The sequence below is a fragment of the Balaenoptera ricei genome, chromosome 14 (genome assembly GCF_028023285.1).
Source record: "Balaenoptera ricei isolate mBalRic1 chromosome 14, mBalRic1.hap2, whole genome shotgun sequence".
Classification (NCBI taxonomy): Eukaryota; Metazoa; Chordata; class Mammalia; order Artiodactyla; family Balaenopteridae; genus Balaenoptera; species Balaenoptera ricei.
The window spans coordinates 83,266,815-83,555,172 of NC_082652.1; the positions used below are offsets into that span (position 1 = coordinate 83,266,815).

General features: G+C 36.8%; 1 protein-coding gene across 2 annotated transcripts; it reads left to right on the plus strand.

The window, feature by feature from the left end:
* Positions 1 to 54,370: 54,370 nt before the first annotated feature.
* Positions 54,371 to 183,528, plus strand: CDH7 (cadherin 7). Of its 2 annotated transcripts, XM_059894077.1 has the most exons (12): positions 54,371 to 54,518; positions 66,389 to 66,794; positions 110,938 to 111,232; positions 114,916 to 115,035; positions 121,306 to 121,473; positions 124,001 to 124,188; positions 141,188 to 141,441; positions 158,985 to 159,121; positions 160,395 to 160,516; positions 161,195 to 161,312; positions 165,366 to 165,617; positions 181,310 to 183,528. In XM_059894077.1, exons 2-12 carry the CDS (start codon positions 66,585 to 66,587, stop codon positions 181,801 to 181,803), a joined length of 2,358 nt encoding a protein of 785 aa, XP_059750060.1. In that variant the 5' UTR covers positions 54,371 to 54,518; positions 66,389 to 66,584; the 3' UTR covers positions 181,804 to 183,528. The 2 variants fall into 2 exon arrangements, with proteins under 2 accessions (XP_059750060.1, XP_059750061.1); XM_059894078.1 differs by lacking the exons at positions 54,371 to 54,518; positions 181,310 to 183,528 and adding an exon at positions 170,971 to 171,075 and having other exon boundaries at positions 66,469 to 66,794.
* The last annotated feature ends 104,830 nt before the right edge of the window (positions 183,529 to 288,358 follow it).

Here is a 288,358-nt window from a genome sequence, read left to right on the forward strand (position 1 = left end):
CCCTCTTGACAAGTATTGAAAACACACTAGAAGTCGTTTGTGGTTTATACCTGGCAAGCTCAGCAGTACCCCTCCATTCACGTGCTGCCACAGGCTTGCATCGATCTGTGACTCTGTCCACCGTTTAGCCCAAAAGAAACTGAACTGTTCCCATCACTAAAATAACATGAAGCCAAATCGTTCTATTTATTGCTAGATCCTAGAGAACAGAAAATATCATACGATTTGAGGAGACAAATGAATCCCATGAAAATATTGGGCCTATATTTTCATCTCATGAAAATATAGTTTCTGTGCAAAGAAGAGGGCTACAATAGTCTGGAATAATCTGGTTATTATTTTTACATCATAGAGAAAGATGTTGTACTATATGCCACTACCACTTTAAAAGGCACACATCTCTTGTTAGACCTTTTTGGATTTTAGAAGAAACAAACCCTAAAATTAAGGATATTACACATGATATTTACTTGTGGAATAAAATGCCATGCTTTAACTTGAACACAGAACAAGAAAAAAGCAAAAGTTCCCATCTGATTCACACTAGAATGTCAGCAGCTTTAACATTTGGGCCTTATCATTGAGTCGATAGGATTGGTTGCTGTGTGGGTCCATGGACAGGGTATTGTATGCACATTTGGTCAGGCACTTATATCTGAACCCTATCTGAACTGCATGCAGGGTTTTGGCACAAAGCCATGTCTTCTTCTCCAAAGAACTACTGTACTTTTGAGAAACATTCTTTGCTTTTCTACTGAGTCCCCCAAGTGATTAAATGCCAAATCCTGAAACTCTAGGTGTCTTTGCAAGCAAACCTGCTCAGCATCACCTGCTTCTCATTTGCTCTACTTAGATACAAATTTGCCTGTGCTGAGAAGCACTCCATGGTCCTTTAGAAATGGTCTAAATGGCATCAATGATAAGTCAGTCTTAAAGCTAAACAAAGTTGTAGTAGAACTCTCAGCTTGCCTCCTTCTGCCACAATGCTGGATGACCACTGCTTCTACAGTCAATCTTGGAATGTCCAGGGGACTTCCCTGTGACCTGTTTACTGAAGTGGGGAATATGTGAACCTGGTTTAGAGATCTGTCTCATAGCAGGTACCAGCTTCAAGATGACAGTAACAGAATGATTCCCCCGCTCAGGATCAGCCTTGATTCGCACATTTAGTTACTCACTTTGCCTGGAAAGGGAGATGACCTGAGCGTGAAATGCTGGATGTTCAGGCACTTGGAGCAAGATTAGGTTCCAATAACAAGGGATTTGGGGAAAGAGGAATGTAGACGCACTCAGAAACGTGCTATTATGTGTGTCCAGTGTGGATGCCCTCCAAAGGTCCCTGGATACAGAGGAAGCACTTGATAATCAGGCAAACAATGTGACCCAACCTATGGATGTTGGGTTTCCTCCTCCACAAGCCCATGTAGGGAGTGAAAATTCAAACTTCAAACCTGACAGAGCCAGGACTGTGGTTATCAGTGTCTCGAGGGAAGGTTACTGTATTTTACTGCTTTTGAACATTGACACATGGCTTAGTCAAGCATTCTTACTTTGCCCCTGGTAGACAGATGTGTGAGTCTTTTCCATGTAGGGTTTATAGCCCTTTCAGGAACCCAGCTTTTTGCAGAGGTTTCCATTTTAACTCCCCATCTCGCAACCTAGAGCCCTCATCCTTTTCTTTTTCCCTGCTTGGGTTTTAAAACCCACTAATCACTTCTGCATTACCTGCCCTTCTCCACCAAAACAGGATTACCTGCCGCTTTCTTCAACTTGAGAACCCACCATTCTTGCTCTCACTGACCTCTGCATTGCTAATATCTGTCACTTCCCTTCCTTTCTGGCAAGCATAGCCATGCATTAAAATATCTTTTATCAAATTAATATTCAGTTAGCATTTGTAGGTGTTTTACAGAATTGTTTGAATGTTGCCCTGTTCAGCTGTGAGATGACTCATGTCTTTCCAATATGGCAGACCTTTTTTAACACTCATTTATATTTTATTTTTATTACTAAAGTTCACGTGTGGAATGTACATAGCTACATAGTGATGATGTGTCTAGATTTAAGGTATAGTACATATAATCATGGTGATTTTAATGCAGAATTTAATGTGACTTAATAATAAATTTTAAATTGCCAATTTAAATGTATTTGCAAATCAGGAGTCTATTGTCAAATCTTATGACTCTATTCAAAAACAAAATAAAACATGATTACTTAGTTATAGCATATCTTCCTAAAAATAAAATTGTAGGTACTGATATTTATCTAGAATTGGAAAAGTATTGGTCAGTGCATCTAATCTTGAATAACATAGTTATTCTGGCATATTGCTATTATAAGTTATTCCTTATAATTTCTTATAGCAAACATGCAGCTTTATAGATTACACTATAACTGCTGTGTAATATTTGTACTACTCAAGAATATAAAATAGATGTAAACACACACATATTAGAAAGACTAAATGAAGGTCCCTTAGAGATTTTTTTCTTAAAATGATGTATCCTGGAATTATCTTGAAAACAAGATCCTTAACACATTAACCATGATCGGGCAGTTTAAAGAAGAACTAATAGTAAAGGGCAAATAAAGTGCCTTTCTTTTCTAACTAAATATTAAGTTAGCTCAACTTCAACGTTGCTTGAGTTGCAACATGCATTATAGAATACAGAGCTAATTGCTTTAGTGTTTCAACCCTCCAAGCAGTGCAGATGTTATGCAAATGTTTTAGTGCTCATTTTCAGAAAGTAAACAATTGTGGTAAATTTTGCAAGGGTATTTTCTTCTTCTGCATTAGCACTAAACTTTCCAAAATTGTTGCCAGCTACAATGTTAGTGCTCAAATAAATTGAAATTTTTGTGGAGTAAAAACCTGTCAGATGTGGACGTATAATGGATTTTTTTCTAATTGTGAAACACCATTACATTAGAAAGCAACATGGAGTTAAATAGAACTATTAGTATTATGTAAGCTTCCTAATTTGATGAAACATGTTATTGGTATCCACAGACAACAAGAATTTGTCAGGTATATCTTTAATAAGTATAAAATACAAACAGGTTTATTTCTTCACGTGAAAATTATCCTTAGAGAGCATTCAAGATTTTTCATAATCCTGTATTTATTTTGTGTCGACGACAAAGATGAATTTAGAAAAAAATTCCATTACTAATAAATTCTTATAAAGATGATTTTGGAATTCAATAGCAAACTAATTTGTAATCATTTGTAAGTATATCATCCATGTGGCTTAGAAATCTGAATCTTAACAATTTATTAAAATTCCTACAGGAAAGTAGAGTGTAAATATTTCTTGATTATGTGAATTTGAGAGACAGGGTGTTGTTTCCTATTGCTGCTGTAACAAATTACCACAAACTTTAAGGCTTAAATTCATTATTTTAGGGTTCTGCAGTTCAAAAGTTCTCAATTCAAGATATCAGTAGGTCAGTGTTCCTTTTGGAGGCTGCAGGAGAAACTGTTTCCTTGTCTTTTCCAGTTTCTAGAGGCCATCTGCATTCCTTGGCTCCTAGCCCATTCCTCCATCTTCAAAGCCAACAGTATAAATCTTCAAATCTCTCTCTCCTTTCTGTCTTTTGCTTCCATTGCCACGTCTCCTTTTCTGCCTTACCTATTTCCTTAAAAGGGTCTTTGTGATTACATTGGGCCCATCCAGATAATCCAGGATAATCTACCCAGCTCAAGAGACGTAATCATGGCTGCAACGTCTCTTTTGCCATGTGCAGTGGGTTAAACAGTAGCCTCCAAAATATTTGTCTACCTGCAACTTCAGAATGTGACTTTATTTGGAATGAGGATATTTTTAGATGTAATTAAAAATCCCAAAATGAGATCATTGTGGATTAGGGTGGCCTCTAATTCCAATGAGGAGTATCCTTATAAATAACAGAAACATATCAGACACAGAGAGTAGGAGGGGATGGGGAAGGACTCTCTCAGACTCCAGAAGGATTCAACCCCACTAACACCTTGATTCCAGACTCTGACCCCCATATCTGTAAGAGAACAAATTTCTGTTGTTCAGAGTCCCCCAGTTTGTGACAGTTGTTTATGGAAGCCCTAGGAAACTAAAATACCATTTAAGGTAACATAATACAGGATCTGGAGATTATAGAATGTGGACTTCTTTCAAGGGGCATTATTCTGTCTACCACAAAGTGCAAATATCCTACCAAATTTGAGAAATTACTCTTACATTCTGGTGAGTTACATGGTTCTGTTTCTGTCTCATCAGCATAGCAGGATGCTTAAAAGCAATGTCTTCACATTTCTCTTTATGGGTGATAATGATGTGATTGATATTCAGACACAAATAGTTTTAAGTAAAGAATGTTATTCCCCATGAAACAGCTTGCTAAAAGGCTGATGAAAAAAGTTTGGTGCGGTCATATTAAAAGATACATATCCTAGAATCTTGATATACTGGCTCTATAATTTAGAAATATTTGCTATTCTCTTTGTACTGGTCCTTGACTGCAAGAACAATAAAATTCATAGAAAGTAGTTTATTAACTGGAGTTCTCTGAGCAAGACAAGCCCCAGTACCATCTCCATGTTTTCTTTATGAGTTTGGATTGATTTAGGCAAAGGTCACACTTAACTATTTCTCCTCCATTTGTTTTCCAGAAGCGAATAGTTGCATCTAAAAAGCCCCAACTTTAATTTGGCAGTGAGTTATTACTGAATCTTCCAAATGACTCCACGGTGTTAGATTTTTTGTTCACAATTACACTTTACTAAAGGTCTTATAGTAATTATAAATTTCTGTTAAATCTCAGCATGTATCTTTTCCATATTAGACAAAGATATTAATTGATTAGTAGATCAAATAGAGTTGATTTGAAATACTATCAATAGCAAAACTGCAGTTGTTATTTTATGTGTTGAATTTGAATAACCCCAAATCAACAATAAAGAAATACAGACAACCTTTGTGAAAAATGCTTCAACACTGATGTATCCAGTTAGCCAATAGTTCACTACAGGTGTTCCCAATTTAATCAGACATCTTTTCACAACTACCAGTTAAGTCTTTTTGTTGGGTTTTAGAGATAATAACAAAGCTGGCTACTCCTCATGTCCCCACTTAAGTCTTCAATTAATAATGACATATATACAAGAAAAATAAAGTAAGCTTTCTCACTGTTTAATGTCGGACAATGCAGGTAATTCAAACCGATAAATATTTTAGCACACTTAGGTATAAATATCACAGACAGACATAGCCTGAGAATTAAGCATTTAATACTTGAGACTATAATTTCTTGCTGCCTTGAATTTCTTTTCAGAAGAGACATGAATTATAGAATTTTCTGTAGATTCTATTTCTAGTTGCCTGTTACAAGAACATATGGGATGTTATGAGTAATTGAACTTAACTGAATTACAAGGGACTCACTGTTTCTCAGAAATGTTATTATCTGTTGGTCAGATAGTAATATATAACAAGCAAGAGAGTGACAAAAGTATTTTGACAACACCAAGTGCTGCCAGAACTTCAGATAATACTTACTTTTTGGAAGAGAGGTCATCTTGAATTGTAGAGAAAAATTGTAAAATATTAGAGTACTTTAAACATGAATGAAATAGACAACATCTACAATGTTACTTTATTTTTCTGTGATTTAGGACAGAAGTTTACCAGAAGTACAGAGCTATTTATACTACTTTAAACCCCTACTGAATATTGCAATGCTTTCCTTAAAAAAAAAATCACATGAATCAAATACCGTGCACATTAGTAGACCACTGGACTATCTGCTAATGTTCTTATATGTTCATAAAAGTACAAACTAGGTATCCACAAGGCACAGTAGTACATAGTAATCACTGTTAAATATGTTATTTAATCTGCATTGTTATTCTGATACATGATGGCATAATTTTCCTTGATTGAAATAAAGTGTTTCTAATTACACACCAATTTCTTAAAAACACATCTAGATGTATGCATCTTTTAAGCTAATAAAAGTAATCATCAAAAAAGAAGTTGATCCATGCTTACTAATACAATTATTAATAATTTCAAATTAGATACAAATAACACCTAGTACATTTCTTTTCCAAAACACAGGGTAAGAAAAGTGAGTTTACATAGAATTTCTTATTTTACAGACATTATTTTTTGAGACACTTCCTTTTGAATATTACAAATCTAGAAAAAAAAGGTAAAATGAAAGAAGCATGGAAGAGCTTCCATGAGGAAGAGGAAGAAGAAAATAAAGGGAGGATAGAAAGATGAAAGGATATAGAGTCACTAACAAGAAAAGCTGGAAGAAAATGACGATATTCCTGAACCAATAGTGAAGATTCCATTAAACCCCACAGTACACTCCATTATACAAACAAACGAACAAAACTGAAGCAATCTGATTACTTAGAAAGTGCTCCTTCCCACCCACTTTGCTTTCCATTCTTAGTTCTGTTTCTCCAACTCAGTATTCTCCAACTCAGTTGTCTGGAACTACCAGCATCTGCATTACCTGCAAGTTCTCAAGATCCCTATCCTAAACCAACTAAATCAGAAACTCTGGGAGCCCGGTCCAACAATCTGCTTCTTTTTTCTTTCTTTCTTCTATTATTTCTTCTTGGCAAACTTTCCGGGAGATTCGCATGTGCACTAAAAACCACTACTCTAATCCAGACCATCATCCTGTCTTACTCAATCTCTTTATGTTCACCAGTTTCCATCCAAAGAATCCAAACGCCATACAAGGCTAAATGAAATGGAACACAGCAGTAATGTAATGTAATGTACTCCCTTAGCTAGAGGTCCAAGACATTAATGAACACATGAAAAAATTAAGGCGTATTCGTTATGTTTGACATTCAACAAATTTTAAGAAAAAAAGGCAAGTGAAATAAGTGAAATGAAAAATTCTCCCACTGGCAAGTTTTCATAGTTCAGTATTCGCAAAGACAGGAATCCTGGGACTTATTTTCAATCTGTACTCCCTTCACACCAGCTCTGTCTAAAGTGCCAGTGGAATTATCTTCCTTAGAGTCAGGTCTAGAAAGGTCAACATTTGGTCCAAATTGTTAGGTTCTTCCCGTTGCTTTCAAAATTAATTATAAATGATTTGGCACTTTTCAAATCTCCCGACTTTTCTACCTTCTACCAACTTTTGCAACATTTCTCTTCCGTAAATTTTCCAGCTCATTACTCCCCACAGGCCTCTGCACTGCCGTGCCCACAACCTCATTCCTGCTATGTTTACAACCACGTACGATCATATTCCCATTTGAACTTGTAAAACTTCTATTTATTTTAAGTTCAATTTCATAATCTCCTCTTGCTTACTAAATGTAATCACTTACGTCCTATCTTTATTTTTGCTCCCCTGTTTTAGCCATGTCATTCTTTTTGTGTTCTATTTGATTGTTTGCTCACTTACAGTTTCTCTGTATGAATGGTGTTCAACTTTGACCACAGAGATCCTTCTTGCAACACTTTATATCCAGTTATGTTTTAGAGATAGGTTATCCCACCTGGATTTCTGTCATTCATCCATTATTGGATGTTTCTAAAAATCTTTTTAATCATACAAATATTGCTTTATTTTCTCTATTAATTTGCTAGGGCTGCTGTAACACAGTACGACAAACTGAGTGGCTCAAACAGCAGAAATTGATTTTCTCATAATGCTGGAGGCTAGAAGTCCAAGATCAAAGTTATCAGCAGAGCTGATTCCTTCTGAGGGCTGAAGGGAAGGACCTGTTCCAGGCCCTCTCCTTGGCTTGCAGATGGCTGTATTCTCCCTATGTCTTTACATCTTCTTCCATCTAGACCTGTATGTGTCCAAATTTCCTTTTCTTATAAGGATACCAATCATATTGGATTAGAAACCATCCTAATGACTTCATTTTAACTTAATTACCTCTTTAAAGACCCTATGTCTAAAAAAGTTCACATTCTGAGGTACTGAGGGTTAATACGTCAACATATGAATTTGGGAGGGGAGACAGAATTCAATTCATATATTCTTTCTTTCCCTTAAATCATGCAGAATGGCATAATGCATAATAACATGTATGAAAAGTGTAACATAGAGATTAAGACCAATTATTTGGATAGTTTGAGGATGAAAAAGCCTCACTGGTTAAAAGATCATAATAATTAACTCACAAGAACATCATGTAGTTTTATATTTCTTAATAACTTCCCTCTCTTCCAATTTTCTCTATTGGCATGGTTTAAAGCCACAGGAAATGCATAGAGTAACATCAAGTTTACACATTTGTTGTTAAATAAACTGCCTTCTTAAGAGCCACTGCAGACCTTTGGCAAATTACTGCTGAGCTGCTGCACTACAGACACTGAGAAAAATTCAATCAATTTCTGCTATATTCAATTGCAAGAAAAAAAAAAAAAAAAGTAAAATAGTATTCCTGAATAGGCTTGCTTGAAAAGAATCCCATAATATTTTATAGTGTTATTGTTTGGCATTATTTCCTACAGAGAATTGGTTTGCATAGAAATAATATGAGCTGAATTATGAAGATTTTTCAATGATATTCTTTGTCATCAGTTATTAAATGATCAGCATTATAGCATGTTGTTTATAAAGTACTAAAAACATTTAAAAATACCTTATACCTTTAAATAATTACCCTTTCTCTGGATAGAAGACAAAATGCTATGGCATATTTTAATTACTAAGAGTGAATCACTTTAACAGATTTATGTAGACCATCTCTAACAAATGTTAAAAGAATATAAAACAGTAGTTTACCTTTGTCATTGAGAAATAAGGCAAATGATCAGCCTTAGTATAAATTTATTTTATTATTTTCTGTAATACATGATTCAAAACTTCTATCTTACAAAACTTTTCAAAATCATACAAAGTAATAAAATCGATTAAAATAATTGACGGAATCATTGAATTTTATATTTATGGAGAATTAGAGATCATGCAGTCCAAAAAAACATGTTTTTTTTCAAACAGAGAAACCAAGGACTGTTAAGGTTGACTCCCTGTTCAGTAATGGAATAGGGGCCTTAAAAGATAGAAATGAGAATTTTATATAATTCATCATTTCTAAGAGTTTATAGTCTATGCAAAAAAGAAGACATAAGTATGTTACAAATTAAATAAGCAAATATAATTATGGCAAAATGAGCAGTTACCATAAATAAGGCCTCTTAAATAATATGTATTCTATTTGCAAGAACATGAATGGCAGATGTGGGCAAAATTTTTATTGAATAAACCTAAATTTTATTTCTATATTATTTTCCTAATTTGGGGAGGGTAAGACATTGGGGTTAATATATGACAGCATGCTTTTTTATGCTGTCTTGGCTACTAAAGAAGTAAATGGAGAAATGTCAGAGCTTTTTATAGTCTAATCCATCCTTATATTTCAAAGATATCAGATTATATGGATTATCAAAGGTCAGTGTATTGAAAATTCTTAGGATTGGAAGAAATCATCCAGGTCATCTAGTTACTCACCAGCCAGTTGCTGACAAGCTTCTCAGTGGCTGAACTGAAAATGGACCATTTAGGTTTTATTTTTCCTTCTGATATGGATATGGGCTGCAAATAGTTGTTTGAATTTGGGGAAGATCAAATTAACTTCATCCAAAATGCCTTTCACCTTTGTTTCAGAATTCACTTAGAAACCTCTGAAATAAATTACATAGGAATCCCTTACTATCTTAACTCTTCCAGTTGCCATAACAACGTGTGAAATTTTCCCAAAACTTGATGTCTGCTATAACAAATAACAGACGTCCTTGCAAGGGCAAACATTTAAGTTGTGTGAGTCTAAATGAGAGGCTGCATGGTGAGCTACCGTCATATCTCAGCTGTACTTCTGATGGGACTGCGTCTTCTATTTGTGGTTGTGCATTATCATTTTTATAGCTTCCTCTTTTTTTTAATATTTATTCATTCATTTATTTATTTGTTTGTTTATTTATTTATTATTTTCGCTCTGCCAGGTCTTAGTTGCAGCACGCAGAGTCTTCGTTGCAGCATGCCGGATCTTTAGTTGTGGCATGCAGACTCTTATTCGCAGCATGCATACGGGATCTAGTTCCCTGACCAGGGATTGAACCTGGGTTCCCTGCGTTGGGAGCGCAGAGTCTTACCTACTAGACCACCAGGGAAGTCTCAGGCTCCTCATTTTTAAGTTAAAAAAAAAAAAAGAAAATCTTATATAAAGTGTAAAATCCTGGGAAGAAAGTAGATGAGCCAGAGAAGCTTAGAAAAACTCATTCAATAGAGGAAAATTTGGTATGGAAGCTTATTGAGAGAAGAATATGCCTAAAAATCATAAGCTGGGCCATGCATACGGTTTATGAGAGTTTTGTTCCTTCTGGATGTTCTCACTAGGATACTTGAGCACTGTGTAATATTTTTGAAATACTAAATAAACATTGTTGCAGAAGATTAAAAAGCCATAGGCAGGGTGTTTGCCATTTAGAATCTTGATATAGCAGAAAGTGTTGTAGAGTCTTTGAAGAAGTGAAAAAAAAAAAAAGATAAAACAAAGAGATTATTGAAGGACTGAGTTTCAAAGCAACTTTCTGATAGTTTGGGAGATTTTAGAGTAGTTCATGACTGTAATTTGAAGGTCGCAGATGAAACAGCTTATGTAGAATATAAGGCTACACCATGCTTTCCTGGTAACATGTTAGCTACATTGCAAAGCAAATATTCTCATTTGATAAGACAGGGCTCTTTGGAAATAAATGACTTTTCTGATCATATCAGAAGATGACTAAAAGTACTGGCTCCTTCAAGGCCCAAAGATAGGCTCACCCTATTCTGGAGTAGAAATTGTAAAGATGGAAGTAAAATCTTTGTTGGTGTATCACTCCCAAAACTCCAGGGCCCTTAAAATAACGTTGAGAGTGTACTGCCTGTTATTCAGTATTCAAATCATAAAGCTTAAGTGAGAAAAGAGGTTATTTAACACTGGAGAAATTTATAATGCAAGAAGGAAAAATCTTACAGGCAGCACTCTTTGATAATAGGCAACTCCTCAAGAATTTATTGATATAGGGAGGAGTTACTGATTTATGGAGGTGATAAGGAAGTGAGATTTTTGCCTCCTAATACATGATTATTGAAATGTTTTGGACCAAATTGTCTTTACAACCTTCCCAGCATATTCTAAGCAGTATCTGATTCAGGGTGCTGATTGAGATAATATGGATTCAGTGAGGGATTCACAAAAGAACTTTGGCATCAAGGAGACATTCAGGCATGAAAGAAAAGTTTCACAACAAAGAACAGAGAACGGAAGAAAGTGTTTTTACCATTTTCTTGCTGGTTTTCAAGGTGCTCGGGTACTGTCTGACCACCTCACTCTCAAAGAATTAAATATATTTTATATCTTCTGGAAAGGCAAGGATTTAGTGAACAGTGAAAATGTTGCAAAAGTGTCAGCATCAAATAATAAAGAACTTACTCCTAGTATATTCATTTTTTTACTCATCACTGATGAGAGGAAGAGGAAGATGAGTAGCTATGAATACCAGATGCCAAAAATTTAGTTGAAATTTTAGGTTATGCAAAAAAAAAAAAGAAAACATCTTGTTAGTGAGCATAATCATAATATGAGCAGATGTATCACATTAAAAAAATACACTGTAATAACAAGTTGGTCTTATGCTATTAGGATTCCTGGAGTTATCATAGTCTTGAGTACATGGGTTTCTTGGATTCGGTAATTGATGAACCTCTAGCCTACACTGTTGCCCTGCCTTCTTCACTGGCATGTATCAATACTTTAACCTGCCACCCATACACATACTGCTTCCTTCATCTCTGTCCTCTCATTACCAAACCTCATTTAAACAAAACCTCCATTAATAAGCAGCAGTTTTGCTCAGTGTTATTTGAATTCCTTTTCTGTTATTATCATGATATTTTGATTCTTAATAACATTAGACTTGAATGACTATCCATCACAGTTTATGACTGTTGTCCTTATGTAATTTTAATATCATACCACTTACACTCAAAACTGATAGAGTTTGTGTCTTAATTGACATAGTCGTTGTAGATATGGTATTTATTTGTTGCAGTTTAGAAAAAACTGGATTTGTGTTTGATGCTGTGTACAGTATCATGCTATGCAAAAATTAATAACCACCAAAGTCCATTCATTGATAAGTAATTGGATAATTTGTGCTCTACAACTCCTCTGTGGGTTTTACATAGGTATTTCACAATGTTTTTAAGATATGTGAAGAAATTTGGGGTTTTGTATAGATTGGAAATGTATTACTGTTTTTCCTATTTAAATGAATTGTATATAGATGCCCACTATCTAAAAATTCATTATCTAGTCCATTTTCAAGAACTGATTAATTATGATAAATGAGGAATACTTGGACTACCATTTGATACGAAGGTGAATAATAGATTTAAAAAGAAAGAGCACTCATTGATTTTTATATATTGTGCAGAGCATTACTGAGTTTGTTTTGTTCATAGAAATAAAGTACAATAGGGAGAAAGTCTAATCCTTCTTACCCTCTATCTCCGTCTCAGAAGTAAAATTGCTGGTCAGCATCCTTAGATGAAATTGAGGGATGAATCGTGTTTACATATAATCGAATTAGAGCAGTGTGTGCTTTTATATGATTTGTGTTGCATGCTATTTTCTCTTTTAATTACAAAACCAGCAAGGGCAAATTTATTAATCTTCTTGAAAAGAAAATTGTTTGTTTTTTAATCTGGCATGGATTAACAAGTCTACTTGTATGTTTAACAGAAAGAAAGAGAGATAATTGTTATAAAAATATAATGGGTTATCAAGATTAGTATTATTAAACTACTATCATACGCTGACACAGCTTTCACTTAAGTGCACAGAATAAATGAATAGATCTCTTCTATAACTGAGATTCAGCTGGGCTTTTATTTGATCATTCTGTTGCCTGTAATAAACCAGGGCTTATTCAAATAGAGTGAGCTAGCTCTTCTCTTTTTAAAGCTGAATTAGGAAGCATTTTAACTGGGTGAAATCATGGAGATTGCATCTAGGATGCGCTGTCTCCATTGGTGGGAAAAAAACTGATGCCAATTGAGGACATAGATGAGGAAGAGCTGGATGACTTTGAAAAATTAGCAGTACTTCTTCTTTTTTCTTTAAAATAGAGACTTGAATTTGCATTATTAAAATATTCACATTTGAAATTGATCACATGAATGTTGATTTTTTTTTCAAGTTTCGTAGTTATTTTACTGGGGAAATAATAAAGAGGTGTACTCATCACACTAAACAAGAATATAGGTGATGATTTATAGGGGCCAAGTCTCAAGAAATTATGGCCCATTTGTAATCCAATTTATCATTCCCCTCTCTTCATAGTAAGTGGATATATACGTACATCCTAGTTATGTATAGCAGGGAATTATCTTTAAAATTAAAAAAGTAAAATATCCATTATATTCCTAAAATATAGCCTATACCTAGGCTGCATTTTTTTTTCTTTGACAGGAATCACTGATTCACCTATTGGGACAAATCAAATTCAGGCAGGAAGTGCTACTCATGCATGATTACCAATTTGCTAATATTCACCAAATAGTTTTAGTGATCATTTCAAGTTTCCAGTTGAAATTTGTTGGGCAAATAATTCATTATAGAGTACAAATGATGATAACAGATCACCTTTTCCTCTATGTTTCTTTATAACCATTTTTCTTTAACCAATAAACCTATTTGGAAGAAAAGGCAATTTACAAATAAATACCCAATTTTTAAAATTCATAAGGAAAGTATTAAACCTGTTAATGTAAATTTATAAAACGAAGAGGGAAAATATTAATTTTATGGTGTTCTATATATATGTATGAATTCACTTATTCAATTATTTGTTCAATTATTCATTCGTATTATTTGTCAGTGAATATTTGGTGAGCCCTACCATGTGGTAGCTATTGTGCTATGTACGGTGATATAAACATAAGTATGCTACATGCCTAATCTTTCAGATTTACCAGACTCGGGCAACATAAGTAAATAGGCACTTTAATATACTGTAATACGTGCTAACATAGAGGTGAACTCAGAGTAGGCGAGTACCATATCTCTAAGTCGTCAGTTTGACATGGGTTCCACTTGGGTTAAAATCAAGGTGTCAGCAGGGCTCTGTTTCTTTCTGGGGACTCTTGGTTAGAATCTATTTCCTTGTTCATTCCAGTTGTTAGCAATGAGGTCTCCATTTCCTCCTTGGCTGAAGTCATTTCTCTTCTAGGAAGAAGCCACCCACATTCCTTGGCTCATGGCTCTCTCCACTTCAAAGCAAATAATAGAGTCGAATCCTTCTCTCAGCCCATCACTCCTGCCCTTTCCATTACCACATCTCTCTGACCAATGCTCTTGCCTTCCTCTTCCACATTTCAGGACCAAGGAGATTATATTGGGCTCACTTGGGTAACCCAGTATAATCTGCCAATCTTAAAGTCAGCTGACTACCAACTTTAACCATCTGCAACCTTAATTCCCTTTCACCATGTAGCATAACACACTCATAGATTCCAGGGATTAGGTCATGATATTATATATTCGCAGGGCCATTATTCCACCCTATCACAATATTTCTGTTCATTTTCAGCATATATATTTCTAGACAGATATAAGTATTTACTAATGCTGTAATCTAAAAATTACACATTCTTCTGGGGGTTGACAAATCTTCTTATTTCAAAATAGTCCCTCATAACTTCATTGTAGATTGTTCTCCAATATATGAAGTGATTCTTTTTCATTAATTATTTTGTGTCAAGAATTACTTTTTGTATTTAAAATTACTTTTCAAAGCTTCTTCTGTTTGTATTTACCTCAAAATAGTACTTATTGGATTATATTTTATAAACATAATACTACTCTGCAACCTATCCATATAACTTTTAATTTTTATGCTTAATTTTTATGCTTATTATTGGAATAAATTTGTCCTTATAATCTTAATTAATACACGCGTACTTTTCTCATCTACTTTATAATGTCAGATTTTTAGGGTTTTTATTTCATTTTATCATTATTTTTCTTTAGTAATTAATTGTTCAACATCATATGAACCCCCTCAAACAGACTGAAAACAATACTTTCTATCCACAACAGTATTCTCTCAATCATATAACTATTTTCTATCTTTCTTAGGTAGATTGTAGAAAACCACCCTAAAGCTATTCCTACTTGAGGAGGAGACATTTTGACAGGGTTTAATCAATGCAGTAATATAACTAAACTATGTTCTCAGAATCTTGACCTTGTGGAGAAGGAATGGTGTGGTTCCTTCCATCTGGAGGCTTGGAGACCTGAGAGCTTGCTATTACAATAGTCCAGCTGGAAAGTAAGAAAGGATCAAATAAGGTTTTCGAGATCAAGGTAGGAGGAGTTAATGACTTCATTTATAATAAATGGGGAAGAAAGGAGTCAAAGAGGATTCTTAGGTTACTGCCTGATGGTGACTCCTCAGATATAGTCATACGAAGAGCAGACTTTTTGGGGTTAGGTAAATTCAGTTTGGGACATACCCAGGTTGTGAAACTAATGAGAAATGCAAGTCGAGATTTGGATTTGAGAATCTTTGTATTGATAAATTCAATCCATGAAAGCAATTAAGATTACTCAGGAAGAACAAACCGAGGAAGGAAAAAAACAACAGAGAATCTTGGGGAACAGTAATATTTAAAGTATGGGTGGAAAAAAAAGACTATAAGAAAGCATCTGCAGAACAAACGCTCAGGATGGTATGTTATAGTGGAGACAAAAACAAATTCCAATAGAAAGGATCTTCTATTCTATCAAATGTTTCAGATAGATCAAGTAATTTGAAAATTGAAATGTAGCTCTAGGAGTTAGTAAAGCTCAGGAACTATTAGATTTTATAATCCATAGTAGAAGGACTTAGAAAATTTAAGTAACATACCCAAGGTTACACAACCAATAAATCAGGGAATACAATTTTAGCCAACATTATTTGAATCCTTGATCTTAAATATTATAGTAAACAAATAAAAACACCCAGATGAACAAAAGTAAGGCAAAGGAGTGATAAACATTTATTGGTTCTTGTGGTGGAAAGACTTTTCTAAATTTGAAAGCCTTAAAAGGAAACTAAATTAGAGGAAAAAAGATATCTTTTCATAAAAATTGGTAACGTCCACACGTAAAACAATAATAGCAACCTAAGAAGAAACGTAGTATCTTTCAGTGATATATTTATACCTGTAAATTTTAATTTAAAATGTACTAAGCTTCCACCGGCTTTTCTTTAAAACATCTACGATGACTCAGAAACACCAAATCTCACAAGAACACTGAAAACTACAACACATTACAATAATCTGAGAGGAGGAAGTACAGACCTACGGGGCTGAATTGAGAAGCACAATTGGCAGCTGACATGAGCTTTGCCAATTGGAGCAGATGGTATGAATATGATTTGGTTCTGTGCCACAGCTTCCCACTGGGAAGAGACCAGAATTTGCGCCAACAGAAAATTTGGAAGCTGCCCACCTACTGCACAGATATAAGATTTTCAGGGGATCATAGTCTACCTGCTTTCCTGTTGCTATTCTGTCTCAAGTATCTCTTATTATGCATAATGTAAGATTTTAAAGGGGAGAATGAAAACAGAGACACTAAGATTGATCAAATTGTATCCTGTGAGGTGTTGCCCCAGTGTGTTAAATTTTGGGGGCAAGGTCATTAGGAGTGCTGCTAGTTGTTCCTACTGGGGATTAAATGATTTTTTCTGAATTCTTTTAGCATAGTGACAGAAAAAGATGTCATAGTTTTTTGAGACCATTGTACCTCAATCAAGTAGAATTATACCACATAAATATTTCCTAGCCCAGGTAATGGGTCTAGAAATTCTATCATCAATCTAATGTATACAAACTGGGAAGCCCAGGTTTGCTTGTTTTTTATCTTCTCTACTAAACAGGGTGATGTGTGAGTTTTCTGTTTAGAACACAAACAAATTCTATCAAGTGTCTTATGCTAAAACGGTCTTCATTACTCCATTGGCTTGAGCCAAGAGAAACTCCACCAAATTGCTACTTGAATATGAAAATTCAAGCAGCAGGCTTCAGGCCAGAAATTCTTTTCCGATGCTATCTGAGAAGTATACCCAAAGGACAGTGAGTAAACACAAGGTAAGCATAACATTTTTTTTTCTAGAAACACTGAATGTGCCAGACAACTCTTCATTCCAAGATAAGTAAACAAAATCAAAAATCCACATGAGGCTCAAAAAAAAAAAAAGTATAGAACAGTAAATAAGGAGTAAAGTAGCTTTAAGATTCGGAGAAAGATTTTGCCTACAAAGATTGTTTAATTTTCTGAAGTCATAAAATCAGTTATCCTGTATGACTACATGGTCTGGTTCTTCTAAGTGTTATGTGCCATTACTGCCTTAACTCCCGATTTTCATCACTGAGACCTCAGAACCCTGATTTCCTCTTCCTTCTTCCTCTAACCCCTTTTTCCACTGTTGCTTCTTTTCCAGCACAGACTCCAGGGTCTCTTCCTTGACCTTATTCTTGTGAATAACCTCAGCTTTTCTTTCTCACTAGTTGTAGCAACCTGGAATAAGTTCAGAGTTGAATAGACCCAATATCTGCATTTTCTACACTAGATCTGCTGAACCATTTTACAAAAAAGCCCCATATAATTGCAAAGGGCATAAAAATAAATCATATATATCATATATCTATATTACATATAGATATATCATATATGTGACATTATACATATATGACATGTATGTATGTATTTATTTTCATCCTTCTTTCATATTCTTGCTTCTTCCACACAGTGGAGTGGTTTTGTCATATCTTCTCAACTCTTCAAATTTATCCCAATTTCTCCCTCCCTCTCAGCACAGGACCTTGCTTTACAAGTTAAATAGTGCCTATCATTTGAAAACACATTCCACTTTCTATCACAAAACTTAAAAATCATCAGCAATGTTATTAGAAATTGTTCCTATTGCAGAGGGAAAAGTGTCTTTCCCGTCCAAGTAGTGACACACAATAGGAGCAGTACCACACCTAAGAGGGACTGGACAATTTAGGGGATGGCTGTTCGTTGTCATGGGGATGGATGAATGTTACTAGCATCTGCTGGGTGGAAATCAGTGAAACAAGAAGTTCTGAAATGTTCAGGGAAGTCCCCTCATTGAAAATGTCTCCTGCCATGACTTTCAAATGTTTCTCTGGAATTCAAATAGGTGAAAAATCTGTTTCTAATTATGTGAGTGTGGAGCATAGATTTAGGTGTAGCCCATCACTTTTTGCAGGTGTGTAATACACTGAGAGTTCCATGAGTGCAGCTACTGTAAATATCAAGGGAAATTTTAGTTTCTTATAATAAGTATGTTGTATGTGAGAAAGTGACAAAGGCTATAGGAAAAAATAATGCAAAGTAAAGGAAGTGAGGATTCTAAGAGAGACTTGTCATTTAAATGGGTTGTTAGGATAGGCCTAATTGAGAAAGTGACTTCTGAGCTAGTATTTGGGGAGGTGGTAGATTTAACCATTTATTAACTAAGGGATGTACAAGAAGGAATAGCTGCTAATAGAAACCTCACACACATGCCCTCTAATATCTAGGTGATGTTAGCCATTAATAGCTCTCATTTCTAGTATAGTTAATAGTATAGTCTTGGTGTGAAAACAGTGCTTGTCCTGAGAGAATCTTTACATTTAGACCATCTATCACAAGAAATGTGATTTCTCTGCAAACACAAAAATGTTCAGTCCAAGTATTATAATAAAATATATCATATAATAATGAAATATTGAGAATAACCAAAATGTCCATTCAAAAAATAAAATATTATAAAAGAACTACCATTTTAAAATTCAAAGTTGTTTAATAAACTTTAAATAAATAAAATATAAATTTTACTAACTTTTTCTGTAGTTAAGAGTTAGAAGTTGTGGGTTTAATATAAAGAGCAATAAGAAAATGTTTCTACATAGGCATTTAAAATTTAATTTATAAAGTACCTATAAAGTATTCCTCTTTTATTTTAAATCATGTTATATAGTTAGATATTTATATTCTATTTATAGTTTTGAATTTAATTTTATATTATAAGCATAATATATATATGACATTATTATATATCATTGTACTTTAGTTCTTAAGTTAAGTATGTGAGGACTGGGAATATCTGAGACCAAATGTTTATAGACACACAGTTGAAATTTTCATTAACCAATGGGACTATTTCTATTATAACATTTTTATTAAAAAATAAATAACTACTCATACATTTAAATAACAACATATTTGCAAATTGCAGAAAATTAAGGCTGCAGAATAAATCCCACATTTATAAAGATTGAATTTCAGATTAGATTTTGTTTTCAAGTTGACTGTGGGTGTATTGAGTGGTGACATAAAGAATGGGAAAAATGCACCCCACTAAGAAGACTTAGAAATAAGAAGTAGGAGTACCATCTGCTTTGGAGAAGATTGCATTTTACCCATCAGTTAAATGTTTGTAAGCACTGCAAAACTTTCTCAAAAGATGTCTGTGCTCCTCACAGTATATGTCATTTATGAAATCAAATATAAATATTCATAAGTGTAATGTGTGGGTATGTACAGTATTGAAAATTTTTTTCTTAACAAGATCTCAAAGTGGAGCATTGTTGAAAGAATAGCAAAATGCAAAAGGAAGAAATATTTGATTGTCTATTATATAATGGCACTAAAAGAGAGGTCACCAATTTGAATATTCTCTTTTATCATTGAAGCAAAATTTTTTTATTAAAAAAATTTTAAGATAAAATTTTCTGTGAATCTTATTAGGCATTTAGGGAGACTTTACAGTTTGCCTACTAATCTTAAGCAAAGCTGCTTCTTTAAATATAAAAAAGTAGAAAATGTATTTGTGATTGAAATGAAGCTGATTATTTACTCATTCAAATCAAAATTATTTTCTTTCACAACAAAAATACAAAAATAGGTAACTAATGAGAACCTACTGTAAAGCAAAGGGAACTCTACTCAGTGCTCTGCAGTGACCTAAATGGCAAGGAAATCCAAAAAAGAGGGGATATATGTATACGTATAGCTGATTCACTTTGCTGTACAGTAGAAGCTAACACAACATTGTAAAGCAACTATACTCCAATAACAATTTTTAAAAAAAGAATGAAAATACATCTTTCTTTTATAGTAAGTGATATTTCTATTAATATTGTCTGTACAGCACCAAACCTCTGAATGAAATGTCTCAAAATCCAGTAGTTTGGCTTCTTATAGAAAAAAATATGGACACGACTGATTAAATTGTTCAATTTTCATTTAAATATTTACCATTACCTAAAATCACTCTTAAGTTATTAAGAGTGCAGTATCCCACTGCATATATTATCTTTAAAGTGGAGTTTGAATTTTTTTGTTTCCAAAGTATTTATATTTTCCAGAGTATTCCAACATGAGGTTATTATATTTTACTGGCTAATGTACAATGTACCCACAATGTATATAAGAAATGCTCTTAAAAAATTATCTTTTTTTTTGCAATAGTGCACCATACTTAGTAATACTAAATGTAGATATGTTCTTCTTGATCATTTTCTTTTAATACTTTACCACTTTACATTTTAGTTACCCATTTTTTTTTAGTATTTTTGATTAGACCTATTTCATTATTTATTTAATTTTCTTAACCATTTCATTCACTTAGCAAGTACAGTTCTTTTGGTAAAATCTTTTCTAGATGTAAGAATAATTGATGGCATATGATCCTGTCATCTCAAAAAGTCAAGTGTCTTCCAAATGGAGAGAATCCTTGGAAGGACAATGGAGGCAGTGTCTGAGTAATTGTGTAGTTCAGCCTTGACAGACTCATGGTGAATCTAATGAGTCCCTTCTGTTCATGTCAACAATAAGAAAACTGAGTCATTGTATATTTCTACAGGGGTTCATCTGTTTGGACTGAAAAGCAGTTAAACAACGGTTAACGCCAACTCTTTGTCTGACTTACTTCTTAATCATTTTTTTCATGGACTTAACTAGCTATTTTAGCTGTGATAATAGAATTAGTTGTCTAAGCTGACTAAACCCATTAAAGAGTAGGCCTTTTTAACATGAAAATTTATTTTTTTGCTTTTGGTTCCTCTTTATTTTTTAGTTTTATTTTTAATAAAAATGGTACATATTTAGATATTGGTAATGACATGTTGAGAGTGTTTTAAAAGCAGTTTTGATGAATTCTAATTATTTTGGCTATAGTAAATGAATATCAGTTTGTAGAAATCACTCTGATGACATGATAAAAACATTTTGAAAAAAAGTTTTTGATAAATTCTAATTATTTTGTATATAATAAATGAATATTTATTGGAGGAAATGGTTTAAATGTATATATTCAGTTCTCTGTGACTACAACACACTTGGTTTACAAATAAGAAAATACTCATAAATTCATATTTACATATAGTTTATGAAAGAGTTGTGAAAGTTTATGTGAATTATTGAAATTTGATACTCGTTTAAATAAATGTAAGATGATTTCAAACTGGAACAAAGTATTTGGAAAGGGATTTAGTATAAAATAATGAAATATTTTTATAGACTATTCAAGAAATAAATATCAACATTTTACATTGTAAAAATTTAGTCTAAATGTTGTAAACTTGATCTAAACAATTCCTATTTACTTCACAGGAAATCTTATTTGTATTGGTTTCACATGTTAGTTATAAAAGTTTACACCCCTTCAAACGTAACCTTCTAAATGAAAAATATTCATTAATAGAAGTGAAGAGAGTTTTATGAATGGGTGCTAAAAGAAGGTAGCTTCAAAATTAGATAAAATGTAAAAAGGCCTTGGCTTTTATTCAAGTATATTGTTAAATTTGCTAAATTCCAAGTAATTGATCAAAGTTTTATTGGTTTTATAGATTCTTCATATAGTCTACAAGTGGCTAAGTAAAAAAGGGGGAAATCAATAATTTACTCAATTGGCACTATTTCCTTCTGAAACAAAGGAAACTTTTAATAATTCAGCAAGTGGCCCTGATAATCTGCCACATTGTACACAGTCATAATGTAGGTCTTAGTTAAAAATGGACAGAAGTCCCACCAAAAGTGGTGGGTTTAGAATGATTTAAACTAGTTAAATGTCTTCAAGATACAGTATTGGAAGATGAAGAAGTTCTAGACATATGCTGTACATCATCGTGCTCATAGTTAACAATGATGTATTGTGCGCTTAAAATTTTTTTCCAGAGGATAGATCTCATGTTAAGTATTCTTAACACAATTAAATAAATAAACATTTTAAAAAATGAAATATAATTATTTAATGAGAATATTCAAGATTGGAATAGAGGCAGTGACACAGGCATTCTTTTTCACATCTAGTAAATGTAAAAATGGGTGTGACTTTTGTCTGTATGTACCAATAAAAAATTATATGTCCTGAAGCTTAGCGATTTCAACTCAGTAGTTAAACTACTAGGACGTTATCATGGTAATAAGTGACGTGAAATGATACATGCCCAAGAGTAAATATTAGAGTTACTTGTGATAACAAAAAACAGAAAGAATCTAATTTCCACAAAGAAAATTGTTACAATGAGCTTGTAGAAGATTTAATGTGATGGGGAGACACAGTACAATATTATTTAAATAATCAAATTAAATATGTGCATTACATTTTTAAAATAAAAGAATAAAAGCAAACTACATTTTTAAAAAGCCAGGCAAGGGACTTCCCTGGCGGTCCAGTGGTTAAGACCCCGGGCTTCCAATGCAAGGGGCATGGGTTTGATCCCTGGTCGCGGGAATTAAGGTCCGGCATGCAGCATGGCATGGCCCCCAAAAAAAAACCAAAAAAAGCCAGGCAAATATTCATTTCTATTAAGTTTTTTAAAAATGATCTGTCCCGGGAATTCCCTGGCAGTCCAGAGGCTAGGATTCAGCGCTTTCACTGTTCAGGCCTGTGTTCGATCTCTGGGCAGGGAACTAAACAAACAAAAAAAAAGGATTTGTCCCAATAGTTCTGTGTTTCAGTTTTTGCTTTTGTAAAACCAGTATTGTATCTCTTCCTTAAACTAGCACTTGACATTGGAAAGAAGAAGCTGGGAGAATATGTTGCGATTCAGACAATAAAATGATAGGCATAGATGGGACAAAAGATAGTGAGAAATCAGTGTTAGACCCAGGGTGGGTAGAAGTGTAGAAACACCTGGTCTGTGAGAGCAGGGGTGCCAACATGGAGCTACAGTATCTGGATGGAACTTTTTCCCCCAAAGAGATAGGGAGACACCAAGGCTTTGTCACAGACAGGTGGACACTGTGGTGTGTGCAGAGGAAGTTCAATCAGTGGTTTAAGGGTGAAGGAGGTGGGGCTTGTCCTCCAGAACCAGGACGTAATATAAATATATCACTTAAACCAAGGTGCAGTGGGACTGGCTTCATACTGTCCCTTGGTGATTTTCCTGAGCTCTTTGTATCCGCCTTACACAGGGGCAGAGTGGGAGGTCAAGCAACTGGGGAGATAAAACTAGAATTGGAGATTATGTTTATCTGTCTTTTTTTCTTTCTCTTCTTCTTTTTACTGTCCTTCTTTCTCTGCATCCTTTTTTCTCTCCTTCCTTCCTTCTTTCCTCTCTTCCTTCTTTCCTCCTACTTTTATACATTATCTTCAAAACTGGTGTGTTTTACACTTAGAGCACATCTTAATTTGAACTGTCTACATGTCCCATGCCAAGAGACCTGTGACTAGTGACCTGTGGCTACCATGTCAGTCAGCACTGATGTGTCAGTCTGCTGTACCGTCTGTGTAACACTTCCTTTCCTCCACTTGACATATCTTGGTCATGTTCCTGAAGAGGATATAAAGCTATGCTTCACGTTTTAAAAGCTCCTCCATAATGTCCCATTATATGGATGTTACAAATTAGGCATAAATGGCTCTCAGTGCAAAGGGAAAGATTAAGGAAACTTGTCTACATTATAAATGAGATGAAATATTTCTACTTTATAGACGACGAAATTGAATTTCAGAGAAGTTAAGCAACCAAAATGGAGTCATAGGACACATCTTAACAGATCAATACACAAATCCTTCATGTTTAAATATGTTTTACTTGAGGATTAGGATCGGAACTCCAAACAAATTGAATAATTTCAATCATAACTAAAAAAGGTAAAGAACAGGAAGCTTAATACCATCACCGTCTACATCTCTACTGGTGATTGATGAGCCACTAAGTTATTCTGGTAATTATTATTTTCTTATAAATATTATCAATATTAATATATTTCATATGAAGTACAGTTATTTTCCTTGGAAATTATTCAGATTTGGTTCTGATACATTTGGGTTAATTCATACACTCAGAATTAAAAAGTGAGAGTTGAAATAAATTATCCATTAGAAGTGCAAATTAAGTTTGAAATGTATGCCGAGAGATACACCCACTGCAGCATGGTTAGATAAGCCACGCACTGCACTCTGCACCTTGTCAATGATCAAGCAAGCTGCCGTCTCTGAGGAGAGTGTTGGAATCAGGCCAGAGAGCTGAGCTGGTCTGAGCTGCTTCTACCAAGGTTCACCGACACGAGACTTATGCCTGCTCTTATGCTTCCGTAGTGGGCTGAGCACCAATATCCAGAGGTGTCCACATGTATCCTCTACTGGATCAAGCTCATTGCTTTATTTGAATAGACAAGTTTCCTTTCACAACTCATTAATATTATTAATAGTATTATTACTTTTTAAAGGTTGAATATCTGTCACTACTTTTGCATATAAAAATTAAAACTTCAGGATTTGGGGGAAGAATGTGCCAAGGTTTTGTAATACCATTTTTTTTTAAATTAACCAATTAATTTATTATTATCTTTGGCTGTGTTGGGTCTTCGTTTTTTCTGTGCGAGGACTTTCTCTAGTTGCGGCAAGCAGGGTCCACTCTTCATCACGGTGCACGGGCCTCTCACTATCGCGGCCTCTCTTGTTGCGGAGCACAGGCTCCAGACGCGCAGGCTCAGTAGTTGTGGCTCACGGGCCCAGTTGCTCCGCGGCATGTGGGATCTTCCCAGACCAGGGCGCGAACCCGTGTCCCCTGCATTGGCAGGCAGACTCTCAACCACTGCGCCACCAGGGAAGCCCTGTAATACCATTTTTATTCCTTTTTTGAGTATGTGAATGTGCATGTGCTTACTTTACAAACAATAAAAAAGGGGAAATCTAATATAATTAGGTGCCTATTATGCCAGACAGCAAGGTAGGATATTAACTGCTAACTGCACACCTTCATTGTTCAATCAGGATTCTTTTATGTACCTCTACAAATGGCAAATAGCTAATAAGACTAATCGATTCTAAAAGAATATCAGAAGAGACACCTCCCCACCCACAAAACTCCAAATTCATGGAGTTTTATTTTAGTAGAAGCCTTTTGGTGACTGAACCTACATTTATTGACAAACTTAAAGGAATAACTGAAAGTTTGAAAACTGTGGACTTGGGAAAGATGAAGCTAGCAGAGGAAGGAGAAACTCTTTATGGTCACAAAACTCATGAGAGAGAGTCTACCTGACTTAAACATTGCCTTAGCCTTTAAAATCCTTTACAATAGGCCTCCAGTGTTAAAAAACAAAAGGAAAAGGATTTATATAATAAAAGTTATATCGGACAAGCTCTTAAAGTTTTTTCAGTTTATAAATATGTTTTAATGTCAATCATAATACAACAATAATTGAGCCTCATTAAAATGCAATATATATATACATATCAGAAGATTTTAGAATGAAAAGATTATTTTAGTCTAGAGATGGTGCTATCTTCCCTTTTAAATAGGCATCTGTTATAAGTACTGATTTGAATCTGGAGAAACTAAGGCATAAAATACTCTCCATTTAGAAAGTCAGTGATATAGTTATCAGTGGTGTCATAATAGTGCAATTTTCATTTTAATCTTTTATCAATTTAACAACTTGAAAAAATAAGTTAAAGATACCTTTCTCTAAAATGGAAAATTATTATTTGATAATATTTAGATTTTCATGGTGCTTGATAATTCAGTTGACTTGTCTGTGTATAATAAGGTGATATTGAAAGTGGGTGTGCAATTATATTTAATAGACAATAAACTGAGAAGAGAACACTTCATGACCAATTCAGTTTTAAGACCTGATTGTATAAAAAATGACAAGGCAATTAGCATTATAGATTTAGTCCACAGCGAGAAATCCTGAGTGGCTGATTTCTCTCAAATTAAAGAGCAGCATTGTAAAAATTAGATTACAGAAGTTATGAAACACTCCATTCCCAGGAAAAGTATGAAATAAGTAAGATTTTTTAAAATTTTGTACAAGATTTAAAGATAGATGCATGAAGTAATCATAAATCTATGTTACTTTACACATAATTTATAAAGATATACTTTGTAACAATAACAACATAGAGGAGAGCAGGCGGACAGCTGTATAGGTGCATGGATTTTGTGTGCTATTGAAATTACACTGGTATCGATGTGAACTGGACTGTTATAACTTGGGGCTGATAAATGTAATTCCATGGAAAGCACAGATAAAATATTTTTTAAATATGCACAAAAGGAAAAGAGAAAGGAATCAAAAGATTTACTAAAAAAAAAAAAAAAAATCAACTAAACACAAAAGAAGGTATTAATACCGGAAATGAGAGCCAGAAAGAAACAAAGAAAGAAACTGTATGACATACAGAAAACAAATAGCAACATGGCAGAACTATTCCTTCCTTATCAGGAATTGCTTTAATAGAAATGGGTTAAACTCTCCAGCCAAAAGGCAAGGATTGGTAGAATGGAATTTTAAAAAAATGATTTAAATATATGCTATCTACAAGAGGGTTATTTTAAATCCAAAGACACAAATAGATTAAAACTGCAAGGTTGTAAAAACATATTATATGCAAATAGTAACCGAAAGAGAGCTGGGGTAGCTATACCAATATCAGACAAAATCGATTGTTAGGGAAAAGGTTACAAGAGACAAAGAAGTATATTATATACTGATAAAAATGTCAATTCATCAAGAAGATATAAGGATTAAAAACATGTACACCAGGAAGATTATGGGAAGATGCAGAGTTGGAAGCACCAGGAAGCTGTCTCCCCACCTAGACACCAATTGCACTGGTAGAATCTGTTTGATGTAACTATTTTGGGACTCTGGAGTCTATTGAAAGCTGGCAAATTTCCAGGGGAAGTCTTGGAGTGAAAATTGCAGTTGATTTCAGTCAATTTCAACTCTTTGAACAGTTGCAGGTAACCAATCCTCCACCCTTCGGCCCCCTGAGAGGCATCTGTACACATGATCCTGGAGAAGCTCGCCCACACTTTGCATGAGCCAGGGTTGGCAAAAAGAATCCAGTCTTCAAAATATGGTGGGTCTGTGCTCTGATCAATGAATGCTGCTTCTATTCACTGAGGCAACAACAAAGAGATGGGTGGCCATTTTTGTAGTACCCACCCCCATTGTTGTTAAGTCCCTCACCTTCCTGCTGAAGTGATTTCCACGGTATGTAAATGGCCACCACCCATTTTTTGCCCCTTCATGTTTCTCCTTTTTCCTCTTTGGAAGCCAGACTTAAAGACTAGGACATTCAAGAACATCTGAATGTACAGGGAAAATCAGAAAGTGATCACACAAGCCCAGAGAAAGGCATAGGCTCAAAAAGATCTGAGAAGACCTAGTGTTTACACCTCAGGCTGATCCTGGCACAGAGACAACCTGCAATAATCAAACAAGCAAACAAAAACAAATTTGAAAAATAACCAAAAAACAGCAAACCCTGGGGAAGGAGGAGAATGTGATTTCCAGAGAAATCACATTATTAGATTCAAAAGTCCAGTGTTCAACAAAAAATTCCAAACCATGCAAAGAAATGAAAAAATGTGGCCCATTTAAAGAAAAAAAAAAAAATTCAACAGAAACTGTCCCTGAAAGACTGGATGGCAGACCTACTAGACAAAGACTTTAAAATAACTGTCTTGGGAATTCCCAGCAGTCCAGTGGCACGCTTCCACTGCCAGGGGCCCGAGTTCGTTCCCTGGTCGGGAAACTAAGATCCCACAAGCCACATGGCGTGGCCAAAAAATAAATAAAATAAAATAACTGTCTTAAAGATGCTCAAAGAACTAAAGGAAGGTGCAGAAGAAAACAAGAAAATGTTATATAAAGGAAATGGAAATATCAATAAAGAGATATAAAATCTAAAATAAAAATTCTGGAGCTAAAATACGATAACTGAAATGAAAACTTTACTGGAGGGATTCAAAGGCAGAATTGAGCAGCCAGAAGCGAGAATCAGAGAACTTGAAAATAGGACAATGGAAATTATCAAGTCTGAGGGACAGAAAGAAAAACAATTGAAGAAATGTGAACAGAACTTAAAGGAAATGTGGGACACCAAACAGCCAACCCACATATACACTGTGGGAGTTCCAGAAGAAGAAGAGAGAAAAGGGCAGAGAGAGTATGTGAAAAAGCAATGGCTGAAAGCTACTCAAATTTGATGAAAGACAAAAGATATATATATTCAGGAAGTTAAACATTGAATATAAAATGAATATAACATCCACGAAGCTCAAAGAACTTCAAGTAAAATGAACTGAAAGAGACTCACACCAAGAAACCTTATAATCAAATTTTCAAAAGACAAAGACAAAGAATCGTGAATATTGCTAGTGGAAACAAAAACTGTTACAGATGTGGTGGAAAACAGTTTGGTAGTTCCTCAAAAAAGCTGAAGGTAAAATCACCATATGACATAGAAATTCCACTACTAAGTATATACCCAAAAGAATTAGAAACAGGGTCTAGAACAGCTACTTGTACAACAATGTTTATTGCACGATTATTCACAGTAGCCAAAAAGTGGAAACAACCTAAGTGACCATTAACAGACAATGGATAAACAAAATGTGGCATGTGCATACCATGGAATATTACTCAACCTTAGAAATGAATGAAAGTCTGATACATGCCACAACATGGACGGATCTTAAAGCAATATGCTAGGTGAAATAATCCAGACACAAAAGGACAAATATTACATGAATCCCCTTATATGAAATATGTAGGCAAATTCATAGAGACAGAAAGTAAATTAGAGGTTACCAGGTGTTGAGGGAGGGAAGGATAGGGAATTATTGTATAATGGTTACAAAACCTATGTTTGGGTTGTTGTTAAAGTTTTAGAAATAGTGGTGATGTTTGCCCAACATTGTGATTATACTTAATGTTGCAGAACTGTACACTTAAAATGGTTAAAATGGAAAATTTTGTGTTTTATATATATATATGTATATATATATATATATATACATATGTATATTGCCCCAATAAAAAATATATATGTAATAAAATTTTTTTTAAAAACCTGCTATCAGAAATTAGATGCAACAACATTAGAAATCTTTCATGTACAGAAATCAACAAATTATTTCATCTAATGTAATATTTCAAATAATACTGAAAATTATCTTCTATGAAATGCTGACTTCTCTGAATTGTGACTTTTAAAAGCATTAAAAATATAAAGTCACATACTTGATTAAATAATTTACATTAGATTATGAGCTCCTGAGGACAGGAACGATTTCATATTTTTAAAATTACTGAGGGCCTTAAGAGTTTTCATTAATGTGTCTTATACATACTGATATTTACCATAGTATAAATTGAAGCAGACATTTTTTAAATATGTATTTATTAACTAATTAAAAAACAATAGAGACTCCTTCATGTTAACAAATACTTTAGGTAAAATCATATTTTTGAAAAAAAATTGTCATTTTTGCACATCTACTTAATGTCTGGCTTTATAAAAGACACAGAGAGTCTCATTTTGCCTTTGCATCATACTTGTTAAGATATGTTGTTTTGTTTGAAGAATATGAAGAAAATCCAGCCTCACACAAATATACAGCCAGAAAGACAAGACTTTGCTAACCCCTGAGAAAGTCTCAGAGATCCCAGGGGACTTCTAGCCACAATTTGAAACAAAAAAATCTAGCCACAATTTGAAAACCATGTTCCCATAAAGACCTCATCATTTATGACAGATACAGATTCTAGCTAGAATTATTCTCAATATCTGGGACTTAACATGGATGACAAGTTTGTTAGAAAATAATCACAGATATACTTATTTGGGGATAGTACTTCCGTTTTCCCACAAACCCTTGGCTTACCTCTACCCTTACCCTATCATAATCAATGCTACTTACTTTTTTTTCCCCTTGTGATGGTGCCATCCCTTATGGGGCATGGGAAATGTCTTTCTACTACTTAGGACCGAGTCACAAGTTAAGAGTACAATGAGTAACTTTAAAGAATGCATGAATGCTTAATTGAATGAATGTATGAAGGAAAATATTTGAAATTCTACTTAAAAGGGAATACCATGTCTTCTTGTGAGATTTGTAGATAATAGAAGTGTCCATGTTCTGAGAGGATTTGGAAGAATGGCAAGTGAAAAAATTGTATTCATTTACACTGATGAATAATTTGATATCTTTACAGACTTCACACTGTTATCCAGGACAGTTAAAAAGAAAGTCTCTCCCTTTTTTCAGTTTGCTAATGTGGTTGCCGTGGTAGCATTATTTTTATAAGAATCCTAGTATTTAAAATCTAAAATATATATTTTTAAAACCATTAATTTATTTAAAAATAATTTCCTCAAATGGGATAATTATATCAATACATTTTTTAAATTTATTATTTTCTTACAATTTTGTACTGATTGTAAAATTAAGTCTGAGTTTGTGTATGCATGCATACATGTAAAAGACACAAAGAGAAAAATAACATGTGGCCTGCAAAATACAGATATAAAATCTTTTCCTGCAATTTGTAAAAATTTTACCTTTTCTCAGTTACTGTATCATTTACATTTGTCATTTCTCTCCATACATTAATGTATAAGCAAGGAAAATGTAACTATCCATGTTTTAAAGATATGGAAATGGGTGAAATGAATTGTCCAATTCATAGAGTTAACATGGAACAAAAACTCTTAGATCTGTACTCTTTTTCACTTCATAGCCTCATCTCTCTCCTCTTCCTCTCACAGTCCAATCTTGCTACATAGCTGTGTGTCTCCTCTTCCTTCTGGTTGTTTGGATGGGTGCACAGCTGACTTTGTAGACCTTCTTGTGTGAGGAAACATCTGGTGGTCTCCCTGAAGCTCCTGGCACGCTGTTGGGTTTGCCCCAACTGCTCAGGGCAGATGGCAGAATCACTGATGGAAATGATAGCCTCGTGGACAAATGTCAGCCACAAGGAGAACTTCTGCCCTTGTGTTTCTAGTACCAGTTCACCTGGGGAAGGAATTCTCTTACTCATGGGAACAGTGGCTATTTATGAGGTGGCCCCTGGACGGGGCAAAAGTGCATACTTTGTAAGAGGACACTGACTTAATTGACGAGTAAAATAAAGACAAACTAAAAGTGTTTCCCAAGTTCATTTTTTAAAGCAAATTGGAAGGCTCACATTCAGATTCCCAGTTAAGGTCTAATTTTCATTATCTAGCATACCTCCTCTATAATGTTTTTACTAATTACATAAAATATCTTTATACATATTAAAGACACACACATACACACACCCCACACAGTCTAAGGACTAAACACAATCATTACTTTGTATAATAAAAAGTAGAATACCAAGTTATCATTGCCGTTTGTAATAAATTGTTTTCTCTGGTAGATCTCATCTGCTAGTCTTTTTTTTTTTTTTTTGGTCTTTCTGAATGTGTATGTTGTAATTTTGCTTCAGTGTGGCAATTTAAAAAATGATAGTTTATTGCATTTTTCTCTTAACTTCTGTTGCTTTGTGATTGTTGGAGTTACATTCATCAAACACCACATTCATATGCAGCAACATAATTGTGGCCATTTAGTATCTACAATCATTTAAAGAGAATGAGGGGGAATTAGCCCTTAGCTGGAGTGTTTAAAGAGGGAAAGAGTGAGCTTTAGTGTTCAAAAACAGATGAGCCATTTGCTACCTTCAGATTTCTTGCAGGATTTGCACCTAGTCTAATTTTTCTTTAGATTGGAGAAAATGTTTGTAACTTTGAAGAATTTAAATGAGTACACTATACAAATGTTATATTCAGGTGGAATATGTCCATTTAAGGGATTCAATGCCTGAAAATCCAGTACAATGAAAAGTTTCATCTCCTCAGATTTTTGAGATCTATAGACAATGTGAAAAAAAATTTATTTTAAAAAATAGTTTTGCATATAAAAGAAGGCTCCCTTTTCCATGTATGTTGTGGAAATAACTGAAAATGATAATACCACAAACATGTTAGCATCAATTTGAAATTAGACTATTTAGTGATGTTCTAGATTTTATTTTGTATGTTTTTTGGGGTTTGTTTTTTTGTTTTTTGTTTTTGTCAGAGAGGCAAGACTCTACTCTCTTTTAAATGTGAAGAGGGGTACAGAGGTAATTGAAATATTCAGTTTGGAAAAAGAAATCAATGTTGAGTGATACTGTTTCTTTTCTTTTACAATTTTCCTTGTCACGTGTTTATTGTCAGAAATATCAGCTTTAATATGAAGTATTTCAGAAGAAACTCCCTTTACTTTCTTTGATGGTATAGGGATTTTTAGTAACAAGATACATAGTGAGTAAGCAAGATATTCAACTTTTCCATATACATCTCATTTTGCTTAAGTATGTTATTAAAAGTGTGGGAAAATAGGTGAAAATTGCATTCAGCAATCAGACATGCTGTACTCCACATTTCCACTCTTCTATTGCAACAGAATGGATAAAGCAGCATCATTTATGGCCACTAAATAATCTCACAGGATGGTTCCGTAACAACTTCATGAGTCAATATGATACAATTCTAAAACAGAAACAAAACGACCCGTCCAAATATATCATGGAAATGCTGTGGGTATCAAGACATGGGGAGGGAAAACCAGAAAATAAATGAGGCTTTAGGGAAATAATAATAATAATTATAATCATACAAGTCCCATTTATTGAACTGTGTGCCTGGGTCTGTACTAAGCAATTCATATTTATTAAGTCCAATACCCTTAATTCTGCAATACAGGTTTTTTGTTGGTTTTTTTTTTAAGCAGGTGAGAAAGCCGCAGAGTGAGGAAATGCTGTTTGCCCCAAGATTACCCAGAAATTGAATGACTGAGGGAAGGTTCCAGAGTTCATTTATTATGTCTGTGAAATTCCAAGTAGGGAAAACATAGATATTTTGTACTTGTTCAATGCCCTTCAGTTTACAAAGTGCCATCGTTCTACCATTTGATTCCTTCAGGAACTCTGGGAGATACGAATATCATTACCCTGTTCTACACGTGAATAAATGGAAACTCAAAGTAATAATAATCACATGCCCAATAAAGTACAGAGCATAAGGTAGAAAACGATTTCAGTGCTCTCTCTATCAAGTCAAACCAGCTGGCTTGGAGAACTGATTGAAAGTAGAGAATATAAATATATAGGGAAAAGAAAGATATACATTCTGGAGGCCAATTCAGATGAGGAGTCATGGCTTTTTATGTTTATCTTTGTTCTACGGGTTGCTAGAAGAAATGCACCTGGAGGGGAACCATGGGAAGAAAAAATATTTGAGGAAATAAAGGCAGCTGATAAGGGCTCTGTGTGCTGGCAGAGTCGGGAAGAGCTAAAGCTGCCCACGACTCAGGGAGGCACTAAGTCAGGAGGGAAGGAGTTCTGGGCTTGAAGGCTGCTGCTGTGTTCCAGGCCAGCCGCTGGCACTAACAAGCCAAAACCTCTGGAGGGTCACTGAACTTCTTGGGGACTTATTTCCCCACATGTGAAATGAGAGGGTTGAATTATATATATCTAATGGACTTACCAACTCTAAAAAGTTTTGACCCTAGAATTTAATTATATTTCAAGCTTTATTAGGAAGCTATCACTGATAAGGGAAGAGCCCAGTGGGGAAAGAAGGGAAAAGTCCCAGGCGCCATGCTGTCATAGAACCTATGCCAAACCTTTGTCAACCTACATAAAGAGGTAAACTGAGGCAAGCTCAAAGTACCGGAAATGAAGGGTATCTGGGAACAGCAGAGGAGTTCCAACTCGGGAAATGCAAAGTGTAGCAAGCGACAGGCGAGCGCGTTGAGGGTTTGGGGGGGGGGGCTGTATTGACGGCAAGGAGTGCGAAGACGGGTGAGTCCAGCCAGAGTCCAAGCAGTAAATTCATTGACTTGAAGATGGGGAGAGATGCTTGGTAGCTGTTCATTGGTCAGGTGATAAGCTTTGGTCTGTAAATCAGGCCTTTGTTGGAAATCAGTCTCTCAGGTCTTAAGTTCTGTTTACCTGAGGGCGAGTTCGTGAGGGTCCACATTTCAGGTTGTGCAGCCCCATTTTAAGTTGAAATTCTTTCACACACTCAACATCACAACTGGTAGTGATAGTATTAGGCTGTTACTTTGTTCCTACTTGTCTTCCTCGCAATTAATTTAGGTTAAAAAAAAAGATTCTGAGGAAATAGTTCAAAGAAAAAAAAATAGGATGCAAAAGACTCCCCTTGATTTTATAACCTCCAGGACTGCTTTAACGCTAGACTACAGATTCGAAGAAACAAACAGGTAACAGTATATTCTTTAAGGCAAAGGAACCGTGTTCCTGGACATGCTGTGCTCCTCACTGATTTTCTGGTCATCCTAACTTCAGGAGACTCCGTCCTCTCCATTCCAATGCTGACCAGCTCCCTCTCTGCTCTTAAATGTAACAAAAAAGAGAAGACCCTCTGCTTTTGAGACTGACTCAACTGTTCCTCATTTTGTTTCTTTTGAGTGCATCACACAAAGCCAGGGATACATTTTCTAGATTCCCCCCAAAGAAACAATTCCTCTGCCCTTCCAAAATGCGTCTAAATCCGTGATTCTCGTTGTAGGCATTTGGGACATTGGTAGGGGTAATTTGGGCCCACCGCAAGCATTTATGTATTGAAATTTACATTATCTTAACATAAATTGCTTTCTTTCATCTCGTTTATTTTTCTGTTGGGGCATTATATTGATATTTTTTAGTTATTGTAAGTGGATAGATGGGCTTATTATCTATTTTTTTTGAAGTATAGTTGGTTTACAATGTTGTGTTAATTTCTGCTATAGCGCAAAGTGACTCAGTTACACACATATATACCTTCTTTTTTATATTCTTTTTCATTATGGTTTATTCCAGGAGACTGGATATAGTTCCCTGTGCTCTACAGTAGGACCTTGTTGTTTATGCATTCTAAATGTACTAGTTTGCATCTACTACCCCAAACTCCTAGTCCGTCCCTCCCCCTCCTCCCCACCGACCCCCGACACACAACCACAAGTCTGATCTCTATGTCTGTGAGTCTGTTTCTGTTTTGTACATAGGTTCATTTGTGCCATATTTTAGATTCCACATATAAGTGATATCATATGGTATTAGTCTTTCTCTTTCTGACTTAGTTAGTATGATAATCTCTAGGTCCATCTATGTTGCCACAAATGGCATGATGGGTTTATTATCTATGAACTTCATTTCAGGATATCAAATGATCATTATAAACCATTTAGTATAAAAGGAATCTTTGAGTCATAGAAGTTTGGCGAATTGGTGTGAAATAACTCACATTATTGACTAAGGAGGCTCTTTCCACGTTGGATAAGCGATGCCTCCATTTGCTCCAGTGTTCCTTTAATCCTTGATTACCCAGCTCCCTAATTTCCCAGGATTAGAAGGTCATCTGATTTTTTAGTTATTCATGGACAGATTGAAAGCCCAGGGGCAAAAAAAGTCTGAAGTCAGTGTAACTCCCTCTCCAATCCCTACGATAATCTGCTAGCTAGCATTTACTGCAAACAGACGTTTTGAAAAGCTAAGTGTTCAAAGGCTACACGTGGTCAGTCTCAAGAAGGCTATACTGATGGTTGGCAGGGAAAGAAGAGACACGTGAACGTAAAGCATAAAGTCATAGGCATTGTGTTAGGAAACCAGTGCCGTGCTGTGGACTCGCAGGAGAAACAGTTCTTACCAGGGGGTTCAGAGCAGGTTTTATGAAAGAAATAACATTTGAATAGAGACTTAAAGGTCGAATGGGGTTTTGAGATAGAAGGAGAGCACAGAGTCTGAGCAAAGTTAATTGGCGTAAAAATGTGGCCATGTTCAGGGAATAATAAGTAGTCAATATAGGCACCCATCTGTGCTTGAGAACAGAGCTGCCAGGCAGGACGTGGCAGAGCGTGGAGAGTCTTGAAAGCCATGGCTAGGAAGTTTGACGTGTCCCCTTATCCCCTTAGACAATAAGGACACCCTGCATGTTTTGGGGAGAAGATGCTGGCAACATTCAAGCTAGTTTAGAAACATGACTGGCAGCAGGAGAAGGGATAAAAAGAGGAGCAAATACAAAGAACAGGGGCAGTGAGACTAATGGGGAGTTTCTTCCCTCATCCTGCAGTGAGATGATGCGGCAGGACTGAAGCTGGGCACTGATGTAAGATTGGGAAGGAGGAAGGCAAACAGGAGTGGCAACGCTATTTCCCAAGTGGGTGTGATGGGTGAGGGAAATCAAGGAGGAGAAGTGACTCCAAGGCTCCTCGTATGGGTGGTGACAATAACAGAGGGAGAGGCCGTCACTCTGGAAGACTAGATGTTTCGAGAGAGGACAGTGAATTTCGTTTGGAACATGCTGAGTGTCCCCCAAATAAGGGTTGTTTCAACATGAAAAGCAAATACGCACCCGCCCGGCCCATCAATTCTAGCTTGTCAATATCAGTTGTTTTCACAGCATAGTCCTGGCTGGTCTAAGGAGTCATTCAAAATATAAAGGAGGTTCTATAATGATTTAAAGAAAAAGGTAATTGAATCATAGAGGCATCAAGGTTGTAGGTAGACTTTATTAGCAAATACAAAAGAAGTTCTTGAACAAATGCTACAACTTAAAAAATGCACCATGTACACTGCCAATAAAACACCGATGTTTACTTACTCTGTGGTAGGATATGGCATGATATAATACTATGCAGAGAATGAAAGGAAGTTCCTGCCAATAGAGCAGATCGTTATTTGTGTGCACGTTCCCTGCATCAATCTTAAGAAGCCACTTGCTCTTATACACTCTGATGATGACAATCTTTTGTAACGTCTTTCGCTAACTGTTAATATTTTCCTTTTCTTGCTGTTGTTCCTCAAAAGTGTTTCAGGTGCCCCTCGCTCAGACGCCAGGCTTGTTTCTAAGTGACAGCCTAATTTTCATATGCTGTAAAAATAAGTGACTGTAATTATTGGGCTTTTATGCAAGGTATGACCCTCCATCTCTCCATCTCACAACCACTGGGAAATGTTTCTGCTCAGAGCTCTGGCACTGCTTTGGGTGAGGTTAGTGGAGAAAGAAGGACTTCAGAAGCAGACAGAACACCCCCTCTCCCACCCCATGGCACTTGATGGATTGAATTGAAACATCAGTGAAGCCATTTTAAAGAGATGACAATAGCTCTGGGACAGGGCTTGGGAAAACAAAACTAAACAAAACTGATTAACATATCTAGAGAAGTAGAATAATAAGAGAGGTTAGTCAGAAATGGAAGCACGGTAGCAAGTCATAAGCTATTTGGGTAGGCACGCCTGAGTCTGTTTTAGCAGGATGCCTTTACACTTTTAAATCACATAACTAACAGTCCTCTTTCTGACTTCATGCTCACCGAGTAACAGCCTGATTATAGTGTGGCTTCCCATGTGGCATGCTTGCAGGTGGAGTGTCTGATTGCCTCTCCAATTAGATTGCTCATTATAAATTGATAAGCTGGCGTGCATCATCCTTTTTGAGCTCAGATAACAGGAGACCGCTCCTGCTCCTGGTATGTTGATAAATCAGCTTTCTAAGCCACCTAGACTTACAGCCAACCCTTGAACTATGAAGAATATGAGGCTGTTTCCTTCTGAAGCTTTTGGGAGACAGATAGGAGTGTCTTGAAGACTCCCAACATCTCATTGATTGCAACTTTTCTTAATTAAATGTCAATAATTGCCACTATTGGCAAAGTGAAGGTCAGGATTAGATAAACTGCATGGTAGCATGTTGCACACAACATTGTCCTAGAGCCAGGGTGAGCATATAGTTCAGAGTTCAATACCAGATCCCATTTGAGAGTGAGATGGAGCAGAGAATAGCACAATGGGTGTAGAAGAGTATTGTTCCAGGAAAACCAGGGTATATGGCTGCTGGACCAATCTTGAGATTAAACTTGAGATTTACGTTATGATACTTTTGCGAATCTAACATGAACCTGTATCAGAAGATACAGTTTTCTCTTTGTCCTCTAAGATTGACCCTTCTCAAAACTTCCTGGGACACCTCCCTACAGCTCCTGCCCTTGGCATGCCAGAGCACAAGCAAACTCCACTCTTCAGGGTGACCTACGGGCCTGGCAATCTCAGCTGTGTTTAGGTTATTCTGTATTTGCTGTGTCTTATCTGAGGAAGTCTACTCCCTAAGGAGAGAAAGTGAAGTTCACGTCTATACAAAATTGTCAAAAGTGTTAAAAGGGGTTTTCTAGGGGGGAAGAGGGAATGGGAATCAAAAGGGTGGAGAAACGTTTACTTTTTATTTATAATTTTCTGTACGAATTGGATTTTCTTGTGTTCACTTGATTTTTAATGATAGTCTTTTCAAAAAGTCATTTTAACCTTTCCAAAAGTCTTGTAGACTTGTGCAATTGTACAGTGAAGACTCCTACTGGCAGGCCATAAGCTTCTGAGGAGAGCAGAAACATCAGATTTTTTTGAGTATCAGAGGGGCTTACACAAGGCTCTAGTAGAGAGAAAATTGTATATTTTATAAAATAATATATATGTATAAAATAATATATATAATAAAATATATATAATATCTATTGGGTTGGCCAAAAAGTTCGTTCAGGCTTTTCCATAAGGTGTTACGGAAAAAGCCGAACAAACTTTTGGGCCAACCCAATATGATGTCAGAGTTGCTACTTCCTACTGTGTTATTTCTACACCGGATTTCTCTTTCCCTCCTGATTATCTTTGGTTGGGGATTATCACTGAGAACAGTCAAACTGAAGTCCCCATGGTAAGCAAGGTGAGATACCTGGGTTCTGACTTCATTTGCTGAAAAAGATTTGTCTGAGCACACTTTATAGATGGAGACAGCTGCTGTAAATCATGTGGAATTAAATAGCACATTTTAAATTTCTTAAAATAGAATTAATTAAAGTTAAAACATATACATGTGACTGAATAAATATAGGAAAACAATTTTAAACTCAACAGCAAATTCCTGCTGCTTAAAAATCAGCTCCATGTTTGAGGTTGCTTTCGATCACAATAGCAATGATTCTATAATATATATTATTAAGATCAAATCCAAAGAGAGAAGCTCCAGGATAAGAGACTCCAACAACGTAAATCATAGAGATCACAGCCAAGAAATAAGTTGCGTACACTGCATCTTGGCTTCTAACATAGGTACTACAATTTCCCTGAAATAAAGGGTCTTCCAATCTTAGTGACTTTCAACATAGGCCTAGACCTGTACAGTTTAGTGATGGGATTAAAAGAGCACCTCAGTCTAGTAGAAGCAAATTTGAAGGGAAAGGACTTTTAAAAGGAGGTACTTAAACAAATTGGGTAGGATGTATTTAAATTGAATGTTATATGTATTTAATACATTAAATTTTAAAAGTGAATAAATACACTTATACTGTGCTTCCTTGTAGCTATTTAGAGATTCTGAATTCCTATGAAATCTCCCTTGTAGCTATTTAGAGATTCTGAATTTCACAGAACATGTGAAAATAAAAATTGCTGATGCATTAAGGTAGGCAAACTGCGATCATGGAGAGAACCCAAAAGGCAACGGACCAAAAAGATAGAAGTTTATTTGTCTTTCAGATAATGTTTCAGGGAAGATAGGTTCTGAGCAACAAAACCATCCAGTGACAAGGGCAGACAGGGGCTCTGCCATGTTTACCACTGATAAATGGAATATTTATAAATGGAATGGAATATTTATAAATGGAAGATTTCCTGCCATATCAGTAAACAAAGGGTGTCACACTCATCAACAATTGCAACCCTCCAGCTTGAGCCGGTGAGCCCTGAGGAAACTCAGGGCTGAAAAGAATACCTACCATCCAGCAGGGCTGAAAAGAATACCTACCATCCAGCAGCCGACAAGACTGCAGCCACTCCCTATGGTGAGCCCTGAGGAAACTCAGGAAGTGAAAACACAGGATACTGGCCCCAGAGAGCTGAGGTGCATATCAGAGGAATGATTTCAGTGAACCCAGACTCTTGCATCTTCCCATACATAGAAAAGCGCTAAATTCTTCATTTTGCCCCAAATAAAACTTAACTCGCAACTCTCACGTTGTGCATTTTTTTAAAGTCAACACCACATAGCTTCCAAGACGACCCTGGACATGGTCTTTTCAGACCTGGGACGGGGAAGAGTAGAGGAGAAGAGGCAGGGCTTTCCTCTTAGGTAAGTGAGGTGAAATTTACACACATCTGTCCCACACACATTCCATCCAGGAGTGCTTGGGATCTTGACCTTTTTCAGCTCGAGGCAGGCTGACAAATGCACACTATTCAAACGCCCACAAATAAGAGAAAGATGAATATTGATGGGCAGTTGCCAGTCTTGGCTACATAGACGTGGCAGATGTTTTTCAGCCTTTACCTGTATTCCTATTATTATTATGGATTCAACAAAGACAAACACAAATTCAGTAATAATTGAGAACTACTTTCAAAGAACCTCCCTTTGGATGTTCAGTGAAAACTCAGATTTCTTTAAGAATTGAAGTTAATGCCATAAAGGTAAAGATCATGTCTTCAACTGGCATAAGCAATAGTTTAGTGAGAAAAAATAGGAGTTACTACCCTGAACAGAGGGTACATCTCGTCCAGTGGCCAGTGCCAGATGTTGCACTAAGAGGAATAAACCTCCCATAACACACTTAATTTCACAATACTATACCAAGGGGGGGAATATCTTCCTGACGCATCTGGTGAGCAGCTCGTGCCCTGAAGCACGAGGAGGAATAGCTGGTGTGATTCTATCCAGCCGGTGTACTGTAACTGCACGTGCTACTCTCCCTCATACGAATGTCTAATTATCTCTAGGATCATTTTCTCTCATTCACATCCTGTTGCCTAGAGTTACACAGGTTAAATATGTTGTTAATCCTTGAATGTTATTCTAAAAAAAGAGAGAAGAAGAAGAACTTATGAGTGTTTAATACATCTTTTTCAGGTCACCTGCTTTTTTTGAAAAACTGTCCTATTTATAGTTGATATTGCCCCCAGTGGTTTGAGAGGTTCATTAATAAACTATTTTTTTCTTGAATATATCACTGGCTCCATTTTCCCTATGCCAAATGTCTTTATTGATTTTCTATGACAATTTATAGTCATAAAATAACTTCCTTGCTGCTAATTTCACTGTAAATTTTATTGTGTTACCAGACACCCTCTGGACTGGACTCCAGCAGATCAATACACTGAATTTATATTTGTTATGGAGCTATTAGCACTAGTATCAGCAGGGTAATTAACTTCCCAAACAGAGATATCATTCTATCATTCCCCATCTTCATTATTCACAGCACGTATATCTTGAAGAAATATTTCTATTTGCATCTAACCCATCAAAAGAACTGATGGCCAAATTCCAAAAGCCATGTGAATTCTAGACTTTAGGGACATTATTTCTTGGCATAAGATAGTTTTAAGATATATTAGGGAAGGAGTGAGTTAAAGAATATATAACTTGCCAATCAGGGAAAGGGCTATAGAAACAAAATATAGAGGCCACATGGAAGAAGAGCTCAGTATTAAATACCACTCAGAATTTAGATCATCCTTTCAGAAACATTAGAGCCAATCCTTATTTAAATGACCATGGAATTCACTTAAAGGCCAGTGTTCAGTTTAGCAAAGCAAAGGCCAGTGAGTTCTCACTGACAAAACAATTTGCCCCTTGTAATTTAGGAGGTGAGTACCTTGTTTGAAAAACATGCTTTATGTTTTATGACACTGGAAGAATGTGTAGTGTCTTTCATATATTTGTATTTGTTTATTTTTTGTGATGTTTTATATACCAAAGTAGTTTACATTAATATTTAAACATAATTCATTTACTGACTGAGAGCGTATACTACGCAAAATTCTCTACTAAATTCTTTGAATATGAACGAGGAATATTACCTGTTCTTGATAACTGCAGTTCTAGTGGGGATAAGAAGAAAAATATTCTGAAGCAAAAATTCCAACATATAAAAATCTCACCACTACCTATGAATGGGAGGTCTGGGATTGATTGTGACTTAGGGAATAATTATCCTGAACTTTAACCCGATAATACATGTTGGGAACTCAAAAATGTGGAATTGACGCTAGTAAATTAAGGAACATAATTACATCAAAGAAGAAAAAGAACCTCATCTATTCTTAGATAATGTTTGCCTAATGTTATCTTACTAAATGGACTAGGGGTATTTTATTTCTAAAGTAAATATGGGTTCTTTGAAACATGTCCTTTTAAAATTCCTTTGTTTGACCATTTCAAAAGCCCTGTTTAAAAATGATAGCGTCATTTATATCAATTTATGCTGCTTTTTATGTAATTCATTTCTGTTATTATTTGAACATATTTTCCTTTAACTGCTTTGTTTTTGGAATAAGTCTATCTTATTAGTTTTAAACTGCTCATATAATTCTGTGCTTAAATCGGAAGATGATCTATCCAGCTTTGCCTAACCATCACTTTGCTTCAAATCACTTCCTGCTTCAATGGATGTTTTTGCTTTATAAATGTTGTCAGCCTTCCCTGTGTGTCAAGTGCCCCTGAGGAGTTTGTTATCTATCTAGGTGACAGTGAGAATTCCTCAGGTGTCAGGAAAACCCAGAAATATAGGGCATTTGATAATTAGGTGTAACTTAATAAATGCCCAAGTACTGTTTCCTATTGTCACTCACATAACTATCTTGTAATTTCTTGTCATTATGGCCTACTTTTCAATATGACCATGTCTTAATATCCAATGTGTCAAATCTAATCCTACGGTTTATTGTGAGCAACCCCAGTTGGTCTGTTTTGAACGTTTCCCTCCCTTCCCAGTGAATGGAAGTTATAGTTATGCCCCGCTGGTGGCTTGAATCACCTCAATTTGCTCTGGCAGTCAGAGGCAGCTGCTCCGTGTGAAAGGCATGAGACCCATTGAACACCACGTTAGGAGTGACCTCCAGCCGAATGGAATCGGCTCAGCCCTTTCTGCCCAGCCAGCAGAGCGTGTGCAAACAGATCTGCCCTAGTGCAAAACGGTCCAAGGATGTCAAGCAAGGCTGGGTCTCTTTTCTCTCACTTGCTTTCTTTTTTTTCTTCCTTGAAAAATGAAACAGGATAGTGGACAGGCTGATATAATCTTAGCAACATCTGTTGCCTTTCACAGGGGTCTTAGCTGGGGACCATGAGTTTCAGAAGGGGACTGAGTTCCTGTTGACAGGGGTAATACAAAAGCTCTCAACTGAAAGGAGTGTGGGCATGTTTCCCCCATACACAGTTAAGGCCTTTTGTGCCTTCTGTCAGAACGGGTAGGAAGAAAGGGTTTTCTCCTCTTCTTTCCTGATGAAACTGCCAGAAAAAAAAATCTTTCCCAATTAGTGCTTAATGGACTTAAAGAACTGTGGAAAAGTTATTTCTCTCAATACCTCCATCTTAAGCTCAGTTAATCAGAAATGTGAGAGAATGTATGCTTTGCATTCTTTCACAACTGTTACTTTCCAGCTTCCTTACTAACTTTTATCCTAATTCCAGACAGTTTGGAGAACAATTGTTAGGTTCTTTTTTTTTTTTTTTTTTTGGTCAAAATGAATATTTCACACTGATTATGTCTTTTCCCATGAATTTGATCTGTTCATCTGACTCCAATTACCTAACTTTGGGCTGCAGGAAGCATTAAATTTAGGTAATTTATATAGGAACAGTTACCTGATTTTTGTGCAAGATACTTTTCAGAGCAATCTTGTTCACTCTTTACCATGACATCCTTTCATACACATGAGATATGATGTAGCTGATAATGTGTGTGCCTCCTGCCGTCTTCTGTTTCTTAAAACAAACAAGCCAACAGATGAAAATGAATTCCAATATCTAAACTTTTATTGACTTGATATATGTTTTTGGTATCCTTCACACAATTTTGAAAAAATATATAGAAAGAAGATCTAAAGATTTAGATCTGTGTCTATTAAAAGAATGATAGATTTGGGTAGATTTCAATGCTTATGATCTATGTTCTCTTTATAAAAAAGAGATATAAATACTTCTGAAAATATCTGAATTTATACGTTTCTTTAAAAAACATAATGGGTCCTTTGATATTCAAATTCTTGTACCAACACAGTACATTCATGCACGATATATTTAATAATTGTTTAAAATGCTCTTTAAACATATTAGTTTAAATGGGTATAATGTATTATATCCCCAAATTAAAAATTTTCTGCTTCAAAGCCTTTACAAATATTGCTTTTAGTTTAACTGCGTTATTATACTTCCGAATCTGCTCATATATGTGCAAGTAAAAATAAAATTACAGTATTGTATTCATGCCTCCTATGACTCTCATTAATGATTAGCAAGTTTTTCCATTTTTAAGCCAAAAGTAAAAATAACAAAACAAATTCAGTGTAAGAAGTAGAATTTAGGAATACTGTATAAAGATCATGTGTTATAAATATGGAAGCATACGCTGGGCATAATTGAAATAACTGTACTTTTCAAAGAAAGGAATCCTTACAAATTGGGTATTAATTAGCATCTAAACCGTCCTGTTAGGACAGGGGGAGCTAAAATTACTTGCGAGTGTTTCATAACTAGTCTTCATGAAATGGGATGATTCATATTTTGCTATTCTTGCTTCTAATAGATTGCTGTTCTAATAGATTTATCTAAATGCTAAGATCCCATTTAAATCAATATGAGTGCCAAGCATGGAAAACCTTGATAGCATATGTAAAATGAAAAAAAAAGATCAGAAGCCATTTGCCAACTCACATATAATAAAGTAGATGTGTTCCAGTGGGTGGTATTAAGGTTTCCCAGGTAATATAAGAATGCAGCTGTGCTCGTACTGAGGTTTCCATTCACTTTGAATACACTGTATAGATAACATCCACGCACAAGAATAACAAGATCTAATTATGTCTAACGGTTAAATGGGAAAAAAAATCTTTAGACTTTGAAATCTGCCTACTGAAATCTGCCTACTTGCATATCTTATGCTATGGACTGAATGTTGTGTCTCCCCCCAAATTCATATGTTAAGGCTCTAATCCCCTGTGTGATGATGTTTAGGGGCAGGGCCTTTGGGACATCATTGGATTTGGATGAGGTCTTGGGGTGAAGCCCTCATGATGGGACTGGTGTCCAAATAAGGGGATGAAGAGAATAGACCTCTCCCCCTTGGCCACGAGGCCACTGCAAGAGGAGTCTGTCTACAGCCAGGAAGAGGGCTCTTACCACAACCGTACCTGCCGGCACCCTGATTTCACACGTGGAGTCCCCAGACAACACGTGAGAAATAAGTGTTTGTTGTTTAAGCCACCAAGTCTAGGGTATTTTCTTACAGAAGTGCGAGGAGACTAAGATATCTTACCTTCCGTATTAGGGATTGTAAACTAACACACCTACAAAGGCTCAACAGTTACATTAAGGAGTAAGCTGACTGTGGCGAAATGGAGTGTATATGCCCATCTCAAGGGAACAGAGAGGCCTCACATTAGTCATACTTTATAATATGAAATTGTAAGTGTGTCAGATTTTCAGGGTGTAGAAGAGAAGTCAGAAGGAATTCCCAGGCGGTCCAGTGGTTAGGACTCCGTGCTTCCACTGCCGGAGGCCCGTGTTCAATCCCTGGTCAGGGAACTAGGATCCCGCAAGCCGTGCGGCGCGGCCAAAAAAAAAAAAAAGAAAAAAGAAAAAATATCTATATACATGTATATAGATAGAATACTTGTAAAATAAAGAAAAAACAGAAGAGAAGTCAGAAACAGAGACACGTATGTATAATCTTCCAATAACAAATACTGGAAGACATGAATAAAAATAATAAACAAACAAACAAAACCACTATATGGGCCCAACTTGTCTGCAGGTTGGATGTGTAATCAGAGGAGCACTGACTTGGCCCGTCTTGGTTAAACAAACTAAAACACCTAAAACTTTGTTTGTCTTGCTCTGTTATGTATTCACTCACACATGACACTCAAATTAGTCAAATTTGCAAGGTCAGTTAAGGAGCTGTCTTTCATAAATTTAGAAAGATATATTTTGTCTTAATCTATAGGGGAATATTGAAATGTTTAAAGAATACCTAATAATTTTCTAACAAGTAATAGAGCTATTTTTATTCATTAACTATGGGTTAAATAAACTTATTTAGCTTTTCACTTTTGGGTGGAACTACTTGATATTTCATACAATAAAGGAACTGAGTTATCCATCAATATGGATTGTAACATCAAATTACTTTCTTGCCATGAGCTATTCATTTGACTTTATAGTTCTCCAAAATATAGGGATTTTTTTCGCCTAAAGCAACAGACTCATTCAATTCTTATTCTTCTAAGAATGAGAATTATGATTTACATTAGTAGTTAAATAAAATTTTAAGGTGTGATGGAAAGCCACATCTACAGAATCATTTGTGAAAATATATTCAATTTTAATCATGATAAATCCACTACAGTCCAAGCTATAAAAAAAGTCAAATTAAAAATGAGAATGGCTACAACCAAATTCTTTTCTCATGCTTAGGAAAGCTATGAAATATAAACCAAAAAATCCTTCTTGATATTTGACATGCAAAATATCAAATAATTATGTCTACATGTCTAGGGGTTTTGGAATGTTGCCCTGCGGACCAGCCAGCATGCTTTCATTACTGGGTTTAGCATCTTATTCCCCTACCTGGAGTTTGTCATGAGATGATGAACCAATCCCTTTAACCTTCCTGAATTTCAGTTTCATCATTGAGAAAATGAGGGAATATGCTTAAGTGTCATCAAAGGTGTCTTATGTAGGTCATTTCATGCATAAGGTATGGAGCCCAATTATCCTCCATGACTGGTGGTAATTCAGTTGCTTACTGAGGCCCATTAACCCTTTCAGACCATGATTCGTAACCACAGATTTATTTGGAAGGAAATCTTTAAGTTCCTCACGATAAGTATAACATTTTCCTGTCAGCATTAAATGTAAAAAGCCCTAACTAAATAAATGTGGCGTAATGAAGATTCATTTCCCACACAATTTTTTCTCACACAAATACACAAATGCATTAGAAAATATCGTGCCTTATTTTGTCCATAAGGTCTGTTGATGTTGGTCCTCATATATGACATCTGTCTCAATCAAGTTAGTTTTCTTATTTACTCTTTTGTAGTGAGAGGCCCTCGTTAATTTGGGGTGCAGAGTGACCATTTTGCCAGATGGGAATGAAGTGAAGGAAAGATGCTGGTTGTATCCCTTTTTAATCATTCAGACCTAACAGTGAAAAGTGGAATCACTTGCAGTTCAAAAAGATAATGACTACTTGAGATATCACCTTTGGCATTGGAGTAGTTCAAGTTCATAAAAAGACTACTGCTCTTCTTAACCACAAGTATCTTCTAGGGTGGTGGTTCTTCAATATTTTATTAAGCATGCTGACCTTCCTTTGTAGAAACTGGCTCATTTCATCTAATTTTTCTTCCTAAGGTATATAGTTTCCTCATATTTTCCCTTCCTGGATTTGCTTTCTGAATATGAGTTTAGCCTCAAAGTCACATACTCCAGAGAGCTGTACTCTTGGTTCCATGCAGCTGCTGGAAGTAGGGTCATTCCTACACGCACATTTTATGTGTGTTAGGAGAGCGCTAAATGTAATTCAGTGGCACCAGCTATAAAACCTGGAAAACCCAGGGCAAGCCAGCTCTCTGAGTCTGCATGCAGGGAACAATCAGGTTAGTGCACAGGCAGGGAAACAGTGTCCCAGCACAAGCTGAACAAGTGAACGCATGCTTAGGGAGCCCTCTTTCTGTCTAGGTGAGCAGAGGATTCTGTATAAGAATCTCATTTTATGTAAACAAACAAAAAAATTCCCCTATTAAATCCCTTTGCTCCTTGGAGACTGTCTGAGGTTCTCTGAATATTCTCCTGATATTCTGCCGTCTCCTACTGTCTATATCCTAGTCCTGTCCAAGACCCAAGCGAAAGGTCATATTGGCTTATGCTTTTAAGACTCTCCAGTAACAAGTGTCTTCCTTCTTCAAATCCCATACCTCACTGCTTATGGTTCTCTTACTGAGTTTAGCCTCCTCTCTCCCCTTTTTATAGTTCTGTATGTGCCTGGAATATTCTTTGGGGCCTTGGCATCACTTTCCTTTTTAGCTCCTGCAATTTGTGGCATCAAACCCAGCAGACAGCACACACTCAACAAATATTTCTGAAATGACTTTATTGTGAAAATCCACTTCTTTTTCCAGAAGATTCTCTGGTTTATCACAGAGTGATAGAGCAATGTTTAGCAGGAATTTGCATTATCGCTTTTCTCTCTGACGGTTTTAAAAGGCTTTTATGGAACAACTATAATTCAAGAGACAGCACAGGCCTACCTATATTATTTCTGACAATTTTGATTTGAGCTGCTTTTTAAAAAGTAATTTGTGTTCCAACTATTGTAATTCCAGAGATACAATTGCACATCAGTGGTATCATACGCTATTTAAATAACTAAGTGTTCCCTTGCTTTGGCGTTTAATACCAAATCCAAGTCAGATGTTTATCTGCTTGAGTTTGTTCGTCAGAAAGAAAATGTTGAGAAATTTGACATGTAGCAGCAGGAAGCTCTACTTCTTTAAAATGGTAACCAATGACCCACAATATCTCAGATATTCTGAAGCCCCATGAAGAAGCTTTGAATATCTGGAAGATTCTGGAAAGATAGTCTGGGCAACTTCCTTTGCTTAGAACAGGGGAAAAATGAATCCTTCACCCTTGCTTCCTGACCCCTCCATGGGTCATTTTGTTCCCATTTTCTTTCTGTGGGTTTTTTTCTAAATAGTTGGGGTAAGGAGTGTACTACCTATAATCTAAAGCATAAGATATACAGGTAGGCAGATTTAAAAAGTCTAAAGTTGTTTTGTTTTTTTTTTTCTGTTTAACCAATAGATCTTATTCTTCGCTGTGGAAGTTCTCTGTACTGTGTATTTGAAGTGAATGGAAAACTCAGTACTGGTCCATGAGCATCATTGTATCACCTCAGAAATCTGAGTACCACCCACTGGGACGCATCTACCTTATGATATGTGAGTTTGCAAAGGACTTTTGATTTTTGTTTTTCTTTCTCATCTTACTTATGCTCTCAAGGTTTTCCGTGCTTGGCACTTTTATTGATTTAAAGGAGATCTTAGTCCTGTGTTCTCACTGTGGCTCCTGAAAGGTCTGTTGCCCTCCTCCTCACCCTGAAGAACATTTAAGGAGAGAATTCCTTAGACCCCAATAGACAACCTTGCATTTGCTAACTTACTCCGTGCTGACCTTGCTCTGTGAATATATTCAGGGCCCTTTAACTAAGCAGTGTACTCTCCAAGGAAGTATTCATTTTTGGACAGACTGCTTGGATAATGAACAAGGAGCCCTTGAGAGCACCTTAAGCAGCAAAATTGTATCATCCCAGACTTTGGATTTGTTCAGCCTAGTACCTGTGAGGGGCACAGTCACCAGTGAGATGCGGTCAAGGGGTGGGGGAGGGGTGATTTCATGATGCTAATCCTACGCACACGTCTTTCTTCTCTCAGTGATCATTTATGCTCTGTTATTGATAACTGCACTCAAGAAATCTTCAAATCTATTTATATTTTCTGATTACATGCAAGGGATTTTCATACACTAGTGCCACAACTAGAGTCCAGGCCAATATTTTTCTCACCTGGATTTCTCCAGTCACTTCCTAAACATTTCCTCACCTTCAGTGCGCAAGGCTGCCAGGGTGTTGCCTTCTCATACAATTATCATCATAATTTCCCTTCGTAAAACTCCTCACGCTCCCGCATTGCTCTCGTGGTACAATCCAAACATCTTCTCTTCCCATTCGAGACTTTTTGTCATGTTATGTGCTTCTACACTTGATATTCTGTGTCTGCCTGATCACAACGCCCATCGCGGTGTATGGAGATGTATGCACCTTCTTATTTCTGCAATAGGTTGGAAGGTTCCTGAAGATAAGAACTACATCTTCATCTTTGTGTTCTCAAACCCTAGACTAAGGATCACACAGTAGGGGTTCATATTTACCAAGTTAGTAAATGACTGTAGAGAGCTAGAAATCTCTCCTACGAAGTCCTTTCTTTTCTAGAAAATGGAAGTATACTTAATTAGATGAAATAGATTGAAGAATATAGACATACTCAGGAAAATTCTAAGCATTACATAATGAAAATACATTTTTATTATTATCCACACGTTTATATCGGGAGAGACTGTCACAGGAAACTATAAATTATCCGACTTTTTGAGAGCTTGCCTTATGTAACTGCTTTTTACCTTGTGCCACATCTATGTTTTCCTACCCAGGGCTCCCCAGAATTGCTAGAAGTACTCAGATCTCAGTGATTAGCTTTTTTCTGCCCTCAGTTGCCAGATACTCAAGCCACATCTCTGGTTTTAGAGTAAGATCAGGATGGAATGAATATGAATATAATTGAATCAGCAATCTCATCAGAAACTTTGTACTTGTACCAAATCTGCTTTGGGAGATAAAACATGCAGAGAAATACGTTTCCACACCAACAGAAATCATGGCAAAGTTCTCTTACCTTTTTTGATTCCTCCTTCTCCAAAATTCAGGTCTGGTACAGGTGATTTTATTGATTTAATCAAGAATGAAAATAAATTGAGAGGATTTTTTTTTAAGTAGGAAAGAAAGGGGGACATTTACCAAATTTGTGTACAGCATTATGTGACAGTGAAGAAATGAAACCTTCAACTGAGAGGATTTGTAAAAGATTGTTATATATAAGAATAGAAATATTAAAACATAAATTTGAAAATTATATGGAAACATGAAATTTCACAGGTAAGCATATGCAGTTATGATTTACATTTGTTTTTTAAAAATTTATTTTATTAATTAATTAGTTAATTAATTTATTTTTGGCTGCATTGGGTCTTCGTTGCTGCGCGTGGGCTTTCTCTAGTTGCGGTGAGCGGGGGCTACTCTTCGTTGAGGTGCGCGGGCTTCTCATTGCAGTGGCTTCTCTTGTTGTGGAGCACAGGCCCTAGATGCACGGGCTTCAGTAGTTGTGGCATGCGGGCTCAGTAGTTGTGGCTCGCGGGCTGTAGAGCACAGGCTCAGTAGTTGTGGCACACGGGCTTAGTTGCTCCACTACATGTGAGATCTTCCTGGACCAAGGCCCGAACCCGTGTCCCCTGCATTGGCAGGTAGATTCTTAACCACTGCGCCATCAGGGAAGTCCATGACTTACATTTGTATTTCATGGTATCTTAAACATTCAGTAGCATCTTGGGATTTATCTAGTACAGTGACTTTTTATTTGTGTTTCTCAGAAAACAAGGTTCTCTAATCAACCAAAAGTTGTAGGAAAAGGATGCAAGAGGAGAAAGGATCGAAAAAACATGTCTTGTCCTTGAACTTGACCATGGTGTAACCTTGTGGAGCAATTCCTTTGTCATTCCTAATGTTGAGCTTCCTCCTAAAAATAAAATACAAACACCTTCCAGGGACCTAGAAGGCCCTATGAGACTTGTCCCTTGCCCACCACTCCAACATAACCCCTCTTGATTCTCCCCCTTGTGCTTCGTTCTCTGTTTCTCAAATATGTCCAGCTCTTTCCTTCTGCAAACATTTGTCCTTGTTTATTCTGTCCAGGCCATTTTCCTTCAGAGCTTCTCAAGTCCAACTCATTCTCATCAACGTGTCTCAGCTTAAGTGCCATTTCCTCAGAGAGAGAACATCCCTGACCTCCCCAAACGAAAGGGTGTCCCTCAGTTACTGTCTGAAGCATCCGCTGTTCTTACCCTTGCCTTCTACACTGTACTCTCTAGGTGGAGAAGAACCTCGATCTTCCCCTGTGATGAACAGACCAGAACTAGTATTCTGGTTAACTCACCCCTTCTAGAATCTGTGTCAAGGTTATAGTTTAAGGATATTTTTTAAAAAGGAAGGCAAGTAGCATGGAAACATCTGGTTCAGGATGGAAGCCCAAACTGGTGATCAATATTTATGCAGAGGCACAAGAAAATAAAAAATTTTGGACAATTTTAGAAACAGTATGACCAAAATATCATTTTAAAAAAAGGTCTCCAATTTTTTCCCTTTCTTATGTGGTGGCCATTGATTAAAACAAGATAATAAATAAATATGGTACAGTACCTGATTCCTGATTACACACCATCTCTTATAGATGAAAGATCCAGGCAGTCAACGAACTGGTTACAGACAGGTCGGTGGGCTCAGATTTGTGTTAATGCTGGATGGGATACAAACATTCACTTCTGTATTCAACAAATATTTGCTACGGGTTGAACATGTGCTGTGTGTTAATCATACTGAATATCAATCTTTGCCTTCCTGAAGCATTTGGTCCAGAACAGTTATAAGGATAGGTCCCATCCCAGAAGCAAATTCATTAGGCGAAGGAAGACAAATGTATGTAAGGCCACCAGAAAAATGTAAAGTTCTAGACTGTGTAATATTAGCTGGAATAATTGAGTATATTCACAGAGAAAATCCTGTCAAAGTCCTCAAAGATGAAGCCAAGGTTTAATGTCTGGCTACCTGGAGAATGATGATGGTGATGAAGGAGAAATACATACTGGGAAATCCAAGGCGGTACCTATGCAGAGATAGAGGTCTGTTCTAAACGTACCGAGTTTGGGTGATGGCTGACAGTTGAATGGAAATGGACCGTGAAATGGCCATCCAAGCAGACCTGGAGCTGGAGAGGTTTGGGGTTGGAGATGTAACTTTTAACATGAAGCAACTGTAAGTAAATAGCATAGCATGCGTGGTGTCTGGAAATGAATAGAAGCTTTAAAAAGGTTTGCTGTTAGAATTATTAGCATAGAATTCAATTTTAAATACTAACTAGATTTGAGGGAAAATGCAAGCTAAATGGACAGGAGGAGCTGAATTGGGGGGAGGGCAGGTGTGCCCGAGTGAGCAAGAAAGCAGAGGTGCCTACACGGACGAGCCTATGCCCACATGACCGGTATCTGGAGAATCACTGTTAAGGATGGATGAGAGACGCAGGGCAAGTTCCACTGACAGAATGAGAAAAATGAAAACGAACGCGCTTGGAAATGATCTATTCAACCTTCCTAACCCCTAGGACAGAACATCCATCTCGTCATCAGGCTGAATCAAGCACCAGAGCAAAGGAAAACGAAGCGTGCTCAACTCTACTGGCTGTGGCGCGTCCTAAAAAAAAGACCAGAGCCCCTTCCCCACCTCGCAAGGGTCCTCTCTCCCACCCTGCGCGTAAATCACACGCCTCGGAACTTTTGCATTAGAGAGCCCAGCAGGGGAGGAAATTGTCTGCAAGTAGAGAAAGTAGAACTAGGGTAGTCCGAGGAGATTGAAAGGGCAAAACTATCAGGCAAGAAAACTGTAAGTTCTGATTAGTTTTATGACTTTGCCTTCATGCCTCAGGAGCTCAATTGATCACGGCTTCCGCGACAGGTTGGGGGGGGGGAGGGGAGGTCGCTGGAAAAAATTCCCCAAAACTCTCCTCCAGCTCCGCGCTGCCGATGCAAATACGTCGCCGAGAGATGGCTGGGCTGCTGCGCCTCCTACTTTCACCGCTCCTCTGGATTTTGCCGCGAAGGACTCGGTCTGCACCGAGCCGTCAGGAGGGCGGCGGAGGAGTGGAGCGCGGGGGTGCGCGCGCGAGAGTGCGCGCGCGGCGGCGGAGCGGCTTCCTTGCAGAGAGCCCTCGCTCGGGCTCCGGGAGGTGCCGGAGTCTCAGCAGCTCGCGGGTCCCGCCACGCACGGCGCTGTCTGCAGGCGCCCGCCGCCGACCAGCCGCTCCTCCTCCGCTCCCGCCCACCTGGCCCGGCCCCGGCGCGCCCTCTCCTCCTCTCCTGCGCCCGCCCACTCGCCCTCTCGCCCTCTCTCCGGACGCGCGCGCGCCCGCTCGCTCCGGACCTGGCGTCTGAGCCGCCCGGGGCCCGGACAGGGACCCCGCATCCTGCGCCCCGCGCCCCGCGCGGAGGGCTGTGACTGGAACAGGCGCCCGCGCCGGGCCGGCCGCAGCGGGTGCCGAGCGGGCGCCGCGGGTCCGCCCCGTGCGCCCAGCTTCGCGCACTGGGTCCCGAGGCACCCGCGGGCGCCCGGCTGCTGAGCGCGCGCCCTTTCGGATGCCAACGCCCGGGTGGCTGGCGCCGGACGCCGCGGAGAGGGCAGCGAGCCCCCAGGTGAGTGGGGGGGCCGGGGAAGGCGCCGCCGCGCGAAAGCGCGCCCTCGCCGTGCGCCTGGGGAAGCGGGACTCCACGGCGGGCGGGAGGCGGGCGTGGGGATCCGTGTGGAGTTTCCCTGGCGTCCCCAAGTTACTGCTCGGTGGCCCTGAGCTGCGGCTCCGCCGGGCAGGGCGCGGGGGCCCGGAAAGCCGGTGCTGACGGACCCCAGGTGCAACGCGAGTTGGCGAGTTGAGGGAGAGAGCAGCGTTCTCCAGGTGAAGCGGTGCACGCAATCTGGTCCGCTCTCCTCAAAGAGGAGCACGAGGGACCCTCCTTTGACCTGGGATGGATAGGGGCAAAACTCCGCGCTGGCGGGGCGTCCAGCTTCTGCCGCGGTCTGAGACTGCGAGGGGCTGTGTGCCTGAGCGTGCGGGAGTCCAGCTGGCCATCTGCGGAGACTCCGCGCCCCTTTCGGAAAGGTGGAGCTCATCTACGGGCGCTCTGCTTTCTCCTGTGGTTAGTGTTCTCCTGCTGCCGCCGGGCATCCGCAGGGCCGGCCTCTACTAGGCTTCCCGCCTCCCCTGCGCCCGGCTGTACCCGAGGCGTGCGTCGTTCAAAGGGCGCCCTGCTTCTCTGAATGCTTGGTGGACTTATTCGTGGGCACACCTGGTCCACGGCTGCTTGCGGCTATTCAGCCTCCCAGCGTGGATGCACGAGGAAGGACCTATTGTCTTTATTGGCTTCACGTTTTAGATCGTTAATCTTACGGATTTCTTAGATACAGTTCAGGTGAGTAGAGATTGGCACTGAATTCACCCAGTAGCGGGAAGATGGGAACCTGTGAAGAAACCATTAAGGACTGGGTGTCTCAAGGCTTTGGAGATCTGAAAATTGAACCACGAATATACTTAAAACGCCTTTTACCTTGCAAGAAATATCTTCTCTTTATTGGATCACTTTTTAAGTGAAACATCTTTAAGACTCGCCTTCATAATTCCTGTAACCAGGCAGGTATTCAGATTATTTTTCACACAAAAGTAGACAAAACTTTATGGGAAAAAATAGAAAAAAATGTAAGTAACATGTGAATTTATGGCTTGAGCTATGTGACAAGTATGCATTTAAAAAAATCAGGTTAACAGCACAAAAATATGTATTTTAAGAGTTTAGGGGCAGTAGTAGCCTTTTTTTTTTTTTAAAGGAAAGTTTGCATTGATACACTGCCAGCGACGTCTAAATAGTTTTAAGTGTGTCTTTATAAAGACAAGTTGGTAGTGAAGAACTGAGCAAGAAAGTAATTGCATTGGAAACCTTTCAGTAACTCACCAAATTTACTTCTTTCCGGAAGAACTGGTTAGATTTTGTTTACAGAAGCTGTTTTCTTATTACTATATGTAAAAGGCAATATATTAATAATCATTTTCTTCATTTTGGGGCTATTTAGGACAGTATGAATTAAAATGCAAAAGAATTGAGGCAGGTAGTCAAACTGGCAACTTTGTGGAAGTTTATATGGCTTATAAACTAGCATATAAGTGGCTTATATGCTAGTGGGTTTTTTTTGTTTTTTGTTTTTTTTTTTTTATGCTAGTGTTTAATGTGGAGTAGAGTGGCAGAAGCAAAGCAACCAACCTTAATAGTCTTATCTGGTAAAGCTAGCTGTGAAAGCCTGTCTGTGGAAAGAAAAAACAATCACCAGCGCAGACCATCACCCTGCTAAAAGTCATTAAGGTTTGCAGCCTTAATAAAAGGGCATTTGTGCACTTACAATGTGAGATATTGTGATTAAGGGCTGCAATAGGTCATTAGAATTGTGTTAACAATCAGCTGACAGGCTCACAACTCTCCTTAAGTCCACTTTTATTGATTTAATAGCACAGAGCTTTTCCCTTTCTTATAAAAGGGTAATTGTAAAGAATCTGTTTACCCTTGAACTGACTCTAGTTTTCAGTATCCAGTGAAGGCGAGAGGATGGGGAGCATCCTGAGTCGACCACTGGTCAGCCTTCCTAGATCTAAAAATCCACCCACTGTGTCTCCTAAGACGTGATTTCTTTATTGGTCTCCCTATCATTCAGCATTTTAGTTTTTTGTTTTTTGTTTTTTTTTTAGGGCAAAGCTGATAGAAACTTCTCAGAATGTATACTGATGTGAGGAAGTGAATACATCTTTGTGTCAAGCCCAATACTTTCTCTCTCAAATCTTTTAGAAGTCTTTTGTAAAGTACCATAAATTGTTCAGTGTATGAATTTTTATGCCTCAGTGATTCCCACTTCCTTCGATTTTATAAGGTTTTGCATTTATTGCCTTAGTAGTTCGCATCACATCATGGTTCTTTCTCACACGCAAAAAGGTTTGTTACTTGATTGGGAGGCTTCAAAGCTTTCTCTTAAATTGGGAGTATCAGAAACTTCTAAAATAACTAAGGCACCTTCGTTAATTGCAAAGGGATAGTGATGGGAGCTTCTCTCCTTAGCAGGAAGGACTCACTTGCTTCTAAATTGGGTGATAAAGGGGAGCTGAGGACAAGGAAGGCGTGTGATCAGCGTCCTGTGTGTGACCATCTCCTCAGCCTCTGACAAGCAGAGCAGATCTAGCTGTAACTGGCAGCACTTGAGTGCCTCCTCTGGGAATTTGCTGGTTCTGCAGAAAGATACCCCTGCAAACATTTACCCCTTGTTCTGCAAGACTCCTCACTGACAAAATTGTCAGTGCAAACGAATATGCAGACACGCATGTCCTTACATTCATTTCAGATTATACTCTAGATTTTCATTCTGGTAGAATTTCTTTTTGGCTGTTTTCGCTAAATGTTTACTGAAACGCGATGCCTTTTATTGAAGTCACGTAAATCTTACCTGGCTCAGCGTAAATGCAAGGGTAAATTAAGAGTGAAAATGGATCCCGCTGAGATATGTTGTAGAAGTACAAAGAAACAAGCCCTTTAAATATAATTTTACCATTTAGATATTCTATAAATAGCTCAGAAGGACTGTGTTTTGTCACTTTCTTTTTAATTTACATAGGCTTCTTCTAGTTAATTGTAAACTATTGTTCCTCATTCTTTTTCATTCCTTTCACCCACAGCAGAGGTTATTTGCGCCTAGTTGAAATTGATTCTGTAATCCACTTAGAGAAGTTTTCATTCCCTGTCTGATAAGCAGATGCAAACTGCGGGGCTATGTGATTCATTTCCAGGACCCCTGCCTGAATATTCAGGCCAGTTAACCGCAGGAGGTTGTGGTCTGTGGTTGTAATGTTATCTGGCCCAGGGAGCTAATGGGTTTGATCACAGTTTCTTTACGTGAAAAGTGACATATCACAGAGGGTCCCCAGCCTCACTAATTAAAATGTAAAGAATTATACCTTTTAAGTACAAAAGAAGAGGGCTGTTTCATCAGCATTAAAATTATTGAAGTTAATGCTAAACTTTAAATGGTATAGAGATGAAACAAATGATAGTATATTTCTATAGTAAAAGCTGGAGATGGCAATATTAAATCTAGAATGATTCTAATGGGTACATTAGGAACAGAGAAGCATCTCCAAATATAGGATTTATAGCAACAACTAAATAACAATTTAGTTAGTACAATATGCATTCTTATATCCTAAGATATTTTCCTGAGTTGGTACCCTGTTTCTAAAACAGTCAATGGCCTATTATTCAAATTTCACTGGAGATACTTAACTCCCATAGTGTTACAGCGTAGTAGGAAGTTGTTATTATTATTATTGATCGCCAGAGCTGTTTAGAAGGGAAAAGTCACGTTTAAAGTTGGATACTGCTCACTCTCCATTTTTTGTAACATAGAAACATACAATCCTGAGCAAGAGATTCCTTTCCCCCTCTTATTCTTACTCTGTCCTGACCCTTTTGGACGGAACCTGATGGTCTCCTACTTTGAAAATTCAAACTCATGGTTATTTCAGAAATTTGAGTAAGATCGAATCTACCTTTCTTGGCTTTTGGAGAAGTTGATAAATTCTAAAGGTAATAAATTAGAAAGATCTTCATTATCAGAATGAGAAATATTTAACAAACACCTTAAATGATTTTTGCAATCCCAGTCATGCCCAGTCCTATCAGTAACCAGCTGTGTGACCTTGGGCATTTCACTAGGATTCTGTAGACTTTGGTTTTGTTAGTCAAGAAAGAAAAGACTGCCTTCGGTTTTTCTAATGCCCATTCCAGTTTTGTGGTCCCACCACTTGAGGAATCTTCAAACATCAGGAGCAGTGGGTTTGGGGACATCCTTCCTTCCTTCCTTCCTTCCTTCCTCCCTTCCTCCCTGCCTCCCTCCCTCCCTCCCTTCCTTCCTTCCTTCCTTCCTTCCTTCCTTCCTTCCTTCCTTCCTTCCTTTCCCCCCCCCCCCACACACAACATGAACACTCAGAAGAACCAAGTGATTACTTTTCTTCAGCACTAAAGTGACGCGCTCTCTGTCCATCCCATAGACATCATCTCTAAAAGCTCTCTGTTTGTGTGTGACAGTTGCAACTAAAGTGTGGCCATAGCTCTTGAAATGCTCCTTGTCCTGGATTCCTTTCTCTCTGTTGTAACCTCATGGCATCTGCTCATTCATGAATGGGAGATTAGAACAGATCATTTTCCCCCTTTGCATTCCCCAAAATGTGTTAAGTGGGTCTGCTTTAAAAATAAGTAAAAATAACAATGAACAAGTATTTATCCTTTTTACAAAGCAGACTACTCTAACTTTGTGTATAGAGATAACTCACAGTGAGGACCTCGGTGGTGACAGGTGGCTGCTGTCCTGGGGACGGTAAGGGCAAATGAAGGTCTTTAATGAAGACATTAAATCAGGATGCAGTCTCTCTGTTGAATTTAAATAATGCCATTAAATAGCCAAGGAGTATCCCCAAAAGAACAGGCTGCCTTTGCCAGACTATACAAAAGAACTAGTTTATAGAAGGTTGTTCTTAAAGCCGTGGTGATGTCGTCATAGCGCCCTCTGACCACTGCTGTGAAGTGGTATCATTTCCACTTTTAAACATGCATGTTGTTCACTCTTCATAAGGATTCATTAAAAATATGTTGCTTGTCAAAATGTAGTTCAACTTTGAAGCAGACTTGGAAATGACGGTTTCCTCCCAACAGGCCCACAGCAAGATTTTGTTTTCCATTTTGTTATTGTTAACCACTGTGATTTCTTGTACTACTATGTTTTATAGACCAGCGAGCAAAACATCTAGGGGAATAACAGTTATGTTCTAGAGATGTTTGGCAGTTATCCATTGTGGATTTTTCTGATTCTCATGGATTGTTTCACTGGCAGTCCTCAAATGTCATTCTTACAATTGTTTTCATAGCAAGTGCAAATTACCGAATTTATTTTGAGACTGTCGTGTTCCACATAACTGTGAACTAGACCCGTTTTTAACCGAGAGGTAGGATGTCTTCCAATCGTCTTTAGATTACCAGTAGGTAGTAGACTATGTGTTTAGCATGGTATGCAGTTAAGTATATTTCAGAATGGTTTCAGAAGACTTGTGTCTGATGCAACTCCAGACACGCAGAGCTTGAGCCTCTGTTCCTTGCCTGAAATTTAGAGAAATTGATGGTATAAAGTCCTTAACTTAGGTAAGCCCCTCTTTATTTATATTGGACTGCAAAGAACATTTCCAGTTTGACTAAGTGCTGCAAAACCTAAAGTAGTAATATGTTTCCTTTTAATATAATTGATAGTCATATTTTATAGCTCAAATTAATTCTAGAAGGCAGCTCTGTGTGCCTTTTAAAAAAGCAGTTTAGCAAGTATAAATTAGTTGGTAATTAAGCATGTGCTTGTGCTACTCTTATGGTTATATATTAGTGTGAGTGGCTGAACAGGATACAGTTTAGGCTACTTGTCATGTTTTTAGCATGTTGCCTTTAATTTAGATGGAACAGGCTCTGGAAGATTTGCCCTTTTGCTGATTAACAGTTGGTACGCTGATGCATAAAAACACATTTTTTTGTTATTAAGGGATTTTTAGTCACTGTTTTTCACTCTGAACAAACATTTGATTAAGAGCATGATGGTCACTTGATCTGATTTTTGAAAGTAGTTTCACAGAGGTGTTAAGTGGAGCAGAAAATCCAAGAAAATTTTATAATAATGAATCCGTTTGGGTAAAATGGTATTAGCTATTAAGGTTAAATGAATAATAAACTATCTACTTGGAAATAATTCTTTGCCACTTAGTTGAACAAAAATAATTGGAACAAAAAGGTAGCATGATAAAGTGACTTCAGGTCGACAAATTACGTTGATTTAGTAAATACTGCTTGATTGATTCTCACCCCTCTCTTTTTTTTTTTCCCTTTTTGCTCCAATCTGTTGAAGATTTTCTTTGTGAGGTTTCCTTTTGCATTCTTCCGACTAAGGTGTTTTGTGCTGATCACAGTATTTTTTTTTAATGTATATTAACTCTTTTATCTGTCACAAACAATCCCATTACGTATCTGTAGTAGTATTATCGCCTGGGTTTTTTAACGTCTTTATTGGAGTATAACTGCTTTACAATGGTGTGTTTCTGCCGTATAACAAAGTGAATCAGCTACGCATATACATATATCCCCATATCCCCTCCATCTTGCGCCTTGATCACAGTATTACTTTTGGTGATTTTCATGTATTTTTGGTTTAGCAAAAAAACAAAAAACAAAAACCTAATTAATGTTATACATATTTAAAGTTATAAATTTTAGCTTTAAAATATCAGAGCAAAAAAAAATAGTTTTAAATCTAACCCAGATTTTTTTAGATTTTAGATTAATTACCAGTCCTGAAGCGGTCACCGGTGTTCTTTCAAACATCTGTGATTGGCCTCTGTTCAGTTCTTCTCTCCTCAGATATAACCTATTCTTGTTGTTTTTGTCCTCAAAGTTATAATGGTACCCACTTGTAACTGTCCAGAAGTTGACACAGATCTGTAGAAGTTACTTAACTGTATACCAACACATTATTTTTCTGCACCGTCTTTTTTTTTTGTGAGCTGGTAATAGTGACCAGGTCAGCAATTGCGACCTCCAGAGGGCCACTCTCCTAAGCTTTCCCACAGGAGACATGACACATGACACATGACACAGCTTGGGCCCAGAGGTCTCTGCTGGCTTCTGATGTGACTTTCCCCTGGTTAACGCCTATATATGAAACTCAGGTAGGAGAGGAGGCGGAAGAAAGGGAGAAGATGAACAATGTGGAAGTCTGAGAAGGAAGGGTGCAGGTTTCTGCTTTGGGGCACAGATTCGTGAGGCCATGTTTAACCTGTTGCGAAAAAAGTCAACAGTTGTGATTCGTTGGGTGCTTTTTTCATTTATGTGGAAAAAATGTTATTGTGGTGCCTTTAGACATGTTGACATTTGTGTGAAGATGGGAAGCCTATTTGGTGAGGTTACGCGACAGGAAATCTCAAGTTCAAGTCTTAATTATTTCTGTTGATGACCACAAATAACTGAAGGTTTTTCAAGATGCTTCAGGGCCCTTCATTTCTTTCATGATAACCTCGCCAGGATGAGCTGGGTTGAACTGCTGTACTGGCCTTTACCTTGAAAACTAGATCTGACCGGAAAGCAAGGCAAGGATTTGGGGACACCTGACCCTTGACCACACAGCTTCCCCCTGCTGTTATCAGGTGTATGTTCCTGGCAGAGTTCGTAGCTACCAGAAATGTTGATGTGCATCTTATGAAACTCCCTACTCAGGTCACACTCATTCACGCATGATTTTCTGATTTTATAAGCACACTGCACAAAGGGTATTCTAGAGGTATTTATCTGCCTCATGAAAGAGAATTCCATCCTCCAATGATGTACACAAAGCCAGTTAAAGTATCCTTGTACACTCGTGTAGACCTTCAAGAAAGGAAAAGGAAATTTGCCTCAGGAGCCTGGCAAATACTTCAAATCCTGCAGAGAAATATAATGGAATTTTTCTCAAAGTGATAGTGACTTATAAACATGGTAGAGTAACCAAGGAGTTTATATATTGACTTATTATATGGTTAAATTTTCATATTAAAAAATGAGGGTGATTATAATGAAAAGAAACATTCTGTAAATATTTTCTGAATGTCAATTACAATGCCGACTTCTGTTCGAGATACTTGGATCCAAAGATGGGGCGAACATCCCTGTTCATCAAGGTTTATATTAATTCTAACTGCTTTTAAAAGCCCTGATTTAAGTAAGAAGGTACAGAAGTCTCAGGCATCTTTCCTTTGCAGATATTATCATCTCAGTGACTCAAGTAACCCATGGCATTTTCTTTCTTTTTCTTTTTAAATTTATTTATTTCTATTTTTGGCTGTGTTGGCTTTTTGTTGCTGTGCGCGGGCTTTTCTCTAGTTGCGGCGAGCGGGGGCTACTCTTCGTTGCGGTGCGCAGGCTTCTCATTGGGTGGCTTCTCTTGTTGCGGAGCACGGGCTCTAGGCGCATGGGCTTCAGTAGTTGTGGCACGTGGGCTCAATAGTTGTGGCTCGTGGCCTCTAGAGCGCAGGCTCAGTAGCTGTGGCGCACGGGCTTAGTTGCTCCGCGGCATGTGGGATCTTCCCCGACCAGGGCTTGAACCTGTGTCCCCTGCATTTTCTATCACTCCGTTCTTTTATATGTTCTAGCTAGTTCCATAACTCCACAATCTTGTATGGAAGGGAAATAATCAGGAGGCAAGAAGAGTAATTTAAAGCATCTCACATTAAAATTCATGCTAAGTTTCATAAATACACAAAATGCTTCTTTTACATTCCTCTGGCTTTCTTTAATCTCTGTACCCTTTAATTATTAACAATGTGTACTTTTTCACAACTGAAAAAGAAAAGGCAACAAAAACAATTCTGTATAATTAAGACCTGTAACAAACAGACTTTATAAGATAATATAGTTGAGCTCCCACATGTTGCAAATGTGGAACACGAAATCCCGGAGGGATCCAAGATCATTACAGCAAATGATGGAGGGTCTGGTGACCCTATTCCCAGTCCAGATTATATTTCTTATCAGTGAACATCCTGAGTGAACTCAAATAGAGTTCTCCAATACTGATACCAATCTTTGATTTATAATAATAACAGAGGACATGGCTTTAGGAAAGAAAATATTGCATTCTTGTTTTAAGAAAGTTTTTTGTTGCCATTGTTTGTATCCATCTAGATGCTTTGTTTTACGATCTACCTAGTTTTCTGGAACAGACCAGAACTATCAAGAATGTTTTCATTCAGTGTTAAGAATTTTTTGAAACATTTTACTATAGATTACATTAAAATGAAAACTAACATCACTTCACAGACTAACTTTAATTTTAACATAACTAGTTTCAAACTTAAAAAATCAGAGACTTCCCTGGTGGTCCAGTGGTTAAGACTCTGCGCTTCTACTGAAGGTGGCACGGGTTTGATCCCTGGTCGGGGAACTAAGATCCAGCATGCTGCACGATGTGGCCCAAAAAAAAAAAAAAAAAAAATCACCATATATAGTGCTTTTAGTTGTGCCAGGCGCCATCCTTAGCTTTTTATGATCTGCTTATTTAATCCTATGAATTAGATCAAATTATTAACATTTTCATTTTATAAGTGGGAGGCTTGAGGATTCATCTCTGGAACTTCTTAGAATTTAAAAATCTTGTCCAAGATCACAGAGCTTGAATCTTCGTCTGAGGCATATGCCCACAGACTTTACCAGTGTTTAATTATAACAACTCCCCAAATCGAGAATTCCAAAAAGTTCATTTGCTATTTAGTTTTTTAGAGGTTGGGTACATTTTCCCACTGAAACAATGTTATCAAGTTCCCTTAATCCATAGGTAGGCTAAATAACATCATTTGGCCATATCACATTTTAAAACGTTTTGTCTTAGGGACCGAAGCATTTATGCCCTTGTTTTTATGAGAAACTTCATGGTCTCTTGAGGAAGGAGAGTGGTGAAACTGGAAATGTTCTTTGGCTGAAGGGTTCTCGTGCTGGTCTCAGTCCGGTCACCACAACCCTAACCCACCTCTCCCCCATCCCCAGGAGCCTGGTTTGCGAAGAGGGCCCCGTGCCCATCCCTGTGCTTCCTGCTCAAGGCCACTCACCACGAGTACCTTGGTCCTGATTCCCAGTCATCACAGACGAATCCCTACACCAGCGCACATTTCCTAGTTTAAGTATTTACTTGACTTCTTTAACTACAGGTAAACTGAGACAGGTAACTTGTCTCTTAGGTGGGTTAGCTCAGACCAACCTACAGTGAACTTCCAACCTAACTGAGGGGCCTCCAATGGAATATCAGTCGATGACCCCAAGTTACGTCTTGCTTATAATTCTAAGGGTAGAACAACTCGCCCTTCTAGAGTGATTTCTAAATGGACCAAATTAATTTTTGATCATCAGAGGGGAGATCTGGATTCTGGGAGATGGTGTTCAGTGCACAGACTGCAGTTAATATGCTCCAATAATAGTTTATCCTTTCTGGGGGTTCTCAGAGCACATCAATTAGCTTTACGTGGGTTATTCTGGAATGTCCTTTGGAATTTCACAGCTTTATAGAGGTATCTTTAACAGGAATATGTTCATTTGAATAGAGCTCAGAGTACACGCAACCTGTTTCTTCCAGTTGGGTGGACTATTTTAACATGTTTAGTACATTTCACCTTTCTTGTACTATATATGGCATTTTCCATAAGCAATTTGACTGTCAAATCATTTCACGAGTAGCAGACGTTGCTGTTACAGGAGAGAAGGTAGAAGAATGGAAAAGTTGGCATAAAGATAGTGTATTTTCTTCATGAGCGGGAGCTATCGTGTGGCTTCATATTCTTAAAACTATTTTTCTCCTCTTCCTCAAAAAAAATAGTGTTAAACCTTCGCCTTAATTATCCCATTGTTGATTTATTTATAGGTTGTCAAATGAATTCATAAACCAACGTGCAGTGCAGTGATTTAAGTGAACACTGTCATACATTTTCATTCCTCTGTGTTTTGGGGTGTATTGGGAAGTTGGTTTTGTAAACTGATTGTATATCTCTTGCATAATCAGAATTCTGTAACTGAAATAAATAGACTTTAGGGTAAAAGATTTTCTCTGTGCTGCTGCTAAGGCACCTTCTGGGTGCATAGAACTATGAATCAGGCTTACAAAAAGAGTCTTCTCAGCCCTCTGATGATCAATATAATTCAACCCCATCAGTGTTGATGGAGAAAGATCCTAGTATGCACAAGCCATGCTGCAAGAGGTTCAATAAATATTTGTAAAGTAGCAAATAACTGCAGTGCAATAGAATAACCGAACATGGTACACAGCACACATGACAATAAGTTTGTAGGGTAGAAATTGGAAACCACTGAGCTTTTCAGCTGATCACAATCAAATCAGAACACGTCAAAACAGCTGGTGTTCTGTGACTCAGAATCAATCAACTGGTTTTGAAGCACCTCATACCTCTTTATTTCTCTTTACAGTTTCACAGAAGAGATTTAAGCCAGCATATGTCCTTTCCATTTGGTTAAATCCCTGCTTTGAGCTGCTTGGCTTTCATATTCTAATACCAACGAATGAAACTGACTATAATAGAAAAGAAAAATAACTGCCAGCATTAAAATGATTTTTTTAACCGATGTGTTGCTCCATTTGTATTAAATCATATGCTCAAAATTAGGATGCACTAGAAGAGCCACAAAATTTTAAGGTTGTATTATGGAATCAGGATAATTCTGCATCAGCAGTATTTATGTCATTTATGAATATGGCAACAGTTTGTGCAATTTTCTATCTACGTTTAGGATTCATATTTTAATGATGATACAAATAATGATATATTGGGAAGATCAAGAGTAAGTTAGTAAATGAAAGGAAATTAAAAGTTACTGTGTGTTTCGGTTTCTGACACCAGCGCTTCTCTTTCTTCTGATAGGTACCTATTACACCATTCTTTGGCGAAGGTTATTCAGCAGTTGTGACCTCTCCCAACCGAACACTCTGCAAATTATTATCTCTGGACTCCCAGCTGACACCCTGCCGGAGGCAAGAGCTACTAAGCCAACTGGAACTGTGCCTTTTCTCTTGTCAAGGTTTTTTTCTTACACAGGAAAAAGAAAGAAAAAAAAAAGATGAAGTTGGGCAAAGTGGAGTTCTGCCATTTTCTGCAGCTAATAGCTCTTTTCCTGTGTTTTTCTGGGATGAGTCAAGCAGAACTCTCAAGGTCCAGATCAAAGCCCTATTTCCAATCAGGGAGGTCCCGGACCAAGCGCAGCTGGGTGTGGAATCAGTTCTTTGTGCTGGAGGAGTACATGGGTTCAGACCCCCTCTATGTAGGAAAGGTAGGGCGTTTGGCCTTTCGAAGTCACAAATGATTGTTGTGAATGTCTATGGTTGAATGGAGAACTGCTGATTTTTGCTTTGGGGATGGAAAACACGAACTATTGCGAGGTTTTTGGCATTTATTAGCCACACTGAAACTGTAATCCAGGTGTTGTTCATCCCGTGTAGCCACAACTTAGGGAGTGATGCTTTATTCCTAGAAACAGGTGAGGATCCTACAGATGCCTAGTTTACCATGATTGTGGCACGTTAGTAAAGCTGTCATTTCCAAAACTAGAGCAAGAATATTCACTAATAAATGAAGAGTAGTGGGTTCTTACAGCCAGTTGCTTTTTGAGCTTCTTTCTGGGGGTTACTAGTTGAATAATGCTCATAATAACTTTATGCTTACATATCCTTTTCTGATACTTGCAGTTAAAAATTGCAAAGTGTAATTATTGTGCCTATTGTTTCTAAATCACGAGCAGTTCAAACCTACATTTCTTAGTGGTAGTCTTGTTTTAATGGATTTTTAAAATTTGCTCTTTAAAATTACATTTTGGTTAAAAATGAACGTGAACAGAAGTCCATGAGAAGTGATATTAGACCGACAGTGGGCAGTTTGGGGTGTATTTATTTGGCGGCCAAGTGGTAGCCAGATGGAGATTTTTTTTCCCACAGCTTCTTTCTGGTTGTGTATCTGGGCAGGGGTTTCCTTTTGAACTGAAGGGCGCTTCAGGGGGCGTGGCCTTTCCCCGACCATCCTGGTACTGTGTTCCCACTTTCTAGTCTGTTGCAGATTTGATTATTTTCATGTCTGTGAAGATTTCCTGAGCTTTTTCAACTTGGTGCTGAGCACTGGTGGAGGGTTTCTAAGCGGAGTGTGTTGGCGAGACATCTATACATCTGCATTTATGCTTTTCACTGTCAGTTTTATGCATCTATTCCTGATAAGTGAAGCACAGCAAACTGGGGAATTTATCCCTGAGTATATTTTCAACTGTGAATGATTGAGGAAGAATCTTTGCAATTTATTCCATGGGTCATCATTTCATTTGAATAGACCTTAGGTAAGGGTGAAAAAATCTATTTTTCTTGATAGGTATCTACATAAGTCAAGGTAATCTTTATATATTCTTGTTTTCCTTTAAAAGCCTCTATACTGTACAAATACTGGTACTATATTGTAAACAAAAGGATTTGAATACATTAAAGTTTTCTGGGGATGTGGATTAGGAATTCTTTTAGCCTGGTCATAGCATTTTTCTGCCCTAAGAAAGGATGTACACAATTGTTTTTTAGGTGCATGTATATATTTCTTTTCATAGCCATTCTACTGTTATCAATAGCACCATCATTTATACTTTACATGTATTAATCTCTCCATCTCTCTTGTTTTCTTGTAAATCAAGTGAAAGCAATAACCTTATGCAATGTTAGTGACAAAGAATCTAGCTCAGAATTTCATTCATTTTTAATGAAAATTTGAGAAATTCATCAAACTTTTTTCAGTGGACAGGTCTATAATAATTCAACTACTTCATAAAGGATCTGTAGTTATTAGGTGAAATCACGCTTTTGCACAAGTGTCAAATTTTCTAAACACGACTAAAATATTTCCATTAATTTGGTTTTAAATGGAGTTGCTTGGGTGAGGTTGACATTTTGAAATCAATGTAATTTAAAATGAAAAAAAAAAAACACCTTATTTTAAATTTTGTACCCCTCACCATAACAATTTAAAATGCTTACATCGAAATAATCCCTGTAAGTCAGTTTAAAGTTATGAATGCATGTCTCTAGGTTACTTAAATTCCAAATGCATGTGAAGGTACTGGGCTGTGTGCTGTTGTTATTTTTCTAAGAGAAGTTGTGTGGTTCCTGGATTAGGTAGCACATATTCTGTGCCTCCTTTTCAGTTAATCAGAGACAATCGTTTAGCAGATTTTATGTGGCAGGAAACAAGTTTGTGCTTATCTCTTGAATGCTGTATATGAGGAGTTCAGTACTGCCCTTCACAGTAAAATGTTCAGGATGGAAATAGGTTTTAAAAAACTCTTAATTGATTAAAGTACAGAAAAGGGGCAATAAAATAATTTGAGATGGAAACAGAATTTGTAGAGAAGAGAGACAAATGAAAGGCTTTAAAAGGAGCGGTTTACATTCGTTTGAGAAAAGGTGGCCGAGAACGTGAATACTTCAGGTTGTTTGAGATGATGAGTCTTTTTTAGGTTGGTGGTCTGCATAGGCAGAGTTATAGGAATAATTTTGACTTCAGTACAGTTTTGATCACTTGGGTATGTACAATAGATATATCTTCCTTTTTTTTTTTTTTTACCTTGAGGGAGGTAATGGCTATGACCAGAAGTTTTTACAGGACTGAGAGAACAGAAAATTCTAGATGAAGAGTGGAAGAATGGATAAGCAGAGAAGCAAGGGAAGAAAAGAAGGAACCTAATCATTACTTTTCACAGGTGCATATTTAACCTATGCTGGTTAGATGGCTACACTCTGAGTCTTCCTGACAAAACATAGCTATTTGGGTAATTTGGAAAATATAAATGATGACCTTGGTAAACTTGATGGCTTTATTTAATCACATAATGGATACATACAGTGTGCGTCAAATTGACTTCAGTTTTATTGCTGACTCAGGCATTTCCTACTAGTTGTATGATTTTGGTTAAGTTGCCTGATATTACTAAACTGTAGCTTCCTCATCTTTAAAATGGGAATAATGATGTCCGTAATTCGTTTTTTTTTTTTTTTAAGATTGATTGATTGATTGATTGATTGATTGCTATGTTGGGTCTTCGTTTCTGTGCGAGGGCTTTCTCTAGTTGCGGCGAGCGGGGGCCACTCTTCATCGCAGTGCGCGGGCCTCTCACTATTGCGGCCTCTCTTGTTGCGGAGCACAGGCTCCAGACAACGCAGGCTCAGTAGTTGTGGCTCGCGGGCTCTAGAGCACAGGCTCAGTAGTTGTGGCTCACGGGCCCAGTTGCTCCGCGGCATGTGGGATCTTCCCAGACCAGGGCTCGAACCCGTGTGCCCTGCATTGGCAGGTGGATTCTTAACTGCTGCGCTGCCAGGGAAGCCCCGTAATTCTTTTTTTTTCTGAGAAATAATGAGATAAAAATATTTGGAACATACGTTAATCTAGACATCATGATATTTATTTCACTACCTTTTAATTATAAGTTAACTGGGTTGTGAATAATCTATTGAGTTGTGTCCAGTGTTATATTTGTGATCCTTCAGATGAAAGTAGACATTATTTTAAACTTGATGCAGTTTATTAGAGGAGTGGTCTGTGTTGGATGTGAATGGAAATACAGCTTGTCTTTACATTTGTATAGGATAAGACTATGGCAAAAATATGGTGAGTGGGTGAATGGTTCAGTCCTTAAACACGAGGACTTCAAATGGCAGAGAAATCATGTCTAAACGTTTTTTTTTTAGCCCTCAAATTTGGACACCATATTAATGGCTGATGCCCAACAAGATCAGTTAAATTATTCTACACTTAAATAAAATTTGGTGTTTTAGACGTTGAGGATAGAGAGATCACAAGATGGCTTATGACCTTATTATTTTAGCCAATTTACTGAGTTTGTTTAACGTGATAACTCAAGACCAAAGTAGAACAGTCTGTTGGAAAGGGCCAGGAGTGCTTCTGGAACCCTCACCAAGAGGCCTCCAGGGCACAGACTTCTGGTCTAGGTTAGGATCTGAGCTTTATCATTAGCATCCCATCGTTTTCTTGTGATACGAGTTGATAAACTGCTGAGTCTAAATGTGTTGCCATAAGGAAGGTGTCATTAGTCATTGCTCTGATGGAGCTCTTTTTTTTTTTATTGAGGCATAATTGACATTTTATATTATTTTCAGGTGTACAACATAATGATTTGATATTTGTATAAATTGAGAAATGATGACCACAATAAGTCTTAATTTACATCTGTCACTACATAGTTACAGATTTTTTTCTTGCGTTGAGAACTTTTAAGATCCACTCTCCTAGCAACTTTCTCAAATGTGCAGTATGATATATTTAACTAGAGTCACCATGCTGTATGGAGCTCTGTTTTAAAGAATAATAGTGCACCTTTCCTTAAAAGTATTTCTTAATTGCTGCCGTACCTGTTTTCTTGTCCCTTTACAGGGGCAATGAAGTGGAGAGGCCATCCTTTTCTCCCTGTGACTTTGTATCACCCTGACCTGGCTCTCGAAGTGCATAGGAAATAGCAGTTTCCAGCCATCTGATTGCATCACACTGTACTTTTGTAGTCCAGTCTTTTCCTCACCTTGGCATTTCTCACTTAACGTCCCCTAACCGTCTGACAAAAATTTTTGTCTACAAATCCACCCAGCCTCAGTTCCAGGTATTAAGTGTTTTTCATTTCCGCTCCCCGTAATGGGCTGCCAGCCGTTTGCTGTGCTCTAGGCCATCACTTTCACTGAAATGTGTGTTTCGTTCCTCTTCCACAGTCTGCTTCTCTAGCTGTTAACATCACTCTTGCCTTTTCTGCTACTCCCCTTTCTTCCCTCCTCATTCAGGGAGAATTTATGCCTATTGCCCTAGTCGAAATCAAAGACAGAGCAATGCAGTGTAGGATTCACCCTGCTCTCAATTTCAGCTTGAAAGTGTTGGTGAGCATCTTTGATGCATTCAATTACACCTCAGCCTTATCTCTCACCGAGAGATTCTCTGTCTCCTGATCACCAAAGCTCTGTTCAGTGTTCCAGAAAAGAAATTTTCATCTTGAAAAGAGGTTGCATTAAAAGAATTGGGTTACAAATGAGATTCCTTAACGGGGCTAATTTATATTAGATACACAAAAAGAAAATAATCCCAAATATTAAGTACTTAGGGAAGAGCATTTATATCATGGTAAAATTTACATTTTATAGATTTCGGAGGGAAAAAAACCCAGCAAAACCATCTTAAATATGTAGATTACCTAAAATTGGTTCCAGTCTTAGAAGAAAGCAAATAGTTTGTTTTCCTTGTGTATGCATAGGAAACCCATTTTCATAACATTTTTGTAACCAGAGTGAATTGTGAAGACCCTTGTTTTTATCTTCTTGTTACTTTGCTGGTAGAAATGTGGAACTCCTGGTGGCTTCAAAAGGAATTTGGACATGGATAAGCTCTGTGGGATGCAAATATGTTCAGACTCTTAGAAATATTTTTTTGGCAGCTAATTTTAGCTCTTATAAAACTCCGGTATAACTATAAAGTAGTAAATGCATTTTCTCCACATAAAATCAACAACCCCAAGTCTCTGTATGTTCTTTCAAAACCATAATGAAAATAAAATATATCAGATTTTGCCACTAAAATGCAGACACCTACCATTAATTCAGTTTAATATTGCTTATTTTCTCTTCAAAGTTATCTTAGGTTAGAAATGAAGGTTGTAGTTAGCTACCAAGTACTTTACATGTGCTACTACACAACTAAAAGTTGGAGGATAGGGACTTACGGTTATAAACCTAATTATAGTCAAACTAGATAGCTTAGATTGGCTGTATTTTCTGATTGTTTGTCTGTGTTGACCAAAATCATTTAAAAGTGCTGTCTTCTTTAATGTGTGTGTTTATACACACTTGTTACCCATTTGGCGATGGTAGAAGCAAAAATCATAAAAGAAAAATTTAATTCAGTCTATACCTGTTGTGTTTTTACATTGTATTTATGTTGAGTTTTTAGGTGCAAAGACAAGATACCAACTAAAAGGATGATATGGGGCCTTTCTATAGTAAGTGCACTGTAATTGGCCAGCTTTCTATTCTGTGCTCATTGATACGGAGTCACAGAATCTGCGGCGGTCTCTGTAAGTCCCCAAGATAAATGACAGAATTAGATAAGGAGCAGGACAGTCCCTGAGCCTTTGCTGATTTAAGCATACATGGTTGAGTACTGGCGTGGGAGAGATTTCATCCTAATCATTTTGTCTGATTCATGTTGATTATCTGTCATAGTGATTGTGATCACTGGAGAGAAACAGTAGTTTGTATAAATATGCTTAAAATCTTTTGCATACCGTGCCGCCTATCCTGTGTTTTCTTTCTTCCCCTTCCTTCTCTTCTTCTTCAAATCCTTATTAAATACCTACTCTGTGTTAGGGACTGTGCTAGATAAAAGAGTTTAAAAAAATAAACTCCCCTCTTTCATAACATTCAGTCTGGTTGATAAGCCAAGCAGGTAACCAGATGGCAATGTAGACCAGTCAGTCCTGCAGCCGATCTACAGCTGTGGAGGTGGGTAAACCAGAGGCACTAATTCATGGATCTGTGAACAAACGCTTGCCTGAGGATACCTGGAAAACCTCTGTGATTTCATGATCCTTTTATTCAGTCTCCATATCAGAGCCAAAAAAAAAAAAAACAGAGGGGGGGATTATCTTCTTAGAAAGTAGGACAGGGGACTTCTCTGGCGGTCCAGTGTTTTAAGACTCCGCCCTTCCACTGCAGGGGGAACTGGGATCCCGCATGCCTGGCAGTGTGGCTACAAAAACAAAACAAAACAAACAAACAAAAAAACCCAAAAAACCCAGTAGGACAGAGTCTTCTAAAACTATATTGGGTGCTTTATATAGTGGAAAGCTTTATATAGTGGAAAGATCAGTAAGCAGAAACCCTGGGTTATACTGGCAAGTTCCTCATTATTTTGAGCAATGCTCTAAAACGCAATAAATTACAATCTTCTCACCTGTAAAATAGAGATCACATAGGTAAAATTTTAAAACTATTTTGAAATCATTTCAGACTTAACATATAGGTTGCGACGTATCATGCCAGGACCCAGCTTCTCCGAATGCTAGTATCATACATGACTGTACCTATTGTTTAAACTAGGAAATTAACATTGGTATAGTACTCTTTACTCATCAACAGGTTGTACTCAGAATTTTCCAGTTGTTACAGTAAAGTGGCTTTTCTGGCAGAAGCCAATCCAGTATGACGTCTTGCTTTTGTCTTGTCTCCTCAAGTCATCTCTTGTCCTTCTTGACTAGTAATTTGGTAGAGTCTCTCACAATCTGGGTTAATTTCATGCTGCTTTCTATTGTAGACGTGTCAGGTGATGTGTCAATAGTTTGGGCAAGAATTCCACAGAAGTGGTGGTGTACCTTCCTCACTGCATCTTGTCAGGAGGCACAGGATGTTGATAGGACTCATTCATACTGATGTTGACTTTGATCACTTGGTCAAGGGAGTATCTGCCACCTTCTTCTGCTGAAAAAACATCTGAAAGTTTCAAAATCCTGAAGGAAGGTATAAAATTATCTAAGCTGTTGTTATAGATTCGAATAAATATTACCGCTGGTTTGAGGGATGTGTATTGAATGATTCATTAAGGTCCACTATCCATTTTTAGAATGAGGTTGTGGGTTTGTCTGAAACGTGGATGGAATTTAAATCTAAAATGCTGTCAGGTAATATCCATACTTTTATGTAGTAATTGATCTTGTTTCTCAAAAGCACATCAATTTAGGATGTCTCAGAGAAATTGATTTTTTTTTCTTCTGAACCATGCAAGACTCTGTAGTCTAGGATTCCAAGAAGATGTCTACTGATCTATACTTAAATAAGCGCTTTCTCCCCCATTGCTTACAAAATATAAAGAACTGTTTTATACTGTACAGTGTGCCACAAATATTTAACCCTCACGATTATAAATAAAACATTGCTTTGGAAAATAATAGGTACAGTCGGCTAAGGTGAAAGAAGTAGCTCAAGAGAATGCAATCGAATGTCTTACATTTTCATATATTCATAAGAGAGTTGAAGTCTAAATAATGAATAGTATTCTATTTAATGTTTGAAAGATTTAGTAATGAGAATTTCTCCTAATGATTCTTGGTAGAGCCTATAACATTTCTGATTCACAGTCAGTACTGATTAATCTTCAGAAAAGCCTTGTGAGTTAGGAAGGAGGAGTTCTTATATTGGAGATGAGGTAAAAGATACATTTGGAAGTACAATAAGTAGAGTAAGGGGACAGTCATTAGAGATATAATTCAGAAGAGTTAGAAGGCAAATCTGGAAACTAAATTTCTGGGAAAATGTTAATAAGATGTTTTATGTCTATAAAAATAATTTTTTCGTCAAAGTGTCAGATTTAGTTGCATTATTATCAAGGCCTCTTAACATATGTTTTTGAAACCTCCTTTAAAATGGCATATGTTCAAGAGAGGATAGATACATTTATAAGGGCTCTCAAATTATTACATACTACTTCCTAAAATTTAATAAATCTGGAAACTGAACATAGTTAGAATAATAGGGCATGATAATGGAGAGATTAAAATGGTATTTAAGCCAGGACACAGAAATATTCGAAATGAACCCTAGCACAGAAATTTCCAGAATAGGGTATGGAAAAATAACAAACTGTTGAGAGTCTAGAAAGAAAATATTTAGGACTTCAATTAAAAATAATCTCATCTTTAAAAAATTCTAGTTTTTGGTATATGAAATATATAATACGCTTAAGGAGTTTTCACTGATAAAAGTACGCCTTCAAACAAGTGGGAAGACCATTAGCCCATCCCTGAAGGGGTTATAAAGAGATTAGGAGCATTGGTAGCTGGTTGGCCCTACACTGCAGTGTAGTAGTACTCTAGCAAGCTGGTGTGGAAAGATGGAGCAAGATAGGCTCAAGCATCAGCTTAGCTTACTTTTGTACCTCATGGCTTAACATTTCAATATAAGAGAAGGTCTGAACACATTCCAGTATATAATAGCTAGAGAAAAGGAAATGGTCAGGAAAATACTCATGTTGGCCTCAGCCAGCCTTAGGTCTTCTCAGACCAAAAGCCTGAGAATTATTGTCTCTCCTGTCACCACACCAACAAATAACAGAGAGCCCAAATGATCTGGGTGGAACAAAACAAGACAGTATGGGGAGATCATCTACATTTCTAGTTAAGCTAGAATCCTTGTCTTCTGTAAGATAAATGCAGAAGAGTAATTTCTCAAGATGGGGCTGTGTTACAGGAATGATAATTACAAGAACCAAAATGATTAACATCATTCCAGCAAGTTTTGTGTGTAAACAGTGCACAATTATCTGATAAGAATGCTTCCCTTAGAGTATTTACGTGTCTTCTTAGTTAAAATGCTGACATGTTTTAAGGTATTTAACTGAAAACACACAATCAAGATTTGGACAACACATACATAATGTTCAACAGATGTGAGTTTGAAAGATTTGTGATGATCACTAGTGAAATTAGTCAAACCATACTTAAATTAGATTTTTCTGATTTGTGAGTCATTTAAGGGTCCACACTGGAGCAGAATCTGTGTGGAGAGTAAGAGATTACACATTCTGCACTTGGTTCTTTGAAATGAAGAAGTAAAAGTTGACATTTTCTTTTTCATAATGTATCTGAGAAGCTCAGTTCTGTATTTCATACACTCTCTCCTTAACACAGTTTGTATAATTTTCTCAGCTGAATCATAACAGCTGAATTTAGGTGGCTAACTCATTTTGCTTATTCAGGAGAAGCAGATACTGGTGAGCTCTAGTCATTGGGATTCAATGTAATTCTATCTAAGAAAAGTGAAGCCATCAGTAGTTAAAGATGATTACTGAAGAAACAGATGAGAAATAATCACATGACTATAGCACATGGAGAGAGCTTATTTGTCATGCTAAAATCATACATGGACTATATAAAGAAACACAGAGCCATGTCTAAAATAAAAGTAACTTGAATTGTCGAGTAGATACACAACCTTGGAAAAGTGCTTTTTACAAAGATTCGTGTGGAATGATGAGATAGTATTGCAAAGCTTGATGTTGAAAGTAAAAATACAAGCCTTATTACAAAGGATAATGTATCTTTTTGGTTAATCATTGTAACACCTGCAAATAGACTTCTGGCTATGGCACAATGCTGTGTTCAGTGAATTTGGGAGAGCAGTTGTGGAGTGTAATGATCTGAAACAAGACTGGTTTTTCCCATTGATTAGATCATTTGTCGGAAATGTGAGTACAATTGATGATGGAAAATATATACAAATGAGTGATGAGTCAGGGTTAGGGTCAGAAGAAGAAGTGCATTCTGTTTCAGATACAATTAAGATTTCACAATGGGATTTATGATTAGAAACAAAAGGGAACTAATATTCACATGATTAATATCATGCTTTATATATATATATATTTTTTTTTTTTTTTTTCAGTGTTACTCTCTTCACACTGTCTATGGCTTCTGACTTATGTCTAAGTTTGATTTTTCTGTAAACTCTGGGCACACTGATCAAGTCTAGTTTTCCACAGCCCTCTAGTTTTAACTTTCTATCCAGAGCTAGAGAATGTGTAGGAGAAATGGAAGCTTTGTTGGGGGAGGCTTCAACAGTCATGCAGTAGCTCTTTTGATTATTTTTTCAAGCAATGACCTCTCTTGGAATTTAGCAAAAAAAAAAAAAAAAAAGTATTTTGTGTAATTTTGGTCACGAGATACACAATATCACATATGATGCTGGAACTCGGCCTCTGTGCACCAGCGCCAGATAGAATCTTGGAGCCAGAGTTTTGGGTGATGTAGAAAAGAATAGCTTTATTGCTTTGCCAGGCAAAGGGGGACACAGTGGGCTAATGCCCTCAAAACTGTGTGTCCCAATCTGGGGATGGATTTGGTGAGGAGTTTTATGGCATTGGTTCAAGGGCAGGGTTGCTGATAAGGATCAGGGTGTGTGCAGGGCCTGTATTCCTTTAATCTGGCCTCAGGTGGTCTCCTGATGAGCTTATGTGGTTTTCAAGGTTATCAAACTGTGAAGTCTCTGGAATGAAGAATGCTTCATCAGGTAGTTAACATCTTGCATTTGTTGGGGCTTTTATTTCCACAGAAGAGCTCAAAGATATTGTTCTGTGTATCCCTTGAGGTGGAACCAGGACGCTGCCCCAAGGCTATACTATTGTTTCCTGACTGCTCCTCCCTGGTCTCTACATCCCCTCCCTTCCCTGATTAGCAACTGTTTGAACCTGCCCTTTGGAACTCTGGGAACGTCATGGAGGCTGAAGCCTATTCCCCACAAACAAGAAATGGGGGACACAGAAAGGCTTTTGTGCCCAGGAGCCCTACAGGGTCCTGCTTGGTTTCACATATAATGATTATTTTTTTCAAATCACGTGTCCTTAATATTGAAATTGAAATGTTATAATATTGGGTTGGCCAAAAAGTTCGTTTAGGTTTTTCCCTAAGATCTTAAGGGAAACCTGAATGAACTTTTTGGCCAACCCAAAATCAAATATTTTCATTGAAAAGAAAAATAATATATTCTTATTTTAATTTTAATTCTTTTTCAGAGTAGATCTGCTTGGAACTTTAAAGCTCATTCGCTCTAGTCTCTTTCTAAATTCAGGAATTCTTTGTACAGTACCCCGATGGTTGATCAGGCAGCCTCAGGTCTGTTTTTTAGTCGGGACAGGAAGTGTGGTGGAAACACACAATTCACAGTCACGTGAGTTGGGTTTGTGTACTGGCCGCCACTTAACAATGGTGTGACTTCAAGCAGATACCTTCTTTTCTCATGTCATTCACTTATAAAATAGGAGCAACAGTAACCTCACAAGGCTGTGGTGAGCATGAAGAGAAAGATAGGGTAAATATGAAAGCACAAAAGAAAGTGTAAAAGGGAGGGAGCGTCTTTCCAAAAGTGAGTCAGCTTGGTGAGCAACGGGGTCACGTCCACTCCAAGCATCGTGCCTGGACCAGGCGTCGTGCCTGGATGTTCAGGACGGATGGCTGTTGATTGCATGGGAAGCACGAAATCATGGGACGCCATGAGTGGTGGTGTGAGATGATATTAAGCTTTGGGACAACTCTTGCTTTTAGGAACTTGAATTATATTTAGCTGTTAAAATATTTGAAGGCAGCTGCTGGGTAATCCCCTCTCCCCATTTAAACTGAGTGCTTGAAAAGACTAAAGAACTCTTTAACTCAGGTATTTCATTTATGACATGGTTTCCAGAACTCTCCTCAGACTCAGCGATGTTTCTCAACGTCCTGAAATATGATGATCAGGAGTAAACCTCGATCGTTTATAACCAATCCAATCAGTTCAAAAGAGAAAAACCATGACTTTTGTTTCCCTTAACGTGAACTGTACCATTAACACAAGACATGATTGCATTACCTATTATTGTTGTTAGCATTATTATTATCTCTTGAAGAAAACAGTGTAGGAAAAAATTAGGGTTTGGACTAAATAGATATGATCATAAAATAACTAGTGAATACGCTAAGAGGAAACTATAGTAAAATTGAATGTTAACTAGGAAAGCCAAAACCAATTTCTCCAAATACTGTTTTCCTCAGGAAAAAAATGGTAAACGAGGAGCTTAGCCTCTCTTCTTCCTCAGCACATTCTGAAAGCTTCGTGCACACACTGCTGGTATTTGCTTTCTCTTACTCATTCCTTCAGGTGTCTCAGCATTCTGCTTTGGTTTTAAAAGTTAAAGTAGCCTTTTCCGTAGATTTTTTGTTTGTTTTTTAGTAGATTGCTTTATTTATTAATATGTCATTCTAAATATTGCATAAATACAGCTTATATGACTAGAGTATCAAACACTGTTCTGGTAAGAAGTTCGAGAGTACATTTAGGGCAATTTTAAGAACTCTGAATACTTTGGCATAGACAGGTCTCCAGGCCGAGAGACAGCCTGTTGCATCAGTAACACGTCATACAGACTGTGGGCCCTGGACACGGCGTTTTCCGCATGTTTCTGACTCTGATGCATCCAAGTGAGCATGATTTCCTCAGGGCTGTATTGGGAGTGTCTGAAGCTACTGCTGTTTCTCAGCCTGTTTTGAGGCTATAGTCTAGTCCACTGGAAAGACATGGGGCCCAGGAGACAAGTTTGGATTTTGAATGATAGTTATCCCACCCTGATGACCTGGGATCACAGACTTTACCATCCCCAGAATTCCTATGATGGCCCTGGCACTGTTTTAAAGCCCGCCGTAAACCCAGCTGAAGGAAATAAACGAAGAGAAAAGGGATGGGGGGAAGGAGATTGGTTATTTTGTAGCTTTCTGGAATGTTCAACACAAAAGATAGCAGCATGATTTCAGTTGGTTGTCTGATAAGAAACGTGTAGAGGATAAAAGAAAATGGGGATTAAACCCCACAAATAAGGGCTTTAGAAAAATAAGAGGGAAGATTTTGGTTTTGTTTTTTTCTCATAGGGAATTGGAAATTATGTGACAGTTTGCATTTTACATGATCACCCTTGGATATATTACCTAGTACAAATGGTAGTGAATTGGTAGATTATGGCAGTGCATTGAGAGGAAGTTTAGCCTAGTTAGTTGTGAAATCCTAACTCATATTCGTAAAGCAAGGAGATCCAAATGTGAACCTCACCATCACCACTTACTTGGAAATAACATCCCTCAGTATCTGCAGGGGATTGGTTCCAAGACCCCCTCTCCCCCATCCCAAGGATACTCAAATCTGAGGATGCTCAAGTCCCTTATATAAAATGGCCTAGTACAGTTGGCCCTCCTTATCTGTGGGTTTCGAAGTTGGCTGAATCCCCAGGAATGCGTAATCTGTGGATACGGAGGGTTAACTGTACTCAGCTTCTGGCAACTTAATCTCTGTAAAATGGGTTTAATAGTAGGTCTTATGTAATACAGTTGCTAGAACTAAATAACATAATATGTAAAGTACTTCATCTCTGATACACAGGAAACATTCATGAAGGGTTAGCTGTTATTGTTAATAGTGATACATATTTTTACTTTGCTTTCCATCACTAGTTTCTATAATTGACCTGAGCCGGGTGTTTTCTTTTTAAAGCATAGTTTCAAAACAACCTATAGTCTAAGGAGAAAACAAGGAGAAACCCAAGTAACGTCCCTCACGTTGGCACATTTCATGACCACAGACAAGTCCTTTAAATTTCCTTTCCTTGTGTGCTCATCTGTTATGAAGGGACGGTGGTGCCGAATCTCCCATCACCACAGAGTTGGACTCAGAACCTCCAACAGACAATATCTGTTAAAATACTTTGAAATGTATAAAATGCTAAACCTTAAATAACAGTTACTTTTGATGGGAAAAGCAGTTACTAGTTATGTTTATACAATATTAGGTTAGGAACAGAATTTACAACACATATACTCTTTTCTGGTAATTACTGATGAAGTACACTTGGACAGTCTCTTTCTCTTGGTCATATTGATGAGTAATATTTGATACATACTCTAAAAACACTTTAAGGATTTGGCTGCTGTTTTAAATTTTACATATTCAGAATCAAATCGGATATAAAATTCCATAGGACAGCTTTTCAAACCACAGATTTGAAGAAAGGGCAGGACACACACACACACACACACACACAGTGGATTGTTTTATTCTCAAATACTTTCCAAATCTAGAAAGCTAATGACATCTTTGAGTTTCCCAGGAGGCAAGAGATTCCAATGCCATTACGATTCTGCAGAAGAAAAGTGATGCTTAATGGAGCTAGAGAAATGGGATTGCTTGTTAATCTCTCAGTTAATTTTCTTTCTTTCTTTCCCCCCCCCCTTTTTTTTTTTTTTTAAAGATTATGCCTGAGGTCAGAACTTCCTTTAGTCTGAAGTTTGGCTCAAACCTCTTGCTAAGGTTTACCCATCCTATGTGCCATAAAGTTCTGAATTCAGAAACTGAGTTTGATTAATTCAGTTTTGTTCCAAATATTGTAGCATTTAAACATCTGTTGAGAATTAATACTGTTTGCCTAACATTTTTGGAGTAGTGAAATTCTGACATTTTGTGGGAAGAAAGGGGATGGAACATCTTGATATAATTTAATATTTGTAGAAACAGGTATTTTTGGTATATGTGTGTCATTGGAAAGATAAATAAGGAGAAACCAAATATTTTGCAATTTTGATAGCCTTACTTACACACAGAAGGAGGGACACAGTGGTTACATATATTGGGAAGTATTGCTAGTCTTCTAGGAATTGTCATCACAGAGGAATTCGTTCAGGTAGGCAGGTGTTCTACAGTATAATTAAAGAAAAGCCAGAGGGAAAAAGAAGGCCGGAGGTGATTTTCCCTTTTTTAAAAAATAAATAAAATGAAAGACAGGATGCTGAAATAAATCATCCAAAGGATGTGTGGTACAAAGGGAGAGGGGCTTCCTAAAATGCAGTTCTACAATATAAAGCTGAAGAAATGCTTCTGTAGCTAAGTATTTCTTCACGTATAAAAATAATCAAGTCAGTTGACTATATCCAAATGAAAGTTGCCTGAGTTTAAGGGCAAATTCTATACATTTGAACATGAAAATCCTCAAGGTTTCTAGATAAAATGAATGCTAAACCCACCCAAAAGCTCATAGGAGGCATATTATATGATCTCTATGGTAAGGCTTGCCTTTAGGTGAAAAGAAAAACTCTTCAGCTTGGAGCAAATCTATCCATCTAAATAGAAGTATCTAGTTGAGTGGAGAGAATACATATTCTGGCTTCACAAACTCTTCACTACAGTTTGATCCCATAACTTGGGGGTAATCTTTCTCCTTTATCCCCTACATTATGACATGAGAATTCTAGTAATTCATACCCTGCTCCCACAGACCACCAAAGTATAACTATTATTCAACTTAAAACACGTATATAAAAATATGGTACATAAGTGTACCTAAGAATATTATGAGTGCCCCTTTTGTTGGTTTTGTAACAATGTCTGCATAGAGAAACTAAATTCACTCATATTTGTTTCTGCTTTGATCATCAGCCATTTAGTGATGTTAATCTGTATTTTTCAGGAAGTCAATGACTTTTCCTTTGTACTTCATGCTGGCTGATCTACAACAAAATGCTAAGCTTACCTAAGTGTCTAGCATTATTATTTTTATCAAGAGCTGGTTCCATGCTGATTCAAAAGCTCATTACCCTGAACTCATCCAGTATCACATGAACGTGATGGGCTAAGTTACAAAACCCAAATGGGAAAAAACTGCATAGAGAAACTGGTGTATTCTTTTTCCCGGGGGTACATGCCATCCTTCATATTCCTCTACCGTCAGAACTTACACGAATGAGAAGGAGCACCGCTTTAAGTTTTGTGCCCTATGCCCCTCACCCTTACGAAGGCTCTTGCTCTCAGGGAAACACAAGGTCAAGGTTAGCACTTGCCTAAAACTGAGAATGCATTCGTCTTTAGATTTTGCATCCTCAGTTGTCTTGCTTCTAGTCTTGGCCTTTTGGCAGAGAAGCCAATAAGAGGATTTTCCTCCCCAAATCTCTGACACTGATTCAGTTGTACTACTTGTGGTCTCCACTTGAGTCACATATGGTCCTCACCAATACTTTTTGGAAGTCCGTGGAGCTATAAAATATAGATAAGTAACTGCCCAAGATGGAGATAGAATGGGAGGAATTGACAGTCTCTGTAGTGTTTTAGAGGAACATCTGCCAAACTCGAATTTAATTCTGTCTTATGGCTGTACCATTGCCATTTTATCAGAGAACTGACATTGAATACTCAGAAAGATTTGATGGTGGTGCTTAGTGCCCTTTACTTAGATTGGCCCTGTTCAACCTTTCATTTTATATACATGTACTAAGTTTTATGTCAACCACAGTTAGTAGATGATAAAATGTAATTGAGAAGAGAAACATTGATTTAAATAAGAAATCAGGTTAACAACATTTATATTTTTCTCTAAAATATCATGAATATAATCTGACCATGCATATAAATTTCATGCAAATATATGCAGATGTACATACGATAACTGTTTTTACCTTAAGCATTTTATATACTTGAATGTGGTTTTTGGTACAAATTTAGAGCTATTTCACTTAAGAAAAAATAATTTTGTGTTTACAAGTCAACCTTTTAGGTATTTTAAAAGATGATGTTATCAGAAGGGAATACATAACAGCATATGTGCAATTCAAATCCTTTTCATTTTCACCTTTCCCTTTTCCTTTCCTCTCTTCCCTCTCTCCCTCTTTTCCTTACCATTCCTCTGCCACATTTTAATATCTGTCTGCCACTTAAGAGGGAGAGGTACTATCTTAAATAGGGCAAACGTCCTTGGTCTCTAAGTATCCTATTGGTTGATTTCTACTTGTAGGTAGAAATGAAATATAAGGATAACAAAAGTGTTAAAATGGAGCAAAATTTTCCTTTGGATGGGTGGTTATGTTTGTACAGTTGATTCTCACTATTTATGGTAATTATGTTCTATAAAGTTGCCATGAACACTGAATGAGCAAATACTGAGCCATTGATCCTGGGGGACATCAGAGGTTAGGTTCTTGTGAGCCTCTGGTCACAACATTTCCATCAACTGATTAACACATAACCTTGTTTTATGTGTGTTTCTGTTTAAAGACACCTTATTTTATATATAACATATAACTTATATGTGACATATATATTGTTATATATGTGGTTGATCATTAACATTGAACTCACAGCCAACAGCACTATAACTCATGTCCTAACAGAGCTTAGCTAACACACATTTTTTCCCCTAGGGCACATCACAGCCTTCTTGTGCCTACGAACACTTCAGCACTACACTTGGGGACCACTTAAAATAGCAAAAGCACCAATAAAAAGCACACAAATACACAAAAAAGTGGCACTAAATAGACTGCAAAATAAGCAGTTATTTACAATATGAGAGCTGAAACAGGAAAGCCAGAGTGTTTAACCTTGGTTAGGAATGGGAAAACCAGGAGACTCAAATTTTTTGCTGCTTTGCACGTGTCCACAAATGACTACAAACAAATAAATGACAACGAGTAGGTGAATTCATGAATACAGAATCTAGGAATAACAAAGTTAAGCTGTATCTGCTTTAGCAAAGAGGATATGTATGAGTCATATTTTGGACCATAATGCATGGACACTCTAACATCCAATTATTAGGTAACTAATCCCCCTAAATAAATAAACCAGAGGAAAAGTAAATTGATGTCGAAGAAGATAAATTAACAGTAAGATAATGACAAAGCAAGAACATCAATAGTTGAAAATTCTGAAAAGCTCAAAATGTAGGAGATAATACAGCATCCTTTTTGAAAACAGAATTTTCAATTCATTGCATGTGCATATATGATATAGGAGGTTGGCAAAAACACTGCACTGTATCATGGCAACCAGATTTCTTGTAGAATGTTGAGTTAGAGTCTATAAATGATAATTGCATCCTAGCTTTAGCTTATGAATACCAAATTTGGTCAGGTACTAGCACTAACTCTAGCACTAACTAAGCCCTTTGTGGTGCAAAGGGTTTCTATGGAAAATGTAGTGGTACAGATGGAAATTCTAACCCATCTCTTCATGGGCCCTCAAGAGGACCTTGGTGGGTTGAAGCAAACATCTTGAGGATCGCTGACTTAGACTTTGCAAAGTATTCACAATTGTGCAACGCCACATTTTGTCAGGCTTTCTTGGTGGAAATTCTGAGCAGAGACAATTAGGGCGTAGTGATAACGGCTGAAACCGAAGATGGAGTAAGGCACCAAGAGTAGAGTGGAGCTTATATCCTAGCGGGGAACCCTGGCAAGATCAAATAAATAAAAATAGAGCGTGACAGATGCTGACAAATCATCTAGAGAAAAATGCATAAGGGAATGGATATAAAGAGTGTCCATAGCGAGGTTGTAATTTGTTTAAAGAGTGGTCAGCTTCACTGAACATGGTATTTTTACAGAGCCCAAAGGGAGGTGCAGGATGAACCAAGTGGACACCTGGGGAAAGTAAATCCAAGCAGTGGAGGGTGGCTTGATCTGTCTGAGGAAATAGAAAGGGCTGCTGTGGCTGGTTTGGAGTGCGTAGCATATGAGCGCAGGGAGGAAGGGGCGGGGGGGGGGCGGTCAGCTTTTAGTAAAGTGTTCTTTGATATAATGAAAATGCAGTTGAAATATATTAAAAGAAAAAAAGTCCTCAGAAACACGTCCTCACGACTGTTGGAGAGATACTGCCCATGACCTCTCCAGATGCTTAGAGTTTAATTGATCGTCCAAAAAGAACAACATGACAAGAAGTTCTGGTAGCATCTTTTGACTCCCTCTTATTACTGAACCTTTTTTGTATTGCCACATTTATTATTCTAGTGTTGCCTTGCTTCATTTATTTAGTATCTATTGTACTTAGCATCCTTATAAGCCATCATAAGTCCCTTCTGGAGCAACCTCTTCACTAGACAGACAGGCGGAGAAACAGATAATTAGGAGATTGAACTTGTGTTCTTTTATGATGTTTGCAGTAACTACAGTTCAATGAATGGCTTTTGGATTGATCCTCAGTTAACTAGAAGTTGGTTAATTTATTGCAGTGATCCACTTACAAAGCAATGCATTTAAACTGATTTGACCAAATCCAATATGTCGCGTCTAACATAATTTTTATGATACTATTTATTAGAGAACCGTGACGTACACAAAACAAGCATATGTGCCATATTAATATGTCATGTAAAAATATACATATTTGTATTGGATAATTCTCAGACGAAAGGGACAAATATAACATATAGTTATCTATAGAGACAGCATGAAAACTGGATCATTTCCTTAAAATATGCCGGCAATCTGGTAGAGATTATATACTGTGTTCAGTGTAATTTAGTAAAAATATGTCTGGCTAAAGTGATAACATGGAATTCTTTGCGTGTTTGTTGAGGCAAATTCTGGTCATTTAAGAACTTCATTCTTAAACTCAATGCTTGTAGAAAATACATTAACAATATATTCTTAGCCATTGTTCCAAGACAGCTCTTCCCAATGTAGTAGATGTTATATAATATGTAGGAGAACATCTAAAATCCTTGGAAAGAAACTCAGGTAACAAGACTTAATGGAAAAATGTCTAATAGTGTTTAGGGAACCAAATATATATTATTTTCCCAGGGTCATTGGTTTTAGAGTTCATTGTATATATTATGGAGTATTTTACTCTGATTTTGATAGTCTAAAAAAAAGCATGAACATTGTGACTGTAAAGTACTTTGATTTAGAAGGAGAGTTATTTTCCACGCAAGGAAATAAAACAAAGATTACAAAAAAATTAAACTTTTAAATAGAAGAAATAAAATGTTTGATCATAAAGAGCAAAAGAATTTTTTAAAGTAACATATTATAATAAGATACTGAACGTTCACTTTAAAATGTGTTATAAATAACTGTAGTGTTCATTGCAGCTACATGATTCTCGTGTATTGGCATGTAGAGTCTGGTTCCCTAGGCCCAGAGATATTACCTGACATGAAGTAAATGGTGGTAGTAAATCGGAGTTAATGCTTCTCATTAACATGGTTATAACGTGAATTGGTAATGATGAAATTTTCACCGTGGCATTTAACACAGATTCAGGCTTGTGTTTCTACAGTGAATGTACCTGACTGTATAATAGGGAGGGATGAGGAAGTATTTTTCCAGCTCAACATTTTGATATGATACATGATGTTTCAGGAGCATACCTAACATTGAAAAAGGTGATAACCAGAAAAAGGTACACGTTTTGTGGGTCCTAAAGCTTCACAAGAAAAAAATGTAACAATTGCTTCTGGATGTTTTACAAAATTGTAATTACATTGCTAAGCCAACCATTTCCCCCCAGTCCCTTGGGCCTTAGAAATGGCCTATGCAATTGTGGAGCCTAAAATCTTAAGGTGTATTAGCGTCAGAGTAAACCCACCTCTGCATAGCAAACCAGAAATCTTTACTGAAAAATGTTTAATTGAATATATTAACATAATGTCTCCGAAGGGATTGGGTTCTTGTTCAAAATCATGTTGTACAAGGATAGCTTTAAGCGTTGATAACTCTCTGGGTCAAATAATTTCCTTGGTTTCATGCCCATCGATGAAAACTCATTATTTCTGACAAAAGACTGTTACCTTTTAAGTGTTTTTATCAAAACAAATTAAGGATCATTATCATTAGCAACATTTATTGACATATGCAGGTTAAAAGTCATGCATGAAACACTTAGGAAATTTTTACCAAAAAGTATCTATTTTTAATTTTAGTAGAAATTTGATATGTATGTGTGTGTATGCATGTTTATATGAATAGAAAGGGCTTTTCTTGCAAAACGTTTCATTTAATTAATGTTTTAAATTCATTGAATTATGCAACATATATTTAGGTGCTCAGTGGTCTAAGGAAGATTACTGAAACTTTGATTCGGGGGAAGTGGTTATTGACTTCTGCATTGTTTCTGTTGCTGCTGGTGTTATCAAAAGTGGGGTCAGGCTGCTTACTGCTCAAAAGCCAATACTCGAGAGGCAGGGTTGGTGGAAAGGCAAGGTTGCTTTATTCTGGAGGCCAGCAACCGGAGGGGAGAGGGTGGACTCGTGTCCAAAGGCTGACGCCCCTCTGACAGTCAGTAGGCAAGAGCTTTTAAAGGGGAGTTTCAGGGGTGTATAGGCGGAGGGAGGGAGCTACATGCAGAAACGGCACAGTCAGCTCTGACAGTCATCTGGAAATTGGTCATGCAGTGGTCTGATGAGAGTCATCTTGATTGTTTTGAGTATAGTTAATCTTTAGTTCCAGAGTGGATTTGTTTCCATTTCTTTGAGGCCAGTTCTTTGGAATTGTGGCTTATGTCATGACTGCACTCTGGTCATCATGTAGTTAACGTCTTCCACCTGGTGGGAGTTTCACTAGGTACAAAATGACTCAAAGGATATGGCCTATGTATAGCCCTTGAGGAGGAAATAAGGTCCTTGACTTTACTTAATGACTAACCAATTATTATTTTGTCCTGTTTGACTGCTCTGCTTTGCTTCTGCATTTTTCTCACTTTTCTGATTAAATTTATTCTTTGGCTAAAGTTTTTCTACAGATAAAAGGCAGGCGGCGGGGGTAAGACCATAGGGTCCTGCTCTGTTTCACTGGTAGAGGTCGTTTTGGTTTAAGTTCAATGTAATTTAACAAAAATTTACTTAGTATTTGCCATTCATTCCACAAGATATGACAGAAACTTTCTTACAAGCATGAGGATGTAGAGGTTTTCAAATACAAGTCACACATTTTCAAAGAACTTGTAGTCTAAATTTCAGATTGGGACTAAGTGATAAGGGTATATAGATGGAAGAAAAACAAAAGTAGAGCTGCTTTAATTTTGACTTCTACACTATAAAAGAGTGGATGAGCTGTCCAGATACATAAAGGCAAGGACAGTAGTGTAAAAAGGCAGAGCTATAATTCCCTGCTTGTGGGATTGGCTCTTCTCTTGGGTGAACTCTTTAAGGGAGGATCTTTGTCTTTCATTTTTGCATTCTCAGCACTGAGCAGATGGTCTGATACAAGTATTTTTAAAATATATTCCACAGATGAATATAGCTAAGAAACTACAGTTTCTGAGTAGAGAGAGACTAATAGGACTCTTGCACTCAGTAGATGTATGGGTGATATATTTCCTGAATAAGTAGGTGAAACTCAAGGCAAAGGAAGTAACCAGTTAGTGTGAAGAATGGAGAGGCGTAATTCACCTTTACTCTTTAGTGGGATAGATCTTAGTGAAATGAAAGCACTAAAATCTTGCCTTAAAATCTTAAGCAAGAAGAAAGGTAGATATTAGCTGTAAAGATTTTTGTTTTTTCAGTATTTTTCCTTACTCTGTCCTTCATTTGAACACACACAAAACAAGTTTGTATAAATCAGGAATCGATCCAGATTAATCAAGTGAACAACGTATTAAAGTTAAACTGTCTGGACTGTGGCTGGTTTGGTGCAGAGTTGGGTATAAAATGGGCACCTGAAATAATAGGTGGTTATTTCAATGAACATTTATTAAGTACCACTAATGCACATGACTCTCCTCAAAAACCTTCAAGCGCAGTGGAATTTTCATTACTTAGAGCTCTTTCTGCTGGACTGTATACCAACTTCTACATTATTGGCTCACATCATCAAAGAGGTTTAAATACCAAACAGGCTTTTTAAAAAAATTTTATTTATTTTTGGCTGTGTTGGGTCTTTGTTGCTGCGCGTGGGCTTTCTCTAGTTGCGGCGAGCAGGGGCTATTCTTCGTTGCAGTGTGCAGGCTTCTCATTGCGGTGGCTTCTCTTGTTGCAGAGCACGGGCTCTAGGCACACAGGCTTCAGTAGTTGTGGCTCGCGGGCCCAGTAGTTGTGGCACACGGGCTTAGTTGCTCCACGGCATGTGGGATTTTCCCGGACCAGGGCTCGAACCCGTGTCCCCTGCATTGGCAGGCGGATTCTTTTTTTTTTTAATTTTATTTATTTATTTATTTATTTATTTATTTATTTATATTTATTTATTTATTTATTTATTTTTGGCTGTGTCGGGTCTTCGTTTCTGTGCGAGGGCTTTCTCTAGTTGCGGTGAGCGGGGGCCACTCTTCATCGCGGTGCGCGGGCCTCTCACTGTCGCGGCCTCTCTTGTTGTGGAGCACAGGCTCCAGGCGCGCAGGCTCAGTAGTTGTGGCTCACGGGCCCAGTTGCTCCGTGGCATGTGGAATCCTCCCAGACCAGGGCTCGAACCCGCGTCCCCTGCACTGGCAGGCAGACTCTCAACCACTGCGCCACCAGGGAAGCCCGGCAGGCGGATTCTTAACCACTGCGCCACCAGGGAAACCCTACCAAACAGTTTTAAAACAGGAAAGCACTTGGGGTCATCATCACTAAATTTAAGCTGGCTTTATCAAGCTGCTCATCCTGAATAACGCACACACAAAATCTGAAATTAAAAAAAGAGAAAGTGGTGGTGGGGTGGGGGAGAGGAGAGGGAAGCAAAGAGAGGGAGGGAGGGAAGGAAGAAGGGAAGCAAGAAGGAAGGAAGAAGCCCTGTTTGCCACGTTATGTGTAGTGTTCACTTTGGCAGCTGTAAGCCATGCTGAGTGGTATGAGCAGGTATATTTAGAGATAATCCGGTTCAGAACTCATCGGGGCCATCTGCTGCTCTGCTCAACTAGTACAAATGCTTGAGTTTCTAGTGGTTCACAGCTTCCTGGAAGTCACCACTTCACTGACCACACAGACCTTTCTCACGCTGCCATTTGCTAGACATCTGTGTAATCTAGAGAATAACATAGTGCTATTTCTGTGTGTCCTTAGGGAAGAAGGAGAAGCAGAGTTATACCGGCTTTTCTTAAGATGGAAACCATCCCTGGATGGTTAGTCAGTTCATGAGCGTCAAAGTTTTTAGTAAGACTCTAGACAGATCCACCCTATCCAAGTTCAGATTTTCCATGTAGCTAAGAAAATGGGCCTGGTTGAAAACCAAATTTGTGGGTTAGGGAGCTATAAAAAAGGAGAAATTCGTGGTTCTGTAATGGTCCTATAAGAAGTCATGTCATCATGAATATTTTTCGGGACATGCATTCGTTTACTCTTTGATTAAGTATTTATGAAGTACATGGGCTGTACACCCTTGGGGCTATGTACTGAGGATATAAATGCAAAAAACGATTCTTGTCCTTTCTGTAGGTCACAACACAGTGAGGAAACTTAAAGATAATCTAAGTGTTGTCTGATAGTGGGTTTTATAAATGTGCAGTAGACAAATAAGTGCACTAAAAGAAGCCTGGGGAGATCAGACAAGTCTTTAAAGAGGAGGTAATATTTCAACTGAGCCTTGAAGGATGAAAAAGCAGTCCCTAAATAAATGGGACAAGAGAAAAAGATTTCTTGTCCCAAAGGAGTAGCCAATACAAAGGCATGGAGATGTGAGAAAATACAGTTTGTTAAGGGGCCTGTAAGTGATTCAGATGGCCAAAGAATAGGGCAAAAAGGAGAAGAGAGGCAGCCATGAATCAAGAGCCATATCATGAAATTTTAATATACTTGCTAAGGAAGTTTTTGTTTGTTTTTGTTTGTCTGTCTTTTGGTACTTTGGGGGATGGTTTCCAGCCTGTTTGAGCTTCAGAAAGGCTAACTGCTTGTGTCACAGGGTTTTAAATTGAAGGAGTCAAGACTCGTGGCAGAAGGTCAGTTCAGTGATGGTTAAGTATTTCAGGTAAGAGGTGGTGGGGACTGAAATAAGGTCATGGGAAGGAGGATAAAAAAGATAAAATGAATAACATTTATTTGGAAGGTGAAGTCATTATAAGATGTTTCCAATTAAATGTGGGGTTGAGAAGGTTGGGAGGGATGCAGAAAAGGGAAGAGAGGTTTCCTTTTTCACTGCTGTCTCCACGGCCTCAACAAAGGTGCCTTCCACATAGTAAGCGCTGTACCCTGGATGGGAAATCCAGCGTTTCTGGCTCAGGATGGGAAATATCAGATTAAGATGCAATTTGGCAGTGTTGAATTTGAAGTTGCCTGAGGGATATCCACCTGGAGATGTTCGTTAATGAATCATTCAAATCCCTAAACATGGAAGGTGGGTGAGAAAAACAACTTATTGAGCCTGGTTGATGGTGAAGCACGTAGGATTGATGACTCAATGAAGAAGCAGCTGACTTTTAAGCTTAGTCATTAACAGGGCCCTTTGGGAGTGAAGGGCAAAAAAAGGTACAGTACACTCATTTTTAGCTTCTCTCCCACTTCTAACTGCTTTTTTCCTCTTCACCCAGGTAGTCAGAAATAGTTTTTAAAATATTGCACTAAATGATCTTAGTGCTTTTTGTAGAAAAGCCGTTGTTGTGGGCTATGTATGAAAGGTAATTAACTCAAAATGCACCCACTAAATTACAAAGCATCATATACTTCAGTGAGTCGCTGTAGGTATATGTAATAGTACATTATTTAGAGACATGGAACAGAAAAAAAAACTCTTTTACAAAAGGGCTTTCAGAAATATGAAAAAATGTTTGAAGATTTCATTAATTTCTTGCTTTTGAAGCAACAATCCTTATAAGTTTGTACAGTGCTTTAAGGAGGATCTAATCTGTAGACTAGAAAGGACACTTCTGTCTTTTGGTACCTATGCTTATCTTCTCCGTTTGAAACATAAAACAGGTATGAGTGTATGTATTTGTATGTATGTGTATGTGTATATATATACACACATGTGTATACATGCTTATGTGTATGTTTCAGTGTTACACATCTAATCGGTTTGCTCTTGGCATACATATATACATACAAATAAGTAAAATAGTTTCATCTGAGACTCTATATGTGGTGTTCTTAATCAGATAGCACTAACATAATAAACACTGCTCTTTATTTAGTGTTTCGTAGTTTGTAAGCCACTTTTTTTTTTTTTTTAAATACATTATCTCACTTGAGTCTCACAGAACCTCTTTGAGGTTGGGGGAAACATTATCATTAGTTAACGTCTATATATGAAGAAATTAAAGCTGAAAGAAAGTTATGTACATCGCTAATAAGCAGAGGGACCAAACCTTGGCCCCAAACGTTCTGGTCACAGACACTGTCTATTTAGACAGATGCCAGACATTCCACTGGAATTCTTAGGGGCCATGTTAAGTGATCAAATATATAGTAATAATAATTGAATGCTTACTCTAGGATTCTGTCCCAAAACTCTTGTCACTAGTTTTATAATTTGTTTAGAATAGGACAGAACTATTGGGAAAACAGATACAACTTGACGAGTTTGGATTCCTTCTGCCCTCATAGCTGTATATATTCTCCAGTTCTCTGAATCCTTGTCTGTTTCTCTTTGACCTTTATTTAAATTGATATCTCTGGCTTTTAATTAAATAGCATTTGACTAAATAACCTTTTTCTGTTTAGTATGCTAATTTGTTTATATGGTACTTGGATACTGAGTTTTGAAAACTACATTAACTGTTTGTTTTGAAGTCGTGTATTAGCTATATTTCTTAAGTGCTCCTGAGGCTGACATCCTGTGTGTTAAAAAATGGCCCTTAGAAGTTCTAGCTGCATTCCACAGAGTACCAGAATGTCTGCTGCAGCCAGTCTTTTCTCAAGAGTGGTGGCAAAACATAGGGAAGACATCTTAGAGAACTGGAAAAAAAGAAGCAGAAGAGGAAAAGGCAGGGTGTGCTGGTTTCTGTACCCTGGAGGACTGAACTGATGTGCCCTCTGGGGCTCAAGAGGAAGTCAGTGTCTGTAGAGTTCAAGTGTAAGGAATCAAATACCTCAACCTGGAAAAAGCTCTGGTGTTATCCCCTCAGAGAAGGTCACAGGTAAAAACAGTAGGCGGTATTTCACCCTAGGGCTGTGTGTCATTTATGTTTTAGTTTTCTGGCCTTATATTAAAAAGCAAACAAACAAACAAATACAATGCAGATGGGAGAATACGTGTTTCTTCTTCCTAAGGTGGTAAGTATAGGAATAATACTGTATTCTAGAATAATACATTTTTCAGCTTTTTATCCCCTTACATGGCAACAGAGTTGCGTTGTAATCTTGTAGCTGTGAGCCCTCTAGAGCTGCAGATAAGAACATTTTTCACTATTTTCATTGTTAACCAGTTTCCAGAGGCCCTCTCATCCATGCAGGCTGATTCTGTTTGGCCTGTACCAAAACTCAGCTCTTTACTGATTTCCATAAAAAAATTACACCTAGCATTTTGCAACATTAAAAAAAAAATCGTTATTACATTTATGTGAAGCCATGGGGAGTGCCATTCAGCACTGCACTTAACCAGTCCTCCTCTGAAGCTCTGTCCTTGGCTATCCCACCTCTGAGACCCTGCTTGAAGGGTTTAATAGTTTTTCCTTTCCTCTTCTTCCGTGAATCATCCAGCTCCTGATTTCTCTTTCTCTTTTATTTGTGCTGAGGGATTTAACAATTATCCTTCATAACTTGAGTGTTTGTAAGGAAGGGGTGGGGGTCTCATTTTCCATCCCACAAAGTTTGAGACTTTTTTTTCCTTTATCAATATGCATACGTAGGAGAAATTACAGCGAATACACTTATTTCCATTTCATTCCAAAACAGAAACAGTTTTCACTGCATTAAAAACTTGTATAACAGTCTTGGTACAGTCCGGTCTATAGATTGGTGCTCCAAGAATTAGACGAGGTTTCTCGTTAGTGGTGGTAACTGTAAATTGCTCACATCTCATCACACTGTACTTGTCACCAGAGGAAACTGTCACTCAGTGTGATTGCAATGCAGACTTGATTTTGAAAAAAAAAAATAAAACTAAGATGATCTTAAAAGATGTTCTGGAGAAAATGCATGCCGTGGCAGTACTAAACAAAATCCTGTCATTTATTGAAGCTGGTATCATCATGTTTTCTTGAGTAACATATGATGTTCAATGCTTCATGTGCTCTTTTCACTTTTACTTGACTTTCCTTGATTTTCATGTTACATAAATGCAAAATGGGAATAATTTTGGTATGAAATCTGATGGATTTGATGTAGAAAGCCTTAGGCAATGTGTCTCGCTTTGCAAAGCCTGTCGCATTCCAGGGCAGAAGGGGGTGTGTAGGAAGACTATGGGAGAATGACAAGTAGGAAATAGGAGATAAGAACCAAAGAACAGCACATTCTAGCAATTGTAAGATGCATTCCCCCCCCCCCGCCACATTTTACCTTCAGAAATTGGGATGCCTCATACAAATAATGACATCTTAAAATGATAACATCCAGGTTTCTTTTTCGTTTGTGGTAGAATATATGATTATGGTGCACTTTACAGTCATTGAGCTCCTGCCATTGAAGACCTTGAATGCTAAGCTGATCTTTCCTATGGAAAGTTGTAGGGAGCCGTCTGTGATCTTGAGCTGGAGAGTGATGCAACTGTTGTGCTTCAGTGAGATGCTTGTGACAGTCACCTAACACTCTGTGTTAGAGGAGGGGAGACCAGTTGAGAGTCTGTGAGTGTTTTTGGACAGTATGATTTGTTTTGCTGTTAAATCATGTGAGAAATAATGAAATCCCGATTCAGGGCAGAGATGGGTGGAGGTGGAGATGAAATGACAGGTGGTGGGCTATTGAGGCGGAACATTGGGAATTGACAGCTGTGTAGGGGCGAGGCTCAAAGGACCAGGAGGCATGGGAGGGGGAGGGACTCAGCAGTTCAGTAGCTGTAAGCTGACATTCTGCCGTACTAGTGGTTGGGTTTTTTCATATCAGGGAATGCAAGAATCTAAGACCTTTCAGGTCATTCATCTCTTATGGTGGGAGACCGGCTCGGGGCAGCATGGTACAGATGAGATTGGGTAGCATACACTCTGTTGTTGGCAAGATGTAGATTCAAGTCTGCCCTTTTTATGTAAGTTTAGACAGAGCACTTAATCCTGTTAAATAACACTTTCCTCGTGTGTAAAATTAGGCCAATAATGCCCGCTACAGAAGTTTGTTAGGAGAGTTAAAGGCCCTTTTACCACAGCGTCTGGCACCTAATCACACTCAATAAATATTAGCTCTCACTATTAGCTATTTGAATAAGAGAGCTATAAAACAATATGTGAAGCGGGGTGGATAAAAGTCAGGATTGCAAATATAAGGCGAAGAAGTGCAAGGGTACAGAAAGGAATAGAGGAGCTACATTCTTTAACAAGAGTGATAGGATTTTGAGTTAGACTGGATCTGATCGCCAGCAGGAAAATTTTCTGTCATCACTTCATCATGGTTAAAGTGGTCCCGGTTCACATAGTACTGCAATCCAGAATCGGCTAGTGGCAGTGATTACTAATTGTTTTATATTTGACACGTAACCATACATGTTTATTCCGGTATGGACTTTTTGTTTGTTTGTTTTTTTAAACCACAGATAATGTAAAAGAAGGGAGATTCAACTGGCACTTTTAAATTTACTTTTATTTTTTTGGGGGGGTCTGCAGCAAAGGAAGTTTTAGTTAACAGAAGCAACATAGAAAATACCCACCCAAAATGATTCCCTCCAGGAATGTTTCCTTGTATTAATATCCCTCAGTAGCAGGCTTCTACCAGGAAATCATTATCATCTCAGCACTGCTGCAAGGAGTTTTGGGTGGTTCAGGTTGAAATAGAATAGTACATCTAAACCGTGTATCTGTAATGTGATGGGATGAAGAGCAGAGAAAATGTATAACGTCGTAAATCTCAAAGAGAGAGCAATGGGCTTTCTTAGTGTGTATATTTGTAAGTGACGCTAATTGAATTTGTGCCGAAGATATCAGAGGTTATAAGTATCATTAATAACATTTTCTTTAAAATAAGTACCCTTGTCCTGCCAGATGTGTTGAGGTAGCAGACTATTTTGCGGTACCCTTTAAAGTTACTTTATGTATGCTCTTGACATAGATTTTTAAATCAAAAACTAATTACTTCTGTTGAATTATTTTAACCAAATTGTGAGCTGGTGTCAGGAGGAAGAAATTTTCCTCTACCCTTCTAGGTTCTTCTGGCTGGTCTAAGAATTAAATTGATATGAGACAGATTAACAGGAGAAAATCAAACAAAAGTTTAATAACATATATACATGGGAGAGACCCAGGAGGACTGAGACACTTGCCAAAATGGCTGAAACCCTCACCTTAACTACCATCTTCAGTTAAAGACAACAGAGGATGTTGGGGGTAGTGGTTTGGGACCTCAAAGGGGGAGGAAGGCTTTTCCATAAAAGCACACGTTTGGTAAACAAGTGTTTGCTGGGTCAGGCAGAGACAATGGGGCGCAGAGTGGCCTCTGGTCTCCAGGCCCTGCCTAGTTTCGCCACCCCACACCCAGCTCATATCCTTTGCTGATGTCTTTGGTTATAGCTCTATTCGGGGAACAGACCCTCCATCGAAATTCTTTTAGGCAGTCAGGGAGCAGGTCAAAGTTTCTTCCTGAAATGTTTGGGTCTTGTTTTCAGCTCAAAATAATCCACATGCCAAAGAGACATTTTTGGGGGGGGGCAAGTTTTACTCCCCTACGTTCCTATAGCTTTACTAACTTTATTACATTTCTTTATAGAAACTTTTATCTTTAGGGCTTTAAACACTGAAATCCAGACTGTCAGCAGCAGGAAGGCAGGGTGTTGACACCTCTGTGCTTGCCTTGGGTGCTGAGAAAGCTCAGCAGGGACTTGGCTTTTCTGATATATTTTTAAATGATACTGTTCTTTAGAGAAGAGAAAGCGTGTCTTAGTTCTTCTTAGGTCACCTGAGCCAAAACATAGCCTTCTTATTTCTTATACCTGCTATATGTTAGATGAGACAATTACATATCCCATGGAAGGTCCTGACATGGGAAACAGGTTTATTTTTCATTTAGGAAGCTTTCGTGTTTATTGCAGTTATGCCAGAGATTATTTTAAGGCAAATTACTGCCTAAGCTCTGCAGATATGCTTATTTTCACTTCTTTTTCTAGTTAATAAACCTATTTTCCTCTGCTTTTCAAAATGATATTATCAGTAAAATGGAAGACTATTTCCCTCAGCTCCTTCTGTATTCCTTTCTTCCTTTAGGTCTGTAGTTCTTACATTGGGTATATAATGGTGTGGCCTGGAGAGCTTTTAAAAATAATAATAATAATAAAAAAGCCTGTGCCCATATTCTAACTGAACTCTTCTGTAGTAGGTCTGGGCATCGCCCCACTTGGGTGAACAGAAGACACTTGCGTGGAGAACTTGAGGGGGTTGTATAAGGAGAAATGCGTTGAGATTTGGCTCCTGGGCTCAGTGAGTTAAGGCCATTTTGCTTCTTCCTCTTTCCAAATGAAAAACCCCACAGAGAATCCTCCCTACCCCTGTGACTGGTTCATTCACAGTGTGAAGTTTGTAAAAATCAAAGCATTTGGGAGCATGGGAAAAATAAGAGTGTATCAGGTGTGGACTGAAAGAAACAAGCAGCATTCTGCCTGGGGTGATGTCTTTTATGAATTTTGCCGCCCTGAAGCTGCTTCCTCAGTGGCTTCTGCTTCTGGTCTGTACATATGCATCTCTCACCAAATTGTGCAAGTGTGCCTCTCACCCTCCTGTGCCCCTGCAGGAGGAGGCGTGGTGTGCATGAGGACAGATGTCCTCGGAGAGCCAAGCTCTGCCACTCTTTAGTCATCGAGTTAGTTACCTGCATCCAGCAGCGAACAGACTCTGAGACAGGGATTTGCCTGTAGGGGATTTATTAGCGTGGTTCTCAGAATCAAGACTTGTGAGGGAGGGAGGGAAGTAGGGCCGGGCAGAGGCAGGAGTTGAACTGCAGTGCGGTTGCAACCTAGAAGGGGGCTCACCTTTGAAGATCTGTGGAGCTGGGAAGGCTCTTCAAAGTTGTCCTGGATCAGGGGAGCAGGAGAAGTTTTAAATCAGCCGGTCATTGACTGTAGGATGCCCCCGAGAAAGAAATATTACCTTGGGCAAAGTGGCTCTCTTTGTTGTTTTTGCAATTTGCCAACTTTGTAAATATCCCCGAAGCGAGTGACAGTTTTTAGGAAGAACTTAGCTGAGAAGCATCAGCGCCTAGCGCTCCCGGTGTTTCGTGGGGTCAGGTAGGAAGTTGACCCGTGTGGCTGCCATGACTTCCCCTAGAGGCCCCCCTTGCCCCACTCACATCCGTTTGCTTCAGGTAATCAGTTCAGGGGGCAGCTCCAACAGAACATGTTTGACCTCTTTTCTTGGTGGGATGTACAAGGAGGTCAGTAGGATGAACTCCAGCCCCTGGTGTTGTAGCCCGTCTCCAGGTTACAGCCAGCACTCATCATCTTCCTCTCATCACTCAGCCTGCCTCGGGCTCAGGTTCTTTTGCCCTTGTCCTTTTAACATCAGAACGGGGCAAGAGAGTATCAGGAGACACCCAAGTGCCCAGATGCTAAGCCTGTTCTTCCTGCCCCCATGGTGTAATGGAAGCCCGCCTGCTCCTGGTGATCAAGGTCAATTACACCTACCAGGATGGCAGTGCTTCTCCGTGTGCATTGGTCCCTTGGTGCGGGGAGTCCAGAGACAAGGCAGAGGATGACCATGAACTTGGTGGAATCACCTCGCTCTTGGAATGGAAGCACATGTCTCCAGGCAGGTCAGTAGGAGTGAAGATAACGTGGACATTCCCACTGTAACCCTAGTCCCTGGTCCTGTGCATTCTACCTGCCCCAGGAAGCTGTATGATATCAGAGGAGGCAGCTCTCTCCAAATAGTGGGTGTTTTCCTACAGCAAGTGGTAAAGGGCTGAGAGCAGACCGACTCTAGCACTTCCAGCAGTTGGAGTGAGTGTTGCAGCCCTTGGGATGAAGGGGGGGTGGGTTGGGTGACCCACTGTGGATCCCCTAGAGGGGAGTCTCCGGTGTGAGAATAACCTCTGAGGTTTGAGATCATAAATAATTTCTTTCCACTCCCACTTTCTTTGTTTGCTTTATATTTCCAATCTTTTTTTTTTTTAAAATTCTACTCGAGAACTGCAGCTTTTATTTATTTATTTATTTGTTTGTTTGTTTATTTTTGGCTGTGTTGGGTCTTCGTTTCTGTGCGAGGGCTTTCTCTAGTTGCGGCAAGTGGGGGGCCACTCTTCATCACGGTGCGCGGGCCTCTCAATATCGCGGCCTCTCTTGTTGCGGAGCACAGGCTCCAGACGCGCAGGCTCAGTAGTTGTGGCTCACGGGCCCAGTTGCTCCGCGGGATGTGGGATCCTCCCAGACCAGGGCTCGAACCCGTGTGCCCTGCATCGGCAGGCAGACTCTCAACCACTGCGCCACCAGGGAAGCCTATATTTCCAATCTTTTTATCGTAAGCATGTGATAGATGGAAATGTTAATTTTTTGAGCAGACATGCGTCGTTTCTGTGGGAAAAATATAGTAAACCAACACAGTGTCATGGATTCTGTTACTTATAGTTCTTGCATCACCTTAATGTTCTCTCTGCCTCTCTGCCTCTGACCAGTACTAACTTCATGTAACATATAAGCAGAGCATTTTGTTTTTCTTCGTTTATCTTTCTGGTCCCAGAGGGATGCCTAGAACCTAAGAGCATCCCTGCATCTTGATAATATGAACTGGTTATGTACAGAAGATGCAGTTTACATTCATAATACCTTGTAATTTTGCATCATCAAAACAAACTTCCACCTAATAGTCCAGAAATTAGCTTCTCACTCTTCTTAGGTTTCCTGAAACATGAATTTTGTGAGAAAGAAAATTGCTTGCCCCCCCCATGGAAAATTGATATAATTTTAAAATGGTTTAAAATTTAAATATAGCTGTTGTTTAAAGTACCACGTCCTGTTTGGTGGATATGTAAATTATACACTGTGTACTTTTCCCCCTGTATCATTGGTAGGTAGAGGAGGGACAGTTCCCTTTTAAGTAAAATATATAAATAAATCAAAACACAGAGAAAATGTTATTCAATAATCTTATATAGAAGGAGTTATAAATACAAATGAATTAAAAGTGATTATTATATTTTCAACTGTGACATTATTGACATAAGCAGGTTTGTGTGTGAGGGGTATTATCTGTTTGACCAAAAATTTTCGATCTGGGATGCTGGTTGAAAATTTTGATTCCTGTTTCCAACTCAAAGAGATTCTGATTCAGTAGACTTAAGATAGAGCCCCTAAATTGGCATTTTTAACCAACGTCCCAGGTAATTCTGATGCAAGAGACCTACATACTACAAAAATTAATAAGTACATTAGCCAAACAACAGGTTAAGATCAGTGAACTATTCTGCAGTCTTTTAAAATTTTTTAATTAAGCAGATTACAGAATGTAGATTGTAAAATATATTTATACTATGATGCCTCTTTTAATATATCACATGCAAAAATTATTCTGTATTATAAACTAGTGGATCCTGTGTGTTACTCACTTTGACTATCCATAGAAAGGAATGTATTCCATCATTCAGTAAAGTTTATTCCTGGACATCAAGTTCTGCCCTTCATTACTAGACTAATCCTACTAATTACTAGCCTTCTTGTCTCAACTTAAATATCTTTTATTTAAAAAGCACTTTTCTGAACCCCTGAAGGTGGTTTGGTTTCCCTGTTATATGATTTCTTAGCCTTCTATGGGTGCCTTTTTGTGGCCATCAGAATTGCAGTTGTTTTTTCAACCTGGTGCTCTGACAGTTTGCATCTCCGTAGATGGTCTCATGAACATGGGGACTGTTTAGTTCAACGCCTTAGGCTTGCCTCTGCCACCGTGTCCTTTTCTGTCTTCATCCATCCACACCCGTACACCTGACCTGTAGGATATACTCCGTACTTATTTTGAATAGATGATTAACAGATGTTGAGTGTCTAGACGAAGACAGAAACAGGCCTGATTCAAACTTTATTTTACCAGGACAATCTAGTTTGGGCACCAAGAGTAATGTCAGTTGTATCCCTATAGTCCAGGTCATAGCTGAAGTGGTACTTTCAACCTGGTACTTTTAATACCTGCCAAAGGGATACTTTTAACTTGTAACTTTAAAAAAGATGTCAGAAGGGATTAACTAGACAAACACTAAATACCCAGGGAAGAATATTTGAAACCAAGTTTACCAAATAGCTATCACAACTTACAAATACCTGTACATGGTTACTGTGGATTTAGAGTTAACTGTCAGCCCTCAAGATCTGACCTGTAAGTGTAAGTGTTGAATGGCCTTGGCACTGCCTTTTCTCCTGTTGGATGAGCTGCTGTTCTTTGTTCCCCCTCCTCGTCTGTGTTATCTGTGACGTTCTGTGTTTCTCCGTATCTTTGTCCACACTGGTCCATCAGGCCACATTGGATGTATATTATCCTTGTATAAGAATTGATAAGTTAGGGTAGAACATTCTCTTCTTTTTTTATTTTATTAATTTTTATTAGAGTATAGTTGCTTTACAATGTTGTGTTAGTTTCTGCTGTACAGCACAGTGAATCAGTTATACATATATATAGATATATGTATCTCCAGTCATTTTTAGATTCCCATCCCGTTTAGATCACCACAGAGTACTGAATAGAGTTCCCTGTGCTATACAGTAGGTTCTCATTATTTATCCATTCAATATATAGTAGTGTATATATGTCAATCCCAATCTCCCAATTCATCCCACCCTCCCTTCCCCCCTTGGTAACCATAAGTTTGTTTTCTACATCTGTGACTCTATTTCTGCTTTGCAAATAAGTCCATCAGTACCATTTTTCTAGATTCCACATATAAGTGATATTATACGATATTTGTCTTTCTGACTTACTTCACTCTGTATGACGATCTCTGAGTCCATCCATGTCACTGCAGATGGCATTATTTTGTTCCTTTTTATGGCTGAGTAATATTCCACTGTGTATAGGTACCACATCTTCTTTATCCATTCCTCTGTCTGTGGACATTTAGGTTGCATCCATGTCCTGGATGTTGTAAATAGTGCTGCAATGAACATCAGGGTTCATGCAACCTTTCAAATTTTGGTTTTCTCCAGATACAGTATATGCCCAGGAGTGGGACTGCTGGATCATATAGTAGTTCTATGTTTAGTTTTTTAAGGAACCTCCATACTGTTCTCCTTAGTGGCTGTACCAATTTACATTCCCACCAACAGTGCAAGAGGGTTCCCTTTTCTTCACACCCTCTTCAGCATTTATTGTTTGTAGATTTTTCGATGATGGCCATTCTGACTGGTGTGAGGTGATACCTCATTGTAGTTTTGATTTGCATTTCTCTAATAATTAGTGATGTTGAACATCTTTTCATGTGTTTGTTGGCCATCTGTATGTCGTCTTTGGAGAAATGTCTATTTAGATCGTCCACGCATTTTTTGATTGGGTTGTTTGTTTTTCTTTGATATTGAGCTGCGTGAGCTGTTTGTATGTTTTGGAGATTAATCCATTGTCAGTTGCTTTGTTTGCAAATAGAATATGCTCTTCCTAAATCAGATGAGTGTTGAAGTTTTCTCCCCCAAAAGTAGACTTCAAAATTATATTTCCATTGTTTTAACTGTTACTGTTTCTATTTTTGAACGCACAAGGCCATGCAGTGCAGAAGACTTCAGGAAATACTTTGCAACTACATGATGCTATTATCCTCTGCGACATATATGTGAATGCCTTCTCCAGAATGCCATGTGCAAAACATCTGTGCCCATCTTAAGGATGGCCTCTTCAGAATGCCCTGTGCCTCCATGGAGGCCAGTGTCTTCTAGTCTTCCCTGATATTAGGACAGGAAAAGAGTTTTAGACTCGTGACTGCCTACAGGCATTCAAAAGAGCTTTCACGTAGGGTTTTCTCCACTGACCCAGTTCTTCTCAACTGATCTGTGGTGGAGGACCAAGTTTTATGTTGTTGCTGTTTGTGTGCAAGCTTCTTGGTTTTTAAGAACTCAGGACATACTTCATTTTGACCTCCTAATAATTTTGCTGCTACATTAAAAATGAATTACTTAAAGAATTAAATCCCCCTTTTTGCATTATTGTTATTGGGCTCAAGAGACATTAAATTACTCTGTAAAATGACTATGCAAGTTGCGAAGCCCTTCTTCTCAGTTTCCATACTCACCTTGACTGGGACTGATTGCACCCAGTCCGGGGACTGCTCTTTCCATAGCACCGCTCTGGCCTCCTGTGACATATATTTGCAGAAAAAGCAAAATTTTCTTCCTCCTGCGAAGGAAGCTGAAGCTTTCCAGGGGTTTGCTTTCTAACTGCTTCTGGTTTACGACTTGGCGTTTGGAAGGAAGTGAGCGAGGCAGTAGATGGGAGCCGTGAATCGGAGACACGATGTTCTCACGATTAAATTAGCCCACGAGGAGTTTTGATCAGTAAGAATTTGACTCCACGCAGATTTTTTAAGCTGGTTGAAAGTTTTGGATGTGGCCTGGAGGCAGCAACCCGAGAGAGGACGAGATGAGCGCCGTGGAGCCTTCTTTAGGGAGTTGCGCGTAGCTGTGTGGAATGGAAAATGCTTCTCTGAGCTCTTATCAGTCAGTCCCTGGTGAAAAAGACATGGTTCTTCACCTGAAGCTCCGAGTAACCATGCCTTAGACAGAAATGTAGAACTTTTTCAAACAAAAGCAAGATTTCCCCTACTAAGGAAGGGCAGGTACTTCCATTGTACAACTCTGTGTGGACTGACATATGGATAGAAAGTGACATTTTACAAAATACTTCCAAATGCATTACTTCATTTTATCCTCACTTCAAGGTTCAAGGCTAGGTGGACATTTAGGATGCTGATCTATAACCAGGGATAAACTGGGATTTAAGTGCGATCAAGGCAGCAGGATAAGGAGCGGAGTGGAGATTCAGTAGCCATACTTCTGGTTCCTTTGCATGGACCTAGCATCTGTACCACTGCTACTCAGTATGTACTGAGACCCCAGAATGAATGTTTATTGCCATTGAGTTAGCGTGAACTTTTCCTGAGGATAAAAATAATCATAATAGTCCCTCTTTTTTAAAATTTACTATCGGTTAAAAAAAAAAAAGGAAAGAAATGAGATTTTCTTGGCAGTTTTAACCTTACCTAAGTACTTCCTGAATTGTTTCCCTTTCCTTTATTATTCTATGTGTAATAATTAATACCTATACTTCTTAAACCATGCATCTTCCTCAGAGATGCTTCACAAGTAAATTAAATTGTGTTCCATTACCCTGGACCACAATGATAATTATAAATTAGGAATACTTCAACCAGGAAAAAAAAGTTACTCATATACTTGTTTTCATCTGTAATATTTCTTCAACAGCTTGATAATTACATGGTATCCAGTGGCATGTGGAAAATATCTATTAAAAAGCATAATGAGAAAAGAAAACTTACATGTAATGTGTATATTCAAGCAGCTTTATTTCTGCTAATTATTGTTTAAATCTGCCCTCTATACTTATAATTTTAACCTTGTACAAGTTTAGCAAAAGTAAAATACATGAGTCCTAACAATCTGTAATATATTTTTAAACTTAAAAAAATCAAGAATCTGTAATAAGTAAATCAGTGGTAGAAAATTTACCTTAGAAATCTTTTGCCTAATATTCAGTATAAATCATTCTCAGATGGATTAACTTGGTGTTCAAAGGAACATATGCGTATTTTTTGTTCAGCCGTCATTACTCCATTTCTGTACACAAATGTAGTAGCACTGTAAATCTTTATTTATATAATAATGCATTTTGCATTTTTCTTATTCAAATGTTCGTTATAGAAAAATTGAATATAACACTAATTATTTCCATCGTATATATTCAGTAAGGATCACAGAGGCTTTTGTTTAGTTTTATATTTTTAGTGTCAAGACTTTCATGATAAACATTATCTCTGTCCCAATAGTTTCATCTTATGTCTGTATTTGTTCTTTTTTTTATGAATAACTACTTAAAAAAATTTTTTTAACATCTTTATTGGAGTATAATTGCTTTACAAAGTACAATCCTGACATTATAGTAATTTATCTTTACGAATCACATCCTACTGCAGTATCTCAAGTAGTTGTCATAATTGTTCAGTGAAGTCCAAGTACAGGCATTTCTGTCTCTATTTTATAGAGGAGGGAGACTAGGAGAGTAAAGACAAGATCAGCAGTAAGATCCGATAACAAGCAGAGTTGAAGACGTTCACAGAGGGAGGAAAAGTGGGTCAATATATTGAATTGATTTTTTTTTTTTTTAACCTCAGTCTTTGCTAAATTGAGGAATATTCTCCATTTTCAGACTTTTTAAGCAGATGGATCGCAAATGCTGGATCAGGTAGTTCATATCAGGCCCTAGTTGATTAAATAAATGTAAGAAAATTGTCGGAACTGTAGTGCATTGATCTGTCTTTAGTTTTGCTCTTTACAGTTTTAAATTTAAAAAATAAATGGTGGATAAAAAAGTTAATCAAGGACATGAGATTCTGCCATCGGAGGACATCCAAGGGTCTATCAAACCCTCCTTAATCACGTGTGTGTGTGTGTGTGTGTGTGTGTGTGTGTGTGTGTGTGTGAAGTACTGTATAAGACCTAGGAAAACAGGAATAAGAAAGCAGGTCTGTCTCTCCAGGGCTCTGTCTCTTGGGGAACACAAAGGTACCAATGCACAAATTACCCTGGGCATAGAAAACGAGGTATCTGAACTCCATCTCGGCGGTTCAGAGGATTGGGGAGGACAAACCCGAGATACAGGATGTTTTTTTGTTTAGTTTGTTTTCTTTTTACTTAATGCTATTAAAACTTAAAAGAATAGAAATTGAAATAAAACAAGCACTCCTGTTTTACAATGTGGATTAAAAATTTACTAAATTTCCTGCAACAGATTTTTTATTGAGAATGTGGAATATGGTGATAAAAAGAACCCAGCTCTTAAGGAGTTTATACATTAAAGACGGGTATGGGATTGGGTAGGAAAACAACTAAACCAGATTTTCATTATAAAGCAGAATTGAAAGCATTTTGTCATAGAAATTCAAACAACATGCCATGTGGGAAAAATAGGATTGTTAAGGCTTCAGTAAGAGGGAACTTGGATTAAGTAGAGTTGGTTGTCAGTTGGTGGGTAAGATGATGGAGGACGTGTCTGGAAAAGATGGAGATGCTCTGCTCGGGCAGTGGTAATGACCCACGTGCCTGGGACATAGAGGGCCCTCTGGGATGTGGTAGGAAAGAGAGACTGGGGAGATGGCACATGGCCACATGGAGCCGAGTGCTTAGGATTTGGAGTTAAACCCAGAGACCATGGGGAGCAATTATTTGATGAAGGGTGTGACACAATTCAGTGCATGTTTTAGGGAGATCATTTCTGACGTGCACTATAACAGCCTCGATGATGTGAGTTATTAAAAGCGGAAAATAACTGGGGAGTTTTGTGATAGCCCAAGTGAAAGATTTGAAGATTCCAAGTTAGGATTATTGTTCAGAGAGACTGGAGAATGGGTTGATACGTTAGAGGTAATGAGTGTGTATTCCTTCGAGCGGGAGATGATGGAGCCATAACAGATTACTACACAGAATCTACTCTAGGTGTATGTGAAGTATGCTTTTCATACTGGCCTTGTAGGTTATAACTCAGTCCAACAGTTTCATGTTTCTTACATCGTTGCCGTACACAGTGCTGGCATAGTGACATTGGATTCGCATAATACTTAGATCTCCTCCCTGCTTCTTCTTTTGCCTTATCATGAGCTGGACTCAGCTAAGAGGGCTGTGCTCCTCACTGTTTGTGCTCATTTGCCAAAAAAAAAAATTTATATTTAATGTAAATATTTACTTTGGAGTCACAACAAATATTTCGAAAAGGATTTAAGGACACAGTACAAGTGAGTTTTGTCTGGTGATTAATCAAGATTTTGTTGTTATTGTTTAGGTGAATTACAAGATCATGTTTACAAGGATATTGGCAAGTGAAATAGACATAACAACATGAATTCTACTCTGCCCCAAATAGAGTGCAAATCTTTGTTTTTTATTGTGTTTTTCAGTTATTGCTTATTTGCTCACTTACCATGTTGTGGGACCGCAGAATTCTTTTTTCCTGGCCAGAGGTTTTCACTGTGGAGAGTCCTACTCTATTCCATAATCATCATTGACAAAGACTGTGCATGAGTGTATGTGTGCTTGTGTGTGTGCATTTGGCGGGGGTAGGAGTGGGGCTATATAGACACGTGTCTTAAGAATGCCATTCAGTCCTTCTACACTTGTAGCGTTTTTCTTTTCTGAGCATGCTCTTTCTGCACAGAAGGATAATAGTTTTTCCTAACAGCATGGGTTTCACCCCACGTATTAAGGTTAGTATCGTGGGCGTAGCCTCACAGATTCAGTGTCTGCATCATCTGATAATTATGTATCCATCTTAACATTCCAGAGTTGGTCCTCCACTTTCAACTGCAGATGCTTCCACTAACCTTGCAAGGACACCCAGTCAAAACTCACAGCAGTTTTACGCTCGTGAATTTTGGCAGTGGTTACAAGCCTAGTGATGGTCCCAGCTGGGAGAAAAGTGTCAGTGATGGGGAGGGTGGTAGATTTCAGGGCTCCTGCAATAGATGTATGGGTGTGTCTGTGTAGGTGGGGGGCGAGCGGTGATGGTGGTGGCAATTAGAGGTAGAAGAGAAGAATTCTGATCCTTGAAGGAGTGGAAAAACAAGTAGTATGAACCTTTTTTACCTTTAAGTTCTTACGCTGTCAGTAATGGAGAACCACTAGCAATACCACATAACGTCAGATACGGCATCAGAGCTCAGGCTGGAGATCAGTCAGGGTTTCATGTGTATTCTGTATTGAAAGGAATGCCTCCTCTCTCCCTTACCTGAATACCCCAGGAACACATGGTATCCCCACGCTGTGAAGACAGCAGTCAGTTGATAGGAATTAGTTAAATGAATCATAAGGGCTGGTCCTATAAATGGGAGCCCCTAGTGATATTTAGAGAGATAGCAAACCTTTGATTAAAGACACAGCCTGTGTATAACTTCTGTATGTCTGTGGTCATCAAGGGCGAGGAGGGGTTGGGAGAATGACTGTGAGAAGTGTGTGTAGGGGGGACTACTTGAGGTATTAGCTGCTTAAAAGCAACTTACTTTCACCTATCATCTGCATTTGTCTCTGGACTCAAGTTTTTGCTCTGTGTTGTTGAGTGTGGTTTATTGCTGTTCTGTAACGTCCAGAAAGGTCCCTTCTGGTACATCATAAAACGTGTTGATGGAAACCCCTGGAAACACTGAGCACCTTTGAGATTTGGGGAGTGATCAGGTGGGAGTGGTTGTCTGTACCCTTCTGCCCTGAGTTCTCCTTTGTGGCAACTTTAATGTCTTCACCTCACAGGACACAGCTTCTCCCCCAGAGGCAGGATCCCCATTGTAGGGAGTGGAGGACGGGATTTCCACCAGCCTAATGGTTTTCATACTCCTAGCTCTGCCATGGAGAGCTGGCAGCATGACCAGCAAAGTACTTTCTCTGCCTCAGTTTCCTCATCTGTTAAAGGGATAATAAAGTCAGTCAGTGTGAGCGCGGAATGAGTTACTATGTAGAGAACATTAGCAGTAGTTCCTGGCACATAGGGAGTGCTCAGTAATTCAAACTATAGTCATTCTTAGCTTGCTTCGTCTTAAATTAGAGGGAGATATGTATGTAATAGTCACCCTGAGAATGACTTAAGAAAATTAAATAATTCATTACATTTCAAGAATACAACTTCTCCGTATGCTGGATAATCATGCTGCAGAGTGATTCACTAGTTAATTCCACACTGAACAAAGCTAAATTAAAACTTGTGCCAGAAATTAACTTTTCTGTATCATTTCGTCCTAACTGAAAACTACAGAAACTAAAGGATAAATCAGGTATTTAAGTGTTCTGAAGCCGAGTATAAACATAGCTGTTACAGTGCGATGGAAGAATCACTTAGAGAAATTCATGGTACAAAAGCAGTATCCTCAACAGCTGAGGATGGAAATGGGCTGGGCATCCACTTGCCTAAGTTTCCCATATCTCATATTTTTTGAACCTTGTCTTTCAAAGAATGCAAACGTAGTTCTGCAGGGCAGTGAACAGCCTTGTTATTTGGTAAATTGGGTTTTTGCGTTTGTATTAATTGCAGTCCAGCATCACGGTGGTTACAGAGGATGAAAGATTGTTGAAATTACAGATTGAGCGCTGTATTTCTCAGGTTATGAAGTTCAGGGAAATATGTAATTATTTCTGAGTTTCCTCAGGTTCCTCTGTTCAACATAATGTTCTGACATACAGAAGGGACAGTTCCAGATATGAAATGCAAATCAGTAGGGCCTGCCCCCGGGCCATAGCCGGGGTTAATCATGCAAATCTAATGCAGTTCTTGGTATTTCAAGAAAGGTTTTAGTTGAAGTCTCAGGCACGTATTGATTTAAAATTCCTACTTCAGAGAGCAGTGTAATTTTTCTTTTACAGCTTCAAATTTTAAAATATAGAACAGGATTTGGAGACCAATTTAGTGACTGGACATCCATCCATCCTTAATAATCCTGAAAAGTTGTGGGAGTTGGGAGGGAAGGGTACCCTTAAAGGATGTGGCGATTTCTAAGCATATTAAAAAATATATTAGATCTAAAGTTACAAATGTTCTGTAGCAAGTCCCTTTGCTTGGAATACGATCAAATCAACCAATTATGCATGGTTACTGAATGTCTGCTCTGGTCAAAGAAGATGGCTAAAACTGGCAAGGACAGACCAAATCAAAAATAACACTACAACGAGTTCCTAACTTTGGGAATGATATAAAATTCCTTTGGAAATGAGACTGTTTACAGGAAGAAATGAAATTGTCTCGCTCACAAGTGCAAGCTGACACATTCTAATAGCCGTTTCCACTGTGCACAAAACGCGTCAGCTTATCTTTCCAAGAACAATAAAATTTCATATGCTGCTGCCTGACATAAGAATTATTTTTACGTATCTCCGTATCGCTGACTCTCTTGTAAGTTAATCTCATCTCACATGAATTTTTCACCAGCTTCACTCTGATGTTGATAAAGGAGATGGTTCCATCAAATACATCTTGTCAGGCGAAGGGGCAAGTTCCATTTTCATTATTGATGAGAACACTGGGGATATTCACGCTACCAAGAGGCTGGATCGCGAGGAGCAGGCCTACTACACCCTTCGAGCCCAAGCGCTGGACCGGCTCACCAACAAGCCCGTGGAACCCGAGTCGGAGTTCGTCATCAAGATTCAGGACATCAATGACAACGAACCTAAATTCCTGGACGGCCCATACACTGCAGGAGTTCCTGAAATGTCTCCTGTGGGTAAGTAAAGAGCAAGTTGGTCTTGTGCCATCTGATTTTAGGAGGTTTGTATTTCAAATTAAATCACCATAAATACTGGGGAAGAAATCACATTAGCATTTGTATAGAAATTGCCATTTAGTGTGAGGGGAATGTTTGAGTTGTGTTAGTAGCCAGTATCCAAATTCTATTTTTTGACACATTATTTTATTTATACGGAAAATTAGGAAATTCTTCCTTTTACACAGCTGTCTCAGTGTCTTCAAGAAATTACGTAGGTCTTACAATCCCTTTTCAATTTAATATTTAAAATTAAAAAATGATTCAAATTATACCTAAGAAGTTAAAAAAAAAAAGACAATAAAATTACTATCAAACCAAAAAAAAAAAAATCATTCTAGACACAGCCCTGTGATGATCTATTACTTTTCTTTTTCTTTCTCCCCATGTTAAAATAATAATTCACTATTCTAAGCATCTCTCTGGGGCCAGGGTATCAGGCAGGCCAGCAGTGTAACCAGGCTAATATTAGGATCAGCTGATCTATTTGCTTATAGAGTATGCTTGAACCTGTAAATGTCCATGCACCGGCCACCACTAATCTTTTTGTGATTTCTCCAGAAATTTAAATGCATGAAAATTTATACTGAATTTATAATAACGGTAAAGTGATACTCAGTGTGAGATATATAAAAGAATAATGAAGGCTGTTTTACTCAAAGGCCTTTTGACGTTGCCCCATTACTGGAAAAATAGAAAGTAAATTACCTTTAGCATATACTGTATTTCAAATACTATTAAACTGTCTTTTAAATTCCACTTATTTAGGTACCTTTGGAGTAGTTTTCAGCCAGTATGTAATTTAGGTGTGGATGATCTTACAAAATAATAATAAAAAAACAAAATTGTGGGGCTGGAATAGAGACCAGTTGATTTATATCTTTTATTTCCTGTTGTTTATAGTATTGAAGGGGGAAGTTTATTTAAAATAATAATCGAACTTGTATTTTAACACGTATTTCAACTCAAGTCTCTTACTTGAAAATTTTACCCAGTTTGATTTGTTTTACTTGATTGATTGATTGATTGATTGATTGTGATTTGTTTTACTTTAAATAAAAGTCATGCGTTCATTCCAGCTTTTGATCCACACATCTGCTATGCAGGGGAGTGGAATTGCAAAGATGTGTATTACATGTGCCCAATTTAGTGACCCTAAATTTCTGTTCCAGTCAGATTGGAGAGGGAACATTATTTTGGGACTGTGGCTCAAGCTGCTAAAGAAATACGAACTGAAAATAAGCCAGAGGAATCGATGCTGGTGGACAGGAAGAGTTCTGAACTGCAGCGGCAGCATCTCACTATAATTATCTTCTGTGTAAATATTTCTTTGACCAAGCAGGCTTATTCACACTTTCTCAATACCGTCCACTCCTTCAGAGTGCTTCCTGCTGCTTAACAACGATGGTGACAGCAGCAACAGCAAGATTTGGGAGGTTTTAGAAAAAAGAGAAGGCATGTTGTCCTCCCCAAAGTAGTAATGTTTAGAAAAACAGGAGGTTTTGAGGTGTGTTGAAGCAATTCAGTTCAATGCCATCATTCTCCTGGGCATTTTGGGCATTCTTCATGGGCTTGCTAAGGTTTTCCTTTCCTGTGTAGAACCCAGCAGTGCAAATTGGATTACTGTGAGCTTTTTGTTCTAGAGGCTGAATAATGCACTGTAGTTTTGGTTCCAGTGGTACCACTCTGATATCAAACAGCATGATTATTATGTGCATGTGTAAGTTATTTTAGTTATTAGATTCCAACAGGTTCAGAACTTTTTAGAAAATGATTTCTCAGTGTCTTCAGGATTTACTTGACACTAATTGAGGTCACTTGGTTGATATCAAAATTTGAGCTAAGAACAATAAATATCTACGTAAAATGTATCCTATGGATTTATAGTGACAGCTTATCAAAGTGTTTAATTCTAACCAAATAGTTATAATAGCCACTGAATAGTATGGTATATACAACACAAGTTTTCAGTATTTATTATTCAGGCCTTTTTTTTTTTTTTTTCATTGAGAACTAACTAAGATTTGAAACACACTCATAAGTCCCTGGGATCTCTTATTTGTTGCCAGAAGAGCATAGATAAGCATGAGAATACAAGTGTGTGTGTGTGCGTGTGTATGTATAGTAAATTATTTAACAAACACTTCAGAAAAAAATTATACACAACAAAATTTACTGAAGTATAGTTTTCATTATTTTGTTTGTTTCAAGGTGTTTTCTTTTCCAGTGAAGTAGGAAATCAGTACTTACCCATATCATGAGAATAAATATTGCTGTAACGATGGTGCTGTAAAGATGTTCTCTATTTCCTTATAGAGGAAATAGAGAACATCAAAGTCATTGATTCTAACATTTTAAAATAGTCAAAATCTAATTGTTAAAAAGATTTTAAAATATACATCATTCACTGTTTGGTCCTACGAAGCATCCATAGAGCACAGTCTCCTAAGTCTATCAAATAAAAAAAGTAAAACTTCAGAATTTACAAAATGGTCGTGTGTGTGTGTGTGTATGTACAACCCACACATACATATTCAAATTTTCCACCCAATCTGAAAGGAAATAGAATTGGTGAGGGAAATCATAATCTGGAAAAGAGAATAGACTTATAATAAGATGGGCATTGGTGACTTATTTAAGGCATTTAGAAAGGGAGATCTACATAGGAATATATCTAAAAGAGATGTTAGACTAAAAATGCCATATTTTCAAGAATTTATTAGAAACCAACTCGAACCTTAAAAGAATACAGAAAGGGATTTTTCCCATCCCCATCAGCTAGGACATAAATGACAGAATAGCATGTGCTTAAATATTTAAACTAAGCAAATGTGTGTAGCTAATATTTTTAAGATGATATTCCAAATGGAATTAAAAAGAACAGATCACACTAAATGCTTTCCATATGGAATAAGTGAATGCATCGTAAAAGGAAGAAGCAATATGACATTCTATCATATGAAATGTAGAAAAACAACCAATGCTGTGATTTTTCAAGTTGCTATGCTTTTTCCCCTTTGGGAGGGTTTGGTTTAAACGTTCATTTCATGCTTTTGTTTTTAAATCAATTAGTGAAAACAAATGAAAAATTAAACTACTACAGGAAGAGACAGAGTAGCCACTTAATATCCAGTTAAATGTATCAGCTGAATATTCTTTATTCAGTTAATGAAGTTTCAGTTTCTGTCTGGCTTTACTTTGCTACAGCAGTGAGGTTGCCTCAGTGATTTGAGTGTCACGATGTTAGTATTTGTCATGCTGCCTTCTAGACAGTGATTGAGACTTATAGAGATTGCTCTTGATAAAAATTTATTACCCAACCCTGATGGATGAGATGCCTAAAATTTGAGTCCCATCCACTTCTGAATATATATCCCTGCCTAACTTGCATCATCAGTCTTATTTTTTGCCAACATATTTTCATGTCCCTTAAATATTTCTGAAGGATGAATTTATCATTTATCATCTTTTGGGGTTTGTCTTAGGCAAAAAAAAAATATGATATCAATTTTTAATGTACCTTAGAATAAGAAAAATTAAAAATGAAAAACAAATCTAGTGTAGAATCTTTAGCGTTTTGTGAGTTCTTACGTTTTGTGGCATTTGGGAGTTTTTAATTCATTGGTTTTGGGATTGGCACGTAGGGACCTCAGTGGTACAAGTGACAGCAACGGATGCTGATGATCCTACGTATGGCAACAGCGCCCGAGTGGTCTACAGTATCCTGCAAGGACAGCCGTACTTCTCAGTGGAGCCAAAGACAGGTAAAAATTGACATGCAACTCTCTTTGTAAAGTCATCATTTATATCTTGGCATAGAATTAATAATAGTTATTTTTATTCAATATAGTTGGAATTGATAACAGACACTATTTTTACTGTGGTTCTCTCAATATGTGTACCATGGCAATAAACAGCATATTATTTATAGAGACATTAGCACATTTTAAGAATATTTTATTATATTTATCAGTATTCCTACCAAAATTAAACAAAATATTAGATATTGAAAAGTATTTCAGCTGTTATCTCTTGACTATATAAGAAGATGTTGATTATTCATCTCTAAATTTTTTTTGCTTTGTTTTCTTTAATTAATTCACATAGGAATTACACACAGTAAAATTTAAATCTTAAGCAAAATCTCCTTGTCATGCAGTAGAATATGTGCTAGGTTCAGCTTGTCCTTCCTGGGGCTGGTTTTTCTCAGGGAAATTAGTTGAAACATAACAATTAGGATGATGATCTGCTAAATCAAAAACTAAATTAAATGACTTTTAATCTCAGAAAAAAAAAAATTATGAATTGCAAAGCTGCCTGGATAGAATATGTGGTTGGTTGGCTAGATATTCTGTTTTGCTTTGAAGAGGAAATAGTTTATATACCGTAAGACTATAATTTGGAGCACTGTTTTCTTGGTTATAAAATAATATTTTATCTATCCTGCTCCTCTGGCTCTGGGTATAGGGAAGTGTGGGCGGGTGCGAAGATGGGTGGGTGTGAGCCATTGATTTTCTTCATCACTGTGAAAATCCAAAATTTCTCTATATTTTAATAATTTTGCCTTTAGCATGGAGAATAATTCTTCCTCAAATAGCAAGTTTGTGATTTTGAAAATTTGATAGTACTTATGATCCTAAATGAATATTTTAATGCCACTTACCCTGTTTTTCATATTATAAAAAATGGCAATATCAAATCATTCTCAAATCACTGTGGGGGGGATAAACATTTTAAGTGTCTTTTGAGAATGACAGTTGTGCAAAAACAGACCAGTAAATTCGCTGCGAGCTCATCATTCATTAGAATTTTCATAGAGGCCGTGACATATTTTTTACCAATGTTGTGATAAAGTCTGGAAGCTGCCTAGAAAGTCTGATAGAGGAGAAATAGTTCTGTTTCAGCGAGTATTGAAGGAGAAGTAAATGAAAGTATCTGGTTTATGATCTGAATACTGGGAACGTAGAAGTTGTGCTCATGGTTGATTTAATGATGGATCTGAGAACCTAAATTCAGACACCCACCCATTCCCTTCTATATCTACTCTTTGCAGCCTAGAAAGACATTGACAAGTTTCTGACAATTTGATCACAAATTATACACCTCCTGCATTATATAACCTGTTCAAAAATAGCATGTACTAATCCCAAGGGTTAAATATTTTGCTGCTACTAATGATTGGCTTGTGATTTTAGCTTTGCTGTAAGATAATAGGTGTTTCATAGGCCCTGTGTAGGTAAGACCTCACCTATTGAACAACTGGACGATAGTCTGTGTCATGGCATCACATGATTAGTAGTTCAAACTTCATTTTAATTTTCAATCTCAAGGACCGTGAATTACAGGGGGTAAAGTTTCATTTAATTTTGTTTTGGTTAAGAGTTTTTAATGCTGTAATCATGGTAATCATTGGGACTTCTCTTTCTTATAGTCATTCGTGCAGAGGTATTCTAGGAATTGTTGTGTCCTCTCTGCTATCATAATATAGAGAATGCATCCCCACCGCCCCCAAAAAAAAAAGGAAATCTATTTTTCTGACAAAAATGGATGGAGAATTTTCAGGCCTTACAAGCATGAAAAGCTGTGTAGACAGTTTGAGGTAGTCTTCCTTAGTTAGTGTATGATTCTTATCTATGTAAGAAATAACATTATTTCCCACATCTCCAAATCTAAGGCCTTTTGAGAAGAATGTAAAACTTTTGACAGGAAAAATGCTGAAAATATGTTAAATCAAGATTATGTAAAATAGGCCTAGGAAATCACTGTTAAATACATCTCTGAAAGTTTAACTTCTAATTTCTTTTTTAAAAAGGAGTAATATTAGTAATATTAATAATAACCATTACTATTTGTTAATCACATATCATTAACTTAGCCTGGCTAAAATCTCTGAGCATGTATTCCATCTGTAGCACACTTACAGGCCACATGACCAGAGAGTAAGTGTATTTTCTACGTTAATTTCTCAGTCCACAAAGCGAGGATGTGAGTAGCTGCAAAAAAACAAGTTGACAATTCAGCAAGCAAAGAGAATGGCACTAGAAACAAGATAATGTAGCATTAAAAGGACTGCAAAGATTCTCATCACCTATCTTCATAATGTCCCCAAGTTCACAGGGAGATCGAGAATTATTCTAATGTGTTTATCTAGTCTGTAACCTGCAAGCAAATAGATCCAGTTTTTCAATCTATTTCATATATGGCAGGACTGGCTACATAATTCACTCTTTGCAATGAAAATGCAGGCTTCTTGTTCTAAGATTAGTAGGATTTCAGACGTCATCAGCAGAGCAGAAACCAAACATGGGGACAGTGTGTGACTGCACAAACCACACGGCCATGAAGTTGGCCTTGAAAAATGGTTGGAGTGTCAAATATCACTTGTCATTTAGGAGTTCTGTAATCCTTTGATGTTCCAGAAGCTTCCATCTCTACTATTGTTGGCTCTTCTCCATGTTTTTATGGTTCTATTATATGCTTCACTTAGAGGTAGAGAAACCAAACATTACAAGACTTAGACAGAAAATTTAGAAAAGAATACAAACTTATTGGAGGAGATTCACCTGTACATCTGATGTATCTTGAACCCGACAGCATGAATAGCCCAGCCCTGTGTTACCTGACTGGTGTGGTTGCCTAGACTCCTGGGACTAATCCAGAGCTTCAGAATGGACTTCAGAAATGTACACATCCGAATTCTTAAAGAGATTCCATGATAACAGAATATGCTTTAAAAAAAAACACAAAACATTGATGGCGGGTAGGAGATTAGAAAATCATCTGAAAATTTATTCCCAGATCAAAAACTGGACAGTTTTTGCATAATACTAGTGATAAATTTATGTTTCATACACAATACTTTTTTGTGGACATGGATTATAAATAGAAAGTTCTGGGTTACTGGTCAGATGTACATCTATAGAAAAATGATTATTCAGAAAGCCTAAAATCTGAGCCAGTCTCTTTTCTAAAGAGTTACAGGATATATTCTTCTCATCATAAGTGGCTTAAAATTATTGACTATTAAAATTAAATATTATCATCTCCCATGAAAACCTCACAGAACTGTAAGGTTATGATTAGGCAAGACTGGCCTTTACCACTTCAGAGACATAGTAAAAACTGTTTGCTGTGTGTGTGTGTGTCTATATAATATACAGCAAAATGCAGATCAAATCCAACGTATGAGAATTCTTTTCCAAATGTAGACAGTTTATACTCAAAAGTAAAAAGCTAGCAAAAGCCATAGAACTAGAAATCTATTATGTTTGAATGTTCTTATTTAAATTCACTTCTCTCCCAGTTATTTCATTCTTGTAAAAACTATGTTTAATAATTGAGGTATTTGGAAATTACCTTTGCCCCCTGCATTTCTTTGCAAACTTTGTGATGATTTTTGCTTTGGAGAAGTGTTATATATAGGATCACTTGTAAAGAGACAATTAGACGTGTGAAAAATAAGTGAGTAACTTTGACTACCACACTTCTCCCCTGATAATTCTGTGTTTTCTTTCAAATAACACTGCTGAGCAAAACCATGAGAAGTTGAGGCGGCTGTGTTTTCTTTGCTGATTAGTTGAGATGTTATGGACCTCTCTCCATCATAATACATGCGCAAGGGTCCAAACTCACTTACACATATTGATTTTGGAAGGAAAATGAGAGATGAATAGAAATTAAAAATTAAAACTGAATGAGTATGAAATTTTGCTAGACCTTCACTAATATTTGATCTATATGAAATGCACCATTAGTCAAATATTCAAGATTGTCAATGCTCAATGTATAAAAAAGTATTACAAGTAAAGATGATTAACATCAAAGAAAAAAAGGAAGGTGGGGGGGGGTGGAGGGGGAGGGAGAGAGAGAGAGAAAGAAAGAGAGAGAGTAAGAAAGAGAGAGAGAGATGTAAGTCCCATAACTCTTAGACAAAGATTGTTATGCTTGGTAACAGCGTGTCTTACTGAGGTCAGTACTCAATGTTTTATATATTAGAGTTAAGGGAAGTATTGAAGAACAGACATGAAATGTTCATAGAATCATTATGGCTCTAAGAAGAATATTTATGTCTCACAATTATCAATGAACCAAATGGATATATGACTATGTTTCTTTTGATTGTCATTGTGATGTTTCAGAGGTTAACTATAAGCAGTGTGTAGATAACCGAAAGAGTTCAATGAAGGGGTTACTTAGAGAGACCTTGTATTGCTGTGCTTGTAGCAACAGTGTCCAGTATAGTGTATTAGAATAAGTGATTGTTAAAACAACAGCAATAACAACAAATGGCCTACTCAAAGAAGTATAATTTAAATGCTTAAAGTACTGATATATTGTTGGGGTGTGTGTGTGTATATATATGTGTACGTATTTGACAGCTACTGCTTAGAGCTAAATAACAATAAGGTTGCTTAAGATGCTGTGAGTGTTACTCAGCTTGGAATCTTGAGAACCAGTAACATATTGTTTAAGCTATTCTTAAACTGTTGAAAGATTTTCTCATCTCTTCCCCACTCCTAGAATATTTACGGAACTGTAGAATATTGTGAAGAATAGGGCAGGCCTGATATAGTATAATGTAGGCTTGTAACTTATACTAAGGGCTGAAATATAACACACACAGACCATTTTTACATGTGTCCATTGAAGAATCAGCATTTAAACAATTTAAATTGGCAGCTTTTAAAAAACATTTTATAAATTTGGAGGATATAAAAACATTTTTATGCTGAACATGAGGGAAAAAAAAACATTTATCCCAACTTGTTTACAATTATGTTCTCCCAAAGAATCATCCTTTATCAAACAGCCCAGTTTTGCCCCTGAGAAGTCCATGATACCAGAGTTCCTGTTCCTCACATCCGAGTCATTGGGGATTTAAATTCTGACTTAAACTCTAAAAGTTAGAATCTGTTTAATAAAATGATTAGACATTTTTCAAACGAAGTCGATAAAAGGGTTCCAGCTAGGTAGGTAAGACGTCTTCATTGGAAATGATGGAAGTACAAGAAATGATTAAGTAGGATTCTAGACTCCTTCTGGTATCTAATTAGCAAAGATGGCCTCATATTGCTAGTTTCGAGATCTGTATAGGGCAGTATTGAATACATAGGTTTTCATTTGACATAATCTCTATGTGCATATACTAAGTATATTAAGTATATAATGTCATTTTATATATTTACATATAGCATAAACTAAATTCTATCCCATAAAGATACTATTGCCTAATCATTTATGTAATAATTAAATAGTTATTAATATAAAACCACTGATTTAGTGCAGCAATGATTATTGAGTCAAGCTTTCCTACCAAGCAACATGAAGTTCTGAAATCAATTTTTCATACCTCTGAAGTCTTAAAGGCTATCCGTATTAAATGCAGTTGGTTCGAAAGAAACAATACAACACATCAATATTCTTAGTGTCTTGATTTCCATTAACACAATCATTCTCATCTATAGTACTTTTTCTCAGACCTTTAGATACAGCATAAAGTCATCCAGCAGCATAGTTTGGAATGGTGTTTTGTTTATTTAACATAAATAACTCTCATTCTTTTTATTTATGGAATAGTTATTTTGCTGGAAAAGAGGTAGTAGCTGGAAGAGAGTTAGGGACCATAGCTGAAAGGTTTGTGGTGATTTCACATCACTGGGAATTAAGTTGTTGGAGAGGGTGAAAGAGAAAAAGAGAGGTTCATTGTCATATACTTGTACAGGCCACTGCCCATTCTTCTAGAGGAGTGTATTTTATTTATTATAAGTTGGTATTTCCTGAACCATACATTTCCGTAAAATCTAAAGATAATCCTCTCTCTCCGCTCTTCCGCATTACAGCGTTTTCTGTGTTTATGATATTGTATATAATTATTATATCCCTTTGGCCTTTACTATGCATTGCAATTATTAAAAGGAAAAAAAACCAAACAAAAGGCAACAACTCAAGAGCTATTTTCTACCTATATCAGTGTTCTTCGCTAGTATAAATGCAGTGATTCATGATGCATTTTACTGGGATTTGAAATTTTACAGGAGTCATCAAGACCGCCCTTCCAAACATGGATAGAGAGGCTAAAGACCAGTATTTGCTTGTTATTCAGGCAAAGGATATGGTTGGTCAAAACGGAGGACTCTCTGGAACCACGTCGGTCACCGTGACCCTAACTGATGTCAACGATAACCCGCCTCGCTTTCCTCGAAGTAAGCTGTTCTGTTGCACGCTGCAGCACATTAGTTTTCCTTTTGCCAGATTATAAAAATGTCTTTAAAAAGGAGTTTTTCCAAATACTTCTCAAACAAATAATTATCTTAACTACATTCTCCCCCAATTTTATCAGAGGCATGATTTTTAATTCAGTAATATGGAATAATAAGGGTATTGAAAATAAATAGAAGTAATTATATCTTTGTATTACTTCTATCTTAATATAATATGCTTTTTCTTTTGTTCACACTTTGAATACTAGACAGCTATGAAGTTTGTTTACGCATTAATCTTTTTATTCAAAGACATGCTACTCTTTACATTCTGTAAGTTATGAGGTTGTTGCCAATTAGTAACATTGAAATACGCTTCGAGAATTCTCTACGCTAAAAATATTGCTTTATTTTTAAAGATAAAAAAGAGTCCTGAACTTCACTTTTCATTCCACACTTTTTTTTAACCAGTTCATGTACCTTGAACATTCCTACTGCTACCTACCACATCTTTTTTATGTAAACCCTCAGCATTTCCAAAGAAATCAATCCAAAGAACCGGAAAACCGCATGCCCTCAATTTAGTTTCTTTGACCAAAGTGGTTTTTGTTTTAAACAAGTAAGAGGAAAAAAATAATTTCCTTAGGTAGAGCTGTCCTGATTGTAAAAAAGCATTTCATCTCACTCTCTTTTAGTTGCCTTTTTTCTGCTTTTTTGTAAATGTGTGTGGTATTTCTTTACAATACTCAAGAAAATAAGGAAATCATACAAACTACAATGTTTTTAAATGCTTGTCTGATAGAAATAGGGAACTGAGCTCCCTTATGAACAGATCTTAAAGCTAATAATGTTAAACAAGGACACTTTCTCTGCAAATATGAGTGCCACCATGTTTTCCTTCAAATGCTGCTTCTTTAGATGTTTTATTTTTATTTTACATATTTTTAATATTTATATTGTTGTACAACAGACATTTCAATACCTCCTGGCAAAATAAATTACACTAACTTTAGCATTAAAAAAAAAAAAAAAAGAAAAAAGAACCTATCCTTAATTGTGTCCTTGATGGCTTACAATGGGGAGGAGAGGAGGATTGAAGAATTAAACAAAACGAAACAATTAATGCGATTATATTTGGCTGATAATAGAATTAGCTGTTTCTCTTTAACTACAGTGATAAGAATTGACACTTAGAATTTTTGTGGTTTCAGTTGTCATGGTTTGATAAGATAGAGCATGGATTTTCTAGCTTACTAGATACTCCCCTACTTATTAAAGTGAAGGAAGCCAAAAATATGTCATTATGTTTTTCATTTTGGCTGGGATTTTTCTCTTCCATTTAGTTACTATTCTAACCTTGAAATTTTTGGATTTTCCTAAGGACACTTGTAGATATGTGAAAGGGTCGCTCAAAAATAGTAAGTATGTGTTGTAATCATTTTTTAAAATCAGTAACAATTTATAAAATATAGAAAATTGCAAAAGCAGTCATTCTTAGCCTAGAATGTGGTCCCTTCCTATGGATACATTTTCCTTTCTCTGTTTCAAAGAGAATCCTTTCTTTTCTCTTCATAAGAAAGTGCAAATGCACCACTGTTAGAAGCCAAAAGGAAATGGAAAAAGGTGGAGGAAGCAGGAAAAAGTAGATGATTAGAGGAAAACGGTGAAGGGGTGTTTCCTAGTTTCAAAGGTGAAAGGGTGTTTCCTAGTTTCAAAGGGATGGTTGGTGTACTTCATCTGCCTCCCAAACTGGCTTTTTAAAATTTTTATTTATTTATTTATTTTTTGGGGCGGGGGTGTAGGGGGAAGTTGAGGGATGGTGAAGAGTTTTTACAAAAGAAAGTTTAAAAAAGTTACTATTCCTTTTTTGCTTCTCTTTCCTCCTGTTCAAATAACATTGCCTCTGCTCTTGTACCATTGTGCCGCAAATCAGTTCTACATCCAACTCACACAAATAATTTTTATCCTCGGTAAATTTATGAGCTAAAAGAAGACTAATATTGACTTTCATCAGCTTCCTTGTCCAGTTTTCTGAAACTTTTGCAGCAAAAGATACTATTATGGAAATTCCAACATTGAGTAATCAGAACTATTTAGGCTTGGTTTTTGCCCATTTGAGGCCTAAGCTATACTATTTTAATTTTTTAATATTCAATATTTATATTAATTGCATTTTAATTCTTTATAGTCAATACTCAATGTTAAGTCTATTTGTAATTATTTGAAATGTATCTTTACTATTAAAAGTAGCATATTTCTCAGCAGTAGAAATACCGGAATGGAAGATCTCCTCATGCCTTTCCCCAGGCCATCTATTTCTGCTCTTACTTATTGATTATTATCTAATTATTTCCATGAAATTTCTTGAGGCTGCATGAAATTTGTCATTTGCCTCTTATTGCTTTGTTATCTTCTTTATCAAAAAATAAAAACAAATTAAGCAAAGATGGTGCAGAATAGCCAAATAATTAAATTTTTATTGGTTTGTTTGGTGTAAGGTTTTGTTCATTTATTGTTTTTAATTTCACAGGGTCGTACCAGTATAACGTCCCAGAATCATTGCCGGTGGCTTCCGTTGTGGCCAGAATTAAAGCTGCCGATGCAGATATAGGAGCTAATGCTGAAATGGAATACAAAATTGTGGATGGTGATGGATTCGGGATTTTCAAGATTTCTGTTGACAAAGATACACAGGAAGGAATCATTACTATACAGAAGGTAATATTTATTTTTGTTTCCTGTGAAGGTAATATCATAGAGATTATTGAGAAACCTTGTCTGCTCTGATGGAAGAATGTGTTAGACACATTGAATGGTTTTATGGGACCACTGTTATTTTTAATTTTAGGAAAAAATGCTGTGCATTTATTTTTACGTGTCGGGATTGTAGAGAAAATTGAGTAATGTGTAACTGATACACTCTATCAGTTCTATTCTCTGAGCAAACCCACAGCTGTTATCTATAGCTCTGTAACAGAAAAGCATACTGGCAAATGTGCTGTTTTAAATGACCTGCTTGGCGAGATGAATATTCTTTTTTTTAAATTAATTTTTATTGGAGTATAGTTGCTTTACAATGTTGTGTTAGTTTCTGCTGTACAGCGAAGTGAGTCAGCTATATGTATACATATATCCCCTCTTTTTTGGATTTCCTTCCCATTTAGGTCACCACAGAGCAGAGTTGAGTTCCCTGTGCTATACAATAGGTTCTCATTAGTTATCTATTTTATACATAGTAGTGTATATATGTCAATCCCAATCTCCCAATTCATCCCCCCCCGAATATTCTTCTTTGTTGACTATTTTAGTAATGAAACCCTAAAATCATCCAAAAGCCTTTGTAAGCAACTAGACAAGCACTCCACATACATGAAAATAATATACATAAACTTGGAAATAGAAACTGAAATGTTGTAGACTAGCTACATTATCAGCCATTCCTTTTTAATATTTATATTAACTGAAGTATTTGAAAAATTTATACAAAGAGAGCATGGAAAGTTGTGAAGCCTATCATAATCCTTTAAAAAATAAGTGCAAAAGAGATTTTAAAAAATCTTTCTAATCCAAAATAGACTATTTGCCAAATTAGCTCCCAACACTGATTAGATATGGGGGAAAATGAGCTGTTAACTCCCTTTGATCTGTATAGATGTGATCCTTGACAAATGTTAAATTAAAAAAAAAAAAAAAAGTCAAAAGGAATTGTTCCAGAATACAGTCTTATTTTCTCAAATGTTTGAAATACTAAAAATTAAAACATATATGAAAATACCCACACTCAAGATACTGGGATTTTATGCCAGTGTGACAATCCAGGTGTATAACTCTGTAATTAACACTCCTCAATAATTAACACACACCAATAAAGAAAGTTATATTTTAGTTGTTATAGGAAAACATATGTTCGATTTCAGGCCAATGGGCAAAACATTTCTGCAATTATTTCCAGTGGACAGCTGCTGTTTTAGCTCAGCTGGTGACAATCTGTCTAAAAAAAGTTTTAATAAGTAGGCGAGGCCAACTCTTGGTAAAATGTTTTGTTTTGTTGTCTAAAATAAAAGGAATGCACTAAGGTGCAATGCTGCTCAAAGATTTCAAAGATTCATCTGAAATCAATCTGCTCATATTCCAGAAGTTTTAAATATATATTGAAATTATTTTATTGAACACATAGGTATATTTCATATATTACAATGAGACAGCATAAATCATTGAAGAAATATATAAATACAAATATATATGTATTTGATATGAGATATTTGATTCAGTAATAGAAAAAATTTTATACTCAATTCCTTGATATTTCTAGAAGTTTTAGAGAATTAATTGTTTAAAAAAAAAGCTATAAGAAAACTGGATAAAAGGCATTTAATCTCACAGCATAAAACTCATTAGAAAAACTACAAGGTAAAAATTAATGATAACTTACAATGATATAAAAGTCACATAAATAATTATTACTACTGTTCTAGGTAGTGGTTAATACCTGCTAGGATTTATCTTGAGTAATTTAAAGCCTTCTTAGTTAATTCTCAAATCTCATGAAGGTATTATTAAGCACAGTGAACATATGGAATCATTATAGAATGTCCAACAAAAGAAAAAATGGTTAAATAATTTTTGATATTTCCAAATTGTAGAATCTTGTACATCATCAAAATGATGTGGTGACATTGTCTTAGCATATTAACTAATATGGGAAATGATTATATAAAATATTACTTAAAAAAAGCAGTATCCAAAATTTTACAGACCCTTTGTTTCAAATTTTCATTTATATAGAATGAAGATTGCAGGAAAATGTTAAAATGATAACAGTAATTGTTTCTGGATCTTCACTGTTTTTCAATATATAATAGGCATTCATTATTATAATTACAGTGTTACTAGATTCATAAGAGTATTATTCAATGACCAAACCAAAATATATTTCATTAACAGTACTGTATGATCTACTTTTAGTATTGATGAAAACTCTTGTCCAAATGCAGAAATATGTCACAGAGATGTCAGTCACTAGACTGAAATTTAGTGTGTTGTTGAAGCTCTCTCAGGTATTGAAAAAGACATTGTTGTCCTCTGTCTAATGAATTAAGATTCAAAAACATTCCAAATCCTATAAGCATTTAGATTAATGGATTTAAAAAATTTTTGATACTAGAGATTTCTACCCATGCACAGCCAAGTGAGTGATGTTTTGTACCTAATAAATGCCCAATAATTGGTAATTAAAAATATATCAATCTGTCATTATATGGGAAGTTAGCTAAATGTTTCAATAATTTCATATGCTAAATATGAGATCAAAACTGTGTTATTTTCTGTTTAAATTATTGACAACGAAAAATAAGTTTTACTTTCTCCAGTGGCTTCTAATAGATGAATACTATCTAATTTTTATTGTTTCTCCTCCTCTGTTTTCTTATATAATGTCAGTGATTGCCTTTGGATAATTAAGCACACTCAGTGTACAGGAAAATCTTGAGAGACAATGACGGTGGAAAATTTTACAATTTTACTGTTGTGGCGTAAATAACCAGTAAAATATTTAATATTTAATGAAGAGAATCTTGTTCACTTTGAACTCTATAAAGCATAGAACCAAGTCGGATAATATCTACATAGAAATAAGTGGAAATAACACCTCAGCGTTTTCTTCACGCTGAAAATCTTTAGTGTTAGCAAATGTTGCTTCACACTTTCCTCCTACCCTGTCTCTCCACACAGTTCTGCATAAATAATAGATATCGAGGTAATTACGTGGTATACATCAGCCTAATTTTTATTTCCAAAGCTCCCTCCACCCACAAACTCCTTTTTAAAAATTACAGTTTTGCATTTTCCGCTCATATATTCCAATGCCTAACCAACCCAACACAGAGTTCTTACCGATATTGAAATAAACAAACATAAAAAGTGGCTTCTCTAAGAGTTAACTAAAAATACTGGAAATGATATATTGGGTTGGCCAAAAAGTTTGTTTGGGTTTTTCTGTAACATCTCATGGAAAAACCCAAGTGAACTTTTTGGCCAACCCAATATTTACTTTGCAGTTCAAGCTTTAGTGATCAGTGAATTTTTTTCACTTGGAAAACTTGCTTATGGTATTAGAGGTTAATCTAGTTTTTAGATGAAAAAGTACTGTTACTTTGTAATTTTTTAATTTTTGAGCAGTTTTTTATGAATTTATTCAAAAATGCAATTCACATTTTATGTGCAGTGACTACACCTAGCACTGTACCTTAGTATTAGTTTTGCATTAATCCAGGGCTTCTCCTGTTTAAATACCTCAAATAAGGCTCATATTCCAACTCCTTACATGGACATCTAAGAGCTAGTTTTGGACCCCTAGAATTATTTAGACTTAAATTTACCAGATACATATCCCACTATTCCTAGTTTTATTCAAAGATCTAGAGTAGACACTAAGCCACTTTTAATTCCTAGAAGCAACATAAATTTTCTTCTGGGTCTTCAAACGTTCCCTCCTGCAGGACTCACTTATGCTCCGCTCCTGTGCCCACTTACTGTTGTTCATCTTTTAAGACTGGAATATTACTCCCATTCTTCCTTCTTTAAACCAAATAATTAAATAGGGGAAGTAAAATTGTCTGTACCACAATTTGTTTTTCTTGATCAGGGAAGGGTGTGTGTGCACGCATGTGTTTCCCTTCAGTGTTGGGAGCTGATCTAGTAAAAATGTAATACCATGGTTTTTTCATAAATTTAGCTGTGATCCCAAAGATTTGGGCAAATATCTAAGTCTCTGTAGAAGTTTCCGAGAGAACCCAGGCCCCATTTGCCAGCCAACTGGTCGGTCCCACCTAGTCTCTCAAAGATTTGAACATGACCTGAGAAAGGAGTTGCGTAGTGGATGGATGACGCTCTTCCCCAGGTAGACAGGGGAAGGGAGACTTTCTTATGGAGGTAACCACCTGTGCAGAGCTTTGTCATGTGAGATAGCACGTTAAGCTCAGAGAACTAGAAGTAGGGCCATTTTACTGGAGCACAGTGTGGGAGGGGATGCTGGCACGAGATGAGGCAGTGTAAGTGAATGGGCTCTTTATGCCTCCTTTGCAAGGCCACTGTTACATCTATGTACAGTGCTTTGCAAATGAGAGTGGATTACAAATAATAAATATTAAAAGGTATTTTACTTTCAGCTACAATAAAATATGCTATGGAATAGAAAATTATATTTGCTAATTTCTCTTGAACCCTTATTGTTGGGACTGTGATAATTGTAATTCAAAGCATTTCTTTTCAAAGCACTGAATTTTAATGATATTTATTTAAACATTTATTTAAAATATTATCACTTTCCTGGCCACAGTCAAGTAGCACACTTTTTTTTACTGTTAAGTTTAAAGCCTTAAAGTCTTCTCTGGTTTCTTTTCTTGTCCCTTCTTGATCCATAATAGATCTTGTCTCTTTGTTTTTTTGTTTCGTGTTTTTTCCTGCTGTCTTTGGCATTACCCTAAGGTTGGTTATCATTGCTTCACTCCAAAACGATCTTCATTGTTCCTGAGCTTTTTAATTTTTAAATCTATCCTTTTTTTAAAAAAATTGCTGTTCAAAACTCAACACTATTTTATTTTTTATTATTCCAACTAGTTTGAAAAGAAGCTACTTTATACTAAGAGGTTAAGACAGAGTGATACAACAAATTGAAAGGAAGTGGTAAAATAATCATCAATGAGGTTATAGATTTAGAAAATTCTAAAAATTTATTGAAAAATTATTAGAATTAAGGAGGGCTTTCAGTAATGAGAACTACAAAAGTAAGTTACAAATCAGTAGCTTCATTATAGCTCATGAGAACGTGTGTATGAGCTCTGGTCTTCAATCCAACTGTACGGCTTCAGCCCACTAGAAGTTGTGTGTGGAATATCCATCCCTCTTGTCCGTATCCCTAAACCTTCCATCTTAAAGCAGTGTGATCTCACAAAGGCAATCTTTATTCCCAAATCCAAGCGCTTTTCCATCATGAAGCCAACAGTATCTTGATTCTCAATTTCAGAAGAGTATATTTGTTTACATTTTTTTTTACCTAAACTCTCTTTGGAGTGTTTTTCTCAGAATGAAGGAAGTCCTTTCTGAAGATTTGCTGATTCTCTCTGTTAAGAACTAACAAGTACTTACGACAGTCAAGGACAGGATTTTGATTTTCAGTTCTACTTATCAAGATTTCAGTAAATGGGGGTCTATATTCCATTCCAGCTAAAACATTTCCAGAGACCCCTCCGAGTGAGCAGAGTCTGAGAAAACATATATGAGTCCCATAAATTCAGTATTCTTTTCATGACCAGATAATAGTAGAATCATTTGTGAAATCTAGAATGGATTTCTGAATCTGAGTCACAAGAGCATTCTGACTAAAACCAAGAAATTCTGAAAGAAGACAAATGAAGCCTTCTTCCATTTTTCTCAGAATATTTTAAAATTTTCACTGAGATAAACTAGAGAATGCTATGGACAGTCCATAAATATGAACCATTTGTTCATAGGTTTTCCAGGCTCTCCTGACTATAGGAAAACCTTTACAACCAGGCACTGCTAAGATGTTGATGAGCTTTTTTGTTAAAGACATAAGTATATTTGTTCTGATGATGTGTGTCTCAGAGTATTACTTCACATTTGGTTAATAGAGTTCCTATGTCCATTTAGATAGTCATTTCTATTGGAATTAAGTAATTTTGTACCTGTGAACCATGCTTGATAATCATCTGAACTTATTTTCTCCCTACTCTATAGTATAATAAAACTTTAGTCCATTGCTTTTTCATAAACAATGCACTGTCATGGTTATAATGAGATTTATTCCAGTTTGAGCAAATTATTATATTTTGAAACACCTACATATGCTGTACTTGCATAGGGTGAACTTAGGAGCAGGGAGAGAAGAACAGAAAAACAATCTTTTTCTAAAACATATGCTAGAAAAAGAAAAAAGTACAGAATTGTAAAAAGTTATCTTCAGGTATGCTATTATTGCTCCAGTGTCTTATATAGAAATATAAATTCTGCATATGACCAAATATGCAGAATCCACAAGGCTAAAGATTTGTATAGATGTTACCATAGAATTATTTTTTCAGAATTCAATTATCCTTTCTATACATTAAGAATAGACGTGCTTATATATTTTAGGTATTTTTTAAAATGATAACAAAACCACAGTGTTAAACCGTTAAAACAAAGTACAGTCTATTTCTGTGGCCATTTCTGAATGATTTGATGATAACCTTTATAACCAGTTTTACACAGGGCCTCAAAATTCACCAAGCATAAACATAAGTATTATCCCATGTGAGTGAAAACTGTGTCTTTCTTTCTACCTAGAATTCTTTCTGTTTACATTTCCCCATCATAATTTACAATGTAGGAAATTTAGTCTTTTATTTTTCCTTTGAGGTATGGCAATCTTACCTTTAATGTACTTCAGTTTTCAATGTAAGACCTCAGTTGGGATTACCTATGGAATTTTGCTTCTATAAAATACATTACTACATAGAGTTAACAGTACAGTAAAAAATGAGCATTTTTCAAAATGCATTTCCTATGAAGGATAAGTACACATCCAGTTTCTGGCATGGGGATGGTTTGTACGGTGGCTGATATCATACTGTCAAATAACATATTTAAGCTTCTTCAGGCCCATTCTGCTGTGCTATCTTCATAATCTCCTCATATTCCATACCCTAAAATAAGGTTGAATGAAGTCAAAACCATCAAATAATAGAGCATTGTTGGGGAGGTCTTGATAACGTGGCCTCCATTCCCTGTGGGAGAGGAAGGGTTAGAATATGCCACGTCCTGTCAAACTTCCACTCAGCTGCACAGATTTCTGAGCTCTGGGTTTGCTGTCTTGTTATTGAGATGTCTCCTTTGTCTGCTGCTTGCGGTAATTCCCAGAGTCAAGTATGTATTTCAGTATTTCATAAATGCTGTTGATGTGTGGTAGAGGAAAATGAAACCAACAACATTTCCAATTTATTTTTCTTCTTTTCATTGCATTTTTTTCTTTCAAAGATGTTATTTAAGTAATCCTGCCTCTGTGGATGCACATTTCTCAAAATGGAGCAAAGATATGTCTCTTTTGACTGTGAAAAAGCATACATTTTGGATTTTAGTTTTAGATTAATACAATAACTCTAATTTAGTGAATGTCTGAATTTCAGATTATATTTTCCAATTTGTTCAACCCATTGTTACTGTGTATATATAAGTGGATCCTAACATCGTTTTAATCATCATGCACATGGGTGCATGTGTATAGACTGTTCTCTACATATTTTGAGTATAGTAAACGAGTATAAATTTACTCATTTTTGAATAGTCAAGATTAGAGATGAATTTAGGGTCTTAAAAAAATAAGATAGCAAAACTCTTTGAAGAAAGTTGATAGTAATGTGAATGTCAACACATGCTAGACTTGATCAAAGAGACTAAGACCCTGTTCCTTAGGAGTATTTTCCATTTTCTTTGATTTTGGCAGTTATCAGAGCAATCTTCTCAGAATATGTGTATGTCAAAGACATATTCCAGTGAGCCCTTCATGGTTTTTTGTTTTATTTTGTTTTGTTTTGCTTAGTACAAGTCACAGATAATGCACAGTTTTCCTTATTTCTGTCTTTTTCCACGGTGTGTTGTTTCTTAGATTAGTTTCAATGGGTAGGATTCCAAGAAAGAGATATTTAAGAAGTAGATAAGAGGGGATTTAGTGATTACCTAAGGAAAGTTGGAGAGAGAACTTAAGGATAAAACTAATGATTCTAGTATGAGTAGCTAGATGAAAAATGCGCTGTTCCTTTAGAATGGGAGTGTGGAGGTGATTAAAATGGTTTGGAATATATTTGCATTACCTGTGATATCTAGAAGGTCATGAATGAGGGTTTGTAGCTTAGAGGAGAGGTCTAGAGTACAGACTTAGGTTTGGGAGTCATAGCGTATGCATGGCAATTAAAATGAAAGAGACGACTGAGAACATCATGGAGCATGCATATAAAACGAGGGAAAGAATGCTTTAGACATTACTTGGTGAAACTGACAAATTTAAGTTAGGGCAGAGAAAGATTCAGAAAAGGCAATTTATTGTATTCTTCCAGGATTAAGGTATCTTAAGAGAATTTAAAAATAACTGATCAACAAAGCAAATAAAAATTCATATTTAGATCAATAAAAAGAATTGCATATATTGTCAGTAGAGGGAGGGGATTGATGGATCCTGGAATCTATGTTATATAGTAAAGACAGGACATAACCAATAAGGGAATGATAAGAGTCAAAGGCCTGGAGTTCAAGGAAATTTCCACGTCTAGATCTGATCTCTCTGCCACTAGTTCACTTGGTCATTTCAAGTCTGTTTTGGTTCATTTTCCCTGGATATGCAGCCATCCCATGTCAAAAAGTGAAGTCACCCACTTTTATTCTCTTCCTCTTTGTGATGGTATCAGCTGCTACCTAACAAGTCATCCCAAAGCTGGTGCTTTAAAACATTATTTCTTTAGGTCGTGATTTCATGGGTCAGCAGTTTGGTGGGACCTCAGCAGGGTGGTCTTCCGAGGGCTCACACATGGGTCAGAGGTCAGCTGCTCGTGAGCTTGGTGGATCTGCCTCTGTAGAGGTGGCTATGTGTCTGCTGGAATGACAAGAGGGGCTGGAAGTGTGCCTTCCAGCAGCCAGCAGCTAGCCTGGCTTTGTTCCCTGAATGGCAAGAACAAAAGCTCCATGGTCTCCTGAAGCTGATTTCCAGAACCGACACAACATCACTTCCACCACATTATATTGATCGAAGCAAGACCAGGTGACCCAGATTCAAGGAGTGATGGGGGGGTGGAAATACATGAAAAGAGAGGAGCTATAAAATATTGTGGATACTGTGAAAGAAGAAAAAAGATTTTGGGTCCCAGCTCTGCTCCAGAGAAACTAAAAAACCTTCAGGTTACATTTACGTGAAGTGGCAAAAGTAAGGGTGAATCTCAGATCCTCTGACTTCCGCTGTAATCTCCTCTCCACTGTCAGCATTACTCACAAAGTAATTGTGTGGATCAAGATTAATTAATAGTTGCCACTATTTGATAAAGGTCCCCAGGAAAGCATAAACTAAACTGTCTTTGGGTCATAATCTGGATTCAGCTTCCCTGAAAATGATCGAGACCCTTTTCATGGAAGTTCCTGGTCCAGTCAGTAGTGCATGCTGGGAAATATGGACCTCAGTACAGTAAGGGAATCAATCTGAGCTATACTGTGAACCAGGTTTTTGATGTTAGGCAGGAATATAGTCATTTGCAAGGCTTGTTTTTTATCTTCTGCTTATAGAATCCAAACAGCCTACCTAAATTCACTCTTAGAACTCTAACCTGCACAGGGTAAGGACTATATAAATGTGTATTGTTCATGGGAAATACGTTTAGCCATTTATGGTACTGCCTCTTTGTAGACAAGTGCAATTAGCAATTTGAAATGTGTGTGCATTTAGTTGGTGGTCATAGAATTTTTTTAAAAAATTGTTACAAAATGGAGATGTGTTAGGATACCTGCTTGAATTGCTTTTTTAAAAAATATTCAGTGGTCTTTATATCTAGGTTAAAATGTTAACGTAAGTACTCTTGGAGGTCAGAGGGCACTCGTGGAGCTAGATAATGGAAATAATAATTCCTGATATTTGTATCCTTATTTTATTCCTAATAGCTTGACATAATTTAATGTCTTAGGCTTAAACATTTCTGCAGTTACTCATAAACTGGACCCTTTCTCAGAGTCCCAGTTTACCTGTAGAGCACCAGATACTTTCTATGTAGTGGAAGTGATCTTTGCAAAATGTGACTGTTTGTATCAAGCACCTGAGAAGCAGCTGTGCTAAAGTATGGTTTTTTTTGAAAGTTAAAATAATGACTCTCATAAAAATGTAAAATGGACATGGAGACACCCAGTAATTTTTTACTGCTTATTCTAAATTTGCTTTTACTCATTTTGCTATTTTTCAAATAATTTATTCTTAGAATTTTTTTTTCTTTTTTTTCTTCATTCAGCAGTCAGTGAATCTCTGTCCTATCTAAGACAGTTGTTAACTACTTGTAACAACTGGTAACCTACCTACCTACCTCTGTAAGATTATACATTTGGCTTCTATCATAGATCTCAAAGCCTAGCACAGTGAGACAGACATGAAAGGGTCAGTCCCTTGTAGAGGACACCCACAGAGCTGGCGAAACTTCCAGAGGTCTTCTCCCCCTTAACGCCTGAGCCTCTCTGAGGGCCATTATATACATAATTATTACATATATATATAACAATTATGTGTGTGTGTGTGTATATATATATATAAAACAATTTAGAACACATCTTTCTCTTCCCTTCTTCCCCATAAAAAAATAACTTATTGCCCAAATCTGGATATAGGTTTTGTGATTCGCAAAAATTTCAAGACAGGTAAAAGCTGCATGCTTCTGATAAAATCACTTGTAGCTGTGAAAGCAAAAATGTCACTGGACAGAGTTAAACAAGTAAGATAGACCTCAAGGATATTGCAGTTAGGAGAGAGAGATGAGAATTCAGTCTAAACTGAACTCAGGTGAACAAAGGCCTGGAGAATTTTTTAAGAGCTGGAGTGTCTGTGTGTGTGTGTGTGTGTGTGTGTGTGTGTGTGTGTGTGTGGAATGGGGGCAGGGGTGTAGGTGACACTGTGTTTGCTTTACCCAAAGGAAAAGTAAATTTTCTTGTATTTTCATGATAGCAGGTAGTTTTGTAACTTGGAGCAAGACTCTTGCTGAAGATTGGTTCTAAGAAAAGGTAGGTCAGGGGCCTAGAGTCAGGAAGAAGCCTGTCTACATTTAGTCAAGCTGACAGAGATATTAAGGCCTTCTTGGGCATAACCCAGGGACGGGGGGGAAATAAAGGCAGTAGTGCAGTTGTGCATAATAATGGCGTTTTTTGCTTTTGGAAAGTACTTAGGGAAAAACTTTAGAATTCTTGTTGTATTTAAAAGTACAAAATTGTTCTTTGCTGAGATACCTTGTCCAAGGTTGTAGATTGCTTCTAAGGTTCTGGGTAGTAGATTTATTTAGAATAAATTAATCATAAAGGGAAAGTTATGATTGTGGGTTCTTTTCCATTGGTACAGTTTCATTTAAGCCCATTTACGTAGGAAAAATTATTTATATTGATTTGATCAAGAAGGGAGGATATTGAAAGCAACAGAGTATATGCTTTGATCCAAAAGAGAGCTGGAAGCTCCAGAGAAAGAAATGCTTTTAAAGATGATGAATGGTCTCAGTGCTTTTGTACAAAATCAGTATTAAACATAAGACACTATATACATAGTCTCACGTACACACGCACGCACACACACACACACACACACACACACACACACACGCACGCACACACACCCCGATGGTACCATGCCGTAGTTACAGGAACAGAAGGAAGAATTTCCTGAACGATGTAACTTGGATCAGTCCCTGAAACATCAACAACAGCATTGGCCCAAAGTACAAGATCTAAAGGAGGTCATTGAGCTTAACGACAGGGTGTTTGGCTATAGACCAGAAGGTGAGCTATATGGAGAAAGAAAAATGCAGTGTAATGATTTTATTAAATGAATTCAAGATGATATTTTAACTTAGGTTTTTACTATTGAGGAAGCTAAAAATGGCAGGGGGTAACTGATGAGTCTCCACTGTTTATGATAGTTAATTGTTTTGAATGTAACAGATGAATATTATAAACTGACTTTGCCAAAGATATAGGCCGAGGTGTCATGGGGGAAACAGAAGAGAAGGACATAATCTTTACTTTCCATTTGATTTGCTCATAATCTAGCCGGAAATCATGGCACTAATAATAGTATAGTAGTAACAGCAAATGCTTATACAGTAATTACTCTGTGTCCATGACTGTTCCAGATGCTTTAAATTTATAAATAATTTACAGCAACCCTACTTACTTGGTGAGGTAGGCAGATACCTAGATGTGATAATGCCATACACCATGAGGCCCTAATTGCTCTTAGAGTTTGAACAATGCCTGCTTGTTCTAGCAGAAACGGCATGGGTAGTGGACAGATGTGGCTTGGAATTCACGTGTAATGTGTCTGCCCCTAAGTACACATAAAATTTTGGGCTTTCACTGGAGCTCTTTGCTATTAGTTTCAATAATACCAACCTTCTTCTGTCTTTTATTTTTTTTTACTTTTTATTTTTTTAAATTTATTTATTTTATTTATTTATTTTTGGCTGTGTTGGGTCTTCATTTCTGTGCGAGGGCTTTCTCTAGTTGCGGCAAGCGGGGGCAACTCTTCATCGCGGTGCGTGGGCCTCTCACTATCGCGGCCTCTCTTGTTGCGGAGCACAGGCTCCAGACGCGCAGGCTCAGTAGTTGTGGCTCACGGGCCCAGTTGCTTCGCGGCATGTGGGATCTTCCCAGACCAGGGCTCGAACCCGCGTCCCCTGCATTGGCAGGCAGATTCTCAACCACTGCGCCACCAGGGAAGCCCCCTTCTGTCTTTTAAAAGGCACATTAAAGATGTGTTTAAAACTTTTTTTTGGAGTTAGCTCTCTATAAATATAAAGAAGTTTTATTTTTAGGTGAGGGGATTATGAGATCACTCATAAAGAAGAAGATAGCTGGTCTCCAAAAGATTTCAGTAAGAAAAATGGCAGACAAAGTTACATGAGAAGGAGGGAGCAGCAGGTGATACAAACTGGAAGGGACAAAGTGTGCTGTTTATAGTGAATAGTTCATTTTAATTGTAGTGAAAAAAGGTGGGAGGAAGAGGGATGAACCTCTGATCTGGAAAGAGAAGCTTATTATTTGGGGCTCCTTAGACCACGGATTGGCAAATAACTGCCTGCCTGTCTCTGGACAGCTCAAAAGCTAAGGATGGTTTTACATTTTTAAGTGACTGAAAAAAATTAAAAAAAAAAAGGATACGTGAAAGTTAAATAGAATTCAAACTTCCATGTCTGTAAACAAAATGTTACTGGCACACAGCCAAGCTAGTCCGTTTACCTGTGGCCGAGGACATGGTGCCTGCAGAGCCTAAATATTCACTGTCTGGTCTTTACAGGAAAAGGTTGCTGACCACTGTCTTAGTTATAATGCTTACTGTTTTAATCCTAAAGTTCATCATCCTTTGATGGCAATAAATTTCAACAACCCTATTTGATAATTTAGGAAAGAATATGCCCAACAAGCTGCTTTCTCTTTCAGCATCTCTGACATAGATGTCACTTGACAGATGAAAAAGCAACTTCTCTGTGGCATCACTAGTTTGGGTCAGAGTGACAATAATTGATTTCAGGTTCTTAATAATCCTACATATTTATTATCTTGTGAGCTGCAGCTTGAACTGTGTTTTGGTCAAATTTCCAAATACATCTAGTCTCCAATGCTATGTAGTTTCAAGTATTGAATAGAATCTGTTTAGACATTGCCTTTATTTCCTTCCCTTTCCTTCTTCGTCTTTCCCCAGTTATTATTTTAACTTTCTTTCCCCGGGTATAACCTTGCTCATTAAATCTAATAGTTATGGAATGTATTGCTTTTGTAGAAATCAATAAGAAAGAGAAACAGGAATTAACATTTTATTGCAAAAGCCTTTTCTTCAATTTGCTTAACAGTCCTATCCATCACACCACACCCCTCTTTGAAAACTAGTCTGGCTTATTCTGGTTTGCTCTGAAAATCATTTTGTGTGGCACTTCCTTCTGTCTGGAGTCTTGATTCATAGGCTTTCATATGAATTCTTTTATTGCTCGATTTTCAGAATAGCTTTTAGGCAACCAATCATCACGCATGATCCTGTGTTTCTTTATGACTTGGCAGCATCCAGATGTCTTTACTGCATGTTGTTGACTTTTAGACACATTTAAAAAAAAAGTTGCCATAAAATAATTGCATTCATTTGTGCAGTAAATGTAAATTATTCTTTCATAAGTCAGTCAAACTTTTACTTGAATACAGAAAGACTTGCTGTCCCTTTGGTAAACCTGAATGAATACATTAAAAGTTGTGGTTTTGGACTTCCCTGGCAGCACAGTGGTTGAGAATCAGCCTGCCAAGGCAGGGGACACAGGTCTGATCCCTGGCTTGGGAAGATCCCACATGCCGCGGAGCAACTAAGCCCGTGCGCCAAAACTACTGAGCCTGCGCTCCAGAGCCCGCGAACCACAACTACCAAAGCCCACGCGCCTAGAGCCCATGCTCCGCAACAAGAGAAGCCACCGCGATGAGAAGCCCGCGCACTGCACCAAAAAGTAGCCCCCGCTCGCCGCAGCTAGAGAAAGCCTGCGTGCAGCAACGAAGACTCAACACAGCCAAAAAAAAATTAATTAAATTTTTTTTAAAAGTTGTGGTTTTGAGTCAATTGAAAAGGAGATGGTAAACAGGGTGTTTTTTTTTTTTTTTACATAGTCTATCTTACATAGACACATAATATATAAAAGTAATATTTCTCTCCTAATTTATCAGTTTTATAAATATTATAAGAACAAACTGAGGGGATTCCCTGGAGGTCCAGTGGTTAGGACTCCACACTTCCACTGCCGAGGGCACGGGTTCAATCCCTGGTCGGGGAACTAAGATCCTGCAAGGTGCATGGCGTGGCCAAAAAATAAAAATAAAAAAGACTACAGACTGAATATGTTCATATTCACGCTATGTGTGTCTTAAGAAAATGCATTTAGGTAAATAAGAATGCTTTGTTTTATTTTTAGCAGAACCCAAATTAAATATCGGATTACATGTATAGGCCCCAGAAAATTATAACGAAGAGGTCAAGTTTCTTAGAAGAGGATTTGCAGCACAATTACTTGAAGAGCCTTTTCAAAATACATAGGCTTGTGACTCATCCTGGGTCTGCTGAATCAGAATCTTCTTGGAAGGAGCCAGGAATGTGTTAGAAAATTCCCCTGAGTGGTTCTGATTCTTACCTTTGGTTGAAGACCATTGGGGTAGAAATATTTTTAGATAATAGACAAAAAAAGGTAGCCTCATAAAAATATCACTGAATTTATTAATAAGGTGCTTTTTATGACGCTGTGTACCACGTGCCCCAGAATTTTCATGTGAGACCTCAGATAAGAATTAAAACTTGGTTTTCCCACAGTAATTATATGAAGTTTTTTATAGTCAAGAAAAACAATATACCTGGTTCTTTCTTCCTCTACCTCCCACTTCAGTCATCTGGATTCTCTGGGGCAAAGGTGTAGTTCCGTTTTGAGGCTCTTGAGGCCTGGATAGCTACATTCTAGCTTTTCCTAATTCATTAAGAATTTATTGAGTTCTTTCAATGTACCAAATTCAGAACAGGCAATTCTGGGAATGCTAGTACTGAACAAAACAGTTTGGAGCTTACAATCTACTAGATGAGACAGCTGTCAAGCAGATAAACATTTGAGTAAAGCGCTCTCTGGCCTAGATATTGTGAATCTGTTTTGAGTATTGGTTTATATATTTTTCATATAAAAAAAAAAGAGATGAGCCATGGAATCTCTTCATGTCCTATTTATGTGGAAACACACAACACACATATAGTATATATTTTTATATTTTATATATATGTGTTGTTATATTTTATGTAAGTGGTATGTACATTTTGTCATATATATTGCATATATAGCATACATATGCCCATACACACGATGGATGAATTTAGATTACAGTTCTCAGCAGTACATTTTAGCCCATTTTTCCTAATGCTTTTTTATTAAATAACACTTAAAAATGACAAGTAAATTATGCTTTATATGTGCTAGTATTTCTATTGGTTTCTTTCTAAAGTTTTTGTTTTTATATCATTAAATGTAACAAATATTTTGGGACAGTTTTTTAGTGGTGAGATTGAGATTGAAAGTCACAACAAGCTGGGACTCTCTGTACCCCTTGAAGAAAGAGAAGCATGTGATTGTCACAGACAAGTTCTACCTGTTGGGCATAGAATTCTTTTTTTTCACAGATGGTGCTTCATTAATACAACATTTAATTGCTCTTACAATTTTTTAAGCTACCATATGGTTTGACTTGGGTCACTGTTTTTGAGAAAAGTGTTAGCATGTTAATCCTGTTGAAAAGTTGCAGAATGGTGATTCTAGAATATAACTGTCAACCCTCTAATACAAATAGAGACAGAGAGAGAGACAGTGTATACTGACGGTGGAATACTGAAGAGAGAAACAGTGGGTGCTTCATCAAGAAGAACCAGCTATGTGTTCAGGCTGTATAACCTCGATATGCCACCTCTTCTGCTACAGCTGCATTTGGAACACTTGAAAGTTAAGGATTGTAAAGGAGTCCCCCAAATCAATGAAAATGACCTTGTAAATGAGAAATTCAATGGAAAGTTATATTTTTCTTCCTTTTTAATGTGCACCCCTGGATACTGCAGTTAAATTACATGCTTGAAGAATACTACCTTGAGGTCCTCTTGGAAGAGATTTTAAAATCATATCAGTTGTCATTCAAATAATGTTCTGAAGACCTGTATTTGCCCATGCAGCGTACGGCGGCAGAGCGGATTAAGTTAGCTCAAATGTACTTACGTTGTCTATGAGCCAGAAAGCAGCAAGGATTCTGACTGGCATTATTATTTATTACTTTTGAATGCTGATGGTGCATTTTCCTTACGGAGTACATACTATGCTTATTGACGTGCATGAATGAAAGGCTCTGCTTTGCCTTAATTTAATTTTCCTAACAACTTTCTTTATAGGACCTGGATTTTGAAGCCAAAACAAGTTACACGCTACGGATAGAAGCTGCAAACAGAGATGCCGACCCTCGCTTTCTAAGCTTGGGACCGTTCAGCGACACGACAACCGTGAAGATAATTGTGGAAGACGTGGACGAGCCCCCTGTATTTTCCTCACCCCTGTACCCCATGGAGGTGTCGGAAGCTACCCAAGTTGGGAATATCATTGGGACCGTAGCAGCTCACGACCCAGATTCTTCCAACAGCCCTGTGAGGTAAGAGCTCATTGCTCTCCTTTTCTGTAATTTTGCAACAATGTGCCTTTATTCACAACTCATGTCTCTGCGTTATGATGCTTTGGGGTCATAGCTAACAAAAACCAGTTTTGTATATGTATTGAGCCATAGCTGCAGAAGTGAAACAACATCAGAACAATGCAACATTTTAGTAATTCGAAAATGTGTCACCTGGTTATCCAAGGCCATTATTGTGTGGCAGTATCTTTAGGCACCATTGTCATCCACAAGCAGAGCTGATGTGCCTATTCAGCCAGTTATCCTGAGCTCTATCAACACAAACTGTGTTCAGAGAGAAAGTGATGCATGTCCTTGTTGTAGGATAAATGCAGATGTTAGAAAACTAATTTTATTAACAATTTAAATTAGGGGTTAATTTTTCAACAAATCCTTTTTTATATTGGTCTATATGGAGAGTATATGTTTGTTAGTTTATTAATTCCACTTATAAAAAATAAAATAATACCGTATCTATATATAAGGACTATTTAAAAATGTCCTTTCAATAGTCCTGTAGAGAGAGTAGACACATTCTTATAACCAACTCTGTAGGACTAACAGAATGATGATATGTAAGCGTTTCAAAATATCACAACATTCCAGTTCACACTTTTTACTATAGTTTTACAGTCTGAGAGCTACATGCATGTTTTTGTATATACATGTATTTGTGTGTGTGCATATGATAAAGCACGTCTTTTTAAGTAAATATTTAATAATATTTAAATGAGTGTATAGAACATACCAGAAATTACATTGTATTTCATGTCTTGATTTGGGTTCGTAAGTAATATTTTTCAATGTCATGGTTTGGATTTTGATTACAAAAGCTAACAACAGATTTAACTTTTAGATTTAACTGATATTTAATGATGCTAAGTGCTTTTGAGCTAACTTCTGAACTAAGTCTGGACATTGCTTACAGAGTATCAAGAAAAATATCTATACATTAGACAATGACTTTTAGTTAAGAAGAGCTCATAATCTTTTCTCCTCCTAAAGTAATAAGCTGATTTAGGCTTATTACTTATATAAATAAATTATTACACACATTTAATAATATTAAATATCATTTTATTATTTATATGTAAATAATAATCGTATATATGTGTGTGCATATGTAATTAGCACTCTCCTTTCCTTCTCTTTTGTTTGACAGTAATATCATAGCCTAGTAAAGAATTGGTATAAACCAATTTTTATTCCAAAAATGAGGTCATACTCATTGCTTCTCTGTCTTTATAACAAATTCAGGCTATATGGAGGCTATCTTACTCTTAATGCAGTGGTCATAAACCATTTCTAAGAATGTAACCTTCTGTGCACTAGAATATCTGTGAGATGTACTCAGATGGAATAAGCCTTCGCGTCCTCCCTGTAATAGCCCAGGCTTCACTGTGAAACAGCTCCCTGACTTAAGCTCAGCTCCATCTACTGAGTCCTATTGATGTGCACAAATCTGAATTTGGGTTTTGTTATAGCATTGCAACTCTAGTGACATACTTGTCTCCTTCCCCCCATGAACAACCAACCACAGTACAATCGTAGTCATAGATCAGCCACTCAGGGTAGTCTGACTTCTGCTTAAATCACTTAATTTACTGGGGAGAAAGAGAGAATGCTTTCATGAAATTGAGGATCTGGAAAAATAAAGAGACACACTAATATGTATCATAATTCAGTACTTCAGTGAGTGAGAGGATTTAAGAAAATTTTGATTTATTGTATTGATATTTTAATCTTATTTTTAAATTCTTTTCTTGACCCATTTCCTTGTGTATTATCCTGTTAAAGCCTTTCAAGTGTAAATATCTCACTTTTAATAATATTTTACTTGGAAAAAATGCAATGTTATATAATAACTTGGGGAAGGAGAAGGGAGAGTAGGACCAAGTGGGTAGTGACTTGAGCTAGAGGTGAAGTGAGTTCTGTGTCTGCTCCCTGAAGCACAGAGATAGAAAGGGCCAAAGGCTGCATTCTGCTGATCTTGGAGGTGAAGATCTCTGTGACTTCCATCAATGAAAGAGCAGCTGGCCAGCGCTGTATTTTTACCTCATTTTTATTTTCTTAAAACTAATCAAGGTGACCTTGAAAGTTCAGGTTAGTACCTCTTACATCCTTTTCTAATCTCTAAGTTGCACAAATAGGGAGAGATTTTGTTCAGAGTGAACTGAAATGTTATGTTGTGTGTATATGAATATTTCTTTTGCTTTTGTAAAATGAATTTCTTGACTTAGACTTAATGCTTGTATTCTTGCAACATTTCTTTGCCTTGCACTATTTTTCATAAGGTCAGAACAATCACTCATAGCTTACTTGTTTCTGAATTTGTCTCTCACATATTTCTCTTTTCCTATCCATTTATGATCTCTTATAAGAGGCCAGCCTCTTATACATTAGAGGTATGTATACTTCTATACATTAGAAGTATAGTAAAAGTAGATTGAGAGATTAAATGAACCCGGAGCCCAGTGGCTGGCCAGAATATAACACCTTTGTCAATTGGTATGTCTTGTTACAGCTTGCCCGCTATCCAGAGGGCTTACCTGGCCCACCATTTCATGTACACTTTGCCTTCCTCTTTCCTGATATGAAAACTAGAAGCCAAAGCTGGAAATTAGGTAATACTTGAGATTACGTAGGAAAAAAAGAGATTTTTTTTGAAAGCAAAAGTGGGTAATTGAGGGCCAGCATGTTTCTGGCTTTTTATTTTTTATGTAGTTGCCTACCATTTCATGTAAATTTTGGCCCCAGCTACCAAATATCAGGCTCTATCTATTGAACTTGGAAGGACAGATTGTGTTCTGCTGATTCTGATCATTTTTCTGAATAGTAAAAGCTTCGCTTCTGTGTTTCTCATCAGTTAGATGGTAAAAGCTATAAGAACAGCCTAGTGTTCAGAGGACTATTATTTCTTCATGTCAGCATCCATAAGACTGATCAGTGGATCAACAGACATTGATTAAGAACCTGCTTTGTGCACGACACTGGGAAAATACAGGAAAAGCAAAGATGAATAAAACATTTCCCCTCACCTCAAGGAACTGACAGTCTGGCTGAAGAAATAAGATTCCATAATAGTTAAACAATACAAGGGGAAAAAGTGCCAGCTCTGTCAGAGGGCAAATTGTGAGATGAATACTCATCACTCCAAGGTCATTGGACATGAGATTTCATTTGAAGGAGTGTAAGTGTAAGCTGGACCTTGAGGGATGGCAGGATTTGGACAAGCCAAAAAATTACGTAAGCTCTGTTTATGTTTTATGTAGTTACATCCTAAGAGTCTCGTGCTGTATTATGCAATCAGCACATTTATTTCTGTAGGCAGCACAGCAAGCCCGAAGTCCCTATGCTTAAAACAGCCAAGGAATTGAAACACATTATTACAAATAAGATCAGATTTGAAGAAGGGTGATTAAGAAGTAATGGAGATCATTTCCAGCATTTCTAACAATCCACATACAGAGCTAGAGTTGTATTTATGTTCAAGGATACAAGGATGATAAAAATATTTACCTGCAGGCTCTTTTGGCATTCCTGGTGTGGTATGTCCTCAGAAAAAAGGTGATAAAATAGTATCGGATATTACATTATGTAGTGTGACTAGTCTGAGCACACGTGGGGTGTTTGAATAATTCAGTGTGTGCTTTAAGTGGCTTGTATACATGCATGTATTTGTACATATTATTTTAATCTAAATTATGTGAATATCTCACAGAATTAAAGGGAAGGTTGAACAGCCAGTCTTCAGAAAAGAGAGGAGGAAGGTTTCTCTATAAATACCAGTAGCAAGAGTGAGCTGACAGTCTCTTCTGAACGTGGCAGTGGATGCACCACTGGCAACTTTTTTTCCCTCATGGCTGTGTTTAAGGTTCACATTTCTTGGAAAGTTTTTTTTGTCCTGTCTTAGGACATGTGTCCATCTCTTACCCAGGAAGTTCTGGGCATTTTCATGGTGAGCCCCATCAGGATTGCATGAGATTGGGAAGGTTGAAATCTACAAGGGAAAATTGAGTTGCCATTATCAGAAGAAGGGGATGAGGCTGCAAACAGTGGCACCACTAAGTACTGAACTCAGTAGCTTATTTTGAAGTAATTTATTTCTCATTAAAGCCCTATAAGGCAAGCGTTAACATTCCCCTGTTATAAATAAACATGACTCTAGTTAGAAAATGTGGTTCTAGGATTTTAGCAAGTTCGGGATCAAAACCTGTACACCGCTCGTAGCAACACACACACGCGCACGCACGCGCGCACACGTGCGTAAATTTCTTAAGCGATTAAGGTTTCAACTCAAATGATTCAGTTATTTCTATTGATCAGATTTGTCGGTGTTCATTACGTTATCTTTTCCATATAGGGAGTAACATTTGTGTTCGTGTAGCCCACTCACCTTCATACTCTATTTGTGAATATCAACATGCACATCCATAGGGTGATACGAATACTACTTGTGAATACGGAGAGGGCCATTTTAGTCGATCTTCACAGCTTATTGAACAGCGGCACTGGTAACTACAGGCATCTATTAGGGGATTGATTTTGTTTCAGATGCACAGAACACTGAGGATATTCAGGTTTATTAGATGCGGTCCCAACCCACTTGTTATCTAGCTGGAGGAGAGATCTTAGGCGAAAACTTATAAAGAATCCAATGTGAAATCTGGAAATGAGAAATCATCTTGTAAAATTTTCTCATTTTGCAGATGAAGAAACAGAAGGGTACAAATGGCGAATGAAAAGCCCAAATTAGTACGGTAGGTTTGCTGCAGGATTGTGGCTGTAAATATTGCCCAGTCTGTGGTTCGTGGTGGTGCGGCACAGAGAGCTTGTAGTGAAGGCCATGGGCCCTGTATACTGCAGGCTCTCTTAAAAAGGCTCGATTTCTGAAGTAACTGGGAAGGCTTGGTGCCTTACCAAGGCAGAGGATTGTCTTTAAGGAGTAGTAGGACTACAGGGATTGGAAGGAGGGAAAATAGGAGTAAAGAAGGGCCAACGTGAGGAGAGGCACCTCAGTGGAGATACACACCATATTGTCATTTAGTCAATTAATACATCAGTGTAACTGTCTTAGAGTTTTAGATAGAGCAGTGGAAAAACAAAATGAAAAGAGGCTGAATTCTGGAGTGGTAGGTAGTAGAGACTAAAAGCTCATCTCTGTGCGATGTGATATATACTGGAAAGATGGTTCAGACAGACACGGTTCTGAATCCTGGTTCCATCAACAACCAGCTGTGAGACTTTAAAGTCCAATACTGAAATACAGCAATAATGGTACCTGCTTGCCTTAGTTAGAAATTGTGCTTGGCTGGCTGAAACAAAGCTTAACGCTAATGACTTACCAATGAGAAGTCTGGAGCCAGGCAAAGACTGACAGTTTGGCAGGATAATGTCACCAAGGGCTTGGCTTCTTATGTCAGGCACTCATCACCTCATATTTACAAGGTGACTTTTGGGTTGCTCTCCATTGTGTTCATGTCCCACATGAGATAGAGGGGAAGGGGCAAAAATCAAATGCCAGCTGAATTAGCAACTCTCTCCTATCCTTGAGGGAGTTTTTCAATGATGTTCAACACAACTTTCTTTTTCATCTCATTTGTTAAACCTTAGCTATAAGGACACTGCATCTACAGGGAGGCTAGCAAGTGTAGTTTTTCAGCTGGACACATGGTTGCCTCCAACAAAAGCAGGGATCTATTAATAAGAACTAAGGGCAAGTGGATATTAGGTGCGCAAGTAAAAGTCTCAGTCACACATGACCTTACATAGCTGTTTGAGGATTAGGAAAAAAATGTATATGTTCTACATTCTCAGTATATTTAGAGGGAGGGACAGGTTGATGAATCTGCTTTCGGATATTCTGAGCTTTAGTTGAAGATGTTGCCGGTATCTGGAGTAGTTTAGGAAATCTCAGAAGAAGGATTGAGGCTGGTTATTGAGATTTGGAGGTGTCTGCATAATACATGGAGAGGGCAGAAGCTTTAACTGCTAGTGCTGCAAAAATATGGAAGCGATCTCTTTCATTGGTCACTCCAACATACAGTGAAAGAGGTCAAGTATTTTAGGCTGTAATTTATAGAAACTAGAGGGATCGTTGTGAGTGTGCACACCACTAACTGCAGCACAAGCTGCTTTAAAGATAACTTTGGGTCATGATTAGAGAAACACCAGTCCTTTTCTTTCCTGTTCAGCCTCTAATTGATTCAGGCAACTGTATTTCTCTGTCCTTAAGCCAGTAGATCCGGAGCTGCAAAGAGTGTTCTTCTCCCAGCTTCTTCAGAACCCTCTCTCTCTTTTGGCTCACTCAGCCCTCCCAGATTCTAATTCAGAGACAATTTCCCCTGCTCACTCTAAAAAGTGCCCGTATTTTTTTTTTTTTTTAGTTCTTTTATTTGTTTGTTTTTTTATACTGCAGGTTCTTATTAGTCATCAGTTTTATACACATCAGTGTATACATGTCAATCCCAATCACCCAATTCAGCACACCACCATCCCCACCCCACCGCAGTTTTCCCCCCTTGGTGTCCATATGTCTGTTCTCTACGTCTGTGTCTCAACTTCTGCCCTGCAAACCGGCTCATCTGTACCATTTTTCTAGGTTCCACATACATGCGTTAATATACGATATTTGTTTTTCTCTTTCTGACTTACTTCACTCTGTATGACAGTCTCTAGATCCATCCACGTCTCAACAAATGACTCAATTTCGTTCCTTTTTATGGCTGAATAATATTCCATTGTATATATGTACCACAACTTCTTTATCCATTCGTCTGTCGATGGGCATTTAGGTTGCTTCCATGACCTGGCTATTGTAAATAGTGCTGCAATGAACATTGGGGTGCACGTGTCTTTTTAAATTATGGTTTTCTCTGGGTATACGCCCAGTAGTGGGATTGCTGGATCATATGGTAAATCTATTTTTAGTATTTTAAGGAACCTCCATACTGTTCTCCATAGTGGCTGTATCAATTTACATTCCCACCAACAGTGCAAGAGGGTTCCCTTTTCTCCACCCCCTCTCCAGCATTTGTTGTTTGTAGATTTTCTGATGATGCCCATTCTAACTGGTGTGAGGTGATACCTCATTGTAGTTTTGATTTGCATTTCTCTAATAATTAGTGATGTTGAGCATCTTTTCATGTTCTTCTTGGCCATCTGTATGTCTTCTTTGGAGAAATGTCTATTTAGGTCTTCTGCCCATTTTTGGATTGGGTTGTTTGTTTCTTTAATATTGAGCTGAATGAGCTGTTTATATATTTTGGAGATTAATCCTTTGTCCGTTGATTCGTTTGCAAATAATTTCTCCCAGTCTGAGGGCTGTCTTTTCAACTTGTTTATCATTTCCTTTGCTGTGCAAAAGCTTTGAAGTTTCATTAGGTCCCATTTGTTTATTTTTGCTTTTATTTCCATTACTCTAGGAGGTGGATCAAAAAAGATCTTGCTGTGATTTATGTCAAAGAGTGCTCTTCCTATGTTTTCCTCTAAGAGTTTTATAGTGTCCAGTCTTACATTTAGGTCTCTAATCCCTTTTGAGTTTATTTTTGTGTATGGTGTTAGGGAGTGTTCTAATTTCATTCTTTTACATGTAGCTGTCCAGTTTTCCCAGCACCACTTATTGAAGAGACTGTCTTTTCTCCATTGTATATCCTTGCCTCCTTTGTCATAGATTAGTTGACCATAGGTGCGTGGGTTTATCTCTGGGCTTTCTATCTTGTTCCATTGATCTATGTTTCTGTTTTTGTGTCAGTACCATATTGTCTTGATTACTGTAGCTTTGTATTATAGTCTGAAGTCAGGGAGTCTGATTCCTCCAGCTCCGTTTTTTTCCCTCAAGACTGCTTTGGCTATTCGGGGTCTTTTGTGTCTCCATACAAATTTTAAGATGATTTGTTCTAGTTCTGTAAAAAATGCCATTGGTAATTTGATAGGGATTGCATTGAATCTGTAGATTGCTTGGGTAGTATAGTCATTTTCACAATATTGATTCTTCCAATCCAAGAACATGGTATATCTCTCCATCTGTTGGTATCATCTTTAATTTCTTTCATCAGTGTCTTATAGTTTTCTGCATACAGGTCTTTTGTCTCCCTAGGTAGGTTTATTCCTAGGTATTTTATTCTTTTTTTTGCAAAGGTAAATGGGAGTGTTTCCGTAATTTCTCTTTCAGATTTTTCATCATTAGTGTATAGGAATGCAAGAGATTTCTGTGCATTAATTTTGTATCCTGCTACTTTACCAAATTCATTGATTAGCTCTAGCAGTTTTCTGGTGGCAGTTTTAGGATTCTCTATGTATAGTATCATGTCATCTGCAAACAGTGACAGTTTTCCTTCTTCTTTTCCAATTTGTATTCCTTTTATTTCTTTTTCTTCTCTGATTGCCGTGGTTAGGACTTCCAAAACTATGTTGAATAATAGTGGTGAGAGTGGACATCCTTTCTCTTGTTCCTGATCTTAGAGGAAATGCTTTCAGTTTTTCACCATTGAGAATGATGTTTGCTGTGGGTTTGTCGTATATGGCCTTTATTATGTTGAGGTAGGTTCCCTCTATGCCCACTTTCTGGAGAGTTTTTATCATAAATGGGTGTTGAACTTTGTCAGAAGCTTTTTCTGCATCTGTTGAGATGATCATATGGTTTTTCTCCTTCAATTTGTTAATATGGTGTATCACATTGATTGATTTGTGTATATTGAAGAATCCTTGCATCCCTGGGATAAATCCCACTTGATCATGGTGTATGATCCTTTTAATGTGCTGTTGGATTCTGTTTGCTAGTATTTTGTTGAGGATTTTTGCATCTGTATTCATCAGTGATATTGGTCTGTAATTTTCTTTTTTTGTAGTATCTTTGTCTGGTTTTGGTATCAGGGTGATGGTGGCCTCACAGAATGAGTTTGGGAGTGTTCCTTCCTCTGCAATTTTTTGGAAGAGTTTGAGAATGATGGGTGTTAGCTCTTCTCTAAATGTTTGATAGAATTCACCTGTGAAGCCATCTGGTCCTCGACTTTTGTTTGTTGGAAGATTTTTTTTTTTTTTAATATTAGCACCATTTTAATTTATTTATTTTTGGCTGTATTGGGTCTTCATTTCTGTGCGAGGGCTTTCTCTAGTTGTGGCAAGCGGGGGCCACTCTTCATTGCGGTGCGTGGGCCTCTCACTGTCGTGGCCTCTCTTGTTGCGGAGCACAGGCTCCAGACGCGCAGGCTCAGTAATTGTGGCCCATGGGCCCAGTTGCTCCATGGCATGTGGGATCCTCCCAGACCAGGGCTCAAACCCGTGTCCCCTGCACCGGCAGGCAGATTCTCAACCACTGCACCACCAGGGAAGCCCCCTGTTGGAAGATTTTTAATCACAGTTTCAATTTCATTACTTGTGATTGGTCTGTTTGTATTTTATATTTCTTCCTGGTTCAGTCTTGGAAGGTTATACCTTTCTAAGAATTTGTCCATTTCTTCCAGGTTGTCCATTTTATTGGCATAGAGTTGCTTGTAGTAGTCTCTTAGGATGCTTTGTATTTCTGCGGTGTCTGTTGTAACTTCTCCTTTTTCATTTCTAATTTTATTGATTTGAGTCCTCTCCCTCTTTTTCGTGATGAATCTGGCTAATGGTTTATCAAGTTTATCTTCTCAAAGAACCAGCTTTTACTTTTATTGATCTTTGCTGTTGTTTTCTTTGTTTCTATTTCATTTATTTCTGCTCTGATCTTTATGATTTCTTTCCTTCTGCTAACTTTGGGTTTTGTTTGTTCTTCTTTCTCTAGTTTCTTTAGGTGTAAGGTTAGATTGTTTACTTGAGATTTTTCTTGTTTCTTGAGGTAGGCTTGTGTAGCTATAAACTTCCCTCTTAGAACTGCTATTGCTGCATCCCATAGGTTTTGGATCGTCGTGTTTTCATTGTCTTTTGTCTCTAGGTATTTTTTGATTTCCTCTTTGATTTCTTCAGTGATCTCTTGGTTATTTAGTAACATATTGTTTAGCCTTCATGTGTTTGTGTTTTTTACATTTTTTTCCCTGTAATTCAATTCTAATCTCATAGTGTTGTGGTCGGAAAAGATGCTTGATATGATTTCAATTTTCTTAAATTTACTGAGGCTTGATTTGTGACCCAAGATGTGATCTATCCTGGAGGATGCTCCGTGTACACTTGAGAAGAAAGTGTAATCTGCCGTTTTTGGATGGAATGTCCTATAAATATCAATTAAATCTATCTGGTCCATTGTGTCATTTAAAGCTTGTGTTTCCTTATTTATTTTCATTTTGGATGATCTGTCCATTGGTGTAAGTGAGGTGTTAAAGTCCCCCACTATTATTGTGTTACTTTCAGTTTCCTCTTTTATAGCTGTTAGCAGTTGCCTTATGTATTGGGGTACTCCTATGTTGGGTGCATACATATTTATAATTGTTATATCTTCTTCTTGCATTGATCCCTTGATCATTATGTAGTGTCCTTCCTTGTCTCTTGTAGCATTCTTTATTTTTAAGTCTATTTTATCTGATATGAGTATAGCTACTCCAGCTTTCTTTTGATTTCCATTTGCATGGAATATCTTTTTCCATCCCCTCACTTTCAGTCTGTATGTGTCCCTAGGTCTAAAGTGGGTCTCTTGTAGACAGCATATAGATGGGTCTTGTTTTTGTATCCATTCAGCAAGCCTGTGTCTTTTGGTTGGAGCATTTAATCCATTCACGTTTAAGGTAATTATCGATATGTATGTTCCTGTGACCATTTTCTTAATTGTTTTGGGTTTGTTTTTGTAGGTCCTTTTCTTCTCTTGTGTTTCCCACTTAGAGAAGTTCCTTTAGCATTTATTGTAGAGCTGGTTTGGTGGTGCTGAATTCTCTTAGCTTTTGCTTGTCTGTAAAGCTTTTGATTTCTCCACCAAATCTGAATGACATCCTTACTGGGTAGAGTAATCCTGGTTGTAGGTTCTTCCCTTTCATCACTTTAAGTATAGCATGCCGTTCCCTTCTGGCTTGTAGAGTTTCTGCTGAGAAATCAGCTGTTAACTTTATGGGAGTTCCCTTGTATGTTATTTGTCGTTTTTCCCTTGCTGCTTTCAGTAATTTTTCTTTGTCTTTAATTTTTGCCAATTTGATTACTGTGTCTCTCGGTGTGTTTCTCCTTGGCTTTATCCTGTATGGGACTCTCTGCGCTTCCTGGACTTGGGTGGCTATTTCCTTTCCCATGTTAGGGAAGCTTTCGACTATAATCTCTTCAAATATTTTCTCTGGTCCTTTCTCTCTCTCTTCTCCTTCTGGGACCCCTATAATGCGAATGTTGTTGTGTTTAATGTTGTCCCAGAGGTCTCTTAGGCTGTCTTCATTTCTTTTCATTCTTTTTTCTTTATTCTGTTCTGCAGCAGTGAATTCCACCATTCTGTCTTCCAGGTCACTTATCTGTTCTTCTGCCTCAGTTATTCTGCTATTGATTCCTTCTAGTGTAGTTTTCATTTCAGTTATTGTATTGTTCATCTCTGTTTGTTCTTTAATTCTTCTAGGTCTTTGTTAAACATTTCTTGCATCTTCTTGATCTTTGCCTCCAGTCTTATTCTGAGGTCCTGGATCATCTTCACTATCATTATTCTGAATTCTTTTTCTGGAAGGTTGCCTATCTCCACTTCATTTAGTTGTTTTTTTGGGGGTTTTATCTTGTTCCTTCATCTGGTATATAGCCCTCTGCCTTTTCATCTTGTCTATCTTTCTGTGAATGTGGTTTTTGTTCCACAGGCTGCAGGACTGTAGTTCTTGTTTCTGCTGTCTGCCCTCTGGTGGATGAGGCTATCTAAGAGGCTTGTGCAGGTTTCCTGATGGGAGGGACTGGTGGTGGGTAGAGCTGGCTGTTGCTGTGGTGGTCAGAGCTTAGTAAAACTTTAATCCACTTGACTGTAGATGGGTGGGGCTGGGTTCCCTCCCTGTTGGTTGTTTTGCCTGAGGCAACCCAACACTGGAGCCTACCTGGGCTCTTTGGTGGGGCTAATGACAGACTCTGGGAGGGCTCACGCCAAGGAGCACTTCCCAGAACTTCTGCTGCCAGTGTCCTTGTCCCCACAGTGAAACAGAGCCACCCCCCGCCTCTGCAGGAGACCCTCCAACACTAGCAGGTAGGTCTGGTTCAGTCTCCCCCGGGATCACTGCTCCTTCTCCTGGGTCCCAATGTGCATGCTATTTTGTGTGCGCCCTCCAAGAGTGGGGTCTCTGTTTCCCCCAGTTCTGTCGAAGTCCTGCAATCAATTCCCACTAGGCTTCAAAGTCTGATTCTCTATGAATTCCTCCTCCTGTTGCCAGAACCCCAGGTTGGGAAGCCTGACGTGGGGCTCAGAACCTTCACTCCAGTGGGTGGACTTCTGTGGTATAAGTGTTTGCCAGTCTGTGAGTCACCCACCCACCAGTTATGGGATTTGATTTTTCTCTGATTGCGCCCCTCCTACCATCTCATTGTGGCTTCTCCTTTGTCTTTGGATGTGGGGTATCTTTTTTTGGTGAGTTCCAGTGTCTTCCCGTTGATGATTGTCCAGCAGCTAGTTGTGATTCTGGTGTTCTCGCAAGAGGGAGTGAGAGCACGTCCTTCTACTCTGCCATCTTGGTTCCTCTCCCGTATTTTCTTTATTTCTCTTGGTTAAGGATTTTTTTTTTTTCCCCCTTCAGGTAACTTTATCATTAGCTAATGTGTCACACATAAATTCTTGCTTTTTGCATGTCCAGAGGGGCTGGTAGAAAATAGGGAACCCCTTTAATACTGGGGGTATCTCAAGTCCTTGTGATTAAGAAATATAATAACCACTATGACTATTTTCCATGGTTTGTCTACTCCTGGGTCCTTGCCCAGGTTTCCACCTCTTCTCAAGATAATTCCTCATTCCCTTCCCACCCCTGTCCCAGTTTCCTTCATTGAGAATAGCAATTTGTTGGTTTTCTCCTAAATACTTATTATAGATTGCTACCTTTCAAAATATTTTGTTTATATACTGTATTTCCTGAGATACAGCGTCACATGCAGGTCCTCCAGATTAATTGCTGAATGTATGAATGAGTGAAAGGGAGACATAAGAATATCAGAATAATTCATGAAATACCAAATACATATATATGAGGCTATTTAGGGAAAGCTAAGTAAGAGTTATAGCTATTTAAAAATATACTGAATTGTGGTATTTCATGTTGTATGTAAGTCAAATCATCATGCTGTAACCGTAAACTTATATAGTGCTGTATGTTGATTATATCACAATAAAACTGGAAGAAAAAAATTTAAAAGAAATAAAAAAGATACACTCAAGTTATAAGTGGAAGCTACAGAGTTTATGATTTAGAAATAATTAATATTTGGATGATAGAAACTTTGGTGTCCATTCTTCTCAAAATTTATAGAAGCATAGGTGATAACTACATCCCCAAAAGATATAGGGGTTTTTCTATGAGGTGAACAGAAGTTGGAGATATTTAACATATCAAATGAATTCTCAAGTTTAATATCCTTTATTCGAATGCTGGGAGTTTTGAGACTATTGATAATAGAGGCAAATGTTTTAGTTATTGACTTTAGCTCAGTGGGGGATTACATGAACTCATTAAGACAGATATATGCCAAGTTCAAGGCCTTTTTGCTTTGTAAGAATCTAAAAGTCTGTTTTTTCCTGAATATACAAACATTACCATAGTAGTTTGAAAAAAATGAACAATTCAGGCTTTTAGTATTGGCTCGATTGATGCATGAGTGCATGGGTATTGAGTTATAATCTTCATGTCATACATTAATATTAATTATTCTATTACCATTGGATTATATATATATCTATATAATATATATACATATAATTAAATAATTATATGTATAATCGTTGCATACATAGAGAATACGTTAATACTATGAAATATTGGCATATAATGTTTTGAGTAAAGCAACATTTCAGAGGAGAAAATCTAGGTCTTCTATGTAATTGAAAATTAAAGTCTATTTTTAACATTAAATAAACTCATTTCTTGTTTGCATGGCTGTTGTGTGGGAAGTAGACTGTAGACAATAAGAATTGAAGTATGTTGCTAAGGAGTAAAATGATGCAAAGTCTAGGCTAAAGTAGGCGGTAGCTTGGAATGATATCTACCGTCAAGTACTATTGACAACTTGGATGCAGAGACAAGAAAGAAAAACAAATCTAGGTTTTTAGTTTGAGTAACCAAGTGACTGGTAGTGTCATTTGCTCAGGTGGAAAGGCGTGAGGGTGGAGGAGGTTTGGGGGTTGGTAGGAGACAACATCAGTCTGGGCATGTTACATTTCAGGGCAGGTTGTGTATTTATGTGGTTCTACTAAGTAAGTAATTCAATATGTAAGTTTGGTTGGCCAAGGAAATTTTATATAAATGTAGGTGTCATCAAAAATATAGAAGTGAATTAAGCTATAGGACTCTGTAAGTTGCAAGGAAAAGTGTTTTTACAAAGAAGAGAAGGGAGTCCGTGGAAAAGGTTTTGGGGGAGTGCGAGTAGTTAAAGACAACAAAGGGGAGGGTAAACCAGCCGAGGTGACTGAAAGGAGCAGAGAGTGAGGTAGGAGAACAACAGGGAATATGTGGTATTAATAAAGGCAGAAGGAGAATGTGTTTTGAGGAGTTGTCAGTGGTCAATTGTGGTAAATTTAAATGAGATAGAAAGTAAGAAAAGAAAAGTGAACAATGGATTTGACAATGTGGAGGCCAATGATGAACTTGACACAAATGGAAGAAATTTGTTTTTTTAAAATAGAAAACACACATGTTTTTGATTCAAATAAAGCTATAGAGATGGAAAAGGATCCAAATCCCAGGAGAAACATTCTTGAGGTCAGCAGATAGGATGGATAGCTCAAGTAGAATAGTTTGATTTTGATTTGAATAAAGACACTTAGCTACAATAAAAGGATGGTAAGTAGAGGGTATGGGGAAACTCAAGATTTATTTTTCCTCTCATATCTCATGTAGCACAGATACTGGAGGTGAGGGTGAGTATATTTTGTACTGCCTTTGCCATTTTCAAACTATTTAATTTTCTTTTCCCTTTCAAACTGTCAACTCTTTTGTAGAATGCATCACCATACTTTACTCAAAATTTTTCATGTTGCTATCAACCATCAAATATATAGTAATCACACTGATTTGTTGAGGATTTTAGTACACAGATTATTTTATTTCTCCCCACCGTCACTTTTGGCTTCTCACTTTCTTGGTCGTCTTGACTTTAGTCATCTGTTTCTCTGCCTCAGTTTTGTCATAGATTCTTATGAACATACCCTTGGCTTGCTAACTCTCATAGATACACTACTGTTGAAAATCGACTTCAGGTATCTCATTCTCTGTCTGCTACTTCCCACTCCAGCAATTCTGCATCCTGGTAAAGTCCTACCACCAATTGGTGCTACCAGAATCTTCTCGATGTCAATCTGCCTTCCCTTATTTCCTCAGTTCTCTCTTACAAACTTAGAGACCGTGGACCTTCATTATCATCACTCACATGTTGGTACCCTTATCCTCCTAACCCTCCTCTCCTCTCATTGTCCATGACTGGTTAAACCCAACCCTCTCCTTTTTATGCATCTTCAAATACATAGATGAGAACAAAGCAAGACAGACAAACGGGATGACTGGTTTTACATTAAGTCAATGGACATAAATCTCAAAGGGGCAATCCACGATGCTCAGCTATTCCACTATATTCTCCCTAGTATATGCATTTTTGTCTCTTCTAAAGAAAGGAATTCTCTCTCCTCCTCAAACCACCTTTTCCTCTCTGTCTTAGCTGACAACCTTGTCTCCTATGCCATCAAGAAAACAGAAGCCATCAAAAATAACTTTGTAATATTCTCAAATACCTGTTGCTGCACAAAGACAATAATATTTGTTGATCTGTGGTCAGTTTTTTTGTAACATTTTCCTATGCCTTCTCTTTCCTTTTTAAGTTTCTTGCATCTTGTTATATAGCAGACTAGTAGTAGATGATTCTATTTAATAATAGTAGTTGAACTACTATGGAAACAGAGAATACTTTCTGAAATTGGGTGTGTGTTTATCTGTTTGTTCATTTGTGTAATTATTTGTTTTTAAATGAGAGTCCTTATTTCACCCACCTAGAAACACAAGGACATTTGAAGATAGTCATTAATGAGGGAAGGGAGAATTTTGTATATGAATCAAAAAATAGCATAATTGAACAAGAATACGAGTGGTAGTTATTTACTAATATTTAGATAGAGATATTTTGAGAAAAGCCTTTACATGCCAAAATATTTATGTAATTTGAGGCATTCTACTTTTTTTAAAAGTTTTATTTTATATTGGATTATAGTTGATTTACAATGTTGTGTTAGTTTCAGGTGTACAGCAAAGTGATTCAGTTATACATATATCCATTCTTTTTCAGATTCTTTTCCTATATAGGTTATTAAAGAATATTGAGTAGAGTTCCCTGTGCTATACAGTAGGTCCTTGTTGATTATATCGTATATGTTAATCCCAAACTACTAATTTATCTCTCCCCCCACCTTTCCCCTTTGGTAACCATAAGTTTGTTTTCAAAGTCTGTGAGTCTGCTTCTGTTTTGTAAACAAGTTCATTCGTATCACTTTTTTAGATTCCACATATAAGTGATATCATATGATATGTCTTTTTCTGTCTGACTTACTTCACTTAGTATGATAATCTCTAGGTCCATCCATGTTGCTACAAATGGCATTATTTCATTCTTTTTAATGGCTGAGTAATATTTCATTGTATATATATATGTACCACATCTTCTTTATCCATTCATCTGTCGATGGACATTTAGGCTGCTTCCATGTCTTGGCTATTGTAAATAGTGCTGCAATGAACATTGGGGTGCATGTATCTTTTCAAATTATGGTTTTCTCTGGATATATGCCCAGGAGTGGAATTGTTGGACCATACGATAGTTCTATATTTAGTTTTTTTAAGCAGCCTTAATACTGTTCTCCATAGTGGTTGTACCAATTTACATTCCCACCAACAGTGTAGGAGGGTTCCCTTTTCTCCACACTGAGGGGTTCTGCTTTGAAACATGTCTGTGGAACCCTGGTCAAGGCCCCCGAGTGAGCAATATGAAAACAGAAAGGTTAAGACCAACCTGGTGTTATTAAGACAAAAGATGTTTCTAAGTATATGTGAATGGGTCAGATGTCTACATATGTTTCATTTTAGAGGGACCTCTAATTGTGACCAGGGCTACTAAATCTGATGTGAATGTTTTTTAGGAGCCACAGTTTGGAGTTTATAATGGCATATTCAAATCCACTGTGAAGATAATTATACTATTGTCTTTATTTTGTACTGTTGGACAGAAGAGCAGAGATTACTGACAAGCAGGTTATGAATCAACTGGAACATTGGTGAAGTTTTAAACTAGACATATTTCATGTTAGTATGACAGATCATGGAGTCAGCAGAATTTGGTGATTGCCTGTGCAATTAATGAAATAAATTCAGCAAATTATAATCAAACAAATATTGAAGTGTTTGTTTTTTTAAATATTCAATTAGGTATTCAATTGACAGAAACACAGACTTGGAGAGATACTTCAATATTGATGCCAACAGTGGAGTTATTACAACCGCCAAATCTCTGGATCGAGAGACAAATGCTGTTCATAATATCACAGTCCTTGCAATGGAGAGCCGTAAGTTGTAAGGTTTAACATTAAATTAGGATGGAGGACATTGAGAGTGGAGAATGGGTTGACATGAGTTTACAGTTTCGACTTGAATTTTACTAGGTGTTTGTTTGAATTCAGCAAAATTTTGAAATTTTCTAATTTCAAGCTGCGAAATATTTATATTCTCTAACTTTATTTGCTAATACTTACAGAGTTAGTGAAAAGAGCTTACCGTAAAATAATGCACCCGAGTTACCCTCAGAGGGTTTCTGCTTGTTTTGTGGTCATACTTTATGTGCTGCATTTATGCTGACATGGGGTTGGTCCAGTAGTTTACAAAAAAATAGTAAATTGATCTCTAACCAAGACACCCAGATTTCAACATTCTCATATTGAACTAATTTTGGTCCTTGATAAGAAAAACATTGAGAGAACAATGCATAATTATATTGTGTGCATGTTATATACATATGTAATAGGTACATAATATATACACGTATTCATACAAAAATCGGCTCTAGCATCAAAGAATATTGAAATTCCTGGCTTATTTGTCACTGTGTGTGTGTGTATGACATTTGGATCAGAGTTTGCGTTGCTCCCTTTAAAGTCTACAGTGCTGTGGTTCTAGATTTTATTCAAGTCTTAGTCATTTCCTTATTAGATGGTGCTTTAGAGAGGCAAACATTTTTGGTTGATTCTAATCGTTTTAAATATGAGTTTCCTAAGTAAGATGGGGTTGGAGTAATATAATAGCTTTACTCTGAGAACAAGCAGACCATGGAGATATTGTGGGTTCAGTTCCAGGCACCACAGTAAAGTGAATATCACAATGAAGGAGTCACACAGATGTTTTGGTTTCTCAGTGCATATGAAAGTTGTGTTTATACTATACTGTAATCAGTTAAGTATATAATAAATAGCATTATGTCTAAAAAATCAGTGTTTACACTTTATTTAAAAAATACTTTATTGCCAAAAAATGCTAACTGTCATGTGATCCTTCAGCAAGTTATAGTAGGAACATTAGGAACATCAAAGATCACTGATCACAGATCACCATAACACATATAATAATAATAATAAAGTTTGAAATCTTATGAGAATTACCAAAATGTGACAGAGACACAAGGTGAGCAAGTGTTATTGGAGAAATGGGACCAATTGACTCGCTTGATGAAGGGTTGCCACAAACCTTCAATTTGTAAAACACACAATGTCTGCAAAGTGCATTCAGGTGAAGTGCAATAGAACGAGGTGTGCCTGTAAATGAAAAAAACGTTTTCCTGTTTATTAGAGAATCCATCTCAAATAGGAAGAGGCTATGTGGCCATCACTATACTTGACATCAATGACAACGCCCCTGAATTTGCCATGGACTATGAGACCACCGTTTGTGAAAACGCCCAGCCAGGCCAGGTGAGCGTCTCCAGAATACCACGCTCCTCGTTTGTGATTTCTTTAAAGATGCCCGGCGGCGGTTGCCTTTGAAATCCTGCCAGCTTTAAGATAAAATATAATCAGCGTGTTTCAGCAAAACTAACGCTTTGATGTGTAGCATCAACTAATATTAAAGGAACTTTCAAATTCTGTTTAATTGGGATGATGAAAATTCCTCTGGAAGAAAAGGTAAACGTTGTAAAAGCCGTGCTAAACGGTTAAGGGCTTAGGCTTTTTTAAGGAGAAATATAGCATGTTAAGCTCGATTGGGCCGCTTCCCACATTACACAGCGGGGCTGAAGTACCTTGAAGTTGTACGAATTAAGTGTAGTGTAATCTTGTGGTTTGGTCTACTCATCTATATTGTCAGTGTCCTGTGATGTTTACTGACATGGTATAATCAGTTGGTACAGCTTATTTCTGAGGTTCACAAAAGTAAATTCAAATATGAATTTTGAAAAGGACATGATTTGATTTTCGGAACCCTTTTTAGATTGGGTTCATATTAGTACACCTGACACCGCCGCCTCCCCCCTCTCCTCACACAGCTCATTCAGGAAGATGATATTTATCATCCGTGTAAAGTTGCTCTGTCCTGCCTCACAAAACAGCTGAGCACACCAACATGCTTTCAAGTTTTACATTCTCTATTCCTAGGTTATCCAGAAAATCAGTGCTGTCGATAAAGATGAGCCATCCAATGGACACCAGTTTTATTTCAGCTTAACAACGGATGCAACGAATAACCACAACTTCTCATTGAAAGATAACAAAGGTAAGGTATAATTTCTTTTTGTCAGAGGAGGCAACAGGTAGAAGCTTTCTAAGCAAGTACTTTTTCTCACTCAGGAATGCTGATTATGTAATTTTTTTTTTCTTCATACCAGCGAAGACATTAATTAAAGGGCAGTGAGCCCCTTAAGTAATTTTTATCTATGGATTTGCTGTCATGAAGAAGAAACTGCTACTTAAATCATTTTAGGCCTAAATCCAAAGAAGGGGGGAAGCCAGATCTCTCTCTGTCTTCTAGACATTTGCTTCCTTACTTGTATACCAAGCTCTTAATCCAGAGTATCTAATCAGTTGAGGACCAGCTAAATGCCTTAACAAGGATTATACTACCTAGGCATAACCTGAGAGGTTAGGAAAATAATTGGACTTAACACATTTCAACCTAAATCAACTTTGACTTAATATTTCAATGCCAACATCAGTTATTGTTTTATTTTTAACATAAAAATAAAAGTAATCCATGCAAATAACAAATATACTCTTTATGCAAAGAAATATAAAATTAAAAAAGAACAAAGAATTCCCTATCATCCCAAATCCCATTTCTCTGCTTCAAAGATAAACACTCTTAATCAGTTTTATAAATGTCATTATAGAAACATTTTTACAAATACCTATAGGTAGATTCTGGTTTTGCTCAATTATATAAACATATATATATACTTCTAGACATAGAGACAGTATATAGACAATCGTAAAAACTTTCAAAGGAAGCATGAGAACTTGCTATCTATTGTCTAATTTTGAATACTCTTCTTTCTCTCTCTCTCTCTGTATAAACAGAGAAAGGAGTATACCCCAACAATATAGGAAATGTAATTCTTCCAGTCTGAATGTGTTACTCAGCTTTCAGAAAAACAAAATGTAGAAATAAATTAGTTAAGTCTGGCTTATCTAAAAATACTTGCTTTCAGAAGATGGACATTATAAGTGCTTTTGCCTGAAGCCACCACTTATTTTACTGCAGGAAATTCAACTTTGGCCTCAGAAATTCAATCTGAAAATAATACATGTTTCTGATCCCGCTCTCTGCTAAATGAGGATACTGTCTTTTCCCTGTAGTAACATAAAAGGAAGCACATTCTCTATGTGGGTAATCCCAAACTCTCTGACTTAATCATAGTTGGAAAGGACAGTTCTCAGCATTTTGCATTCATCCAGCACAGATGCAGAGAGGGGAGTTTATGATTTTCCCAAGAAGGGTCTGAACGTTTCCCCCATTTGTCATCATCCAGTACCACGACTGTAGGACAGCACAGGCACTAAAATGGCTGGATTTCCAGGACATTGACACAGCCACACAACTGAAAGATTTCCCCAAGGGCAAGCCCAGAGCTCCCTCGTCTGCGGGAATCTTGGTGGAAAACATAAGGAATAGGAAGAAAGAACGTCAGTTCATCCGTTGACTTCCACTTTAGGAAGCACATACAGAACATGATGAATTTTATGATCTCTTTTGTGAACATTATGTTCCTCAACATGCGAACATTGCTGTAAATTTAAAAATCACATACATCAGATATTGGTCATTTTAGCATGTGCTCCTCAACGTGTCGTGTGTGTGTGTGAGTGTGTGATTTGATGTCAGGCATGTTAGGTTACAAATCAACAACTCTGAAAAAACTTTGTGTATGAAATCATAAATATGTATAACATCTGAATGGTTGGAAGGCAAAGACTAGGGGTGTGTGTGTCAAGGGTACAGAAACGTACTCAAGACAATATGCTTCAACAACTCCATGTGTAGTTTTTTAATGAACACTCTTGAATTCATACATTTTAAAATAAAAGATTTGTTTACATGAAAACCTACCAGCTGGAATCTGAAAACCAAACACTTTTCTTCCTACCACATTTATAATTCCAGTCTCATGTGTGCTTGCTGTTCTGTGCTGTTTGAGACAGAACAGATTTCAGCTTGCTCTTTCATTAGAGTATTGTTCATTCTTTCATGTCATTGGATAAAGCACACTGGGTAAAACTATGGTCCTGGTGTTCCTTCTTTTCCATTATATTTTCATTAATTGCTCTAAATTTTAAAATCACATAAATTCCATTATTAATTAATTAAGACAAGTTAACTGAACAAATTGTTAGCAGATTAAAAAATCTATTTCTGATATAGAAATCACAGTTGTGTCATACAGACTTACTGATCACCGTTAAAAGTTTCATAATTACCATAATAGGTTAGATGAAACAGAATATTGAATATATTATAAATTAAACACAAATGACCTATTTTATCACTGACAAAATGTTTATATACATGGTGTTTTGGTAACCCTATGTACCAGTACGGATTTTTTAAAATTACACAATAATTCCTCTTTTGAATATCTATGCATACTCATTTTAATTAAAACTAGAGTGGCTTATTTTACTTCTTTCTATTTTGGGCTTGGAACTTGTCCAAGAAAAGATGGATTGGAAATTTCACCTATGCTCTCTGATGATGATGCAAAAATACTTAACCTGTTAATTTTTATTATCTTCTCTATAAGCATATGGTTTGAAATGTTAAGATTAGTAAAAAGGTATATTATATATAATTTTTACAAAGTTGCAGGTAATGTAATAAATGATGTATAAACATTTTCCCGTTCAGTTTTACTTTATAACTGTTTCTTTGGATATAACCATATAGCATGACCCAAATGTATTAAAATGTGTTCACATGAACCAATATTTGGAAATACAGCTCTCTGTCAAAAGAAGCTAAGGAGAGTGACTTAAGTCAGATAAAGTTTTTTTTTTAATTAATTATTTTTTTAACATCTTCATTGGAGTATAATTGCTTTACAATGGTTTGTTAGCTTCCGGTGTATAACAAATTGAGTCAGCTATACATATACATATATCCACATATCTCCTCCCTCTTGCATCTCCCTCCCACCCCTCTAGGTGATCACAAAGCACTGAGCTGATCTCCCCGTGCTATGCGGCTGCTTCCCACTAGCTATCTATTTTACATTTGGTAGTGTATATATGTCCATGCCACTCTCACTTCGTCCCAGCTTACCCTTCCCCCTCCCTGTGTCCTCAAGTCCATCTCTACATCTGTGTCTTTATTCCTGTCCTGGCCCTAGGTTCTTCAGAACCATTTTTTTTTTTTTAGACTCCATATATACGTGTTAGCATATGGTATTTGTTTTTCTCTTTCTGACTTACTTCACTCTGTATGACAGTCTCTAGGTCCATCCACCTCACTACAAATAACTCAATTTTGTTTCTTTTTATGGCTGAGTAATATTCCATTGTATATATGTGCCACATCTTCTTTATCCATTCATCTGTCGATGGACACTTAGGTTGCTTCCATGTCCTGGCTATTGTAAATAGTGCTGTAATGAACACTGTCATACATGACTCTTTTTGAATTTTGGTTTTCTCAGGGTATATGCCCAGTAGTGGGATTGCTGGGTCATATGGTAGTTCTATTTTTAGTTTTTTAGTGAACCTCCATACTGTTCTCCATAGTGACTGTATCAATTTACATTCCCACCAACAGTGCAAGAGGGTTCCCTTTTCTCCACACCCTCTCCAGCATTTATTGTTTGTAGACTTTTTGATGATGGCCATTCTGACTGGTGTGAGGTGATACCTCATTGTAGTTTTGATTTGCATTTCTCTAATGATTAGTGATGTTGAGCATCCTTTCATGTGTTTGTTGGCAATCTGTTGAGCTGCATGAGCTGCTGGTATATTTTGGAGATTAATCCTTTGTCAGTTGCTTTGTTTGCAAATATTTTCTCCCATTCTGAGGGTTGTCTTTTCGTCTTGTTTATGGTTTCCTTTGCTGTGCAAAAGATTTTAAGTTTCATTAGGTCCCATTTGTTTATTTTTCTTTTTATTTCCATTTCTCTAGGAGGTGGGTCAAGAAGGATCTTGCTGTGATTTATGTCATACAGTGTTCTGCCTGTGTTTTCCTCTAAGAGTTTGATACTGTCTGGCCTTACATTTAGGTCCTTAAAGTTTGGTGGGACAGAGTCCATCAGAAATCTTGTGTTCCATGCATTTGCTTTCTTTACTCTAGACAACACAGCCTCAATTCTCACCAGGAGAAATGGCTTCCGGAGACAGGAGCAATCTGTTTATTATCTGCCAGTCTTCATCGTGGACAGTGGATCACCGTCACTTAGCAGCACCAACACCCTCACCATCCGTGTCTGTGACTGTGATGCAGATGGGGTAGCCCAGACCTGCAACGCCGAGGCCTACGTCCTCCCTGCTGGCCTCAGCACGGGAGCCCTGATCGCAATACTGGCCTGTGTCCTGACGTTACTGGGTAGGTACTGTTTGCAGTGCTTGCTCTGTAAGAGCAGTCACAACACCATAGGTCAGAACTTCTTTCTTTTCCTCTTCATACCTTTTGAGAACATATGCAGATATTCTAATCCATGGTATTTGGGTCACAGAGCAATCCATGATCATTGGCCACACTTTCCAGTGATAACTCAGAAAAATTATCAATTTCATTTTTTTAAAAACAGTGAAGATAAATGGCTTATGTTTAAAATTGAATTTTTTCAAGATTTTAAAAACATATACTATATCTCCCAGCTGTTTGCTTTAGAATTCCGGGAACTGTATTAGAGTAAAGAGAATTTTTTCTATGTTGCTTTGATAATATGCTTATTTTAGAAATAATGGCCTTGGGTGGAATCTATGATATTTAATTTCTTAAGACATGAACATTATATTAGTCTCTATTCTTGCCTGTGTGTTTGAAATACATAATGAAAAAAGACCAATGAATATGGGGGCTTAAAAAAAAAGAAATGATGGCTTTATATCCTACCTCTCTTAAGAAAAGATTTAAAGTGGGTTTTATAATTATTTGCGAATCTTAAAAGGTTTGAAACTTCAGCAGTGCAAAATTTCCCAAGAAGAATTTACATTTAATTGTACTTTTCCATGATTACTTTATTATGTGGTTAAGTTAGATTTATAACTCAGAATTGCAGTTTTATAAGAGATTATGCAGCATCCTTTTAAAAATTGGGAGGTATCCAACATGGGCATTGGGTAATGGGTTTATTCCCTTACATTCTGTGAGGGCAAAGTGTACCTTCCTACAGCAAGGACAGTAAGCATTTAATTTTGCATCTGAGCCGGTACTCTGTGTTTTCTTGGGGTTTAATATAATTTGCAAATTCATTTATATTTTTGTAAATGCAGAATTTAGCAATGGGAGTCATAATTGTATAATGTTTAAAAACAAGATTTATGGAGTTCGATAAAACCTAGCTTTTATGACTGCCTCCAATATGTACTAGCTCTTCACCAGGGGAACATTACTTCTTCTAAGGCTACCTTCTTAATCTCAAAGGGGAAAAGAATAGAACTAGACTCATAAGGTTGTTGTGAAAATTAAATGAGATAATTCATGTGCCAACCATCTAGTGAACATTCAATAAACTTTAAGTGTTATCAGTGAAGCAAGTTCTCAACCTATTAACCAAGCTAAGATATACTCACTAATACACTGTGTAAATGATCTCATAAAAATGGAAGTTATTATCTTCTATAACTTCAGCTAACCAAATAAATCTAGAAGGGAATAAACTTTTTTTTTTCATATAGCTTCACATAGATCGCCAAAACTTTTAGAAATTCATTAGAAATGGCAAATAATTCCCAATTAAAGTCTAAGTAGAGTATAAGGGACTAAGTAAGTTTTGAAAAATATGGAACCATTGCAAAGTGCTTATTATTTCTCTGTCAGGTTTCAAAACATATTAATAAGAGGTAAGTTGTGTATTTATTTTATAGTAGCTGTATAACCTAGATGAGAAGATAAAGATTTTCCTTTGTGGTGTTTTTCTGTTTGTTTGTTTTTTAATTTTATTGGCATATAGTTGACTTACAATGTTGTGTTAGTTTCAGGTGTACAGCAAAGTGAATCTGTTTTTTATATATATAAAAGAATGGAGATATATATATATATTTTTTCATCTTTTGATTCTTTTCCCATAAAGGTTATTACAGAATATTGAGTTCCCTGTGCTGCTCTGATCTTTATGATTTGTTTCCTTCTACTAACTTTAGATTTTTTGTTCTCTAGTTGCTTTAGGTGTAAGGTTAGGTTTGAGATTTTTCTTGTTTCCTGAGGTAAGATTTTATTGCTATAAACTTCCCTCTTAGTACTGCTTTTGCTGTGTTCCATAAGTTTTAGATCGTCATGTTTTTGTTGTCATTTCTCTCTAGGTATTTTTTTTTATTTCCTGATTTCTTCAGTGATCCATTGGTTGTTTAGTAACATATTGTTTAGCCTCCACATGTTTGTGTTTTTTAGGGTTTTTTTCCTGTAAATTTATAATCTCATAGCATTGTTGTTTGAAAAGATGCTTGATATGATTTCAGTTTTCTTAAATTTACTGAGGCTTGATTTGTGGCCCAAGATGTGGTCCATCTTGAGAAGAAAGTGTATTCTGCTGCTTTTTGATGGAATGTCCTATAAATATTAATTAGGTCCATCTGGTCTAATGTGTCATTTAAGGCCTGTGTTTCCTTACTGATTTTCTGTCTGAACGATCTGTCCATTGGTGTAAGTGGGGTATTAAAGTCCCCCACCATTATTGTGTTACTGTCGGTTTCCCCTTTTATGGCTGTCAGAATTTGCCTTGTATATTGAGGTGCTCCTATGTTGGGTGCATATATATTTACAATTGTTATATCTTCATCTAGGATTGATCCCTTGATCGTTATGTAGTGTCCTTCCTTGTCTCTTGCAACAGTCTTTAAAGTCTATTTTGTCTGAGTATTGCTACACCAGCTTTCTTTTGATTTCCATTTGCATGAAATGCCTTTTTCCATACCCTCATTTTCGGTATGTATGTGTTCCTAGATGTGAAGTGGGTCTCTTGTAGACAGCATATATACAGATGTTATTTTTCTATCCATTCAACCAGTCTGTCTTTTGGTTGGAATATGTAATCCATTTACATTTAAGGTAATTATTGATATGTATGTTCTTATTGCCATGTGTTGTTTTGGAATTGTTTTTTAGGCCTTTTTTCTTTTTCTTTTGTGATTTGATGACTATCTTTAGTGTTGTGTTTGGATTCCTTTTTTTGTGTGTGTATCGTTTTTTGGTTTGCAGTTCTTATGAGGTTTTGATATAGCTATATATATATATATATATATATATATGTATGTATGTGTGTTTGTGTGTATAAATATATAGAGAGAGGAGGTTTCAAGTTTCTGGTCTCTTAATTTCAAATGCATTTCCCATTTCCTGTATTTGCACTCTCCTCTTCTCATGGTTGCTGGTTTTGATATCATATTTGTGTGTAGATGATTTCCTACTTTTACTGTACGTTTGCCTTTAGTGATGAGCTTTCCCATTTGTGATTTTCTTGTTTCTAGTTGTGGCCACATTTTTTTTTTCTTTCCTGCCTAGAGAAGTTCCTCTAGTGTTTGTTGTAAAGCTGGTTTGGTGGTGCTGAATTCTCTTAGCTTTTGCTAGTCTGTAAAAATTTTGATTTCTCTGTTGCATCTGAATGAGAGCCTTGCTGGGGAATGAGAGCCTTGCTGGGTATAGTATTCTTCATTGTAGGTTTTTCCCTTTCATGACTTTAAATATATCATGCCACTCCCTTCTGTCCTGCAGAGTTTCTGCTGAGAAATCAGCTGATAACCTTATAGGGATTCCTTTGTATGTTGCTTTTCCCTTGCTGCTTTTAATATTTTTTCTTTGTATTTAATTTTTGTCAGTTTGATTAATGTGTGTCTTGGCATGTTACTCCTTGGGTTTATCCCATATGGGACTTTCTGTGCTTCCTGAACTTGAGTGTTTCCTTTCTCATATTAGGGAAGTTTTCAGCTATAATCTCTTCAAATATTTTCTCAGGCCCTTTCTCTTCTACTTCTGGGATCTCTATAATGTGAATGTTGGTGTGTTTTAATGTTTTATGTGTTTGTGGTCTCCTTTTTGCAGGCTGCAGGTTTGTATAACTTGACTAGCTTATCACAGACAGTTTAGATTATACCTTACTTCAAAGGAGTAGGATAAAATTGTATTACCTAGAATTTAATCATACACAGCAGTTAACTTCTTTGATTTTTTTAAAGGGTGTCTCTCTAATGAAGCCTACTTCATTTTAGAAAATACTTTCCATCTGTGACTTAGGCATTCCTTGCAATTTATATTTCTTGGTGATTCTAATTCATTTAAAATAATTACGAGGCTGTTACTGAAAGTGAAATAGTTGCATTAGACTTCATTCTTGCATATGATATATATGAGTGTGTGTGTACCATACATATATTTCAGGGTAAAGTCATAGGTTTGGGGGATTTTAAGTATGACTACTCTTTTTGTTAAATTTGAGCACTTTCCTTATAGAGACGCTAGTTGAGGGATGCCTCTTGCATTTCTAAAAATCAAATGTTTATGTTCCATAGTTTATTCATTTTTTAAAAGTTTCTGCAAGTCTACAAGAACAAGTCAAAACAGAGCCTATTGTACTGAAATACAGTTTGGAACCAGGTGCTTCTGTCTACAGTTTCCTTTTCCCAGTAAGGATTCTGCCTAGTAATCTGTATGTTCAAATGTTAGCATTTCAGTTCAGAAAGAGTCTCTTTGCACCTGATTTCTTAACTTTTTAGAGCAGATAACCAGGACCTTTTACTCTTTTGGTTCTGTCTCTTCTGTTATAGGCTCTGGGTTTTTACGACAGGTGCCAGTACTCAGGGGTGCAGATGGGATGCACAGCCTGGCATGAACCTGATTTCTGATGCACAAATGACTCATTTTTTACACCACCTCATTTCTAGACACTAGGTATCAGTGTTTGTAACTCATTCCTTTTCAGGGTTCCGAACAAATATTGTTAGAAAAAAGCAAGGTGAAGAGGGGAGAAGAATTTGAGGAATTTGAGGATCAAGTTCCATTTAAGAGTGAAACTGGGGACACATCTGCACTTTAGACGCCTAAAAAAAGGATGCTTCACTACATGCCAAGTTTGTGTTCCACTGATGTGACAAATTAAAGCTACTTGTAACATAGAAGGGGGTGTACTGAAGGTTTCAGAATATTACTGGGAGGCATCACAGAAATCATTTCCAGCCCTTTGCAGAGGAGGAAAAGAGGTACACTTTAGTGGCCATTAAGTCATCAGATTCTAGGTCTCCTTTTCTCAATCACTGCTTTTGGATTAAAAGAAATACACCTTGAAAGTATTTTTTTAAAAGCTGTTCACATGTAGTTCTTTTTTTCCTCAAGATTTGAAATGAAATTGGATTTGTCACCTGTATTTGTATTCTTCTTTCACCTGTATTTGTATTCTTCTAACTTTATGGGTGAATTCTTTTCTGATTTCTCTCTCCTTCTCACTCTTGCTGTCATCCTAATTTATTTGCACCTGAGTTCTCTCAGAGATGATCCAAAAATCAGAACATGAGGTTTCTTTTATTTACACTTGAACGGGAGATGTTATTTTCATATTCAAAGTTCATGATAAAATTATCAAGCAGATGCCTCAATTATTTTTCATGTAGAAAAATGTCATCAATATATGGCAAGATAGTTTAGTATTCTAAGGCTTGAATAACTATTTTACTCCAACACAAATTTCATTATGCATTTTTATCATAATTAATTTTTTTTTCATTTTTTAAATTTATTTTTTTAGCCACGCCTCACACCATAGGGGATCTTAGTTCCCTGACCAGGGATCGAACCCATGTCTCCTGCATTGGAAGCATCGAGTCATAACCACTGGACCACCAGGGAAGTCCTGTCATAGTAAAATTTGTAATTGTTGATATACCCAGTTTTTTTCCTATGAGGCTGAAAGCACTTAAAAAATAAAACCCAAAATCTATGAATGACTGACCTTAAATAATTACTTCAGTGGTTTTTCCAGAAATAACTGGAAAGTATTTCAGTTGTTTTAATGTATGGTGTCAATATTAAATATTGCACATCTATTCAGAGAATATTACAGCTAGTTTCTTTCTGTTAGTCTGTACAGAGGAGCTTTTTCCTGTTCACTAAAACTGCCACTGAATTGACTATATATTAAGTTTTGTTCTTTCCCTATTTCAACCTTTAGGTCCAAGTAACTGAAGTCCTATAACATCCCCTCTAGCTCTTCAGACACAGTGGGGATTAATTAGACTGGCCCACCTCCAGGTTTGAGAAGGCATTTGTGGAAACCACTGTCTACTACATGGAATTCAAGCTTTTCCAGTTCCAGTGTGTCCAGGGTAGCTAGCTGGATGTTTAGCTGTCATGCATCTTTTCGCTTTTCTTCCCTGATCTACCAAGACCTAAACGGTATTTGCTCTGCTCTTAACTGTGGAGACCATTCATGATTTGGTTCAACAGGAAACTATTTTCCTGGTTTTGTAAGTGATAGTGTTACTTAAGCAAAAAATATTAAATTGCAGAGAAAAATATGAGGGCAATATGTAAAAGATAAATCCCCCTCATAATCTGTAATGAAAGAACATATTTGACATAGCAGTCCTAGTGGTAATAGCAGATGTGTTTCTTTTCAAACAAACAAGTGCAAGCATACTAAACAATGAATTACACTGAACAAGTTCATACTAAGTGCTTTACAAGTGTTGTCTAATTTAATTCTCATGTCATATTTCCTAAGCAGGTATTATTAAGTATTGTTATTGCTATTCCTACTTTTTGTATGAGAGAACTGTATATTAGCAGAGACATGTACAATGTTATAAGGTGTCAGACCCAGGACCCAAACACAGCCCAGACTGCCTTCTGGATGTCCTCTATAAGGTATTTTTCCCTATGTATTTTCTAATCTGAAAGACCTGTGTGTCTCTGGAAGCACCTGTAGATCTGTGGCTATGGCAACTCCATCTTTGTTTCACATAGTGGCTTTAGGACGTCTTTGGTGAACTCTGAGTGTCTAATTTAAAATGTCCTCCACTCACACAATTCTAAACATGTTCTCTCAAGGTTGGGAGTATGTTAAATATGAGATTATGCTTCATTACAACCAAAATATACCAATTGCCTTTGGGCATAAAATATTCATTGTACTTAGGTCAGTTTTTCTCTCTGTCTCACATGAGCCTTAAATGAAATTTAAACTAACTCACATATTTAATGGAGAGGAATTTTGTGATACTTGTTCTGGGAAAAGGAAGGATCAATTTCAGTTGTGATTAAACTTCTTCCTGTCTTGAGACATGAAAAACAGTATCTCACATATGCAGATATTTTGCAAATCTCTGGTTTGGATCTTAAACAGATCTAGATAGGTAGAGTCATTGTTCTGGTGGACTGCTGACATGAGAAATCTGAAATTAACATACACTGAACAATCGTCCTACATTCCTATCTCTTATCTTGATTTAGTGCCTACTTAAGTGTTTTTTGAGTGTAATCAGTCAGCCTTCCCTCTTCTGTGTGTTCCATCCTCCATAGCCAATCAGTCCCTAAGTGCTGTTAATTTTACTTTGGTTCTTGAATCTGTGTCTTTCTCTCCCTTGATGTTGCACCTGATTTTGTCCATGGTCCATCTTTCCGCTCCTGAATTATGGTAATTTCCCCAGTCTCTGTCAGCTCCAATCCAGGACCACAGAGAGAGTAAGCTTTTTAAAAGCAAATGTGATTGCGACGTGCCCAGCCTAAAATAAGATTTCTGTGTCTTGCCATTGTCTACAGACTAGAATCACCTTCTGTCTATGACCTAACTGCTCCCTCCCAGTTCAGCCTTTTCTCTCTCCACTCACAGTGTACTTTAGTCAAATTGCAGAGTTGCACTTTCTCAGACTCATCCTGCTTTGTTTTACCTCTTCTTATATGCCTTGCTTCTTCTTCCTGGAATACCTCTCCCCAGAATCCACAAATAGTAACTCCTTTTTTGTAGTCAAGACTTACTTCCTTTGCTTCTGAGTCCAAGTTGGGTACTGTTCCTATGGGCTGCATAACACCTTGTATAAAACAGTCTTAGAGCATCCTTCATGGCTGATTGGTTTGCCTCTCTGTCATCTATCTCCTCTGGTGGACTCCTGCTTTTGGAGGCAATGACCAAGCATTATTTCATCATTGTATACATAGCATCTCATAAAATGCTGATGTGAAATAGAGAAGGCATATGATACATGCATACTGAATGAATCCATGAATGTTTAGATGTACTCAGTAGTAGAAAAGAACATTAGATTTTGTCATTTATCCATAAGTATTTACATTGGACCTGAATTTTCCCATTTCACAACATTCTACAGTTTTAGGCCTTTTGAGATCCAGCCTATTTCTCTAATTTTGTCTGGAAAATTGATATGGCACAGGTTAAAAGTATTTAGATTATATTTTCAGATTAATAGCCCTGGAGTTATACATGGGCTCAAGAAAAAAAGATAAGAATATATGATTTTTAGAGTCTAAAGAGAGAAAAATTATTGCAGTTGAGAATAAGGATACTTTAAAATTCAGTTTAAATTTCAGTTAAAAATGCTATATTTGATATCTAATTTATCTCAATCATACACGAATTTTGTTAATTACAAATCTTTATTCTTTGTGACTACAAAGAATAGAGTGGGTTCATAAGTGCACATTCAACGTTTGGCCCTCTGTTACTGGGGATCTGATATATCTGATTACACAGCACATAAATCCAGACAAAATGATAAGTTGACGTCTCTCATCCTTTAAATCTTTTGCTTAGATGTCATCTGCAGCGACATCCATCTGTGATCACAGCGCGAATGCACTAGTACCCCTGTATTTTTCCTGTCATATCACTTTTGAAAACATAATTTCTTTGCTCGAAACATTTCAGAAGCGTCACGTGTACTTACCTGAAATCCAAATGTTCCTCAGAGTCCACAAAGCAAGGCACATTCTGACACCTACTCACCTCCTGATGGCCTCAGGCTATCTGATCCTTCACTCCCCCAGTAGGAAGCGCCACATGGCCTGTTTTTCCATGAGATTCAAACATGCCACCATGTTCCTGAAACCTTCTGTTTCCCTTCACCCCGTTGGTCTCATACTATTCTTTATGCCCCAGCTCAGTATTACCTTCAAAGAGGGAATGTCCTCACCCACCGATTAAATTAGGTGCTCCTCATGCCCATGAATCTTTATCACGAAAACCTGTGTGTTTCCTTTGTAGCACATATCACAATTAGTAAATGTTTACCTTGCTCAAATATAAAAGCACCTTGAGGGTAATGACCTTAATATCTTTTTAAAACCATTATATTTTCAAGGCCTAGCATAGGGCACCCAGGAGGAAAAATATTTTTGGGAATCAGTGAATAGTACTTATCACACTCTACTGCTTATTTTACTACCTTTGTTATATATTTTAAGCCCCTCATGAATAGGCCTGGTATCTCTATTATTCATTATTATACCACCCAATAAATGGAAGAGAGTAGATACCAAACACATTAACTAAATTAACTGAGGGTTATCAAAGTCACATGTGTGTGAATGGTAAAATGTATGTTTCTTTCTGTGCACCACTTATATGACTCAAATTTTAGCAAGACCACAAAGATAGGAACTGAACTGTGTAAGAATTTATTATAGAAATTTAGAAAAACAAAATTTTTAACAAAATCACATAGTGCTTACTATGTGCAGCACTATTTAAGTACTATACAAATATAAACTCACTTAATCTTTGTAAAGTTACTATGAGACATTTTCTTTGAAGTAAGTACTATTATTTCCATTTTGGAGAGGAGGAAACAGGCAGGGGGAAGTAGAAGTTATTTAAAAGCTAAGTTTACTTGCCCATTGATGTGGATAATTATAAATAATTACTGAACTTGTAATTCTGATTGTGCTAGCAATTTTTCATTTAGGTCATTTTTCAGTTACACCTAATAAATACATAATAATTGTAGTATAATAATTTTCACCATTCAATATGTCATTTGGTAATAAAATCTCCTACTATAAGAGTAGTATACCTTAAGACCATATGCAGTTAAGATTTTTCTAGTATTTCCAAATCTTTTGTTTAGATCAACTGTCCAAAAGAAATACATCCTGATTCACAAGTGTGAAACACATATGTCATTAAAAATTTTCAAGGAACCTCATTAGCAAAAACTTCTTAAAAAGTGAAATAAATGCTAATAATATATTTAATTTAATGCAGTATAAACTATCATAATTTTAACATGTATCAATAAAATTATTAATATATTTTACTTAACAAATTAAGTCTTCAACATCACATGGACATTTTACACTTAGAGCACATCTCAATTCACATTTTAAATAGCAATAGCCACATTTCAAATGCTTGTTCACCGCTTGTGGCTCATGGCTACCATGTTGAATAGTGAAGATTTAGACAAGTCTTTTATGACTTATAAGAAATTCTGAATGTTTATGAAGACCACAGAGCACATAGTGTTTCTTGGTGAAGGCTGGCTCATCCTTCAAGTCTTACCTTAGTGTCATCTTGTCTGTGTTCTCTGAGCATCCTGGCTGTACCTTCTTATACATATTTTCTTAGCGTATATTATAATGCTATATAATTGCATTATATAATTGATTTTTTTCTTATATAAAATATTGAACTTAATGGCAAGAGCTATCTGCATATCTCCATAGTAGCTTGCCCATACTTTGTCAATTTAACAAATATTTATTGAAATCTTAGTATCAGGTACTGTTTTTTTGTGGTCTAGATATATCTGTGCAGAATGAGATCACTGCCCTTATGGGGCTTACAGTTTTTGAAAGTCTGTGCTCAGTAAAAATATTGTTGAATTAAATGAAATTCAGGCACTAACCTTTTGGAAGAAGTCTATAAACAATGGGTTAATCTTAAGAAACTGATGTTTAACAGGTTTACATATAGTCTTGCAAATTAAAACAAAAACCTTTTACAGATTTTTAAGGATGGGGAAAACTGGCCTGATGGTAGTATACATGACTGAGTGGTTTAAAATGAACCCCAGACTCAATATTTGAAATATGTTAATACATGAATGGACGAAGTTGTTCTTTAATGTAAGCAGCCTCACTTAGAAGTTGGTACCATTTTGTGGTGATCAGATTACATCTGCAGAATTCTATTAAGTTCTGGGTAAATAATTCTACTGTTAACCGCTGGGAAAGTGGGTTAGGAAAATACGACTAAAATACTGCCAAGGTGATTCAGTAAAAAGCATGTTCCAGGTTAACTGTCTGGATATGTATCTGACACACACCACAGTGAAGGTTAGAATAAAGGAGTTCACTAACTTATAGTATCAACGTCTAAATTTTTCTCCATCTTCTGTTCTGTTTCTCTCGGGTTTGGGAGACTGGTGCTCTCCTGGTCTGCGTGCTTCTTTGCACCCATGCGTGTCTGTACCTTCTTACAGCGAATTGCATGACGACTTGCACTCTATTTATCTGTGTACGTATAGCCTACACAGTGAGCTACTTGGATGCAGGGAGCCTCTGTTATATTTTGTCAGCGCCCAGCACTGTTTCCTACATACTGAGATGCTTGGAGAGTGTTGCATCGAATATTAGGAAACTGAATTCTAAACTCAGAAATCAGGTCAACATTATGCATTCTAACTTCTTTTCTCACATCTACTCTTCCCTACTTCCTTAGTCCAATCAGAATGATTTTTTTCAAAAAATACACCTGATCATATTGTGATCATATTGTGCCCTCCTTAACGCTAGTTGGCTCGTGGGCTGGCAGGTGCCTGTGTCTCCTGGCTTCCCTCCCGTTTCTTTCTTTGCTCTCCACCCACACGTTGGCCTCACACCTTTGCTCACTGGTTGGTTGTGCCGAGAATATTCTTCCATATCACATCTCCACCCTCAGCCTTCGGTTACTCTGCCTTAAGGCCTCCTCTAACCTGTTTCCCCTAATAAATACATAGCCTTAGAAGATCATACTTCCCTCTTTAGGAATAATTATCACTGTTCTACTTTTACATACAGTTGTCTTGTGTGATAAATATTTGTCCACCCCATTTAATTATAAGTTCCATGAGGAAATGTGTCACGTCTACTGCTATGTTCACCATTGTATCACTATACCAAATGCATAAAATGGTTAGCACATCATTGTGAAATAGATATATAAATTCACAAACCAGCACGATCCAAGTACGTCTAGACTTCAACTAGACCTAAACCTTTCCTTCTGTCTCCACTCAGTAGTCCATATGATAGAAAAAGACGTATGATAAAACCTCTTAAAATATATAATCTTGTGCTTACTTAGGCAGAAAATATTCCTTTTAATACAGCGATGATCTCCATAACCTCTGAAAAACAGTTAATACTTGTTCTACGTAAAGGTCAAAATTTATTTTTTATAGCATGCTCAAGCAGTTAGAAATTAATATTCTCCCAAGTCATTGAAATGTTAAACTGTCTAACCTTCTAAAACACTTCACATTTTTTTCTCAGCTTCAGGCAAGATTGGGAAATAAGACAAACTCCATAAGATATTAATATCCTTAATGGGCATTGGACCCATGGGCTGATGCACCCCTGGGTTCTCACATTTCACTTTTACTAAACACTATAATTGAGGGTCAAAAGGCAAGTGTATTATTGGTGGCATGAAAATACACTTACAATAGAATGTAATAATTGTGAGATACAGATATCTATGACAAGATCCATTGTAATTATAGGAAGGAAAGAAAATTGAGAATTTGGAAATGTTTTGTATTCTTAGACACTGACTTAAATGAAAAGGGCATCTACTTCTTACATAATTCTTCTCTTCTTCATACCCTCATTACTCTTGTGCCCATTCACTTCTTCCATCCGTTTTTTGTACTCAATTGGACATTTGCTCCCCCTCAGTTTTGCTCTCCAATATGTATAACAGATTTCTCATCTTCACCTACCTCCCCCTGCCCACCCATCACAATTCTTCCCGATACCTCTCCACTCCATGTCTTACTCGGTTTGATTTCTTAACGAGAAGTCTTTCTTGGTCCACCTTTCTGTTGCAATCACTTATTTTTGGGAGACTATGTAAAAAGTTTCAGTAACTAAAGTATATAAATCTAAAATTCTTTTATTCAGATTTCCTGATGTGTCTTTCTCCAAGCTAGCAATTGTCACCTGAGTTCTTGGCTTGTATCTGTTACCTTCTGTGGAAGGTCTAAGCTCACAGTGTGATAGAAAGTGCAAAGGCTTTGAAGACAGACAGGAGTACACCTCACCCCGAGTTACTATCAATATACTGACCACAGACAGATTGTTTCGCATGTCTGAGACAACCATCGAATTGGAAATTACCTACCCCAGAGAACGGCTGTGAGGGTCACATGATACGTCCTGTGTACAGACCATCATTTTTCACCTTACTGCCCTCTCTCTCTCTCCAGTTTAATCTTTAGTGCACAAGCCCTGATGCATACTTCATACGCCTTCTACTTTGCTTGTTACCTAACTTCGTTCATTGTTTTTCCTTGGTCAAAGGAGAAACACAGTGTCTTCACTTGCTGTGTTCACAGAATTTTGAGTTAACATTCTTGGTAGGTCAGAGGATAACAATGAAAACGTCTCTGTTGCATACTGGCAAGTGCCTGGCATTCTGTTTACCTCTACCGACATTACTCCCCAATCTCTTTTCTCTCTTTAATCCACCCTGTGAGCCCTGAACTTGGCTATAATTGTCACATATGGCTACGTGCAGTTCAAGTTACTTGCCCAAGATCACACAGCTAATATTTGGAAAGACTGGACTTTTATCCAAGGCCTTCTTGACAGCAAAGCTAAATATTAGTTTTCAAGCTTCATACCAGAATGTTACAACAGAAACATATTAATCTTTTGTAAACATGTCTTTGTTGTAACATTCTAGCATGGAGCTTGAAAACTAAAAGGCTTTAGGGGTGGTAGAAATGCTAATTTTCAGAAGACCAAAAGGGACAGGGTTGGGAATCCACTTAGTAGGGAGGACAGACGCATGGCAGAATATTTAGGGGAACAGACAGGAAATGAATGGTATTTGATTCATTTCAAAAGCACTGGCTTTTGAACTGCATGTTTCCTACTCTGATGAAGCCAGTTGATAACATTTAAATGTAGTAAATAATATCAAGAAAGAAGAGAATTAAGCACTTATGTGCCATAGCAACATGAGAAGGTGGCCAGAAAGTTCAGAAATGTATCTCAGTTTCTAAATTGTAGGCTGTGGATAAAGCTTATGGGGGAGCAATAGGCCAGGGTCAAATAGGAAAGGAAATAAAAAAGTGCCCCAGTAAACAATTGAGTTCCCACTATTTCCATAGATCTCCAATAAAAATATCTTTGTCAGTCATATTCCTGTTGATGATAGAGAACAAATAGACACATACTTAAGAAAGCATATACTTTTCATTGACAATAAAATCATTTTGTTTAAAATTAAATAAATCCTTAGAGTTTTGGTTTTTTTAAAGCAGATTGAGTTGAAGGCTGAAATATGCTTCACCCCTAGTCGTTGCATTTAATTACTCTGAACTACCTTGATGTCTTTCTTAGTTTTATATTTTTATTCTCAAATGATTCTTAATGCCAAAGAAATACCTTAAAAGGTATTTTAAATATAAATATTTCAAAGTCCTTTTTAAAACTATGCTGAGAGTAACGTACCCCAAACAATAATCCACTTAGTGTATATTCTGGGCCTCCTAGACCTTGCAGGAAAAAAATATTGTGATTAAAAATTATTAAAAAGATAACTTACTTGTAGACAGATCATTAAAGATAATTCACTAATTTATATATTTTTGAATTCCAAAATTCAAGAATACTTTCTACTTCATTTTAACTTGATTCAACAGGCCATGAAATCTAATGTGTTCCCAATTCGGCAAGCATTCAGTCACTCATAGTCAGAGAAGAGTACTCACCTTATTAGTGTATAGTCACCCAGCTCTATCTGTAGGGAATTGGTTCCAGGACCTCCGATATACCAAACTCCAAGGATGCTCAAGTCCTTTATATAAAGTGGCATAGTATCCTCCCCTATGCTTTAAATCATCTCTAGGTTACTTATAATACCCAGTACAATGTAAATGCTATATAAATAGTTATGAATTCAATGTAAATGTTACATAAAATAGTAGCCTATGTGAAGCAAATCCAAGTTTTGCTTTTTGAAACTTCGTGGAATTAAAAAAAAAAAAATAGTTTCAGCCCGGGGTTGCTTTAATCTTTGGATGTGGAACCTGCAGATACAGAGTGACAACTGTACTTATTAAAAGGCACAAAAGTATATTCAGTTTGTTTAAAGAGTAGCCAGTGTAGTTGTTCTCCTCTGCTTTCCAGTGCAAACATGTGCTTTATCATTTATTAGTTTTGATAAAGGAAGAAAAATTCCTAATGTTAAAGGGATGATTGATTTCTTCAATCAAACTTTGGCTACTGCTAAAATCTCACAACCTGTACTCTCTCTCTCTAGGTATAATACATAAAAACCAAGTTCAGTGTTTCATACTGAAAGCGGGACTCTATTATAAAGAAGCTTTTAATGTTTGTATATGGTCTGACATGCTGGATTTTATTTAACAGCTGAGTTTCATAGACAAGTACTAGGCATTTCTTCAAAGAACCCAGCCAAATGCTATAATCCATTTCCTTCTGAAATTGCCGTTGCTAAATTAGACCCCAAACATTTATGAATGTCACTTTGCCTTTCCAGCAACTAAGGAGTTCCAAAAAAAAAATCCCTTGGTGTTTCATGGCTTTGAAATTATTTATCCTACCCTGGCCCTTCCCTTTGCTCTATCAAATGCTTTGGGGGTTACGTTCAAGAGGGACACATCAATTCTGAACAGGTGTGGAAAAGGGTTCCTTGATGTATAAAAAGTGTTCTATTTTAAAGGCGTTTTAGCAATTTTAGCACATTTACTGCTGTGTATTCCCATGGAAGTAGGCGGCCCATTCATTTCCCTTTAAAGGGCAGAAAACTCTGAAATCAGCATCAGAGGCCTAATCTCACCAGGGTGAGGGAGCGGCCGTGAGTTTACTGAAACTTTCCCTTTGCTGTCTCCTTGTTGCAGTGTTGATTCTCCTGATCGTCACTATGAGAAGAAGGAAAAAAGAGCCCCTTATTTTCGACGAAGAGAGAGATATCAGAGAAAACATCGTTAGATATGATGACGAGGGTGGGGGGGAGGAAGACACAGAAGCCTTTGACATGGCCGCGCTCAGAAACCTCAACGTCCTCAGAGACACCAAGACCCGGAGAGATGTGACTCCAGAAATTCAGTTCTTGAGTCGACCGACTTTTAAGAGCATCCCAGATAATGTCATTTTCCGGGAATTTATTTGGGAAAGGCTGAAGGAAGCCGACGTTGACCCCTGCGCCCCGCCTTACGATTCCTTGCAGACATACGCCTTCGAAGGAAATGGCTCGGTGGCTGAGTCGCTCAGCTCGCTGGATTCCATCAGCTCGAACTCTGATCAGAATTACGACTACCTTAGTGACTGGGGACCGCGTTTTAAACGACTCGCAGACATGTACGGAGCCGGCCCGGAGAGTCTGTACTCATAGCCCTGGAACGTTAGTTTGAAACGTACTGAAGAAAAAGTAAAAGCAAAAAACAAAACAAAACACCACTGCATACAGAAAACAAGAACTCCACTTGCTAGAGGAAATGGTTGTAAATCTCTCTCCATTTTTAACCGTTTAGGTTTCTGCCTTGGTGAAGCATATCCTCATTAGACTTATCCAAGGGACTGCACTGACCACAGACTCTGAGCATTTGAAGGCTTTTTGATAAAAAAAAAAAAATGCTCAGTGGTTTGTGAATAGATAGCAACTCTCAGATACCTGCAAAGGCACCTAACCTCTGTGAGTAAGTAGTGGCCTGTGTTGTCAGTGTCCCCAGGGTGTCCTGTACATACCTTCACGGTAGTGGCAGGGAGGGGAATAAAACATGATATGCCAGGATTGAAGAGTCCTGGAACTTCTTGCATATCAAAACTTGGGACAAATTTAATTTACAGTGATGCTTTCAGCTTGCTAGATTAGAGCATCCAGCAGAATTTTATTGCTGTCAGTGAGCAAATACATTTTATTTAGCAATATAAATATTCTTAGAAAATCCTCCCCCATCCTCCAAACAAGCCAATAAAATTTGGTTTAAGGCAACATAAACCATTGTTTAGCAAATAAATTCTGAAATGTTCCAAATAAGCAAAAGGTAAACCATTCTTAAAGTTGGCAGTCGTTTTGAGATGCTTGTGTAGGTATGAAAAAAAGTTGCTGTCTATTCGTTGATTTTTTTATTATCTCTTCTGATTTGTACAGGAGACTTTTCTTTTTTATTTGACACATGGTGTTATATTTATTTTGGACCTCCAATCTCCACTCAGTTCAGGTCCATCTTCCTGCCTCAGAATATTAAGCTCATCAGAACATGCTGATTTTTCTCCAGTCTGAGCTACATGGAGGAAATGAAGCATGGAAATGGGGAAAAAAAAAAAAATAGTACAGCAATTGAGGCCTGTTGCTGTTCACGTCTCAGAGAGGAACACAGCTACAAGGACATACAAGTTGTTTGCCTGAGCCATTAAAATTTACAAAACATTGAAAGAAAGTATTTGTACTATAGAAGGAAGATTTCAGAGAGAATTGAGATTTTCTTTGATGCAAGATTGATTTTTCAAGGTCACAAATTCTATATGCTCCAAAGACTTTGAAGAATTTGTTTTCCCCCCACCCTCTTTTGCTGTAAAAATATTGAGTAAAGGACAAATTTTTTGAATATATCTTAAACAATGTAATGTTATAAATTTCAAAACCCACCAGTAAATTCTGATGCAAATATGTTCAAGAATTAACCAAGCAATGTATACTTTCTATACCTGTTTAGATGTGCCAAAGTGAGGAGAGAAATTAAGTGATCACATGTTTGAGAAAGAAGAATTTTATGACTAAAATAATATTTCTACCTAACATTATTTTCTAGATTAATACTAGTTTAATGTGAACATATTCACATAAGAATGAATTTTTTTCTTTCTTTTCTCCTTTTAGAAAAGGGTTTATTGTTGGGTTCCTAATAAATCTACAGATAGTGGACACTGTATAGGAAACTGTTTCTAAAAGTGCTTCTTTCTGAAAAACGAACAAGAATATCAATCTTTTGATTACATGAGGAGAAACTCTGTAGGATTCTGTAAAATTGCAGCCCATCTTTAGAAATGAAGTATGTGAAAGTGGCCTTCAGCTCCATCAAAATAAATAATTTAATCAATATGATTATCTGCAAACAGTCCTTTCATTTAAATAAAGTTTTATAGACATTGTTTCATGACTAGATATGCTTCTTGCTGTATTAATATACATATGAAAAATCAATTTTATAATGGTAAATGATACTGTTCACGACTTTTAGTCACATGTGTAAGTTTTTCAAATTAAAAAAGTAAAGCATAGTACACTTACCCAATTTCATAAAATCAGAGTGTGGTGCAGGAATTATATAGGTGTTACATCAGCAAGCTGATGAGCTTTTTAATAATCCCCATGTTGTCTGCAAGAAGATAAAATAGTACTTTTAGATTATGATATCAAAACTGCTGATTGCTGCATAAGTATAAGTTTGAATGTATTTTAGAAAAGGAACATCACATCATTCACCTTGCTTTCTCTCCTTTTAAATATATATATATATATATATATATATATATATATTTTTTTTTTAATTTTGCTTTTGCCAGTAATAGATTAGGGAAAAAAGGTTCAGATTTAAATAAAGATTTGAAATTCTTGCATATATTCAATTGCTGTTTTATGTGTGGAAGATGATAATATTGAACTTGATTCAATGGTATTTAAAAGAAATCTTGAGATAGCTGGAAGAATGTCCCTAATAGAGATGGAATTTATATGAAGTACTCTAGCTAAGCTTATTTGTAATGGTGGTGAATTTGTTGTTATTTTAGTTTTCTTTTTCCTTTTGAAATCTAAGGCTGTATATGTTTACCTGACATGATACTTGAGAGATAGGCTCTGCTGTAAACCCAGAGACTAGAACAGCTGATCAACAAAAATCAATGATAAAGCTTGTTACAAGATTCTCCAAAAGCATTTAAATAAATACTTATTATCTAGTCACTAAAATTCAGTGGCGGACTGGAGCCAGCTCAGACCAACTCCTAAGTACCAATTACGCATATGTCTTTCCAACTCTGCTTCTAGTGATATCATTTCGGTAGGTCAGCCTTGGTGGTAATATTTAGACCACCATGGAAATCACCAAACACTACGTTTTTTGTGTTTTCTTTTCCCCTGTAGAACTAGTTGTGAAATGTTTACCAACACTTTGCTGCTTACTTATAAAAGGAAACCTCATGGTTGTAAATATAGTATGAGTGAACAGAATATCAAATAATGATGACATGAAAGGAATTTATGTCCTATCCTACTACTAAATGTAGACTCATGTGGTAGTGATTTCCTGGTATCAGATCCTTGGAGCTACAGGGAGAAAGGGAGGGGACCCACTTCGTTATGGAAAGCAATGGCTTAATAATTCCAAGTGCAGACAACAGTTTGGGAAGTCAGTAAATTTACATATTTTCCATTTGTCCCTATGGGAGCACCATCGGAAACTCAAGGTATATATACATTAAGTAATGCATTTTTGGACAACTTAATTTCTTAAAAAAATATGTGCATTTCACTCGTTACCGTCCAGGGCAAGGAAATACGCCCAGACCTCTATTCTGGATTATTATCCTTGCATAATTTTAAATCAGCATAAAGAATATGAAAACTAAATCTTAAAGAAAGTGGACTTTTGCAGATCAAGCCTAAATTATGAATCTGGATACACAAAACAATCTCTACGTTAAAGCGATATTCCAAAGTCAGCAACACACCAAAATTAGGAAGCAGACAAGAGGAAAAGATGCTATGTGGAGGCCATGAGTAGATCTTTGTACAAGCAATGGCCTAGATGAAGATGGTCAACTTTTTCCCTTGACAGGAAACTCAGCTGAGGCTGACTGCAGTTGCGGTTAGGTAACTACTAGACACAGGCAAGAAATAATAATGTTTAGGTAATGATAGCTGCCTTGTCACTCTGCGCTCTGAGAATGTTTTAAATTACTTTAACTTCTTGCACAATTACATTTACTACACTGGATGATGAACAGTCTTTGGCAATTCTCATGTAAACGGGGTAGTTACACAAGGGAGGAGTGGTATTTATGGTATGGCCCACAGGCCCAAAGAAATTTACATGCAAACAGACTGTTAGCATTATATTCAAATATGAAATCTAGAAGAGCTTAAAATAAAGTTAGATATATTGCAAGAGGCAAAAAGCACCTTGTTTAAATATTTTAAAGATCTTAAGCCCTACTTATAAATATTAATCATAAAATTTTCCATGTTATTTTGACATCTATTGACTTACACACTGTTTTAATTACCCTGATTGTTTCTAAGTCACTATTTGAAGGTTTATTTACAGTGGATCTAATTAAAGTTGATTAAAAGCAAGCTTCAACTTACTCTTAACTCTTTCTGGTCAGTGATGGCTGGGGGCACATGGAATATATATTACAGTTAATAAATAAGGAAATTCACCTTGTTAGTCTATATAGTTTATTTGGTCTTAAATACAGAGTCAGTTATTTTTAAATTACTAATATATATTGTGTGTGTATGCCATGGTGTATGCAAGTTTGGCAAGAAAAGCTAACGCAGTAATGTTAGCTGACACATCATCATCATAATCAAAAGAGCAAGAAAGGAGTAGGAGCATTTACATTTTGAGTGTAATTGAAATTGTTTCAGAGGAGCGGGATTAGCCCTTAAGAAAAACGGAAGTTATTTGAGGCTATGATTTGGCAGGCACTGTAAAGTATAATTCCAGGGGTAATTTTTCAAGCAAAAACAAGACAGCCAGTGTGTGTGACATTCTGACACTTTTTCACTGTTATGCTAACTTGTACTGGCTCAGAATTTAACTGAAAAGAACAGGTGCGTGTGTGTGTGTGTGTGTGTGTGTGTGTGTGTGTGTGAAGAGGGGGACATTGGAAAGTATGTCTGAAGCGACCTTAAAAAAGTAGTATAATATTATCTTGTTAATTCCAATATATTATTGTTATTTGGCAAGTGCCTTTTAGGCGATAAGACTAGAAAGTGAGATAAACTGAAGGGAGCAATATTTTATTTGCTTTAAGAATCTAAATTAGGAAAAGGATTTGGGTGCTAAGGGGAGAGCATTTAGCTGAGCTATCTGGATAACTGCCTAATTTTTTTTTTTTTTTTAACATCTTTATTGGAGTATAATTGCTTTCCAGCATTGTGTTACTTTCTGCTGTATAACAAAGTGAATCAGCTATATGCATACGTATATCCCCATATCCCCTCCCTCTTGCATCTCCCTCCCACCCTCATTATCCCACCCCTCTAGGTGGTTGAAAAGCACCAAGCTGATCTCCCTGTGCCATGCAGCTGCTTCCCACTAGCTATCTATTTTACATTTGGTAGTGTATATATGTCAATGCTACTCTGTTACTTCGTTCCAGCTTACCCTTCCCCCTCCCCGTGCCCTCAAGTCCATTCTCTACGTCTGCGTCTTTATATCTGGCCTGCCCCTAGGTTTTTCAGAACCATTTTGTTTTTTAGATTCCATATATATGTGTTAGCATACAGTATTTGTTTTTCTCTCTCTGACATACATCACTCTGTATGACAGACTCTAGGTCCGTCCACCTCACTAGAAATAACTCAATTTTGTTTCTTTTTATGGCTGAGTAATATTCCATTGTATATATGTGCCACATCTTTATCCATTCATCTGTCGATAGACACTTAGGTTGCTTCCATGTCCTGGCAATTGTAAATAGAGCTGCAATGAACACTGTGGCACATGACTCTTTTTAAATTCTGGTTTCCTCAGGGTATATGCCTAGTAGTGGGACTACAGGGTCGTATGGTAGTTCTATTTTTAGTTTTTTAAGGAACCTCCATACGGTTCTTCATAGTGGCTGTACCAATCTACATTCCCACAAACAGTGCAAGAGGGTTCCTTTTTCTCCACACCCTCTCCAGCATTTATTGTTCGTAGATTTTTTGATGATGGCCATTCTGACTGGTGTGAGGTGATACCTCATTGTAGTTTTGATTTGCATTTCTCTAATGATTAGTCATGTTGAGCATCCTTTCATGTGTTTGTTGACCATCTGTATATCTTCTTCAGAGAAATGTCTATTTAGGTCTTCTGCCCATTTTTGGATTGGGGTGTTTGTTTTTTTTTATATTGAGCTGCATGAGCTGCTTGTATATTTTGGAGATGAATCTTTTGTCAGTTGCTTCATTTGCAAATATTTTCTGCCATTCTGAGGGTTGTCTTTTCATCTTCTTTATGGTTTCCTTTGCTGTGCAAAAGCTTTGAAGTTTCATTAGGTCCCATTAGTTTATTTTTATTTTCATTTCCGTTTCTCTAGGAGGTGGGTCAAAAAGGATCTTGCTGTGATTTATGTCATACCGTGTTCTGCCTGTGTTTTCCTCTAAAAGTTTTATAGTGTCTGGCCTTACATTTAGGTCTTTAATCCACTTTGAGTTGATCTTTGTGTATGGTGTTAGGAAGTGTTCTAATTTCATTCTTTTATATGTAGCTGTCCAGTTTTCCTAGCACCACTTATTGAAGAGGCTGTCTTTTCTCCATTGTATACTCTTGCCTCCTTATCAAAGATAAGGTGACCATATGTGTGTGGGCTTATCTCTGGGCTTTCTATCCTGTTCCATTGATCTATATTTCTGTTTTTGTGCCAGTACTGTACTGTCTTGATTACTGTAGCTTTGTAGTATAGTCTGAAGTCAGGGAGCCTGATTCCTCCAGCTCCGTTTTTCGTTCTCAAGATTGTTTTAGCTATTTGGGGTCTTTTGTGTTTCCATACAAATTGTGAAATTTTTGGTTCTAGGTCTGTGAAAAATGCCCTTGGTAGTTTGATAGGGATTGCATTGAATATGTAGATTGCTCTGGGTAGTATAGTCATTTTCACAATGCTGACTCTGCCAATCCAAGAACATAGTATATCTCTCCATCTGTTTGTGTTATCTTGAATTTCTTTCATCAGTGTCTTACAGTTTTCTGCATACAGGTCTTTTGTCTCCTTGGGTAGGTTTATTCCTAGATATTTTATTCTTTTTGTTGCAATGGTAAATGGGAGTGTTTTCTTAATTTCTCTTTCAGATTTTTCATCATTAGTGTATAAGAATGCAAGAGATTTCTGTGCATTAATTTTGTATCCTGCTACTCTACCAAATTCATTGATTAGCTCTAGTAGTTTTCCGGTAGCATCTTTAGGATTCTCTGTGTATAACATCATGTCATCTGCAAACACTGACAGTTTTACTTCTTTTCTGATTTAGATTCCTTTTCTTTTTTTCATCTCTGACTTCTGTGGCTAAAACTTCCAAAACTATGTTGAATAATAGTGGTGAGAGTGGGCAGCCTTGTCTTGTTCCTGATCTTAGAGGAAATGCTTTCAGTTTTTCACCACTGAGAACGATGTTGGCTGTGGGTTTGTCATATATGGCCTTTATTATGTTGAGGTAGGTTCCCTCTATGCCTACTTTCTGGAGAGTTATCATAAATGGGTGTTGAATTTTGTCAAAAGCTTTTTCTGAATCTATTGAGATGATCATATTGTTTTTATCCTTTAATTTGTTAATATGGTGTATCACATTGATTGATTTGTGTGGATTGAAGAATCCTTGAATTCCTGGGATAAACCCCACTTGATTATATTGTATGATCCTTTTAATGTGCTGTTGGTTTCTGTTTGCTAGTATTTTGTTGAGGATTTCTGCATCTATGTTCATCAGAGATATTGGCCTGAAGTTTTTTTCTTGTGACATCTTTGTCTGGTTTTGGTATCAAGGTGATGGTGGCCTCTTAGAATGAGTTTGGGACTATTCCTCCCTCTGCTATACTCTGGAAGAGTTTGAGAAGGATAGGTGTTAGCTCTTCTCTAAATGTCTGATAAAATTCACCTGTGAAGCCATCTGGTCCTGGGCTTTTGTTTGTTGGAAGATTTTTAATCACAGTTTCAACTTCAGTGTTTGTGATTGGTCTGTTATATTTTCTATTTCTTCCTGGTTCAGTCTTGGAAGGTTGTGCTTTTCTAAGAATTTGTCCATTTCTTCCAGGTTGTCCATTTTATTGGCATATAATTTCTTGTAGTAATCTCTCATGATCCTTTGTATTTCTGCAGTGTCAGTTTTTACCTCTCCTTTTTCATTTCTAATTCTGTTGATTTGAGTCTTCTCCCCTTTTTTCTTGATGGGTCTGGCTGCTGATTTATCAATTTTGTTTATCTTCTCAAAGAACAAGGTTTTAGTTTTCTTGATCTTTGCTACTGTTTCTTTCTTTTTATTTCTCCATCTGATCTTTATGATTTATTTCCTTCTGCTAATTTTGGGGTTTTTTGTTCTTCTTTCTCTTATTGCTTTTAGGTGTAAGGTTAGGTTGTTTGAGATTTTTCTTGTTTCTTGATGTAGGATTGTATTGCCATAAACTTCCCTTGTAGAACTGCTTTTGCTGCATCTCCCAGGTTTTGGGTCGTCCTGTTTTCATTGTCATTTGTTTCTAGGTATTTTTTGATTTCCTCTTTGATTTCTTCGGTGATCTCTTGGTTATTTAGTAGTGTATGGTTTAGCCTCCCTGTATTTGTATTTTTTACAGTTTTCCTGTAATTGATATATAGTCTTATAGCATTGCTGTCAGAAAAGATACTTGATATGATTTCAATTTTCTTAAATTTACCAAGGTATGATTTGTGACCCAAGATATGGTCTATCCTGGAGAATGTTCCATGAGCACTTGAGAAGAAAGCGTATTCTGTTGTTTTTGGATGGAATGTCATAAATATCAATTCAGTCCACCTTGTTTAATGTGTCATTTAAAGCTTGTGTTTCCTTATTTATTTTCATTTTGGATGATCTGTCCATTGGTGAAAGTGGGGTGTTAAACGCCCCTACTATGATTGTGTTACTGTCGATTTCCCCTTTTATGGCTGTTAGCATTTGCTTTATGTATTGAGGTGCTCCTATGTTGGGTGCATAAATATTTACAATTGTTATATATTCTTCTTGGATTGATCCCTTGATCATTATGTAATGTTCTTCTTTGTCTCTTGAAATAGTCTTTATTTTAAAGTCTATTTTGTCTGATATGAGAATTGCTACTCCAGCTTTCTTTTGATTTCCATTTGCATGGAATATCTTTTTCCATCCCCTCACTTTCAGTCTGTATGTGTCCCTAGGTTTGAAGTGGGTCTCTTGTAGACAGCATATGTATGGGTCTTGTTTTTGTATCCATTCAGCCAGTCTATGTCTTTTGGTTGGAGCATTTAATCCATTTACATTTAAGGTAATTATCGATATGTATGTTCCTATTACCATTTTCTTAATTGTTTTGGGTTTGTTATTGTAGGTCTTTTCCTTCTCTTGTGTTTCCTGCCTAGAGAAGTTCCTTTAGCATTTGCTGTAAAGCTGGTTTGGTGGTGCTTTAATGGTGCACTGGTTTGGTAGTGCTTTAGAATTCTCTTTAGTTTTGCTTATCTGTAAAGGTTTTAATTTCTCCATGGAATCTGAATGAGATTCTTGCTGGGTAAAGTAATCTTCATTGTAGGTTTTTCCCTTTCATCACTTTAAATATGTCCTGCCACTCCCTTCTGGCTTGCAGAGTTTTTGCTGAAAGATGAGCTGTTAACCTTATGGGGATTCCCTTGTATGTTATTTGTTGTTTTTCCCTTGCTGCTTTTAATATTTTTTCTTTATATTTAATTTTTGACAGTTTGATTAATATGTGTCTCAGCATGTTTCTCTTGATTAATATGTGTCTCAGCGTGTTTCTCTTTGGGTTTATCCTGTATGGTACTCTCTGTGCTTCCTGGACTTGATTGACTATTTTCTTTCCCATGTTAGGGAAGTTTTCGACTATAATCTCTTCATCAAATATTTTCTCAGACCCTTTCTTTTTCTCTTCTTCTTCTGGGACCCCTATAATTCGAATGTTGGTGCTTTTAATGTCCCAGCGGTCTCTGAGATTGTCCTCAATTCTTTTCAATGTTTTTCTTTATTCTGCTCCCTGGCAGTTATTTCCACCATTTTATCTTCCAACTCACTTATCCATTCTTCTGCCTCAGTTATTCTGTTATTGATTCCTTCTAGAGTGTTTTTAATTTCAGTGTGTTGTTCATCACTGTTTGTTTGTTCTTTAGTTCTTCTAGATCCTTGTTAAATTTTTCTTGTATTTTCTCCATTCTGTTTCCGAGATTTTGGATCATCTTTACTATCATTACTCTGAATTCTTTTTCAGGTAGGTTGCCTGTTCCGTCTTCATTTATCTGGTCTTGTAGGTTTTTACCTTGCTCCTTTGTGTGTAACAGATTTTTCTGTCGTTTCATTTATTTATTTTTTTTTTTTTTGAGGGGTGGTGCTGTATTCCTATCTTACTGGTTGTTTGGCCTGAGACGTCCAGCAGTGGAGTTTGCAGGCAGTTAGATAGAGCTGGGTGGTGCTGAGATGAGGACCTCTGGGTGGCCTCACTCCAATTAATATTCCCTGGGGCCTGAGGTTCTCTGTTAGTCCAGCAGTTTGGACTCTGAGCTCCCACCACAGGAGCTCAGGCCCAATCTCCGGCCTGGGAACCAAGATCCCACAAGCTTTGTGGCGTGGTTTAAAAAAAAAAAAAAAAGAGGAAAGAAAGAAAAAAAGGAGCAGTACAATATCAAAGAATAAAAAACAAAATAAAATTAGAAGATAAAAAATAAACTAGGAAAAATAAAACTATAATTGAAACAACTGCAACAAGGTAAAATAAAACCACAACAGAAGCAAAAAAAAGCGGGGGTTGGGGGGGAGGGAGAACAAGCCAAAAGGAGAAATCAGTAACAAAGTATAAAGAATAAAATAAAATTAGAAAAATAAAAGATTAGGAAAAATAAAAATATAAGAGAATCAACAACAATGAATCAACAAGGTAAAGCAGAACCCCAACCTAAAAGAGGAGAAAAGAAAAAAAAAAAAGCAAGCCTTGGCTATGGGGTGGAGTTTAGGCGGGGGGGGGGGGGTGGAACTTAGGCAGGGGTGGGGTTTTGGGTGGGGTGGGACCTAGGCAGCTGTGGGGGTGACGTTTGAGCAAGGGCAGGGCCTCCGATTAAGACCTGGCAGAAGGGGAGAGGCAGCAGATGGAAAGGAGGGCCTGGAGTGTGGGCTTCTGGAGTTTGGAGGTAAGACCCTGAGTGAGGGTGTGTAGCTGGGGTTTAGGCCCAGCATGTTGGAGGGCGTCTCAGAGACAGTCTCTGAGTGCAGAGGTCAGGCCCTGGGTGGGGGTGTAGGGGCGGGGCTTGGGTTCTGCATGGCAGGAGGGAGGCTCTGAGGGCAGAGGATTAGGCCTGGGAGGTCAACAGGCTCCCTGGTGCCTGAGTGGACAGAGAAAGCACTGGCCCCCTTCCCTTCTGTTCCTTCACGCCCCTCCCCAACTGTCTCCCCCAGAGTCTCCCCCCCATCACCGCTGGACCCCTAACCATGGGTGGGTCCCGCTGGGTGTAGGAACTCCTCCCCTCCCCCAGCCGCCCCTCGGGGTGCCGTCCCAGAGGTCCGGCCTTTACTTTTGCTCCCCCTCCCCTCCCTCCCACTCCCTCAGGACCCACGTGGCTGGAGGGGGCCTCGGTGGGCAGAGGATTAGGCCCGGGATCTCAGCAGGCTCCCGGGGGCCAAAGCGGGCAGGGGAAACCTCGCCACGCTCCCTTTTGGTCCTCTGCCCTCCCAATGGTCCCCCAATTTCCCCCTTCGGGCGTGGGATCCCTTCCCCTCCCCCAGCCACCCCTCAGGGGCGCCAGTCCCATCCCGCCTCCACTTCTCCTCCCCCCTCACTCCCCCCACGCCCCACGTCCTACCCGGTCGCTGGGGGTTCCTCCCATCCCCTTAGGTGTCTGTGTTCCCCCACCGGCGCCTGGTAGGTGCCCTAGTTGTGCGGAGACGCGAATTCGCCATCCTCCTAGCCTGCCATCTTGACTCCACCCCCTCTGTTTTTTTAATTGCACAGATGCCGTCTCATTGTTAGCACAGAATATGGAGTGTGAATTACTTATTGTGGAATGTCACCAGGCTTTGGCTTTTTGAGTGTCACTGGTATATGAGGAAGCACCCTTAGTCTGTGGTTATAAAATCTGGGTCAGAAGCCAGTTGCAGCACATTTTTGCTGTGCCCTGGATGCCATTCTAATTCCCTGAGCCTTTATATCTTCATGATTAAAACTGAGTTAATTACTATCCTGTCTGTTTCAGAGGCTTGTGAGATGATTAAGTGAAAATGCTGTGTAAACTGTAAAACACTGTAAAAAATGTAAGGCTTTATTATGGAAATTATATAATAAGGTTGATTATATTTATTGTTATATGGTGAACATGGATAATTTCTGTTTTGGGAAATATGCATTAAGGGAAAAAACATGCAATTAGTATTCTAAGTTGGGAAAAGAGACAATTGGTATGATTAATGGAAGCCACTACTCAAAAACAGTTATTTTATAAGGTCTTTAAAGGTTGGGATCCAAATCAAACTAATTCAGTCATTAATAAGAATTAAGGATATCAGCATGGGCAAGGGAATACAAATCACAATTCTTTCCCACTCACAAAGAAGACTAAGTGGAAGATGAATGACTTCACATGATCCCAGCCTCATTACAGATCACAGATACACTGGAATAGAGAAGGTTATTCAAAGAAAACAATGAATGTAGGTTAGGTGATCTTCCAGACATCCAGAGGAAATAAAGCGAGGTTCTAGAGAATTCAATAATTTTGTCAGTCGTGACTGGCATATGTGTAATTAACCATTTATACACTTCAAAGAATTAGAGTACAATATTTACTTAACATGAAAACCATCCTGTACTCTTGTTTTCATGACTCGAAAGCATTTTCAATATCTTCCAGTAGCTTAGTTTAGCTTCTTATAAGAAGCCATCAGAGATTAAAAAATAATATGCACAACTACTACTGATTTGTCAGTGATAGTCTACTCATAAAATGAGTACCTCAACTTTAGCTATTGGTTGTCTCGTCATTCAAAGCACATATGAACAAGCATTATAAATAAATACATTAGTAGCTATGTAACTACTGAGAATGTTGATACAACATACAATCACAAAGTTAACTCTTACATTTTCACTGCATTAATTAATGAAATTATGCTAACAGCTTATATTTTTTTAAGCAGGAAAAATTATATGATTCGCTACCTTACTGCTACATGCTGTATTTTTTTATGAACACTATGTTTTTTGTTTATCCAGATCTGGAGTATGTATATAGCATGTTAAATATGACCAATAATTCAAAAGTAATCAACTTTTTAAAACAACAGATCAGATAACTATATAGCAATTGCATTTTACCTGTAATAATTTTAAAGGCAAAAAAAAAGGAAAAAGAACTCACTATACAAGTTTAATATATATTAGACTTCAAATTGCATATATTACATATATTGAGCATTATATATACTGAGCATACACACATGCACATTACACACACACACAATTTGAAGCTAAATGTAAAAGTGAAGCTAATGCTTTTATTTTTTAAGATAATTATGACTATCAGATCCAACATCTACAATTAAATTATGTGGGCATGATGAAAAAATACTGCACATTTGTAAAGTGGTTCTCTACCAGAGATTTCAGAATTTCTTTCTCAAAATTTAGAGATATGAGAAATTCACTTAAGTAAAATACAATTCAATGAAACTATTAGTGCCTATTTTTGAGGTTCTATTATAATTATGTTAAAAATAATCCATTTTTTCTGCAACGTTTCTGCTTATATGAGTGACTTGAATAAATAGATATAAAAGAGTTTCAAAAAGGCTAATTCGGGCTTCCCTGGTGGTGCAGTGGTTGAGAATCTGCCTGCTAATGCAGGTGACACAGGTTCGCGCCCTGGTCTGGGAAGATCCCACATGCCGCGGAGCAACTGGGCCCGTGAGCCACAACTACTGAGCCTGTGCGTCTGGAGCCTGTGCTCCGCAACAAGAGAGGCCACGATGGTGAGAGGCCTGCGCACCGCGATGAAGAGTGGCCCCCGCTTGCCGCAACTGGAGAAAGCCCTAGCACAGAAACGAAGACCCAACATAGCAATCAATCAATCAATCAATAAATCTTAAAAAAAAAAAAAAAAAAAAAGGCTAATTCGATTGACCACAAAATCGGTCCTGAAAATCCAGTTCCACTTAGCCTTGGAAATGAGACATTAAGTACAAACTGGAGGTTTGAATGTATGTCAGAACCTGAAGAGATGGTTTTTGTTCAGCTCAAGCACTCCCTTTCAGGCAGACAATCGCCTAGAGTATTAAGGATTTGAGATTTTTTTTCAGCTGATACAGGAAATAAAGAACTATTTCAGAAGGATGCTGGTGTATATGTGTGTACAAAGTGCACAATGAATATGAATCAAGTCAAGAAACCAGGCAGTGATAAGTGCTCACTTCGTTGCCACGTTTTCTTGATGTGTGCTTTGTTGTGTTAAAAAAGTTAAGAAACGTTGCAGATTAAGTTATTATAGAAGAAAATAATTTCCCAAAATCCTGATAACTCCAAAGACCTGAGAGATCCTACAATGGCGACTTCTATAGTCTTCATTCTCAACTGTGACTGTCAGTGCCAACTTGGCTTCCAATTTATAGTTTCTGACAACTTGGTACAGAAAATGAGTCCTATTGTGATTCAAGTTTGATGTTTTTTTCTGACTGACCAATTTTTATGTAAAATTATCTTAATAAAAATGTTCCATAGATATGTCATTTTACATTTCAGAACAATCCAACACAATATGTGATTTCAAGTTTCTTACAAACCTGTGAATTACCCAAGAAAGGCAATGTTATACCTTTTATTTAATGAAGCAAAATTGAAGCCCAGAATAATTGTAACTTATCCAAAAGGAAACATGTGAAGTAAGTGGTAGAGATGAAAGAGAAAACATTCAAAAAAATGGTGTTCCAGTTTGGAAGGATAAGAAGAGAGTTGAAACACCCTTCAAAATTGGACTCTCTCATCTTAATTTTGTTACAAAGAGTATGAGACTTCTTTATTCTTCAAAAAAAAAAAAAAAAGTCCTACTTGGGAAAATGGCATTAAATTCTTTGTTTCAAAGTAATGAGAAAACAAATGTTTTTATCACCAATAATCTAGCACTTCATCACTATGTTCCACCCCATTGCCTATCATCTCTTTGAGGGGGTTCATTGTCCTAAGAATGGACAATGTCATAGCAATATGACAGGCTAGATCTTGTGAGGGTCACACGCTGCAGATTCCTATACCTCTACTGCATTGTTGGCTCACAAGACTGTGGACAATTCCAAAAAGCCCTAAACCTTTGCAAAATGAAAGAAAAAAAAAATTTTTTAAAGACAAAGTTAAATACCATGAAGGTGATCTATAAACAAACAGGGACATTGAAGATGGCCTGTGGGCAGCTGTCAACCAGTGCTGGGCCAACCTCGTTTGAGGCCATGTGTACCCCTAGCTGCCGGATGATTTTTCAGTCAAATATGAATGATTGATTAAAAATCACTAAACAGGGGAGACAAACCACTGTGAATGAGACAGTTCACAGAAACTCCCAAGAAGTTCATTGTAATTGTAAAGAAAGAAAAGAGGGAATAAAACATGAATAATAAAAAGAGGATCAAGGATGGGGATATATTTGCAGAAGAACCAACTTGCGCCTTTAGAAATAAATCATGCACTCTTTGAAGCTAAAAAGTCAATGGAGAGAGTATTTACTACATTTGACACTGCCTAAGAGAGACTTGGTAAACTAAACGATCTGTTGGAAGAAATTATCTAGGCTGCAGTAGAGAGATTTTTAGTAATCTACAAAAGCATAAGGGACAAAGGTAACATTTGGAGGTCTTTACCCATTGTGATCTCTGTTACTCAGAATTCCATTAGAATGTTTAACTGCCTTGACTCTCATCTTTGAATTAGGGTTTAACTTTGCTGAAGGCCTCCTATGTTACAATAAGCTGTATCTACTCTATACTACACAGTTTGATTTATTCAGTCAGTGATCCATTTAACAAATATTGCTATAAATGTAGGAAGCCTCAAATCTACTGAAAATAAATTGTGTACATCTATCCAAACTTGTGGCACATCTATGAAAAGTGAGCGGGACACCTAAGCAATTTGAATTAAAGTCAGATAATTAAATACAGGCTCTGTTCTTAATTTCTCTTTTTTCTCTAGTGTGTGTGGATGATTCCATCTGTGGTTACTGAAGAGCCAAGTGCAGCCCTACAGTTTTCCTCTGATAGAAAAGGGGTTTATTTAGATTGGACAGAAAGATGCAATATAATAAAGATACAAGTGGCATAAATCAAGACAGTGGTTATTTCTCTTCCAAGTACTCTCTCCCCATCCCCTTTCCCCCCAGATCCTTTCATCCATGTGTTCTACAGCCAGCAATTGCAGCCAGTCAAGGGTTGAGTTATTCTTTAGCTCTCAGGTGATATGTCAGTCGCTGAGTCACTAATTCTGACCTGTACCACTTTTAGGGTGTAGACATCTTCCTTGATAAATTCCATGAAGAAAGCTGAGCCGTGCTTTGTCATTTCAGTTTGGGAGTAAAGGGGATTCTCTCAGTGCTAGTTCAAGGTAAAAAATTGCCAGGTTATTATATTTTTTCTTTTATCAAAAGAGGGCCAGAGGTGAGTATGGTGTTACTAGGACTTGTTTGTTTTTTTAATCTTTATTGAATTTGTTACAATGTTGCTTCTTTTTTTATGTTTTGGTTTTTTGTCCCTGAGGCATATGGGATCTTACTCCCCCACCAGGGATCAAACCCATACCCCCTGCATTGGAAGGTGAAATCTTAACTACTGGACTGCCAGGGAAGTCCCAGGACTTGGTCTTGTAAACAACAAGGCCAGGGTTTGATGACAGACATATATCCCTTAATCTTTGCATTTGTTTCCCTCACCAGAGAAAATAATAAATGAATAAGACATAGTCTTCTAGTTCCTGATGGGGCAGTAGAATACACATAGGCCTATGATCATGTGGAAGGAACCAAAAAAAGTCTCCTTTGTATAAGCCTAGAAGAGCTTCATATTCCCGTTCCTTAGTTTGATGCTTAGGCTAATAGCTAGCTGTTTTCCGAGGCTATGTATTATTATCACTGTTAGGAAGGTGAAACCCAAAGAGTTTCTGTGAATTGCCCAGCGATCCAAAAGCATCAAGTGATGGAGCAGGAGCTTAAACTAGGCTAAGGCCACTTATTCTTCACACTTATTATCACTCATTCTTTGAAGCTCAGTATTATGATACTATCATTTCACCTGGTAGATATATATGTATTGATCATCACATTGATAGGTAATTATTGTTAATTAAAGCTTATTGATTTTCTTCCAGGTTAATATGTGATCAGAGGGAAAAAATCCTTAAAAACATCCTTTAGCTCTAATGTGTGTGGGTGAGAAAACATGTGAAATGGGATTATAGTCACATTTCTGCAGGGAGACCTTTGTTAAGTTTTACATATTATCTCACCTTTGTAACATCACGTTGGTGTACACACAAACAGGACTGCACAGGAATTCCTGATAGATAATTTGGGCAGTTGGAAAGCTTAGTTGTAGAGGACTAAAGTGTTACGGATAGCGGCTAGAATGACTGAAAAATGATTATCCAAACTGAACATACTGACTTAAAAACAAATGCCACTACCAGTAATAGGCAAGAGATAGTTTTGTTACAATAATTGCCTTAATATGTATGTTTGTGTATTCATAGTCTTCAAGAGGATTTCAATTACAAACAAATAGGAAAAGACATTTACATTTCCTGGATCTATTCTAGCACCATTAAGAAGTGGTTCAGAAAATGTTAAAAGTAGAGTACTGGTTAAAATTATTGAAATTAGCCATAATTCATGTTAAAATTCCTCCCCCTCTTCAATTCAGCTTCTTTAAATCTAATCATTTATTCATTAGTTTTAGAGGTGCTTATTTAGCGTCTACCATGGGATAGGTGGTCAGATAACAGTGAGTTAGAGAGACACTATTACATGTCTACTAGACAGTTTTCTCTGAATGTGATTCCTGCATTACCTAATTTGTAGTAAGAAATTCTTACTAAGTAATGACATTCTTGTTAAGAAAGTTTATTCCTGCAGACCTTATGATGTACAATTAGAATCAGAATTTCTGGATGTGGGAGCCTTTGCATTTCAGGACATCATATTCTCAAATGTCATGAGTACAAACAGGCACCCCTATCAGATTCTCCACCATGGAGACCAGCGAATATAATTCTTTATATGTGAATGTTAAAACTTTCCATGGACCCAACTGGTCTCTACATTGGGTAAGGAAGGTTTTACAATTATCAGTGATTTTTAAGCATTTTAAATTGTCTTTTGGAATTTGAATATCAAAATAACTGCTAATAATATGGATTATAAGCTACTGAATAAAATAAAATCCATGAGTCCATGCTGGTGTAAATTAATGTGGAATTAAATTAGGGATAAAGAAAAATATTTCCTTGCAATAGAAGGACAACCAATAAATAATGAAGGGATAATGAAGCTGGGAAGTTATCAACAGATATTAAAACTAGTGTGTAATGTCTGATGATAAATATTTACATACACTCAAGGTTTCTTCCCACAAGATATTTATTAATTACAAAGGGAAAGTAATAGCTTTATAGTGGAGAAATCTGGGAGACACTGCCTTAATCAGCTAATGATCTGGCCACTAACATTACATCAGAACAAACTCTTATCAAATGCCTCTTGACATGGTGCATTGAGAAGGATGTAACATCACTTCTGTGTTATTCCTAGCCTATGTATAATCTGTTTCTAATCAAGAAGACATGTGGTATAAACCCAAATTGAGAAATATTGTCTAAAACAATGAATCTATATTTTTCAAAAATGTCAAGATCAAGAAATTTTTAAAAAGCTAGAGAATGTTCCAGATTAAAGGAACATAAAGACATATAAATGCAATGCATCTACTTTCACAGGTAGAAAGCAATTTTTTCAAGTACTTTTATGAAACTACAACCTGAAGGCCAACTTAGCCTCTGCCAGACCACAAAGTGAAATCCCTTTTATACATTTTGTGAATGACACACAGAATCTTTGATTACAATAGAAATAGAATATTAAATAGAGATAGCATCATCTAGTACCCAAGAAAATTAAAATAGATAATTAAATGAAACACAACAAGAGACTTGCATATGGGAATGCTAATACATACAGTGCAGGCCTGGAAATAAGTTTCTATGGCGATTGCCAAACTGCTGCTAATCACTTTCTTTTCCATATGACTGTGTACTTTTTGTTACAAAATTCTAAGAGATGCATTATATTTATATTCACCAACAGAATATGAGTTGGCAATAGTTAATTTTCCTATAAACCCATTAGTTTTTCAAATAAGCGTCTGTAAAGTTGGTAACAAATGTTATTTTTTTTTATGATGTGAATGACAGAGTATCTGATTGGACTGATATAGATTCACTTAGTGGAAATCTATGTATTAAGATTATAAATTTTCTTTAGAAGATACTAACTGTGAAACTATGGCTGCTATAACAAACATGATGTGATTTTTACGTGGTCTATTTATCATTCATTATACTTAAACAAGTAATAAATGTCCTAATGGTTTAAGCCATTGCTAAGTAGGTGTTCAATTATTTGCTGTCAAAAACTCTCCTAACTGATAGAGCCAGAGTATGTGAGTGAAACATTTTGTATATTAAATAATTAAGAAATTTAAATTATTATATATAATCAGAGGGTAAATTTGACAAAGTACACTCTAACTAAATACAATAATATGGGGCGGGGGAGGTCCCATACTTTATCTGCTTTAATGGCTGGCAAAAGAGAAGACGTAATTATAATTTTATATGAAATTAATACTATTAATAAGTTTAAATATCTTTCCCTGAAGCTTAAATTATCTCTTAACCCTTGATTATATTATCAATAGGCATAATGTACCCAATGGCTTTATCTTCCCTTTATTCCTTATGCCTTAGATAAGATTAAGATAGTCACTCACAGAATTATCCTCACTTCCTGATAGCATCTAATTCATAGAAAGCCCTGCTTTCCTGAACTTTTCCCACACAAGCTCCAATAATGTCTCTTCTAACATCCTCTTACTGAGAGGCTCAACAACTCTGCATTGTTTGTTCTCCTTTGCAATGAATAATTAAACCCAACTTTGGTGAACTAAAGGTCTATTACTGGTGGTCTTTGGCTGTGGGGCTTAATAGTAGTTATATTGCAGACAGTGATGGAAAAATGAGGAAGCAGTTAGAAGAGAATGCAGGGTCAAGGGAGAGTTTTTCAAAGATGGGACAACAGTGAAATACTTTTGTAATCTGATGCAAGGGAGATAATTCAAGTGGTATCTCTCTCTGAGGTGAGAGGTAAACGGGTCTAGTGCGTAAAGGCTGGGCCTTAGACAAGGAAGAAGACAGGGCATATTGCTACCAACAGAGGTAGCTTGATAGATGTCTAGTGGAAACATGTAGAAGTTCTCATCTAATTGTTGCTGTTCTTGCAGAACCAGAGAGCAAAGTCATCAGCAGAAGACGAAGAGGGGGAGAGACATCTTGATGACTGAGGAGAGGAAAGGCAAGAAGTAGATTTCTAGGGATAAGGAAACATGGAAGGATTAGAGAAATGGAATAGGAACTTTGGCAGCAGTGAGAACTCAGCACCCTTGAACTTACTGATTACGACCAGAAATCAAATAAAACTTTCCCTACCTTCCCAAATCCCACCACACTCAATATAGTTTTGTAAAAAAGATGAGTATCGTCGACCTTCTAATTCCTGATTTACTAGGGTTATCAGTTGTACACACACACACCCCTTGAGATGGAGTTTTCAGAAGCAGAGTCCTTAGGAGAGACAACATGGCACCGCTTGGTACAGCCACTAGAACCAGCTCCTGGGTCGGGAGGCAATTATCTGAGTGATTCTGGGCAAGAGATGTGCCTCGCTATGGCTCAAGGTTTTCATCTATGTAGTGAGCATGACAATAGAATCTGCTTTATATGAATGCTAAAAGAAATTAAATATGTTAATACTTATAACGTACTTAGAACAGTAGCTGGCACTTCATTTGTTAAATAAACAGAAATCTTACCAAACTGAAATCTTATTTTTCCTGAGTTGCTTTGAAAAAATGAAGTCAAATGGGTGAACCAATGGAAGTAACCTCTCTTCATGGCTTATTTAACAACATTATTATTTCTGGTGGTCATTTGGGACAGTCCTTGTGGGGTAGATCATGGTGAACACCTTGAGTGACTTACATCATTTAACTCTAAAGCCATTTACAAATGAAAAGGCTCTTTCCATTGGCCCAAGCATTCTTACTTATTTTTAAAAGTATGTCTAGAAAAGTATTGATAGAAACATCTTTGAAAATTTGGAGGAAATTTCAGCTCCAGACAATAATAAAGCAATTATTAATACATTACTTATTTGGCCAATTATAAAAGTAAAAACTGCATTCTTGCCTCCTTTATTTATTTCTATCAGCAAGGAAGAGATCAAGATCCTAGGCTGGTACTGTCCAAAAACTCTCTACACCGACCACCAAAACGAAGCCCCAAAGAGAATATATTATTTTGCGTGTGTCCACTGACATGTCTTTAAGGATTATTTTGAGTTATCAAAAGACAGCCCCAGTGTGAAAGCCTAAATTACTACTCATCATTGTCTGACTACTCCAGTTTTAATATTACATTTTAAATTGCTGAGATGTTTATTTAATGCCTTTTGTGCTTAAATATTTGGTTTTGTATGGCTAAAGGTTTTAAAAATCTGTGTTCATGGATTCTGTGAAATCTTAAAAGAGCCCATCTGTTGAGTGACAACTCTTTCTTCTCAAATCTATAAAAACTCAAACAATCAGACTTCTAAAAGAAATGATTTCTCTTAGGGATTTTATTGACCCTGGCATTCCAAATATATACATCTTGAAAGAAGTAAACCATTGTGTGATAATTTTATTAATAAAGTATTTAGGGATGGCGATAATCTAAAGCTGTCTGAGTTCATCTATTTCAGAAGCAAAGCAGAAGACAAAGAGTAGGGCCTAAGAACTGCTGGGAAGCTTCACAGGAAGAGCTGAGATCCACCCAGGAGAAATAAGTTTCTATTAAAATACAACAGCGCATTTAACTGCCCTGATCTTCTACTCTCTTTGGAGATACGTTCGATGGGAAATATGAGTGATGGAGTTACTTTTTACTTGAAAAAGTGCTGTTCAAAGCTTTCCTTTTGCTTCTCAAAGAATTTTGCCTTGCTTTGGAGGCAATACCCACAGAGAAATAAAAGTTACTTTGTGTGATATTGCATTGCATTTTACAGTCAAGGACACTGTAAGGCTTTGTGAATTGTATAAAAATTAAAACATTCCTTTTCTTCTGAGAATATAGGTTGAACAATGTCTATTTCTGTTCTTCCTATTGCCCTGCCAAGGCTAGAGATGATAGCAAAGGTATTATTCTTTTAAACTTCTTGATACTCATTCATTCATTTTATTGTATATGGAAAGTAAATATGGATTAATTAGATAACTAAGTTGAAATGTGGGGATAAAGAAAAGTATTTACTGCTTCGAAGCCTTTGAGAGTATGTGAGCTTGGAATATTGTCTTCAAGGAAAACAAACATTTCTAAACTATAGGAAATTACCTTTAAGAAAAAGAATTAAAAATAGAAAATATCACCTGAACAAAGAAATAAAAGGAAACTTAAGAAGTTATTTCAAATATTAAATATTGAGAATTAGTTTTATTTTTCCACCCTGCAGATACTGAAATATTCAATGCATTATTTTACTTATACTATGCAAACTACTGGGATTTAGAAAGTTTTTTTTTTTTAAAGGTTTTAAACACTGCCTGAATTACTAGTGAAAGAAAAGAAGCTAGATGCCAAATATTCATCTCCTAATGTATGTATGTATATGTGTATGTATGTACTTGTTTATGTGCACACATTGCCCATGTATACTTATATACTCAAATTGGAGACCAAGAGTCAAGTCTTGAATAGCAAGCAATGGAATATTTTACAGGATGTAAGATTATCACCCCTTTGCAAGTTACTAAGATAATTATAATTCAGAAAAAATAAAGCAAAGACACCCATGTTTACTGAATTGGGTCACGTGAGTACAAAGGGTATCATGTAAACAATAGTTGTTAAAAAGTCCCTAAAGATATCTTTCCATTTTTTATTCCTAGGAAAGAGATTTATCTAATGGCATTCATGAAATTACCTTTTTTTATTATGGAATTTTGATACCTTTAGGCATAAACTTTCACACCACACTGAAAAGATCTTACATGAATATTTGTTTTTGTAGGCACTTTACATTAATACAAAAGAAACTCCTCTATTTTTGTTTTTCAAGTTTGTTTTGAAGCTGTGGTTATGGGTCCCTTTTAAAGACTTCTGTTCTGCATGAAGTACATACTGTTTCAAGTAGAGTACCTATTATTTTTGTGCAGAGAAACAGGATGTAATCCAGGGGTTCATAAATTAGAGCTATCTCAAAATGTAGTAATGTATTTCTTTGAGTACTTTTGCAGGTATCCTTAGTCTTTGACCTTCAATTTCTAAATGTGCTTTGTATTTTTTTGAGCTTTATACTTAAACCTCAAAAAATGTCAAATGATTTAATTTTTAATTGCACATCATTTGCCAGCAACAGAAAGACATTTTGAATAATATGTTTGTACAGCCCCAGTGTCATGATTCTAGAGTTTGTGCCATAACCTCTTAACAGCTCAGAAATAGGATATTGTGTTGCCTGTATTCATTGGAGAACTGTTAACTTAGATTTATTAAATTTAGTACACTTTGGAAAATGTAAAATTGAACACAGGAGACTAAAATATAAATTGTATTCTACAAGCAAGTAAATCCAGCTCTTTTTAGCCTCTAAAATAAGCATAAAATACACAGAGGTATGAAAAGAGACCATTTCGAGGGCAATCGCTAGTTTTACAAGGCTGCCTGTCCCCTTAGCAACTGGAAAATATATGGTGGTTCACATGACCCATCGTTCTTTTGCTCTGTCTTGTGCTCTTTCACCTTTTATATGAGATTTTCACACTCCGGTCAGTGAAGAGCTGAATTAATTTGAAATAAGTTTGATATTCATGCTACAAAGTGTGTAAAAGAGGAATGGAGTTCGATGCATGAGGCAAACTGTATTCTGAAACTGTGCTTGCATTTTGATGGTGCAATATTATAAACAAATCAGATAATCATGTAGAAGAAATTCATATCAACCTGAAGAATAATGGCAAATGCTGTACAAAGAATAGTTCAGAAGTACCCAGACAGTCCATTATTTAGAGTGGAAAACTGCATTTTATAGATTACGGCTCTATCCACCAAGTATATTTCAATTTTGGACAGAATATTTTAAAATTCATTTGTCCATGCAAATGCTTTAGCTCTCTGATAATCACCATGTAATAATGTTTAAATATCTAGATATAGTGCAAAAGGTAAATGCATAGTAAATGTACTGAGTACTTTTCTTACGTTTTTTTTTTTAATCAAGATAATTGTAGCAGAAAATTAACAGAAAAAACCATAGAAGTTATAGGTTATTCCACACACAAATATACACATATAAACAAATCCACGTATACCCATGGAGCACAAAAACAGCAGAATATGCCAAAATATGAACTTCCAATTCAGTGGTCTTGAGAATTTTCTATGAATGCATTTGAAAGAGATGAAGTCCTCATTTCAATTTAAAAAGGCTTTTTCAATATGTCTTTTGCATGGATCCTAAATTACTTTATAGAAATTCTAACTAGTGAGTGGTCTTCAGAAGTCCTAGCTTAAAAACTACTTTGATTTAGAGTAAAAAAAAGATAGAATATATGTTTAAAATAGAAATTGTACCCTTTACTAAACCTTATGACAAATAAATTTGCACTCTCCTTGTACATTTTATTTGGGTTAAAAAAATCTGAAACTGGCTTAATATATTTGATGTTCTCAGCTACATGGCAAATTTCTTCAGGAAAGAGAAGATGCCCTCCTTTGTAATCTCTTCCACCAAATAAACATGAAGACATGCTTCTGAGTTGCGTGAAACATATACCTGAAGTTTATTGTTTTGAACAAGCAACCTAGCAGAGAAAGAGGCGAGGCTACTAACATAATTTGAATAAACATTCTGAGTGATCAAAGATTCATTCAATCATGAGTATCAAAGCAGGGAATTCCAGATCTAACATAACATCATATAAATACACACGTTTAATTTCACATCAAATCTGTGGAGTAGTTCTAATAACATGCTAGAGATATTTGATAATGCTGTTTTGTTAGGTAGTCTTAAGATTCTAATCCATGTTATAATGTGTATAACACTAAATGAGGACTTCCATTTCTGATAATAGTGGAGTAATTTATATCAAAAAAATCTTCCTGCCGATAACAGTTACACAGTCCAGAAATACAAGAAAAGTCATCATTTGAAGGTACAAACAAGTAAATGAAACGAGAGAGAATTTGGCTATTGAAAGAAAAGGACCACACTGAGTAAAGTGTGAAGTAATTAAAATTTGAAACTAAGAAATCTGATAAATTAAAATTGAATATTGTCAAACTAGTGAAAGCACTGAAAGTTAATAGTAAAATAGTAGATGTGACTAAAAAGCATAAAGATGAAAGGAATGGAATGCTAAAAACTGTCAATTAAGCCAAGGAAAAGTGAAAAAGGAATAACAAGGGGAACAAAAAGAAAAGGGAAGTGATAAATGGAAAATAAGTATACAGGTGGTTGACAAACCAAATATAATAAAAATTACATTAAATATAAATAGCAAAAACAATCCAATAAGAAGCAGGGGGTTTCATAACAGATTTTGAAAAAGCAAGAAACAACTATATGATGTGAATAACAATGCACACTATAAAAATAGATATAGGATGAAATAATATAGAAAAATATATATCATGTAAATTTTCTGCTTACAAGGCTTGTACATTGATATCAATATCAGCAAATGCAGACTTCAAAGTAATAAGTCTTATCAGAGTTAGGGAGACTTTTCATAATAGTAAAACAATCAACTAATCAAGAAAGCATAACAATCAAAAGCATTCTCGTCGGCACTTGGTGGTGTTACTCTTCTGGATTTTGCCCATTCTAATATGTGTGTAGTTGTATCTCATTGTATCTCATCGTTTTAATTTGCAGTTCCCTGATGACATATGCTTTGGAGCATCTTTTCGTAGACTTATTTGCCATCTCAACCTCTTTTTTTACTTCACTATTGTTTCTAGCTCTCTCCTTCTGTCTTGCCTCTTTAAATAACGTACTCTTCAATGTTCCTTCAGCAATCACTTTTTTCTTCATTGGAGTATGTTATTTTTACATCTACACGAAGGTTTCATATTTGTCTCCATCTCATTCTCTATCTTAAGATCTTAACCCACTCTTCCAACACATCATCTAAAACCAGATCCCTTAATACACCTCAGATTCAAAATGTCTGTTGAAAACTATATTACCTTCATCAAAGTTTATGCCCTAAACTTGTTATTCCCATTTTTCGTAACTCAGTTAATAACAATATCATCATCCATGCATGCAGTCAAAGACGAAATCCTTTACTTTGCCTGTAACTCCTTATTTTACTTTACCTCGTTATCAAATCTGTCACCAAATTCTGTTTTACCCAGGAATGTTTTTACACTTTCAAAGCCTATATAACATCCAAAATGTATAAAGAACTCATACAACTCAATAGCAACAGAAAAAAAAAATCAATTAAAAATGGGCAGAAGATCTGAATAGACATTTTTCCAAAGAAGATATAAAGATGGCCAACAGGTGCACAAAAGATGCTCAACATCATTAATTACCAGGGAAATGCAAATCAAAACCACAAGATATTACTTCACACCTATTAGAATGACTACTGTCAAAAAGACAAGAAATAACAAGTGTTGGTGAGAACGTGGAGAAAAAGGGAACCCTTGTGCACTGTTGGTGGGAATGTAAATTGGTGCAGCCACTATGGAAAACGGTATGCAGGTCCTCAAAATATTAAAAATAGAACTACTGTATGATCCAGCAATTCCACATCTGGATATTTATTGGAAGACAGTGAAAACACTAAAGATATGTGCACCCCCATGTTCATTTCAGCATTATGTACAACAGCCAAGATGTGGAAACAAGCTAAGTATTTATTGATAGATGAATGGATAAAGAAATCCTGCCACATGTATATATAAAATGGAATATTACTCAGCCATAAAAAATGATATCATGACATTTGCCACAACACGAATGGACCTTGAGAACATTACGCTGAGTGAAATCTGTCACATAGAGAAAGACAAATACTGCCTGATCTCTCTTTAGATACATGGATTCTAAAAAAAAACAAAAAAACAAAAAAAAACAGGCTCATAGATACAGAGAATAGATTGGTGATTATAAGAGGCAGGGGGTGGAAGAAATGGGTGTATTTTTTCTTCTTCTAGTTTCAGTAAAAACGAAATAAACAAAGTCTAGGTGGGGGTCCTTATTATTTCATCAGAAATATCCCCAAACCTTTCTAAGGAGTAGTCCCCTCCATTTTTAATCTCCATGGCCCTAGTGAGTCATTATTTATAGAATGATGCCCAAAGTCCTTAGACACGGATAAGATTATTTTAAAAACCAGTGTGCAAGTTATTATTGCCACAATAATTCTGTGTGCCAAACCACCACATAATTTCTCTAGCACCTGACTATACATGGACTTTGGTTAGGCTACCCCCTGATCTTATGTGGGACTGCTGCTGTGTCTCGGTTCAGGTGGCTGTTGGGTGATCTAGGCTGGCCTCATCTGGGACAACCTGGAGGCTTCAGCCTGGTTCCACCACTGTCATCCTCCAGCATGTTTTCATGGTGATGTACGAGACACAAGGGAGGAGACAGGTATAGACAAGCTCCTGAGGACTGGGCTCTGCACGGCGGCTCCGTCATTCCCACTTCATTCTATTGGCCAAAGAGGCACACGTGGGGAGAAATGTACTCCGCCCTTATTAGAGAAACACCAAAATCACATGGTAAAGGTCACTGACAAAGAAGTGGAGGCATTAATGAAATCAGTCTACCACACTCAGTCTACATTACCCTTCCTGCAGCTTTTTTCTAAACTAGGGCAACCAGATAAAATAGAGACATTTAGTTAAATTTGGATTTCAGATAAATAAAGAAGAACTTGTTCACTGGCTATAACCAAATAGGGCTTTAAAAATAGAATTCTAGGAGCAGAGGAAAATACATAACTAAAAGATAAGCAACAAGACTCCCTAAGGGAGTCAGAAGGGTTATTTCTAAGAAAAATAGGATTAAAAATTGGCAACAGTTAAACAGCAAAGAAAACTTATAGAGATTAGAAATTTAACTGTTCAGACCTGCTATTCCTGGGAGACTTCTTATTGCATGGTGCTTTTAATGACTAAATGTCTCTATTTAATGATCTTGAACCATTATTAGCATCAATGTGTTAATACATTTAACATGCTCATAGCTCATGGTGGGCATATCTGCAGCTCTCAATAGCAATTACTTATTTATTCTGAAAAATTCTTTCCTTCTCCTCCATACCTTTGTGAAAGCAGTGCTTCAGGGTATATGCTCTTGGCTTTCAAAAATAATGGATGGCAAATATAAAGGATTTTCTAAACAAGCACATGGAGCGTCATCCAAAATCCTTGCACTTGCTTTGAAGGATATTGTATCTTCATGCAAAAAAGATAAAAATGGCACAGGGTAACAGAAGGGTCAGTGTGTCTTCGTTCTATCCTATGATTTAGACTTTGATATTTTTATGATACTTGTTTTTATGACTATGGTTTGTATATAATTGTATTAAAGCACTGGAAAAATTTTATTAGTTCAAAAACTGATATATATCATGGGGGGACATAACCTCTTTGTAATGTTAACATTTGTCATGTCAAGGATTGATCAAAACGGTAGATTTCTTAAACAGGGATATGCAGCTACTAATCTATCGTTTTGTTTTTTTTTTTTTAAAGGACTGGTCTAACTTCCAACAAGTGTTGGAAAACTATGAACTCTTAATTGGGACTTTGAATATCTTGGGTCTTTGATGGTCAATAAATGCACCATTTGGGAGACTAATGTTAAAACCGACAACTTGCAGCCTACAAGCAGAGAGGAAATGTCACTTGAAAGTCTGAGCTGTGGCCTGATTCTAGAAGTTCAGTAAACCAGGTTGAAATTATTCACGATCGATGGTGGTTTCTAAAATAGCTCCATGACATTTTATTGCTATGATCAGCTATCAAGGAGGAATTGTTGAGTCTTTCATTTAAAACTACTTACCTAAGTATTATAAGGGAAAAAAGTTGATAAAATCAACCTTATGTTTATGTTTTTAATATTACTAATGAAGCTGAAATATTTTAAATTTCAAATATCCTGGAACTCAGATATGGCTGTTAGTCCTACATAGGCAAGTTTTGCTGGACCATGGTAGGGGTAGGGGTGCTATAACTTTTGACAGTTACTCTCTTTTGTTTCCCATGAACCAAGTATTTTGCATTAAAATGTTTAATATTTTCAGGTATCCCTTGAGAAAAACAGACTGGAAAATTGTTCATTTAAAGTTTTCATTTTATGCCATTTGCAGCAACATGGACGGACCTAGAGATTATCATACGAAGTGAAGTAAGACAGAAAGACAAATATCATGTGGTATCACTTACATGTGGACTCTAAAATATGATACAAATGAACTTATTTACGCAACAGAGACAGACTCATAGACATTGAAAACAAACTTACAGTTACCATAGGGGAAATGGGAAGAAGAGGGATAAATTAGGAGTTTGGGATTAGCAGATACAAACTACTATGTATAAAATGGATAAACAACAAGGTCCTACTGTATAGCACAGGGAACTATATTCAATATCTTGTAATAACCTATAATGAAAAAGAATATGTACATAAATGAATCACCTTGCTGTACACCTGCAACTAACACAACATTGTAAATCAAACATACTTCAATTTAAAAAAATGGAAAAAAAGTTTTCATTTTAAAGAGCAGAGGAAAATCCCAGGGATTGTAATAATCATAGTAATGCTATAAATACTACTGTTAATATTTGTAATATAATAGAAGAAATTTAGCTGTGCCTCAACACCAGCAAGAGAAAAGAGATTCTGGATACTAAACTACTCTTCAAAATGTAAGCAATTAAAATTAATTAAAAACCACTAACAATTTTCACTTCCTTTTTCCCCATCACTACTTATTTAATTTAAAACAAGGGCTATTGTCCCGTCCTAAGGTCCACTGAAAAGCAGTGATTTGCCCTAATATTACTTAAAAACCATTGCCCTTAGCTTTAATTTTTCATTGTACTTCAGCCCTATTGGCTAAAAGCCAGGAACTTAGCAAAGGTGGAGAAAGATCAGCTCACTCCAGATTCCTTCTTGAAAATTCCTTCCCATTTTTAATTTTTTGAGGAACCTCTACACTGTTTTCTATAGTGGTTGTACCAATTTACTCACCAACAGTGGTGTGAGGGTTTCTTTTTCTCTACATCCTCGCCAACACCTTATTTCTTGTGTTTTTGATGATAGCCATTCTGGCTGGTGTGAAGTGATATCTGTGGTTTTGATTTGCATTTCCCTGATGATTACTGATACTGAGTATTTTTTTCCTGTGTCTGTTGGCCATCTGTATGTCTTCTTTGGAAAAATGTCTATCCAGATCCTCTGTCCGCTTTTTTTCTTTTTAATTAATTAATTAGTTTATTTTGGCTGCATTGGGTCTTTGTTGCTGCGCGTGGGCTTTCTTTGGTTACGGCGAGCGGGGGCTTCTCTTTGTTGCGGTGCGCGGGCTTCTTGTTGCGGTGGCTCCTCTTGTTGTGGAGCATGGGCTCTAGGCACGCAGGCTTCTTCAGTAGTTGTGGCACGCGGGCTCAGTAGTTGTGGCTCGCAGGCTCTAGAGCACAGGCTCAGTAGTTGTGGTGCACGGGCTTAGTTGCTCCACGGCATGTGGGATCTTCCCGGACCAGGGCTCGAACCTGTGTCCCCTGCACTGGCAGGAGGACTCTTAACCCCTGTGCCACCAGGGAAGCCCCTCTGCCCACTTTTTAATTGGATTGTTTCTTTTTTGATATTGAGTTGTATGAGTTCTTTATATATTTTAGATATTAACCCCTATTGCACATATTACTTACAGATATCTTCTCCCACTCAGTAGGCTGCTTTTTCATTTTGATAGTTTCCTTCACTGTGCAAAGCTTTTTAGTTTGATGTAGTTCTATTTGTTTATTTTTGCTTTTGTAGCCCTTGCCTGAGGAGATGGATACAAAAAAATATTAGTAAGACATATGTCTTAGAGCATACTATGTTTTCTTCTAGGAGTTTTATGGTTTCAGGTCTTACATTTAAGTCTTTACTTCATTTTCAGTTTATTTTGCATAGGGTATATGAAAATGGGTTCGTTTCATTCTTTTACATGTAGCTGTCCGGTTTTCCCAGCACAATTTATTGGGGAGCTCTCTTTTTCCATCATAAATGCTTGCCTCTCTTGTTGTTAATGTTCTTCTGCTCAGAATGATACACAAGGAAATCAGGACTTAGAAAAGACTCCCTTTGTACTCTGAAGTACACTCGCTGAAAAAGAGATTTACAAACTCTCTCTATATATATTTCACCTAACTTCAGCTTTCTGAGTTCAAGATACTATATTCATCCCCAAATATTTTAACAACAGATATTATGAACTCCTGAAGAGTATCACTGTCTTTCAATTAATAAATATACACTATTAATTAGTGTTATTTGTTATGATCCTTGCAGACACATTTAAAGTAACTTCAGGTGGTAATCAGACCATCTGATGTTACAGTTTTCCCCCATCGTCCAATATACCACAGATTGTTCCTGAGAGCAGTAACAGATTTTTTTACAAACCTTTCAAAGAATGGGATGCTAGGGCTCCAAAGCTGATCCTAGAAATCAAACTCACAGTGACTAATGCTCTGTAAAGAATGAATGGCACTGAAGATTTCCGCAACTACACCTTTAATAGAATGGCTTGAAACAACCAAAGTGCAGAGATTTTTTGTGTGTTACAGTTGGACATGGCAACTTGCCAGGCAAGCCTTATCCTTTTGCACACAGCTGGGGTTGCATGATTTGTCATATCAAAAAACTGAAGGACTGATCTAATTTGCTCTTATTAACTTTCCAGTTATTGCTAATTCTTTTTCCTGCCAAAACCTTCAAATTATATCATATAATTTATTTTTGAAAAGTGGCTTCCACATTCTTAGTCATAAAGGGAAGTTTCATTCTCATGAATCCAGAAGTGTAGTTCTTTGGACAGATAACTTTTTGGAGTTCTGCAGAACCAAAAGCGTTTACTTTCTGAGCTATGGTTGTAACTCTTTGGATTCCTACAACTAATCTCCCCACCCCTCCAAAAAAAAGTTGACATTTTCCCATAGAGGTAGGTCATGTTTGCAATGTCTTATGTACAGACTTATTTACTTACATTTTTAATAGCTTTACATTTTTATAGCTTTATTGAGATATAATTGAACTACAATATACAGCACATAAAGTGTATAATATATTTTTGCACACAAATACAAGTGTGAGTATGAATTTATCACCATCATCAAGAAAATGAAAATATCCACCACCACCCAAAATTTCTCTGTACGCCTTTGTAATCTTGTTCTCTTGCCCTTTCATGTCTCCACCACCTGCAGACAACCACTTATCTGCTTTCGGTCCCTATAAATTAATTTGCATTTCTAGAATTTTACATGAATAGACTCATACTATGTGTGCTTTCTCATCAAGCTTCTTTCATTCAGCGTAAATTCTTGAATATCATCCACGTCATTGTGTGTATTCATACAGTCTTCCTTTTATTGCCAAGCATTATCTCATCGTATTGCTATACCACAATCCTGGGGGAGGACATTTAAAATGTTTTCAGTTTTGGGCTACTGCAAATAAAGCTGCTATGAACATTTGTGTAAATGTCTTTATATGGACATATGCTTTCATCTTCTGTAAGAGTAGAATGGCTCTGTCATGTGGTGGATGGATGTTTAAATTCATATGAATCTGCCAATTGTTTTACAAATAGTGTTATAATTTTACATAACCACTGGCAGCGGATGAACATTCCAGGGGTTCCATAGCCATACCAATCAGTCTTTTAAGTTTCAGACATTTATATTGATGTAAAGTAGGAGTTCATTGTGATTTTACTTTGCACTTATCTAATGGGTAAAAACCTTCAGCATTTTTCATGTGCTTTTTTGCTATCCAGGTGTCTTCTTTGGTGAAATGTCCAAGGAAATTGTGCAGTTCACATAATTTATTTTCTGTCTCTCAGAGATCATTGTGTTTCATTGCTTGGTGTGTAATGTTATGAAAGCTATTGCTTCCTATCTTTTTTTCTGGTTTTGTAATTGTTTCCGGTGGGAGAGTAAATCCAGTCTCCGCTACTGTTACTCCACTTTGAGCAGTAGTAGAAGTTTTTATTTGCACAATTTTTATCCTTCTTGCCATGTAATGAATCCATGTATACTTTACCTACATAGCGGTCGTTTTGACCTAAGTAAGCATTTCAATACTTTCTTTTTCCTTTACACGTTTCTCAGTCCTGCCATCCAAAGGCCCCCAGGGCCATACCCTTCTACACATGGTATTATGTTTTTATTATGCTGATTCATTTTTCCACACTTGAGATAGAAATAAATTCATTTGTGGTTTCTACACTTATTTTGAACATCTCTGCCACTAAAGACATGGAATTTACTCTCTAATACTCCTGGAATTGTTACACTGTACATTTTTACTGCATCTGCACACATTTCCCCAGATGCCAGCTTTGGATCTATTCACAGGACTATCATTAGCATTTGTTTCAAGTCATTGATTATCTTCTCTATTACAGTTGAATAGTTTGGTGTTTTCCATGGCTCACTTCATTCCCATGTGGTTCAGGGAAATGATTGGGAATTAATCATTAGCATCCATGGTTAATCTGCTATGGCCCACCTCAATTTAGGGGAACAATATATATCTAGTGAGTCTCAGATATATCTGCATTGGGGCTACCAAATGTCTTCTACACTGTTCCCCTTATCACCATCAGTCATGGTTTCATACTGCAGGACTATACAGAAAGGGAGCTGGGTGATTCTGAGGAAGTGAATTCATAACTACAACCTCAAACTATAAAAACCTATCATCACCAGCAGCAGGAAGAGGGGACCACATTAATAAAATAAAATCAAACAGAAGCTTCCTAACTATACTTTGTTTAGGGCATTAAATTATATTTCCCACAATAATGATACACATTAAGTGTGTCCTGGGCCTTAAACATTATGTCTCTGTTTTGGGTCTGGTTCCTGGATAATTAAACCATAATTTGCCTTTTATTTGGTCAAAGGGAATTTTTATGTTTTTCATTCATCCTTTAGTTGAATTATAATTTTATCAGGTTTCTTTCATTAACTTACTACTCCAGAGTTTCAAAACAAAAATATAGAAGTTCACTTTAAAGCAATAGACTTATCAAATTAATATTTTCCCCTATTGAAACATGTCTGTTTTGCTTCAATCTATCACTTCCTTCCATTTTAAAAAAGTTAAGCTGAGAAAGTCTTATTTCATCAGGTCCTGTCATATTGATCATTGTCAAATATATATGAGGAAATGGCCTGCTTATTAGTGTCTGATCTGTTTTCTGTATTCCACCATTTTTATCCCCCCGTCAAGGAGTTGAAGTGGGTGATTCATACACAGGGTCACAGAGGTCAAAATCTGTCAGGTTATAAGGTTAAAAAAATCTCAGAGGGCTGAAATAAACAACTGTCACTTTTGTTTTATTATTTTTTTCTATAATGATAAAGGTTGAACAGAATACAACTTGGGTTTCTGCATTTCATGCATCCCAATGTTTTAGCCTCATTGCTTAATTTAAACAAATTAGGTCTAGCTTATCTTATGGCCTGAATAGATTTATCTGTGTGATCAGCTCAAAGAAATACTTACATGATACATTTACATCATAAAATGTCTTCACCTAATGGTGAAGTCTTTTGAAATAATTACATTGTGAATTATTCATTAAAACAAAATCATATTTTTGAATATGGGTTCACAATTACTTTCCTATGACTAGTCTGGTATATTTTGCTATGAAATATTTTATGGAATATTCCAGTGGTTGAACACTTTTCAGTAACTTTCTCTAGAGTAGCAGTTCTTAAAGCATGGTCACTAGGCAGAAGTTAACAGCTTCTGCAGGGAACTGTTTAGAGATGCAAATTCTGCTCCATCCCCCATCAACCTGTACCTTATTCCCAGACCTAACGTATCTGAAAACCTGTAAGTGAATCCCAGCAATCTTTTAACAAGCCCTCCAGGCAATTCTGATCAAGCCAAAATCAGAGAACCACTGCTATAAATAATCTTACTTTGTTACTGAAAAAGTATGAGACTGCCGTAAAATGAAGTACCTAGGGAAATGTCTACCATTGATTAATTACTTTTATTCAAATATTAGTCTTGTGAGTCTGTTCAACTAATGCCTCCCACAAAACTCCTTGGATCAGTCCAATTTAAGGATATGGTCACAATCTTTATAAACAGGAAACTGCATGATATCAAATTTAGGATATGCACCTGAGGATACAGCAAAATATGTTTTGTAAAGTAAGTTTAAACATTTTTTTTTTCTGAAAATTTTAAGCAAAAGAATGGGCTAATGCTTTTCAAATAATAGGATTATGTATGTAGAAAGTCCAAAACAAATTATCAGTTTATTTTCTCTTTTCCAATTTCTGTATATTTTACTGTTTTTTCTCACCAGGACTTCCAATAAAATGTTGACTAGAAATACCAATAGTAGCTATTGCTGTCTCACTGTTAATCTCATAAGGAAAGCTTTCAACATTCTGTCTTTAAGTACAGTGTTTGCTTTAGGTTGTATTTAAGATCTCTTTTATCAGATAATATGGTTTCTTTCTTTTTCTTTTCTTTTCTTTTTTTTAAGTAGTTTTTTTTAAGGTTTTAATGAATGGGTATTGACTTTGGTCAAATGATTCTTTCTGCACCTGTTTAAAAGCTTGTATGATTTTTATCTTTATACTGTTAACACTGTTCATTATTTGTCTGTTTTATTTTAAAATTGTTTTTCATTACATAGTAAAGTTGAACATGGGATTCAGTAATAAAAAAAAAAGAATGGGCTAGTAACTGATATTTTCATCCTAATATTAATTCCTTTCATTCGCCTACTTCTCAACCTATTCAGAGTGTATGTAAATACTGAGTTTGCAATAACTTTAATAGTGAAAGCTGTTCAATTTAAAATAATACATGTTTTATATATATATACACACACACACACACAGATATATATACACCCTAAATGAGAAGGTACAAAAGAGAGTTGTTTAGTGACAGTGACAAAAATTTATACTATCGTTAATGTATAATTTATAATAATTTTTATTCTATAATATTTTAAGATAATAGCTAGCCTCAAAGTCATTTTAACAAGTTCAAGAGGATTGATCTCCTCTGTCCTTTCTTTATCTGTCAGACATAGTTTATATTTATTCCTTTCACTGTTTGGAAATGAGAATCTCATAGAATACAATTCAATATACTGTAATAAAATGGTAAAGTCAATACAGTTGATTCCAATACATAGTGGCTTTCAATATACTGAGAAATGATAGCTATATAAATGGGAACTCTGATCAATCCATCAGAGTAGCCCCTTAGATACATGGCATGAACATGAATCTACAAAGACAATAATAAGAGTTAAGTCATGTTTGAGGCACTTCAAGAATGAATAGATGTGAATTACTCTTGGCAGCTGGCTAATCATTTCCGAAGCACCATATAATATCCCAGTTTTCTATTTGAATGTGCCTCTGTCTTCCTGTCTGTAGAAAATAGCACAAGGCAGTATCGGAAAATCCCCATGCTTTGCCACAAAGCAGAATTCTCAACAGCAATATAACTCTGGTTTTCCCTCCTTATTCCATTACTCCACTCATTTTGGAAAATACTTGTTTTGAAGTTTATATTAAAGGAATTTGGAGACATGCCATTTTCTTCAGGAAATACAATCTTTAGAGCATGACAGCCTTAGACACTGTTCATGCATGTAACAAAGTGGTACAGGCAATGTAGTGAAAAAAGAATAGGATGCTTTGAATCAGATAAACTTGGAATCTTTGTTCTGACATCCATGTACCCTATCCTTTGGACTGTTAAATTAACCTCTCTTGGTCTCAGTTTTTCCACCTGTAAATTAACTTAATAATACTTACTTTAAATTATTACTGTGAGATTTAATGTTTATGTCGGTTTCCCTCCTTACCATAACCCTCAGTACCTCCTGTGGTGAGTTTATGTGCTTGTCAATAAAAACAGTTGACTTGCAAGGCAATGATTAGTATACTTGAATTAGCCATAGTTTTCCTCGGGAAAAAGACTTTAATTCCTGATTCTCTTACTTTGGTTCTGCTCTGGTTCTAATAAGTTTTTGCTGTGTTCTTTAATGCTGTTCTCATAGAACAGAAGCTAACATTTAACATCCCTTCAGTATTAAATATTTAATGATGTTTGAATACTAACTTCTTAAGGATGTTTTAAATCATCTGTAAATACACTACTACAAATCATAAAGGTTTAGATCCCCACTACTGAGAGAAACAAGGAATTAAATCCACTACAAGCTAAGAGGAGTGACATGGGAGATGTTATATAATAAGGAGGGCAAAGAATGTATTTCAATTTATTTCCCCGGAGTGAGAAACCTTTTCTGCTAATTACTAGTTAATGACCATAAATTGTGTTGAAAATACGTAAGTGCTGTATATAGTCCTTATAATGATCAAAACTTTATGACTCCTTCAAATGCTATGATCATTTAACAGCATTTGAACACTCTTTATGCTAATTGCTTCTCGTCATTTCCACTACAGGATGGCTGCTCCCATTTGAAAAGAAAAATATTCACATCCTTGGAGCACTGTTTCTGTCCTTAGTTTATGCCCTCCGGTTTTCATGTTTGACTTTAGCTCAAATATTCCTTTAATTACTAAACTGTCTCGATTTCTTCATGTATGATGTATAAATATAGCCAGTGGATGGATTTTTCCTTTACCCTCGTTTCACAATTAATATTGTCTAAATGTTGCCACAGCCTTAAGTCTCTAAAAATGCTAATCCTGTAGTTTTACTCTCATATACCCTTGATTCTGGCCAACTGCCACGTTTCCTACCTCCTCTTCCTTCTAAAGGCACAAGTTCAATTCTCCTGTGTATGGCTTGGCTGCACATTGCATTTTGTGTACAGCTCTACAGAGACTGCCATAGCAACATAAAACGTTAACTTCTCCGTCTATGAAATTTCATGGATAGGAAAAATAAATGCTTGGCATGACAAATACTTGTCTATATTTGTTAGTCCTCCACTCTGGTATAATATGAAAACTATGGATAGACTGTCTCTTTTCTTTTGTCATGTATGGGGGTCCGAATTAGCTGCTATGATTCATGAACTTTTAACACTGCTTTGTAGTCATGGTCTCTTGGTGCTCGATTCTGTGTCTGAACCGAGCAGCAATTGATTGATCACTGAGCAGAGGAAACAGAAATGGAGGAAAGAAGAATGTGCTAAAGGGAGGCATGTGGCTGATGGTTATCTACATATGTCTCTCTAGAATCTAAACACACAGTCTATGTACTAAGCTGAACAATAATGTATAAACTAGTTTTCTAACTTATGTCTGGCCCTGGGATTCAAATATCTGTTAACATTATATATGTTCCATGATTTCTGAATTATCATTGTTTTGTTTACCCTATTCATTATGACCACAGGAGTTTATTAAGGGCTAAATGTTAATCATGGTTAAGCTTATTTTAAAAGTAATTCAACCCTAGAATGTTTTTCACAAATTTTTTGTAATCCTGTACAGTCCTATTATTTAGTACTTAAAACTGGTGTTTTTCATAAAATAGCTAGGTAGTGGGAAGCAGCCGCATAGCACAGGGAGGTCAGCTCGGTGCTTTGTGACCACCTAGAGGGGTGGGATAGGGAGGGTGGGAGGGAGGGAGACACAAGAGGGAAGAGATATGGGGACATATGTATATGTATAACTGATTCACACTTTGTTATAAAGCAGGAACCAACACACCATTGTAAAGGAATTATACTCCAATAAGGATGTTAAAAACAAAAAAACAAAAAAAAACTGGTGTTTTTAACTGCTCTGTAGAGAATCAAATAGCAAAGTGAATATAGATGTATCTAAGCAAGGAACGTATAACTAGATGCACAGGTATTAAGAAAAAAATAGATTAGCATTCAGCATAATTCAAGTATCTGGCCTCCAACATGGTGAATTTTAGTTTGAAATGGGAAAGTTTGACACCTCATGAGTCATGGAAGCCAGAGATGTAAAGCACAGCTGAATTACTGAGATCAGAGCCCACAAGGGAGGAAGCCATCTTTCAGTTCTGTACAATGGGAGACTTCCTCTCATTGTCTTTGCTTCAAGTGCACTGGAGAAGTGGTCCACCACTCCAGGGCCTTCAAAACAGTGTTTCAGTTGCTTGAAACCTGCTTCATATGTCTTCTGTCCCTCATTTGGCCACATTCTACTCCTACTTAGCCTTCTCGGGTGCAGTGTCCCTCCTGCAATGAACTCTGTTCCCCCCCAGACTCCACAGGCACCCCCTAGCTCACTCCGAGGGCACTTGAGTCTTTCTCTTTCATAACACCATCAGTTTGTAATTATTTGTTCAATGGCAGTAATACCCGACGTTCACAAAGGCAGAGAGAGTACTTAATTCTGACACACAGTTTTGACACAGAAGCTCAACAGATGTTTTTGGAATAAATAAAGGAATAAAGTCCACATTAAAGAATTTACCATCGAAACTGTATAAAAGCCTTGGAGTTTCTAATCAGAAGAGTAACAGATATGATTCGGAAGTATTGATGTAAGCTTATAAGATTTTGGTTTATGACAAAGTGGCCCCAAATCAAAAGGAAAGCATGAACTCTTGCATGTTTAGGGAAAACTCGTTTGTTAAGAGGAGAAAAATAAAACTTAATCCTTACTGTTGACTCCAGATAGATAGAACCCTAAATGTGACAAGTATTACTATGTAGGTAATACCACTTTGAGAAGAGATTGTCATCATGTTCTACATGGTAAAGAACTGGTTAAACAAGATCCAAAACGAAAATAAAAACCTCACCACATAACACTAAAAATTAATGAAATTGAGTAAATCAAATTTAAAGTGATCTGTTTAGAAGAACAGTATAGACAAAGTTAACAGATTACTTGCTGTTTGGAAGGTGATCTATGCCTATCAAAGTAAATGAACATCTACTATTTAGAATACAAAACAAAAATGATTAAGAAGAATATGAAGCTTACTCCAACTGATTTTCAATCAACAAAGCCTTGTTAAAACGGTCGATTTCAATTAATACTCTTCATATTGTTTAAAAAAACAAAAAACATGGTTGACACGCCAAGTATCATTAGGGCTGTTGGTAAGCAGGAGCCCCAGCACGGCCACGTGGAACGGGGCAGCCATTCTACAGAGCTAACTGGGAGGGCTTTGTCAGATTTTCCTGACCCTTTCGCTTTCTTCCTGTAGAATTATACATCCCTACTTTTTTCCTGTGATTTTGCAGTGCTTTTCACTAACTAGGAGGAGTATGTATGATCCAACTATTAATTAAGATTTTAGTCATGTGACTTCATGTAGCCAACGTAATATGATAAGGACTTGATACAAGCAGAGGTTTAAATAGGCCTGTGTGGCTCATTTAATCAGTCAAGAGAACATGCCCCAGTAGCCGCACCATCTTCAGGCTCACTACCTGCATGAGAGACACGTGGAACACACCTGAACCCAACACACAGCCTCAAAACTGGGAGCTGCCAGAGATTCTTCCTTCCCCCCACTGATCCCCAGGTCAGGCATATCCTTTCTCGATAAGACCTGGAATATTTTTTACCTTTTCTCTATAACCAGGAATGATATCTTATTTCAGTTTCTTACCTATTAAATGACTGTAATAATGTCTTGATGAATATTCCTATATCCAATCCATTCCCAAACCCCAGCCCAACCAATTCAACCTGAAACTTGTTTCCATAATGATTCTCTAAAATGTGAATCTGATCATGGCAGCTTCTCGCATAAAATCCTTCAAAGGATTTTTCTAATGTCTGTGATAAATAAAACCTTTCCATATGTAGAACCTAATGGGTGAACATCACTGGCTGCTTCTCTACCTCTTCTCCCACCACTGCTCCACATGCACCCTTTGACCTCTGCGCTGGATGATTTTTCTTGTTACTGAGAATCATGCCCACACTAGTAATTAAGCCTTCCTCTATAGCTCAGAGGCTAGAAATTACATTCCTCAGACACCACCATTTGGAAACTGTTAGTGTAAGCCATTGGTGCAAGATAGGGCTGGAAGAATAGAAGCAGGGACACCAATGTTCTTCTGACATAGGCTGCCAGGTGTGTGACATTCCGTAGACAACAGAGGTTTAATAGTGACTATGATACCTGCTATAGATATCTACTGAAGTGCTGCATTCACCTGAAGTCATTGGTATTAGTTTCATGAAAAATTTCATGCAAATATTGTGGCATTCTTATTTCCTGAAATCATTAGACACTTCCTTTGCCCTGTCGGAAGCTCATCCAGTTCTTCCAAAGTTTTGTAATTCTCTTATTTTCTATATTAAATAGTATTTTACCTGAAACCTCTAGTGTGCTTTCTGTTTTTACGGCTCTTGACAGAAACAATCTGCAAGTGAGTCAGGTCATCTCAAACATTTCTGATTTGTATTTCTTGTTTTGTTTACCTAATGGTCCCCTACCATGACTTCTCTGCTTACTTTGTACTTACCTTTCAAAGCTTAGCTGAAAAGTCACTTCCTTTGGAAGACTTCTGAACTATCTCTGATATCTGATGAAGATGTTCCCATTTCAACCTGACTTCATCTCTCACCTCTATACTTTGTTCCAGACATCTGAAGAACAGGGGCTCTGTCAAACGCAATTAAGCACTAATTGTTGCATAGTTGGCGCTTAAAAGCGAGTGTAGAACAGATGAATATTAGCACATGATGTGAACCTTTCGGGTTATGTCACAGAATGGGACTGACCCAGGATCTCAGATGAAACTAGAGACAACTTAGCATGGTGTTTTATATTATGGACTTTGAAGTTACACACACCTAAGGACTGAAACATAGCTCTATCACTTGTTGTCTGTATTATCAAGAAAAAAGTATTTCACCTTGTTTCATTATAGTTTTCATATCTATGACATAGTACCGGTAATAATCACTAAATTATAAGATTTCAATGAGAATTAAATGATACAAAGTATTTAACAGAGTGTTTGCACATAACAAGTAATAATATGGGCTATTATTATTATCTGTAGTTCCAGGAATCACTATTCAAATTTGGAACCAAATATATTTTCAGATGAGTTGCTTGATATCTTTAGGTCTCACTACTTGTTATCTGAAATTTAGGAATCAAAGACAATGAAACAATATTTTTTGCACTCTAAATAGACTATCTGAACTCAATATTCAAACTTTGAAATGGAATAGACTTGGATTGTGATGGATACACATGTATATAAACACACAGGGTTGCTGCCATTAAGAATATTGGGAAAATCTGTAAAGGCTTGATGTTAAGCTTTATTCATTTATCAGTATCAGGACTAGTCCTTCTGGAATGAAATAAACCTTACAAGTCATGTATTAAAATTTTTAGAAAAAGAAATTAATGTAGACCAACAAAATGAGATTCCAGAAAAACACAACATATTTTTCCTGCTCTTCACCAACAAGCAAATAAGTATTTGTTTATACTGCTTCTTTTATGCTCACTGTATTCCATTTTAGTATATCATATTATAGCATCCAGATTATAATTACATACAATGTTACAATGATTATATATAATCCAGATTAATATATTTATAGAGCATGCAGGTTAATATGTAACATATATTTTATATATTATAATTATACGCATGGCATCGAAATGTCAAATAGGGATCATTTGAAATTTATAAATGTCACACTATTACTTTCACGAAACAAAATGCAGTTTCCCTTCAAGCAAAGTCAAGTCACTCAACTTCATGAAATGTAGACTATGTTTTCAAACATAATATTGTGTATGTTTGAGATTGTTCATATAAAAGAGTATTTTCAAAAACTTCACATCTTATTTCTTTTAGTGATTTTTAGAAAACCATTTATGAATGGTTTAATCCAATTATTTTTTGCTAAGTAAAACTTCCATACGTTTTAGAGCAACAGTTCAAACTACCTAGTCAGAGGCAAGATGCTTATAAATAACTATGTTCTTGTATTCATCACCCCTTTCTATGTCTGAGTGTTGAAATCAGTTGATAACTACAGGCACTTGCATAGTGGTTCTTCTGAAGGTGCTGGGCTATGTGTACGTGAGTGTGTGTTAGTCTTGAAACTACAGGAATTTTCTCTATACCATGCTATGTTGTTAAGTCACTTGTATTTTGCAGTACTTGTCTTTAACATGCTAAATCTGAGGCGGCATTGTTTCTTTAGACCAGATCCGTAACAATGATGATAAATATTTGTTATGCATCTGGTGGATATTATGGCTTCACATATGTTACATAATTTAATCTTCACAACAGAACTATTAAGAAGGTAGTATTATCCTCACTTAAAAGATGAGTTAATTGGTTTACAGACAGTGTTCAATTGTTTGATATCATAGAAGAGAGTGGGACTACTGATCCAAGTCTTTCTGACACTGGAACTTGATAGTGATATACACTAACTGCAGAACAATATTTCCCCAAGTATGATACCTGGCTGTACTCTGCAGTTTACAGGAGCCGGCTCCAATCCACTCAGGTGAGCAGATTGCCTGCCTGTGTTCTCAGCAATCTGCTCAGCGATAGCATTTGGAGGTCACGTGGGTAGCATGTGAACAGTATGAAATCAGCCCCGGCGAGAGTATGTCATCATAGAAATAAGTAAATGTTGCAAATAAGGGCTTTTATATTCCAGGGTCCCAGTTTATCTGCATACCACTGGCAATGAATATCCTATGAGCAGGCCATACGGTGGCCAAAAATGTAAATTCTTCTTGTTTTTTTGAATATATTCACAAACATTTTATTTTTACCTATAACCATTGGCTCTTTACTAAATCTAAAATTAACTTTTAAAGCTTACTTAAACCAGATATTAATTTTTAAGTGCCTAAAGATGTTTACTGAGGATTTGAAATCAATATTCTTTTATGAATTCTAGTTGTGACGTTTGCTGCTGACAGCTGAATGAACAGATAGACAAATACAGTAGGAGGAATTCCTAAAAATTTCAGGGTTTGCCATCAGTGCTCTGTAATTACAATCTTGAGATGTTCACTAGAACGTTTCTACTTTTGCTTTGTAAATGATAAATTACCATGGGTTAAATGTATTAGAACTTTAGTGTCATTATTGTCTTTTGCTGATTATACCGTGTGTAATAACCCACATTTGTATCAATGGTGCTCTGGGCCTATACTTTAACAATTATTAGATTTTAATGCATATGTGAATTGCAGTTCAAATGTGACTCTTTTATATTCCTATTCCTAAGGTCAGTGTAAACCAGACCCTCCCACCCCAAACAGACTGTGTAAAACATTATCATCACTGATTTCTTACTCTGCTAATAGTAAGAAGGAGTGCTCTGTGTTCTGAAAGGTATTTTTAGCCTTCCCTTAGAGAATGAGATGAAATATTAGCTTCAGGCATATGTGAGAGATGATCATTGCCACATCTAGTGGTTCAGAGTTTAAAAGGTAACAATGGCAGAAAAAGGAATATATCTGGGATTAGGAGATTAAAAACAATATCCCCAATGAGTTGCTCAATTTCATCATTCTGAGTAATATTTAAAAAACTGTCCAGTTTTGATTTTTTTTTTTTTTTACCAAAAAGTGATATCTACAAAGTTTATGATTGACAAATGTCTGTTCCCTCACATGTGTTGGAAGAAGCTGAGGTACATAAGCTGGAGGTGTAGTTAAAAGAAGATGCTGCTCTAAGCTAGAAAGAAAAACCAAGCGAAGATATTAAGCAATGATTATAAACAAAGTACTGAATTGTGATAGAGTTTTAACATAAATTTTATTTTTTATATTTTTTTCTCTGAATACACTGTTCTTACTACAGGTGATTATCTTATTCATGGCGATATAAGAAAAATTCATTATCATAAAGTGTTCTAACACTCGTATAGAGGCTGAGTAATGACCTCCCAAAGTTGCCCACGTCCAAATGCCCAGCACCTGTGAATGTGTTAGGTTATATGACAAAGAGGAATTAAGGTGGCTCACTAGCTGACCTTAACATAGGAAGATTATTCTAGATTATACTAATGGGTCCAATATAATCACAACGGTCCTTGGAAGTGGGAGAGGGAGGCAGAGAGTCAGCGTCAGGGGTACGTGCTCTGAGAAAGTGTCACATCACTGGCCTTTGCTGGCTTTGAAGATGGCGGGTCATGAACAAAGGAATGTGGGTTACCTGGAAAAGGCAAGGAGATGGATTTTTCCCTGGAGCCTCTAGAAAGGAGTGCAGCCCTGCTAACAATTTGATTTTTGCCCAGTGAGACCCATTCTGGACTTCTAACCTCCAGAACTGATAATAATTTAGTACTATTTTAAGTCACTACGTTGGTGGTCAAGTGCTATAACAATAATAGGAAATTTATGTGGGTGGGATGCTAGCATGAGCAAACGTTCTGAAGTCTTAGTCACTGTATAACTTAGCTTGAAGGCATAATTTGCTCAAAGAGGAAAAATAGCAGAGACACAATTACTACTAGAACAGAGGGTTGGAGTGGTGAGCAAGGCTGAAATGATGCTAAGACACTTGGTACAAAGGGTTTCAGATTCTCCCAGAGTTGGGCCAGTTCCGGAGTAAGGGGCAGAGCTTCCCACGTTAGCAGAAAAATTATATGGCCCATCATGCCTGGTCCGACCTGCATGATATGTGCTCTCAGGAGGTTTGGTCTGGCAGTACACAAATGGTCTGTGTTCAAAAACAGACTTAAACTTTAAAATTGAATACATGCTAGCCGTTTTTCTAATGTATTTTAACCAATTTGGAAAAGATTTTGTGTTTTGCAGTAGACAGAAATTAATAAAATATTGGTTATCAATATTTACTTGGTTTCTTGAACTTAATGACAGAAAAGCAGCACCTAAGAAATGAATGATTCTTGTCAGCTGGTTTGCTTGTTGGTTTTGTCAAAACACTGATAAATGAAATAGCGAATGCTATAAATTTTCTTTGAAATCCTGTGGCTCTGATGGATTTGATGAACTTATAATTTAAAGCTGTGATAAATCCTAAATGACCAAGCAATTAAAGATATTCTGAAAAGATACAGAACATTACAGGACTGGTTGAATTCCATCAATTTGTTCTAATTATTTGTAAATTCAGTGTACACACTCAAAAAAGAAAGCCAATAATAAGTTACCTGGCACCCATCCAGCTTCTTTGTGTAATAAGCCGAATGGCCCCCTAAAGGTGTCTGTGTTCTAATCTCTGGAACCTCTGAATATGTTGCTTTGCAAGACAAAAGCAATTTTGCCTATGTAATTAAGGTCACTGAATTTATTTTATTTCTTTATTTATTTTAAGGTCACTGACTTTATTTACTTATTTATTTAATATGTATTTATTTATTTGGTTGCACCGGGTCTTAAGTTGCAGCAGGCGGACTCCTTAGTTGCAGCTTGCGGGCTCCGTAGTTGCGGCTTGCATGTGGGATCTAGTTCCCTGACCAGGGATCGAACCCCGGCCCCCTGCATGGGGGGTGTGGAGTCTTAACCACTGTGCCACCAGGGAAGTCCTCTAAGGTCACTGACTTTAAAAGGTGAGATTATTCTGAATTATCTGGGTCTCCACGAAGGTCTTTATAAAGAGAGAATTTTCTCTAGTTGGAGTCAGACAGGTGTGGCAAAAGGAGAGATCAGACAGATTTGAAGCGTGAGAGGGTCTCGTCCCCACTCCTGGCGGGAGCCACGTGGAAAGCATGAAGAGGAATGGGGACAGTTTCTAGAAGCAAAGACTGGCCTCTGGCCAGCAGCGAGCAAGAATCCCAGACCTCAGTTCTGCAACCTCAATGACTGAATGAACCTGGAAGCAGATTTTCCCCCCCAGACTCCAATGACAAACCCAGTTCTGCCAACACCACCTGCAGCCTTGTGAGACCCTAAGCAGAGAATCCACTCAAACTCACCAGACTTCTGACCTACAGAAGCTGCGAGGTAATACATTTGTGGGATTTCTAAACCACTATGTTGGTGGGAAGTTGTTAAAGCAGCAAAAGCAAAACAAATAACCTTGCTTCAGGAAGCAGGCACGGCATGGGGTCAGCAGGATTCTGGAAAGCGCCTGGCTTGGAGGCTGCATCAGATGCCCTGTCTGGGGGGCAGCTGGGAGGAGCGGGGAGAGGAGAGGATTATTAGCGTATTTATTTTCCTGTCAACTGGAAGCACTGCCTTTGAATTCTTGGAGACATTAACTACAAAGCTAAAAATAAAATCAATTCAAAACTTTCAGTTCAGTGTGGAATAGTGCCCTGGGTCTCGGATTCATCTCTCATCCTACTATGACACCTGGCTGCTCCTGAACCCGGGCTGCAACGTGTAACTTTGAAATTCACAATATTCTGTTGCCATGAAATGTGTTACAGGAGACGTTGCAGAATTATTCTTTGAACGCTGCCAGTTTCTGACAATTTACGTTCCGACTCAGATCTCACCCCTGAATTGTTCCCTTCACAGGGCTTCTCTTGTGATTTTAAAAGATTTGGTTTTTATTTGAATAAATACTGGAAGAAACCTTGGTGCAATGTGATTATAAAGTTTCCTGTCAGATATCTGTAAAAGACTTCTTAATTTGAAAACTGTGACTACTTTTTCAAAACGGTGTGTTATATCTGAAACCTGTACAGGAGTATCACTGGCTTGCTAAATTCTGTGAAAAGCATTCCTTTGCCTGCTTTTCTGCCTCTAATGGTTTCCTCTAAAGTTCCCATATCTCTTCGCATATATCCCTCCCTGATTTTCTCCCCCTGCCATGTTTTAGTTAGTGTGGTCATTTAAATGAAAGTCACCTGTCCTTGTCATTAAATGGCATCCTGTCCTAAGAATTTAAAGATCTCTGAGTAGCTATCAGGTTAATGGCAAATGAAATGATGCATTTCACTGTTACTGTGGACTACATTAAAATTTAGTGTTCGTTATTGGTCTCTCCCAAGATCCCGAGTTCCATTGAATCATTTGATTCTGCCCTTGTAGTTTCGTTAATAATGCAAAAACTTTGTTTCAAACATCTCCTGTCAGCATCTTTAAGCATCATGCTAATGGCCGGACACCATCTGAATATCAGAGAAGGGAACCTCTGATGAAGGCAGGGTTTATCCCTCAATATGAATCTGTCTTCTTTCAACCTGGCTTCCTGAATGGATGCAGACCTACTTTCCATCCAAGAAGCCTGTCCTCTGAGCATGTTTTCTCTAATAAAAGGACTTAACGTACTTATATGATACAGTGTTTGTGTCCTAGTCTATAAATATTTTATAGAAAATTTGAAATATAGAAAATTTAAAAAAGAAATGAAAAACAATGCATTATTTCTTTGCCTAAAAATAACTACCATCATCAGTTTGGTACACGTGTCTGCAGTAATTATATATAACGTAGATCATGCTGTGTATGTAGGTTTTCAGTCTCTTTTATTTTGCCTAACATAATGCATATTCTCTTTTTAATTAATCTTACAAAGTAAAATGTGAATTGACTATCATATGGATTGACACAATTTGTTTAACCATTTCTCCATTACTCAATTCAGTTACCAAGTTGTGCTACTGTAAATAATAACATTGAAATACATGATTTTTGCATATAAATTGTTCTCCTACCCTTGGTAGACTGCTTGAAGTCTATACAACCTATGAAAGTTCATGATACATAGAGCCAATTTCCTCCCAACTCTGGGAGAAAGTATCACATAAATATGTCTCCATCATGTAATATCAATATTATCCTTCAATCCTGCCAATTTGATAGATGAATAGTATCTATTATTTTAATTTGTATTGCTTTGATTTCTAGTAAAACAATGTTTTCAATCTATGATTCATTATCTTTAAAGAATTGATAATCTTCCTCTTATGATTACCTGACAGATTTAAATGATTTAATCTTCCCTGTTTAAGACTTCATGATATCATGTGCCTCTCCAGCACAGTAATTTTTGCACTAATATGTATTATTCATTGTTTAATGTCTTTCTCACTAAACTGTACTGCTATATACTTTAAAGCGTCAACTATGACAGGTTTGTTCTTCCCGTGTAGGTACGAGTTTTATGGGTTCTCTTTAAGTAAATAAATAGAAAGTATACAGATGCCCATGGCTATTACTATGGCATAGCTGGAAGCATTAGTGACTGCCTGATAAAGAATAAACCAGAATGTAGGGAAAGCATTGTCCAAACCAACTGCAGTTAAAGTTTTGCAAACACATCTCACCCTGTGAACATACTTGGGACTTTTCCAAGAGTCTTGGGTAGGGTTCATGCAAATGAGGGGCTCTGAAGTTTAAGCCTTAGTACTTTCATGATAAATCCGTGTCGGCACTCACCATCACAGGCCCACTGCAAAGCTCAGTGCCTGGCACGTTTGCAAATCATGGAAACTAGGAGAGAACCTACTGGATTAGCGAGTTCAGGGATGTTCTCGCTGAAGAGGTGACACTGAGTTTGAGAACCGAGGAACATAAGGCAAAGACAGAGGAAACTCAATCCATTGGAAGAAATAACACTAGTAAAAGGCCCAAAGCAGGGATGAGCTTGTTAACTTAGAGGGGGTTAATAAGAAATGGGGAAAAAATGCAGTAGAAGAGGAAAAACGAGACGAGGCATGTCCCTGCAGGCAACGTAAGGATCATGGACTTTCCAAGTAAGCCATTGGGTGATGCTAAGCAAGGAGTGAAAGGATGTGATATGAAGTTTATAAATGTGACTCTAATTGTTTCCTTCAGAGAGAGAGAGGTAAGACATGAACAAGGACCACAGACACTGCGATAGTCCAGCTGGAAATGATGACACCTGGGGATCAATAGAAAAATAATTGTATGAATCTCTACAGTTTAACACCAACCTAACCACGTGCACTGACAACCTTGCACTCCCACTATGCCAGGGGTTGGAACAGAATGAAGCATGTCATTCATACATTCCTGAAGTACAGATACATACTACAATTCGGATGAACCTCAAAAAATATTATGCTAAATGAAAGAATTCTGTCTCAAAAGGTTATATATTGTCTGATTCTGTTTATAGAAGTGTTCACAACATGCAAATCTATAGAAAAACCAAAAAAAATTAGCTGTCTAGAAATGAATGTGAAAACTGAGTGGCTGCAAATGGACACAGGAATACTTTGGAGGTGGGGTAGGCTGGTGATGGAAAGGTTGTAAAATTCGACTGTGAAGATGGTTTCACAACTCTGTAAATTTACTAAACTTCATTGAATTGTACCTTTACATTGAATGAATTTAAGGGCATGTAAATTATACCACAGTAAAGCTGTAAGAAGAGAAAAGTTAAATACATGAGTTCTGGGCTGAATGTCTAAATATGGAGTTTTCAACACGAAATTTGGTCTTTCAGTCAGGATTCAGTCAGGGAAATGGAAATCCACTTGGAAATTCAAACAGAGGGAATACAGGAAGTTACAAAGGAGAGAGAAGGTCTTGGAGAAAGGGTTCCTACCCCTGGTACGGGAGGGTGTTCAATGGGGTGGATTCTGAGAAGGACGAAAATTATGAGGGTTAGCTTTGGATTGAGTTGCTGGGGTGATGTGAAGAAGAGCAAAACCCCCTTTTCTCATCTTCTAGTGTTTTCTTTCTGGAGACCACCAAGGAGGCATCTAACAGAGGTCTAAGAACCATATTTTGTAAAGTTCTGGTCCTGTCCTGCAATTTCGCAGCCGAGAGATAATAGGTAAATATTCTTCACATATGTTGTTAAAAGGGCAAGATGCTCAAAATACTCAAAATTTCAAGATCAAATAGAAAAGGCAGGCCTAGAAAAGTAAAGTTTTAGGAGAAAAAACAAGGAACACATAGGTCGTTTTATTCAAGCCAAGAAGGGAGTGACAGTTGAGTCCAATGGCACTGAGAAGCCAAGTTAGGTAAGAGGAACAGAATGATTACTGGATTTGGCCACATGCAGAGTATCAACAGTATTTCTAAGGGCAATCTTAGTGGAATGCTAAGAAGTCAACAGATATTGGAGTGGATTAAAGAACAATGGTAGTGAGAGATGTGAACTTTAAAATTGAGTAAGTTTGCATAGCAAGAGATGTCATTAGACTTTGATGAGGAAAGAGAACTTTTGGTGTAGTTATAAGTATATTTGAGCTCATGGAGGTTTTTATTTTGTACTGACATAATAACAATGACTGATGTTTACTGAGGGCTTCCTACGTGCCAGACACTGTACTGTTTTCCCACGCATCAACCCACTTGAATCTCGCAAGGACCTCATGGGATACAGACAGCAATCCCATTTCACAGATGAGGAAACTAAGGCACGGAGAGTCTGTCACTTTTCCATAGGCACAGAGAACATGGGGGACGATTAATCTTTGAGATTAGAAGAGGTTCTTTCTCTGCAGAGATGAATGGAGAAGAAATTGGATCCAGGGGCGGGTATGAAGCAAGGGGAAATTTTAATTTCTATTTACATAATTGCCATTTCTTTGAGTGAGACACTGTTTTAAGCCCAATTTCCTCACAGTGCCCTCACATGAACCTGTTCAAGCCTTGAACATTCCAGCTTTGGCAACTCTGCTGACAGGATTCCTGATTTCATCGGCTCGAACTGGAGTCACTTTCTAAGACTTAGCCTCATCTTCACCCCAAAACCGTGGACAACCAGACTCACAGGGGAACCCTCTCTGCACTGAACCTCAGCCCCACATCACTACTGATTCTACTGCTTTCCTTTTATCACCATCATGACATTTTGAGTTCTTCTTCCCACTGAAGATACTAGATCATTAGCGTGGTTTTCATATTTATATTTATGCCTGCATCTACAACTAAAGTAGAACAAAAGTTTTACTTCCAGAATATGAATATAAGCAATGTATAATTATTATGATCTCTGTACATACCAAAGTACAACTTTTATATCCAAAGTGCATTATTGAATATTTTTCTGCCCATTGACATATTAATTCTAAATATTTCAATTTTATTTATTTATTCCTTGACTCTTTCTAAAACACATTTCAACTCATGTTTTAACAAGAAGCTAAAAATAAAAAATCAGGACAAAGAGAAACATGGAGAATGCAAATAAATCACCTAAAAGTAATATTTACTTTCAGAGACTGAGTTTTACATTTGATTCTGAGCCTCTTTGGATTCTAGGCAGTAAGGAAAACATGATATATATCAGAAACTGCTTTTCCTTATGTATTAAATTTGGAAAAGAAAATCAAATGAACTTTTAATTTTATTATTTTTCTATATATGGAAATTCAGCTTTTTAGAAAGGCACAGCTTTCACTTAATGTAGACCAACATAACTTACTCTAAGTATTTGCATGGGAACTGTGTACTGATTTTGTGACCGATCTTATTCTTTATGACACGCACCCAACCCAGGAAAAGGGGCCTGACAGCGATGATGACGCAGAGACAATACAGGAAGTAGGAGTGTAATATTCCCCCTAAAAAAATCATACTAAATATTATGTCTTGACTGAGAGTGTAATTCTCTACATTTCCTTCTTTAAGACTGAGGTTTCTAGAATATTGTGGAAGATGCTAGAGTGCTTTGGGAGAAAAAGAAAATTAAGGCTCTGAATTTTTCCTTTGAAAGGCATCTGCTGAAGCTCCAGCTCCAGTGGGATCTCTCCTCTCCTTTCTGGGGAAAAGGACAGACAGCAGTTGCTAAGTAAAAAGTACAAGCTGTACAGTCACCTGTAGCCATTCAGGACAGGAACTTTGAGGGGCACTTAATAACTCAGGCAATTAAAAATCACGATGCCTTCATCAACCAAGAGATCATGTGCTCTTGAAAAGGGAAAAGAGAATGCCACTGGATGATGATTATGACAATGATGCAACAGAGCATTTAGAACATTGGTCCAAGCCTCGGAACAGCCCACTGGAGCATCTCCCGAGACTTGGGATGTGCAGGTCACAGTCTCCTGTTAGCAGAACTCCGTGACAACAATTCTTCCCTTCTCTACCGCCATGGACAGAAAACATGTTCTTTTACTACACAGAACTCGTATGGAAATACCATGATGAATGAAAATCATATTCTTGATTGGTAAAGTTTATTTGAAGACTACTTTTCAAACTACAGCAAGGGCATTGTAGTTCATCCACTAGGTATAGGGTCTCTGTTGCCTAGATAGCTGCCTGGGGTCAATCCCACCATCCTCTCCTTCCTGGGACACCTGAGCAAAGTACTGCCCTTCTCAGGTACTTTATTTCTCTACCTTTAAAACAGGGCTCAGACTAGAAACCTATCTCATTGGGCTTTTGGAGGTTTAAATGGATAATGAATGCAAACACTTAGAACAGTGCCTGGCAAAGTGTAAGCTTTCAGTTAACGACAGTAACATCCGTATCACTGGATAGGGATAGGATTCATAAATGTGGAAAGCCATTCCTGAATTCTGGGCATACGTAAAATTCAAGAGAAGGGCATGAATTACCTGATAGGACCTTTGCCACATCAAGTTCTAGGGGGACAGGAAAGCTTTAGTTTAGCAAGGTTCTGTCTTGCTCAGGTTTGATTAATTAACTGACACCATAACCTGGCCTTTTACGAGTGATAACATATCACCCACTTTCCTGCGGTATCTTAAGAATATCTAAGAATAATAGAATTTTCTTGTGGTCTAAGATGTAGGCGGCATTTGTAGCACAGGGGTAGGGAACAAAATAACCCAGATGGTTGTTAGAAAGATATATAGGTCTCAGCTTCATTTAATTTACTAAATCATCAAGTGCCATCCTGCTATAGATTAGTTTGTTTGCTCGTCATTTTCACTCATTAGTGCGAAGAGTGTGTCATTAGTGGAAAGGATGATTTATGATGATAATACACAGAGTAATTAATATGCATACATAATATAAAGTAAGTATTTGAGGCATTCTGACTATCTCAATCAACCTTAAGGAAACAAAGCATAATAGGCCTTTAATCAGCCTCATCCATAACTCTGATTATAACCAAGCAATACTTGGCAACAAAAATATCCAAGTATTCACTTTAGAATTTGGGAGACATTAAGTCTAAACTTTGGTAATTTGTTTAAGAGGGTGATATTTGTAGTTTTTAACCTGTCTCGTTTCTTATTATGGGAAGTATGACAAATGGAAGAAGGTTGCTACTCAATCCTTTCAAAAGTTTTACAAGTTAAGAGAGAATGCAGAAGTCTTTGTGAATGGAAATGTTTAGCTCAGCATTTAACATCTTCCCTGTTGGGCTGTAGATGACAGCGCCAGCTTTGACAGGGGAGAAGTACAGTTTTCTTTCGTTCAGCAGCTCTTCAACTTTTTGATGCTAGATTGAAACAAATGTCAAACTGCCTCATGAGAGATTAGGTTTCATTATAGGGAAGAATTTTCCTGAGAATTTAGGATGGTTAAATGGGAGATAGCTTCTTATTTTAACATGATCGAAGGTTGCATTTCCCTTTGTTGTCCCACTTGATTTTCTTGGAGCCCTCAGGTGGATTTTCTGTGTGGTGGGCTCTGTGACTAGCTGCCCGGTGCCCCCTTCAGGAATGAAGATTCACACCCCACCTTCAGACGGGGGCGCTGGGAGCTGGGTGATCTTGCTGTTATCCGCTTTGGGTCACAGCAGCGACCTCACTCAGACCAAGTCTTCCTCCAGGGGCAGCCCACATGCGGTGACTGGTCACCACAGGGGGAGGAAGGTCAGAGCCCCTCAACACCAGCTGAGAGAAGTCTTAGCTGCCCTGCCTCAAAGCGCCCCGCCACAGGGCAGCTGAGCCCTTCCTGTGCCGGTGTCTCAGCTCGCCTTCTCTGCCATCCAAGTCGGCTTCCACTCTCTCCCGGGCACGTGAGGCTGAGGCCCCAAGAATAGCTCCTCATCAATATCCTGGGTGCTGATGCCCACTCAGAGTCAGCTCCCAAGAACACTGAGCCCCTGTGCTGCAGCACAAAGAACACTTTGCAGCTATTTGCTTATATTTTATAAGTAAACTTTTTTGAAGAAATAGAGAAAAGTGAGCAAATAGTAATGGTACAAATCAGTGACTTTTCACCAAACTCACACCCCACTCCACACAGGACCCTGAAGAGGAAACAGAATGTTACCAGGGGCCAAGAGTCCCCTCCTCTCAGGGTCCTGGTTATTCTGGCTTCTAACACAGTTTGGTCCATCTTTGGACTTGATATAAATAGAATCATGCAATTTGTGTGCTCTGCGAGTTTTGGCTTCCTTCACTCCACACTGAGTTTGTGAGATCCATCCATGTTTGGATAAACGTGTAGTTTATTTCGTCATTGCAATACAGTATTGACTGTACAAATATGTCACACATTATCCATCCATTTAGGGACAATTTTTTTTCCCCCAATTTGGCTGCTAGGAATAGTACTGCTAAGAATGTAATTGTAAATGTCTTCTGATGAACATATGTGTGCATTTCTTTTGAATATCCTTGTATTGTAAGAGAAATGCTAGTGCATAAGGGACATATATATTTTCAGATTTGTAGATGGTACTAGTCTTCCAAAGTGGTCAGGACAATTCACATTTCCTTCCAACGTGGTCAGGACAATTCACATTTCCACCGGGAGTGTACTGTTTGCTTCTACTTACTTGCTCACAATTGGTATATTGTGCTTCTTTCCTTTTGGCCTTTCAGGTGGATGTACGGTATTATTGCATTATGATTTTAATGTGCATTTCACTGACAATCATTAAATTGAACACATTTTAATACATTAATTGGCTTTTACGTATTTTCTTTGGTGAAATGCATATTCAAATTTTATTTTTTAAGTTATTTTTTCTCTTTTCTGACATATTTTTAGGAGATATTATGTGACTTCATTGAAGTCATTATTGAATATGTATTTCTCAAATATCTCCTCCTACTCTGTGGCTTATATTTTTATTCACTTAGCGGTAACTTTTAATGATCAGAGTTCTTAAGCTGAACACAATCCAATTTATATTTTTTCCATATAGTTAATACTTTTCATGTTCTAATTAAGAAATTTTGCTATCTGGACACTAAGATTTTTCTCTTATTTGCCTCTAAAATCTTTATCATCATCATCAACCTGTCACATATAAATCAACACTCAGTGCAGATTTACTTATTTTTTGTGATGTGAAGTGGGGTCCATATTTATTTTTCAGGAAGATCATAAATTAGATGACTGTATAAGAACAGGTCTGTTTCTGGACTCTATTCTATTTCATTCATATATTTATCTACACTTCATCCACAATCTCACTGTCTTAATTACTGTAGCTTTATAATCAGCCTTGACATATGGCGCTGTAAGTGTTCCAGTTTTGGCTCCTTCAAGATTTTCTTGAATTTTTTTGGGTTTTGGATCCTTGTATCTCATTTCTCTATTTCTACAAAATGAAGAAACGGTGCTGGGATTGGGATTGGATCTTTACATAATTTAGTGACAAGTGACATCTTTATAATATTGAGTCTTCCAATCCATGACCACTGGAATGTCCTTTTATTTAGATTTTATTCAGTTTCTCTCAGTTACAGTTGCAGCATTTTTAGATTTTGTCTTTGATATATAACTTTTTATGCTTTTCTGAAGAGTATCACTGAAAATCTGATTTTCTTTTTTCCTGGTGAGTGAATTTTTCTTTTTCCTATTGACTTTGTATCCAACTTCTTGTGAGGTTCACTTATTAATTCTAAGATTTTTGCCTTTAAATTAAAAAAAAATTACCATATTTTATTTTTCATTGTAAAATATACCGCTTTATACTATTTTCATCTTGGTGAAAAGGACCCTTTGGGTCAAAACAGTGCACTGTTGTGGGTTCCACTGATGAATACAGTTAGTGTTGGTGTTGGACATGCCTGAATTGTGAACATTCATAAAGTCCAGAGGGCATTGTGGGCAGGAAGAGACATATGTAGAGAAATGTTCAGACACATGAATTATTCCTCAGCCTGTCTTCCGGTCCCCTCAGGAGTGGTTCCAAAGGCAGCAAGAGAACATCACGGGAGGAGATGAGGAAATCACTGCCTTTGATTAAAGGCTTAAAATGCACAGGTGAGGTAAATTCTGGTAAAGCTTACTCTGATTTTCCCCTCTGCTGCAGGCATCCCGTAAGGATATTAAACTCAGAGCCTGTGTGTTTATCAGAACCCTGCTCCCTGAGATACATTTGTTCTAATCGTTGTCTTAGCATCACAAGAGACTGCTCTAAACACAGCTTTTCAGAGATTCTTTGCATAGAGTTTTAATCTTCTCTCCTGTCTGGTTTCAGAGTTCAGTAACTAACTTGTGGAGGAAACCGATTCTGTCTTTGAGAGACCCCATGTTCCGATTTTTTGTCTCTCCAAACTTCCCATGATTATGGAAAGCTTTACTACTTTCCCTGTCCTCAATCACAGCTATTGTGGCACAACTCTACTTCCTAATCTCTTGCCCTGTGCCAATATTCATCATTTGTACCAGGAGAAGAACTACCTCAGAAAGTCAGCTCACCTCTTCAGAATCCCAACACCTTATTCTTCTTTGCTTCAGTAGCCCTGATTTAAATAAATTATTTTTGTACCATTTTAAATGTTTCTTGTTGCTTTTCGTGAGTCTATTAACTGCCACTATCCACTCTCCCACACCTAGAGTCAGTGGGATCTGTGTGGCCAAATGTGGATTTGTGTGTGTGTGATAATTGTGCTTAATACTGTATGATGATTTCTATCAGATTCAGTTTTGAGCCTAGTGGGCCATTCAGTGAGAAATGAAATAGGCAAACTCACTGTTTGCCAGAATCAAACAAGTGAAGTAAACAGGAAGCTTTTCATGAGGCACAAAGAAAAACTGCAACCACATGTTCCAATAATCTCATGAGGACGTTGACTCAGGAGCATATAAGAGTGCACGGTCAGAGCATTAAACCGTTTTGGTCAAAGATATAGCTCTGAAGGAGAACAAATTGAAGAGTATAAAAGGAATGCATTTTATAATCCCTTTGAGTGGTTGTTATCTGTAGTCAAGACTGCATGTACTTATTGCTCACTAGTTGTGTTTTGAGACCCCTAATCTACACATTGCCAGAAAACTTCTTCCACAAAAGTAACATACTCCTACATTTGCCCAAATTTTTTGTGAGCTTACAAATTGCTACAATATTATACTCCAAATCCACACAGCAAAACTGTATTAGGAGTTAAGATGAAGTACTTTTGTTATAAAAATGTTACTTAACTACCTTATGTTGTACTATATTGGGTCATGTTATTTTATTGGGTCATGTTATTTATACTAAGACTCATTTGTTGAAAAAAACTGAAGTCAGGAAAAACAAAATTATATAGCCTAAATCATCAGTCAGGCTATTAGGATAAAGTTAGGGTGGGCTTACAAGAAATCAAGCTGAAAAATAACTTAATTTTCATTTTAGTGAATCTTGAACTCTGTTCAGTGCTATAGTCATGTGACTTTTCACACTAAACTACTTACTATGAAGTGAATGATTTCTAAAATACTGATGAATGAGGGTAGAGATGAGAAATATTTTTCAAGATATATAGATAATTACATTGTTTTAGATTAGATGGACACAGAATATATAACAAACATAGTATTAGTGACATTCACAAATATCAAGGCATTTCTTTCCTTAGTATTAAAATCAGAGATAACATATCATTACCCCAATAAAAAGCAGAAGGAGTGCTATAATTTAAAAGCTGGAATTATTATAACAAGGCATTTTCTATTTATGTCCTTTTTTTTTTCTTATAATTCTGAAAATACTTTATTCTTCTACTACTTTAGCTAAAAACTGCAAAAACCACAAACATGTGGAGGCTAAACAATATGTTACTAAACAACCAATGGATCACTGAAGAAATCAAAGAGCAAATCAGAATATACCTGGAGACAAATGAAAACACCATGATCCAAACCCTCTGGGATGCAGCAAAAGCAGTTCTAAGAGACAAGTTTATAGCAATACAGGCTTACCTCAGGAAACAAGAAAAATCTCAAACAACCTAACCTTACACCTAAAGCAACTAGAGAAAGAAGAATAAACAAAACCCAGTTAGTAGAAGGAAAGAAATCTTAACGATCAGAGCAGAAGTAAATGAAATAGAGACTAAGAATACAATAGAAAACACCAATGAAACTAAAAGCTTATTCTTTGAAAAGCTAAACAAAATTGATAAACCTTTAGCCAGACTCATCAAGAAAAAGGGGGGAAAAAAAAACAAAGGGAGGGCCCAAATTGCTAAATAACATTCTTGCAGCACTGTTCAATCTTCATTATTTCTATTTCAGATTGCAATTTGTTTTGAATTATTTTTGTTAATGTTTGCTTTTGCTCAATTGAACCACATATGTATAAGGCCAGAGTAATAATATTCAAAATGACATCTTCCTAAAAAACACACCATACTGTGCTCAAATGATATATCATAGATTTTCTTATTATGAAAACAGGATTTTCAGATTTGCAATGATCATGAAAGTTATGTAAAAACCTACCTTTCAATAGTTTTCATCAGAAGACTTTTACTTAAATCACATTATGGTTTTGAACCTCAATAAACAAGTTGATAATATCTGGAAGAGTGTATTGGTATATAAAAGCAGTCATTTAGGTTCTGGCAGGTTAAAAGAGTCTTGCAAAGTACAGCAAGGCAAATTACACACACACACACACACACACACACACACAAAGACACACACGCACCCCTAGTATAATAGAAAGACTTTGTGCTTTGGATGTGTTAACTATTTTAACAATTTCCCATTTCTACAGACTCAATTATGACCGCTTCCCCCTCCAATATTTAGTATTGTGCTCTGAATTGTCACTAACTTTTACATAATTTAGCACTTGTACTATGTAAATATAATGTAGCTATATATTTTTGACAGAATACCAAAGATATGAATAACCTCACCTAAAGTCTCATAACAGAGTACTTTGACACCAATGTAAACATATAATTATCTATAAAACTGGTTTACTTGAATTAAGAATGCACCTAACATCCCCAAGCACCTCCTTCCCACCAGAACTGTACTCTCTAAAGTCATCTTACTGTACACTTGTAGCAACACTTTCAGGTAGGCATTATTATTTCTCTTTTAGATATAAAGATTGTGAGATTCAAAAATGTTAAGAAATTTACCAAATTCACACTTTCAAAAGTGGAACAGTTACTCACACCTGGTGTACCTGAATGCAAAGTACGTGTTCTTTCCCTTACACTATGCTAATCAATGTTTGAATAGTGTGCTCCAATGCCCTACACGAGATGATTCTAGGCTATAGTGCTTTACGTTCTCTAAACTGTGTCCATATCAGTTCTAAGAAAGAACTAATATTTACTGAGTACCTATATATGGGTGATGGGTAATTACATATGTCTAAACTGATATACTCATCAAAACTAGATATATTGATATATCTATATATTATACTAAGAGTAAATATTACAGAATGTGTAGTATTGATGCTTCATATTTTTGTCTTTAATGATTTTCTTTGCATATTTCTACTTACTCAAGATTTATTTATTTGATTTCTGATGTTGACTTGGAAGAGAATTTAAAAAGAGTATGAACATATGTTTGATCCTAAGCAACTACAGTTCAGTGGAGAAATATATTTATAAACAAATAATTACTATAAAAAGTGGTCCCTCTTCCCTTATGTTTTAAATGTATTTCCTTCTTTTTTTCCCTAACATATGGTCCTAATAATTAAGGAAAGTTGACAGAATTTTAAGGAAATAAACAGTTTTCAACTCTCTCATACAATCTGAGCTGCCCATGTCTATAAAAATGGCATGAAACAAAAAATGTACATTATTCTACAATCAGAATGTTTATCATGTGCATTATTTGATATACTGCTTTTCTCAAATAATTGTGGTATCAACTAATCCCTTCAAATGTTATTTAGTATCTTTCTTTTAATCTAGGAGATACTCTGAAAAACCAAGTCCAGTTTTTGGTGTTTTTTAATACAAGAAAAATGTATCAGTTTGCTGTGGTTCTTTTTACCAGCCCCATGGACTGTGTTATTTTTTTTTTTGTCACACAGTGCCTGATATTTAGGAAGTCCTCCAAAGTACTGAATGAAAGGTCAGAGTGGACTGAATTCAATTCCTAGATATTTTGTACTTTAGCCTCTAAGGCTACATTTCTTGGACTTTTACCAAAACATCTGAAACATGAAGATCATACTCAAGAAAAAGTGTAAGCAACTGGCTTTGTCTCCAGCAGCTTTTAAATAAATCAGCTCTTTAGACCTCCTAAGTCTATTACAGATAAAAAAATATTGAACAATCAAACAGAAAGGCAGCATTGAATAATGTCACAGGGTGTTTTATTTCTAATCATCCCCAGATGTCTCTAGAGCCCAAGTCTCTAGGAGTTAATATTTGACTTTGAGCATTTGTTGGCCTCAACCAGAAAGAAGATGGTTGCAAGAGAGGTTTATTCCAACAAGTGGCCAGCAATTTAGCTGTACCTCCAGGATGTCAGGATGGTAAGTTTTATTCAGCAGAAGAGGTAAAGAATTTTAAACAAAGGATTATGAGGTTACCAAAACCCTATTAAGATTATGATGTTTTAAATTGTTAACTTTCCAGAGAAAAACTAATTTAAGAATATTCCAGGAGGTAGGAAAAATAATAAAGCAAAAACCAAAGACAAGTTTTGTGGCTTCTTTTGAGACTAGTCTACATTTTCTAACAGTTCCAGCAAATGTAAGTTTCAAAGCTGTTCTTTTGATGATTCTCTTTAAACATACCTCTATAACCAGCCTTGATGATTTTTCATAGAAAATGAGAACCAAATATGAATATTAAATTTCATGTCAACTAAATTTTATTGGAAAGATAAGCAAAATAGTAACTGATTACAGTATGGTCTAATGTATTTCCCTTAACTTCTTTTACGAGGCCTTAATTTGGAATAAAAACATCGTAAAACTGAGAACAAAAAATTTTCTTTCTCCCTCTAGAATACTGTCTGCACCTTTCATTCAGTTGATTGGGTTATTTGACATTTCCCATCATGGACTAGATCACAGATTATAAAGGGACAAATAATTTTGGAGTTTATCTCAAATCAGCAAATATTTATCTAGCCTTGACTGTGGATACAGAACTAGGTATAGAGTCAATCTTTCAGTTCTCTGAGAACCTTAATAAACCTAAATTCTTAAGTTCTTTTTCCTTAGACAAGATGAATAGGATCAGGAGGGAGTTTGGGATTGGCAGATGCAAACTATTACTATTATATATAGAATGGATAAACTGCAAGGTCCTAGTGTATATAGCACAGGGAACAATATTCAATATCCTGTAATAAACCATAATGAAAAAGAATATAAAAACATATGTATAACTGAATCATTTTACTGTATAGCAGAAATTAACACAACATTGTAAATCAACTATATTTCAATACATTTTTTTAAAAACGGGGAAAAAAAAGAGTGGTTCACAGCATGTGGGCTTAATAAATCAGAAAAAAAATTAATTAATTAAATGAATTATTTGGTACACTTTCCCAGCAGTCATGATTAAGGTGGTAGCTCTTCTAACATTTGAATATTACATCGTAAGGGTTTAGTGTTAATGCTGATGTAACCCCTGATTTTAGCCAGGGTATTGATATTTTCCTAGGAAAATCCTGCATGGTTATTACAAATAGGGATCATTTCTTTTTCTTATAAAACAAAACGTTTTCAGCACCAATCAACTTCCTGGGCAAATTATCCTAAAGTTGAAAATAATCAGATTCTCAGAGTTAAATTACACATTTGAGTTTTAGGTAAATTTTAATTTCACCCTTTAAGCTTTTGTTTCCACGGAAAAATTTGTTTATACTCCATCAATCTATAGCTCAGGGAAGGAGGCTTATGACAATAGCACCAGAAATACCACACATTCAAGGCAAGTGATTTACCGTAGTCATGAATGCATTTCCTAGCATGCTGTGTGCAGGTTGACTTTTATCGGGTAATTATGTTGAAACTTCTCCTAAACCTTTTGTTCCCAGGGCAGCACCATCTTTTGCGGAAAACGTCGGCAGCATGCCTTTCTCATTCATCACCCACGTGACAGCTTCAGTGGTGTGCTGAAGCAACAGCTCATTAGGGCAGCGGTGCAGTGTGATGATTTATCATAGTAACATAGCATCAGACGGAGGCGGCAGGATAATATATGGCCAGAAGCGTTCAGGAGTGTTACGCAGGAACATACTTAGTTACGCAAGAGGATGGAAGGAAACCTGAAAACTCTGTTTTAGCAGACATGTGTCCTAAGCCACATGAGGAGATACTTGTGGGTGGTAGCTTTCATTCACTCGACACGTAACTGAACACCTACCTGTAGTTGGTCATCCAAAAATTTTCAGTATGTACTGTAAACCCTTAGTAAACACAATTCAGATTTTTTTTTTTTTTTAAAGCATACATCAGCGTCTAGCACACAGTAGTTGCTTAATATGTGGTCACTACTACTACGACTTATTTTTTTTTTAATTAATTAATTTATTTATTTTTGGCGGTGTTGGGTCTTCGTTTCTGTGCAAGGACTTTCTCTAGTTGTGGCGAGCGGGGGCCACTCTTCATCGCGGTGCGTGGGCCTCTGACCATCACGGCCTCTCTTGTTGCGGAGCACAGGCTCTAGACGCGCAGGCTCAGTAACTGTGGCTCACGGGCCTAGTTGCTCCGCAGCATGTGGGATCTTCCCAGACCAGGGCTCGAACCCGTGTCCCCTGCATTGGCAGGCAGATTCTCAACCACTGCGCCACCAGGGAAGCCCCCCCAGATTTTGTTTTTATAAGAAAATTTGTGGTTATGAAAAGTGACATAAGATGGCAGATACTGCTGTATGTTAGGGGCACTTCAGAGTTTGTCCCTATCAAATTTTCTCCAAGGATGTGTAGCTTTTAAAAAAAATTACTTAACTCTAGAAAATCACTGTTTTATATGAAATAAGTTTGTTTGAAAGTCTAGTCAGTAAGTGGTGACTATTCCACATTGAAAATTAATGCGAGGCAAAACAGCCTGCGATTTTAAGAAAGGAACGTTTATAAAACTCAGGCATTACGCAGACATTTCACCGTTTTAACACAGTTTACAATAACACTGTCACGTAATTTTCAGGGAGAACGTTTGGTGAAATTCTCAGGTCTTCAGACTGTGTGACGTAAACAGATATTAAGTCAATTTTCAAGCTTCCAGAAAAATCCAACCTTTTATTTTCATAGGTTTTTGAAATTATAAGACTAATTGAAAAGCCTCATTGGGGAGGTTGGTTTTATTCATTTTTTGGTGGATAATTCAATTTGCAATGTTTCTAGTCATAATTTTTTATGCCTGATGTGTGATAGCCTCAGTCACATCTGAGCTGATTAGCAGAACATTAAAACAGGTCCATTTTGGGAAGCACGACACCCTCTCTGCTAATGAGTTCTACTTTTGGAAGGACAGAGAGTGCTCTGGCCCTGATGTAGACGTGTACGCGTGGCCTACTTCCTGAAGGTGCTGTTCGGTTAGAAATATCTCTTGGCAAACCTCCCAATGCAGCATTTGTCAAGATTTTATCGATCCTCAGTCCCAACTGAATGAGAAATATTTCCTGGGTGAGTTGTTTCTTCTCCAAGCAGCAGGAAGCTGTTATCACCAACCTTATTGGGCAGTTAAAAAAAAGAGGATTTCAAGAGACGAAATCGTCCATTTTGCCGCCAGTTTGTATTTTTGATATCCTCAATATGCAGTACCTTATTTTACAAGTTTGGGTACAGTATTTCCCCAATTCCTTCCCACCCAGGCTGTGCTCCTATCAAACTTTTCTGTGTAATTTCAACAGCACTTTACTCTTACACAATACGTCACTGTAATTTATCTATTTACTGGGATGTGTCTCCCCACAGGCCTTGAGCTTTTTGAGGACAAGAGTTATGTTTTATCCATTTTTGTATTCTCCTGGGTAGCACATAAAAAGTGCTCAATCGATATAAGTTGAAATTTTGTTACCTGCGGTGACTTAAATATATATATACTACTCTTCCCCTGAATGAACTTCTATTTATGTAGATCTTTTAGGTATTTTGCTTATTTTGTGGTTTGGTTGATGATACATTTACTGAATTTAGTTCACAAACATTAACTGAAAACACTGTTTTGTCAAGGTTGCTGGTATCGCTCAGACTTGGAGGAGCAGAGTCAGGTAAGCCTCTACTTGAAACATAATATGTTAAATGTTGCCAGAATAATTGCCATAATAATGATCAGTCACAGTAATCAAAAAATCATTATAAATAGTAATTACTGAAGTAACTCACAAGTAATGAAAAACCACATGTGCGCTTATTAAGTGGAATGAAGTGTTTAGGGATTTGAATTAAATACACACATTCACTCTGAGGCAGGTATTACTGTCTCAACTTTACAGAGACTGAAGGTAGTTTAAAGAGGACAATATGTCACTTCAAAGATATACAAACAGTATGTGGCATAGCAAATATTCAATCCCGGGGTGTCTAACTTGAGCCTAAGCTCTAACTGCTTTTAAGTGTTTTATTGAAAATATGCCCAGGTGCTCTGAGGGTGTGGAGGAGAGTTTTCCTCAGACTGAAGCTTCCAGAAGGGATTTCTAGAGGAGCTTATCTAAGCTGAGTCTTGGGCTTTATCCTCTGGCTATAAAGATGTTAAAAAGTTTTAAAGGGAAACGATATTGCCAGATTGGTGTTTTTGTTGGCTCACTCTGGTGATAGAATTCATTTAAGGGAAGTAAGAGTAGACATGTTGCAATAGAGTGGCTCTAGGACTTGGACATACCTCAGGATACCTAGACGACCTGCAAAAGCAGAGCACTGGCTCCACCCTTAGAGATGCTGTAGGTCTAGAGAGGGCTCCCCTCCCAGGGTTCACATTGCTAGTTTCTGTTGATGCTGGATGCTGTTGGTCTCGAGCACACTTTGAGAACCACCAATCCAGACTCTAACAGTTAAGGACCACAATGATGAGGACTCAAATTAAGGATACACAAAAAGCATGCTGAGGAGGGGACAATTTTGAAAAATATTTAGACACTTAGAGTTCAATTTCCAGGAATGAGACCGTAACTGTATTTGAGTTTTGAAAAAATAAAGTCTGGTAAGATTCTCATATTTTTAGGTTGGGGGATGGTATTAATTGAGATAAGTCAATGGGGATCATTTTTGAAAGATTAAGGAAGATGTTACATTTGGGAATTTGAGATTTGACATTGTTGAGAGATAATTCTCCGTGAGTCTCTCATGTTTCTGCTCTTCCTGCAATAACTCTTGTTCTAAGTTGTCTTTTTAAAGATATATACACACCAAACATATAGTGTCTTCCTCTGGGGCACAGGACAGATTTGTTTGCTGTCTAGGATAATAAAGTCACTGATTCTATTTGGGCAAGGATTGGGCATGTTTCCTTGCAGGCCTTGTAAAAAAAAAAAAATGGGGTTTCCTAAGGTCACAGGGTCTCAGCTGTGACACAATCTACTGTATGTACAGCATCTACCAGGGTCAGTCCCCTGCCTGATGGGGCTTGAGGGGGAGGGGGGACTGACACAACCTGAAGTTCCTGCTCCCTGCTCTGCCATGAATAATAAGTCCTTTGTTTCTGACCTCAGGGTCTCATGTCTCCTACCAGGATCCATGAAAATGTGACAGGCTAACTTGTTAGCTTGCAAGTCAGATACAGTTTTAGATACTTTACAGTTCTTCACAGACTTGTCTGTGGGACATTCTAGTGGGTATGACCAAGAGGAAGACAGATAAGGGTCTGACTCTCAGGAAAACAGATTTGAGGCTACAATTTTGTCAATCTCCAGTATACAAGTGAATAGCATAATGTGTTTAAAGAAGATCAGCCAAGGAGAGCACATAGATTTAGGCTGTTGGTCAAGAACAGGGAAGAATTAAGGTTTTCCTTTTAAGGTCCTATAACAGTACTGGATTATGAAAGCAAAAGTTCTATGGTCCTAGCTATGGGTGGGAAAGGGACTAGGGGCAGAAAATCAGGAACCTTTCTTTTGGAGCTAAAATCAAAGCAACTGATTTTAAATTAATTATACCATTTATTGTAAAGCATTTTTGTATAAAATATTTATTTAAAATATGACAAGGAAGTTGGTAGAACACAGAAAATAAGAACCAACTGAAAAGAAAGCAACCACTGATCATGCAATGGCATAGACGCGTCTCAAAAGCATTAAGTTCAGTGAGAGAAGCCAGACACAACAGTCTACTGACGATATAGTTTCACATACAGAGAACCCTAAAAAAGGCAAAAGTATAGGGAAATCAATTTGGCTGTAGTTATCAGGGGCCTGGGCAAGGAAGGGTATTGCCTGCAAAGGGGGCACAACCGAACTTTTTTGGGCCATGGAAATCTTGATTGTAGTGTGGACTACACTACTGTAAATATTAATCTAAATCAAATTGTGCACTTAAAATTTGTGAATTTTATGTAAATTATACCTTAATAAAGCTGATTAAAAAGGAACTAAGTAGAAAGTTTCAGGGCTATGTACGCATAACTTAATATATGTCTTCTTTTTGGATTTTATTAAAATATCAAATCTTAAGATTCCAACATAAGTCTAACTTTTATATTACGTTAGTAGAAATTTCTTCCTTTTGATATTCCATCATTAACTTTCTTTTGAACAAATATTGAATTTATGATGTTGGAATCATTTAGATGAACTCATCACATTTCTTTAGTTTCTCTACCTTGAACTGACACATTCGTTTTTGTATTGCTTCTTAATTTGTCTTCTGAGTTATGAGTGTTTTAATGTCCTGGGAATATGTCACCTTAACCAACTGTTGAGTTTTTATATGTTCTTTCAGCTCTGAGATCTCAAGATGACAGGATCTTGATTATGTCCCCAAAGAGAAATTTTTTAAAAGTTGGTACTAGTCCAGAAAACCAAGACAATGCCCATGTCAATATTTGAGTCAGGCTGTTTTAGAAACACAAACCTAGTTCAAAGAGAACTATATATTTTTATTATAATTAGAAAAACTGAATTCTAGTCCTAGTTGCGACATTAGGGTTTTCCTTGGCTGAGTCATTTATCAACTCTGCCTCAGTTTATCTTTAAACTGACTATAATCACATTTTCATCCAAAACTGTGTCCAAGAAGTAGGAAAAAAAATATTGAGGAAGGCAGTGATGATAAACATGTTATTTTGATAAAGGTCTGAGAATTGCATGTAGTAAATAATCAGAATTTCAGGGTAGTTTAATGGAATGGCTTCTCTTTACTCAAAATTACTAAACTCTCAATATCCTGCTTTACAATGTATTGTTTGTTTATTCAAGTATTTAAAAAATTCTTATCTAGCTCCTGTTAGAGTTGTGTCACAGTTACTGAGGGGGGTGTGGGGGGAGGAGGAAGGTATATTATGTTGAGCAGAACAAGTCCAATCCTAGTTCTCACATGGCTTAGAGTGTAGAGGAAGGCAGACATCAATCCAATCAGCATTCTGACAAATGGATTGAAAAGCAGGTTTCTTATGGAATCATACTATCTCTAAGAGGTCTGATAACGAGACAAATATGCAAAAAATTAAATGTGAAATTCAGACAAAATATAAACTCAGACAAAAATATAAACTTCTTGATAATTTAGAGCGAATTTCATATCTATAGAATTTTCTTTGAATCCATCAAATATGATCTTTAGAGGAAAATGCTATTAATTGAAAATATTCTGAACTGCATATTTTTATTTGATATAGGTATCATGTATATTCAAGGATTTTTTTATAGATACGGCAGGAAATAAAAATAATCTCAACTATTCATTTTGTATTCAGATATAATTCACATCTATTTTGGTACAATTACATCTGTGTATGTTATGAAATGGCGATTGAGGGCAAGTACTATATACTGTTCCATTTCTACAGTGTCTAATATGATTTAGATGTGAAATAACTTATAGAAACTATGTTATAGATGGGAAATAGACATGTATGTACGTAAGAAATAGTAATTCAATCCATAAGCAATTATTGAGAATATAGATGTGAGCACACACATAAACACATATATATGTGCTACATTTTTTATACTATTTATCATGTAAGAATATCAGTATTATTACTTTATAAAATTGATTAGAATAAGAATCTTGATTTTAAAATAAACATGACATCATCTGACTCATTTAATTATAATAGCTGAGTTATTATAAGTAATCATATACTACTTAAATACACAAGCAATGGACATATTTCAAGCCATCTTATATCATTACTGTGTTAGCAATGGGATTTACTCTTTGTATTTTAGTATTTGTGTCATTTTCTGAGAAAAAGAGGTCAAAATTTTACTTATTGACTACTGTTAACTTTTTTAAAATATTTGAGTTTTAAAAAAATATTCCTTTATTTGACCAATGTAATATATTTAATTTTAAAAAGTTACAGAAAAGAGGTTTGAAAGTTATATTAAAGTTCATAACAATGTATGACATTTTTGTGGATATAGATGATTATAAGGTAATATTAGACCTTATGTTTAGTTAAAAATCAACATGCGTATGGTACAGAGTGGCTAAATGTATTAGTTTCCTACTGGTGCCTTAACAAATCATCTGCAGTTTATTGGCTTCAAATAACACAAATTTATTGTCTTACATTTCTGCAGATTAGAAGTCTGACACTGGCATCATTAGGGTAAAATCAAGTTTTCAGCAGGGTTGAGTATCTTTCTGAAGGCTCAAGGGGAGAATCCATTTCCTTGCCTTTTCCAGTTTCTAATGGCCCCTTCCCTCCATCTTCAAAACCAGGAACATTCTATCTCTGATTATTCTTCTGTAGTTACAGCTTCCTCTGACTCTCCTCTTCTGACCTCCTATTCCATGTTTAAGTAACCCTTCCTCACATCTGGGGTTCATCAGGATAATCCAGAATAATCTCCCCATCTCATGCTTTGTATTTTTCCTCACATCTGCAAAGTCCCTTTGCGACATAATGTAATGTATTCACAGGTTCAGAAGATTATGACATGGGCGTCTTTGGGAGGAGAGGCATTATTCAAATCTCCAGGACTTTTATGACATGCATTTCACTAAAATGTACCTTAATTATTTTAACACTTTCACTATTTAAGACAACAAACTTCTATTAAGAGTTATTATAGTCAAGTACTATACTAGGAAATGGAAATGCAAAGAAAAAAAAGAATAGATTATATTACTTCAATGGGGTAAAGTCTGGCAGGAAATATTAGCAAACCAATAGTGGTAGTGCAGTGTCATAATATGTGAGCATATAAATCAGGCTCCATTGAGTGGAGGTGTAAGGAAGTTCAGGAGAGTCTTTCCGAAAGAGGTGATCCATGAACTTGTTCTAAGAGCAAGTAAGAGTTAAGTCGGTAAAGAAGGAAGAGAGCTCTTCAAACATATTATATTCTTTAAACAATGTAGTCCCCAAAGGTTTAAATAAGCATTAGAGTTCTATCTTAATAAAACTCATCATTACATTCATGACAATTGTTTCTGTAAAGAAAATAACTTGGCACTTTTCAACTAAATATGAAATGTACCATAATGTAAACTTAATTTTCTACTTACATTTCACCTATTTAAGTCACTTCTTGATAAAATGTTCACGCTTATTTTCCCTTTTAGGAAATTCTGTTCTATTTTAAAACAGATACTTCTGTGCTAAGTGCAAACCATGGCTGGAAATAATCACTTTCATAAACAAAGATTGCATTCTCAAACATCCTTCCAGAAGGCTCTCCTCGTCCCCTCTCTTTCCCTCTTCTTCATCTCTGCCACTGCTCCCCAAAATACACAATAAGCATAAAGACAGGCAGTGTGCCCATAAGCTTCCAAAAGATCCTTCAACTAACCTTTGTTTAACATTTAACTCTTCCCACGTGGTAACCTCTAACAGACTTGTATGACTCTCCAAATAAGCAGCAAACATTTCAGGGGAAGGCACACTAGCTACTTCACTTTTCTAATCTCATTACCTAGTAGACTAGAGAGCAAAATCTTACACAATGTTTTCAAATTAACATTTTGCACAGTATGTATATCACATTTAGTAATACGATAACAAGCAGCAAAATGAGATAGTTTCTCTGTTTATCTGCTTTAGTAGATGAGGACACAGAAGCTTACAGGGATTGATCAACTGGCCCAAGTTCCCCTTGTTAGTAATTGCTAGAACGTGGATTCTCCTCCCTACCTGACCTGTCTTCAGAGTCTCTCCCTTTAACACCCCTGCTTGGTTAGGTGGACCGAGCAGAGGGAATTGATCACTCTTTACAAAACCACAATGCTTGCAGGAAGGCCCAGCTTCCAAAACAAAGAAAGGATTCCTTAACAAAGCAAATGCGATGGAAGGCACTCTAGAGATGGATCAATTTGGGGGTCAGAAATCAGTAGTGGGAGAGGACTCAAAACTACCTTCCAACAATTAACCTACTCTTGTCTCATGCAACCATGTTAGGGAAAGTGTCCCATTATTCCCCTCAGTGATTTTGCTTTTATCTTTTTTCTGCTCACAAGTGACTTTAACAAATCCGACATTTACTAGCCTCACAAATAAATGTTTCATTTTGAATTTGTTTCATTGACAAAATAAAACTCTTACATGCATCATTAACACTGAATGAAGAAAAAAATCAGTGTAGCAACTTAGAGGGCAGAAGAGAGAAAACAAAGTATTTTCAGAATTTGGGAAAGAAAGAGTCAAACGAACAAATGAACAAACCCTCAGCTGAACACGTGACATATGAATCAGGACTCAGGACGGAGGCCCCGCCACGTGTTTGCTGGGAAGAAGTATGGGCTTTGGGGTCAGGCAAAGCTACCTTAACTTTTCTGGCCTTATTCGCTGACTGGCTCATGGATTCAGTAAATATTAGGCACCAGGCTTAAATATCCTGAGTGTCGGAAGAGAAGATACAAGTGAAGAATTTTCTTCTTAGTAGAGTTTGCTAGGTTGTTCAGGGTGACTCTACATTACCAAAAATTCCTATTTATTTCAAGGACCTAGACCTGAGGGAGGTCATGACTTCCTGTGACCTAGAGAGAAGCCTGTTATTAATATAGTATATAATTGGCCTGAAGATTATACAGTTTGTTATTAAAAGAAGAGAAGTTTCTTTACAGCCTTTAATTTGGTAATGGGATTGTAGCCACAGGCAATGAGTAGAAGATGACAGAGCTGAGTTATGAGGTAAATGGCAGGCCAGTAACCCTACCTTGTAAAAGTGAGAGTTACCTGACCCTCACAATCATTAAAACAGAGTAGTTGGTAAAAAGAGAAGCTAAGACACCTGCATATGTAACACTGAATAGAACATGTGATCTCATCCCAAATTTGAATGCCACCACTTTATGCATTTTAAAAGCAAACTCATGATAATTGGGGGATGAATAATTTGATTTGTAAATTAAACACTGACTGATTACACAGTTTGAGGATTTTTCAAAAGATTAATCTTATGTTTTTTTTCCCTTTAAATAGGACACACGCACTCAGGCTCCCTTATCATTCAACAGAATCTCAATTAGAAACAATTATTTATTACAAGTTATGACAAAAGTTATGGCAGATGGGGAGTGGGTAGTAAAATTCTGTCACTTCTATGTTCCTATTTCCCTTAGGCTTTTTTGAGTTTTCTTTTTCATTCACGAGTTCCCCTTAGAGACGCTACTTCAAAGAGTCAGCCTCTCCGTTTCCCTCTAAAATCTTTTTCAGACAATTTAAAATAGTATCCCTAGTTAAGAGACAGAGAAACCACGTTTACACTCGGGCATGAATTTCTGAGTTTTACCTTGTTCTTCCTATGCCGTAGAAAGGTTTTCTTCATTTCTTTGGTTAATTTCATGAATGACGACAGTTGAAAAGAAAACATTAAAATTCTCAAAAGGTGCACAAGAATTATTAAAACATTTAAGATGCACTTTTAGACCGGGTTGATGCTTTATGCCCATGGCAATCTTGGCTAACGAGGCCGTTTACGTTCATGAAATGAGAAGGTTTGTAGAAAGCATGAGATACATTTTTATACATTTAAATACATTAGTGGTATTACCTGGACACTACTGAATTGCAAGGCCAGGAGCCTCAATTACTGAGAAGCAGATTTAAAATAGCCAAGTTCTCATTACAAAGAATTTAAATTTTTTAAAGTTTATATTGTCAGGATATCATTTACAATGAATGTTAATGATTATCCTTATTAAAATATGGAGCTGTGATATTTCTCGTTGAGGTGAACCATTAAAACCTATGAATTTTAGTCCCAGTGAATTTAGCCAGCTGGATTAGCCATTGCAGGGATATTAAGTTACTCTTTGGATAATTAAAGCAGGAAGTTATTTAACAATATGCCAAATCCTCTCCTCAACATCCAGTGGCAGCTTGGGCAAGAGGAAATGTTTTACGTTTTCTTTGCATTTCAGGGATATCAGTCAAGGTGTAAATAACTTCAATTTTCCAATTTATATTCCTACCTCCTTCTGCACCCTGGTAAGACTACTGGCCTCTGAATTCTCAGAAAATATAGGTCTTGTCTTACTGTCCTATTTTCTGTATCTGTTACACACCTACATGTTTAAGGTACATTTTCTTTTAGTTTTATGTAGTTAAGGCCCTTCTGGCAGAGAAAAAGTGGTCGTTTATGTGTAATGCCTTGTCCTAAATCGTCATACGTTGGATTTTGTTGGGAGTCAGTCTCTTTGTTAAAATAAAGTACAGTGGACCCTAGAACAAGGTGGGAGTTAGGGGTGCTGACCCTCTGCAGGGTGAAAATTCAAGTATAAGTTTATAGTTGGCCCTTGGTATTCATGGTTTCGCATCATGGATTCAACCCACCAGGGATTGTGTGGTGCTGTCATTAAGTATTTATTGAAAAAATCTGCAGGTAAGTGGATCTGTGCAATTCATACTCATGTTGTTCAAGAGTCAACTGTATTCTTTTGCAGTTGGTAAAAAATGTGTATTATTCCATTTCCAGTTTCATTGAAATGACTGGCCAAAGAAACATGCTTTAAAACAACAAATCATAGAACTGTGCATGTAGAGCTGGTGCTTAATAAAATGCCCATTCTTACATTTTATGTTAAGAGATGTGACCAATTACACATTTGGTTTTCAGTTTAATGGACTCAGTCTCAAGCAAAACAAGAGGTCAAACTCAGTGGGTGAGATACGGTGTGCTTCCTACGATAACTCTTTAGTTGACAGAGGTTTCATTTATTGAATTGTATAGTGAATTTTCTATTTAATTATTAAATATCTCTGTTGATGCTTGAAAAGTCAATAATATCAACATGGGATTTTCTGAATAGAAATTATGGGCAACTAAGTCATGCTTTTAGGAATTCAATACCTCATATTCATACTTCTTGGCTTTATTGATCAACTAATGGTGAGAACTGTCAGCTTATATTTTCACAGAATTATTATTACATATTCCAATAACATCTATTCCTGTATCACAACCAGGCAGTTTTGGCAGGACATCCGCGAGTGAAGGTCCCCTGTAGTTATCTGATATGGAAGCCCCCAACGGTGTAGACGCTGCAGTACTGTTATCAGACCTGTCTCAGTTCTGCCATGAAATTATGAGGTCATGGGAATTTATCTAATGGGGTCCCACTTTTCTCTTTGGAAAGCAAAGATTTGGGATCAGTTGTTTCTAATATGTTTCTGCTTTTCTGACTCATCTATGATGTTTCAATGTCTACTCACTCAGTATAGGGAAAGCCTCAGGCACGGTGACTCTAAGCAAGCTTCCTTGTGACAGGCAAATACAATAGTAGACTATCAACACAGGCATATAAATTTTGGCATTACTTTGTGTATTCAAGTTGTTAGGAGAAAAACTCTCAAAATAGTGGTACCATAATATATTCAAGTTCAGCATCCAGACTGTTCTCATTACACAAAGCCAAGGAGAACCTCCGCATTCTTCTCAGTATATGTAAGGGTTACCACCTGCTTCAAGTTCAGCTACCAAACTGTGTTGACTTTACTCATTCTTCTTTAATAAATGAAATAAGGTGGGTTTTTTTGGATAAACAATACTGTTTTTCTCAGATAAATGACCAGTTCTATCAAGAATGTAAATATAAAATTTAACATTTTCAGAGATGTTTTTTGAAGGTATATTTTACCTTACTGCTCACTTTGGAGGATTCAAACATAAATACGCAGCATTTTAAATACAAAAAGTCATCTACCTTTTGGAGATAAAGGATATGTTTGTTAATATTTATTGATAACCTTATTTTGGGTGCTGATGTATCAGGGGTGTTAAAAAAAAAAAGGTATCAGTAACTTGAACCAGTTTCCAAATTAGTGTTTAAGTGGGTCTCAGTGCAATTTATTTTGTTTCTTTTGCGTAAAAAGAGTCCACATTTTAAATGCATAACTATACATTTAAACACATTTGAAATAGAAGTTGGTCCCTGAAATGAATGTTACAGCTTTTCTCTTGACTTTCAGTTCAGTGAAGTGTGTCCTGATGGTCGTTTTAATTCACTATGGAGTATAAATTAAATATGTATTAATCAGTTTACATGCAAACACACTCAAATATTTAGATGCAGTGGCCTTAAATGTTTATATTTAAACAACTATCTCTTTAGCAGTCCCTGATGGTTCTCTCACCGCAGGGAACAATAAAATTGTACAGATGGCTTAGTTTTATACATGGGCTTTAAATAAGCAATGTGTCTTTCTTTTGTTTAAAAAAATAAAACAGCTAGAATTTATTGATTGTTCACTACATGCCTAGGGGCGAGACTCAATTTTTACACTGAGAACTGTGGAAATAACTTTTCCGCTTTTGGAAGAAGAGGGTTAGTTTCCCCTTATATTCGGTAACCAAATCCTCCCTCGTGATCAGATGAACTTTGGCTAGTGTAAAATGACTCAAAAAACTTTCATTTTTCTTGATAAAGAATTAGAATATATAACCAACTTGGAAAATGAAGAGGTTGTGGAATTGGTAATCTAGCCACTGGATTTTGAATGATTCTTAATATCTTTTTGCCTCTTCATTTTGAGTGTTTTGACACTGAGATTGCATGTATACAGAGCACTTCACTGGAAAACCATGTGAAGTCCAAACTTGGATACAGTTTCCTCTCCAGATGAAGCTACTAAGTTGTGGAGAGTAAGCCCAAGCTAGAGATTCAAGTTTACCCTGTGATCTTGGATAAAGAAGAAAAGAGACGCTAATTAAAGGCAGCTAAGGGAGATGCACCGTGTGTTCTCTGTCCAGACAGGAGATTAGACAATCTGGTAGTCATTGGTAGATTATCTGGAGATGCATGTTAGGCTGTAGCAAAAAGTTCAATTAAACTGCCTCTTGTAGTCACATTGATGGTGCCAACTAACTGAAATTCCAAGGAAAGATACTATAAAACTAAATATTAGCACTGCGTGTTGGCCTCTTTGACTACCTTTATGAAAGTACTGAAAGAAAGACTTGAGTTTAGGAAATTTTTGACCAGATTACAAGGCAAAAAATGAATGGGAATAGAAGGAGCCCTGGTAGTCGAGACCCTTAAAGTACAGAAATCCCCCCCAAAATAGATAATATTGAAAACATCCTTGGATGACAAAGGCTGAGAAAAACTACTCAGTTGAATAAAGTGACTCAGGGAAAATGGTAGAACATAATTAAAATGTTGTAACCAAAAGAATTACCCAGTTGGATAAAATAACTCAGGGAAAATATCAGAATAAAAGTTTGGCGTAGCCTGCCTTAAAAGGAGAGAAAGAGACAGAAGCAGGTGGGGAGATGGGAGAGAGAGAAAGAGATGAAGAAAAAGAAATGAAGCATATACACCAAATATGATTGAGAACACTTTGGATATTGTTACTAGCACATGGAACCAAATAATCTTACACAAATCAAAGTCAATGTATATTTTGAGAAAATTAAATTGCCCAAGAAACAGCAAGCCTAGATTTCTAAAAAGCCCCTGAAATTTTAATTTTATACAACTTTTGTTGACTCATCCTTCCACTGGCAGGAAATGGCTAAGAAAGATGTTTGGCTTCTTCAAGAGGGCCTAACCCCAAATGTCTTCAAATGTGGTATAAAATCATGAAAGATGAGAACTATACAAAACAAAAACAAACAAATAAAAAAAAAAAACAGGCAAGAGTAGGATAATAATATTAGCAGTCCCCCCAACCCCGCATAGCCCGAAAACATCAATGTATTATCTGCCGGATTACAATATTGCTATGGAAAAATAACTCTGTCTTATTCAATTCTTTCACTTTCTAAAGACAGGACATTATTTATAGATCCTGGACTTTGAGCTGAACTCAGTGACTGAAAGTGACTTTGTATTGTCTCTCTCCCAGAAGTTAACTGTATTCTCTTTGTGGGATATGACCAAAAGAGTACCTTATATCTAGAGACAGAGCTACGGGTCATGAAATAATGTCTCTTCCACATTCTCAGACTCCTTCTGAGAATTAGGTATGGACCAAATACCTGGGTTCTGGCCCATGAGAAACAAGCAGAGATGAAATAAGGCACTTTCTGACACAGTTCCTAAAACCACCTTTCAGAATCCTGCCCTCCCTTCTCTGGCTCCACATCCCAGGTGGCATGCATACAGGATGGGGAAAACTCATCCAGTCCTAACTGAACAGAGATGTGGGCAACAAATAAAATTGTATAGGTTTACTCTAAGAATTTGGGTGAATTTATCATCAAGCATAGGCTAAATTGTCTTTTGACTTTCATTATTGCCCTTGAGAGAACTTTATACTCTCAATTCTCTAAAAATAATCTGGGTTTTGAGGGGTTCATTTAAAATATTTTTTTCTTTGTATCTGACTTTCTGAAATTCTATAAATTGTGAATTTATTTATAGTATCTTTCATTGAATGTATTGGGATTCTTGCATTTGAAAACTGGTGTTTTTAATCTACAAATTTCAAGGTTTGTGTATTGTTTCCACCTCATTTTTGTTATCCTTTTCCTGGGAATCCACTTAATACATGGTAGTTATTCCAAATCATCTCTTTTCTCCCCATCTCTTCCCTCTCTCCCAGTCACTTTGCATAATTTCTTCTGACCTGTCTTCAAATGCATTACCTCTCTCTTCAGCTATTTTTAATCTGCTAAACTCATCCATTGATTTATTAAATTTGTTATTGTATTTTCCTCTTCTTTAATTTTTAATTGTTTTCTCCAAATCTGCCACATTAATTTTAGGATTTCTAGTTAATTGTTGAATTTTTCAAGTTTGTTTTTAGTGGTTTCTTTTCAGGGGGAGATGGTTCTTGCTCATTTTGTCATGTGGCTACCTGTTCTTGATCATCTTTGATTATATACCAGACACTGTATTTAAGAAAAATAGATGTGAATAGCATCAGCCCTAGAATAACATTCTATTCCTCTAGATAATGCTTTGTTTTATTTTTCCCACATGCTTGTGAATGCTGATAGTATCTGACTCTTGTTGTATTTCAAGATTAGAGGTTGTCTGGTCCACTGATATGTCATAAAGGCAAACAACAGCTCCTGAAATAGCAGTTTTCTTTCAGACCCTCCCTACTACTAAGGTGTAGTCTTTTAGGAGTTCAGCTCCAAGTGTGGGCTAGATTACCTACTTTCCTACTCTGCAGGGTTAGTTGATGTTTACTTGGTTTTTAAGCTCTGATGCAAAAATATATTGTTGCCTGGTCTCTTGGAAAAATTATTTGTTGATATTACAACACCAGGCAGAGGATGTGAGCAGCGTTAGGGAAGATCAATACACTTTAGTCCTTTCTGTTATTTTCCACAATTATTTACTGATGATAAATTGAATCCAACATATCCACACCCTCCTTAAATCTCCATTTTCTATAGTTTTATGTGTTGATATGTATAAATACTATTCACTGAGGTGAATTTGTCACTTTGAATTGTCTATTAAATTTTAAACAAAAAGTTATATACATATACATTTAATTTATTTTACTGAAGTACAGTTGATTCACAATGTTGTGTTAATTTCTGCTGTACAGCAATGTGATTCAGTTATACGTATATATACATTTTGTATATTCTTTTCCATTACGGTTTATCATAGGATATTGAATATAGTTCCCTGTGCTGTACAGTGGGACCTTGTTGTTTATCCAGTCTATACATATATATTTTTATACATACACCTGTCTATGCTCTACATTAATCAAAGCATATGTGCAATGAACTATGGTGCCTTGCGAGGGCAGATGAGGTCAGAAGAAAGTCTCACAACATGGTGAGAAAATATGGCTAATTCCCCTTTGATGATCTGAATCGTATCGCTCATTTCAACTTTATTTTCTCTCCCTGATTTCTATTTTGATACCACCACGGTGCTCTTTCCTTTCAGGCTCAGGATCCTTCCTCCATTTGCTACAAGTTACTTGCTGAAGGGAGATAATCAGACTCATTTCTAATTTAAAATCTGGCCAATGAATACTTTTATCTCTAATTATGAGAAATAATAATTTGCCATTCTTAACTTATTTTAGGTTTTAGACACCACGATGGTAGAGCATTGTGATCATGGGAGCAGGGAGGCAGAAGAACTGGGCACTTTTTTCCAACCTCTAAAATATTCCCGTGAAGCCCACTTCCAGCTGCTTTTCAACCTAAATATCAGAATTCAGTTACGAAAGCATTATTAACAGAAAAGGTGGCCACCATCCAGCAGAGGAACTGCTGAAATTATATTAAAATGTCTGCTGTTTGGAAAAGGTAGACTATTTTGTGTAACAAGAAATACAACCTTCGTTCATGGTGCTTACTGCCAATTGCTTAAGCTTTTCTCCTTTCCCAGAATTTATTTAGGATAGATTTTTAGCTCTACTCTGGAATCTTCCCTTCTAACCAAAGAGAAATTTGAAATATTGACAATAATTGTCATTTTGAAAGGCTGGAATTTTAAATTTGTATCTAGAGGACATCACAGCTGTTAAAAATGTTGATACAACATCTGGCAAAGACAGCAAGCAGTGGTTTGTAATTTCTATTCAAATGCGTGGAAAGAAAATCAAAAAGAAATGTCTGTTCATAAGCCTTGTGAAAGTGGAGAACCTGTGTCTTGGCTGGGAGGGAGAAGGATTTTAAAAGTCTCTAGAAGTATTAACTGAATGCAATGTCAAACTGTCAACAACTGCTTTCAAAAAATAAATTACCTCTAATACCTTGTGTATTTTTTCACACCGTCTATTCCCCTGTTACCAATTAGTTAACACGTGCTTTGACAGAGAGATGATGTTTCTCAATAATCTAAGACTTCAGATGTAGTGTGAATAACTTTAATGATGCTCTTACAGGAGAAGATACCTCATAAAGCCTCACTATATCAAATCCTAATTTAGAAAATGCAGCAACAAGCTGCAAAGTGTTCTCAAGTCAATGTGCAAATGTTTAGTGGATTCTCATTTCTCGTCAGTTTCATGTTTCACTTATGTGTCTATCCTCTCCCAGGGACACATTTCCTAAAGGAATTTATATTGTTTTTTATTTTTGATCACAATAGAAAATTAAAGTTATATGCAGCCAGAATAAAATATATCATTCTGGAATTACTAAACAGTTTGGGCTGATACACATGAGAAGCATAGTTATCTGAAAATGAGGTCACATCTTAATGTGTCTGAAAGAAGTTTTTATACGAAAAGGTTGGGGAAGTGGGCCAGGGAATAATAAAAATTATATATTAGTCAAGCAAACAAACTAAAGAACTTTCAGACTAAATAGCAAGACAACTCTGTCTTAGATAGCAGGTAAGAAAAAATAAGTGTTGTATAAAAGCTCCTGGATGATTCTAAGATAGTGCACTAGAATCAAAATCAGACAGCTGTTGTCAGTCTCAAATCTTAGCAAAACTCCATGTTTATTATTATTTTTTTCCTTTGGGGATGCTCTACGTCCCCTTGCACTGACCCCTCTTCTCCTTTGCCAACCTCTAACCCCAGCCCCGAGGTCATGATGCTGCTCCCGGGAACCCGGCCCTGAGTGCAGGAGGCCTGCGTCTACCTCTTATCCGCACTCCTTCCTTTTTCCTGCATCTCCTTGTCAACTGCTATCAGTCCCACAGTTCACTCCTTTCAACCCTTTGTCATGGCCATGATGGCGTTCGATAGGACATGAAGCTCTATTTTCCAGTAAATACCTAGAAACATTCCTCGAAGAGATGCTCAAGCTATTTCTTTTACATCCTCTCAATTCTCTGCTCGCCATCAGGCACAGCTAGCTGAGTGGTTTCATTGAAACTGAAGTCACGTTATGTCAGTTCTTTGATCAAAACCCTCCAATGGATTTCGGTCTTACTCAGATTCACGACTTAAGTCCTTGCAATATTAAAATGGTCTGTGAGACCCAAGGGAATCTGCCAGACAGCCAGTTTCCTCCCCTCCCCCACCCTGCCTTTACTCTGACTTCTCCTTTTATACTCAGCTCCAGCAGCACTAGTTTCCTGGTTTCTCTATCATTCTGGCACATACCTGCCTTAGAGTCTCTGCACTTGCTCTTGCTTTTGCCTGGAATACTTTTTCCCAGTGACCTGCATGGCTGAGTCCCTCACCTTCTTCAGGCTTTTACTCCAATGTTATCTTTTTAAAAAACCGTTTCTTTTGAACATAGGGGTGTATGTATCTTTTTGAATTATAGTTTTGTCTGGATATATGCCCAGGAGTGGGATTGCTGGATCATATGGTAATTCTAGTTTTAGTTTTCTGAGGAACCTCCATATTGTTTTCCACAGTGGATGCACCAATTTTCATTCCCACCAACAGTGCAGGAGGGTTCCCTTTTCTGCACACCCTCTCTAGCATTCGTTATTTGTAGACTCTTTAATGATGGTCATTCTGACTGGTGTGAGGTGGTACCTCACTGTAGTTTTGATTTGCATTTCTTTAATAATTAGCGATGCTGAGACACAGAAATAACCTAAATGTCCATCAACAGATGAATGGGTAAAGAAGACGTGTTACATATATACAATGGAATATTACTCAGCCATAAAAAGAATGAAATAATGCCATTTGCAGCAACATGGATGGACCTAGAGATTATCACATTAAGTGAAGTCAGACAGAGAAAGACAAATATCATATGATATCACTCATATGTGGGATCTAAAATATGACACAAGTAAATCTATGAAACAGAAACAAAATCAGGGATGTAGAAAATAGACTGGTGGTTGCCAAGGGGGGAGGGAGTGGGAGAGGGTAGGAGTAAGAGTTTGGGATTAGCAGATGCAAACTATTACATATAGAATATATGGAACAGGTCCTACTGTATAGCACAGGGAACAATATTAAATATCCTGTGATAAACCATAATGGAAAAGAATATGAAAAAGAATGTATATATATGTATAACTGAGTCTTTGCTGTACAGCAGAAATTAACACAACACTGTAATTCAACTATACTTCAACAAAAAATTAAAAAAAAAAAACCCAAAACCCTTTCTTGGTCATGCTACTTAAAATTGCATTCCCAAGTTTCGAGTCCCTACGTTTTTCCCCTTTGGATCTTTCTTTCCCTTTTCCAGTATACTACATATTTTATTTATTTTTCTCTATCTTCTCATGAGAATGCAAGTTCTCATGATGGCAGGGATTTTTGCCTGTTTTGAATATTTTAAGTGCATAAATAGCACTTGGAACATAATTTACAACCAAAAAAAAAAAGGCCCAGGCCAAGTAAGTGAATATATTCTGTCAAATGGCCATTAACAACTGAAACTTTAGAAACCTTTACAAATTGAGGCACAGAGAAATTGCTCAGATCCAGGAATTGAACCTATGTTTTTCTGGCTTTCATAACAGACTGATTTAACAGTTTTTAAGTCTCTGGGACTCTGTGATTGAACACTGGCTTTCTTGCAGCAATTTTTCATTAAAAGCACTGTATATAACATTAAAGTTTCAGTCACCATGCCAAATTGTTACAAATCATTTTGATCCTTTTCCTCAAATCTTACAAATTAAGGATTCTTTTCATTTCTATTAAAACCAGGGTGCAGATGTATTTGTATTATTAAGATGTTAAGAATTCATCTAAAGACCTAACAAAGAATGACCAGTCTTTTCTCCTGTCCTTACAACAAGAAAAAGCCAAACCACCTAAAAATCAATGATTTTTCTTGAACCTAGCTGAAAACTGAGGTCACAGGGCAAACCACCACCTGAAATCTGGAGACACAGGCAACTCCAGAGAATCACAGCCACAATCAGCTTATCAGAAGCAGAAGCCACGGGGCTGTCAACTGGTAAGAACATGTCAATGCTAATTTTGACAGATTGCTAGAGGTTGAGTGTGGACAAGCATGAGAACAAGAAAATATGGGGCCCCAGTCTTAAGTAGGGCCCCACATTTTCACAGGTTTTACTTTTAGGAACCCTACTAGGTTCTCATGGTGAGAGACAAAAAAGATGCCCTGGTGTGGCGGGGCGGGGGGGTGGGAGTAGGAAGAGTAACATTTGTGAAATATACCCAGTCTTCTCCATAACTAAGGCCTGATCTCCAAGGGGCAACAATGTGCCAGAGCCTTATCTCACGTGGGAGAGGGCATTTCTCTGACTCTAGTCCTCTCTAGCCTTATGTCACATAAGGGGAGAAAAAAGCTAAGACACAACTGTGAAGGTCACAGGCAAGGAAATTAGGCCACCTAGAACACAGAGGTTTAATCATAATTTTGTAGGATAAATAACCCTGCATCTTCCCACCACCACAACAGGACTCTAGTATATCAATGGTGGATTACAGCTGTAAAATCTGTAAAATGCAGACTCTATTTAAGAAGGTTTTAGGGAAACCCAAAGAGAACCAGAGAGACAAGCACAAAAACACAAAAAGAAATTGAAGCCTCTTATACCTACAGCTACAGCAAATGTTAAACTCAGCCCAACTCAACCAGATCAACATAAAATCTCACGTTAAAGACTCATTACACCATTTTCTATTACCTAATACACCATGTCTGTCTTTCAACAAAAATCAAAAGCATGCTGTAAAAATCAAGAACAAACATAGTCTTAAGAGACAAAGTAAGCCTTACAACCAGACTCAGATACGGCACAGATTTTGGAATTCTTATACAGGGAATTTAAAGTAAGCCTGATTAACATACTAAGAGCTTTAATAGAAGAAGTAGACAATGTGCAAGAACAGTTAGATGATACAAGCAGAGAGATGGAAACTCTAAGAAAGGATCAAAATGAAATGCTGGAAGTCACACACACTGTAAAGAAATGAGGAATGCTTTTGATGGGCTCATCAGTTGAGTAGACACAGCCAAAAGAAAGACTCTGTGAGCATTAAGAGATGGCAATAGAGACTTCAAAACAGAGATGCAAAGAGAAAAAAATTGGAAAAAAAAGGAAAAGAATGACCAAGAACTGTATGACAATGTGAAAAGATGTAACATACTTATAATTGGAATACGAGAAGGAGAAGAAAGAGGGAGAGCAGAAAAAATATTTGAAGTAATAGTGGTTGAAAATATTCCAAAATCAATGGCATACATCAAACCATAGATCCAGAAAACGTAGAGAACACAAAGCAGAATAAATACCAAAAAACTGCACTTACGCATATCATATTCCAATAGCAGAAAACCAAAGAGAAAGTGGTTTCTGCAGAACTTTGAGGAAAAAACTACCTCATCTATACAGAAACAGTAAGAATTACAGTGGACTCCTTGTCCGAAGCCATGTATGAAAGAAGAGTGAAGTCTTTAAACTATTTAAAGAAAAAAACCCCACCAGCCTAGAATTCTATATTCAGCAAAATTATCCTTCAAAAATGGAAGAGAAATGAGACTTTCTCAGAAACAAACAAAAAACCCCAATAAACAGGGAATTCATCACCTTAGAACTGCCCTGTAAGAAACACTGATTTTAATGTAGACGGAAAATGAGTTAGGTCAGAAACTTGGATCTCCATAAAGAAAGGAAAAGTGTAGGAGATGGAAAATGAAATAAAAGATTTCTTTTTCTTATTCTTAATTGACCTAACAAATAATTGTAAAATAATAATAGTACCAATGTAGTGGGTGACTATAGGATGTGAATGATTAAAACAAATGACATCAGTGTTATAAGGGGCAGGAAAGAGGAGTTGGGGATATTCTGTTTTAAATTACCCGGACTACACGTAAGGCAGCACAGTGTTACTTGAAGGTGGATGTAGGTTAAATATATATAATGCAAACTCCAGGAAATCACTACAAATTTTCAACAGAAGTATAACTGCTATGCTAAGAGAGGGTTCACATAAAATGCTCAGTTGAAATCACTGAAGGCAGAAATAAAGGAGAAAAGGAGAAACAAAGAACAAGGACAGCAAATAGAAGAGTTACAAACATGGTAGATATTAACCCAACTATATCAATAATCACTTGAAATGTGAATGGCCTAAATATACCAATTAAAAGATCAAGTATGTCAGAGTGGATAAAATAAAACAAGACCCAACTATACATGGTTTTCAAGGAAACGACTTAATTATAAGGCATCCACCATGGATCCCATTCATTCTTTAACAAATGCCATCGGAGTCCTGTTAGGTGCCAGGCACTGTGTGAGTAGCGAGTTTAAATTAGAGCAAAAATGCAGAGTTTTCCTTGTGAAGAATTCTGGTTCCAATTTAATTGATCTTTCTTGTGATCAGGGTATGTTACAGACTAAATATTTGTGCCCCCACCCCCCGCCACAAATTCGTATACTGAAACCCTAACTGCCAACATGACCTTATTAGGAGCTAGGGCCTGTGAGGAGATGATAAAGCTTAAATGAGGTCATCATGGTGTGGCCTTAATCTGATAGAGCTGGTGTCCTTATAAGGAGAGGAAAAGACACCAGAGCTTTCTCTCTGCCATGTGAGGACAAAAAGAAGGTAACCTCCACACCCTCTCCAGCATTTATTGTTTCTAGATTTTTTGATGATGGCCATTCTGACCGGTGTGGAGAAAAGGGAACACTCTTGCACTGTTGGTGGGAATGTAAATTGATATAGCCACTATGGAGAACAGTATGGAGGTTCCTTAAAAAACTAAAAATAGAACTACCATACGACCCAGCAATCCCACTACTTGGCATATACCCTGAGAAAACCATAATTCAAAAAGAGTCATGTACCACAATGTTCATTGCAGCTCTATTTACGATAGCCAGGACATGGAAGCAACCTAAGTGTCCATCAACAGATGAATGGATAAAGAAGATGTGGCACATACATACAATGGAATATTACTCAGCCATGAAGAGAAACGAAATGGAGTTATTTGTAGTGAGGTGGATGGACCTAGAGTCTGTCATACAGAGTGAAGTAAGTCAGAAAGAGAAAAACAAATACCCTATGCTAACACGTATATATGGAATCTAAGGGAAAAAAAAAAAAAGGTCATGAAGAACCTAGGGGCAAGATGGGAATAAAGACACAGACCTACTAGAGAATGGACTTGAGGACACGGGGAGGGGGAAGGGGAAGCTGTGACAAAGTGAGAGAGTGGCATGGACATATATACACTACCAAATGTAAAATAGATAGCTAGTGGGAAGTAACCGCATAGCACAGGGAGATCAGCTCGGTGCTTTGTGACCACCTAGAGGAGTGGGATAGGGAGGGTGGGAGGGAGGGAGATGCAAGAGGGAAGAGATGTGGGGATATATGTATATGTATAACTGATTCACTTTGTTATAAAGCAGAAACTAACACCATTGTAAAGCAATTATACTCCAATAAAGATGTTAAAAAAAAAAAAAAAAGAAGGCAACCTGTCTGCAAGCCAGGAAGACCATTCTCCTCTTTCCTTGATGCACTTCACTCTGACTCCGTCACCTTTACTTTCACTAAAGATTTCAGTGTTCTTTATGACACCAAAGCAGAGAGTCCACTCCTCCTTTAACGTAACACTTCAGCAATTTTGACATTCTTGAGCTCATCTTTTCCTCATCTCTCCTGTTTTTTCTTAACTTTCACTTCTCTTTTACTTCCACTTATTTTCCTTCATCTCTTGAAAATAATACTATAATGACATTCATATTTATTCTCAATGGTCAGAAAAAAATGGTAAGATTTTGTCATGAATACTTTGTTTTATTCTTAAGAAAATAAATATTAAAGCTGAAGTCCCCTGTGGTATCTAATACAAGAAACGTTCCCTTTCCCTTGCTCCAGAGACATTCCTTATCATACATTTTGTGTAAAATCATCAGCCTTCCCTTTCTAATTTCACATGTAAACATAAGTGGTGTCTGTGTGTGTGTATACACATTTTATGGTATTATTTGACTACTTAAGTTTTTTCAAGTGATATTGACAAGGGCAGCACAGACCCACCACTTTTCCTGCACCTGCTTTGCACCCGCCAACTTCTCCTTCTTTGCCAAATGATTATTAGACAAATTCAGAATTGTCTGTCCCCCTGAAACTAGCTAAACACAGAGAAAACATTTCCTGTTCTCAGTCCTGTAGGGTAGGGGACTGAAACGTCCTCTACTTGCAGAATAACCCCAATGGTAAATCAGTCCATCCGAAAATTGTCCACGCCTCCCTGTAAATGACTATGACAAAACCACCCTGCCAGATACGCTGATCTTAGGATCTGAGGTGCTCTCCTACTGCAAATACCTGAATAAAATCTCTCTCCTTATTTTTCTGGTTTTTGTCATTGTGCCATACTAAACATGGATTTCTCTGCCATTTGATCAATGAAAACCACTCATACCACTTAAGCCTCAATGCCCTGTTTAGCTATATATTAATTAAATTTTGTACTTTTTGTTGAATTAATCTAGAAATATTTAAATAATGAGACTATAGCTCATTTATATTACTATCTTAACAATGGATAATTAGATTATACTCAAACACCAGCAATGTTTACTTGTTAATGTCTTCATGTACATATGTATGTTTCCCCTAGCTTATAATAATAATAATCATAAAATAATAGCATTGTATTTCAAATGCTTTGCATGTGATTACTCATTTTATCCTCATAATATTTTTATAATAGGTGCCAGTATTATTCCTGTTTCACAAATAGAAAACAGAGACAAAGCTTATGCAATTTGCCTAAGGATTATTTTCAGTTAGTAAGACTATGCATTTTTTTGTTTTGTTATATAAGACCAAATTGTTTTCCAAGGTGGCTGACCCATTTTACTCCTTCACCAGCAGTGTATGGAGAGTATCCATTCCCCCATATCCTCATTAAAAATTGATAATGTCAGACTTTTTAATTTTTGCAAGAATGATGAATGAGAAATATTTCATTGTTTCTATTTGATTTATTCTGATTAATACGTGTTTATTTTCCCTTCACTTTTTTTTTCATTTTATGAATTGTTTATTATTGTTCTTAGCCAATTTTCTAATTTGATTGTTTGAGTTTTCCTCATTGATTTGTAGGTATTCTTTTTTTTTTTTTTTAAAGCTTGAGTTCTCTCTTCGGTTGTTTTTTGTTTTTTTTTTTTAAATTAATTAATTAATTTATTTATTTATGGCTGTGTTGGGTCTTCATTTCTGTGCGAGGGCTTTCTCCAGCTGCGGCGAGCGGGGGCCACTCTTCATCGCAGTGCGTGGGCCTCTCACTATCGCGGCCTCTCTTGTTGCGGAGCACAGGCTCCAGACGCGCAGGCTCAGCAATTGTGGCTCACGGGCCCAGTTGCTCCACGGCGTGTGGGATCTTCCCAGACCAGGGCTCGAACCTGTGTCCCCTGCATTGGCAGGCAGACTCTCAACCACTGCGCCACCAGGGAAGCCCTGTAGGTATTCTTTAAATATACCTAGATATTAAAGCTCTGTCCAACAAATTTTGCTCTTATTTCTTTGCTTACACAGAATGTTTTTAAATTGACTGTAGTCAAATTAATCACTATTTTACTTAAATTTTTTGATATTTATATATACTTTAAGAACATTATCTTTCCCAAGTTCATAAATATATCTTTTGTTTAGATTTAGATATGACAGTAAATTATCTTCTACCTAGCTTCTATCTTCAGGTAGCCACCAGAGGGAGTGTTTGGGATTACAGCACAAACAACTCATGCTAATTAAGCTTCAGTTATAGGCACAGAGGGTAAGAGAGACTTGGGTACTAGCCGAAGTACAATATTTTTGCCAAATGAGAGCCAAGCACAACTGAATTACCCCATTGTAATTTTATTTCCCAAATATGTCTTTTTTTAAAAAATAATATTGAACACATTGCCTTCTATTCTTAATATCCTAAGATTTTTATCCAAGACTGTATATCTGGATACATTTTTTGACGTATTTAAGTGCATACATTTTCCCCCTTATTCTACCAATGTGGCAACTTGCAGTGTTTGAATTTTAGATGGTAAAGCAAATTCATACTGTTGGAAAAATGCCAGCTTGGCACTGATCTTCCAGTTCATGAATTTGTTCTTCTATTTTAAAATGCTGTTAGATTCATCTATTCAGCTCCAAGTTTTATTTATTGCATTATTCAAATTTAAAATTTCCACTTGATATTTTTTTTACTATAGAATTCTGATGTAATTCCTTATTATATCGTCTAATTTCTGGCATACATAAACCATACACATTTCAAGAACTTTGCCTGAATATTCTGATATCTAAACCTCCTATGCGTTATGTCAAGTGGTCTGTTTTTTTTTCCTTTTTTTCAGTCATATGGGCTTATTTACCAGTAAGCTTGGTAATGCTTCATTGAATACTGTATATTACATGAAAAATTGTTTGACGTATTTTACTCTTGAGAAGATTAATGGAGTTAAAATGCTCTGAAAACATTGTATTTTTCTGGCAAATGGTAACAGAACTAAATTATATTAGACTTCAGTAAATCAAGCATGTATATCTTAATTTGTGGGGTAATAACTAAAAGAATAGCAAAAGATGTAAATTGAATAAGCCAGGATAAAGTCACAAAATGGAATATTTAAAATATTTAAATGATCCAAAGAAAGCTCTCTCCAAATGTAAGTTCTGTCATGAGAAGGAAGCAAGAACTTTGTAATCTGGATAAGATTTTACTAAGAATAAAATAGATGATCAACAAGGACCTACTGTAGAGCACATGGAACTCTACTCAATATTCTGTGATAACCTATATGAGAAAAGAATCTAAAAAAAGAATGAATATATGTATATGTATTACTGAATCACTTTGCTGTACTCCTGAAACTAATACAACATTGTAAATCAACTATATTCCAATAAAATTAAAATAAAAAAAAAGATTTTACTAAAACAATCTGGCTCTCAGTATTCTACTATTTTAAACTTAAGGTACTAAGTAAACGTTATTTTTACTATTGTTTTTTCACTTCCCTATGCATTTATAACCAACAAGAGAATATTTAATGTCTTGACAAAATGTTTGAGGTCACTGAACAATCGTGTTCTTCCTATTGACTAAGATGGCTTTGCATAGGTTTATCCATCCTTGTAAGCGTAATCTTTTGCCACATCTGCCACTGTAACTGGAAATGATTCCACAGGGGAAGGCTAAGTGAAAAAGCATCTGTTTTTACTGTTTATGTTTCATGAAGGATGAAGTATGTGAGTTAAGCATGACCATTGTGTGGATTTGATTCAACAAGAAAGCATATGTGTTTCTTTCATCATATTAAATTTTTTCATGACTAGTGATTCCATTAAATATTAGTATTATTTTTTTCTGATTTCTATCAATTTTTAAAAAAATTTTATTTTATATTAGATTACAGTTGATTTACAATGTTGTGTTAGTTTCAGGTGTACAGCAAAGTGATTCAGTTATACATATACCAACTTTTTTTCACATTCCTTTCCCATATAGGTTATTATGTAATATTGAGTAGACTTCCCTGTGCTATACAGTAGATCCTTGTTGATTATTTTATATATAGTAGTGTATATATGTTAATTAAATATTAGTATTGTTAACCATGTTTTCAAATATCATATGGATAACAAGGTGATAATTTAGAAAAATTTTCTGCCTAGGCAGCAAATTCCTGTAGAGGTTTTAAATTCTAAGCCATAATTTGATGCTGTGGTGGTAATTCAAGCATGTAATAGTATAAAAGCTAACAAACAGTTTATTTACAGGCACATTTATAATAAATGTCTAAAAGATTAGGCTGGATCAACGTCGTGGAAGGACTTCAATGCTAGGCTGGGGAATATGTATTTAGTTTGGAAAAAAATACCAGAACTACTGGCTGTGCTTGCATGTTAACAGCTGATACTTTAAAGGATTTACTTTGCACCAGGCATTATGTTAAGCACTTCATGCATATTAATTTTATTCTCACCTTTACCAGGTATTACTATTGTTATTCCCATATTACAGATGAAGAAATGGAGGCATATAGAGACTAAGTAATTTGATGAAATACACACAGGAGGAAGTGGCCATGCTGGAATAGAATGCAGGCCATCTGGGGTAGAATACGCTCTCTCTGTACCATATCACAACACACACAGCATAAACTAAAAGAAATTAGGACAGTTGAAAAATACTTAGATTTTATGCGAGTTTAGAGAGTATATCAAAATTTCATCTTAAAAAAATTGATCAGGTAAGATAATGAAAAGAAAGATGAAAATTTTTAGATTTTTCTTCAATAATTATACTCAAATATTAGTGCTTTAAATATTTTTAACATAGGAATAAACAGAATTATGATTTTACTACATTTTTATTTGTTCTATTTTGATTTACAAATTTTATCCATTTTTCTACTAGCCATTCTTATTTTCTCTAATTTTCTTCCAGTCTCTAGGTTAAGTGCTTGTCATTGAAAATAAAATTCAGGGACTTCCCTGGTGGTGCAGTGGTTAAGAATCCACCTTCCACTGCAGGGGACAGGTTCGAGCCCTGGTCCGGGAAGATCCCACATGCCGCGGAGCAACTAAACCCGTGTGCCACAATTGAGCCTGCGCTCTAGAGCCCATGAGCCACAACTACTGAGCCTGTGTGCCTAGAGCCCGTGCTCCGCAACAAGAGAAGCCACCACAATGAGAAGCCCGCGCACCACAACAAAGAGTAGCAGCCCTCGCTCGCTGCAACTAGAGAAAATCCGCGTGCAGCAACAAAGACCCAACGCTGCCAAAAATAAAATAGTTTATTAAAAAAAAAAATAAAATTCAAAAATAAAGAGGAAAATTACATTACCTTTTTGTTACAGTCTACTTCATATCCATAATTTATTTTACAATTTCACCGTGAGGATCAATGTATATTTACATTTCTACTCCAAAATAATGAAACATTCATATTTATTTTTTGTTTACAATACTAATGAATGGCCTGTTGTATTATTTCTCCATGGGTGGGCAATGTAATCTCTGAATTCAACGAATAAGAGAATTTAAGAGTAATTGTGAAGACCAGCCTATTTGTTTTAATTGTGAGACCAATAGATGTCTTTTTTAAAATTTGTAACAAAAGATTATAGCTTCTATAAATCAAGACAAGGTATATTTTAAGAATAAATACATATGAATATAAAATACAGGCAACAGACTGAAAGAATCCAACCAAACAGAATGAATGACTCATTCTGGCATGGGAGTTCTGCAAAGAATTGAGTTTGAAAGGTGACTTCAGCTATTCCTGTACATATTTTAAATTTTAAATCCTAAAGCATAAAGCTTGTATAACAGTTGCTAAATACGCCTGTCATGGGTATATGTGTTTATTATTCTTTTTAGTTTTTAAATCATTTCCCTCACCCTTTTACAGCATACTCTCTCCCCAGTACTCAATTAAAAAAAAAAGTTATTGTCAGTGGCAGACATCTCTAACTAACAGTTATTTGATAAGCAGTCAGTTTCTTATGTTATTTCCCATTCTGGACATGTAGTTATCAAGGATCTCTATCATGAAAATTAAATACCAAAGGATTTATTTTAAATGGTAACCCACTCATTGCCTTAAATGCCACACACTCTCCCTAGATTGTGATTAAAATACATATAAAGTAGCATATTGTTTTTCATTTCCTGAAAATTTAAGGAGCATGCCTTGGGATGGTTAATTTGATGTGTCAACTTGGCTGGGCCATTGGTAGCCAGATATTGGGTCAAACACCAATCTGGATATTGCTGTGAAGGTATTTTTTTTTTGAGATGAGATTAATATTTAAAGTAAACATTTGAGTCAAACAGATTACCCTCCGGAATGTGGGTGAGACTCAGCCAGTCAGCTGAAAGCCTTAGGTGAAAACTGAAAGAGGTGGAATTCCCTGGCGGTCCAGTGGTTAGGACGCCGTGCTTCCACTGCAAGGGGAATGGGTTTGGTCCCTGGTCAGGGAACTAAGATCCCACATGCCACGTAACACAGCCAAAACAAAACAAAAAATTATCCAAACAAACAAAAAACTCAAAGAGGTATGAGGAGAAGATCCTGCCTTCATGCTGTCCAAATGAAGATTGCATTTGGACTTAGGCTGCAGTATTAGCTCCTCTCTGGGTCTCCCACCTGCCCCGCAGAATTTGGACTTGCCATCCTCCACATTCACATGAACCAATTCCTTAAGATAAATCTCTCTAGGTATAATATGGATAGATAGGTAATCTCCTCTCTCTCTCCATATACATGTGTGTGTATATATGTGTCTGTCTGTGTGTATATATATTAGTCCCTGCCTCCCCCAACCCCTGTCTTGTTGGCTCTGCCTCACTGATGGACCCTGAGTAATACATGGTTTCATTGAATTTTTGACTTTTACATTTTAAAACATTTAAAGCCCTGGGCTCCGGCCATAACCTGCTATCACAGATTCATCCCACCACATTTTGAAAGGTGCTCTACAGCCAGGATTGAGGCTCTAAAATATGTTCTTTCCTAAGCTGTAACATCCCAATTTACTACAAGTGAGTAACGTGGGAAAAACGTGAAGCCACCACTAAAATCCAGATTAACATCAAGCAGATATTCCTTGGTTCTGAAACATCTCTGCTTTCTCCTGTCCAGTTAAGCAGAATGAAACTCAGTTGTGCCTACTACAGTTAGATAAAAATCACACTGAAATCCTCGCTGATTTGGGATTCAAACAATGACCCAAGCTAGAGAGATACGGGAATGTATTTAAGCAAAGAGAACAGAATTCTCCCTTAATTTTCAAACAGATTTTTTAAGAGATGCTGGCTTGCCATCTGTTTTCATTTGTTTTGTACACATCACATTTCCTAATCTAAACAAGTATCACAGACATTCGATATAAAGAAATGAGATACTTCCACTGCCTTCGAACATTAGAAAAAGTGAGGCCCTAGAGTAAGACCCTGTTGCCCAATTACACTTTGTTTGCTGGATGGGCCAGTGTCACTCCTGGATTACTGATGTTAATGAGACACTTAGCATAGCTCACTTGAAGTAAGACTCATAACAGGCCAAATTCTTTCAGCCTATTTGGAAAGGTACGAGATGATGCAGTAATCTGTTGTCTTTTTTCCATCATATACCATTTTGAGTTTTCAAAATATATGTGAAAATAATATTGTAGGTTATTTATACATATACATATGTATTTGAAGAAGTTAGGAAGATCATACTTCCATTCTCATTGACAACACCCTTGTGGTTTTTTTCAAAAACGAAAAAAGTGAGGGAGAAACTAGTCTCATACAGAAATTTTTAAAGTGCGCACATTCTGAGATCTTAAAATTACTTTTTTTCTTTCTTCTTGGGGGTTGCTGTTGTTTCCCTAGTCTTCTCTTCCTACTCCTCCTTTCACTGTTGTCTATCTCACTCTTTCTTTTTCCTCTTTTTATGACATTATTCTTTTTAGCATAGAACAAATAGCCTTTGTGTCTTTTTTTTTTTTAACCCAGGGTTCTGTAATTTCATTTTTTATGTGTGCTCAAGTATTTTTCCTCCACAAGCAATTACATTACAAGTGCCATGTCAGCACAAAGTAATTACATGCTTTTATAGATTATTTGATAATTATTCCTGACATTACTAAGTACTTTCAAATATTAATGTGTAATGTTTTTAGAATTCATGTTATTAAAGCATTCAAAGAGATTTTTGAAAGAGAAAGAAACCTGTATTGCAAAGCATCTGTACTCTATTTTCTCCATTTGCACATGAAAAGCATTAAGTGCATGTGTAACTAATAGGATTTTCTGAACATAAAATGACTGTTCAGAAAAAGTAAGTGGTCTTGATTTTCTCAAAGAAGAGTAATATTAGCCATAGATACACTTTTCTGAAGTCAGAAAACGTTACCTCATTTTCATTGATTGATTCATTGACAAATATTTATTGGATGTTTACCATTTGCCAGGAATAGTATTAAATGCTCAGAATACATCAGGAAACAAAAATGAGCTTGGTTCCTGCTCTTATTGTTTTTTCAACCCAGTGGAGTAAATGAATATTGATCAAATAATCACACAATTAGATTATTAAAGTTGCAACTTTGAAAAATACTATGCAGGAGTGGTACAGAGTGCCAGATACAATATGGAGGTTTGACTTAGTCCTTGTTGAGGGGAAAGAGAGAAAATTCACCACTGATTCAATATTTGAAAGATGAATAGGAAACAAGTTTGCTAAGAGAATTCTGGGCTAAGAATCTGGTTTGGGAAAAAAATCCAAGAAACACGTATTGCAGGCTCACAGAAAAGGAGGCCGGATCTGACAAAAGATGCAAGAGGAAAGTACCTGCTGCAAGCCATGCCAAAGATTATACTTATGCACAAAAGATTAATGAGGCATCTTGTTAAGGTTTTAAGCATGCTGGAAATATCCAATTTGAGATTACCTAGGTGGAGATCTAGGAAGCCATTTAAAAAGCTATTCAAGATGAGAGATCATAAGTTGAGGCTATTGTGGGGATAGAGAAGGAAAGATGAGAATTATCTTGGTGAAATGGGATGGCGGGGGGCAAGTGTCAAGAATCTTTCTTACGTTTCTGCCTTAAACAACTGGAAATACAGAACGGTGAGAGAGGACTGAGTTTTCCGTCAAGGATCCTGAATACCATAACTGATTTTGAGTGTGTTTGATTTGAAAGTATTTGAAGTCTTCTCAAGCAGTTATGTCAAATAAGTGGCTGAATATATAAGCTGAATCATAGATGGAAATTCTCGGCCAGATTTTGATGCTTAATAGATGTTTAATGAAAGAAGAAAGGAGAGCTTGTTTGAATTAAGTTTAATATTAAGCCAAGTCTCAAGTCTTGGTCTTGTGACCCTGTGCTCTTTTCACTCCTCCATGTTACCACATTTTGATATTTTATTTCTATGAAATAGCTCTTACACTGCTATTACTTAGCTTCAATGAGAGTCGTCTCAAGTTTGTGGTCTCCTGGGATAACTGATGCTTTTGGTGACTGACCCAGGCCCCGTGGCTTCTGTGAGCATTAGTTGCTAATGGCTCATAGAGCCTCTTTCTACAAAGTATTTCCCTTGACCAACTAAAGCCCACCTCATCTGACAGGCTCCCACACCTGGTATCCTGCAGCCAATGACTAATTCTTATGGGAGTAAAAAGGGTTAGCTTCTTCACCTCAAGGTGAGACACCTATGCAGTGTAATTTACACTCCAGAGTCATCATCCCACTTGGATCAGCCTAAGGGAAGACAAACCTGGGTCCTCATCCTTGCTCAGCTATCCCTGGTTCTCTCAATCCCTTTCATCTTTGCTTGAAGAGCAGCCTTCATGGTATAAAGCTGTGTTACAAGCACCCTCAAACTCAGTGGCTTTAAAACAATAACATTTATTTTACTCACTAATTGAAATTTGGGTAGGGCTTGGGGATAGTTTTTATCTGCTCTATTCACCCGTGACTTGAGTAGCTAAAATCATCTCAAGGCTGGTTCTTGCTGATGCTGGATATACTCAAATGACTGTAAGCTGGAACAGAGATGCTCATGTAGACACCTCTTACTATCTTTACGTAGTGTTTTTGCATAATCCCTCCAGCATGGTGGCTCCTTACATACTAACTCAACACTCTGAAGGCATGAGTCACAAGACAGAGAGCCAGGAAGAAGCTCTAGCATTCTCACAGTTTAGCCTCAGAAGTCACAAAGCATTGCCTCTACCCCATTCTCCCGGTTTGAGCTACCACAAGCCTATCCAGGTTCAAGGGGGAAGGGAAATTGATATAATTAATTTCAACTCTTGAAATCAGATACAAACAAGGTTCTGAAAGAACATATGTGGACTGGACAACTTGCCACACTTCAGTAAAACACATTTATCCAAATCCCTGTCTCAGGCTCTCCTCTATGGAACCTAATAAAAACTACTGGGAAAAGTGAATCAGTCTCTTATCCTCCTAATATTTTTCTAGAGTTTGTAATTATTTTTGAAAATATTTTTAGTAACCCTACTTATCATTAAAAACTCATATAAATTGCTGTTAACATAAACTCAGTACTTTTATTATGTCTGTTGACTTTATAGACAGTACCAGTGGAAATGAATCAATCAAAAATTTATCCTCTTGCATCATTCTGTATTTTACAAAGAACTTTCAAAAAATATCCCATTCATTACACATTTGTGATATTTTATAGCATTCATCACTGTTATAATCAAAAAGTTTCTTTTTATAGGATTTTATTTCTTATGACTAGGAAAGTGAAATTTTATTACATAATACTGAAGACATAAAACAAACTTTAGTTTTTTCTCAAATAAATGCAATATATTGTTTAGGAAAAAAACAGTGAAGGTCAAGGGCTTCTATTCTTCAAACATTAAATTGAAGATAATAGGTGGGATCAAATTGTCCACTGGGGAACAATTTTATTCCAATGTAGAGTAAGAGGAAATGGAAAATAAGAGTTTCTTAAAAGCCGTGGAGAGACCCTAATTTTGGATCAAAGCATGTGAGTTTGAGTAATCATAGAAGAACATTAAGGATGAAGAATGAATGGTTGTGTTGGATGAATCACAAGAGAAGTTGAAAAACAGAGAGAAAAATGCAGTGTATTGCAGACTGGCCTGCCATGGAATTTACGGAGAGTAGGACTGAGCCAGAAGAGAGTTCTTTGTTGGCCTAGGTTACCAAATTTATTTACTGAAGTCCTACACACTGTTGTTGGTTTGGATGTTTCATCATTTGAATGTATAAATGGGTCATTTACCAATTATCATTTGAGCTAAATTTTGCTTTCTTGTATTTCATGGTTGTAAACCAAGTTATTTTCATACCAACGTACATGTAAGTAATCTTTCAGCTTTACAATCTGGAGTAACACAAGTTGTTGATGTTAATTACTCCTCTGCCACCTGTGTTTTCAGTGAAAAGCTTTGCCAACTGACTTAGGTTTAACTCTTGTTAGGTTTAGAACTTCTAAGATTTTTTTTATAAATATGTGAATAACTTTGTGAGCCACGATAAAATATTTACTGATTCAAATGAAAATATTTCTCAGTGCTCACTAAGGGCTGCATCAATTGTTTGGTGTCTTATAAAAGTAAATGTAATTGATTCTCAAAATTGCCCAAGGAGAGTGATATTTGTTCCTGTTAATTGATGAGAATGTGAGATCAAAAAACTTAATTTGCTTTTAATGGGTCAAAAAGATGGTGAATTTTAAAAACTGAGGTTTTAACCCAATACTTACTATGCTGCTGTTGCCATGTGAATTGAATAAAATAATCAAGAAACTCCTGCACAAACGATTTGGAAATTCTAAACAATATGACTTAGGAAAATTGATTTTATCTGGGGTCTCTTAATATTTTAAGTAATTCTATTAGCTCTGTTTCTCATTGAAAAAATATTTATAAATGTAGTTAATACATATATTAAATATATGTATAAATAAGTAAAATTATATATTTAATATATGTACATATATAATTTTCTTAGTTTTTCATGTTCCTGAATAAAAGCTTAATATTTATAAGCAAAATTATAACTTCAGATTAATTTCCAAGAAATTTGTTTCATCTTCACTTGAATTGATAATTAATAGTGACTCTTTATATTTTAATTCAAATTTGTCCTATCCTTCATGCATTGTGAATCAATCATAAGCATTTAAATAACATATTAGAAGAACATGAAATTAACCCTTGTGAAATTTAATAAATCTGTGATTCAGAAATAATTACTCCCCCAAATGAAAGGCCAACTACACAATGGGAGAAAATATTTGCAAATGATGTGACTGACCAAAATCTCCAAACTCATACATCTCAACAACAACAAAAAACCCAATCAAAAAATGGGCAGAAGACTTAAGTAGACGTTTCTCCAAAGAAGAAATACAGATGACCAATAGGCACATGAAAAGATGCTCAACATCGCTAATTATTAGAGAAGTGCAAATCAAAACTACAGTGAGGTACCACCTCACACCAGTCAGAATGGCCATCATTAAAAAGTCTTCAAATAACAAATGCTGGAGAGGGTGTGGAGAAAAGGGAACCCTCCTACCCTGTTGGTGGGAATGTAAGTTGGTGCAGCCACTGTGGAAAACAGTATGGAGGTTCCTCAGAAAACTAAAAACAGAATTACCATATGATCTAGAAATCACACTCCTAGGCATATATCCGGACAAAACTATAATTCAAAAAGATACATGCACCCCTATGTTCATAGCAGTACTATTCACAATAGCCAAGACATGGAGCAACCTAAATGTCCATGGACAGATGAATGGATAAAGAAGGTGTGGTACATATATACAATGGAATACTACTCAGCCATAAAAAAAGAATGAAATTAATGTCATTTGCAGCAACATAGATGCAACTAGAGATTATCACACTAAGTGAAGTCAGAAAGAGAAAGACAAATACCATATGATATAATGTATATGTAGAATCTAAAATATGACACAAATAAACCTATCTATGAAACAGAAACAGAATCACAGACATAGAGAACAGACTTGTGGCTGCCAAGGGGGAGAGAATTGAGGGAGGGACAGAGTGGGAGGTTGGGTTTAGCAGATGTAAGTTTTTATATAGAGAATGGATAAACAACAAGGTCCTACTGTATAGCACAGAGAACTATATTCAATATCCTATGATAAATCATAATGGAAAAGAATATTTAAAAAAAGAATGTATATATATATATAGCTGAATCACTTTGCTGTACAGCAGTAATACAACATTGTAAATCAACTATACTTCAATAAAAAATAATTAAAAGTAAAAAAGAAATAATCACTCTCTATTGTTTTGTAAATGAATACTAAATGTGCAACATTCTTTTGCTTTGTCTCACTGACCTAAAAGTTTATCCAAGTTTCTGACCCAATATTTTATATAATTTAGTTGTAAGGAAAGTCTCCAAACTAGTAGGTATTAGAAGATATTACCAAAAACCCCATACAATATCACATGCTGATCATTTTTCATATATAATTCTTCGTTAAGTAACTAGAGTTGGATACAGTACAACAGATTAAAAGCTGGTATTGACTAAGTGTCTGAATTGCAGATGGACCCATTTCTTAGTGTTTGAAGAATGTCTGGATTTTGCAAGGAGAGCATATACTTTGGCTCATCTATGATGACATTTATAAAAGGTAACTATTAATCTTGTAATTTGCCTGATCTTATTAACTATCTTCTAATCCCAGGAATTGTAAAATAGGTTACTTGCTCTGGTCTGTTAAAAACATTCTCCTTTTCTAGCATTCTTATCAAATCATCTTCAAATTCCATAAAATAGCACCAATCTCTCCCAAATGAGAGCACAGGTTTTGGACAGACTTTTGCATTGTATCGACAGGGGCCAACCAGTCAGTCAATAGATATTTAGTGAGTGCCTAGTATAGGCCACTAGGTATCTGTTCCAGGTCCTAGAGTTAGGATCCTGAATAAGTTAGCTAAAGAAGGGACAAGACATCATTCTGATGAGAAACTCCCTCCAAAGCCAGACTGATTGCTAAACTGTGTATGAACGGGGAGACTCCTGGGACACAAGGAAAAAGCAGGCCAAAACACAAGAAGATTCTATCCTTGAAGGACAGAATTTAACTGAGACTTTCTTGTTTGCTCCTTTTTGAGTGCATTCATCAGCCCATATGCAGCTTAAGCAGCAGAAAGTGGAAGACTTACTGGCTTGAAATATCAGATGACAAATACTGAGGCTGGCAGAATGGCTAGAAACTTGGCTGGGAGAACCGTAGAGGAGCTGGTGTGAGCACACAATTCTGCGTGTATAAGCTTCCAAACCCTTCAGCACTCAACTGTGCAGGCCGTGGGGGGGAGACCACGAGGGGACCACAATAAATAAAGCAGCATCTCGTAGCTTTAAAGCTGAGTAGAAAGAAAGAACAGCTCTTCAGATCACCAGGGAGACAGTATGCAGGTTGAGTTTGCTCAAGAAAACTATCCTCTAGAACAAAAACCAGTCCTCACTCCTTGGTCCCTGACCTTAAAGGAGTGATTATTGTATGGCAGAAAGTGAAAAAAAAAAATATGAAAGTTTTAGTGAAACATGGGTTAAAGAGGGAATTATCTAACCCACCAACTGGGGATTCAAAAGAGAACACAGAAATTAGGAAAAGGCAATACGTGAACAGCTAAGAGTTGAGATTTCCCCCCGAATAAGAAAGGCCCAAAAGTCTAAGATTTGGGGAGCTGAGTAAACAGAAGGAAAAATAACAACTCTTCTGCGTGTCTACTTGGTTCTCTGGTTCTCTTTTCCAGCTGGAGTCTCTCTGACCAGGACAGGTGCCCTAGTGCCAGCCCCTGCTCAGGTTCAAGTGCTTCCAGGCAGGAAAACAGCCTTTCAGCTCCTGTATGCCTCTACACTTCTGTTCCTTAAGTTCCTCTGCAACCACAGTTCTCTGACATCTTTTAAGAAAATAAGTTTTTCAATTTATCTGATTTTGTTAATTGTTATAGTGTTCTGTCATCAACTTCTACAATCTAACTGCAGACAGAAGTTCTGTTTCTTATGTATTAGTTATGTATTAGCACATAATGTGTCACAATAAATTAAATTTTAAATAGAATCAAGATGATACTAGCTATTTTAAGATTTAATATTTGGTATTTAGGTATTTAGGGTTAATATTTAGCATTTAATATTTTGGTTAATAATTAGGGTTTTCAGAATAACATGAAGAAATTAGTAATTTCACGGACACAAAAAATATTTTTATTACAAAAAATTGTGACTGGGTGATGTTGATTATTAATGTCTACATCTCCAGGAGGCTCTGCCTTTCCCTACCCATATTCTTATATACAGTATGTCTATTAACATGATACAAAGATGATTTGGAGGAATTTATCTACCATGGTTACTGAAGTAGAAACTAAGACATTTTAGAAATTTATATTGAGTAATCAGAATTGTCTATATGTGAGAAATATAATATCAACTCTCACAGCAGCTTAGATCAACCTGTTAGATGAATAAACCTGTTTATTCATATCCTTCTGAATTTCATGGAGAAAATTATGTGTTATTATATTACCTGCAAATGTGGAGACTAAGGTTTTCAAAACAAAGCCTTTCCATTGATCAGAGTTCTATTTTACAGTGATAAATATATTTAATACAAACTTTAGACTTTGAAGTGATATTCTTTATAGTCCGCACCTTTTCTATAGAATTTCAATCAGATTACCTAGCTGTTTTTTTAATGTTTTTCTGAATATTTTTGTGAATGAGCTTTCCTTTTTTATTTTTAAGATAGAATTCCTCAGCATGGCCTTTATGGCCTTCCATTATTGGACGTCTAACTCTTGAGCTACAATCTTAACTCCTATACTCCTAACCCACTACATCCTATTTATAATGATGTTATTTCAGCTTACCAAATAGACTGAGCGCCTTTCTACCTCAAATCCTTACACAGGTTGTTTTTGGTGCTTGAGAACTTCTTGCTGTCCTCTGTGCCTACTATCATGTATCTTTCAGTATTCAATGCAAATTTCACTTCCCTAAACTCTCATGTCAAGATCAGAATTTTCTATTGTATATTCATATAACACATTGTACTAGTTTGACTAGTTCTTGAAAATATACCTCACCATTACATATAATATATAATAATTGCATATTATATATAATCACATATTATATTAATAAGTATATTAATATACTATTATATAATTTTACCTGTTTTTGATTTACTTTCTTCTTCATCAGATTGTGAATAAGTATCTTATCTGTATATTTACAATTGCCCAGACCTTTTACAGGATCTGGTACCCAGGACGTGTTCAGCAAATAGGGACTTAAAGAATGCCTGAAGGCATCAAACTAATTTGTGTCTTGCATTTGAGCAGCTAAAATTATCTATGGTGTCACTGTAGATTTTTAATTTCCATCTTTCCTTCAGCTGCTTAGGTATTATTTTTCAATGGATTTTTCTGAGTTATCTTTTTTAACCAATTCAAAATAGAGAGTATCACCAAGGATTCACTACATATGTTCATTAGAGTTTGTTGTAATATCATTCTATAATTAACCCATATAAAATAAATGTCATGAAAAATAAGTGCACGTTTGTTGCTAACATAAGAAGATGGCATATTATTTTAAAATTTATCTTACTTATATCTCATAAATTCAGCAATGTTAATATGATTATTACTTAAAAATCTTTTTTAGCTGCTCCTTGCTTAGCACTCCTGAGGCATAGAATTCTGTGTACTTTTTACTGCACAAATACATACCACACAATAAGTTTTAAATAACTTCCTTTTGAGATTTCCATCTTATTTTTTCTTTCTTTCACAATGTGTTCAGAAATAAATAGATTTTTAAAAGAATAGCACTATCCATACTGTATTTCTCATGTAGGAGGAAATGATGTGCAATCCATACATTGATTTTTATATGTGAGCCCCGCTATGCCCAACTCTCCTGTGAGTTACAATTTTCCTTTGAGTTTTTATCCTGACAGAAAGATACATGAAGATGGAATTTTTATGTTAATGTTGCATTTCTGAAATGTAAATATCTTGATCTGCAGAGGATTTGTAGATTCAAATATCATTTTAAAAAATCTCCTTTCATTAAGAAACTTTGTGAATGAAAGGAAATAATATGTTGATTAGCAAATAAAGATAATCAGCACATAGAAAGCACTGAGAGGCATTCTACGTTGCTATTAAAATAATCAACTTGTCAATACTCTGCATTTCCTGTCAGAGATTTGCTTGCTCTGGAAAACTACAGAATGATCTGTGGGGTTTCTGACTTCCCAGAAGTGTGGAAAACAGGGCAAGCTTTGTACTTTTCAACTGTAAGTCATAAGAAAATGTTTCCAGTATGAAATGTGTTCTAGCACCAAATAGTGATAACACTGGACTCACTTCTCAGCATACTCTCCATGTTTGTTTCTGTTACCATTTTCCCTTTGTTTTTCCTCTATTTCTCTGGCAGTTCCTTTGTGAACTCCTATTAGGAAGGGAGCTCATGATCAAGGAGGACAGAGAGGAGATGACGGGAATTATCCCAAGCTTTGTCAGAATAAAATGAAACTTTATTTTTCCTCTAATCTTTTCTAGGCTAAGCCTTATCACAGTTTAAATTGTACAACTAATATGAGACTAGACTCTAATATTAGACTAGGCTCCAACAGGGCAAAGGAATTAAATATCTAATACTGGGGTAGTTCCCCTTGTTTACATTTCCTGGACAGCTTTATACGTGTGATTATGATAGCATGCAGTATCTTTTTACTGTATTTCTCTGTTCCTGTGATTGTCTCCCTATAGACATGCACTCTTCGAACCTGGGGGTGGTGACACATTCATCATCACGTTTGCATTGCTTATCTATGTGAACACACAATGAATGGCAGCTTTCAAATGACATCCTACTGTATATCCATTTAGTGTACAATGAACCCTTACTCTCTAAGTACTGTCTTCACACCATGGTCAAAAGTATAACTAAAATTTGGGCTTCCCTGGTGGTGCAGTGGTTGAGAATCTGCCTGCCAATGCAGGGGACACAGGTTCGAGCCCTGGTCTGGGAAGATCCCACATGCCACGGAGCAACTGGGCCCGTGAGCCACAATTACTGAGCCTGTGCATCTGGAGCCTGTGCTCCGCAACAAGAGAGGCCGCGACAGTGAGAGGCCCGTGCACCGCGATGAAGAGTGGTCCCCACTTGCCACAGCTAGAGAAAAGCCCTTACACAGAAACGAAGACCCAACACAACCAAAAAATGATAATAATAATAATAAATAAATAAATAAAATTTAAAAAAAAAAAAAAAAAAAAAAGTATAACTAAAATTTGGAAAACTGTTTAAAACCTTTTTTTTTTATTATGTAAACAATTCTTAAATGAATGCTTAGGGGCTACCATAAAAAACAGAAGGATAACTAGCTAGTCTACCTGGCAACTTTCCCATTACCATGGAAAGAACTTTAACTTTTATTTTAAACGTAATATGCCTCCAGGTGAACTTCTGGCTTTTGCACAAGTTGTAGAAAGCTTGGACAGAGTGTCACTCCCATTCTTTCAAAAACAAAAACAACAGCCAAGCAAACTTGAGATTTACAGTTTTTCTTGAACCTAGAGACCTGGGGTCAAAGAGCAACCAATTAATCAAAAATGTAAGGACAGACAAGTGCCTCCAAGATGAGACTGGACACCAGGCCTTGTTTAACTGACTGTACCAGATGCTGCTGGACATTTGTTAGAAAAATTTATCTAACACTTTTTATGCATTTGTGAAGGATAAAAGTTTGCTAGCCATAGAATAAAAACCCCTAGGGAAAAAAGCACCAGCAAAGTTTGTACTCATTCATAGGCTTCTTTGCACAAATGTCATGAAAGTTTTTGACAAGGATCTTGAGGAAGCAATTTTCATGGCATGTGGCCAGGGAAGAGGAAGAGCAGCCACTGTGAGAAATAAAACCTGCTCCCAGATCCTTCTCTTCTAGTTCTCCTACGTAGAAAAAGGCTTCAGCTCCTGTAGGAATGGCAATAAACACTGTCAACTGGGGAAAAGGAACAGGAAAATAAAAACCCTTTTTCATGAGGAGAGCAAGAATACAAGTTAAACAGAAACGTACAACTAGGGTTGGGCTAAAACACTGAGAAAGCCACACCCCGAAGATCCAGGAAGACAGTCACTGCCTATGAATGAGGCTTATTCAGAACAACCTAGAACCTGCCCCACCCTGCCCCTCACCATCAGGCTAAAATGTGTCATGCTGCAAGTTAAAGTTTACTGCTAAGGGAAGGTAAACAACATGGATGGAGACAAACTCTCTCTGAGGTACAGCACAAAAGGAAGACCTAAAGATGAGCGTAGAAAAGACATTGAGGAAAACTCTCTGGCAAATAGGCCTCAAGTTAAATACCAGGTGACATTCAAGGTAAAGGCAATATGAAGCATATGGTACACTAAGAATAGCCATAGAAGCAACTATTCCCAAACACAGAGTAGCACTTAAAGATTTTAACTCAATGACTCACTCCAAAGATTTAATGAAGGAAAGACATGCCAATTTTCAAGCTTAAAATGTGTTTACTTCAATCTCTACTGTCTATGAATAGGTCCAGCACTCAATAAAA

Coding starts and splice junctions, on each gene's coding strand:
- CDH7 (XM_059894077.1), top strand. CDS start 66,585: ATGAAGTTGGGCAAAGTGGAGTTCTGCCATTTTCTGCAGCTAATAGCT. Junction 160,517..161,194: donor AAAACGCCCAGCCAGGCCAG/GTGAGCGTCTCC, acceptor CTCTATTCCTAG/GTTATCCAGAAAATCAGTGC. Junction 161,313..165,365: donor CTCATTGAAAGATAACAAAG/GTAAGGTATAAT, acceptor TCTTTACTCTAG/ACAACACAGCCTCAATTCTC.